At 44.6% G+C, this 288358-nt stretch overlaps 2 protein-coding genes across 5 annotated transcripts; one reads left to right on the forward strand and one right to left on the reverse strand.

Moving 5' to 3' along the window:
- Positions 1 to 713: 713 nt before the first annotated feature.
- Positions 714 to 41107, forward strand: Fez2 (fasciculation and elongation protein zeta 2). 3 transcript variants are annotated; one of them, XM_028873385.2, is made up of 9 exons: positions 748 to 1030; positions 5289 to 5397; positions 13003 to 13119; positions 14995 to 15136; positions 16927 to 17195; positions 32623 to 32703; positions 34841 to 34916; positions 37718 to 37783; positions 40233 to 41107. In XM_028873385.2, exons 1-9 carry the CDS (start codon positions 780 to 782, stop codon positions 40247 to 40249), a joined length of 1128 nt encoding a protein of 375 aa, XP_028729218.1. In that variant the 5' UTR covers positions 748 to 779; the 3' UTR covers positions 40250 to 41107. The 3 variants fall into 3 exon arrangements, 2 of the variants coding, with proteins under 2 accessions (XP_028729224.1, XP_028729218.1); XM_028873391.1 differs by lacking the exon at positions 32623 to 32703 and having other exon boundaries at positions 714 to 1030; XR_003734931.2 differs by lacking the exons at positions 32623 to 32703; positions 34841 to 34916.
- A 1322-nt stretch (positions 41108 to 42429) lies between these two features.
- Crim1 (cysteine rich transmembrane BMP regulator 1) lies at positions 42430 to 226519 on the reverse strand. Of its 2 annotated transcripts, none has more exons than XM_028873364.2 (17): positions 225582 to 226519; positions 185673 to 185846; positions 141328 to 141570; positions 140123 to 140243; positions 118027 to 118148; positions 108146 to 108328; positions 105754 to 105951; positions 85043 to 85171; positions 76264 to 76420; positions 74139 to 74260; positions 72726 to 72935; positions 68790 to 69005; positions 63970 to 64191; positions 51369 to 51563; positions 49432 to 49554; positions 46641 to 46828; positions 42430 to 44944 (listed from the first exon to the last, which is right to left on the reverse strand). In XM_028873364.2, exons 1-17 carry the CDS (start codon positions 225910 to 225912, stop codon positions 44768 to 44770), a joined length of 3111 nt encoding a protein of 1036 aa, XP_028729197.1. In that variant the 5' UTR covers positions 225913 to 226519; the 3' UTR covers positions 42430 to 44767. The 2 variants fall into 2 exon arrangements, with proteins under 2 accessions (XP_028729197.1, XP_028729205.1); XM_028873372.2 differs by having other exon boundaries at positions 51369 to 51560; positions 225582 to 225966.
- Positions 226520 to 288358: the final 61839 nt, after the last annotated feature.

Consider the following 288358-nt stretch of genomic DNA (forward strand, 5'->3'; position numbering starts at 1 on the left):
TACTTTCCCCAATTTTTGTTGTAGTTAGATGCACATAAGAAAACTAGAAACCCAGACATCTTCAGGGTACAGTGTATTCACACTGCATACAACCATCCCTACTCTCCACCTCCGTAAATCTTTTCAGCTTGCGAAACAGAGAAACGAAAACTTCCCATACTTCAGCCACACTTTTACAAGATTTAATTTTCACTTTAGCCTTAACACTCCGGCTATGGTAAGTAATAAGGGAGTGCCCGTGGGCAGCGAGCAGGTGGGTACTTATTCTTCAGGCCTCTTCTAAGTACTTCGAGACTATCTACTCACATAATTAGTCAGCTAGCATGTGCTTTGCACGTGGCAGGGATATATTTGTGGAATGAATTTCCGTACCACTTCAACATTTCCCAGTTAACTCTTGTCATTCTGGATGGAATGCTAAGAGAGTTCCCCGGGGGCAGAAAAAAAAAAATCTGACGCTGTAAAGTTTACAAAAGTCTTCCTTTTAGCCACTTTGAGACAGGGACGCTCTGAGGGAAGTTATTTCTAAATGATCGAGAACATAGGAAGTGACTCAACTCCGTTGAGATCTTCCTTCTTTCCCTGGGACGCGGTGATCAGCTCTTGAAAGACTCAGGAAGTGAAAAATCTGAAGGGCAGCTCGGGACTCCTCACCCAAGAAGTAACTGGCGGACAAGGGGGCGTGGCCCCCGAGTGGGAGGCGCCAAGGGGCGTGGCCCCGACAGCGACAGGGCGTGGCCGCCCGGCCCGGGGCGGGGCGCGCGCCGGCAGCGGGCGCGATGGCGGCGGACGGGGACTGGCAGGATTTCTATGAGTTCCAGGAGCCGGCCCGGAGCGCCCAGGACCAGGAGAACTGTAACGCGAGCCCGGAGGCCGGAGCTGGGGCCCACGCGAGCGGCGACAGCTTCCCGGCCTTGGCCTGCAGCCTGGAGGAGAAGCTGAGCCTGTGCTTCCGCCCCTCGATGGACGCCGAGCCCCCGCGGGCCACCGTGCGGCCCATCACCGAGCGCAGCCTCCTGCAGGGGGACGAGTGAGTGCGGGCCCGGGAGCTGGGCGGGCGCGGGCCTCTTACCTCGCCCTGCCCCCGTCGCTGCCGGGAGTCCGGGCAGGCCCCGCCCCGCGCCCTCCTTCCTCCTCGGCCGCTCCCAGCCCCGCCCCGAGAGCTGCCCGGCCTGGCCAGCTTGGAGTTTAAATGCCCCGCTGCTGCCCCTGCCTTCCCCGGAACCCTCCTGCAGACCCCTGGGTGCTGCCTTGTAGGAGACCCTGCCTCCTGCGGCACGTGGGGGTCATTCATTCATTCACCTCCCTTCTGTTAAAGCCCCCCGGCCCAGGGCTTGGCCCTGGGCATTCCCATAGTGTGCATTGCTCCTCTGAAGTAGGCTATAAGGCGGGGTGGGGCATAGGTGTGTTAAAAACACAGGTTTTGTGAGTGCCTGGATAGATATTTCTACCGGATATGGGAGATTTCAAAGGGGATGTCCGAATGAAGAATTTCGTAGAGAAAGCCACCCGCACATTGAATCCTGATGGAGTTAGGTGCGAAGGTGCGAGGGAGGGAGGGAGGTACCATCGAAGTCCCAGAAGTCTGTTGGGACCACGACAGCAAACTGCCATAGAGGCAAAAAGTGAAGGGCGTTAGTTACTAATGACAAGGATCCAATCGTGTATGGGGAAGCCCAGTGCACGGCAGGCAATGGCTACGGAATCTTCTATGGGATTAGTGCCAGTGAGGACATTCACAGGGGTCGATGAGAGCACTTTACCTTGAACCCCAGTGATTGTTTGGTGAAATGAAAGTTGTAATTATGAACCATGGTTTTGCCCCCAAAAGATAGTTAAGAAAAAATGCTGAGAGCCAGTGAGCTAGAGTGGTTTGTTTTTTAGGGAGAGAGGAGGTCCTAGGGAGGCCATAAGTGAACCGAGTACTCTCAGAAGGTGATGAGTGGGACCTGTTTGCAAAGCATTGGAGGGGTGGGGGGACGAGAGGTTAGTGGAGAGGGGAATTAAAAAAAAATTTTTTTATTACATTTGATTAATTTTGTGTGAGTACTTGTGTGAGTGTGGGTGGCTGTAAGAAGCCTGTCAAGTCAAATGACCACTTGTGGACAGTGGTTCTTTTTTCCCCCCCACCATGTGGGTCCCTAGTGTCATTGGTCTCAGTGGCAGGCACCTCCACCGGCCAAGTCATGTGAGGAGTTCTTGATGATGATAATTATAAAAAAGTTTTTTTTTTTTTTTCTTCTTTTCTCGAGACAGGGTTTCTCTATGTAGCTTTGTACCTTTCCTGGATCTCACTCTGTAGCCCAGGCTGGCCTTGAACTCACAGAGATCTGCTTGCCTCTGCCTCCCCAGTGCTGGGCTTAAACGCGGGGACCACCACCGCCCAGCATGAAAAAGTTTTAATTCCTCAAGGAATTAGGAGATTGGTCAAGGAAGAGCAAGGAGAGAGAGGGCCTATGTAAACATGGGTGAAGAGCTGTGTTCCAAGCCATTCTTTTGCCCCAGGGCAGAGGAGGGATAAGCTTATGATGGGATTTTAAGTGCCGAGATAGGCGTGCAGAACCATAACAAAAGGTGACTTTTGTGGAATTTCCCAAAGAGAAGATAGCTTCATATATGTGTAGATTTGTACACTTTAATTATGGAGACGAACTGCCTCATCTGGATTTTAAAATTATGAGTAACTGACTTAAAAACAGACGAGCGAGCGAGGCTCGCACTAAGATTCTTAGAAGACCTATTTTTGCTTCAGTTGGACATTCTGGAAAGTTTATTTTAGCTTGTGCTTCAAACTTAGGTGGCTGTAAAATCTAAGCTATGTTGTTTCCCTTTCCTGTTTTGTTTCTTGTAGCCCAGGCTGGCCTTGAACTTGCTATGCAGCCGAGGCTGACCTTGACCTGATCTTCCTGCTGCCCTCAAGTGCTGGAATTACATGGCATAAGCCACTAAACCTTTTGGCCTTTTGTTATTATTCCCCTCCCCTCAATTTGGAGATCGAGTCTTGCAGCTCAGGCTAGCCTCAGACTCATTTTTGTAGAGGAGGTTGGCATTGAACTCCTGATCTTTCTGCCTCTACCACTTGAGTGCTGAGGTTACAGATGTGAGCTAACACACCCAGTTCTCTGTGCTGGGGGGCTTGATTCCAGGGCTCCTACAAGCTAGGCAAGCATTTTAGTATTTGTGCTTTATCTTTCAAGCTCCCGCCCCCAGCCCTTTTAAGAGGTAGGGCTTACTTCTTTGCCCACTTGACTCAGATTTTTTACTTAATTTCCTTGAACTTTGCTTCAGTTTCTGTCAGTATGGATTGCAGTCAGCTGCTGAGGGCTTCAGGACAGTGTCCCCTGGAGCCACGGTCTGTAGGACTTTGGCTAGGAGGGAGACTCTTCCACCAGCTGTTTATGACGGGTCATAATATTTACGATAAAGACAAGGCAGCTCAGAGGTCTTGACCAGAGAATTCTGGAAGTCTTTGAGGGAAGTTGGTCTGTCCTTCCAGCTGCAATTGTTCTGACCTTGGGAGAGAGCACACGTCTTGTTTATTGTTCTTCTTTCTTGGAAGCTAGAACCCGCAGCTACTCCTTCCAAGAGAGATACTCCACGGTCTTTGTCTTAGAGCTTCTTTAAAAAGAAGGATGTCACCAGCGGACAAAACAACTCCTCCAAACCTGGGACTCCTCACCTTCTAGAATAGTCTGTGTCCCTGGCCGGGGTTAGGTATATAGTCGGTTATTAGCGTTTGAACCGTTGTGGCCCAGAATGGTCAAACTCAGTAAGGAGCTGCTGTTACCTCCAGGTCTCGTTCATCGACACTAGAGACCATCAGGTTCCATCTGGGAGGCAATCTGAGCGAGCCTTACTTGTGGGAGATGTGTAGGGTGATAGGTCCCGCTTTCTAGAGCTTTTGGGGTTCGTGTTTTTTCTTGAGGTTGGTTTGGGTTTGGAAGCTCACACACCCCTTGGGGCGTTGTACTTCTGGCAGCTTCTATTCTTAAGCAGAGAATCCTGGTGTATTAAGTCAAATTTGTTGGTTTTCCAGTTTTAAACTTGATTTTTTTTTTTCCCTTGCTAGGTTGTTTGTATCCTGATCACTGACACACTTGGGGGAAAAAGACTTATCTAAATATCTCACGACTTATTATTTACAAGTAGATAGTTGTTACAAATTTTAACTTTAAAAAATGTGACATGTTAGTGTAGTCTCCCACTAAGTAGCTCAGATGTGTAGTGTTTAACCTCACTTACCCTAACTAAATTTCATCTTATTGATACCTCTGAACTTATGCTTTTTTCCCCCTATAAAACATGTCTTACTATGTTGATTATTATTTTGGTACCAAGCCCGGAATTTTTATCATGAAGTCTATTGTTTTTGTTCATCGTGGTTTGTGATATTTTCAATACAATTTGTTTGAATTAATGCTTAGAATGTTGGAGCTGGAAAAGGTGCCTGCTTCATGTCTAAATTTTATTTTTTAGCTGGGCAGCTGATACCCAGGCAGGTTAAGGAACTTGGCCAAAGACTGGCTCATTATTTGAGGGAAAATGATATGATTCTGTTTCCTGAGCCCCAGTCCAATGGCCCTTCATTTTATCCCATCATCCCCGACCTCAGATACTGTTTGATGAGAAGGTGGGTAATTGTCTTGACTGTATGACCTGCCTGCATTCATGTGGTCCCTTGATCTTTCCCCTTTCATCAGCCTCAGTCCTTATCCTGTTACTTTACAAATAGATATTAAATCCTCTTCTCACACGGAGACCGAATCTTTTCTCCAGAAAATATAGAATGTCTCTGGAAAGCACAGTGTGTTTACTTTGTTTCTGGAGACAGTACTGAGATTTTCCGTGTTTCCTGGCTCTTCACATGGAAAATGAGGATAATAAAGGTTTCTGCTTCTAATGTTGTTTTTGAGGAGTAAATGAATCTGTATATTTTTGTGTGTATGTGTGTCTATATCTCCATCTATCTATCTACACTGCTTGTTGGGTTTTTTTTTTACATTTAGTTACTTATTGTGTGTGTGTGGCTATGTGCTCTGTGATTCTCCTGTGTATGTGCCTTATAAACTTTGAACAGTGTCCTGCACATAGTCAGCCCAATTATGATTTTTTTCATGACTCTAGTTCTGATGATGTTTTTCTAAGAAACGATGCACCTTCTGTTTTCTTTTTTATTTTAATTTTTAAATTATTTTCTTTTTCTGGGCCCTTTTACAACAGTACTGGATTTTTCAACAAAAGCTGTGTAGAGTGTTGCACCCACTGACTGACGTTTTCTTCTGTTTAAGGATTTGGAATGCCCTGACAGACAATTATGGGAATGTCATGCCTGTAGACTGGAAGTCATCCCATACGAGGACTTTGCATTTGCTCACACTGAACCTCTCAGAGAAAGGGGTAAGTGAGGAACTGGACCAGAGTGGCTGCGTGCCCGGTGCTGGTAGTGGGGCACTGGGGGCAGCGTCTCTGAGGACACGTTTGGGGACCCGCCTCTTTCTGTCAAGCGACCGGCCGGTCCCCGCCTGCCATCTTGTCTCCGCTGCTGTCTCTTCACTGGGTCAGTCTTGCCGTTCCTCCTGTGTTCATTTTTACACCAGTGCTCTCTGTTTCCTTTTGCTTATACAACTGTGATATAGTGAGAACACCCAGAATCCTACCCTTTTATTTGATTTATTGGGGGGTATTGGGATATATGCAGGGAGTAAGTGTTACGTGATACAGTGATGCTAGGCATGACGTACATTCCTGTGAATGTTGGGGAACCATTAAGAGACATTTCTGTTCTTGACTTTTTCTGTGCATATGTGTGTATGTATACTCTGTGTGTGTGTGTGTGTGTGTGAGAGAGAGAGAGTGTGAGCGCATGTGCGTGTGCATGCATGTATACATTTGTGGGCATTTATGTGGTGGTTGGCATCGGGTATTCACTTAGTCATTTTCCGCCTTATTTTTTGAGATAGGGTCTCTTATTGAATCTGGAGCTCACTCATTCAGCCAGGCTGTCCGCCCAGCGAGCCCAGGTATCCTCACGTCTCTCTCTTTCCAGCACTGGGATTATAGGTTGCATTCTGCCATGGCTTTTATGTGGGTGCTGTGTAGGGCTGACGTTAGGCCCTCATGCTTGTCTCCCCACTTGAGCACCCGATGTCTTCCCGTTGCTGATTTTTGACTTTGTAATGTGTGTCCACCCTGATAGTGCCATTTGACAACCCCTTGGGTAACAGGTGTGAACACAGTGATGGCATGGCCAGGGGGCAGACGAGGCAGGAGAATGACTTGAAGTAGACACTCACAGAGTTAAATTTGTGTAACGCCGAGGAGGAGCGTAGCCCAATGATTTGAATTTCCGATTCCCTCTGCTTGAAGTTCTTCAGCAGAGAACAGTGTAAGCTCATGTCAGATCCCCTGGCACGCTCTATTTCATTAAGTGTGATTGTGCCGTCACTGGCAATGTAATGCTGTGGGGCCGTCAGGATGTTAAATAGTGTTGTTCATGTTTCATGAAATGATTTTCTTACTTACGTGACTTGGAAAAGCCTGGTGCTTTCAGTTTCTGGTGGAATGTGGAATTCTGACTCTGTTTGCCAGAATCCCTGTAACTAACCAGTAACTACTTCTTGCCACCACTAACCCCTTTAAGCTTTGCAGGTTGACCTGACACACATTCACTAAACAGGCCCAGAGCTGGATACCTTTTGTTCCACCTTCTATTTATTTAGGGCCTGGCTGTCGCGTGGGGCTTTGTCCAAGTTCCCTCCCTCTCCGAAGCTTCCTATTACTGTTTTAGCCCTCGCTGAGCTCATGGAATTATACAATTTTAGAGTTGGAAGGATCTTTAAAGGACACTTAATCCAGCCTCTCAGATGGGGAGAATCCCCACCTACAGCATCACTGACAGATGGTGACTTCACCATGGCCTAAATCCTTGCGCGGAAGAAAACACACTCCCATGTAGAAATCGGAGAGCCCTGTGGAGATGTGAACTTCTCCAGGATTGGTTTTCTGTCCCACTGAGGTTCGCCCTGTTGTCGCATGGGCGCTAGTTCCCACAGTGCGGCGTCCACGTGTCTTTGTAATCACCACGGTGCTGTCTCACTAGTCATGTCTCTGAGTCTGTCATTAATTAGATTGTGACTTTCTAGTGACCGTCTCGATGCCTGGCACTTAGTGAGGACTGTGTAGCCTGTTTGTGGAGTAAGTAAATGAGCGAATAATCTTCTCACTGAGACTGTGTCCGGCATGTCAGAAATCGTGATGGAATTATTATTATTTTTTCTTGAAAGGATCTATGAGTGTATTTTCTTTCTTTCTTTCTTTTTTTTTGAGTATATTTTCTTATTGACATTCTAGAAAAAAGTAGCATCCAGCATTCATTTCGTAGTTTGAAAAAAGCAGCGCAGTAGCGCCACGAATCAAGCACTCCGATCCAACTTCACTGAATAAAATATAAATCTTGTCTTGTCATTACTCTGTAACTCCACTCCTTCTGTTATCCTCTGGATGGTGTTTGTAATGCCAGAGTCATGCTGTGGCCATGCTGGCGACTAGCAAAGACTTGCCATTTCATGCTAGGATTGAACGTAAAAAGCTTTACCTGGAAAGACTCAGGAGATTAAAATGGACAAGTGATAATCAATCAATCAATCATCAATCAATCAATCAATCAATCATGTATCGTGCTGTGGCTATTCTTTTGTTGAATAGAATTGAAAAGAACTCCATTCCCCAGAAATATCATAGTATGTACCGAGTCCCTGAAGAACAAATGTGCAAGTGTTATATCAAAGCAATCATGTTACTCTTTTAGGTCATACATAATTAAGAAAAATTTTAACCTAGGAAGTGGTATTATCTATCATCACCATTTTGGTGCTGTATTCTTTCCGTGACTGAGGAAAAATTTACTTTTGGAAGCACTCTTTAGATTAGCCTCGTTAAAACATGGGATCTATAAGGGCAACCCCCCTCCCCCACCCCAAGAATAAAAGAGTAATCTGCTTTTTGTATTGACAACATTCAGGAAAACAGCAGTTAGATGTTGTTTTCTTCCATTGACGGTGGTGACACACAGTTTTGCATTGGCTGGGTCCCCTCTAGAAGCCTGGCATAGTCCACATTCTTGCATGGGCACGTTCTTTCTATCTACTGTGTGTGCAGTTTAAGGCAGGGAAATGGTAGGCTGGGCTGTGTCTAACCCGGGCGTGGAGGAGTACAGGGAAAGCTTGGCTCCAGGGAGGCACGTTGTGCTTGATGGGAGGATGAGGAACGAACCCATGGTGTAGCTGAAGTTTTGTCCAGTCCTGCCAGTTGGCTTTGAACTTGCTACCTAGCTGAGGATGAACTTGAACTGCTAGTCCTTCTGTCTTTGTCTCCAAGTGCTGGCATCATAGGTGGGCACCACCATGCCTGGTGCGAGAGGGACTATTTTCTAGTGCAGTTTGATATCTTGAAGTGTAGAAAGAGGACAAATAGGGTAATGTTTTATTCCTTAATGGTGATTTTAAAATTAAAACTTTATTTATGAGCCAGGGAAGAAAAAGAAAACAAAATTCTGATGTTCAAGCTACAAGGAAGGATGATGGCGCAGGGGAGTTGGAAGTGTGAGAATCCTGATGACAATTTATAGACCACGGGTGTCACATGCTCCAGTGATCACATTACGACCTTACCAATCCCCCCACCCCCACTTTGTTTCTGTGGCCTTGGAATCAGATGTCCACCCATGAAGAGCCTAGTCTAGTCTTGGAACCTTCCTTACTGGAGTGAGTTCTTAAAAGAAGTAACGGTCATCATTTAGTAGCGAACTCTGTGGAACTGAGATATGGAGGCTGCTCTGCCCTCCATCCTCCATGTCTAGTGCCACTTCTGACACCTTCAGCTGCTGCTTCTGGCAGATAACCTTTCTGACTCAATTTTAGTTTCCACGGTGGCACTGTGCACACTGACCTTCCCAGAGGATAGAATTGCGGTCTAGTATACTGTCCTCCACTGCCCACCTCCAACCCCCACACAGACTTTCCCTCTCCTGCTCTCCCATGTAATCCCGGCAGAATCCCTGGTTACGTTCATCTTGACCTTTTGTGTGTGGCATGATTACTTAGAGTCACACGTCAATCAGCCTCACAGGGTCATTTCAGTAATGTGCTAGCGGGACCCCAAGTTCTTCAGCTGTGGATCTGACCCCGAGTGGAGCTGTATAAGTGAATGTGGGAACTGGGAGAAATCTGGCTACAGTAAACAGTTTCTAACACACCCCATATCAATTCAAAATCAAATGGGTAATGCATCCAGGGTGTTTCTGCCGTGGTTCACTCCTTGCATCATGTGACATAATTGCATCATGTGACTTTGCCGCAGCCTTGGTTCTGAACCACAGCAGGTGCACTTTGCCCTGCACATGCCACCACACCCTTATTAATGTCACCTGTAACATCTTGGCTCAGATTCGAAGACTATTTCTGGTAAACATGCATGGCAGTGTTTTCACTGTGCATACAGAGTTTTCTGTTCTTATAGAAGCATAATTGTTTGATCACAGGAACCAAGGACGTGGTATTTTCTTGTTCTCGTTCTGAGCCACGCAGGTATCACATCAGTTTATCTTCGGATTGTAATGTTAGGATGTTGGACTTTAATTACTATTGTTTGAGTTTCTGACTTGAGTTCTATCAAGAATTGTTCAGTGAATTTTGGCGTAGGATCAGGACAGGGTTTTCAATAGTCTCTAAAACGGCCCTAAATATGCTTCTGCTCTTTTGTACTATATATTTGGCATTCTTAGTATTGAGGATAATTAAAATCCAAAACTTGATCGAGTCTGAAAAGCATTGAAGATTATTTTGTGTCTTGGGGTATCAAATTTTCAGCTAAGATTTAATTGGTATGTAAAAATAAACTTATACATGTACCTCACTAGTATGTAGATTTGCTTTCATTTGCAATACATGGAAAAATTCATGTTTCCCAAAAGAAGTGTTGCAAAATACATTTCTACATTTCCTTATGTCTTATTATCAGTAGATGTTTGATTTGTATACTTAGTTTATATAGACACCAGGGCCATGCAAAAATTTCTTGGGTTAAAAGGTGGTGGTGAATGCTGGGCGGCGGTGGCTCACACCTTTAATCCCAGCACTCGGGAGGCAGAGTCAGGTGGATCTCTGTGAGTTCGAGGCCAGCCTGGTCTACAGAGTGAGTTCCAGGACAGGTACCAAAACTACACAGAGAAACCCTGTCTCGAAAAACCAAAAAAAAAAAAAAAAAAAAAGGGGGGGGCGGGTGGTGAGTGGTGAGTAGACAGTTGAAAAGACCCAGAGTAGACCATTGGTGTCTTCTATTGATTTCTGTAGCCTGTGCTGTGGCAGTCGGTGAATCTCTCTCTTCCCAGACGTCTGTTAGGGATTTTGACTTCCTCGGTCTTGGCAAGAGTGACCTTTGCTCCTGCATTGTCTCTGCCTCTGAGTTTGTCTCCTTGTTTCCTCCCCAGTCTCCTGTGGGTGTCTTTCTGAGAATGCACGCAGGAAAGGTGAATTCTTTGAGTACCGCACATCTAGAAATGCCTTTATTTTTAGCTTCCGCCTAGTTGTTAAATTGGCTGGACGTTAGATTCCAGGTTCCAGGATGGATTTTTTTTTTTTTTAAACAGGAAAATTGCATTGATTGTTTTCTGGCATCTGTTGTTGCTGCTGTAAATCCAAGTGATATATTAATTCCTGACTCCTCTGTCTTTTACACATGGTGTTCTGAATTTCACGGGGGTGTGGGTCAGAGTCTGCACTGCCAGACCTTTCCTGGCCCAAGATGCTGTGAGAAACAGAAAGAAGAGGGGCATTGTCCCCGAGGGACCCCAGGGACTTGATTCCGTGCTGACAGTAGACCTGGTGAGCTGCAGCCTTTCCTACCCGGCCATGGGAAAGCAGCGTGCCTGTGGCTCCTGCCTATGCCCTTTTCCTTCCCCGGCTTTATTCTGGCTGCCATTCCTCTGCGAGCCCCTGTGTAAGGAACTGGGAAGGCTCTAGGGACCTGCATCCGCTCCATTGTATCCCGGACTTTAAATATATCCTATGTACTAGTAAATAACATTGTTTTTCCAGATAAACCTCCCTTCCCCCAGTAGTGGGGTTTGAACCTAGGGCTTTAAGCAGGTTGTATCAATACTCCACAGCTGAGCTAGATCCTGAACCTTCTTGTACTTTTCATTTTGAGAGGTTTATTACTCTCATTTACCAAGTTATCTAGACTGGCTGTGAACTGACTCAAGATCCTCCTGCCTCAGCCTCTCCCTGCCATTACAGGCCTGTGTTCTCACGTTTGCCTAAATCGTGTTAACTTAGTTATGCTAAATATATTATATTTACAAATGGTCGAGTGTTCCAGATCCAAAATGCCCGGGACTAGGAGTATTTCAGATTTTGGGTTTTTAAAAAGTTGGAATATTTGTAGGTACACACTGAGATATTGAGGTGGGATCAGGTGTAAACATAATTACATTTGTTGTTTCATAAGTACTACATGTACATAGTCTGATGGCAACTTTATATAATACTTTCGGTGTACCTGTGTTTTGAGCATTTTGAACATTCATATGAGGAATTTCCTCTGATGACATTGTGTTGCTTCTTAAAAAGCTTCTGATTTTGGGACATTTGAATTCTAAAGGTTTTTATTTATTTACTTAAAAATTTCAGATTACAGTTTCTTGGCCTTTTATATAATACAATATAATAATTGATTAATATATCGTCTTAATGATGTACTATGTAGTGTAATGGCATGGTTGTTTTCTTCCATAGTGCTTGTCGCCCCTTTGTTATCACTGTGTGTTAATTGTTCTTGGAGAATAGAGTTCTAACGTTAGTTCTGTTCACCAACAGAATAGTCCTGTGACAGTAGGTGAATGATTTGTAGTCAGCTAGCTAGATAATCATTCCTTGACTTGTTGAGTGTCCCCAGGTAGCTTTTACAGTTGCTATTGATACAGAACTCTGAGTATTCCTAAAGGGGCTGTTGTATTGGGTTGGGTAGGCATAAGAGAAACTGACGAAGCATGATACAGTACCCCAGATGTGGCTACAGCTACTTGATATAGTACGGCATGGCAACAGCTACTGGTACTTTAGCAGTCCCAAGATGAAAAGGAAAATAGAGAAATTTCTAGAATCTGGAGAGATTAGCTGAGAAGAACTCTGCCTGACCAGAGCTGGGTCTTTGATACAGAGCCAGAGCTGACAAATGGCATTCTGGCAGAGAGAACGACGGCAGGATGAGTGCCCAGCCCTCTCCTTCTCACCTTGCAGTCTCCTGGTGTCTGCCAGTGATGTGGAAGCCCAGCTGGAGGCCAGAAGTCAAGGGCATCCTTAGGTCTGGTCCATATGGTCAGCCTCCTGGATCCAGAGCTCAGCAGAAAATGGAGGCTCTTTAGCATAGTTAGGCTTAGAGGTGTTTTAGGAACCTAGAGATATTCTTTCTTCTTTTGAAAAGAGAGGTGTTTGTTTTGAAGGGCTGAAGGTACCATGGATAGGTCCTGCCTGCCAGGGTGTTGATTCCTTTTATTCTGAGTATTTGAATATTTGGAAGTAGCTTGTAGATAGCTCTGTAGAATTGAAATGCATGCCAGGTTGTTAGCTGTGTACTTGTTGCTACCTTTTATTCCTTCCAATTTGCTAATAAAGACTGTATTATTATTATTATTATTTTGTCTTCTATACAAGTGTCAGTTTTTATATGGCTCTTGTAGCTGCTGCTTCTGGAAAAATAGCTGTATGTTTGTGTCAGACCATAGGGGTGCATGCCACACCTTGTCATTTTAAAGTTTGTCATATACTGTACTTACTGCTGCTGGGGGCGTATGTAATGCACTGTGTGGCCTGGTCTAGGGTCACTACTGACTCCTTTCCAAGGAATAGCTCTGCTGCACGTGCTTTCCAGTGCTTCTTTGGCACAGAAATGTTGACATTTGCATCAGAAGGACTTGTTTTTAAATGACTGTACTTTTGTTTTTAGATGAGTGACAGCTTGCTCTTTGACACCTCAGATGAGGAGGAGCTGAGGGAGCAGTTGGATATGCATTCGATCATCGTCTCCTGTGTCAACGAGGAGCCCCTCTTCACTGCAGACCAGGTATGGAGGTGAAGCAGAGCCTGGAGCTGAGAGCCACGTCTTAACCACAGCTGCAAATGATGCTTGTCAGAATGCCTGTGTTTGCCCTAACGCAGCCTTGAAGTTAAGTCTCCAGTGGAGAGGCGAAAACACAGCATATGCTGTCCAAGGAATTGGGGAGATTTCCATGCTAGATAGACATTGTCTGTGATTGATTACAAGTTACTAATGGAGGGTTATTGCTTACCCACTCCCCACCAAAAAAAAAAAAAAAAAAAAAAAAAAAATTGGGAAGTTCTTACTTTTTTACAAGGTTACCCTGACGTGAATGAACTGGACACTATTTGAGTTGATATTTTTATCTGTTTTGAGGCAAGGTCTCATCATATAGTACTGGCTGGCCTGGAACTCCCTACGCGGACCAAGGTGGCCTCAAACTACAGAGATCCACCTACCTCTGCCTCCTGAGTGCTAGAATTAAAGGCTTGAGCTACCATGCCTGGCTCTGCTGGGCATATTTTTCTAAAACCCCGGGTAAGAATCTTTAACAAATAATACAAGTATCTGTCACACACCGTAGAGAGAAGCAAACATAATACCTGTGTAGCGCTGTAGTAACGTCGTCAGCCCTGTATTCATTGGCAGCCACTCAAGTGAGCCTTGTCATTTTCTGAATACTCCCCCCACCTCCTCACTGTTCTCACAGTGTGACAGCAGAACTTCTTGAAATAAAATGTTCCGTGGCTACGTGGGCTGTGAATTCTGTCACGTTTTATTTTTAGGCAGGGCAGAGAAGGTCAGTAAGGAGATACGTGACGGCAAGGTCAGAGCAGTAAATGGACACGATAAGAATGTCCTGCTGATGGTCCCCGCTTTCCTTTGTGGTTGGATTGTTCTAGGCTTGGAAAACTGTGGTGCTAAGGAGAGAGGTAATGCTGTTTACAGAGGGCATGTAAATCCCGAAAGAGATGTGACCCCAGCAGGCCCCGTCTCCTCTAGAAACGAATTCTATCGCCTCCTGGAAAGTCTCATTGTACTGTTGACAGTCCTTGAGGGGAAGACTTTCTTCTCCTTAGCACAGTCCTTCTTGGGTTGGCTCTGCACCCATTGAAGAGCTCCCTAGGAAGTTTGCTGATTCATAGATCCGGTCCAGTGTACTCACGGTACTTTGTATCTTCATTGAGGTGTATTTTTTTCTTAATGGTTAAATGCCCTCTCACCCGGTTTTAAATATTTAGTCCTTCTGCCTTCCTTCCTTCAAAGTTTCTGCTTCCCTTTTCGCTCTTAGAATCCGGGACCAGACAAGGTACAGTTGAGTCACACTGTTTGACAGTGGGTCATGGTTGAATTGAAGGCTCGTGTATTCATTCCTCTTTGCAGCCTCTTCCCCATCTGATTCTGGTTTTGGTGATTTAAAAATGCCCCTTTGTCTTTCACTGAATTAATAAATGAAATTCTTTTGCTGCTAGAGAGTTAACATCCTGCTTTATCCATGGAAATTTTTATCAATATCACATTTTGTTTTATGTCAAAGTTTTTGTTAATCTAGATTACATTACAACATCTCGTTGAGTGTGTGCATGTGGTGCACACACATTTTCCATCTTTTAACTATAATTTTATTACCCAGTCTGCATAAATCATGGCACCCATTTTCAGAAATGTCAAGATGTACAGGGGTCTGCTGAAATGCGATGGACATACCAGATCATATTCTGTTTAATTTTGTGTTCATGTATGGTAAGTTCCTTTTGATAAGCTGTGTTCACTTTCACGTGTGCCTCCTGCACATGAGAAGGACTTATGAACTTACTTGGGAATTCTGGTGAGTGCCATGGCACAGTCGCCGCGTCTCTCCCATGCATTTGATTAACAGCAGCATTTGTGTTTTGGAAGGTTATTGAAGAAATTGAAGAGATGATGCAGGAATCACCAGACCCGGAAGATGACGAGACCCCCACACAGTCAGACCGGCTCTCCATGCTCTCCCAAGAGATCCAGACTCTTAAGAGGTCTAGTATGAGCAGCTATGAAGAGAGTAAGAGACCCTCCTTACCTCAGTCTCTGGGCTTTCTGTCCATGTCCAACACGTCATGTCAGCCTCTCCAGAAAGCACTCATCTTCTTGGGTCCTCTGGCTCTGTATATACTTTGTCGTTGTTCAGGACTGTGTTGTATTTCCTTCAGACTCTGGACTAGTCTTCTGGGGCTTTGGGAAGAATTTACTGCAGACGGGGTAGCTTCAGCAGCCTGAATTTATTTCCTGGCTGTTCTGACGGCCTCAGGTCCAAGGTTAAGGGTTGGTTGTTTCTCCTTCCTGGCCTGTGGGTGGCCATCCCTTCCCTGGCCTTCCATCTATCATATCTGTGTCTGCATTGCATCTTCTTATAAGACATAGGTCTCATTGGATTGAGCACCAGCCTTGGGCCCCATTTTAACTTTATCTCTGTAAATACTCCAAATGCTGCTGTATTCTGCAGTACTTAGGGTTAAGACTTCAGCATGCATTTTTGGGAGAAACAGTTTAGCTCATAAAAAGCAAGATCGTATGTATTTATTGAAAATAATTCCTATGTGGACAAATAGTTGTCTTTGAAGGAGCTTTGAAGAGTTTTGGGAAGTGGAATTTTGTTACAGTTGGATCTGTGTTTGTATATGAGAACACTGAAATACTGTAAATACTGTGTGGGTGGTTGTCACAAAGAGGTTCTGAATAACTCTACCCAGCATGGGACTGCTCTGTGCATCGGTGTTTATCACCATGCCTGGTTCCATGCTGGCTAACACCCCTGTTGTGATGTGGGTTTGTATTTGTGGCCGGACCGGAGGTCTGAGGCTGGGCTGCCTCAATCCCATTGTATTATGTGGCTTCTTTTTAACCTGTGGAAGGTCCTCTGACACACTACATTTTCCCTCCAATGTGACGTAGCCACAGCTCTGTAGATAAGCCTTAGTTAGCATCGCTGGAGTCCTGATTCCAAAGCCCAGTGTTGATATGTGGTGAGGTACAGGAAGTATGTATTAGTTAGCTAACACTCCCATAACAAACAGTCCCTCAGACCGGGTGGCTTGGACTGTGGGCTTTACCTTCTCTCAGCTCTGTAGGCCAGGTATTAAAATCCAGCTCCTTGACTTGCAGATGTCTTCCCTGGGTTTTCTTGTGGCCTGGTTTGCTGTCTGCTGTACTCTCTCCATTCTGAAGGACAGCAGTTATGTTGGATTAAAGTCCATCTAATAAACTCGTTGTCATTAGACGACCTTTCTGAGTGCTTCCCTCCAGCTCATCCAGTCTCATGGTGAGGGACAGGCATTAGGACTTCAGCAGTGTCCTGGCTCTCCCATGCCAGCTGGGGTGACTTCCATGACTGTCCCGCCTTTCATCTCCCTGATCTTGAGCCAGATTCACGAGAGGGGCCATATAAGATTAAACAAGCATTTAGTTTAATCCTTTCCGATGGACTCCTCTCCTAGAACCCTGCCCCGTAGCCTGCCACGGCGTGTCAACAGGCAGTTTCTGTACCCCACTCTCCACCCCCTTCTGTGTCTGTTCTTTTCCTCACACCAGCCTCATGTCAGTCTTGGCTATCGTACTAGTCGTGGGATGCTTTAGACACATAAGAAATAGTTAGATTTTTTTCATTTCCGCTGAGTGGCATGGCTACTTACCTCTGCTCAGCTCTACCCACCAGAACTTTTTAGCTTCCAAGACGATCCCAAACCGTCAGCGTAATTGCTTAGACTTGGATTTCGTTCTTTGGTTTAAAACACTCCAGTGTGCCGCCTCCAAACAGGTGTCTTAGGATTCACTGCTCTTTGTTTCTGGCCTCAGAAGTGAAAAGGCTCTCGGTATCCGAACTCAACGAGCTGCTGGAGGAAATTGAGACAGCCATCAAGGAGTACTCCGAGGAGCTGGTGCAGCAGTTGGCTCTGAGAGATGAGCTGGAGTTTGAGAAGGAGGTGGAGAACAGCTTTATTTCTGCCCTGATTGAGGTGCAGAACAAGCAGAAAGAGCACAGAGAGACAGTCAAGAAGAAGAAGAAGCTTAAAAACGGCGCCTCTCAGAATGGGAGGAACGAGAGAAGTCACATGCCAGGCACAGTAAGTGATGTTTGCAGGAGGCACCCACTGCTGCCCCCAGGTCACCCCAGCACAGTCGGTCAGCAGTGGGTCTGTCTGGCAGGTCTCCCCTGTGTGTGTGAGTGGTGAGCCTCCGGCCAGAGCGCCACAGGGACTCTTGGCTAGAGCATACAGCTTCTTCGGGAACGTGTTTCCTAGTGATGCTTATTGCCCTGTCTGGATACCTCAGCACCCGAATGTGTGATGGGGACGTCAGTGGAAGGTAGAGCAGGCAAAGGACGTATGTCTTCAAGTAGAGGCCTGGCCAGCGGCCACTCCTTACTACATCAGAACGATAGTAGTGGACTGTTGTGTTTGGCCAGCAGGCTCATGAGTGGTTTTATTTTGTTTGTGCTTAGCTATGGGGTTGGATTAGAAGACACGAAGAGGGTCCTATTGGGGAATCTGAACTGTGCTGTGTGAACAGGTTCCTCCTGACTCATCAGAGGGTGCTGGTTGCAGCTGTGTGACATCAGCTGCTTGGCTGTGTATTTAGCAGACCAGAATATTATGACAGGTGAGAACATAGTGGTGTATTTGAAACCTCTAGGCTTCATAAAAGGTATTTTGTTCTCAGCATGATCCTTTTTCCAGAGTGATTTCATTGGTTAAAATTCATCATAAACATGGTCAGACAGTTCTCTACCATTTTTCCATGACCAGTTGGGGTCTTGTATATTCCCACCCTGACTTCATCTGTGAACAAATGTTGGTTGTATTTTTAGAGTATAAAGGTTGGTTAAAGTGATCCATTTTTCTCAATTGTGATATAACACGATATATGTGTCACAAATTGATCCTTATGGCTTAAAGTAATATCCATTCTCTCTCTATTAAGTCTTGAATGAAGTCTCATTGGCAGATGCTGATGGAATCCTAGGACGAGAATCCAGGTGCTGGGTAGCTGGGTCACCAGTGAGTGGTAATACATAATCTTACCACGTACTCCATTAGCCATACTGTGAATAACTTGTGAATGAATGCACATGTTCGTAGTGTGATGTCCATTTGTAAAAATGTAGAAAGAATAAAACTTCTTAAACTTACTTTGAAGGATTCAGGTGTAGTTGGTTTTTGAGAAAGTATTGATGAGAAGGATGCTATTTAGTCATTTCTAGTGAGTATCTGAAGAAAAAACATTTGTTTGACTATTCTGTCTGGAAATTTTACTTTTAAAATATCAAAGATAATATTTTCATCTTGCAGGTAGTATTTTAATGGAAATACACCTTTTAAATTGCCCTATTATGGCAGTGGGATTAAGTGAAATGCTTAGTTGCTAAACCCGGGCATGGGTGGGAATTTCTGCATAACTGCTGTTAGGGATTACATGCAAATCCTCTATTTATTGCTGGTAACACTTGGCTGAGAAAAACAAATTTATCCCTAGAGGGGTTTAGAGGTTTCTTTTTGTAATTCCCGTATAAATAGGGTTAGTGTGGACCCATTGTGTAATTTTGTATGGCGTTTATACCGAGAAGTGGATTTGGCCAGACAGCATGGGGTTAGAGTTAAACCTTTATTGGTCTTGAAATAGAGTCATATAAGACTGCATTTGTTTTTTCATAATATTGGAACTCATGAAGTTGCTTCCTGGTCCTGAGCTACTGTTTGTGTCAAAGACTTCAGTTAGGGCGGTAATGGCATGGCTCAACTCCTGGCACTGGGTTCCTGTGTCTTATTTTAGTCTCAGATGCCGGAGAACCGCTCCATCTGGAGCAGAAACAGCCGGAACGTGGTGATTTTGAAGATAGTTACAGTGGCGCAAAAGACATGGCCATTGGGTAAACAGATTCCTAGAGGAATTCATTCTCTTTCTTTCTTTCTTTCTTTCTTTCTTTCTTTCTTTCTTTCTTTCTTTCTTTCTTTCTTTCTTTCTTTCTTTCTTTCTTTCTTTCTTTCTTTCTCTCTCTCTCTCTCTCTCTCTCTCTCTCTCTCTCTCTCTTTCTTTCTTTCCTCCTTTCTCTCTCCCTTCCTCCCTCCCCCCTCCCTCCTCCCTCCCCCTCTCTCTTTCTTTCTTTCTCTGTCCCTCCCCCCCCCAGACAAGGTTTCTTGGTGTAGTCCTGGCTGTCCTGGAACTCACTCTGTAGCCCAGGCTGGCCTCCAACTCACAGAGGTCCACCTGCCTCTGCCTCCCGAGTGCTGGGATTAGAGGTGTGCACCATCACCCGGCCTCAGATACTTTCTATATCATGCAGCTGTGGCATGTAACTCAGTGAGCTGACTATCATCACCAATGCTAATTAAACAAAGGTGACCTCCACGTACAAGCCATGGGTTACCTGTTTTTCCAGTGACATCACTGTTTTCTCCCCAACAAGTGCTGGGATTTGAACTTTTCCTTAGACATGGAATGACTTCCTTTTGTTTCAGCAATGCTTTGGGACACACACACCCACTTACAGTAGGTGTAATACTTCTATAGTTGCCAACTTGTTGTCTTAGGTCCAGACGATGAACTCTGATGAAATATCTGCGTGAGAAGAGAGCAGGGTTAAAGTCCTTAGGCATGTCTTGTTTCAAACAATTTGCTCAAGAAAAAAATTGGGGGGAGTGTTAGGGCTGCTATCCAGAGCATTAGAAAATGTCATCACAGCATGAGATTTCATTAAATAGTAAAGGAAATAGTGTATATCGTATAAAGGTGAAATGTTACCTTGCTTTGAGTCTTAATATTTAAAATAGAAATATTATATAAGGGGGCAAGGGACAACAGTGTGCATTCATTTGGCAAGTTTGTGGAGTATCTTCCTTGTCCCAGGCAACTCCTCAAGATACAGTGGGGGCTGAACCAGGCCAGGCTTGTGATTGAGCACCGTCTCTAAGGGAGAAGAATAGCAGGGGAAAAAAAAAAAAGCATGGCCGTTATGTCAGTGGAGGTAAATGCCGAGATTCCGTGCTGGATGAGGCGGTTGGAGCTGCTGCTGAGCCATTGTGGATGTGGTGGTTGTTGCTCGGCTGTGCCCAGTGTTTGGCAGAGGCTTCTCGGTCCCTTTCCCACTCCAGTTGGTAAGGAAGTTTGGAAGAGTCAGTCTTTTGGGCGATTGTGATTCGAGACAGCAGGTGCTTCATGCTTCCTTGTCTTGTTCTGGGTACCTGGAGCCGTACAGGGGTGGGTTGTAGAGACTGGCGTGGTGGAGCTTCTTCTACTTCTCAGTACGGTGATCTAGCTGATGACTTAGGTTCCTGATGATTTTGCTCCATTTTTCTGCAGTGGACCTCCTTTCACTCCCCCCATCCTCCCATCCCCCCCCATCCCCCATCCCCCTCACCTTCCTTTTTTTTTTTGTTTTTTTTTCTTTTTAACCTTCAAAATCATGGCCAAGCACTGTCTTCCTTTCTTCGACCCTTCCTCAATGACTCCTCTTCAACACAGACTTGACTAGACTCTCCCTCTCTTGGGGTTAGTGTGCTGCCTTTTTTCAGCACAGAAACGCCAGCCTTGTGTTTGCATGCCCATCTCTGTGATGTTTTCTTGAGGATAGGAAATTTAACTTTGCTGTCTTGGTATTTGGGGGTCCAGTATAAGGTATCTAGTACATTTCTGATGAATAAAGCAGAGGTCAAGGAGAGACTTGCAGATCTGCCTTAGTGCCTGGAAACTCTGTGTCAGGTGACAGATCCACAGAGGCGAAGTACCATGTTAATCAAGGGTCCTGGGCTAAGAACTGTCTGGAATTCTGGTCCTTCCACTCTGGATATAGAGACTTTTGAGTTTCAGAGGGATTAAATGAAGTACTATGTCTAGGATTAGCATGTACACTGAGTAAATGTTAGTTATCGTATATGACCATCTGCTTGTTAGGCATTCCCCAGGAGATAATGTTATAGGAATCTGACATTTATATTATCAAACCATGGTTAGCACAACTAGTTTACTGACATTGAAACTAAGAGAATTTCTAAGTCCAACAATATGAAGTTTTTTTTAATTAAAAAAATTATTTATATTTTTATGGATATGAGTGCTCTGCATGTATCCCTGCAAGCCAGAGGAGGGCACCAGATCCTATTACAGATGGTTATGAGCCACTGTGTGGTTGCTGAGGATTGAACTCAGGACCTCTGAAGAGCAGCCAGTGCTCTGAGCCATCTCTCCAGCCCACAATATGAGGTTTTAGGTGGCTAGGTCTTCACACTGTCAGCCGTGTAAGAGAGACAGTTTGCCAGTCCCTCCCAGGAGCAGTGGGTATGATTAACCTTTGAAAATGTACTGACCGGGTCGGTGAGTAGTGGTTTGACCTATCGGATCCCTGCCTGGGTTTCCTATGATATCATAACTGCGATGGTTTTTGTATCTGTTCACGAAGTGCAGATTCTCTGGCCACCGCAGTACCGGGCTGGGTTGTCATCTTTGGCTTCAGTCTCCTTGTCACAATGCAGGCTCCTGAAGGGCTCGTTTGCAGTTTATGAGTACCTCACCTCATCTTTAGTGTGTACAGATTGATTCCCAGGAGATTTGGATTTTGGATTTGAATTAGTATTATTCCCCCAGGAATTTTTTTGGGAGGTACGGTGGACCAGACTCCTGTTTATATCAGACATTTTCACAGATCATTAACTTTTAGAGGCCATTCCCTTGGGTACAAAAACAAGTTGAAATACACCAGGCTATGTTTTAATTCAGTTCTTCCTATACATCCAGAATTATCTTGAGTTTGAAAGACACTGTTGTCTACCTGCTTAGTATCCTACCTCTGTACACCTGGATGAAAAAGGACGTACTTTGTGAAAATCATGACTGTTTCATTTACAGGATGTGGGGGAGGTACCTTATTCTGAATCTTTGGCTGCAAAGATAGGAATCTTTTTAGATCTGTTTTCTAATTGGCCTAATCACATTGAACTTTCTAGAGTGTTTAGAGTCTTATTCTCAGCACAGTCAAAAATGTATTAAATTGGAAAGCCCTACCCCAAAGATGTTTGGGATGTCAACAAGTGGTGATTTGTAAGTTCTAGAGAAAACAGGAAACTCTGTTTTCAAAAGAATGTTATCCTAAGTACCTGCTTATAAGGTTTGAGGAGATGATTGCCTAAAGAGGATTGCTGGAAGAAGCACTTCCTTGGATAGGTTTTCTTCCACGGGTGCATTGTTTTGTATTTGTGACATACCTCTTATTATGACTAATGGCCAATTTAGTTTGTCTCTTCTTGCCTTGTGAAAGTACTCCCAGTGATAGTTTTCCATTTAATATTGATCAAAGCTGACATCAAGATAAGAGAAATGTGTTTTCATTTAGACAGTCACTATTAGATCACCTACAAGTATTATCTTAATTAATCCTAGTTCTCAGCCTAAAAGGGATGTTCTGACATATCTACTTGAAATTTTGGCTTTTGTTTAGAAAAATAAAAGTACCAGGGTTCCTTTTCTCCCTTTCTTTAATTTGGAATTTTAATTTTGAACATTTGCTAAGATAGCAAAGCAAACTGCTACTGCCCAAGGGCCAAATCCCTCCTCTGTTTATTTTATAAATAAAGTTTTATTGGAACATAGCCATATCCATCCCATCTACGTGGTGCCTGTGGCTGCTTTCATACTATGGAGACAGAGTTAAAGCATTTCACTGGAGGCTGTGCGGCCAGCAAAGCCTAAAATACTTACTATTTGACCTTTTCCAGAGAGAGCTTGCCAGCTCCTGATTTAAATAGAGTATACTTAATATTACGGAAGGGACTGGAGAGAGAGGCTCAGTAGTTAAGAGCACTTGTGCTTTTAGAGGACCTGGGATGATTTTCCAGCACCCTTATCAGTTGGTTCACAACCATCTCTAACTCTAGTTTTAAGAGATCTAATGACCTCTTTGGCTTCCAAGAGCATTGCATGCATATAGTGCACATACATGTGGGCAAGATACTCATACACATAACATAAAAATGAATCTTTTTTTAATTTGAGGGAAAAATATAAACTCAGTTTGGATTTGAATAGACAGAAAGACCGTGGTATGTAATTATATAAAATATTGCCATGTTCTAGCCTAAGAGTTTGTTGTTTGGCAGCTCTTCAGTAGTCTGAGTTTAGCCAAAAAGGTGGCCATGCATTGACCAAACCATCTTCAAGCCTTACAAGCTCCTGGCCCAACAATAGACTTTGGTTCTCTGTGTGTCTGAGCCAGTAGCTAAACAAAGGGGCCTGGCAGGTAGACCAGTTGTCTCTACTTTGGGAATGCCTTAAAGTGATAAAAATGTTGGGTGCCACCTGGTCACAGTGTTTTTCCCCATAGTGATAGAAGGTGATTTAACAGAAAATAAGTGGAGAAGGTGCTGATTGGTCCTTTTTTTTTTTAAACAGTTCTCCACGAAAGGATAAATTTGCTTTGCATCCTCAAATGCAAATATTAATACATTTCAACAGTAATTTGTTGATTATAATTGACAGTGTTCCTTTGTTTCTTTTCCTTTTCCCTTTTCTCTTTCCTTCCCTCCTCCTATTATCCCTCATTCCTCCCTCCACCTCCCCCTTCCTTCTTTCCTCTCTTTCTTGCTTCCTTGGGATTGAACCTAGGGCCTCACACATGCCAGGCAAGAGCTATATAGCTAAGATATAGTCCTAGCTCTATACTTTACTTTATTGCAAAGAATAGTTCCCAAAAATTAATATTAGCAACATAGAAGAGTATTGTGGCATAGGGAAAAACTTGGATATATAATATTTATTATTTCTGATAAAGCAAAACTATGAACTATTTTATATGTTAACTTTTATTTTCTGAAAGATAGTATCGTCTAGTGAAGTAATATTTCCATTGTAGTAAAAAGCCAGGAGTCCGTGCTTTACTTCTTGTAGCTTTTTAAAAAATGTAGTATTTTTATTTTTTGAGAATTTTATACATGCATACAATATATTTTGACCATATTCCCCCAGCACTCTGCTTGGTAGCTTAGATCTGTCTTCTACCTCCTTACTCTTTCCTACCTTGGTATCCCCCCTTTTTTATAATCCAGTTTGTGGTCCCCATCTACTCATGGGTATGAGGACATCCACTGACGCATGGTTCACCTATCAGGGGCCTTAAATACCCTTAAAGAAAACTGATCTCTCCTAGAACCCATCAGCTCTCAGTAGCTTTCAGTTGGGTATGGGGGCCATCGTACCCATCCAAGCTAATGTAGTATATATTAACTGAATATAACTTTTTACTATTGCTTTTCATTCGTTTTTCATACCTTTCTAATGTTTTCTGCCCAATTCTAAGATCTTTGTTTTGCTAAAAACCAAAACTACTATTCAGTAAATTAGTACTTGACAGTGGTCAAACTATCCAATCTGATGTGCCTTGTGGGGAATAGTAATTATATTTTTATTTTACCTTTTTTTGAACTCCCTGAGCATAAGAATATTAAGGGAGGAAGGGCCGATGAGAAGTGAAAAATAGATAAAAGCCTTTCCTTAATTGTTTTCCTTACCCGTGTTTCTGACACAGCTTTGCTACTGGAAGTTTGCAAGCCACTGTGGCTAGAGACCTTTTCAGGTCAGTTCAGGTAAGTCATGGAGTAGACGTGCAGGCGGAACCAGCTGAGTCTCCTGGCTGTCTTCCAGCTTTGTTTCTCCCTGTGTCGGATGTTGTTTTGTGGTGGTTGTGAAATTCGTTGAACTGGTGAAGTGCCCTGAATAGAAAGAGTTGATGCCGAGGATTATAGAAAATAACAAGCACAGTCCAACACCATGTCTGCTTCTCGTTGCTCTCGAGTTTGCTGAAAGTTTTCAAATTCTCTTGATTGTTCAGAAAGACCTTCAGAGTTCTGGCTGATTCCTAGGTCTTGCTGTAGACCCGTTCTTCCCGTGGTTTCTAGTCCTTTCTGCTGTGGCTTGCAGTCAGGAGTCCAGTGTTTCTCAATTGCCACCTTTTTTATAGCTGGACAACTTGATGCAGTTTCTGCGTTCTGGGCAAATGTAGAAGGATGTCATGATTTCTTTTGGGAGCGATGACTCTAATTTTAGCCACCCTTTAAGTGAAGAGTCCAGACTTCTTTGAATATTGATCTTTTCTAAGCACATTGCTCAGTTCTTTTTTTTTTTTTTTCCTTTTATTTTATTTTACAATACCATTTAGTTCTACATATCATCCACGGGTTCCCCTGTTCTCCCCCCTCCCACCCCCTCCCCTTACCCCCAGCTCACCCCCCATTCCCACCTCCTCCAGGGCAAAGCCTCCCCCAAGAACTGCGATCAACCTGGTAGACTCAGTCCAGGCAGGTCCAGATCCCTCCTCCCATACTGCATTGCTCAGTTCTTTCCGTGTATTATTTCATTTTAATGTGCGCAATCACCCTAGAATGCTTATTAACAATATTCTTATTGCCATATCTTGGATAAGCAAATGTTAGATCTACAGAGTCCTTAGCTCACAGAAATAGCATGCATGGAGAGAGGAAGTACAGCATTATCTAGAGGGGCAGGAGAATTCTCTAGAGGGGATGCAGAGCTCTCTAGAGGTAAGAGCCAGCATTGGCTTGCATTTCCTTCCTTTGAACTACCCAGGCAGGTTGTATATGGGCTCAGAGCTCTTGGCTTCTTTCTCTGTCTTTTAGGTTTTATGGATTTTTTTTTTTTTAAAGTTCCAAATATTATACTGTGTTGCTCTTGGTTTCGTCTGAAGGAAGTTTCCAGAGGATGGATGATTTTGAGACTCTCCATTCATACCCTCGCCAGAAAAGGAAATGGTGAGAGGCGACTGAATGTTCTGAGTTACTGAAGGCTCTGTGTTCTCTGTCAAATGGCCCCTTCCTTCCCCTGACTTTGCTCCATGGCTTTGGTATTTTCTCTGTAGCAAGGGCAATAATAAGACAAATAGTGCCATGCTTAATCACCTTCCTGCCTGTATACGGGTTCGTGTGGAACACTCCATTCCAAGCAGGGCATTTGGGGAACCGTTAACTCCTTCCTAAAGATGCAGTGGGGGATCCCCGAGAACCTGAAGCTGCCCCAGTGTTTTGCTTCTGCACTGGGCCATTTGGATTTTCTGCTTCGTAAATGGTAGATTAAATGGAGGGAGGACGGAAGATTGGCTCCTGACAATCCTAATGTTTTCATTCATCTTAAGGATTAATTTTAATTAAAGGGTAACAAGTCTCCAGCATTGCTCCTACCATTCAGTATTCATTGGCCCGAGACTTAGTGGCCAGTGCCTGGACGTGCCTGTGGTCCCTCCCCTTGAGAAATGGTGAACAGAGAAGTGCCCCTTTCGCCCTCTCCTTACTTTCTTCCTTTTACTTAGAAAATTTAAGTAGAAAGAATTCTGACCTCTGGTCCAGTTTAGCACCTAATAATACTGCATCTATTCTCCAGGTCATAAGTCTAGCATTTCTCAATGGCATGATAGTTTTAAAAAGTCAGTTTAATTTGTCTCTGAGGTTTTATCTTCTGAAATACATTTTGCTTTCCAAAAATGGGGTGTTTTTGTTTTTTTAGTTGATGGAGCCGTTGTGAGGCAGAGCCTATCGTTTCTTGGTGGAGTTCTTTTCCAGGTTCTTCTAGTTCCTGCCTGCCCTGCTCATCTATTCTCTCTCCCTTCTGCTTCACTGATCCTCTGCTGCTTCCTTTTATTAGCCCGGGCTTTAGTTCTTAGTTGCTGGCCCTTTCACAAATCATGGCGTGGAGATTATTTTGCCTGCCCTTGTTAATCTCCCGTTGATTTCCTAAGCTCGATCCCTTGGTGGAAACTTCCGCAATGCCACACTTCACTCCTTTGACCCATGGTTTTGTGTCTTGTCATGCCATCAGTCTCTGTTTACACTTAGATGGCTTTTTCTTTCTGGGTTATTTTTCTTTCTCTTACCTAAGAAGTTCAGAGGCCTTATAATATGGTGAAAAAATTCCAGGCTCGGAGGCTTTTGGCTTCTGGTGTTAGGAGTGTCACACCTGGAGTGTGGCAGGTAATTTTACAAACCCTTCCTGTGACACAGGCCCTGTGATGGAGGGATGCAGGATACCATTTTCTCTCTTGATAACGTACTCACGTCCTCCTAAGGAAGCAAAGACTTGGAAGTAGACCATTAACCATCATCTGCTGGTACCCTGGAACACTTACAGCGTCCTGTGGCACTTGTGTCTGATGGTTGGTTTGTGTGTGCACAGTTGTGTGTGTGTGGTCACTTTGGTTGTCTGATGGTCGGTTTGTGCATGTGTGTTTGTGCGTGTGTGTAGTTTGACTTGATTTGCCTCCTTAAAAATAATGTATCTTTTTGGTTGAGGTAATTCATATATTCATAGAATATTAAAATCAGAAGTCCTTCAGATTATATCTCTTGACCATCTCCTGCCTGGTGAAGATACAGGCCTCAGTAGGTGAGTCCTGGTAGAGCTAGCAGAGCAGGGACCTAGAACTCTGATTTTGAGTCTGGCCTTTCTCTGCCTAGGTCGACATTACATTTCTTTTTCTGATTCCAGATACTTTTGACTGGCATGTGACTCCTGGGTTCTTGTAAAACTTTGCACATATTTTCTAGCATGAGTAGGAATTGCTATAGAGCACCTTTGAAATATACATATTGGTTTAACTGAGCAGCCTTTATAATCAAATATCTTTCTGCAGTTAAAAATCCCAAAGATGGCCAGGCAGTGGTGGTGCACGCCTTTAATCCCAGCACTTGGGAGGCAGATCTCTGTGAGTTCAAGGCCAGCCTGGGCTACAGAGTGAGTTCCAGCAAAGCCACCAAAACTACACAGAAAAACTCTGTCTCAACCCCCCGCCCCCCCAAAAAAAAATCACAAAGACAACATAACCCAGATTCTCTGTGTATTATCCATCTTTACGTGGCTTATTTTATGCTACTTTTATTTTCTCTTTAAAGACTTTATTTTTTAAAACTATTTCTTCATATAACTGCATGTATTCCTTTTTGTCTCTCTTCCAAGCCTACATACACTTTTACACACATTGTAAACTATTCCATCTGAATCTGTCATATTGTGATTTAAACTGCAGATTACTAAAACTGAAACAGCAGCACTTGCTGCTGGCTCTGCCCATCTCAGCTTCCCAACATGGCGGTTTTATGTTTACCGCCAGCTCTGGGTCTGGGAGCATGTGTACCATCAACTCTCAGAAGCAGTGGGTCTATGCTTTTATCAAAGCAGCGTGTAGCCCAGAAACCTCTTTTTTTTTTTTTTTTTTTTTTTTTTTGTCTGTACTAGGAAAGCTAAATTCACCATGCAGTGTAATGTGCGGCTTGTAGACGCCTCATTCCCGCCATGCTGTAGGTCAAGCCCACACGCCAGGAAGCCACCATAGAGTAGCTCAAGCCTGCAGGCTGCCACTAACTTGAGAGAGACAACTAGCTCCGTTTTAGAATCTTCTTTTTAAGGTTTTAGGTGAAAACTCTTGCCCCACATTGGGCACCATTAGTCGTTGAAGTTTTTCTGTGTCCACCCAGCTCCTGCAGCTGCTCAGACCCAAGTAAACACACAGAGACTTATATTACTTATAAACTATATGGCCATGGCAGGCTTCTTGCTATCTAGTTCTTATATCTTAAATCAACCCATTTCTATTAATCTATAAGTTGTCACATGGCTTGTGGCTTACGGGTACTTTACATCTTGCTTCTGGCATCATCTCCTGACTCAGCCTTCCTTTTCCCAGAATTCTCTTCTTTGCTTATCCTGCCTATACTATACTTCCTGCCTGGCTACTGGCCAATCAGCATTTTATTTATCAATCAATTAATCATAGCAACACATTCACAGCATACAGAAAGAGAGCCCCAGGATAGAGCCTTGTGGCTCAGTACATTGATCAGGTCCTCTTACGCTGAGGACAAAGCTGTGCTTTTAGGGACATAAAGGTGACTGTGTTTCCATAAAATTTATGAAAAATTGACTTAATCTTTCTCTGCTCCCACTCCTGTCTACCTTTCTTCAGATATTGTGCCCTGTATCTCCCATTACAAATATCGTTAATGGCTGGGCACAGTAGCTTGTGGCAAGTGCCTGTTGTCCCAATCCCTCAGAGGCTGAAGGAGGAGAATGCTTGAGTCTAGGAGTTGGAGGCTAGTCTGGACAGTGTAGCAAGACCTGTCCTTAGACACAGGCACACAGACACAGACACAGACAGACAGACACAGTCACAGACACACACACACACACACACACACACACACACACACACACACACACACAGTGTAACAGTTGAAAAACCCAAATGGGATTGGAACCCAGGGGAACACTGGGCAGGGACAGTCGGATACTCAAGAATGTGGTGTCATGAATCCAGAGAAAAGAACTGGCGGACAGGGATTCCTGGAAATCTCACCGGGATCTGAAGTGTCTTTGGACTTGAATGTTAAAGAAGATAACTCTGGGGAAAGTAGGTTGAGGGTTTGGTCACTGAGAAAGCCCGTAGAAAAAAGGGTGGGAATGAGTGAAGGGGAGAACTGTGACTCAGTTTCCCAGGGAGGCCGCCATTCATAGTAGCTAGAACACTCAGTTCTCAGCCAGATCTGTTAATTGTGTTCTTTCTCTCTCTTGGGTTCTGTGTTGTGTATTCTCTGTCTCTGTCTCTTTCTGTCACACACACACACACACACACACACACACACACACACACACACACACACACACCCCTGTGTCCCTAGAGTCTCTCAAATGTCTATTTAGATGATTTTTTTTCCAGTGGTACAAAGTGTAGTAGGGTTCTGCCATGTGTCGCCTTGCTCCTCTGGCTTGGCCGTTGGCTGTGGAGTGCTCTGGGGCTGGGTGCCCTTGGCTGTGTCTGCCAGCGCCGGCATGGCCGAGGTTTTGTTGGGAAACTTGGACTTCATCATCTTTGGCTGGCCTCAGTGGGCGGGCTTGTGTTTTCCAGCTTGTGTGGGTTCCCCATGGTTGCATTTTGACTTCTTCCTACCAGGCTAGAGTTCTGATGGTGTGACCATCATCCCTCACTTTCTTGTAACTGAAATAGTCCAGTGGTGCTCACGTCTGTATTTAAACAGGAAATCTGAAACTACACAGGCGTCTTATGAATGTGTATGGACCTTCTTTTTGTTTGGCTTTGTTTGTTTTTTTCCTTCAGTGATCCTAATTAGGTTTTGACTGGGAAAATAAAGCTAATGAATTTGAACTGTACCTGAGTTTTCTCGCAGGTGCGTTCTGACTCCTTTGTCCAGCTTGAGGTTTTCTGAGTTCTTACCTAGCTTTAGCGTTTCCATAGAAAATGGAGCCATGTACTGCAGACTGAAACAAGCATTCTTTTAAGTGCTTTTCCAAAGGAATGAATTTTGTAGAATGCTTAAATAAGGAGCTGACTTGTTTACTTGAAAATCAGTTCCTAGCGTGTTTATTGCTGACGTGGGAGCCTGTGACGTCATCTCTCTGGATAATCTGTTTTAAAAACGGGAACAAATTGCAATGTTGTATGTGAAGAATCTTCAAAACTAGTTGTTTGTAGGTTTTTATTGTAAAAACTATCTCTTCCATCAAAAGTAATCATTAGCTAGGTGTGGTGGCACATGCCTTTAATCCCAACACTCAGGAGGCACAGGCAGATGGATCTCTGGGAGTTCGAGGCTAGCCTGGTCTACAACTCGAGTTCAAGGACAGCCAAAGCTATTACATAGAGGAATCCTGTCTCAAAAATTCACCCCCCCCCAAAAAAATAAAAAGACCAAAAAAAAAAAAAAAAAAGTTATATTCTCAGCAGAGTAAGGAGCCATGTGTCATGTGGAAGTGTCTTGACCAGATAATTGATTCTCACCAACAGGAACAGGTGGGGCAGGAGAGTGGTGGAGAAGGCGAGGTGTGCTGAACAACTCCCACAGGACAAGTGTGGGTGCCCTTGGGGTTCAGCAGTGCCCTGGGCTGGTGGGGCTGGGCCAGAAGCAGTCTCTGCCTCCTTGAGGGGTAACCCTGTTTGTACTTCTCAGGCTTTTTGATAATCAGGGGTTCCTCCCACTCCTAATATTTATTGAGGGCCTCAGAGGGCTTTACTTCATACATATTAAATTGATCAATATTTACCGTATTAAAAATTAAAACTAATAAAAGATTAATTCATTCAAAGTGCCAGAGTTAAATGATTAATTCTTATATAAACGGTAAGTTTTCCTAGAATGTAACTTGAAAGCTTTTGGTTAGGAAAATGTCATTGGCGTGTGTTCCTGTCAGTCTTGTTGCTGTGCAGCGGCATTGAAGGACAGGCGTCTCAGCTCTGCTTCTGCAGGCTGTCCGTCCTTCGGAATGTTACACTGTAGGTTGTGACAGACTGAGGGAACTGGAGTGCTCTATACGGCCAGAGTTTGTGATAGACTTGAAAAAATGGCATGAAGCCTAACGATGCACGATGAATATACAACAGCAATTAAGGAAAAGATCACGTCTTGATGATATGAAGGTGTTTGAGCTCATGTACCTCTAGGAGAATTTCAGCTGCCTCCTAACTTGTGCCTGGGTCACACTTAGAGATCACTTGCTCTAGTGTATACATTTTATGAGAGCAGAGACAACTGCTGTGGTTTCCTTGGGACCTGGAAAAATATCTTGAAGTTTGTTCCTTCAGTGTTTACTGGCTCAACTTTCCCCCTGAAATTCCAGGGAAAGGCACCATCCGGTGAGTCAGAGGACAGCTTCCTTCTCAGGAGCCTTTCCCTTAGTTAGTCATGCTGCAAGAATCTCTCTCCTGCCTTTGACTCAGCTGTTAGACAGGTACCAGTGGCCCTTTTACCATGCATGTGACTGTGCAGGCTGGCTACAAACCAAGATAGGTCACGGACAGGAAAAAGAAAGTCTCATCTGAGTGCAGTGAATTCTAGGACCTCTTCGTGGAGGTTTCTGGGAGAAATCAGCTGAAATTGTTTTCTACAGAGTGGATAGTCTTCACAAAAGTTTTGGGGTGCTCAGCTGGTAAAATGGGATCCATTCTGCTCCCCAGGAAGCACATGCCATCTTCCAGTTCACATTTTCTTTCGGCATCAAGGCAGTGGCAGGTGCCTGGAGAGTGAGTGGGAACAGTTGACTCCCTGGGTGGTAGCATGAAATGTTAGCTTTGTCTTCCCCAGACTGAGGGTGGAAAGATGTGAACTTGAGCCCAGAATAGGCCCGTTACTCAGGATCAAGTTGTCAGTCTTGGGATGAAATGTAGGTAAACAGTGTCCAAAAGTATCTTAAAAATTGTGTGCTAAATAAAATGTGTGTACAGCTGACATTTAATGAGAAACGGGAACAGATCTGTTAGTTACACCAGGGAAGATATCTGGGGGTATGGTGGGTTTTGCATTGGACTCACAGGCATGGAAGCACAAACAGTTTCTAAACAGCATGATGTCGTCTGCTTTATGAGAATGAGTAATTGTGGCATTTTCTAACTGCTTGTCTGTTGGGCACGGAAAATCATCACGGAACATTCTACTAAAAGTCTCTGAACTTCTCTCTCTGTCCTTTTCTTCCTGGGCCATACGCTGCTGCCTTTAGCGCTTCAGCATGGAAGGGATCTCAAATGTCATTCAGAATGGCCTCCGCCACACCTTTGGAAACTCAGGTGGAGAGAAACAGGTGCTCCATTATCCTTTTTTGCCTCTCCTTCTGCTTGTTTCTTTTCTCTGTCTGTGTGGGCCCTGAAAGTTGGCACTTTTACTAATTTATTAAGACCACCGCTTAAAGGAGAGAAGCACAGGTTCATTATCTCTGCAGTCCCAATAATGAACAGAATCCCCCTGGGGGAAAGAGCATTTAGATTGGACAACAGACTAATTGCATTCTTAAGCCGGTTTCAGGGCCCCAGTTTCTCATGCCCACCTCTAACAAATAGATATTAATATACTGACATAATGGATTGCATGCGCGGAAAGGGCTGGTTGTGGAGACAGCTGAACTGGTGAACATGATACTCTACTTATAAAAATCTGGGAAAGAAGGTCTCATTTTAAGGAGAATGTGGCCAGAGGTCGGTATCTTTGAGATTATAGAGTCTTAGGTAAAAAATATGCAGAGAGTATATTTTACCTCTCGTATCTGAAATTACACATGTATGGTGAGCCAGCTCAGTTGTCGGCCAAGTGAGGAACAATATCATGTATACAGAAATATATGCCATGAGCCCGTACAGTCCGATGTGAAGTGACTTGGTTTGTATTTACAGTTCGGCATAATTCAGAGGAGGGTCACAAACATGGGAAGTGTATATGTTGGTGACTTGTGTTTGAAATTATCTTTCACTCTTTGAAAACTCCATTTGAAGAAAGACACTCTCATAGGCTAGGTCTTGGATGATGAAGAAGGTGTACCAATGGGACGTGTAGGAGTTGAATCCAAAGAACCAAATGCCTGGTGATTCTACAGAGGGCTTTTGTGTATCACTTGGGGCGAGGACTCGTATTAAAGAGGGCAGGCTCGCACTGCCATTCCCAGCTGATAGAGAGAGAGGCCCCATGGGGACGGTTGAATCCCAGTTTTTATTCTCTGCTGCCACTTACCTCCGTCAACCCGCAGGAAGGAAAAATAGCTTCCAAACCGACCTGACTCATGAGGAGGTGGGCCCACGGCCACGGCATAGATTTCTGATGACACTTCATGTTTGATGCGTGACCGAAATCTTCGGTGGGCACATGCCCGTCTTTTATGGGCATTTTTATAAAGAAACATCCTTGGCTGTACAGTTGAGCCTTACCTGGAGAAGTCTAGTCCAGAAAGGCTGTGAGGCACTTCGGGTTAAAAAAGTGGAACAGCGCATTTTTCCGACTGTCTGGACCTCAGGCCCAGTTATTTTATTTATAGACTCACACAGTCCATGGGGATTAGGAACAGAGTTGGAATTGAGAACGAACATGGAGGACAAGCTTGAAGAAGCTCAAGGACTGGCCAGGGCACCAACTTTCTATGTGAGCCTTTGCAAACTGCCCTGAACTCCAGGATAGAAGATTCTAGACAGTTATTTCTAGAACATGCTTTCATGAGATTTTCTTTTCTCTTTTGGATGCAAGTGTGATAATCATGAGCCTTTAGAGGGAGTGAACTGGCTGGGCAATTTGTGACAAATTTGGAGATTATTTTTATTATTCATTTACCTTTTAGGCCATTCTTTCTTACTTTTCTCATCTCTAATATCCCAAATCACTTATGCATACTTATACAATCATTTAAATATTAATTCTATGTTTCAGTAATTGTTTGGGGAAGTGAGTCTTTGTTATTCATGTCTAGAAGAAGCTGGTTTGTGTTCTGAAATGTCATCATGTTATTCATTTGACCGTGGCTTTCAGTCAGAATAAGAATGGTCTGGAAGGGAATGATCAATTGTATAGTGTTGTTGAAACTATGCTGTTAGCTTACTAACTGTTGTGAAACTGTGTTGAAAACTTTCAGGGAGAATGCTAGGGAAGACTCTACCTTCCAAACGAGCACATTGAGCCAACTGTCCTCAGACCTCAGCCTGAGGAGTGGTCAAGGGCTGAACCACGGGGAGGTGGTTGTTGCTGTTGCTGTGAGGTTCACACACAGCGGGGAGAACTGGGGAGAAAAATGCGCCCCAGTGGAAAGAGTCAGACTTGGGGCTTGCTGCCTGTGCCCTGCGCTCGTCTCCAAACCAGCTCTTGTTCGGGTTCTAGGGTAGGCCGTCTAGGAATGCACTGTTCTGAAGGTGAATGTATTCAGGCCTAAACGATGCTTTCTCTCCCCCCCTTTACCTTGGCAGTACTTGACGACAGTCATCCCTTATGAGAAAAAGAATGGCCCACCGTCTGTCGAGGATCTTCAGATATTAACAAAAAGTGAGCGGAGACAAATCTACTTGTTTGCTTACTCCTTTGACTCTTGCTGATTCCTAAACTCTTGGTTTTCATTTCTAGATTTGATTTTTGTTTATTTTGTCAGTGGAGGCTGGTAAATGATGGATGGCATCTTTTATTCTTATGACAGTGAAATGAATAACTATAATGTCAAGTATAGTACTGACTCTGGTGTTCATTGTTTGAATTTTTTCTTCTTAATTTTTGAATTATCTGTGAGCTAATTTTTTTTAATAGAAAACATGTAACTTGGATCTCCATCATCTTATATGAGAACATGTCTGTCAACAAATAAAATGCTTTGTGGGTCTTATGTGACGTTAGTGGCTGAATAGGAAAGACTTAGAGGTTTTAGGGTAAACACCCCACCTTCTTGTGAATGGAAAACCAGAGGTATTAGTTATAGGGAGATTTTAAGAACACGCATTCACTCAGCAAACATTGCTAGGACCTGCTGTGTGCCAGGCCCTTTTCTGAGCACTGTAGATATATTAATGAATAAAGCAGAGAAAGGTACTCCACGTGTGTGTGGCAGTATGTTTTAAAATGGTTTGTGAGATTAGTAAGTAGATGTATTAAGCATGTCTTAGAGTAGTTATAAAAGGCCACAGAAATCTGGTCACTTTTATTTTTAGGGATATTCTTGGAAGTCACTTTCTCTTTCTTGGTAGCATTGGAAAATTAGGATAAAAATATTTTCTCAGCTTACCCTGTAGCAAATAAATTACATATGATTTGGGGTAAGTCACAATCAGCTTGGCTTGGGCTCCGTGGTTAAGAGCACTGGCCTGTCTTCCAGAGGACCTGGGTTCAGTTTGCAGCTCACAACTGTCTGTGATTCCAGTTCCAGGGAATCTGACGGCCCTTCTGGCCTCCACAGCTGCCAGACACATAAATGATACACAAATGGACATGTAAGCAAACCACCCCCCACCCCACCCCCCCCCACAAACAAACAAACAGCTGTTCAAATCTCACTAAAAAACAAAAAGAAGAAAGAAAGTGAAGGGATTGAGCACTGGCCATGGTGGCTCACATATGAATTCCAGCACTGAGAAGGCTGAGGCAGGAGGATTGCCATGAAATTATGAGATTTAACCATCCTGGGCTACAGAGTAAGACCCTGTCTCAAGACAAACAAAGTATAAAGGATTAGATTTGTTACTTAGATTACTTCTAATTGTAACTTTTGTGATAATTGCTTACAGAAGGACATGCAAGTGGACCGCGTGGGTGGATACTGATGGCGACACATGGGTGGGAAGCCGGAGGGGGACCAGCGGCTCCCTCTTGGCCACTCGGCTGCCTGCTAACCTCAGCTGTTTACTCTTTTCCATGGTGAACAGTACATAAAAAGTCTTATATTTAGATGGAGATAAATCAAGTGATGCCCGTCAGTCTAAGATAAAGAAGCCAGAGCTCAGCTGGGTGGCCAGTTCTCTCATCTTTAGCAAGAGCTTGCAAATTTGTGAGTGTCCAAGATCACAGAAGACGGTTAATTACGGGGGCTGAGTCTCTTAATTCTTGGGCAACTCAACCCCAATGACACTGGCCCTCGGAATGTGATTTTCATAGAGAAGTTAAAAAAGTTTGAAACCTAATTGAAAGCGGCAGTGCTGAGCCTAACAGTTGTCTAGGAGGGAACATAAATACTGCTCAGAAAAACAAGAATTATTGAACCCCCGAGCACCTCAGCTCGGGGGCAAGACCAAAGTCATTGCATTCCCCTAGAGTGTTGCATCCCTAGAACGTTCTTAGATGATTCTTAGATGCTGCTTTCCTATATGGACACAATTTTGGGAATCTCTGGGCATCTTTGGGCAGCGGAGTGATGTCCACTCTAAGACAGCTGTGATGATGCTGTTGACAGTAGATGAGGGCAAGTGTTGGTCAAAGTCTGGTGAAGACATTTGGGGACCATAGGGCCTCTGCTGCTATCACAGAACAAAAGCCATTTATGGGTGTGTGGCCTTCCTCATGAGTCTGTGGGAAGGGAGTCACTGGCGTGGTAATAGTAGTCATGAGAGTTACAGTAGTTGTGTTTAACGGAAGTCACTGTGTCGTCCGTATGTAATGATGAGCTGGGTCCTCATCATACAGTCTCTGAGACAGACCTAGTTATTACCCTTAGGTTACAGATGAGGAACTTGGTACACAGGGTGATAAAGTCCTTACTCAGAGTTAGAGAAGTGGCGGAGCCAGGGTTAAAAACCCCACACGGCTGATTGGATGGTTACACCGTGCAGTCTTCTCATACATCCAGGGGAAAAATTAACTGTGAAGGTCCAGTTGTGAATCTTTATGAGATGTCTCCTCATCTTCTTCCCTAGCAGAGAAGGTGTTCAGAGCCTACCAGATGCAGAGTTGCCTCTTAGGTCTTTCTTCATTTGCTCTTTAAATGTTTTCTCTAAATCTGACTCGTGTTGTATTTGGAGAGCACAGCTAACCTCCCCTTTCTCCAGGAGGTCCTCCAGTTCTGAGGACCTCTGAGGGTTCACGGCTCATCAAAGCGCACGATATACCGTTCTTCACTTCCCAGCTTCCACTAGAACAGAGCAGATGCTCCGCACACAGCCCAGTGCCCCTTTCCTGCCCCCAGGCTTGGGAACGTTAAACCAGGGAAACGAATCTCACTTCTTCACCGTATTCCCTTATCTAGAAAAGAATCTATGTGTAATTTGTTACACTGTATCATTCATTAGGACTAAGGCTACAACTTTGAGATTAAACATCACCTGACCTGAACCTTGAGTTATCGCCACTGTCTTTTTCTTATTTTGTAGTTCTGCAGGCCATGAAGGAGGATAGCGAGAAAGTTCCAGGCTTGTTAACTGACTATATTCTGAAAGGTGAGTTTTATGATGACGGTGTGGGAGCGGTGGCTGAGGAGCTGTGATTAATCAGGAAATGTATCCTCTTGTTGACAGAAGAAAATGTTTGCACGGCTTTGTTAATGTACAGTGACGGTAGATAGGCAGCTGATGGATGACTGTAACATCAGGGCTAGAACGCAGCTTCTGTTTGAGATCCTGGGCTGGAAAGTATTCCCACAGCTGAGTAGTGAACACTTACTGGAGGAGAGAATTAAAAAGACATTGGGCTCTGGGTGTGGTGGTGCTCACCTTTAATCCCAGGACTCAGGAGGCAGAGGGAAGGTGGAGCTCTGAGTTTGAGGTCAGCCTGGGCTACGTAGAGAGTTCCAGGCATCCACGGCGTACATAGTGAGACCCTGCTTCAAAAAATAAATACATTTTAAAAATAATTAAAAAATATGTCCACTCGTTCTGAGTATCAGGTATGGACATAATGGTCCTGGAAGCTTGGGAAGGGTGGTGTCTGTTACCTCGAGGGCAACAGGAAAGGAAGGACAGATCTGTCAGGGCAGGTGGTGGAGGGAAATTGTGGACACTGCCAAGGGGAGCACAGAACAGACCAAAGTCTCAGGTAGAGAAGGGGAGGAGAAAGACGACATTTCTCAACAGTGAGACGTGGGCTGTAAATATTAGAGCACACAATCTGGATCATACAGGCTGGGGGTATTGAGGAGGGAAAAGAAGTCCTAAGATAACAGGCCTCATTTGCTGAGAGAAGGGCAAAAATGTTAATAGTCCGTCCTCAGCCAAGGGGACTGGAGTGCTGACTCAGTTATAGGAAACGTGGCTGCTGGGCCCTGGCTCATTGTTAAAGGCAGCGTTTGTTCCCGGGCCGGATTTGAAAGCGGCACAGAATTTACATCTTGTAGTCTGGGTTTGGAGAGCAAGCTCTTCTCATTACTGCTGTCTTTGGCCTCTCTCCTCCACCAGTTAGCAGGAGATAAAAGTGTTGTGACCTCTGAGACATCTACTGTCTCTGATGGACTTTTTATTCAGCTGTAGTTTCATAGAAGGGGCTCACAGTGAAGGATGCAGAATATCATTTGTAGGGACTTGACGCGTAACAACAGCAGCCAGCCGTTTGCCAGCGGTGAACACGGGTGGAAAGGGTTGAGTCAGCATCTTGTTTAAAAGTGTTTTGTTTTTTCTTTCTGATGGATGGCCTTTTCTCCCTACGAAATTAATGACCTTTTTTTTCTTTTGTACCTGATGCCTCCGTTTGCTTTTGTGTTGTGCTAGCGTTGGTTTTAAAGCTGGGTGGCCCTGAGGTTGGTCCTGGATGTGACAGGAAGGAGACGAACATAAAGAACACGTCTCAGTCTTATTACAGTGGGTCTCGAGAGCTCTGCCAGGACAGCCAGCCAGGGGCTTCTGAAGGATGGTGCAGCCCGGGGAACAGGGCTGTGGGAGGAGAGGAGTTTTCACTTTGAAAACCTAGGACCACTACTGTAAATCTCGTCCTTCCACTCGGGGAGGCAGGTGCCCCCACTCCTGGGCCTGCCCTCCCACTCGGGGCACTGGCTGTCTTTGAGCCCTGTCTGGTCCACGCTGTACCCGCTTCCCGTGAGCTGATTTCTGCACACGTCGCGCTTCTGTCTCCGTGTTATGCTCGGCAGACTGGGTTGGAAAGCAGCCAGAGCTCGGACTCCAGCAGTGACGCTGTAGTCTAGAACGTGACAGAGGGAACAGAGTGTAGAAGTGTCAGGGGTCGGGGGAGGGGCCAGCGTGGGCTTGTGGGTACTAAAATGCTCTTTTCCACCCAGCCTGCCTGTCAACCATCGCTCTTCCTGGGGACCAGGCATGGGACCCTGAGTGGGAGGGGCTGTTGTTGCTCAGAGTGGAAAATGGTGCTCCTTCTCTTGGCTTAGCTGGCCTTCCTTCTGTCCTAACAGAGACGCCTACAGCCTGGCTGTGTAAATATAGCTCCTTAGATTTAATGCAAAGGTGAGAAAGCAAAGGTCAGGTGACCCCATCTGGCCTAAGATGGAATGGGTCTGCTGGGAGAATGCAGCTTCTCACACTGATACCCACTACAGCCACTGTGGACTTCGTTACGGTACCCAAGACCTGGGCCACAGTACAGCTGCCACTGTTCAGCCCTTCTGACATCTCCAGAGGCCTGTGCTGTTACAGGACTTGGGACTGGAGTGACGGACTTGCATCTCATATGGTACCCCAAGAGACTTGGCCTTTGGGTGTCTCATTTCTGGAAAATTCTAATAATGTGTCTTAGAGAACTTCTCATCATTGGTGGTAGCCTTTTGAAGTCTTTTTAAAATGCTATTATAGGCCATTGCATTAGTATTTAGTCTTCATTACACAGTGGCGCTTTTCACATACATATAGAGTGTCTGTAACATTTCATGTGTTTAGTTCAGGTGTATGCAGAAGACACATTTCAACCTGTTTCTTTTCTTTGTTGTAGTTCTGTGTCCTACGTAGAGCAGCATCACCTGGAGCGCTTCCCCTTCTATGGACTCCAGGCTTGATCTCCTATGGTGTCACTGGAAGGTGGCTATCACGAGTCCCTGCTTTTGGAGACCCAGCACACTTGAACTTGGATTTGCAATTCAGTGTTAATAGATCACGACTTCACTAATCCATCATATTCTAGCGCCGAGAGAGCTATGGCACTCTTGAATTCTGGAGATAGGTTTTGGAAAACTTAACCATTGTGAACTGGTTTCGGACTTAGCAGATCGAGGAGAGAGAGAGGGATAGGGACTGTGCATGCCGTTACGGTCTCCGTTGACAGTGTGGCTGTTGGTTTTTGACTTCCTCCATCTGAACTGCACTGAAGAACTAGATTTCAAGCACTGGGAGAGCCAACCGGAGCTGTTCTCCAGGGATGGTGAGAATCAGTGTTGAGAGCATCTTGAGAACATTACCTGCCAGTATTGCCCAGAGACTGAGTCGAGTGTGGGCTGTTGTGAAGCGGAACACCACACCTGCACTACCTTGACCTAATCGTGGATGCCGGTCACTGTTGGGAACTCATTTTGTAACTTTGGCCTATTTCACCATTGTTGACTTGTGAGCCATTAGGATGCCATTTGGAGTCATTATGAACGTGGGTGTTCTGTGTCTGTGAAGAAGTGTGTTTTGAAAGAGGTCCATGCCCTCTAAGGTGCTTAAGGAGCCACTATGGTACTGCCTGTTCTCATGGTTGTGTTCAGTTTTATTTACACCCATGTGCTTTTCTAGAAAAAGCTGCTCACGGCTACAGCACTAATCATGAACACTTTTGCCAGTTTCAATCAAGTCAATGACATTTAATAAAATAATACATACTTAAGGGTCTCCAGTCTTTCGTGTTTTGCCCTCACAGTGCTGATGCTTGGACTGCATGTAGAATTTACCACTAAGGCATGTGCACTGATTAGCTTAGATGGTGAAGTGGGACAGGGACCTTTCGATATCATACCACACCGCTGTGCAGTGACAGCCATCCTCCTATTGTGCTGGGTAGTGAGAACCTAAAGCGTCATGGCAGTCCCCTCCCGAGAGGCAATGAGTGGACTGAGACCACTTTAGCGTCTTGTGGATACAGGGCATCTGCGCCCCACTCGGGTCAGTGGAATACTGTTGAGTGCTGTAGTTGTAGCTGTTTGACGTGTGCTGGCACTCGGCACTTAGGAGACAGTGGACCTCAGTGTCTTGCTTGATAGTGAAGGTGTGGGACTGTTTACCACATCCCATTGAATTGCTGAAGACACGGTATTAGTAATTTAAGAAGCTGATTAGAACAGACATTTGTAAGGTGCCTTAGACTAAAGAAACGGAGTTGTAAAGATGAGTTTAGCAGCCCTTGACCTGCTTATGACTTATTCTGGGTTGTGCTTAAAATTCCACCTGCTTTCTTACACCAAGGCAGTTTTCTTTCAATGGATTCCCCAGTTTTGTTTTACAAACACTTTGTTCTTCAGTAGTAAACTGCATAGGATGTCCCACCAAACAAAAACCAAGCCTGTGGTGACTTAGTTTTGATGGGTGAAGCACCCAAATCTTAAATCCAAAAATGTTTTAAAAACCTTTGTGAGCACGAACATGATACCCCAAGTGTCATGGGCAAAATTTCACAGCTGGCCTCATGGGGCAGGTTAATCAAAGTGTTACTTAGATCACCCAGGTACTGTGTCTAAAAGGTACGTATGTGAAACAGAAATACTTTTCATAGTTAGGTCCCATCCCCAAAGTATCTCACTGTATGCAGAGGTATTGTAAAATCCTAAGGAGGTCTGGCGTTTGCAGTACTTTGGAACAGGGCTATTCGGTTTGTTCTAATGATGAGTACCTTTTCCCCTTTGTGACTGATAGCAGACAGGCCCACCGGCTGGCTTCTTGTCTTGGCAAGAGCAGCATCCTGTGCAGTGTGTCTAAGGACAACTCTCTGCAGGAGTTCCTGGGGAAGGGCCACCTGCTGCGGGACACCCATGCTTCTTCCTGCTGCTGGGGCATGCTGACCAGGCCACCCTGGGAGACCCTTGGCCCTTCACCCCAGGTCTGAAGTCCTTGTGAAGTGTGTGGTTTTGATGGAGGGAGTATTTGCTGCCGAGAAGCAGCCTGAAAAATCGTCCCTTCTCAGCTTCGCTTGATGAAGACAAAAACCAACACCCCGGAAGTCTGGTGCACTCCAAGTGCTATATGCCTGGTTTATTCTTCAGGAAATTATATTTGTTTTTCTTTTACAAGAGCACAACAGGAACCAAAGTAAAAGAGTAATAGATACAGCACTCAGGATAAATCATATCTTTAAAATAAAAAAAAAAATTTACACCTTGTCCTATATCCTGTTAGTATTTTCATATGGCCATGATTGAAAAAACAAAAAGCAAGCATTTACAATTTTTTTGATAAAGTTTTTTTTTTCTTATGCCAGGAATGGATAAATTGTCAACAAAATTTTATACTAATCAGGCTGATGTAAATCTATTTCAGTAACATCATATCATTAACAAATTTATTTTGGAAATAGATAAAAATATTGCCCCTTGATAATAAATCTTTTTTTCCTTTGATGCAAACAGCTAGAACACCTTTTTTCTTTTTGATATTCTAAGACAAAAAAAATGGTTAATCTTCAGATTAATAAATTAGGTCATTATAATAATAAATTAATTTTTTTTTAAGTTCAGCAACCTCTGTCCAAGTATTTACAACAATACTTGAAAGTTCCTTTACAAAACAGAACACATTTTCTTTTCACATTAAGCATACTGGGTATCCGTGTCTTTCACAACAAGCATTTTGAAAAGGCAAATCAATGCATAAGTGGGTCATTAGTATAAAAGTGCTAAGAGCTGTTTGAAAAGTTAACACTATAGAATACAGTCAGTTATATCTGAGGCAAACTATAACAAACTTCCAGCTTATTGTGGACAATATTCCAGTAGTTGTTTCAAACAGTTGTTTGAAAAAAAAAATACATATATATATATCCAGGAGCTGATTAGTGATGCAGATACAAAACTGCCATCGGTGTCTCTGGCCAGTGAGCAAATTGAAAACAGTGAAAGCAAATCCAAACGAGGAAGAAGATTTTAATAAAGGAATATCCTTTCCATAGCAGGTGGGATGCTGGTTGCTCAAAGTGCACACACACCCACGCACGCACGCACGCACGCACGCGCACATACCCCCACACACGCATGCACACACACACCCACACTCACATCTCTTCTTTCCAATTAAACTGCAGATAAATGAGATTGTGTTATTCAAAAAACCCTAAGTGATCAGAAGCATTGCTATGGAATGCCTGTTTATCTGCCTTTGTTCTGGTTAAAAATCTCATAAAAATACATTCAACAGGAAAACATAAATTGTATGTGTATAAATATATATGTATATATATTATATACACATGCACACAAATACTCTTGTTTTTGAAGCATAAGATAGTTACATAAATATTCCTATAATTGCTAAAGTTTAAAGAGGCATCATTATCATTTTTTTTTGAGCTTCAACAAAGGTGCTTGAATAATATACAATTAAAATGAAGTAGTTTCTATTTTGTAGAATCAGTATATAATAAAGAAAAAAAAATCCCAAACAGTCTTTAAAAAAAAAAAATTCTTCTTTAAGCTAGAGCCTCAACAAAACTATGAACAACCAAACGACAGAACAGAAGAAAACAACGAACAAGGAAGTATAGCCCCTGGAGATGCCTGGTGTCCTCACCCTCGCCCTCCTTCCTGCCACATGGGAAGTAAAGTTCCAGTGCTCAAGTTAAGAGGTGACCTCGTCCTTACCCATCTGCTGTCTCTACTAGGAACTGGCTGATTGGCACGGAAGAAAACAGAAGCAGCATAAAAGAGTTTAACTGTCTATATCCTTAATAACCCGCTTTCGAGAAAGGTGGCTATCCATTTCCCTGGCTTCCTCACTGCCTACTGCAGTTGTGACTCTAAGAAGAGAAACTTGGGCTATAGACCGGGGGATGGCTATCGAGAGTTCGGATGCGCTTGTCTGGTGGTACGGCAGCTGGGTTGCAAGGCCTTTTGTGTTTCTGCTCATTCAGGCCCGAGCACAGTCTTCAGAGCAATGGGGGGAAACAAAAATTCCTCTGGGCCATGAATTGCTTTTTTATTTTCCTGGCTTTCTCCCCAAGCCAAGCTGACCGATTTTTTTTTTTTTTCTTCCCAACACTACCCTCCCAACCCATTTCCCCGACCAAATGTCTCTACAGCTATCTTACAAGCAAATATACTTTAGCAAGTTTTAAAACTTTGGTTCTATGAAAACAAGTGGTCAGTTATCTTGAGGCCAAGTGGGAATGCTTGTTCTGCACAGTGCTGGAGACAGCCCATCTCAGTTACGACGGTCCTTAGTGCCGAACACCAAGTCACAAGCTGATACAATCCACTAAGCAAGTGCACACATTCTAGTTTACTTTAAAGAGCAGATTTTTGTTGTTTTCTGTCTTTCAAAAAACCTCAGCCATGCTGCTGCCCGCGTTCACACCGTTTGGTAGAAATTGTCTGCCTGTAGATGGTTCTGTTTTTGCATGCTGTAGAAGCCGCTGAATCGCGCATCGGGCTCAGCAATTCTTAGCATGGTCTGGGAACCGTCCGCTTGGACTCGAGTGCCTTTCTTGCAGTCCACAGATACCAGCTGATTATTCAAGGAAGATGGCTGTGAGAGAGGAGAAAAAGAAAGAACACAAAGACTTAGTTTACTTTTTTTTTTTTTGAGATGGGTTTCTTTCTCTGTGTTACTTTGGAGCCTGTCCTGGAACTCGATTTGTAGACCAGGCTGGCCTCGAACTCAGAGAGATCCGCCTGTCTCTGTCTCCCGAGTGCTGGGATCAAAGGTGTGCGCCACCACCGCCTACTCTTAGCTTATTGCTATATGCCAGATGGACAGAAACTCAGGACCTCGCTCAGGGGAGACCACAGTTACACCGCATGATGATGGCCAGAGTGTTCATGGGGCACCATGTCTTACTAAAACTGTACCTACACTTCCATTGGTGAAGTGACCTAGTAACTGTTTTCAAATCCTTGGCTGCTGGCTTGCATTTAAGAGGGATGGAGATGGGTAGAAAGTTACCAGGCAGGCAGATTTCAAGGCAAAATAGTGATTTCTAGCGACTGAAGATGCATGAAGATGGCCTCACAGGCTGGGGCCGCTCCTGTCTGTTCCCTGTCATTCTACCTTTTTTTTTTTTTAAAAATTAAAATTTTTTTTATTCGTTTTATATACCAATCACAGATTCCACCTCTTCCCTCCTCCCACCCCTCCAGCCTCTTCCTCCCAACCCACCCCCCCCAATCCCTCCTACAAGAAGGTGAGGCCTCCCATGGGGGGGTCAGCAGAGTCTGCCTGGTACATTCAGTAGAGGCAGGTCCAAGCCCCTCCCCTTCTTAACAGTTTTTCCCTAGCCTTGGATTGGATAGTATTGACTGCCTCGCCTTGTTCAGTTCCATGTTATGACCCAGCCATGTGTCATGTGTCTAGCATAAAGGGCGTGCCAATGCATTATTCTCTCTCTCTCTCTCTCTCTCTCTCTCTCTCTCTCTCTCTCTCTCTCTCTCACTCACTCACACACACACACACACACACACACACACACACACACACACACACCTCCGGACAGTTATTTTATATGCCAGGGGAACCCTAACAGACGAGGGAGGGGAAGTTGGATGAAATACTCAGGTTGTCTAATGCAGAAGGAAGGGTTAGAGTTTTAAGTCGCTGCTTATTTCCTTAATACACGTTTTTCTTCCTTCTAAACCAAGCATGATTAGGAGGGCCTTAGATTAGAACCAAAGCGTAGTTTTTGCCCCTTGGTGAGAAGTCTGCCTCTGGACATGGTGTCCTCTCAGTGTCTTTGTCCCGTCTTGCCTGCCCCTCTTTGCACGCCTGTGGTAAGTCTGCCTGACTTCTTTGCACCCTCAGCAGCTAGCGTCTTGCCCTCTTCCTGTAATCTCCCTTCTTTCTTGATTTCTTTTCTCTCCCCATTCAAAGACCAAAAAATAAAAATAAAATAAGATAAAATAAAAGACCGAGAAATACCATATGCTCAAGTTTTGGCTTCAAATATGAATGAGGATTTAGGACTCAACTCCAGCAGGTTATCAGCTCATTTAAACACGTTAAAAAGTACATCCGAGGAGTTGGGTCCATGGATCGGTAATTTACCCAGTGTTCAATCCAGCTCTGGGCAAGGATTATATGCTTGCTGGCTACAGCTTGATAAATACTTGACATTGAGATTAGCAAAATAAAAATGGCATCGCCTAATAGAAAATGTATTAAGAAAGTTGAGGGAAACAGGAGTGTAGACACTCTTGGCTTCGTGACTCAAGAGACACTCAGATGGTACCTTAGTTGGTGTCCGGTACCAGCACAGCAGCGGTACCCACTGTTTCTTCTGGTTGATGAGCAGGAATGCTATTATGATGGAGAGACATATTATTATGGGAACCACAACCGAGACAACGGAGTCCAGGGATGAGTCTTCGCTTGGATGCAGCCTGTTATCTCTGTAGTCTACCTGGAGGTGACCCATATCTAGGAGAGAAGAGACAAACACTTGGTACTTACACCAGAATTTTAGAGGATTATTTTAATTACACTTTGACTACAGATCAGCAGCACTGGTTTTTATTACTTCCCAGTACTTTGGGCTACAGACATGATTAAAATCTAACGTTGAGCCAAAGAGCTCTTAGAGGGTAAATAGGATTAAGCCAAAACTTGCAAAAAAATTGTTTTTTAAAAATTAAAAAAAAAAATAATAAGAGGGTAAGAATGTTACTGACTGGACAAGAAGATATTCCCTGTAGCTAATTGGGAAAATATAAAACACAGTAGATTTTTAACAGCGATTAAAATTAGACTAAAAGTTAAAAACATTTGTTGCTAATATTAAAATATTTTGCTTACAATGAATAAGATTTCAGATGGGCTAAGGTTTTAGTAGGGAAACAGCGTTGTTTTCTACTTAGTGATGAAGGAAGAGACCAGAACCAAGTATATCCTACAGGCAGATGCTAGCTTTCATTAGATCAAACACGAGACCGTTGATTTGATTTGCTAATTTGCTGTGTTCTAAGCAAAGAGGCTTAGTTTTAATAAATTTGTTGAAAAAAAACCAAAAACCACCTTATTTCTTGCCCCGATGAATCATACTGGAAGTACAGGGAGAACAATAGTTCTTAAGAAAGAGTATCCTTCTGTTCTTCGAAAATATCGTTCTGTGGGCTGGTGAGATGGCTCAGTTGGTAGCGCGATGACAAGTCTAAAGACCTGAGTTCGATGCCCGGAATCCACACAAATGTTTAAGAGAGAACTGACCTCAAAAGTTCTCCTCTGACCTCCACATGCAAACGCCAGACACAAACACAAGAAGTACATAAAAAAAAAAAAATACTCTAAAAACAAAGGTATGGGAGGTGTAACTCGGTAGTAAGTGCTTGTCTATCATGCTCCGGGTCCTTGGTTTGACCTCCAGCACCACAAAAAACCAAAACAAAACCACAAGCCAGTTGTAGAGATAGGGAAAGGGCACTAGTTTCTGAACTTTTAATGTTATTTTATTCCAAGTCAACCATTCTAGTCAGGTTGTCTGTGTGTATCAAGGGCCAGTGAGTGAAAGATACACAGGACATAAAGTCCAGAGGAATTGCTCTTAGGCGGTTCTGCAAACTCGGCATTTACAAAGCACAGCTCTGTGGTGTGAAGGCTATGGCTACCGAGCTGCTGGGTGTACTTGGGAGAGGGGGGAAGGAACAGGAGAGGATTCTGCTTACGCCATCCACGACAGTGGGTAATACTCTATAGGGAGACAAAAAAGGGAAGAAGAGCAGGAAGGAAAATGCCTTCGAGAAAAGTATCATTTAATTGATGGATTAGGTTTTAAATACAAAAATGAATAAATGCAGGACTGTCTTCCTACATTCCAATGATACCAGGAGTGAATTCAGGCCTATGTATCCTATGTGAAGATTAAAAAAAAAAATAAGAAAAATCCTGGTGAAGAACTGAGGGTCTTTACAAACTTTAGCCTTCCCATTCTGTTAGGATGCTAAAAATCACACCAGGAAAGTTAACTTTGACATCCCACGAACTCCGAGAAAACCCCAGAAATAAAAAATCATCAATACCACTCACATCTTTCGGATCAAAACGAAATGAATTACTAAGGAGAAGCTTGCATTTTCCTGCTCTGGGACTTTTAACAGATGCTATGTAATGCACAGGTCCCCAGCAGACGATACCTGACTCATCAGCAGACTATACTTGCTCTCATGCCTGGAGGCCCTCGCCTCCAACAAGAGCACATATGCTGACTGAGTGCCTGAACATACAATGCTAAATGTACACCCAGTCAGAGCAAGCTCACAAGGAGCCAGAACCCTGGGTACAGGGGTTTGGCTCTCTGGTCATAAGCCTTGCTCCAAAGATAATGTTTATAATGTCTAAAGTAACACATCATTAATCTCTCGAGCAACGCACGTCGCTTCTTCCAAAAGAAATAGAAAAGTTGCACAATGATCTTGAAAGCATGCTTGGAGTCAACAGGAGGCAGTATCAAACCAGGGCTTAGCATAAATTTAAGCTTGTCTTCTTCTAAAGAGGAGAGGCGACGGAGATTCAGCTGTGGTTTGCCTCTTAGCTAATGAGAAACAAACTCACCTGTTTATTACACACAACTGAAAAGTAGAAGGAAGGGATGAAATAAGTCTGTAGAAATGAACTCTACGACCAACTTTAAACCTCCATGGGGTGAACACCTGGAAGAGGGATGCTGCATGCTAAGTGCAGGCCCCCAAGGGGCGGTGAGGAACATTATTCCTCTGCTGCGTTCATTCACGCACATTTCATGCCAGGCTCTTCTGATTAGGAACATATTCTTTTCCCTCATCGCTAAACATCGGAGCATGCTGGACCAGGAAGGAGGCATTTACCCAACGATCTGTAGACAAGTCTGACTAGTGTTGAGGTGTTTAATACACTTCGTCAAGGTCTTCTTCCAAAAGATAGTCAGTGAATTTTCATGAGACATTTGAAAAGAAAGTGGTTTTTTGTTGTTGTTGTTGTTTTTAAATTAGAAATAAACATAGCAGAGCACAAAGAAAACAGGACAGATCTCAAGTAACTTTAGTGTTTACCTCTGGGGAGATGGATGATGTCATTTTCACTTGGGGTGGGCCACATGGGAGCCTCCAGGTCAATCTCGCCACGATGATTTTTCTTCTCGATGGGTACATTGGTCGGCTCTGGCACATACATTTCTAAAAGAAGGAAGCATTTTACGTGAGATAATGGGCAAGCTACCTATGGTTGGTGTTAATACCCTTAATCCAAATAGAGCCTTCAAGTCAACGCCATATGTCCCAGGAGGTGGCCAACTCGTTTCCCCCATTTACACAGGCGATGCCAGCCAGTAGCTAGGTTTGTGGTGGTGGAAGCGTTTCTCAGACTCTACTCCACCAGCCTTTTCTCGTGTCAGATGTTGGCTTTATAGCTGTGTGTGTCACAGGGACACGGGCCCCTGTCTCTCCATGATTTGGTTCTTTGTGTATACCACCCCATTTCTTCAAAGGTCAAATCACCACCCTCCGTTGGACAATCAAGGCCCTAAACAATCTTAGTCGCCATTTATCTTTCCCATCTGCTTCTAGAATTCATCACCCTAAGGGCACTGGCCACTCAACCTTTAAAGTCTTGCTCAAATCCTTTCCCTGTGGCGCACCCCAGGGCCACAATGCTCTATTGTGAAACCTTGCTTAGAAGCTTTGCCCTCAAGGCCTGTGCCAAGAGTTGTACAGCCGTTGCCTCTAATGCCTCCTCTGTTCCCCGAAACACTGAAATTGCTCGTGTCGCTTACAATGGACTTTTGCTTTTGCCCCAACTCTACTGGGTCAGCTGAGGAGGATCTGGGAAAGCAAACAGGAATGCTAGGGAAGGTCCTGAAGCCAGGCGCAGCAAGTTTCGGGTAGGAAGGTCCAAACGGCAGCATCAAGCGTCGCCGTTCGCCAAGCATGATGAGAGCCGAGAACTTGTGCATTTACTGCTGTTATTATTATTTTTTTTAAAGGTTGATGGACATTTTCAGAAACTCTCAGATAGGCTTATCTGTGTGAGATCCGACAAAAGACCAACGAAGTTCCATTAAGCACTGGCTAGCGTGCGCCATTTTTAAAGTTTTAATCTAGCTAGCGGCACTTCCAACCTGAACAGAAAGATCCATTGACAGAACACTGGAAGGAAACAGGAGCATGAGGGTGAGGATGGCAAGGTTCCTATGTCACCCAGGGCCTCACCTGGATGAGAGAGGGAGCCCATGTGTGGTCCCGACTGCCTGGGGAGTCTCTGGTGTGCATGGGATCGGACTGGGAACACTGCCCAGAGGCTGTCCCAGAGGCTGTCCCGGTGAAGGCTAAGACTCTGCACTTCTGGGATTAGGGCAGGGGATAAAGCAGCCGTTTTTTGGCAGGAGGCACAGGGATAGAAAACTAGAAGACCAGGGGGAGGGATCCGGGCAGCTGTGGGGGACTCAGGTTGGAAACTGAGAGGTCGAATAAAGCAGTTGATGTGAGGGGAAGGACGAGAGGATACACACTGGGGGTGTGCTCAGTAGTTATGTTACACGTGGGAGGAGGAGGAGGGTTCAGCGGAGGGGCTGGGAAAAGACTGATAAACATGGTGGTGGGGTACGGGCTAGAACTGCGGAACTGAACACCAGGTGACCCAGATCTACCTTCTTGAACTGCAAACCTTTCCATTTTTGTTCTGATAAGACGTTCATGTAGCACTTCCTTCCATGTTCGATCTTAGGCCCCTCTCCCTACTCTGGCCCAACACAGCACTAACACTGTGTTGACTCTGACAGAGTAGGTTGCCTTGGATGGGTTGGCTATCCCCCTGTGGCTGCACCCCACTTTAAAGCATCGAGCATGCACATTAGAAGAGGTACAGCCTGCACCAGCGTGGTCACAGCTTTGCAAAGTACCCCTGAGGTCTTTTGCGTAGAAGCGTTTCAACAGGGCTGAGCCGCCGTCTGGGGCCGTATTTGGCTCGAAACAGAGGACGATGGCTTAAATACCTGGACACATCGGGCAGCAACTCCCGTCCACCTTGATGGGCTCGGCGCAGGGCAGAGGGGGGCAGCTGACGGTGGAGCAGAGCGTCTGGCCTTGCAGGCAGTAGCAGTGTGTGCAACTATCAATGTCCCACCGTTCCTCGTCGGCATAGGTCTTCCCGCTGAAGTGACACACCACCTTCTTTGGAATGGTGTCTTCTAGTGAGAAAGAAGAGAACACGGTGGGCTGGGCTGAGTGACCGGTGGGCTGGGCTGAGTGACCGCGCCAGCATCTTCTAGCGGGGGGGGGGGGGGGGACTAAAGGGAAGAGCTTGGCACACGGGCAGGATGGATGCTTGCCGATGTCCAGAATCTGGTGAGCCATGTGTTTCTCCAGTCCCAACACGGCTGCCTGCCATGCTCACGGACCTTTCTTGTGGCCAGCAACTGACCAAGGACCACAAAGGCTAACGGAGGATACCAACCGTAAGACCCTCCCAGGCACGCTGCTCCCTGGGCAGGTGTCTTTAGGCTGTGACCCACAGTGTGGTGCCGCGAGGGACGAGGGGTCCGTCTGGGCACAAGTACAGAGCGGGACTTTACCGATCGCCATTGCCATCGTTAGTGTACACCATGCCGGGAGAGAACGGCGGCACGGTATGACCCACCGCGGCGGCCTAGAGAATTGTTCCCTTCACCTTTCCGGGGAACTGCATGATTTCTCACCCACCAAGGACATTTCCACCTCCAACACAAATTTACTTCACGTAACCCGTTTTCTCGACACCAGCAAACTATGGTCCTCGAGAACCAAATATGTTTAAAAATTACTTTGTTTTCGAAATTTACATCATCTCCTGCTATCCCCATTCCCTCCTTGTGACATCCTTCCCCCTGCAAGCTCCCTTCTCTTCTTAACTTATTCATGGGATCCCACTTAACTGCCTGTTTGTTTTTCCTCTGGAGCTTAGGACAAGGCTGGCCCCCGGGGAAGCCAGATCAACAGTTCAGCAGCAAGGCAGAGATGCGCTCATCCATGGAGAAGCCCTGTCACCAGGCCAATGACTGGCTGGATGACGCCTTCAAATGTGGGACCATTTTGGGCTTGGATTCTAAAGATTGCACCATGCGCCACTGGGCGCCGGGAATGGCAAAGGTCCTTGGGAAAGCTGGGGTGCTCAGGGTTCGGTGTTCCTCCTGGGAGGCCCCGAGAGGCTCTCGGGGGCTAAAATGTTCACAGGCCAGACACCAAGGACAGAACCCAGAACATCTAAGCAGTGGAATAAAACCTGTACCACGCACTAAAAGACATAACACCTCTGTCTCTCAACATTTCTCTACTGTTTCATTAATACTGCCTAAAGCTCAACAAGAGACATTTTTTTGTAGTAGCTGAGAAATCCATTTTACTAAAATGGTATTTGGCTATCAGTCCATGTTCCACGCTAAGTGTTTTGGCGAATCATCTATTAACAACGCATCTGCAGGCTCTCAAACCAAATTGTGATACGAGTGTTTGCTAACACGGGATCCTTCAAGGCGGCGACTTCAATGAAGATATCTAAAACGTGCACGGGGGGAAATGGGCGGGGCAAAGCTACATGGGGTGCTCCATTCAGGAAGTACTCTGACGCGTCGTCACTGCATGGAAGGATAGTGTTGGCCATGGAATCTAGAGTCTGTTATGCGGTGACCTTGGAAGGAAGGAAGCGACCCTTTACAAAACAACACTACTGCCTACGTGTGACGCAGACTGTAAAATAGTTGCGCCGAGGGAGCAGCATTATGGAGCAGGACCGCAGCCACCGTAGTACTGAGTGAAGAAAAGTGGGAAAGAGAAGGCTCAACGCCCCCTTGCCCCAGCCTGGCCGTCACCTCCCTGCATCTTATGTTGGTGGCGCCTCTGCTAGTGCTGTGATGGGAGGAAGGGAAAGAGGTCCCACGACAGAAGGGCTTTTGTGCAAAGGGGTTCAACTGAAGGCCAAACGCTGAGCTCTGGGCTCTTCGGGACTCAGCACAGAAACTCACCACGTCTTAAGATATTTAATAAATCAGTGCTACTAATGCTTACAAGCCAATATTGGCTTCCAAATGAGGGTGAGATGTTAAAGACGGTAATTACGTGGTCAGCATCGTGAGGGCGTCCACACATTTAACGAACGCTCATCACAGTGCTAATGTCGGCAGGACCTTGACCCAGAAGCCTGCCCAGGGTGGTGGAGGCAGCCTTGGGGCACCCCCCTCCCCTCATCAAAGCCCAATGCAGTTACCACCACTGGTACGAAATAAATACAGGTAGACAGTGTGGAGGGCAGAATAAAAAATCTCTGCTAGGAGAGTGAGACTTCTTCCAGGGCTGCAACGCTCGGGCTTTCCCTCAAGCGATGAAGAGGACGTGAGAGAGAGAAGGCACCCCAGAAAAGGGTAGTGCATCCAAAGGCGTGGTCTATTAGCATAGGGAGAAGTACCAGGGTATCTGGTGTGTGTGTGTGTGTGTGTGTGTGTGTGTGTGTATGTGTGTGTGCGCGCGCGCATGCGTGCATGGTTGTCATTGGAGATGAGTTCTGAAGTGGACAACAAAAAGTTTCGAATCAGCTGAGACCTTTAGATCCTTCCTATAGAGTAGGGAGTGTCCTTCTTAGTTTACTTCAGAAGGAAACTGAAATGCATCTACATGGACGTCCTAATAGGGTAAGACAGACCAGGGATGTGTCCAAGAGGATGTGATACCGGCCTGGGTCTGGCAGAGATAGTGAAGATGGAAAGGAAAGGTGAGGCCTGAGGGGTTTCTGTGAAATTACTGCCGGGGTACAGATGAGGAGGCAGAGTATGAGGAATCATCCCCCTGCCTTAAGTAGTAAATAGTTAGCGGACTTGCAAGAGGTCAGGTCAGGCCTTTCCAAAGAGCCCTGCTATTCCTGTGGATCTTCCAGACTCATAGCATGAACCTGCAAACTCTTGGCTTCTCTGGGTGACCATGTCCATGAAACTGTCGCTAAGCTAGAGAGGGCTTAAATGTCACTAAGGGTAAAAAGTGGGACTTGAGCAAGTCACTGACAGCACCAGTAAGAAAGATGGTCTAGAGTGATGGGCAAAACCCATGTGAAACGCCCTTCACCTGTCCTTAAAATGCTTACAGTCGACTCTTTGATCCAGTAACTCTACTGCTTATAATCTAGGCTATGGAGAAAGAAAAGACCTAAACCAGTGGTTCTTAACCTGTGGGGGTCACCTATCAGATATCCTGCATATCAGATATTTCCATTTCAAGCCTAACTAGAAAAAATACAGTTATGAAGTAGCAAGGAAAAGAATTTTATGGTTGGGACTCACCACAACATGAGGAACTGTATTAAAGGGTTGCAGCATTAGGAAGGCTGAGAGCCACTGGCCTAAAGGAAGTTGCTCATGAAGACATTCATTACAATGTTAATTAAAGCAGAAAAAAAAAAATCGGGGGTGGGGGATTGTGTCTAACATAAGAAATGTTAAAAAGACTCATGATAAAATCATGCTAATACTACATGGGACTGCTGTGAAATTGCATTACGTGTTGTAAATGCAACCGGATTAGCATAATTAGAATTATAGCTGTCTAGAAAGACGGAAAGTTAATGGTGATTGCTACACTTAGGGGGAAGGTATTTTTCTCCCCTTTTCTTCTGAATAGGGAAATTCATTACTATTGGCTAACATGTCAAACATATACGGAATAGAAATCTCAACACTCTGCCCCCCTCTTATACAGTATCCACATCAGCCACACATACATAAGAGAATATAGACGGGAGATGCTCAGGCCGAAATGTGGTGTTTTCTGAATGGTAGTAACCCACTGAGAACAATGTCAACAGACTAAGAAAAGCATGGGCAGTGCCAGGGTGTTGAATGACAGACACATGACACAGTGCCTAGGACAATACTCATTCAGTGGCTGGATGGCACCACAATCGAGTCTAGAAGACTAGTTGTGAAATGATACAAGAGAAAGAAGGAACAAGTACCTGAATACCTTGAAAGCTATGGGCTCAGTCAAGGACTTTGGGCCACACAGTAGGTGAAAAGTCTCACGTAGGGCTTTACCAGGGCAGCTGCCATCTGGCCCAGAAAATCGTAAGATAGATTTTGGTTAATGAGTTTTCACAGAAACGCTTTTGCTTTTTACTACGTGTCTCTCGAAAGGTTAGTGACGTCGGCAGAGGCCTGACGGTTATAGAGCACATGATGGTAGCTGGATGGACCCCGGGTTTCAGAAACCTTCGGAATGGGAAGATGGGGCAAAGTCCATGTGCTTTGAAGGTCTTTATAACGAATTAATAAAGACATTGTCACTTGCTTGTAGGAACTGCTTAGCCTAGTTGAGACTACATAGAAAAGCCACTTTCAGTACCTTGCCTGAGGAGGAATGCAGAGCTACAGACTCAGTTTCTGTGTGGCGACTGGGTGCATATGCCGTCTGAGTCTTAACCACTGTATTGACCCCGATCCCTCTGCTTTCACTGGCAATGACGTCATGCGCTTCCATTACTCGATACCTCGTATTATTTATAACTTCCACTTACTTGGATGACTCCTAATGTGCCAGGCACCCAGATAAATATTTCACGTGCATCAATTCCATTTGATCTCCACAGCTCAGCGGACAGGGTCATTGTTTCAATTCCACAAAAAACAAACAAACAAACAAACAAAAAAAAACAACAAAAAAACCCGAGGCACTCGGAATTAAAGTCACTTGTCTAAGGTGTGAGCGCAGGAAGGGTGGAGCAGGAACTAGAGGGGATTTGGCTCTCCAGCCCCTGCACGCCTTCTGTCTACCAACCATGGTGGCATGACTTGGGGATTTTGGGGGGATCATTTTCTGGCCAGAGCCACATCAACGAAAGCCATTATTATTCAATGACTCTGGGAAATGGAGATCTCTTTCAACTGAGTAGCACAGCCTGGCTGGGGAGTGGAGACGGCAGGGTGGTGAGGACTCCCGGGCTGTTCTGGAAGTTTTCCTCCAACATCTCTCCCTCCCTCTCAGTTATCGTCTCCCTCTCCTCTCTCAGAGGAAAACGATGAGAGAAGGAAGACATTAGGCACGACACTGATACATAGTAACATTGACTTTTAAAACAAATATATTGGGAATTAAACATCCCAACACACTGGATCCTCTTTGAAGCAACCCTTGCCGCTAATATCGTATTCTGAGGACACCGCCACAGCTTCAGACAGCTTTGGGCTTTTCCATGGGCAATGGTACCTACTAGGGCCAATTTTGGACATATTCAGGTTAGACAGTCACTCTCGCGTGGTTAGACCTTGCTTTGGTAAGTTGTGGCATTTTGCTTCCTCATCCTGGCCCCCTGTCTCGCCCATCATTTCCAATCTGGAATGGCTTCATCCAGGTAAGGATTTGTTGTGTTGCCACTGACCACGACGTGAGCCAGGGGCACACTCTCTCTTCTCTCTGTCTGCCAATTCAAGCAACAGTATCTTGTACCACGTAGGTACCATATTTAAAAAAAAAAAACATGCAACACCTTTTGGGAGCAGAGCTGTAGAACTCAGTGTGGTTTCCCCTCCATCTGTCCCGGATTCTGGTTATATAAACGGGGAGAACCGGCAATTCATTCTCTCTAGGCTGAATTCAACTGTTAAAACTTGACGGTTTCACGTCTTTTCAAACTAGAACAAATGCTTTAACAAGCTGTGAAGGCTGGATGGACATGGTTTTTTACTACCCGGGCTGTTTTGGTTACAAGATGAAGTTCATTAAGGGCCGCCGTGGCCAGCAGCGCTTTCTCCCTCTAGCTAGATTCAACCTACAGTTTCATGGACTCACGTGAACCCACAGGGCCCGGTCGACTCTGACCTACTGCTGGATATAGGAGTCTCTGCAAAGGAAGTTTCTCCTGACTGCTTCCCATTTCCTGCACGGAAGGCTACAGAACCCTAAATCTACTGTAACCTACATGACAGTACAGCTTTCAGTTTCTGCCTTGGAGATAACCTTCTCGAACGGGACACTTCGGGTTCTAATTCTGTTCTGGTGGTCATGGTGTGGGAGTCACTTCCTGGGAGGAAGTTAGGCAGCTGTAGAAATTGCATCAGTTCTTGCAAATCTCTTGCCACAATACGGAGTCCGGAAAGGTAATTTACTCTGGGATCCTGGTGGCCAAGAAGCTAAGTTGGGCTTTTGCCTGTTGATATCAGTTCAGCAGAGTCCCACTCTGGGGCATCTGTTCCTTCCCTAGGTATTGAGATGCAGGCACACGGACAGTATTGCTCTTAACTCTTGCCTTCAGTAGTGAACAGGGCATAGTCCCTCTGGGACACGCTTCCAGAGCCACAGGGGCTTACATACAGTGGACATGCCAAAGGACTGGATCACAGCATTCCACTTTAGTGTGGTTACTAAGTTTGAAATTGGAGGTGTGTGTATGTAGTTTAGTATATGTCTGGATATGCACACGTGTGGTGCTGTGTGCGTGTGCGTGTGCGTAAGTAAAGAGGTCAGAGGCCAATGTCAAGTTTCTTCATCTATCATTCCCCAATTTATATTTGATTATTTCTCTTACTGACTCCAGAACTCCATGATTGGCGTTCTGTTTCCATTGCATCCTATCTCTTTCTTTTCACTTAAATGTCTTGAATGATAATTCTGACAGGGAGGGTGACAGTCTGGGGTCACCATGACTGCTAGCTGAGGAAGGAGGGGAGGGGATGCAGGACACTAGGAGGGCATGTCCTCCACGATCAAGAGTTGCCTCCTTGGGGTCACAGTGAATACCACACAAATCCCTCATGGGCTTCTCACATGACGTTAGCTTCTCACACCGAATTTATGGGTCCCCTCTTCTCACTCTTACAATGTCTAAAGGACAGTGAGATTTGTAGGTATAACACAAGTGTTATAGAGAGCATGTTATTTCTACTTGGGCGACAGAAGGGACCAAAGAAATCATGGGCCTCCAAAGATGAGGAAAGACAGGAGGAAGACCACCACTAAGCATCGTTATTGGGTTCCTCATCCTTCAGAAGGTCACCACAGAGAGATGCTATGCTGGCATCTCTCTTGAGGAAGCCATAAGTTCCACTCCACATGGAGACCAACACCATTATATGAACACTACTTAGATTGGTTGCAGTCTGTACTGAAGAAGCAGGGTACGCTCACATGGTGTTTACATCTCCACACCCAAAATGGCTTCGCTTCATGGACATAGTGACTTTGAGAAGCACGGGCTTCCTCTACAGGAAGTAACTAAGGTAGACAGTGTCGTATCACCGAGATACAGAGCCAGCATGTTTCAGAGTTACGATCCTAACTCCGGCTCTAAAGCAAATTCTTTAAAGCGTGCACAAGTTTTTAATTCTAAAGGATTACATCGGAATATTAGATTCTAGTGTCCTAACATTATGACTTGAAGCCGTGCAACATTCACTCCACGGATTCTGTAGTTTAACGATGCGGATGCCAACAGCTATTATATTTGACTCTGACTGATATACATGCATACCAAGGTCTAAGAAGATCATGTTTTGATCAGTCAGCCTGAGACGCGCAGAGCCTAAGCACAAGGGATGCTGTGCAGCAGACAGGTGTGGTACAGAACACAGACCCTCTCGATCAGGGGGCCATTCTTCTACCCATTCATCACACTGCACAGTTATAGCACCACAGTACACCCAAGCCAGGGCAGCCTGGCTCCTTGTGACAGTGCCAATTCAAATGCTAGTTCCGACTAACACACAGCAAGTACGAAGTATGACTGTGTGCTAAGTAGACAGAGGTAGAATGGAAAAATGACCTGGAGGAAGGAAACTATTCCTTTTTTTTTTTTTTTTTTTTTTTTTTGGTTTTTCGAGACAGGGTTTCTCTGTGTAGCTTTGTGCCTGTCCTGGAACTCGCTCTGTAGACCAGGCTGGCCTCGAACTCACAGAGATCTGCCTGCCTCTGCCTCCTGAGTGCTGGGATTAAAGGTGTGCGCCACCACCATCGGGAGAAACTATTCTTTAATAAATCATCTATCAGAAAATTCATTTCCACACATCTTTAAAGATCCCTATTAAAGACATTCTGAAGTGACTCTAAGGCATATAGAGTATCTTAGCTGTGTCCATATGCAAGTTCTAAGCCACATGTTTATGTATTTAATAAACAAACAGCTCTTACCAAAAAATAACTCATGTTTCACAACAACTTCTTAAATTGAAAGATTCACTGACTCAGGGACTTCTAGCCCTAATTCTCAGTGTGTGACCTAAAATATCAAGTTAAGTAATACATAACTACAAATAAACACATCCTTACCAACCCATAATTAGGTAATAGTCTAAGCAAGACTTCTGGCTCGGCTAGCAGAGCGGCTCTGTTCTCCTAGAACAGTCTGGTGGTGGCACACCTCAGTTTCCCGCTTTCCAAAGCTGACTGGGAACTAATGTGGGACCCCAACTGTCAGAACTAAGGATAGTCTTTATAACCAAAGGAGTGCTCTTCCCACGGAACAGGCGACCTGGAAAAACTGAACCACAGGCCTACAAAGGATCTGTGGGAACACTCCTGTCCTCCTTGCCAAGGCCTTGGGCAGGGTTAGCTTCTTCCCGAACGCCGTGAGTGCAGAACAGTGTGGTGCTGGACAGTGGTTTACTCCTTGGCTCTCCCTCAGGGGAAGTCATGGGGCCAAGATCTCACTCAGCCCTGAAGGACTTTATTCCTCTGGACAGGAATGAGAGGGGGCAGAGAGCCTGTGGCCAGCAGCAAAGTGAGGGCACCTTAGAGCAGCCTGGGCTCTCAGGGTGAAGAGCATCATGACGGAGGGATCTCCTAGTTCCAAGGACCCCACCGATCCTGCCTGCCGGGACACAGCAGAATCACCAGCATGCTGTTTCCTACTTGATTTCACACCCATGCTATCGTCTGAGCTATCTTTATAGTCAGAAAGCCTCTGAAAATACAACCAAGGCTTGTGTGTATTTATGTAGGAAGGCAGAATACAAAAAAAAAAATTAGAAAATCAATTAAGATGCTCCATTAAAATGATTGGGTAATTACTACTTAGTTTCGTTCGAGTAGAAGGATGAATTCCCTAATGATAGGTATTATCAGCAATTAGACAAAGCTGCTCACTTTTCAAAATTAATCACCAATCCTATTAATTATGTCTGTATTACACATCCTACTAAATTAGCACACGTAATAGGAGGCCTTCACACATCAAAGGAGAACCATTATCACCACACATTAGCGTGCAGATAATTTAGCTGAAAGGAACACAAACACTTGTAATTAGAAGCCTACTTTTAGTAGGATCACCCACTTTTCATTATTCTTACGCAGAGAAAAAAAAAAATGAAAATTCAAAAGGAAACGTGAGCAAACGTCCTGGTTCTGATACAAGAAAAAGTCGGTTTCACAGCAGCCATGAGGTTGTTGGAGCAATGGCTAACAGTCAAGAGACCTAAGGCTACAGCAAGCCCAGAGTCCCTGGTGATCTGGGAGGTCCTGAGTGAGATCTATACGATTCTGAGGACCAACAATCTGGGGTGAAACTGAGGACGCCCCAAACGGGGCCCAACGCAAACACTGGTTCGCACTGCTCTCTGGGAAAGTGACTGGGTGCTGTACAACATAGAAACAATAGCCTGTCTCATTGTGTTCTCTTTTCTAGATGACTACAGATCTGCAACTCAGGCACAGTTGTGAAGTACTTTCGAGAAGGCTGGCTTTGCCCAGGCTTGGTGCCTCTGTAGAGGGACCGGGTCAGGCTGATGGGAAGCTGGGACAAATCAGGTGGTCTGAGAAAACACCCCAATAAAAAATAGGCAAGTCAGACGGCTGGAAACCCCCGAGTTACTTCATGAACTCAACTTGCAATGCCTGAAGAGCAGAGCCACAGGAGAACAGGAGTAATTGAGCAGGAGTATTTACAAAACAAGCATGGCACAGACAAAGGAGGTGTAATCAGGATTTCAAGTATAAGACCCGACCCCAGGTGGGGAACAGTAAGATTCAGGAATACAGCAGAAGTTGCAGCTGCCAGTTAGTAAATCTCTCATGTTCCCTTCAGATGAGTCCCAGGCTTAGAGAATACAAGGGAACACACCCACATCAGTGGGTGGGGGACGGCTGTTGTAGAGGGTGCTGGAACACAATATGCACTTCTAGGAACTGTAATTTAACGAAAGTGCTTAAAATCTAACTTTAAAACCCCAATCGCCAATTTGGGTTGAATAGGTAGGTCTTCCTTGCCTACATTAAAGAAGAATGCATAGTCTAAATGATTCAGGAAGTGAGAGTTTGAAGGAAAAAAAAAAAAAAGCAGAAGACAGGAAATACTAACGTCGGAAGGTTTCTTTCCACAATTTGGGGAATTGTTTCTGTGAGAAAGAGAAGTGATTTACTGTTATCACATGAAAACTAATTTACAACTAAAGTAACTGGCTTTAGGGATGAAGCAACAAAACACAATGGGAATTCTCAGTTGAACAAAACCCTCTGAGAATTTCAACACAAGAGAAATTTGTTATGAGATCCACCTCCACCCCCCACCCCCAGCTAACATGAAATTCTTAGGCTCTGGGCTCTGATTTCCCAAGGATTAGCCATATAATCCCGGGTGGTTCATGCATTCTTCCTTTTGTCACTGGAGTTCTGATATGTAAACGGGACACTACCATCTGTACTCCCTTGTGAAGAGTGGAGAGTATCCCAGTCACATCTCGGCTTTAGATGATCACCAAAGGCAGTGTGCCATTTCTTGTACCAATTTTAGTCAGCTCTTTGAAGAGTTAAGGAGCTAATCTGGATGTACGTCTTGATCTATTTTTAGTTCCATTTAGGAACAATGCTTCCGGGTGTCTCTTCCCATGGGGAAATCACCATCCCTCCCAGTTTCTGTTGCCATTCGTGATCTGTAGTTACTATGACATCACAATTATTGATAGTCCTCACTCAAGAGCATTCTAGTTGAAAGGATTAATTACACAGAGAGAACCCCGCTTTCAAGACTTTATACTATACATACACACACACACACACACACACACATATATACTCAGTATATGCATATATATACACGAATGTACTGAGTGTATATATACATATATATATATACATACACACATACACTCTGAGTATCTATATCTATATAGACAGATAAAGATATATATATACACACACACACTCAATATATATCACTGAGCATATCTAGCTTTGTAAAATTCCCAAGACCAGCATTCTGTGTCCTGAAACTCTTTCTTCTTCCCCAGGTATTCCTCCACATACTTGCAACAGCTCGTGTCTAGAAAAGCACACGAACCTCACTGGCACTAAGTGTGTAATACCTCTAATTAATTAATAACGGGCACGTGTTTTCATTTGCTACTCTGATTATGGGTTCACTGTGGGGCTGAGAGGTGTCTTGTCTCTCCTCTGACTTTAGGTGGCAAAAGCAATAAAGACAGTGAGAGCCTTGGGAGCCAGGGCTGTCCTTGATTAGAGGTGCCAGCTGTTTCGGCTTTTCTTTCTGGTCCCCAGAGCAGCATCTGGCTGATAGCTACAGGACCAGCTTGGAATGGACAGCAGGGGCTAATATCCCTATGTCCTCTGCTTACAGGTATGTTGGTATTCTATTTGTACTGAAATGTGATTTTAATTGTATATTAATAATAAGTTGCCCGGGGGTCAGAGCTATTAGAGCCATAGCAAGAGCGTGGCGGTGGTGGTGCACGCCTTTAATCCCAGCACTTGGTAGAAGAGCTAGGTAGATCTCTGTGTGTTCAGGGATACAGCCAGCATTGGAGACACACGCCTTTAAGACCTGGAGGGCTGTACTTACAGGCAGTGACGAGGAAGTCACGTGTTTGGGTTTACAACCAATGAGAAGGCAGAACAGAAAGACTATGTAAAGACATATACACAGGAAGTAGGTCTCTTTCGGAGAGGTAGGAGCACCACAGGAGGAAGGGTAAGGTTTTATATTAGCTCTGAGCCCTGACCTCTTGGCTTTCTCTTTTACATTGGTTCTGTGTTTCTTATTTAATAAGACAGTTGGTTACATCTACATACAGGATGTGGCACCATGGGCCACACACAAGGAGGAAAGAGAACGATCAGTTACTCAGTGCTTAGGCCACCAACATGGACAGCCACGTGGCTTAAACAGGATCGTTTCACTGCCCCATAGGATAGGAAAAGACCAACAAATAGAGATCTAATGAATATTTCATAGTGAGTTGGTCTCCAGGGAGAGGCAAGTTTTATATAATGACCATTCTCTAATATGGAGAATGGTATTGGGGGGAATGTGTGACTATCAGAAATAATCAGGTAGAGAGAGCAATGACATTAAAAACCCAGAACCGGCAAAGGGTCCCGACGGAATGCAATGGCACACTATAACGCCATTATGCTCTGAGACAGCATCTATTTATTCTTCATGCATTCCATCTTGGGAGCACATCTTCCTCATCTTTCCTCTGATTAATGTTCCCACATTGGGTCTGTATGGTATACCAACCAGAAAAAATTTTTTTAAAAACACTAACTGATCTATGCAATGGATAGTCATTGTCAATTTAGTGGTCACTTGGAGAGACGAAAGTTGTTTTTTTTTTCTTCCCTTGATCTTACCTAGACAGTAGGGGCAACACTGGCCTTTCCTCAAAACAGGTCTTTCACAGGACACGGAAGGGCAAGACTCAGAGTAACAGCTAATCTCGCTATCCACGCACACGCAGCTGGTGCAAACGTCAGGCTTCCAGGATTCAGCGGCCAGGAATATATCCCCGTCATCATTTTTGCAGTAACTAGGCACGCTCTCATTATGGGATGTGGAAGGCTGGAGAGGCTCATCTGGAAAAACGAACACACAGGTCAGCAAAGACAAGGTTGCAGGCTACCCACGACGTACACAGCACAGTTAAGGGTCAGACTTACAAAGACACTCCCCATCTCTAAGGCTCTGGGTGCCTCATTAAAAAAAAAAAAAAAGGCCAGTCGTAAAATCAGGGAGCCTGATTTTAGCAAGGTCTTGTATTTTAAAACAGTAACAATAGCAAGACTTGACGGTGAGATCCTGTCAGGTGCTCGCCCAGGGTCTGCTCAGGCCTTCTTCCTTACCTTAAGCAAACTCTTCATTTTCTTTGGAGGCTCAGGGAACTTGGAGCACACTGGATCAATCAGGAAACCTTGTTCCTGCTTTCCCAGGCTCCCTTGCAACCCGGGGGGTGAGGCACCTGATCTAGCTGCAGCTTGGGGCTAATAAAGGGATTTCTAGGGTCGCTTCCACATTTCTTCCGAGGGTGGAGGCCCTGCCTCGACCCTCCTTCCACATTCTCCCTAACCTTGAAGAGGGTGCTGACCCAAATCCCAAACTTATCTCGGTCACCGAGACACAGAACCAATAACGATCCATACCTGCCTCAAATTTTGTGTCAAGTCAAATAAACTGCTACTTGTTTAAAATTTCTAACTAGGCTCTCCCCCACTTGCAAGCCAACGCAGTCCTAACCATCCAATACTCAAAAGATGTTTTTCACTGCATCATATTATCTAGACACCTATCTGCAAGGTTCCTAAGTTTAGACATTGCCATTAGTGACGGAGGGGCTGGCAACCCAGAGCAAACACTAGGACTCCACCCAGGGAAACCATGTGCGAGCCTTCTGTGGTAGTGCCATGGAAGGTCTCCACATCCGATGGAGAAGAGGGTCGCCAGGAAACACAGCTATCTCTTTAGGGGTGGGTAGCCACAGAAATGAATGAAAATTAAACCCAAGAAATCTGAGATATGAAAAAGGGAAATGCAAGTGAGTGGGGTTCGTCCTTTAGAAATGTCACAATCTCTAAGGAGCATAAAAACAGCCATGGCAGTGGGCCACGCCAAACCCTAAGCCAGCCACCTTCTCTCAACGGTATCTTGGGTGCTTCTGAATCAGCATCCTAAATTCTGCTGTTCTCAGCCGTGAGACAGAAGGGTGAGGTAGGCATGGAGTTACCGCATGCTGCAGAAGCTCTCAACGGGGCATCTTCCTCTCACCGGCTTCACGCATACACCACACCCCCCCTCCAGTGAGCACATTCGATCCTCTTTGAAGACCGAGGGGGCTGCATCACCTGGGCCCTCTCTGAGGGCCAGAGGGAAGCTAGAGCAACGCCAACTGTCCAAAAGCTCCCCGAAACTACAGCTACCTCTCCCCCCATCACCCCTGAAAACAAAGTCACAAGGACCAGACACTGCTTCCATTGGTTCTAGCTCACCATGGGACTTTGCGTCATGGACGGTTCCTTACGTCCCATCCATATTCCGTAAAATAAAGATGGAAGATCGGGATTGTGCTCTCAGTGACCTTCCCGGGGTCATCTATGCCTAGAGGTAATCTCTCCTTTAAGAGGGAGGCCGCTGCTAACTTCCGTTTTGGCTGGAAAGGAACCCGGACTCAGCATGATCTGCCGCTCTAGGCTCTGAAGTGCCCAGGAGCCTGTAGGCTGCCTTCTCTTAGCTCTTGCAAGCAAGGTCCAACTCTGTGACTAAAATCTGAGGTGAAGAAGACGAGCAGCAATGACGAGACCGGAGACGAATGCCTTCACCTCGAGAGGCTTCTCACTCGATGCCCAGAAAATTCCAAAGGATAGCGAGATGTGCCGGCTGTTGACGGGAGTGAGCGTTGGAGCAGGAGCAGGGTGCAGGGCAGGCCACATCCTTCCACTCCACAGGAGGCTCCTAACCAAACCCTGTTCACCAGCGCCACTCGGAAGGATCCTTCCTTACTTTGCCTATTCCCGGGCCCCGGAGGCTGTCTGATGCCATTTCCAAACATTTAACGTCTTGGTTTCATTTTTAATTTCACCAATGTTTTTCCTGGGTGGTCCTCATCCTTTTATTTTTGTGTCTCCCCGTCTCTCCTACCCTCTGCTTTTTATTTAGAAAAAGAAAATGAAACAAAAAAAATATAGAAAGGTAGAAAAAAAAAAGAAAGAATGCAATTTATCCTCTTCTATTCATTTGTTTTTATTGAGACAGGCTGGCTGGGAATTACAGAGCCTAGGCTGGCCTCAAAGCTGTGGCAATAATCCTTCCTCTTAAATGCTGGGATTAGAGTTGTGAGTCATCATGCCTCCCTCTCTCCTGTCTGTGCCTCAAGGAAGCACCATACTGGTATCCTGCTCACCTCTGTGGAGGTCTATGCCCTGAGGCAGGCCACAGGTAAGGCCGAATGGGAAGAAGTCCCAGAGAAGCAACCACCAAATAGACACAGGTCTTGTGGACAAGTCGGCATCATTCTTAGACCATTTTAGCATGTGGTAACCTAAGGCTGGTCTTTTTCTAGATGTCTAATGTAACACTTACCGATGTTACTCTTCAAACTGACTATGGTGTAAAAGACACTGACGTCGTAAGTTTTAACATAATGGGATAGAGACAGGTATGGTGGCTCGCACTTACAATTCCAGCATTTCAGACACTGAGGCAGTATGATACTCACTTAAAAAAAAAATTCTTATTGCTGCAGTCTGGTTACACATAGAAAGCCCCAAAAGGTCCATTAAAGAGTCAGTAGTTCATTTAAAGATTGTTTAGTCTAGCTAGGGTCTCATTCAGATATCCAAAAGTAACCTTTGGAAAAAATAGTATATGTACATGTATATGTATATGTATATATGTCTCCAAAGTTAAAGATGAGAGCTAACACTGAGTTATCTACATATGGAAAAAAATATTAGTCACCTTGGCCTAAGTTTATAAACGAGAAGAAAAAGCCAGGTACAAGATGGAGTGCGACTCGGCCCCACAGAGGGAAAGGCAGGAAGCCATGGAACCCGACAGGAACCCCAGGGGCCTTAGCAATGCAGACTCTTATTGTGACCCAGGCCTGGGCCTTGTCCGTCTCCTCTTCCTGGGCTTAGCCTCTGAGTGCACTCAGGTGTCCTGTCAATGAATCTGGGCGTGCTGTCACAGACAAGTGTCTTCCCCTTAACCTCTCCTAGTCACTCAGTCCCTAGCTCCAAGGGCACAGACAGGACTTCTTTCTCTCCTCACATTTTCTTGAGCTACCTGCACTCAATTCCACTCCCCCCAACCCCCGGGGTCCTCTCTGTACACCATTAATTATTTTCTGAATGTAGAACACCACACTGGGGTGTTTTGCTTTTTTTTTTTTTGGACGTATGCTCCCCAGGATAGAGGGTTATTTTGTTTTCATTAATCTCCAGATCCCCAGGGCTGAATTCAGGCATTCCAGAAATGCCTGCAAAACAAGTTGCTAAATGGATATAAGCTGACTGTCCCTAAATATTTCCCATCAGGAGGATGCGAGCAGTCACAGATCTTCCTTCACCAACGACACCAGCAGGGCTTGCTTCCACAGAAAGTGGGGGTCACGACAAAAACACAGTTGGGCCAGGCCACACATACCCTAACACACGTGGACTACTCATGCTAGACAGGGTTCTGTACCAGGTAGGCCTGTCAGATTAACATGGCTGCTGTTTACACCAACACATCTGTCTCAAGACGATAGATACTCTGGCTGGAATGTAGTTACTGAGTATGCTGGACAGAAAGACAGAACAAGACCCTGGACAGCGAACTAGATAATCAGTATTAAAAAAAAAAAAAAAAGGAAGTCATCAAACAGGAAGGTTTATGTTCCCTTGAGCAAAAACTCACTGACTGTATCCACAGAAGGAAAGCAGCTAGCGTTTTTTGTTGAAAAACTGGGAAGATTAAACACCACCAAATAAAACCAGCTGCTTTGGTAAATTTTATGTATTGAATTAAATCTGTTTTCTAAAAAGCCATTTATCCTAGTGTTAACAGAATTACTATTTTAGTTATAAAACCAGCCGTGTAGCTCACATTTAATATCTTGACAAGTTTATATTATACCATATTTCTCCCATGACTTTTAAATTTACCTGCTACGACCTGAGAAATCACAGGAAGAACACAGGAGCGGCCCTCATGCGGCAGCAATACCCTCTCAACATTCTTGCGTCTTCACTTACTCATCACAGTTTTGGAAGGGCAGGGACATATTTTCCAAGTAATTTTTTTTTTTTAACGACCTCTGGAATCCCGAGGAGTTTTATTTATATTACTGGCCCATAACTAGCTTTCACATTTGTTAGGAACAAAGGTGTCTTGCGAGGTGACTTTTTCCACCAGCCAAGTCACCTGAGATAACTTGGCAGAAAGGGACGGCCTGGACGCCACGTACCTCTCCAGCCTGAAGTGTGAGGCGAAAGGAACAGGGGAAGAGCTAGTCTTTCAGAGAAAACTCAGGTGCCAGGCATATCGACAGAGGGACTAGGGAAGCAGGCAGCCACAGGTTCCTGCACAGGCTCCTGGGTTTGGCACAGAGCTCGCCCTCACGTCTAGGTCTACAGAACCATCACGTCAAGCTGCAGCCTTCCCATCATGCCCGGGGCCGGGCCAGCACGCTGGTTACCTGTACATTGAGGGCAGCAGGAGTCCTGGGTGCGTGAGGGGCTCTGGCAGAGCAGCGGTGGGCACACCTCGGTCTCGCAGAGCACCCGGCCGCTGTGGCAGGTGCACTGCGTACACGAGTCGATGTTCCACGTCTCCCCTTCCACGAAGTACTCTCCCCCGGGGGCGTGGCAAATGGTAGGAGTGCTCAGCTCTGGCTTCTGCACCACAAAGTCATCTGAGGGGGGGGGGGGGGATGGCACAGAATCAAAACACGAGAAATTATTCACCTGCAGCTTCTTCAATTGCCAAAGAAACGGGGGGTGGGGGTGGGTGGGTGTTTGCTTTGAGGGAGAGAAAAGCTGAAGTGCCCGAAGAGTGAGAGAACTCAGCCCTATTCTTATCCCACGAACAGGAAGGGGAAGAACAAATCCCATGCCTAGAAACAGAAGACAAAGAGCTAATCTCAGGAAGTGAGGTTCGGGGTGGCTGAGCCTGTCGATAGTCCTGAGAGAATTCAATAAGAATTCAATTACAGGGAAGTTCACTGGCTGGAGCATCCCGAGCACGCAGGAGTTGTCGAGAATAGAGATGGCTCATTTACCGAATGCTTGTTATGGCCCAATTATTTCCAGGCGGGGCACTTCTCACTTCTTTCTTCCTTTTCTTCCTGTCAATGACCTTGTGAGGGAGGCACTACTATTCTATTTTACATATTTTGGGAGCTACCAGTTCAGAGCATTAAAGCACAGTCGAGGGGCTGGAAACCATGAAGTCAACGGTTATTTGGATAACGGATGTGCTTCTAGATTAAACAAAGCTCCCACATGATGGATGTCCTGTCTGCTTTATTATCTTGGGATTCTGAACGCTTTTATGCTTGGAAAGATGGCCCACTGTTAAGGAGCCACACCTCACCTCAGCTTGCTGCCAATACCCTGAGCAGGAATGTATCTACAGGATCAACAGTCTGAAACCCTTCTTCACCTGAGACTAAACATTGGGTGGACAACGCCATCATCATGCCCGGAGGCTGATAACGGTGATTTCTTTCGCCAGAGTGGCGGTGGCTTTGGTCCCTTTGTGAGATGATGATGATGGTGGTGGTGGTGGAGACATTTTAACGTTGGGATATTGACAGAGGTACTGGGAGTTGCCCCGCATGTGGTGCTGGGAAGTAAGAAGGCACTAACCATATTCCCGGAGTCCAAGGACAACAAGGACTTCAAGGAGGTGTTGACAGGGGTGCATCCCTGCTGAGAACGGGACTAGAGACATCACCGCTGGATCAGGGGAGAGCTCAGCGGATGCTGAGGGTTGGGGGAACCACCCTGTCTGTGTAGAAATGGTCGGAGCCCAGTGCACCGGGGGCTGTTACTTACAAAGCAGTGGCGTGGTGTGTGTGTGTGTGTGTGTGTGTGTGTGTGTGTGTGAGAATCAACAATACTGATGGGATGCAGAGGTGTGGGCTGACGTTCAGGATAGGTCTGTCTCATGGGAACCAGGAAAGACTGGGATTCAGACTAAGCAGACACATTCCAGAACACAGACAGCTGGACGAGAATCCCAGAATACGAGCAGCATAGAAGGAATTAATGAAAATGAAAGTGGGCCGGGCTGTGGTGGCACACGCCTTTAGTCCCAGCACTTGGGAGGCACAGCCAGGCGGATCTCTGTGAGTTCGAGGCCAGCCTGGTCTGCAGAGTGAGATCCAGGACAGGCGCAAAGCTACACAGAGAAACCCTACCTTGGGGGGGGAGGGGAAGGAAAAGAAAATGAAAGTGTAGGTGGGACAAGATGCTCAAAGAGTATTTGCAGTGGCTTATTGAGAGAAAAACAAATACAGGAGAAGATTGGCGGCATTCACAGAGGGCTTCTGGAGGACAGACTACTGACACTCCGACAGGCTGGTAGGTAAGTAGGGCGTGTCATCAGGAGACCTGTCTGCAGCGGTCTGACCTCCCTCATCTCCTTGCCATCCTATGTTCCTGCCTTAAAGCCAAACACAGCGGCTGGAGAGATGGCGAGGAGAAGGTGAAGGGTGGGAAGGGGGCGGGGGAAGAACGGAAGAGATGGTGCTGTTTGGTGACCACACTGCTCCTCAGCTCAGTTAGGGAGCTCTGCCTGCAGCCCAGGAAAACACCGACTAGCTCTGCATGGGAGAAGGAAGAAACGGTTCTCTAAGGCAGGAAGGAGGCCGTTGAGTACGGAAGGCCTTCAGGGTTTCTAGTCAGAAGAGCCCACCGACAACAAACCACTAAAGATTCTGACAAACGTGTAACTCGACGCATGCATGCATGCATGCGAAGGGATGTTTTTTTTGTACGTGCACATTCAGAAAGTGTGTGTGTGTGTGTGTGTGTGTGTGTGTGTGTGTGTGTGTGTAGGCCAGAGGTCTATGTCTAGCATCTTTCTCAATAGCTCTCCACCTGCTTATTTATTTATTATTTACTATTTTGTATTTATGTTTAATGGTCTTCCACTGAACCTGGAGCTCACCACTTGGGTAAATTAGCTGGCCTGTAAGTCTCAGGGATCCTTCGGTCTCTGCCTTCCCCCACCCCCTGCTCCCCAGTATTGGAACTACAGTCTGAACCACCATCCCTGGCTTTTTTTTTTTTAATGTAGGTGCTGAAGATCAAACATGGGCGTTCTTGCTTGCATAGCAAGCCCTTCACCCACTGGGCCGTCTCCCAGCCCTGACAGTATGTCAGTGACCATGCGCTTTAGAACCTGCTCCCTCCCTCAACTAGAAAGAAGAGCTGCTTCCGGTTCCACTCCCTGCATCCGTTTGGATCTGTGCCTCTTTGTTCCCGCCTGTCTAGCTCAGACTTCTTCGCTGAGCAGTAGCTGACAGAGAGCGGGTTCCCAGTCGACACACACACCTCTCTAATAAGGCGTGTCTGGAGGGGAACAAATGCTTTTTCCTCTTCTCCAAGAGCTGCCGCAGGCACCATGCTATCTCACTGAAAACTCACTGCCTCTGATCTGGCGGTGGACAGGGTGGTTGCTTGTATTTCACTTGCAAAATATGTGAAGGAACCAGCTGAGAAAGAACACATCTGACTGCACCATGGGAAAACAAGATGTTTAGTCTGCATTTATGTGTCATGTGCAAAGGTACAGGTAACTGCTGAGGCAGGCAGAATCTTAGAGCTGAGAGGGTCTTTATGTGCCAGGAGGTGAGACAGGGCTGCCTTGGCCAGTGTGAGTTATCTTCACTGTTCTGTTTTTCTAGTAACTCACCTTGATTATTATTATTATTATTATTATTACTATTATTATTACTATTATTAGGACTAGACTGCTTGGAAATTGTCACCATTCCAAATGTTTCCATTTGGCAACAGCCACAGATTTCAATAATTCTCCCCTACCTCCAGTATTACTTGGAAAGTTATAAGCTTTTTCTTTTGGTTTTTTCGAGACAGGGTTTCTCTGTGTAGTTTTGGTGCCTGCCCTGGATCTTGCTCTGTGGACCAGGCTGGCCTTGAACTCACAGAGATCCGCCTGGCGTTAATCTTTAATGTAGTGCTGGGATTAAAGATATGTGCCACCGCCGCCTGGCCAAGTAAAACTCTCACCAATCCCATCCAATTAACTAAAGCTGAGGTCTTCGGTCCTAACAGGCTAGCAGTGAACTGGAAGTTTGGATTTACATATAAGTCCACAAACCTCTAGGGGAAAAAAAAAAGGCTGGTCCAAAGAGCAATATAATCGAGTAAACCATTCAAAAATATGGAGAACCATTTCCACAGCTTTAGGATTTTCCCTGGTCTCGGGCTAATTATTCACAGTTTTTGACTCACTCCGGGGCTATTAAGAACAGAAGTCACAGACAGCGGAGACGGTGTCCCGAGGACTGACTGACCCCCACACTTTCCCCCAGAGTCGAAGGTGGGTGCAGGGCCCCACAAGGCCGAAGGTGGTGCTGCAGAAGAGGGCAGCCAGCTTTTACCTGCGCAAGACGGGCAGCACTGTCCGGGACGGATGGTGGGCTTGCCACAGGCGGGCACGGGGCAGGTGATCAGGGCACACATTTCCCTTCCATTGTGACAGTAGCACTCCCGACACCCATCATGCCAGCTTTCCTCATTTTTATGATGATGGCCATCCATGGACAGACACGTGCCTGACAGGACAGGTGGCCCGGCTGAAGGAGGGACCTCTGGACAGACAGAAGGCAGCCTGGTAAGAAAGCAGCTATGGCACAGGGGAAACAGCTTGTAGTGCCCTTACGTGGAACAGAACCCAGCCACCAAAAATGATGCCTAGGGAGGGCAGTCGGCGGTACCGGAAAGGCCCGGGAAAAGAATTCAAATCAACAGGCCCCCAATTTGGAAAAACAAGAAAAGAAAGAGCCTGAAAATATGCTTCTGACTGGGGGAGTGTTGCTGCCTTTCAAGCCTTTTACGTATTTTATACAATAATCAAGCATTACTTTTGTAATGGATGTCACTATAGATATATAGTGAGTGAGGAAGAGAGGGAGGGAGGGAGAGAAAGAGGGAGGTAGAGGGAGGGAGGGAGGGAGGGAGAGGGGAGGGAGAGAGGGAGAGAGAGAGAAGAGAGAGAGAGAGAGAGAGAGAGAGAGAGAGAGAGAGAGAGAGAGAGAGAGACTGACTCTCATCTTTCTAGAAGTTTCATCCAATGAGGAATTCTGGGCCCCTTGCAAGGACTAGATTTTTTGATTAGTAAGACGACTGAAGTGATTGGCTACATTAACTCCTCCGCATTTTTGCTTACTTTTAACTCCTCCCCCAAATACCATAAAAGTGTTCAACTTTGAAAAAAAGCATGCTACCGGCATCTTTTATGTTTGATTGGCATAGCAGAGTCAGGGCTGGGACTGAGCTGAAGAAGGGCTCTGGGTGCACATTCAGTGGCTTTGGCAATGTCCACTGGAGGAGGAAGACCCCAGCAGTGGGGTCACCTGGATGGAATTTTGCCTGTATAATGTTCTGGCCTTCTTACTAGGGAACACCTAAATAAATAGGAGTTTAGATACACCCACTCCCAAGGACGACAAATTGAAGCTCTTTACTCTTAATCAATCCCACTCCAGAAGAAAGCGGTTCCCTCTGTAGAGACTGACATACACTACAGCTTCAGGCTAACGTTTATAAGACAAGCAAAAGTGAAGCCCTAAGACGTGGCTGACTTGATCACTGTGCTTACCACACGTGCCCAATTTAAATTCTGTCCTGAGCCCTTTTAATTCTATTACGACGCAAGACAGAGGGTGTCCTGCGGGAGGGTCCCACAGTCACACCGGTTTCAGAACAGGCATCAGTCACTTAAACCATTCCATTTACAGGACGTCCTTCTGTTCTCGGTCACCAGGCTGCAAGGGGGCAGGGCTCCCACTTACCTCTGCACTTGCAGATAAGACAGCCGTGACTGTCCTGCTGGAAGCCCAAGGGGCAGACTTTACTGCATAGCAGCTCTGGACATTTCTTACAGCGACAGATGTCACAGCCATGCTTATTCTTCCTGGGTAATTAAAATTTTTGCCAGAGGTCAGAAAAATAAAAAAGTCTCCAATGATGCCCAAGCACTCAGACCAAGGGTCAACGATACACCATTTACGCAGAATGATGGGACATTGGCACTCCGAACTCCTAGGTGAGGTGTAATTAGTTCTCATAAAGGTTTAGAACTGCCCAAGCATTTAAGTGCTTCTGGGATGTGCCACCCCCTCCAGAGACACAGGTGAGGGTTTAATTAAAGATAGTAACACAATATAAAGGATGGACGTGCAACTCCGGTATACAGAATGGCTGAGGGAGGTATCATTGGTCATTGTTGAGAGATTAACATTAGGGGCATTCTGTTAGGGCTGTGGACTTTCCCAAATGGATGTATCCTTTGAGAAATTCCGTATGCCAGTAAAAAGGTTAACTACCAACATTTACAGAAGACCCAGAGGGCTGTAAGGACTCCATGACCTGGGAAGGCTTCATACACATGCTCACAAAAGCCTCAGGCTGCCAAGGTGAATCAGGGGGCAAAAAGGAACTTGCCACCAAGTCTGATGAACTGAGCTTGATTCCCAGAGCCTATGGGATAAAAGAAGAAAACGAACCCCTACAAGCTGTCGGCTGTTCAGCAGATGCACACCACAGCACAAACACACACACACACACACACACACACACACACACACACACACACACACAAGTAAATGTGTATATATTGAAAGTGAATAAAGACCTGAGGTCTTAGAGGCTATTAATTATTAATTAATTGCTTTATTAGGGCTGGAGGGTACTTTATAGCTGTATCAGCAGTTAAGTTATAAAGTGATTATACCTTTGAATTTATTTATATGTACGTGTGTGTGCATGCACATGTGTGTGTGCGTGTGTGTCACAACTGCTCACAGCAGCCAGAAATGGCATTAGACACCTGGAGCTGGGTTTACAGGTGGTTGTATGCTGCTAAGGCTTACCAGGCGAGCAGTATGTGCTCCTGACCATTGAGCCATCTTTCCAGGCCAAATAATTGTATCTTTATTGGTATCACACATGTGTCTTACAATTAAGAATAGTGATGATTAATACTTGAACATTTTTTTTTCTGAGACAGGGTCTCTTGTAATCCAGGCTGGCTTTGAACTAGATGTAGACTCCACCTCCTGAGTGCTGACATGATAGACTTTTGCCACCAAGAACTTTTTTAGAATAATGTTTCTAACTTAAGTATCCAATTGAAAGGAGGATTATGCTCAAATTCAACCTAGTAATTTTTAAAGGTAAAACAGAAGAAAATGGACAAATAAGAATAAATCTGAGACTCTTGTGATGTGAGACGTGGGTATATGTATATATCTACATGCACGCATACACACACACCACACACACACACACACACCAGCCAAAAGACTAAAACAGAAGAGAGAAAAGAAAGAATTACAAAACCAGAATCTGAATGGTTATCTTCTTACACTTCATTTTTTTTGAGGTAGGGCTCACTATATTGGTTGGCCTGGCACTCACTTTGTAGACCAGGCTGTCATTGAACTTGCTGAGATCTGCCTCTTGAGTGCTGGGATTAAAGGTGTACACTATCACAACTGGCTGAAAGCAGTTGTTTTTGTTTTTTTTTTTTTGAAGTGCTGATTTTTGCCTCAGAATAATCCAGATTTGGGTTTGACTCAATAAAGAATATTTAATAACCTACCCATTGTGTACCTGTATCATCTTCATATAAAAAGTCAGAACCCAATACCTACATTTGGAAACAAGGACTTCTCGTTTCTGATATAAATATATAATATTATAATAATATAATATATATTATATATAAATATAACGGCAGGGTTCCTCTCGAATCAAACCACCAATGGCTCATTCACACACACACACACACACACACACACACACACACACACACACACACACACAAAACAGCCCCCGACACAGGTATGACCACTTCGGCAAGTTACGCTTAATTTCTGAATTGCAAACAACAACAAAATACTGACAGATACGTACAGGAATCCAAGTGGACAAAACTTGTCGCATACGGTGGGCTTGCACTTCTTGGGCCGTGGGCGGCATTGACAGACCTCACAGTTGTGGGCGTCGGTGAGGAGACCAAAGGGACAGTCCAAGGTGCAGCCCCGTTTAAGGCCTAAGCATAGCTCCTCCCCTGTGGAGACACACGGACGGCATGTTTCTTCCAAAGACAACAGACCAGAGAGCATCGCGGGAGGCTTTGAGGCCTGCCCTGAATTCTCCCATCCCGCACGGAGTTAAACTTCAGCTCCGCCGGAGCACCAGCCACAGTTAACAGGTATAGACGGGGCTATTTCACGGTTCTCACCACATCCCTCTGTGTTTTGGGGGTGTGTGGGGGGTGTGATCCGTGAAACAAGAGCTCAATCCTGCAATGGAATTCTGAAGCCTAACTGAATCTGCTAGGCCTGGGACAGAGAGTGGACCGGTCACCATTAATCAGTAATGACTGGGTGCAGTTTTTCAAGATTTTCCTTCATTAGTGACCTCAAACCATGAATGACAGTTTATGCTCACATACGGTCCAGTCCAGAGTCATTTCAGACATTTCGTACTGCTCGACATCAGCGGTAACGCGTACGTCTGAACGCTCACCGTACACTTAATTGTGGGTAGCAGGTGCCTTCACAGAACACTACAGACTGTGTGTAGCATTTGGGACTTCTTCCTTTCTTTGAAGAAAGCCTGTTCGCTCCATGATAGGAAGCAAGCAACCAGTGTTCTATTTAGCTATGTTCGCCCACGGTGCTGACAAATATCCAGGTACTGAAATGCACTTAGCTGCCTAAAAAAATGTACGTGTCAGAAGGAATATTCATATTAATGTGTTACCAGTGACAATTTGGAATATTCAAGGCGTCCCTTGTTAGCAGAATCCTGAGTGTTGTTTGTGTTCTGTGAGCCGCTCACGGCACTATTTTTGAAATGAAAGTGAAACAAGAGAAGCAGCGTGCCACCAGAAACTACTGAAGACATAGCTATTTGAGAAGGTGGCCCAGTTGAACAGAAAACCAAAGAGAATAACAGTGTCAAGGCAGAGTAAACGTGCCTCAGGACCAAGAGCAGTTTGGGGCCCATCTAAATTAAAGGCAGGACTTGCAAGAGCATGGGCCATTTGGAAGGAAGCTGACATGGTAAAGAATGGCAATATTTGAACATTTTGTAGACTTGCAAGATGAAGGACATGGAGTATTGTTGTGAGGTTGACAGATGAACTGTTATTTTATTTGGGCATCCCTGATGGGTACATACTGTGTTAATGCACGAGTCACTAACAAAGCTACAACATGTGTATCCTGTTCTTAGAGCCTAAACTGAAACATTAACTATAACTGGTAGGTGGGATGGGTCTGTGTGTTACATAAACACTTGTATGAGAGACTCTTTCGTGAATCTTAACATTCCTCCCATATTGAATTTGCCCGCTTTTATAAAGGAGAATGTGATCTATGGTATGATTTTTCTACTATGTCACTGTCCGAAACTTTTCATGACTCGTATTTAATGTAACCTCATGGGTCTGTAGCACACTGTGAGGCAACTGAATGCTCATCTGTGTCCTTAAAAGAGAGAATCTAAGCAGCTCATTTAAAATTTGTAATCAGAGGACTTGGAGGCAGGTCATTACTTCTCATCTCCCATTACGCCAGGGACAGTAAAAGGACAAGATCCTCAGACCCACGTTTTTTCCCCAACGTAGAAAATAAGCTGATCTGGTTTTTCTATTATAACGGTTTTAAAGTCAAGGCATTCAGTGGATTATGTCAGGGAATAGATGGATTCAAAACACCCCTAGATTTTGCCAGAGTCAGCATGCTTGGAGAATAATTTCCTCAAAGCTCTGGAGTGGAAGGACGCTTGTTTTTGTGTTTCTAGTCTGCAAAAAAAGAACCCTTCCCATGGCCCTTGATCTAGCATGCTCTCCACTCACCCTTAACAGCTATGGAAACATTGCCAAGTTTAATGAACTTTTAAAATGATATGTCTTTAATTTATCTCTGTGCTGTGGATTGAAAGAAACCCCAAAGGCCCCATGCATCTGAAGCTCAGTGGTAGGTTTGTCAGGCCACTTTCAGGTGGTGGGACCTTCCAACTATGAGGCCTCGGGGAGAGATTACAGCACTAAAGACATGTTTTTTTTTCAGGGGATATGTTAACCCTTTCCTTCCCACGCTTTTCCATCATAACGGACTGGACTGGTCACAAGCCAAAAGAACAGGGCCAACCATCAATCGACCCAAACCTTGGAATCCGTGAGCTAAAACAAATCTTTCTTCTATAGAAGTCAATCTTGTTGGGCGTTTTTGTCACAGCAATGGAAAGATGACCAACATGTTAACCCATGTTGGCTTTCAGATAGAAAAGGATCCCAGAGAAAGCTGCTGTGCTTAACAACGATACAGGGCATTCACGAGAAAGTGGACTGGTGATGTCTGCATCCTCTAGTCTAGACTAGCTCAATTCTCCTCCACGACACAAGAAAAAAAGAGTTCTAGGGCAGTTCCTCTTGTATGCCCACAGTCCAAAGCCTATCGTATTTAGCATGATGCGGGGCAATAGCTAACTGCTGAATGAATGCATTTACTCATGTGCTCTTCCACTTCTCCAGGTATTGCTTCATTGGTAGAGGAGTAACAACTTGATCGAGCTTCCTCTGATAATACGGGAGAGTTTTAAAAACACCATCATCCCCCAAACGTCTCAAAAAACAAAAGAAAAGAAAAGAAAAGAAAAACATACTGAAGTTCTGAAATAAGGAACACAAAAGACTGGATGGTAGTACTATATATCTATGCTTACCAATGACAGACTGTCCTTAAAGGAAATGTACTATCAAAGCACACAGACAGATTAGGAGGTGGGGCTTATAAGTTTGTTTACAAAGTTTTAGCATACGGACTATTGGAATTATGGAACACAGGTGGCCTCATGATGTTACTTTTTTTTTTTTTTAAGGCATTATGAAATTTCTGTGATCTAAAAAGCTTTCTAGTTGTTCGAAGCAATTACCATTCAAGAGAAAGTGATAAAGAATGGCAAAGCCCAGGGGCGGCACACTGTGGCTGGTGAATGCGAAGTACACAGTAAAGGTCTTTCAATCTGGAAATGAGGTATCTGCTCCAGCGTCGAGAGATATCCCACCGTGAGGAGCATCATCCAAACTTCACTGCTAGTGAATGCAACACAGCCTGCATGTGTGCCAACACAGAGCGGATGCAGCACCCGGAGCTGTGTGATGCAACATTTCAAACTTGTGAACAGTGGAAATGTCTACCAACCCGGTATCCAGGAAGAATGATCGCAAGGCTCCCGAGACTTGTGGATCAAGGAATCTGAAAACTGCGAATGTTGGGCCCAGGTCTGCCCAGCTGGTATGGTGTCAGTCGGGGGAGCACAAGGAGGCAAAAGGGGGAGGGAGCCTTTTACTCAGACACTGACTTCATGATGGACACACATTGGCTCCTTCTTTTTTGCTACTATCAGTTTTATAGGTCTGAATCAGCCTCTAGATCAAAGTGTTATCAGTTCCTAAAAATCAAAGGATGTTAAAACTGGGAAAGAGGTGACCAATAATCCAGTCAGACTCATGTGGTTGAAAGCCATGGACAGGAAGACATTAAAAGATTGATGCCATTCAGCTAATATGCAATTTGGGCAGTCAAGCTGAATTATATTCATCTTCCCGACAGCAACTAATATTTTGGTTCAAAAGTTAATGTTATTAATGCTTGTGTCAACAAAGATCACTAGCTACTTAAAGGGTTTTAGTTTTAATCTTGTCACCATCAAACTTTCTTTGATATTTCTTATCCTACTCCTCTTTCTTGCAAACATGTCTTGGAGAAACTGAGTCAGGGTGATTTAAATTCTTGGTGAGTCCTACCCTTCTTAGCAGTTCTGCAAGTATGTTATTGTTACAGGTTAAAACATCAAAACAACACTATGTTCAAACAAACAAAGAAACAAACACAAACATCCTTTGTCTTGTGTTTCCCAGGCACTTTATATCTGTGGCCCCGGGAGTTGAACCAATGTCTGCTGCATGATGGGTAAGTGCTTTATCCATTAAGAAACATCCCGGCCCTTGATCTTTTTTTTTAAGACAGTGTTTTGTCACATAACTTAAGTCTGTCCTCAAACAAATGACTCAACCATCAACTTTTGAGTGCTAGGATTATAGGTATGCACCACCATGCCTGGCACATGCCACATGCTTGTGAAGGACATGTGTCTTTATGGCTTTTATTTTAAGCCTAAACCAACTGCCTGTGTCAAGACTAAAGACAATTTTTATCATCTCTTAAAGTCTCTTTAATAAAAATCTTTTACAAAAATGATGTCTTTTTTTTTTTTTTATAAAGTCTTAGCTATCGTAGTAGGCACTCAACAAATGCTAGATGAACAAAAGAGTGAGTGAGTGAGTGATCAACAGATGAGGGACAGAGGGGAGATACTGGTGTGGACCTCATCTGAAGCGCCCAGGGCTCACTATCAAGTTGTCTTTCTCCACTGGTCTGCACCAGGTTTGTTTTGAGGGAAGGCCTTTTAGTGAACCTGGAGCTCAATGATTGGCCAGCCAGGCTGGTCACGAGCCCTCAGGATCCTCTTGTCTCTGCCTCCCATGGTTGGGATCACAGACATGCACTGTGAGGCCCAGCTTTCCGTGTGGGTGCTGCGGATCCAGCCTCATGTCCTCAAGCTTGTGTATCAGGGAACGGACGCTGCCCACTGAGCCATCCTCTTCAGGCCCTATTTTAAGAAATCCTGATGCCAGTAGGAGCTAGGTATAATGTCCAAGAGAAACTTAGAAGTTATAAATGGTAAGGACTGTTGTAGATAAAAGGTTTTATAGGATGTAGAAAAAAAAAAACCAAAATGTAATGTAAAGGAGAATTTCAGTTCGGATAAACACACACTGAGTGGTTAAAACGGGGAAAAGAAGATATTGCCCCCTGTGACTATAAGGAACTATGTCAGTAAAACGAAGAAGAAGATGAAGGAGGAGGAAAAGGATGGAGGAGGGAGGAGGAGGAGGAAGGAGGAGGAGGAGGAGGAGGAAGAGGAGGCACAATCGCAAAATCGAAAGACTGGTTGTGGATGGGTGTGTCCTGAAAGGACCGGAAGATCTACAGGCAGGTAGGCGAGGACCAAGAGGAGGGGGGTGTTGGGTGCTCTCCATGTGGGCTGAACCGGATGGCATAAACAGCTGGTGTGTGGAGGAAACAACTACCACTTGCCAGCTAATAAAAGTCGCTTGGCATTCATTCCCTTAGTCCTCAAGATACCCCATGACTTAGGTACTGGTGTCTACCCTCTACTGATGAGGACCCAGAGGAAAGGACACCGAAGTAGAGCCCCTCATCCCAATCCCTCGGATGTAGTCTTCTCTGACTCGGAATCACTAGGATGGCTAACGGGAGTGGGGAGGTGGAAGTAAAGGTCACGTGCGTGTGACCAGACAAACTGGTAACTTCACTTTTACACTCTAGGTTTAGGGGAGCGGTGAGCGGATTGCCAAGACCAACCCCAGGCAGCCCAGTGTGATGAGACGGATGTCTGATTGGAGCGGCTAGACCTCCAAGTGGAACCAGACAGCCCTAAATCCAGAGGCGTCCCTGATCCGAAGGCTCTTTGCCTCTTCCTTTAGCCAATCACTGCAGAGCAAAGTTGGAGTACTAAGCATGCCCTGACAGACAGAAGTCAGTGACCTCCTTACTTCCCTGTGACCCGATGCTTGAGTCTGTCGGAAGGAGTGATGCGCTTTAGAAGGAGTTACTCTTATAAACTACAGCACTGGGCACAACATGGTGGTATTTCCTTTACGTTTCGGCGATTTTTCCTTATGTCGCGTGATGCATTCACCACAGTGCTCTGAACACTTAACACCACACCTGGAATACAGCAGGTGGTGATAGAAAATAGGAAGGAGAGAAGACTGGATAATTTCTAAAAGTAAGTAAAATTTGCAAATACCGAATGTAGCATTTTTATGTAAAAAAAAAAAAATCATAGGTACAAAGTACAACATTCTCCTGCATATATTTCTTCCTAAAGGTGAGTGAGATGGAAGTTTATGGCAAGTCATGTCCACGGTTACGCCTTTGAAAATTTCAAAATACAGACAGGAACTTAACGTCAAGGCAGAGCAGGGGTGGGGTGGTGTAGCTTCCTCTGCCTCCAGCTTGAAAGCCTGGCCACACCGTCCACTTGCCTCGTTGACAAATGAGTCACACCCCTTCTTCAGGTTTACTGAAGTGATAGGAGCCTGGCATGGGTGGAGCTGGGTGGCCAACACTTTATAATAACAAAGCCAGGTGAAAAGGGTGAGTGAGGCGGCAGGCAAGTGTTAATTCTGTATTTTTAGGCTTCATAGACGTTCAGGGGGAAAAAAAAACTTAGGTATGACCCCATACTGAAAAAGAACCGTAGCTCGAGAGGCACTGGGAGGCCTGCAGTGTAAACACTTCCTGCCACAACTACCAATTATCCTGGTGTTAAGAAGACAAGGTTGGCGATTTCTGTAAACACACGAGGCTGCCAAGGCAATTCCCCAGCAGACTTGGCTTTCCCAAGGAAAGCCTAAGAGGCAGACGTGCGCAGATCCAGGGCCGGTCCACACAGCACACAGAGAGCAGGCGCAGGAAGGCAGGACCACCCCGGGTGGGTGGGAGGCTTACCTGAAGCCCTAAGATTGCAACAACTATGAGCATGTCGGGTTTAGACACCCTTGAAGCAGTAACAGTCCACAGTGCAGATGCCATGGTGCTAGTATGGAGCTGGAGTTCATGGCATTATTCAACTCCTAGACTGTATTTTATCAAATTCATCAAAAATACTGGCAGAGACGATGGATTGTTACAGTTGAGAGGCACCTTCAACCAAGACAGCTCATACCCCAGGAAGTATACATTCTCACCACCAGTCAGTCCAAGTCTCTAAGCCCAGGATAATTATACCCTGAAGCCCATGGAGAACTTGCTTATTATAGAATCATTGTCTGTGTTTGGGAGAGATCAGAGATGATAGGGAAAGATTTCAGAAAACAGGCCAAATGTCACTCAAAAAAAGGCAGAGGATTCCAAACTCCCCCAAAGTTAAGTCTAGGAAGAATAATGGCTCCCTACCAGCTTTGGTTTGTTTTGAAAATAGAGTTCTCAGTAAAGGAGCCTTGTGGGTGTAATGAGCCTTGACTTCAGACAGGACTGCAGGAGTGTGGTGTCAAGACCTTGTGGGGCCGGCGCTGACATGCGCTATTTGAAGGGTGGAGGCGATGGTCAATGCCATGACATGATAGCTCTTTGGTACTCTTGGGTTCTGTCCTTGTTTCTATACAATTTAATTTCTTTTAATTCAGTGATTTCAGAGGGCATGTAAGTGGTACTTATTTACCATAAGCTGGGAGGCATAAGACATAAGATCACACTATCAAGATAAAAACAAAACAATTTCATCTACTTGGAAAATGGCTTGAAACACTTAGCATAAATTTCTGGTTATATGTGGCCCTACGTTAACAGAATTCAAAAACTGCAACATCTTAACATGGAACAGAGAAGTGCCTAACAGCAGCTAGCCTGAAAGTCCTCAGGGGTACTACGGGCTGCTTATAAACTCAATACCAGTCCACAGCATGCAAGCCAAAGAGCTCATGCAAACATATGCAAGAATCAGCGTTGAATTCAGACCAAATTCTGAGGTCTTGTTTTGTCTGTTTCTGAGCCACATTCTGGGTAAGACAACGATACCCCATGTATCAGAAGGCAGAAAAGACCAAGCTCTAGAAAGCATGCCACATTGATGATGGAGAAGGGGATGTTGGTCGGATGCTTATTCTGGTTGAGGAATTAGGAGAATTCAAAATAGTTTTAAAACGTGTAGGGTGTATTTTCCCCTGTGGGAGAAATGTTATATATTCTGTCTAGTTTCAGAGGTCACGGCTCAGAGACATGATTGGAATCTACATGGAGGCAAAACTGAGGTCAATAAAATGAAGATCTCTACGTGTGCACATATGCATGCGTGCGTGCATCTGTCTGTTTGTCTCTGTATGTACGTGTATGTGTGGGTCAGAGGTTAATGTTAGGTGTCTTACAGTATCACTTTTTACCTTATTTTTGAGATAGGGTCTCTCAGGGAACCTACAACTCTCCATTTTGTCTAGCTCCAGGAATTGTCCTGTCTGTCTGTCACAACCCCAATTCCCCAGGGCTGGGGTGACAGGTGCATGCCACCATACCCAACTTTTACATGGTGCTGGGGAATCCAAATTCAGGCCCTCATGTTTCTGCATCAAGTATCTCTCATTGAGCCATCTCCCCAGGTCCTGAGTGAAGCATTTTTTTTTTTTAGACAATTATGGTTGCCACATATGGAAAGGGAAAAACACAATGTTCTTGTCACTGGCTAACCGTGGCAAGGGAGTTCTAGGTTGCCCACTTGTGGCGATGAGGCTGCGCTCCCAAGCCACTCAGGGCTACAAACGCCTCTCCAACTGCAGCTGCAAGGAGACGGCAAACCTTTCCCGAAGACGAACACAGAGAAACCAAGATGGGAACCATAAAGGCAAGAGTCCTCTCTAAATGACTGCAAAAACTGTTTATGCTAAGCTTATCACCATCCCCCCCCTTTTTTTTTTCAGGCTGTCAAGGCAATGTCTGAACAGGAGTGAAAAGATATTCAATCATATAATATGCTTTGACAAGATCCTATTAGGCCTCAGGGGAAGAAAAAAAAAAAAACCCATCTGTCTACTTACTGTTTTTGCATTGACAGGTTGGACAGCCATTGTGATCCAGTTTGAAGCCATAAATGCAGTCTTTCTCTCTCAGGGTGCAGTTTGATAACCCCCCACACGCGGGTGGATCAATCGTGATGTAGGTTGGTTCTAGTAACGTAAAAAGAAGAAGAAAGAATCGATGAAACATGTTATTACCCCGGAGAGAGTCTTCAATCTCTGAAATCCCACACTACGGTAATTACAAAAGGCCCATCAATAGTTTCCATCTCATCCTAAACTTTTACAATATTGTACTGTCATTAACTCACGAAACAAGTATCTTTATTAAGATTTTTTTTTGATAATGCAAATATTTCACTTTTTTTTTTCTCGTCGGTGTGAAAAGCAAGGCTCCACAGACGTGAGGCAAGTGCTGGACCACAGTGCTACCTTTTTTGGGGTGACTTTCCTGTCACTCCACTGTCCTGTACTTCAGCAGTCTGTGCCCTTTTTGCTACCCTCAAACATTTTCTGGTAGGACATCACTATAGACATCGGTTAAGCGAGGTTAGACTAACTCGACTTAAATAAACCCATTCTTCTATTTCTCCCTGATTTTTTTTTCTGAGTTCATGTATTATAAGGGTATGTTATATATATTGTGTATGTTTGCAGTCTATAGCATATGTGTGTATGGAGGCATGTCTACAGGTAGAAGCCAGAGGTCAATGTTGCATATGGTCTTCCATCACTATCCATCAAAGTTTAAAGTTTTGTTTTGTGCATGCGTGTGTGCGTGTGCGTGTTTTGTAAGCATACACATTTGTGCACGTGTGTGGATGCCAGAAATGAATGTTGGTTATCTTCCTCAATCATTCGCCACTTCATTTTTTTGTTTGTTTGTTTTTTTTCGAGACAGGGTTTCTCTGCGCAGCTGTGGAGCCTGTCCTGGAACTCGCGCTGTAGCCCAGGCTGGCCTCGAACTCACAGAGATCTGCCTGCCTCTGCCTCCTGAATGCTGGGATGAAAGGTGTGCGCCACCACCGCCCAGCCTGTCACTTCATGTTTTGAGGCAGGGTCTCTCACCGAACTGGGAGCTCACTGACGCCACTAAACTGGATGGTCAGTGACCTCCAGAGATCTGCCTACCCAGATCTTTCTCTTTGGTTATTGACTACCCACCCTCCCCCCTGCCCCCATCTCTCTAATGGGTGCTGGCAATTACACTCAGGTCCTTATGTCTGTATAGCAAGCCATCTCCCTAGCCCGAGTTTATTTTCTATAATGATCAAGACATAACTGTCCATGTCAATGATTCCCCATTCTGAAGTACCTCTCCTCCTATATGTCAGCATTTTAAAAAAATTAATAGATCAGATACGCATTTTAGAATAACACTTGATTTTCTTTTGTGATACTTTATCACTTAGGACTGATGATGTGATGGATAACAGTGGCTAGTGAGAGTGGCAAAGTGAGACGTAACTATTGAGGAGCAAGGACCAGCTTCCATTCTGAGAAGGAAGTATACTTACTGCTCTGGACAGTAAGTGCACACTCTGGCGTGCACGAAGCATTTGCTTGTTCGTTTGTTTTGTTTTGTTTCTATAATGTGTATGTGCTACTCGTTAGTACCTTGAAGCATCACTGCCCTCAGCTGCGGTGGTCCTTACCGTCATGTGACACAGGAGAAAATAGAGGACTTTGATTTGTCCGTGATCGCTGCAGGATCACGAGGTAGACCCAAGATTCACATCTGCGCTTCAGAAGCCCACTCTTACCAACAGTGCAGTACAGAGCTCATTTAATGGTGCCCGCTCTGTGGTTCACTGGGAAGAGACGGTTTATGGAACGCTAGGCAGGAGGAAGAGCACTGCCACAGGAAAGAGACCTCGACGTATTTACACAGCACCCTTCCAACTAAAAGATGCCCCGACGTCTTCAAAGCGAGCCATTTCTTACATTATCTTTGTGAAATGGCCGAGTACAGAGTGTCTCTACCTACATTTTTACAGATGGAAAGTATGAGATGCAGAGCCTAAGTGGCTTATCTAGGTTTACATAGCAACCCAGAAGCAGGCTGGGAAGAGAAGGGAGCAGAGTTTCCTAGCCTGCCATCCAGCACTCCATCCATTCGTCCACACTGTCTTCTCCAGTTTCAGCTCCCGTTACTAAGGAAGACAGACCAAAATATGTGTTGCCGCTGCTACAATCAAGAGTTCCGACATTTTTATCTGCCTCCTAAAACGGGACAGTGATTCAACTCTTTGGATGTAGGAGACAACATTGACTTGTTCACAAGATGTTCCACCAGCATTCTCCTGGTGAAAGCGGACAGGATGAGGACATCATGCTTTATCTCCACTTCCATTATAACATGTGGTTTATTAAAGGATATCCTCCTGATATTGTTACACACGCTTCCCACTGGTATAAAATTTCCCCTTTTCCTTCAATGACTAAAGTAGTCTTTCTGGTAGGCAACTGTAAACACCAAAAAAAAAAAAAAAAAAAAAAAGGAAAATTTAAGCAAGCTTTAAGACATAATGACTTAGATACAGTGACCCTTCTGTCCCACAGTCTCTTAAAATTTGAGACACATCTCTAGTTTCCAAATCTATTCACTCTTTAAAATCACCACTCTTGTTAGCCACCCCAAATAATGGTTCTGTTCCAGCCCTCAACCACAAGACTGCCGATGTCGTAGCAAAAGTTATTCTAACTGTAAGTGTGAAGCATAAAGAGCACACATGTATCAGCTCTAAGTAAACCACATTAAAGATTACCCCAGTGAGGAAGGAGTGCTATATTCTAGCGAGTTAACAGACCACGGACTCGGGGCAGACTCTGAACCCCATCCACAGACACGGTTTCAGCACACAGCTAGCCGGTAAAGAAACATAGTGTGCATATTTACACTAGATCCTTGTATTCTTTACTGATATTTGAGATGTGAACTTCAAGAGAAACTTTTCCTTTCAGGGAATAGATTATGGAAAAATATATTTGGAAAGATTAAAGTGACATTGAAGAGTGTGTAATCATCGCAGGAAGGGATAGGGTTTTACTTTTACTGAGTTCTAAGGGTGTGGTAAGGGAACATGTTCTCCAAGTTCACAAAGGCAGTCTTCCACTCCAGAGGATACTTTTCCTCAGTCGTGATGTACATATTAGTTTCTGGTGTATATGATATGATTAATGGATAGGATTAGGAGTCTGACCTGAGGGGAGGAAGTGAAAGAAAAATACAGACCGGGATGTTTGAGGATCAGAACACGATTGTCTTGAGGAGCCCCACGTTTTATTCAAATGCCTTACGCAGCTGGGTGTTTCCCAGATGTGCCGCTGACCACCTTTCCCCAGAGAGAATAATCCCTATTCCCAGGCAATATGTTCTATGTGTTCCCCTACAGCATTCAGCATAACCACCTTTGGTTCAGCTGGACAAAGAAAACTTAAATGTACAGAAAGGCTGCTGACTACGGACTGATTCTAAAATGTCCATTTAAAATACTTTAGGCAGAGACTGTTGGAGGACCTTGAAGACCTCCAACGACATGGTGAAATGCAAGAGGTAAACCATTATTTTATGCTTCTAAAATTCACGTTTTTCCATTCTTCTTTTTTTCCGGTATTAGATGGAAAATATTGACAAGTATGTACACTGCAAAGTCATCAATTAATATGGAAAAAAAACAGAGACACTCAATAAATCACTTATTTTAAAAAAAACTGTCAATTTACTCTGGAGTTATTCAAGTTCTGCTCAACAGATCAAGCTGAACCCAACAATATTTACTGCAATATCGTAACCTCCAATAGCTAACTTTTATGAGTCACCTTAATATCTGACATCTCATTTTATTACCTTTAACAACTAAGTATATCATTTTCTATTCAAATTGAAGCCGGAGCAAAGTTGAAAAGCTTTTTGGGTGGTAATGCATGTCTGTGTCCTTGCCGCCACCACTCTGCGTCCCTGGAATAACTGTTGAATTTTAATGGACACATAGGCAGGCAACTAGCTGTCTCTTAATATTTTATCTGAAGTCACAGAATATTGCCTTTCAGTACTCCCTGAACATTAGCGTGCTCAGTTCCTTGCATGTGAGCCTATACAGTAATTCCATTTCTATGAAATCATTACAACAAAAACATCCAAGCATGTACAGGCTATAGAAGAAAAAGCTGCTGTCGTCAACCAGAGGCCGCTTTCCACCCAACCTATTAATATACAATCTCAGAACTGGTCCTGTTACCATGTCAGGGCAATTTCTTTCTTTTGTCTTTTGAGTAAGAAAGTATGGTTAAGGGAGCTGAAGTCCAATCCCTTATTTTGAATAATGAGCTCTGACGCAAGACATTTCTGCTGTCATGCTGAGCTGAGATATTTTAAAGTGATTCTGAATTTATACTTCTGAAAGAGTGATGACCAAAAAGCGGGGAAGGTTTTCCCTTTCTTTTTCCTTTTCTTTCTTTCTTTTTGGAGATAGGGTTTCCCTGTGTAGCCCGTGCTGTCCTGGAACTCACTCTGTAGACCAGGCTGAGATCCGCCTATCTCTCCCTCAGGGGTGAGTGCTAGGATTAAAGGTGTGCACCATCACCACCTGGCATTTCTTTCTTTCTTTTTTTTTTAAACAGATTTTAATCCTAGTAAGTTCTTAGTATAAAAGAAGTGATTTTGAAGAGTCTGGAAACTATAATTGTGTACAGAGAGCATATTATTGAAGTATGCGAAACATGCATTTTGCTTGTCCCAACCTCACAATATCCTGGAATTTGTGTATTAGAAATGGTTATTATTCCATCCATTTCACTAGTGGTTATCATAGGCCTTTGGATACGGAAATTATCTAATGAATCTTAGTCTGGTACAAGGAAACTCTCATTTACACTTTACATTTTGTGTTCCTGTATGATAGGAGGGTGTGATGTTGAAATTATGTACCAGATAGTCCATGCCTTCCAGAAGGATAATGGCAGTCCTCTGCCCTTGGCAAGTTTGATGGACAGAACTGGGTCGAACAGAGGTCCAAGTAACACTTCTGGAGCTCTCCCTGTATATGATGTCTGCTGAAATCGGCTGGGTAGAGATCTATCCCTAGACCTCTTGCAAAGGAGATAAATAGTCAAGAGTCTGCTCTGTGAGGGTCAGGAAGAAGCTTGCGCAAGGCAGGTTTCGGCAAGGCGTAATCCAAAGTGAATTGCTGCTTACAGGATCATCCTGAAAGTCCATCTCAATCTCATATCGAATCGGCTGAGTAATTAAAGAAATACCTTAATGTCCTCCAAAGGAAGAGAGCTGGGAAGAGCAGGGAGTCACTGCCTTTGTCTACAACTATTTCTAAAGGGAACCCTGGACCAGCTTCTTTGTGCTGAAGAATTCTAGAAATGGTTTCTGAACCTGGAAGCATCGAAGAGCACAAACGGGTGTTTGGTGTGTCTACATCCAGTTTCGATTTTCCTACGCTGCACCTGGGTGGGAAAGACTGCTCTCCTCCACCTGGTGCTTTCCTCAACGACTTTTCAAAGATTTCCCGAGCACCCTAAACTGTCTGGAAGACACAGTTGTAGAAGAGGTGTTGGGATTGTGTCAGGGGTGCAGACAGTCAGCCACCAATTTTTGTTTCAGGCCTGAGAGGCCAGAAGTCTGCAAGGAAGCTTTTTATATTATTCAGCAGTACGAAGAAATGTATACGGTCCATTTTGCTTTTTTTGTATTTGCTTAAAACTTAGGGATGTTTCATTGCTTAAGAAAGGTCAACCAACTATTAATAAAAACATCTTCAGGAAAACATTAATATTTTTGAGGAATTAGCACCAGATGTTGGGTTTCTGAGACACACCACCAGTACTTTGAGCATTTCCTAGGAACTTTATGCAGTTGATAAGTTAAGTCATTGTGATTATGATGAATTTGATCAAAATATAAAGTTTAAGCACAGTTCAAACTCCAAGGCCACAGCAATACATAATAAAGATAAATGATTTGATCATTTAGGTTATATAATGTGTTAAGTTACTGTAACCTCAGCCAGGCACAGTGGCACACACCTTTAATCCCAGCACTCAGGAGTCAGAGGCAGGCGGATCTCTGTGAGTTCGAGGCCAGCCTGGTCTACAGAGTGAGTTCCAGGACAGCCAGAGCTACACAGAGAAACCCTGTCTGGAAACAACTCCCCATGCCCCACCCCAACATCTCCCTACTTGCTCCACATTATTTTCTCTCACAGAGAATTCTCTAAATCAGAAGCAAGGCAAGGGGAAGGACCAAGGAAGAGCTCAAATTCATCCTTAAAAGATGCTTATTTAAACCTTCACAGTGGTCATGCATGCCATAGTTTCATGACTTTGGAAGAAGAGTAAGACAGAAAAGTTTGCATTCTGACCCTCATCCACGCTGAGATGTGTGTGAATGATGGTAACCCACGTCTGAAACAACCGATAAAATTACTGGTGCTCATGTCCCATGTATGTCGGCATAAACGAGAACGCCCACGGGTGGTTTTTGTCTTCTCCGGTTTACTCTCCTGAGCCTCTAGTTTCGAGTGGACCCACACAAGGTATCGTCTCACTACCTTGACGGCTGGGAGCTGGTTGGGTCTTACAAATCATCCGAATTATCTCCATTGAGATACGACCGAAGCACTCTCTTTCTGATTAGCAAGCCTGGGAAGGCCCGGGAGCGGCTCAGGCACGGAGTGAATGGAGATGTTGGAAATACAGCTGCAGGGGGGCATACACAGCCCGCCCCTCAGGCTGACTTAGCACTGCCTCTGCCAGGGGTAATTAACCCACTCTAGATGTGGAGGGTCTACTGAAGAGCTGCCTTTTGGAGCTAAGCTCTGGGAGAGCAGCAAGGCTCAGGGCCCCAGCTGCTGGCCACAGCTGTCCAGCAATGCCCTTGACTCCTGTGCCTCCCTACTCGTTCGTAACCACCCGAACGCTAAGAAAAGATTTTCTGGGGAAAAAAAAAAACAACAACCAAACTCACTATAGGCAGATTCCTAGGAAAAGTGCTTTTTAAGGGCAGAGGCAGCCCTACATTCTCTTAGTACTGTGATAAATTTTCAAGTAGGAGCAATGAGATAAATGAACTTCATTTCCGTCTCTCATTTCTCGCCGTACTTCTCCTTTTGGGCTTAAATGATGTACCGCATGTTTTACATAGCTTTTCCCAGTAAATTCCCAAGCCTGCTTATTTGATTATGAGAGACAAAAAAATGAGCAATTATGCTCTCTTTTCAGACTTAATTCAGGCTCTCTCTTCCTTAAGCTGTGTTTTTCTTTTGGCTGGGGCTGGCTAAGCCACGTGAATAGCCAATGAGTGGGAAAATTCCAAAGCATCTCTCACTTTATATGGCAGTTCAATGGCTAAATCTATCAGGGCCTCCTCCAGCTCGCTCCCCCCTCCCCCATCCCCCCATGGGTTAATGGTAGCCCATCTGGGGCCATAAAAGTGGAGATAAAGTTGGCCAAGACATAACTGGGGGAGATAGCTTATCTGTCTTACTGTATCTTCACATGTCACTCTGTTACCATAGTTGCTTTACAGATGTGACCCCTCTCTAGTCACGATGCCACTGAAATAAATCACCAAGTTGTCAACATAACTGCAGGCTGGGAAGGGACGCAGAGTGAAGTTAAAAATTTCCCAAATGAAGATAGCGAGGAAAGTCTATTCATGTAGAGAACAACTCGAAAGGAAAAAAAAAAAAAAGCCAGAGCAGAGAAATTCCCTAATCTGGAAGTGGGAGTTTCCATGGAATATTTATGTGTACTTAAGAAGGTCTCATTAAGTCATGGAAAAAAAATTGACATTTGGAGTTTTCAAATTCTTCCAGCCACGGCACATCAAGTTATCTCTTTCCCCTTTGTATATTATTTCTCATAACAACACCTACATCCTTGTAGTTCCTATGGCACTTATCTGCGAGCACTTTCTCTGTTTTATTTTAAAATGAATAGTGTGAAAATGTTCCCAAGATCTGTATTATTTTGTGGTCAGATAGAGAAACAACTATCTATTTATTTTAGACCCATATTAACTTTGCGTGTTTTTTCAAAAGAATCTTGGCCACTGGACATATTTTTCTTCCTTTACCAATCTCATATTTAATAGGGAAAGACAGTAGTATGATTATAAGATTATTATTAGGTGACCACAAAAGAGAATTAAAAAGAAATTCCTATTCAGAGTAGGGAAACCGTTTCCATTAACTTAGTTGAAATGACTCAAAAAAAGTATCCCTGAGTTCCAAGAATAATCTAGACCTTGTACATTAGTCTTGACAGTCTTTCCATTGTTCAGTTTCAAAGAGAATGTACCCTGGCACCTTTGGACTGACAATATGCTACACTGCACAGAACATGTTACATACAGACCAGTGGGTCCGTCAGTCAGAATTCTGATAATCTCAACCCATCCTTTGGGAAATTGCTGAGGGCCAGGGAGGAAGTGGAGAATCCCACGTTAGGAACGATGCCTCACTCACTGTTTGTAACCTCAGTACTCAGCAGGCTGTCTGGATTACATTGTTAATTACGGATCCAACAGGAATGAGAGCCAAGATCTATACACTAAGTCAGGACTTACTCCCTGGCAAAGATGGGTGAACATCTGATATTATTCCTGGTCAATCTAGTTTCTGTCTGTCTGCCTTTTACAAGCACTGGACAGTAAGTCTCTCGGGATGTTCATCTCTTAGACATGACCCCGGCACTTAGTAAGTGGGAGTCACTAAAGTAGGGAGGTAGATCTGAGGGCTGCTGTGAATCCAGTAGACTTGGAATACCGAAAACTCACGGAAACTGGAACTTCTCACATCACGAGATACTCAGGAAGGGCACTTGGGTTCCTAAAAAGTTCATCTCTCCCTTCGGCTGCAAAATGCACCCAAGTGCACAGAGCATTGCTGAAGGGCCCATGCCCCGCATTCCTAACACTAAGTTGGAACCCAACTGCTTGGAGATTTCACTCCTGTGGCTACGCCTCTTCTTGATGTTGCCCACCAGGACAATGGTGTGAGAATATTCCTGATGGGAACTCGTATTGCACTGGAGGAACGGTGGGCGCCTTTGCCGACTGCTCGGCACATTTATGATCCGATTAAGAATAGACAGCCGGGGGCTGGGTATTTAGCTCAGTGGTAGAGCGCTTGCAAGCGCAAAGCCCTGGGTTCGATCCTCAGCCCAAAAAATAAATAAATAAAATAAAATAAAATAAAAGAATAGACAGCCGGGAGTCAGAGGGAGAAAAAGAAGAGTCCAGACCAGATGTCAAGCATTCCAAAGTTTGGATGAGGATGTGGAAGAGCGCTGGGGGAAAGCAGGCAGGCTTCCAGGCCGAGAGCTATTCACAGGCAGAAGAATAGGAGAGGAGGAGGAAGCAACCCCCAAACAAGCAGAAGCAACAAACCAGTCCGTTTTCCCGGTGGTTTAGTCAGCAAGGTCAGAATTCTAGGCAGAGGCTCAGGAAAAGAACCGGAGCTCAAGAGCCACGCCAGAGGTCAGAACAACAACAGTTGCTGGGCCTCAGCGGTGGGACTGCCGCCAGGGACAGGACCGGCTTTTGGTCCTTAGCGCGACTGTCAGGTGCCTTCACATTCCCGTCTCACTCCCTCTCACCCTCCCTTCGACAGCGTGGGTCTACCGAGACACGGTGCCGAAGCCACGGATGGGGAGGCGGGAACCCACAGCTTGGGTCCTTGGGGCAGCCACCACCACTAGCTCTCGTTACGTGACATGAACACCCTCGGGCTTCTGGAAGATGGGGGCAGTCACGGTGCGTGCCTCCCGGTCTTCCTGCGAGGAGGTTACGAAGTGAGACACAGCACACGGCGGTCAAGCTCTGTGTCACACCAACCGCACTTGTTGCTGTAATGTTATCAAGATTGTCACGGTGGCCATGTTGCCTGACCTGGCCACGGACACGTTAATTAACGCGACAGGCCTCAGAAGTGCATCGGGTACGTGGAATGACAGCCGGTTTCACCCTGGTCTCAGCCCTGCCCATTGTAACTGCAGCATCACTTTCTATCTCTACCGATGACAAGAAAAGCATCCGGGATGGGACTGGCTCTGTGGTGTCTTTTCATATGGTCTGGTAAGCTTTGGACCATGTTAGTGACCGGCCACTGGCGCCTTTCACCTTTGCTGAGTGGCAGACTGAGGTCATTGTTCCCCAGTCTGACGACCTCTATGGTGTCTCCAAGAGAACAGAAATCTCTTAGTCGGCAGCTCATCCGGTGAGAGCTGGAACAATGGGATATGCCTGGCTGGCCCTGTTCTTCCTCTCATGATGGGGGCCTTCACAGATCTGTAGGGACAAGGCCAAACTCATCACAGTAGCATTTATGCTATTTTGGTATCTTTGTGACTAGTTCTGTAATTCTCAAGTGAAAAGAAGATGTGGGAAACTCAGCTTTAAAAAACTGTCTTTTAATCTGGGTTTCTGTAGGCCAGTGATCTCAAACTCAAGCCAGCGTGAGAGGACGCTCAACTGGTACCTTTATGAATAAGCATCCGAGCATTCTGCCCCAAGAATAATGGTTTGCCCAAAGAATTCCTGGTTTCATGGCTGTGGAGCGCCCACCCTGATTAAAGCAATCTGGCATAAAGCTCCGTGGAATCTTTTAAAAACCTGGGTCTCAAAAATGATGATGACAGCTTCATGGTCTTGAGGAGATTTGAGCTTGCGGATCCTACTGAACAGTCAAAGCTCAAGGCCATCTGAAACTGACAGCTTATTATCTCTGAACATACTTTAGCCTCACTAACAAATCGAGTCTCTGAACTAGTTAAAAAGTGAGTTGCTATGCAAAGCAACAGGTATCCAACAAGGATGAAAGATCTCCAGCTTTTCCACTACATGCCAGGCTGCCAAGCTCAGGATCAGACACCCAGAGGCCACAGAGACACAAACACATGAACAGAGCTCATGGGATTCGACAATGAGTCAGCATAGATTCCAATTATATCAGGGGTGAATCCAGGTGTAGGGGTCTGGCTCAGTGGTTAAGAGCATGTGTTGTTCTTGCAGAGGACCTGGGTTCAATTCCCAGCACGCACATTTTGGCTCACATCCATCTACAGCTCCAGTTCTAGGGGATCCAAAAGGCATGCACAGAATGCACATGCATACATGTAAGCAAAACATTCATACATAAAACATAAAGGAAGTAAATCTTTAGAAAGAATCCAGGTACATCGTAAATAGAGAAGAATAAACTGCAATCATGGATGAGGTCAGCTCTCAGAACATACTTTGTGAGGTCTGGTGCTAGGTGAGGAGGTGGCTTATGAACAACTCTAAAATGTGCTCCAACAGACGATGTGGAAAACAGACCCCCAAGTACTACAAGAGTATCAAGAGTGCACAAACACTAAGGATTTTCTTAGATTATTTAATATTGGTACACAAATCTTATTACTTGTTTTTTGTTTGTTTGGTTTGTTTTTTTTGTTGTTGTTGTTTTGTTTTTCAAGACAGGGTTTCTCTGTGTAGCTGTGGCGCCTTTCCTGGAACTCACTCTGTAGACCATGCTGGCCTCGAACTCAGAGATCCACCTGCCTCTGCCTCCAGAGTGCTGGGATCAAAGGCACAGCCACACAAATCTTATTTCTGACCGGTAGTTAGCATAACTTCTGTAGCCCCAAAGGGTTCAGATGCCCAGTGACGGCCCTGTTTCAAATCAACCTGATGAATCCAGGCAATCTCTCAGATGCAAGAGTAAAATCAAAGAGCAAATCACTATTTGGCCAAACTGTGAATAATCAACTCAAACTCAGACAAACAGACAAGAGCAGCAACAACAAAACCTCACTAAACTTGAATCGACCTGAGAGGCCAACCCCTAGTCTTGGAGCGCATGCTGGGAACATCTGAAAGGTGGACATGTACATTGATGCTGTTCCCACCGAACTTGGCATCCATGGAAGCACATCCATAGGCAGAAACATACCTTCTTTAGGGGACACTCCTTTCCCTTTGGCCTGTGGTACAACAGTGCCTCAGGGGACATTTGATAGACTGGCTGGCATTTTATTTAGTACTCAGATAACGCAGAGACCACATTCTACCAAAGCCTTTGAGACCGTCTCCTGGGGACTGTGTCCCATTTCTCATCAGAGCTCTCATGACGATGTGAAATAATTTTTTGCTTACAAGGTACACTGAAGGATGTTCCTGGAAATAGCTTAAAACAGGATAGTCATAAGTGGAAACAGAGGCTTACATTATTAAAATTAAGTTGTATTGATCACTGTCTATTTCAAAGTTTCTTTCTATAGTCAAAATTATCCTGGTCTTAATCTATTCGAAATCATGTTAAAGGAAAGACCTGCATCCATGTTTAGTCCATGCCTCTAAGTCTCACAGTAGGTGACTTGGTATGCTTTTAAATAAATCAGTCAAGAGTTGTATGTACAACTAAGTATTACTGATAAAAAAAATACTCATTTCCAATGGCTAGGTGCTTGTGCCAAAATGCTGCTCATGTTCAAAGTTCTACTGGAAACTTGTCTTTAGTTACTTTCTGAGTAAACCACTGTGTCACAGAAGATAGAGTGCCTTTATTTTGCTGTCACTTTTTACTTTTTTCGGAACAGTTTTTACCAAGCTAGACCCCCTGATTTTCCCTCCCAGACTCTGACACCAATGACTTCGATCCTTTCAGAAAGTCTAGTGACGCTTCAGAGTTAGGAGTCTACAAGGCGCAGGGTATGTATGCCACAGGATGTGCAAGCACGCCAAGTCAGTCTCAGGAAAGAAGTTATCAAAAAAAGGACCGGGGTGACTGTATTCCTGGAACAGGCGGACTCATTGCTTGCAGAATTACTTTAAAAGCAGGAACACTTGACTATGGAAGCGCTGCTGTGCTTACAACCCATTTCATTAGCTAACCAGACCTTGCAGCATTGACGGCCGTAAGTAACCACGACCCCAGGAAAGAGCGCCACTGTGTGCTTTCCACAGAGACGTGCCATGGACAGTCCTTGCCTGAGAGCTGAGGCTTCCGGTAGTGGCAGGTTGGAGGTGAGGATTTTACAAGTAAGAAGGTCAGACGGTACCATCATCAGCAAAGCACCACGCCTTTGAGGTTGGAAACTATGGCTACTAGTTAAAACGTCAAGTCCTCTTTTGGCGACCAAAGCTCAAAGGGGGGCCAGTTCTGTCACTGGCGCGCTGCACTGTAAGGGCAACGCTATCTTTCTGTCAAGAGTCTTCAAGCCTTCTCTGAAGGGCATGCCTCCTAATAACCTTCATTAACTTCTGTTTGGTTGCCTAAGAGTTGGTCTCTTATCCAAAAAAAGTTTAACACAGTCTCAAAAGAGATTGTGTTTATTTAAGCTTGTTGGAAAAACATTCCTATCATTTCAAGAATGACTAAATATTTTTCATTCACATAGTTTGCATTCCAGACTATGTTTTCCTGCCTCTGTTGATTACATGAAAATTAGCAGGCCAGGTCTGATCTATTAGATGCAATTATTATCTTCCTGAGAAAAACCACGAGGCTCTTTAGCAATAATACCCTTTAAGGTAGGGAAGGTGGACAGCAGGGGCAGAGCCCAACCCCGCAAGGTGCTTCTGCCAGGAAACATCCAACTGCCACAACGGCTGGAGCTGGGAACTCCGAGGCGGAGCCTGAGCATCAGCTCTGAACGATTTTGAAAGATGCAGGCACTGGGCAATTGAAGAGTTTAAGGACCACCGCCATTTGTATTTGCAAAGGGCTGATCAGCCCAGGTATGTCCACTCAAATCAAACGCCAAGTGAAAGGCACAAACACACAGAAATGGAGCAGCTGCCCTGGCTGTGAGCGAGAAACAGACCAGCATTTCTCTCCAGCTCAATGACTTCTGCACATGTGGGTTCCCCACCTGTTTGGCTACTGCTGTAAGTGGGAGATCTAACAACTATCAAGAGCCACTCATGGAATGTGCAAAAATACGTCTATGTATAGCTGTGAAAAATCATAAAATCTTGACATCTTGATTCAGATGGGCGGTGTCTTTTATATCCATTTCATCTATATTTGCATACTATTTTAAATATCTCAAGATATCTTCTGAAAGGATCAGAGAAAAACCAAAAGTACCAAAAAAAAAAAAAAAAAAAAAAAAAAATCCATGACTGAAATGTTCTGGCGCTTAGGTTCAAGACCTAGGTTAACACACAGTCAGGTGGCATCCAACATATGACCTTATTTGGACAAGCAGAAAATAGACTGTGTTATATTTTAATTTCCATTTATGGAATGTATTTCCAGGACATTCAGAGTTAAAAGATGAAACAGCATGCCTAACAGTCCTGAGGCTATTACGAGTATTTTATTATTCTTGGCTTACTAATAATAGCAGCATGTATGGCACCAAGGCACTGCCACCCATAACGGAGTTCTAATCCCTATAATGTAGCAGAATGTTAATAACATGCGACCTTGTGGCATCTCTGACTTCACTGCCCTTCTGGGGGGCGGTCAGCCAAACTATCCTTGACTCCCCACTACCGAGGCAGTAGCTTAATCTTTTGAGATACTGTGCAGTAAAGGAACATTATGGGCAAGGCGGGGCTGGAAATATTTTTTTTTTCTTGTTTCAAGGAATTCCCACCCAGATATGTGCCTGGTACAGAATTTTCTGGCAGTCCAGTAGAAATCTCACTCGAAGGGCAGCTTGACTCAACTGTATTGTCAACATTCGTGAGAACGAATTATACTACTGTTAAGAAACAGTGAAGACCGACGTTAAGGAAGACAGAGTATCTGACAGACCTCCAGTGAGTTAGAGGAGCACGGTGTTGAGATTTCTGATGTTCAGGTGAGGTGCCTGGCTAACCCCAGACAGGTAGAGACACGCCTAATGTCTGAACCTCACAGTGTCCTAGGCAGAACCAGGAGCCCTTAAGTAAGTAAGACACCCAAGGAAGCCAGGTGGTGGGGGGAAACCGTTGATTTTCTGGCTCAATCACATTCCATCTTAAATCTAGGGAATGTGTGTGTGTGTGTGTGCGTGTGCGTGTGCTGTGTGTGTGTGTGTGTGTGTGTGTGTGTGTGTAGGGACCCCACACAGTGGATTTCTTATTCCTCCGCTATAAGAGTTTATTTAAGTCCAGGTGAACGGAATTAGAAGGGCTGCCTGATGTCCAGCAGAGTGCGTGTTAACAACTAACAATAACGCTGCTTTAACTTAGTGTGGGGAGAAGTTATAAAAAATACCGAAGCAGAGTAACAAGACGGACCCTCATGCACTCAACTTCGAAAACCTACGAAGAACTTTGACTTCCTGGCCTAAGACAAAAACTGGATTTTTGCTTCGGTTTCAGAGAAACATTAAAAAAATAGAGAGGAAAAGTGAGTTTCACCCAGCGCCAAGCACCAACTGGCAAATGGAACATCACTCTGAATGCCACCCTTTACAGTGTGACCTGAGTGTTTAGTTCTTGGAAAGTGATGGACTCTGGAGTTGGCTCCACCATCTTCAAGGTCATCGGAGTTATCGGCTCTTCCCCAGAGGAAGCTCTGTGTGAGCCAGGGGAAGGAGTACTCGGTCACAGTGGTCACCTGGGCGGGTCAACCACCACCCAGAATGAGACAGCAGATAGAGGCTGGCCGGAATGCTTCAAGTCACCCTGTACTTCTTATCTCTTATACCGGGTGTCACCGCAAAGTGGGCCCCACGCCTGACACCTGACAAGTCACTTATCTTTTTCTTCTTCAGGAAGCACATCACACATCTTAGCAGCAGGTTTCCTTCTCTGCCTTATTTTACCTTCAGCTAGAAAAGTTTTTAAAAAGAAATTCTGTCCTTAGGTTCTGCATGGCATTAGCAATCAGCCTAGGCAGTTTATGCACGTGATAGTATTGAGGAGAAAATTACCAAGTTACTAAAAACACCTAATTGTGGCAAAAAAAAAAAAAAAAAAAAAAAAAATCACTCTTGCCTGTGTAAAGAAGTGAGTGACAATACAGTGGGACATCTACACACTCGTGCAGGGTACTCTGAATGTAGTATGTATTAAACAGGACAGTTGGCATTGACCTGAGCCTGGGGAGACCTTAATAAAGCTTTGAAATTCCAGCCTTGAGGAGCTGAACCAGGAAAGAGCCTACTTCAGATTACACACCAGTCATGGAAGGCCTCAGGGGCTACCTCTGTGATGGAGCCAAGAGCAGTGTGCTTGGTCTAACTCCCAGCATGCAAAGGGAGGCTGGCGGGTCCATACCGCCTGGAGCTGCAGGCCCATGGATGTCAAATGCAGGTGACACTCTGCACCCTGACCTCAAAATGTGTTTCAAACACAAGCACTCCAAAGCTGTTCTTCCTTCAACTGGTCAGGGGTCCAGATGGCGGTTCAGGCTTTGGCTAAGGTGATCCTTTCTTATTAGGCCATTTCTCAGACAAGAAGACTCAGACTCAAAGGAAGTACTGGGTTTGCTCCTCCATTCTCACTCTCCTTCCTTCCTGCCTCTGCTCATAGTTTTTTTTTCCACCAGAAAAGTTTTTAAGCGTCTACTTACATGTAGTCACCATTTAATAATTGAGAAGAACATGGGGAATTCCCTGTCCGCCAGGGATGTGGCCTCTTTCTGGGGTGCACTATATGGTCCGAGGAAGTGCAAGTATAAAGTCCAGAGCCTGGGCTTTGAGGACACAGTGCTGCTACGTGCCTGCTGTGCAGCCTAAAGAAGGTACAGAACCTCTGAGCTGTGAGCTCAGTGACGATCTAGCACCTGCGCTAAGGATCTTGCAGGATGAGGTGGGATGACGTTCTCACTGTGCTCAGGCCTGGCACACAGTAAGTCAGCAAGCAATGTTTATTATTAGGAACTGCAAGTAAGAGGGCACTTAGCCCGCTGTCCTTTCCACTTTCAATTTTAGATTTAAAAAAAAATAAGGACGGGTCTTTCATGTATATACCCATATTGCAAACCTCCTATTTGTTCCATGCATTTCTATCCTAGCTCTTTTTGAGTGAAATTAAAAACTAACGAGACTAGCTGGGCATGGTGGCATGCATCTTTAGTCCCAGCACGCTGGAGGCAGAGGCAGGCGGATTTCTGAGTTCGAGGCCAGCCTGGCCTGTAGAGCGAGTTCTAGGACAGCCAGGGTACACAGAGGAAAGGTTGTCTCAAAAAAACCAAGCAACCAAACCAAACCAAAGGAGACTGATGAACAGGAGGAGACGCGGAGAAAAGCCAGCAAAGCCAGACAGGAGGACGCAATCGGTTCCAACACTACAGACTGAAATGGCCTGGGCTTATCTGTACGCCCGAATGGGGTGTTGACAATAACTCCGTAAGACTTCATTACGAGAGTACTTAAGTGACAACTTCAAAAGCACTTAAGTACTTCTGAATCAAGTTAGCTGTCAAGTGACAGCCTGGTCCTCAAGGGTTCCCAGATTCGTGTTCCGGTCCTCTGGGAGCAGGCAGTCACACGATGCTGTCACTCGGAAGGTAAGGATCTTTAATAACAATGGCGGCCCCCAGGTTCTCTCTCTCTCTCTGGAGGTCCTAACACACTACATTTGGTGGTTTGTGAATTATTCTGGAAACATTCAAAGCTGCAATGCCCGTGTGGGGTTCGCTCTTCTAATTTCACGTTCTGAGTACCCCGAGACAAAGCTAAAAAGAGAGGGTCAACACTCATGACGCAAGTGTGTGTGTGTGTGGTGTGTGTGTGTGTGTGTGTGCGCGCGCGCGCGCGCGCAGGAGTTTACTATGGGTCTGAATCGCATACACGCCAGTAGTTCTGTTTGTAAATGATTTTAGCTGATGGCGCATTTCTGACTCAGTAACATCTTGGGATTTTTTTTTTCTTATTTCATATCATTCTTTTGCTATTCTGAAATCACTCGACATTAATAATTCTACGGAATGGCTAATGAGAAAAATGTATTCAAATGGTTGCATAGATTTTCTTGGACTCTACACAATAAGACCTTTTCAGCTTGTATGATTTTTAAAGAAATATTTAGTAATGCTTATGATTTATCAGTAACTTCTCAGTATCAGTCTCTGAATTTTGACTCTGTATGAAGAATAATCATTCTGCCTTTATCACATCTTATGTTGATAACCGCGGAGAACCAATACCATCCTTTGCTATTCGGCTCGGGTGAGAAACAAAAGAAAAACTAGCCGAATGAGTTCTCCGAGGACTAAAGAATGCAATCTTCTGAAAGATCCGAGGAAGACAGACAGAGACAAAGAAGGGACCAGCAGGAGCTGAGAGGTGAACTGATAAAAACACTGTGTTGTCAAGGCCGAGAGGGCCCCCGAGACAGGAGGCTGCAAAGGCAATTGTGAAGGTGTCTCAAGAGCACCCTCTCCCCGAGTTCTGGGAACCGGGATAGAGGGTCAATGGGTGATCACATCCCAAACGCTTATAGAAATTTCCGGAGCTGCAAACGATCTCCTACCCCTGCCACGCCACTCCAGTCCCTCCCTGACAAGGGGCCAAAAGCCAGTACTGAATGAAGATTCATAAAGGAAGGGGAAACACCCGGTGCGGGGCCAGCAGGAAAAGCAAAATAAAAATAGAGTTCAGCTATGCCACACGGTCTCTCTGAGCCTTTACTTTCTCATCTCTAAAATGGGACAAGAAGGCCTTCGGCACAGCGCCCATCACAAAGGATACACAAAGTTGGGCGCAGATGTCAAGTTCATACCTCACAACACTTCAACACAGACATGCCTTCTCTTCTCCCCGGTTTAATTGAAAATTCGGCCTAAGTGTGCTCTGGGAGGTGTCTCCTCTTCCCTTTGGCTTCTCTAGGCTGCAGGCGGTTCTCCATCAAGGTCTGGGTATTAATGGCTCACTCACACCGCATCTCTTTTCCTAAGCTGTCAAGAATCAGGTCACAACTCTGTGCAGATGCCACAGAACCCAAACACGAAGCGACTATGAGCTAAGACAGAATCAAGGGCACACATACTCTGCCCCCCCCACACACACACCCCAGTTCCGTAACAAACTCTAAAAGCTTCATTTTGAACTTCGGCAGCAATACTTGAGGTTAAAAGGTTGTGTTTTTAAACAGAGCTATGTGATTATTATTATTATTATTATTATTATTATTATTATTATTATTATGCTTATTTTATCATCTACACGCTGGGACTTAAATAGTCCAGGTTGACAACAGACTGTCTATAACTCTTAGGGTCGGGTCCTGCCACCCTACCCCCATCAGCAAGGCCCTCTTGCCAAGTCCACTGGGGAACACAGCTTTTCCCATGCTCCTCTGCAGCTCCACAATGCTACCTGCCTTCAGGGGATGGAGAGGAGTGTGCGAGGGGGGGTGAGTTCCACGAGGGGGTGGAGAGGAGTGTGCAAGGGGGTGGTGAGTTCCACGAGGGGATGGAGAGGAGTGTGAGAGGGGGTGGTGAGTTCCACCAAATCTGTCATCTGGAAGCTATAACGTCTTGGCGGGTGGTGGCTGTACTCTGTGCAGAGAACAGTGAGGGGACTGACGATGTCCACAGCACAAGGGTCCCCCAGCTTCCATTTCTTTTATGTGGTTTTCAAGGTCTTAAGTCAGTCTGATCCCTCTGAGGCTAGCTCATGCCATTCGCCAAACTGAAGCCTTAATGCCCGACAAGTCAGATGCTAGGCAAGGATGTCTTGAGACTCTGTGTCACAGGCCGAGGGGAAAACCAACCACTGTTATTCTGCTAAATGAACGTGGCCATCAAACCACTTCAGATGCCATAATGCTGTACCCATAGACCCCTGCATCAGGCAACCCTCGTCAGAGAAGCTGCTTCTTCTAGCAGATGGCAATTAACACACACAACTGGTCCATAAAAAAAAAAAAAAAAAATCCTTCAAAAAAAAAAAAAAAAGACCTTAATTAGATTATTTTCTGGAAGAAAGCCTGCCCATTTCTTATTACAAATTCTACAGGGATCCATCTTCAACATAGATTTTGGCCTATATTCATTCATTTTACTATGCAAAATGCTTCTTAAGCATGGATCGCCTATTGGCTTTGTCAGAATAATAAAAAAAAAAATCCAATCACCTCACGTTTATGAAGACCAACATGGGTGAGTCAAGAATGTATGCAAAGTATCTTCTCAGGGTACAGGAAGTGAACTTAGTAGCAGCTGGCTCAGAGAAATGAACCTAGCACTGCCTTAGCTGCTCTCTACAGGGCAGGAAAAAGGCGCAGTCAATGTGGGGAACCGGGTCATAAGGCAAAGAATTAGAGGAACCGGAAGCCACGGTCGTCTCAGCCTTAGCTGTAGACGGGGAGCAGGGTCCTCAGAAGGAGGCACTAACCAGTGTGAATCGCCGTTGAGAGTTCTGGGATTTTTTTCTGGCCGTCAGCGCTCTGGGGCTACGAAGTATCACAAGTTGAACACGCTGTGCCTGAGTTAGGGCTCTAACTTCTGATTTTATTTCCTTGTCTTGACTTTTGGGTATTAAGCTGGCGTGTAGTGAACTGACTCAGAACGTATGCATCCTTGCACCGTGTCATGTGTTCAGACAAAGCACATGCGCCCTGCTTAAAGTAAAGCCCATGCTGTTCTCGTTTTAAATTTGCAACACTTTCCCCGAACGACGAATTTGGGTTGTATAATAAATTTGTCTGCAACCGGCAACAGCACGAAGCAGACATTATGCCCGAAGGAAATGAAAAAAAAAAAAAAAAAGTATGGAAAACAAGACCACACTGGCAGACGCTTCCTCGACAGGAGACGTGGTGGCCAGACGCTCATTAGATTCGCAAGGTTTACCTTCACACACGGGGCAGCACTCCCCGGGCACCTTCACGGGGTGCATGCAGCTCTGCCCACAGGCCGTGGCCACGCAGTGAGGTTCTCCGTTGATGCACTGGCAGAAGGTACAGTCGTCTTCCCGCCACCGGTCCCCGTGGGCGCGGATCTGGCCATTGGCGTAGCAGCCAGCCGGGTTGTTGTAAGGATAGATGGGATCTACGGCGAAACATGAGTTCAGAATGAGACTGAGCCTCCCAAACCTGGCTTCGGCCCGCCCCTGGAGGCGGTTTCCTCCAGGTTCAACCAGTGGACACTGGGGGCTGACGGGAAGGGGTCCTTGGGGCTCCGTCCACAGGCAGCAGTCATAACGGACTTTTATCATCTCATCCTGACACTGATGTTAGGAGGGATGTGACCTAAAAACAGGTATGCTGGTACCATCACTCCTAAGACTGGCAAGATACGGGGACAGAGACAACCTTTGGTAGTTAGAAAATGCAGGTCCGTTTTAGACTCTGAGAAAGTCTTTTGATCTGCTGAATTAAATATTTTTTTTATACCTCGATTTCACTACCTGCAAAGGAGAAAGAGCATTGTTCCTTGAACTCAAAATGATAACTGCTACCTCTGGGACGAAGTGAACTGACTGTGGTGGTCTCCACAGGCCAAAGAGGACACTGGGAAGGGGCACAGTAGGTCCTCAATGCAGCCTTCTGTGTGGCAAGGTTTGTTTGGACATTCCCTGAGTCACTGATGGCACCCTGGAGGAGGACTGTATTTATACCATTTTCCTTCCCGTCATTTGGGCAGCTAAGTAACAGTGAAGGTTGAAAGACAGAATTAGACAAGACTACCATAAAAAGAAATATTCTGAAATGACTGGCAAGAATATAAAAATAATGGATGCAAAAATAGCCTCCAGTATCTCTGTAAGGAGAACCATCGGTAAATCACTCCATTTTCTTTACTAAAAATACATTAAAACTGACGTCAATGAGTAAGATGAGAGAGCCCAGGTTAAGTGCAGAGGTTAGTGCGGATTCTAATGAGGCAGAGGGCATGTATACAAAAGTTAGATGGAAGTGGTCTACCGACCTTTAGGACTTTCTCAAGTCCTTATAAAAAGCATTACAGCGCATACTGCGTTCTGCTTTGAGCTTGGATCTGAATTCTGGGAGGTTGAGAGGTGATCAGATGTACGCACAGGCAGCTCACTGAGACTATTAACACAGAGGTTCCTATCTGGTTTTTACAACACCAACTGTGATGCAGTTTCTGATTCTACTGTGAATGAGGGTTGGCTAGAGAGCAATCAGTTGGGTAAGTTAAAAGTTTGCGATGATTTTCTCTTTTTATGTGTCAACCTCTGTGACACATAAAAAGTGAATTACTTTTCTCCTGTCTTGACTAAAAAAAAAAAAAAAAAAAATATCTTCCAAGCAAGGAAAGGACTCATTACTATGAACAACTGCTCAGGGTTAGGAATAGAGTTCCCCTACTTTAGATATTTCAGGTTTTCAATACTGTATGATAAGTAAAAACACAAAGGGATTTTAAGGAAACAAGTATAGACCTGAACAGGCCACCTTGTGAGCAGGGCAGAAAGACTTTGGACTAAAGGTCTGTGACCCAGTCAGGACAAGAGGTTCATGTGACCATTGCTTAGGACACTCTGTGTCACATGATGCCATAGACTCTTTCAGGCCCTGGACCATGGCTTCCTCGCAAACCCAGGTGATCTATGGCTTTCCTGAACTTCAGTTTCCTGATCCTTAAGGGGGTAGGGTGTAGTGGATAAGAATCCGGGTGCCATTCTGAAATTTCATTCCTTACGACCAGCAGAAGTGGGAGGAGTCTGCGGGAGAAACATGCAAATACTCCTGCTTGAAGAAGAGGGGAATACAGAATCCACAGGCACCTAAAGGTCACACCTGACACATGCCTGCTCCTGAAGCTGCTGCTGCAGCCACACCCAAGCTACAACCTGACGAATCAGCACGCCTTTTCCAGGTAGAAATGGCAGCAGGGTCCTGGTTCTGAGCTGACTGGCTGAGATGGATGGTGACCGGCCAACCTAACTCTAGCTGAGCAATCCAAGGACCAATTCCAATGCTAAGGTGTAGACAACCTTGGTCCTTAGGACTTACTAAGTCACCACTACAAGCTGCAGGGCAGCAACAGGAAGCAACCCGGAAATCACAGGTCAGCTTGTAGAGCGTGTGACCACCGACTGTGCCCCAAATGGAGCTCTCCTTGGGGAAGTATTTCCACATATTCTACTAGGCACTATCAACATTCTAAAAAGACAGGCAATGGCGCCATTACAAGGGGACTCAACATTCCTCTGAATTACATCCGTTTTGAAATAGAAGCTCTGACCATTCGCTCCCCCTGGGGAGCTATGCCCTACCTTCGCACACAGGGCAGCACTCCCCTTCAGGCACATAGTATCGTTCGCAGTTCAACTCCCCACACTGAGCAGTGAAGCAGATGGAGACGCCCCCTTGGCATCGACAGAATCGACAGTTGTCCATTCGAAACATGTCTCCGTCGTAATACTCCACGCTGTTGAATACGCAGGCTGGCTTAGTTTCTGCAGAGAGTCAAGACAAACAAGGCATGGGGAGAGGGCGTATCTCCTGGGGCCCCACCCACAGACAAGGAGATACATATAACTAAGGGATGCTAAGAGGGGGAGACATAAGCCTACCCGGGTTATACAACGCCAAGTGGTCAGCTCTGAACTCAAATACATACAAGTGACCCTAGATGGATTGAGTAGGTCTCGTATTTATTTATTTAGGCACACACACACATGCTCTCCTCTCTCTCTCTCTCTCTCTCTCTCTCTCTCTCTCTCTCTCTCTCTCTCAGAGGTCATGATTTCACGAGGAGCAAGGTGGAAGGGGGGAGATACATAAGAGGGGTTTGAAGGAAGAATAGGAAGGGAGGAAATGATGTAATCATATTTTAATAAAAGAAACTCAACTACACAAGGCACATCTGAGGTCAGTTTTGAGAGGCGTCTTTGTACGTTTTGAAATAGCCTCTAGAATGTTCTGTCACAGCAGGAAGTTCTAATTTGATGGAAATGTTCTAAACTGAATTTAACCCTCGCGGAGGGACGAGCGCCCAGTTAAAAACAAAACACACAGTTATCCCATTCACACAGAGGAACTGAAATGCTCCCTGGCATGATCTATCCTGACTTCCTCCAAGCCATCACAGGTAACCCTCTAAGACCATGACACTTGTACGAGAGACTGTATTTTACTAATTCTCTGTCTTTGAACAAGGATTCTGTTTTCATACTGGCTTTTGCTTTGCTTCCGAAGATTTAGGTAGGGCCTGTTCGCTCAGCTCTTTGTTTCCCTTCTTGGCTTAATAATCGATAACGAATTATTAGTGCTAGGCCAGTAACATCCATTACCTCATTTAATCTCAATACAAAGATATGAGGCAGGTATGATCACGAGGTTAGAAGTGACGGAATTCTAGATCATTTGTCTCAAATCTGCATCTTTAGCAAATGGCAGAACTGAAAACCATAGTCCTTGAACTGAAAGCTCATATTCTACATTCCATCCCATGGTTACTTCGTTACTTCTGCTAAGGATTTAACATTTTCATATTCAAAACTTTCAGTATGAGATTTTTTTTTTTTTCTGAAAACTAATACCAATCAGACAAAACACCATCAGAAAATAAAACCACAGATCAGTATCTCCTGTGAATTGAGACAAACATTCTCAAAGACGATACTACCAGGCCACATCTTACGGCTATAAAAGGGGTCAAATACTAACTGGCATTACATAGTGCAAAGCTGGTTCAATTATTCAAAAATAAGTTCCTTTTAAAAAGACATGTCAACCGAATAAAGGACAAGAACTACTTCCTTGTATTTTGCATATTTTGCAGAATAAACATCTGAAGGAATCCAAAACTCTTCCATTATAAAAACACTTAGCAATAAGGACGAGGAAGAAACTTCGGTAACTTGATAAATAGCGTTACTTTGCTTTGGATACGAAGTGTATTCTCAGTCCCACCATCACCCAAGGACTGTGTGTTGAAGATTCGGCTGTGGAGATAAACATGGCTTGTAAGGGCACAGACTTTATCAACTGGTCAATCCATGAAGTTCACAGCTGACTGGACTATTAGTGGAGCCTTGCTGGAGGAACTTGGGCATGCCTTTAAAGGGTGTATCTTGTCCCTGGAGCCTTCCTCTCTCTCTCCCTTCTCTGGCTGTTATACGCTTTCTGTAATGAGGCTACTGTCTCTCCACAACCCTAAGAACAACAGGCCAGGCCACAGAGAACCTGGAGCCACGAGCCAAAACAAACCTTTTCTTTTTAAGTTGCATTTCTTAAGTATTTTTTTTTTTAATCACACTGGGAAAAACGCTAACACAGGGTCTTCAAGGACTCACAGATAACATCATACTTAGCAATGTTTGGAGACTTAACTTTCCTCCCCTAAGACCAAGAAAAAGACAATGATGTCTGTTCTTACAACATCAGTTTAACATTATAATACCAAGACAATTAGGGAAAGGAAATAAGTAAAAAGTATCCAGAGTGGAAAGGAAGAAATAAGCCTATCTCTAGAAGCGCATGCCATGATCTTAAATAATAATAAAAAAAAAAACCTAAAAAATACACTGGAAATCTATCAGACATTATAAACAACTTCAGCAAGGTTGCAGGGTACAAATTGCAATATAAGACAACTGAATTTCTATACACTACCAATAAACATTCAGAAAATAAAGTTTAAAAAAATCCTATTTTCCAATAGAATCAGAAAGAATAAAATACTTACAAAAAATTTAAGTACAAAACTTATGCTCTGGTCAACTATTTAAAGAAATTAAAAAGTTCTAGATAAAATAGACACAGACTGAAAAACAATATTGTTAATATGAAAATATTCCCTAAATTAATCGAGTACTCAGTGCAACCCCCAAATCCTAGTGCATTCTTTTGTCTAAACTGACACTCTGGTCATAAAACTCACATGGAAACGTCAGGGATTAAGAATCGACAAAATAATCTTTAGAAGAAGAACGAAGTCAGACACGTCACACTTCCTGATTTCCAAACACGACCCAAAGCTAGAGTGACCAAGACAGTGTGTGCAGTGGGAAGGACAAGACAGGACACTTTCCGAACTGAGAATTCAGAAAGGAACTATCAGCATGACCATTTCTGACAGGAGTGCCAGGACAATTTGATTGGAGGAAGGAAGATAAAATGGTGCAGAGACAACCACATATCCACATGCTAAAGAATGGAGACCAATCTGCTGCTACGCCACTAACAGTACGTTCAATGAGTCACTAGGGGAAGGAGTCTTCTTTCCAGACTTCAACATCCCGTCAACTGTGAAGGGACACTGGGGCTCTGGCAGGCCTTGCCCTTCTCCCCTATTCCCTCTGCCTTGCTAAAAACCTTTAGATTACATTCCTACCAAGGTCTAGTCCCTTATTTGGCCCCTTCCTCCTCCTGAGGCCGACTACCACAGTTAAGCAATTAGAAGCTCCCTTTGGTTTACCCAGTTAACATGCCCTGTTAAAATTAAGCATCTCAGCCTAACACAGGGTTCCCTCCTTTACCTTTATAAACCTCCATTTGCCTATGGGCCATGTCTGTCTCCTCTCTATCCAGAGGCTGTCTTTTGTCTCTCTGGGACAGATCCCTGCCTCCCTTTCCTTGTTCCCTTCCCCCTCTCCCTGCCCCCTGTCCCTTTACCACAGCATCCTAGCCCATTCTAACACACATTTCCTCTTCTTCTCTTCAAGTTATACCTGCAAAGTCACTGGCTGCTGTTTTTCTGCCATAGTCAGAAAGCAGCCACTTTAACTTTTCTTCCCTGCTTAATAAAGGATCTCTCGGTGGGGCGGTGGTGGCGGCGGTGCATGCCTTTAATCTCAGCACTCGGGAGGCAGAGCAGTGGATCTCTGTGAGTTCGAGGCCAGCCTGGGCTACAGAGTGAGTTCCAGGAAAGGTGCAAAGCTACACAGAGAAAACCCTGTCTTGAAAAACCTAAATAAAATAAATAAATAAATAAACAAACAAACAAACAAACAAACAAACAGACTCTCTGTGGAAACAGGTGTTTGGGTGTGGTTTGTGCTGAATTCAGGGTTGGGAGGGAGCCCCTGATGTGCGGGGTGGGGGGGTGGGGGGAGTGGAGTGTGTGTGTGGGTCCCTTTCAACATCCATTCAGATTGGGAAAAAAAAACTAAGCCAACCAGTATTAATTATTTAGCTTCGTTAATTAACCAAATTCACCACAGAGGTGAAGCCACAAATCTCAGGGCAGGGTCTGAAAGAGGAAGGAATGAAACTCTGGTCATGCACTGAGCTGCCGTGGGATTTGTTTTCACGGTGGGGTGTGTAGAAGCTTCCAGGGAAGAGGCTTGATTGACAGGAGAATGGGGACAGTTAGTCAACCAGCTAAAGCACCGACGGTGTGTGTGTGTGTGTGTGTGTGTGTGTGTGTGTGTGTGTGTGTGTTGGGGCAGGAGTCAAGTTTAAGAGAGATGGAGAGTCTCCAAAATTACAGTCCAGAAAACAACCTTTAGGTAAGCCTTTCTGGGTTAAAACAAAAGAAAACCAATCGGCAAAATGAAGTCTTGACGTTTGATGTTGCAATTAATCAGTAAGAGCTTTCCAAACACATGTGTTATGAAAAAGCTACTGGTGGTCTGGGAGAAGCAATGCCCAATTACTTCCTCCCCTGTTGATGACAGATGTGAACCTTAGGGTGATGAAGAGCTAGCCACGCCTCTCTACTGGAGCAGAAACAGTACCGGTGGACTTTGCACTCCTCAGTATGGAAGTGTCTCTCAGTGACTGCTCCATGTGCTTTGTGTTGGGCAATTTCTTTCTTTCTTTCTATCCACCCCCGCCCCCCTCACCCCGGAGCTGAGGACCGAACCCAGGGCCTTGAAGCATTCTACCACTGAGCTAAATTCCCAACCCCTGTGTTGGGCAATTTCTATTTCTCTATTCCGTGAGCTTCTCTTCCACTTCACGTCCCATAGCTCTTGAAGGAGAGAGCCGTACTATAGGCTGCTGGAGGACTCGAGTTCTGATCGGCTGAAAGTGACCGGTATCCCAGGGAAAGGCTGAAACACGGAACTTCATAGGAAATGTGAAGATGGAGGACCACCCCCAACCCTGCTGCATTTTTTCTTCACTCTTAGTGGAGGGCAGCTTCTATGTTGCCACTGGTCTCTTTCAACTGTGGGGTGACCTGTGTAGGAAGCCGAAGGAGGGACAGGCGTGTGATGGGGGGGAGTGCAGGGGGTGCAGCTGGACAATCTCTCCGAGTGTCCCTCTGATTGATAGAATTAGACTGATATCATTAACCAGGCATAAAGGCTTCCAAGTACCGGAAGGGGAAACAGACCTTTCCTACTGGATACTTCCGTTCTATGCCAGGAGATGCCAAGGAAACAGGAGTTTAGAACGAGGGAAAAGGGACAATACTTAAAACACCGCAAAAGCCCCTCATGAGCACTAGCTTACTAAGGCTGTGGGGAACAACAGGAGTGTTCAATAAACAACACCCCAAACAGAGTCTTTCCTTCAAACGGCTGGATTCTGTCCATTTCTGTATGGCAAGACACTCTGAGCTTGGGCCCTTGCTGCACATAACTGCCATCCAGACAGGGGGTTCTTCACAGATGTCCTTAGTCACTGCTTTCTTATTAACATGCTCCAGATTGGGTTTATAGACCAACATCTTACATGATGAGAAAGCTGATTTTGAGTGTGTCTTTCCCGTGCATGACTTTACTTCAGACATCCCTGTCTTTTTTTTTTTTTTTTTTTTTTTTTTTCGACACAGAGTTTCTCTGTGTAGCTTTGCGCCTTTCCTGGATGTCGATCATTAGACCAGGCTGGCCTCGAACTCACAGAGATCGGCCTGCCTCTGCCTCCCGAGTGCTGGGATTAAAGGCGTGTGTCACCACCACCCGGCCAGACGTCCCAGTCTTAATTAAGATCCTTAAATGTTACCGTATGTTCAAACTCTGTCCTTTAATGCTGCTGGGAGATCAGTACCACAGGGACAGGCAGACGTCTGGAATGGTTCAAGAACAGGCTAAAAACACAAGCCACACTGCATCCTGCCGTCTTCCTATGAATTTAGTCCATGCCCATCTTAAACTGTTCCAGGTTAATCCTGTGCACATAAGCGACCTGCCTTTCTTCCCCCTGCCTTCCACCACTCTTGGCATGCCTGAGAAAAGTGAAGCTCTCTTCCTGTTATTCAGGTGACAGACTCTTACACTGTTGAACATGGAGTGACCTCAAGTTATACCTAGTCTTGCTCAGTATGCGCAGTATTAAAGATTATACAGTTGAAACGATTTCTGGAAGTTTCAATCGATATGTTTCCAATACCAACATACCACTGATTTACTTGGGGGAGCATATTCTGTAACTAAGTCACCCTGGAGGAGTCTGTTGCGGATGATGTCATTCACACCAAATATTCTATTTATCTAGGTGCCTCGCGTACACACCGGGAAGCTGTGTGTCTGAGCATGATGGCTGGTTACTTCCGCATTCTACTACAGCTTGTGTCTCAAGAGCCAGAGCCTATGGACTGAGAGGTGGGACGTGCGTACCATGCCAGGGGAGATAAGGGCACAACGCAGCAGCCAGGCATGTTGAGCTGTGAGGTCGGCAGGGCAACTCCAGCTCACCGCCGATAAAACATCTGCCTGTGAGCTGGGGCAGATACAGCTGTTTCTTGAAGGAGGTGGCCGACGGGTCACCACTCAATCCTATCACTTGTTCCCGTGGTTTCTGGCGTCACCACTCAAGAAACCTTCCTCTCAGCTTGCACCAGAGAAGCCCACGGCAAACCTGTGCTGCAGACGGCCACTCCTTGCTCCCCCGTCCACCAACACAAGACCAGACCAGGTTTATGGAGGGAGCCCTCCAGTCTGTTCATCCAGTCTAGGGAGCTCAAGAGCTCTGGAGTTCATTGTGGGACCATTTTCAAAATTTGCATCTTTATTTTAATGTATGTTTTTAAAAAGTCATGGGAGCCCCACGGGTGTGCTCAGGAGCCGAGTCTTAACTCTGAAATCTCTGCTTCGACATGAGAGGCTGGTCACGTGAACCGTCCATCTACTCTTTCCTCAACTGAGGTCTACCTGTGGATCTAACTGGGGACTTCTCAGACCACAAGATGGTAGTAATCCAGACACCAAGGTCCAGCTGTGCACATCCGCCCTTTCACCGAGTTTCAGTGGTAATTCTTGCCTTCTGTTCAGGAGCCTGGCATCAGGGTACTGGTTTCTATACTTGTGCTGTTGAAGCGACCGAACACATAACATACTGCTCGGTGTTGCCGTCTTAATTTCCATGTGAGAAAGAAGTCGCCATTAGGGACTGTGTGTTGCTCCATCCAGCGGGCCTTTTTGCCTCTACAAATAAGAACTGCGACTCTGACCCTACATCCTTCTACATTTTGATGACGGGGAAGCTGGGGGGCAAGGCGTGATGTTTAACTCTGGCAACTACATGGACTACAAAGACACCCCCATCAGCCTGCATACTTGTGGGGCTCTGTTTAATTTTCACTTTCAATTGAGACTGACAACCTTATGACTAGTCTTCTCTCTTCTAATTAATATTTAACCACTATGTTATTAAACCAGTTCTCAGGGTATAGCTGCCCCAAATCCTTATGGATAAGCGAGTTCTTCTCCGTTTCTTCTGTTCCCTCCTCCCCCTGGTTCTCCTTCCCTCTGTCCTTTCCTTGTACCCCCCAACACACACACACACACACACACACACACACACACACACACACTCACACGCACACACGCACGCACGCGCACACACACACACATACACACACACTCACACGGGCACTCACACGCACAGGCACTTGTGCACACACACCAGAGAGACATATAGACAGAGATAAAAAGAGAAAGATTGAGGGAGAGACTATGATATAAATCATAAAAATTCACATATAAATACACATGGATGGATGTATACACGTACCTGTCAAAATAAACAAAATACACACAAAGACAGATTTAGCCTTAAATTTATCCCATGGTAATGAATTATAGTTCTCACAGAATACTGCCTTGTCTTCTACAACTGAATGTTTGGCCAATACAGTACAAGACAATACACAGCAGGACAAGAAACAAGTAAGGATAACACAACAAATCCGTGGTGAGAAGAAGCAACTCCAGGGAACACCGTAACTCGCTTTGGCTGTCAGATGGTCAATTCTATTCTTAAGGTCAGGGTTCTCTAAGAAGTGTCTACAAGTAAGGGCAAGCTACGAAGACTGATATCAAGGTTGCTGAGAAGGCACGGTCAATGTTCTGATGGATAGCAAAGCCTAGCACTTGTCTTTCAAGGAGCAAAGAGAGAAGATGGGCGATCTTCCTTATCCAGAGAAATGATGCAAATGTTCTGCATGTGTTCTTGGCAGAAGCATGACGTCCGATGAAGGTGTGGGACCGTGGAACATGGGGTACTCCTGTGAAGTGACCCCTCTGAGAGCTGGTGTGTTATCAGTCACTTTTCAAGGGCACAAAGAGGGTTACCTATCAGATCACTCACTTGCTAAATCAAGAAAATCTGGGGAACCCCCCCCCCCCGCGGCACGTGATAAGCCAACATCCGCAGACACGTGATGAGACAGATGGACGGACTACCCTTCCTAGCAGTTCCCCTTACGGAATGAAGGACAGACAGCCGTGCAAGAGAACGCATCTGAGGGATTGCAAAGCCCAGGGGATAAAGGAGTGATGATGTCTGCCTCAAGTGGTGCGAGAGTTATGGCCTAAGTTAAGTCTTCACAGAAAACGGTGAAAGTTAAGCATTCACAGAGTATCACCTGCAGTAAATCACACTGCGGCTCGCTCAGAAGGGAGAGGTCTGCTTGTCCACTGGCTCGGATTTAACAGACAAAAAACCCACTGGCTGGGTGGTAATAGGAGTGATGGGAAGCACTTCAAAGAGATTCAAGCCCATGGAACTTTCCCCACACCTTCCCTTGTAGGCTTCTATTTATAAAATCTGTGTATCGGGATGCTTACTCTAGCCTTCCTGTCTCCATCCTCCTCCACCAGCAACACCCAGAGTGGCGTTCCGTGAGTGTGGGCAGAATGGGAGCACACGGAATAATCAGGACTATTTATACTTGACGCGTAATCACTATTACTCATTTCAGTCTAGCGTCGTGGAACCGTGGCTCCTGGTGACCACGAGCCGTCCCCACCAATTCCCATCTGACATCGTTCGGCCTGAGGTTTTTCTTAACCACCCAGCTACACAACCACTGTGTCTTCAGTGCGAACGAAAGCAACAAGACACATGATCACGTGACTGGAAAATACAAGGTCCCGATTCGAGTAGGATTCCGCATTAGGAGGACCTCTTTGTGTGTGTGTCTTTGTGTGGTGTGTGTGGGGGGGGTGGGGGGGGGGGGGGCGGGATGTGTTCATGGGAACCTGAGAGCGGGGAAGAAGTCCTCCCAAAGACTGGATTCTCGCAGGCAGTAGTCACTGCCAGGTTCCGTGTGTGCAATGTATGTTGTGATAGCTACTTAACGGTCCCTACTTTTCGCCCATGCACAGACAGTGGTCGTGGTCTATGCAATGACGTTGTTTTGTTTTCCCCGAAACATTCCAACAGAGGAGCATGGTTCGGGTTTTTCTACTCTCCCAACGTCTAGATCTAATAAACATCAGGTTGCCGAAATACCAAGCTGTCCTGTGCAGGGTGAAGGTAAGAGGCAGGTTCTGTTAAAGGGATCCTGTGACATTCGAGCTAGAGCCAGGAGGGTCAAGTCTAAAGCTGGCTGATACTGCTCCCAAACACTGACCTAAGAAGTTCTCTAACTAGGGAAACACCGGCCTAGAAGAATGAGGTCTTTTCTCCCATGTGGTTTCAGTGAGATTATCTCCAGACATGGGGACAGGACACTGGATGACAGAAACTATGTAACAGGCTCTCTGACCCTCGCCCCCCCTTTTATTTCCCCTGCAATTCCCAGACTGAACTTTGGACACATCAGATCTCACGATCTGCTGCTGAATCTGTGAGGTTCTCTATGACAGTGTGATACGTCCCTCTCTCTTAGCTGCACGGTGACTAAGCAAGTCCCCTCTCTGAGTGACCTTCACCGTGTCTCTATGCATGCTCCCTGCTCTAACGGGCAGAAAGAGCTAGGCTGGCCCTCCCGCCACCTCCTGCTCCACTCTCTGAGAACAAGAGAAACCCCACGTACCATTAACACATTCAAAGACATCACAGCACTTTCCAGGTGTCCCATCTCCACGAGAGACTATGCGGGGAGTAGATCCCACCTCACAAACGGGGAAACCACATAAGTCAGAGAGACACTCGCATCTGAAACCAAAGAAAAGGGAAGGAAAACCCCATGAATAAATAACAACACAGAAGTCGGGAGACCCCCAAACAAAGTGGCAAGGACCTGGGCTACCTAAAGGAGTGAGGGGAGGGTGCCATCAGTAGTCACTTCCCAAACAACTATAGCTCGTGTCCTAGATAGACAGTCCCATTTTAACTTGGCCCACCTTGGGAGACACATTTGACCTCATGTCTTAGTTAACCGGGTTGGTATTCACTGTAACACTCTCAGATGATGTAGGCCCAACATACTCATTATGTCGGTCAGGGATGCTCACAATGAGTGAGTGTTCCCTCCAGTAAGTAGCCTCAGGCTACAGCCTTGTTTCCAGGGATGGGTAGGCATTCTCGAGGTTTCTCTTTCTTCCCCCTCCCAACAATTAAGTTATTGGCTTTCCAGTCATTCCTTGTCAGTACGATCCTCTCTAGGAGCACAGTCATCTTGAGCAATATTTAATATGTTTGCGTGCTGTAGACACAACAGACCAAAGACTGAAGTCTCCATACGCAGTGGGGCATGAGGTGTAGGCAAATGGACTTCGTGACAGCTGTCTCGGAAGTGGAAGGTTTTCATTTCTTGAGTCCTAGGCTACCACAGGTGCATGTATCTCTGCATGCAGGGATGAGCCACTGCATGAGTTACAAGCTCTGGTCACTCTTGACTTTAATTCTGCTGTGAAATCTGCCTACACGCGGGAGCCAAGAAACAGAGGTGAAGCTAAGAATACAAAGAGGAGAGAAGAAACTGGTTTCTCAGATGCAATGAAATAAGAAGCGGGAGAGGAGATGCTCAGGCAGCTGGGTACCAGCATCCGAATGTAGTAGTGGGAGGTAGCTGCTGGCCTCTGGTCCTTAGGGCTTCACCGGGAGCAGAGGGGGCCAAAGAGTAGAAAGAGTGATAGAGCGAGATGCTGGGTTGGGAGGAGTAAATAAAGAGTAAATCTCTTAAGAGAGAGATGCTGGAAGGAAACGTGTAGGCTCTCATGTATAGCGGGGACGTTGTTCTGACCAGGGGAGGCGGCACTCACATCAAGAATTATTAAGAGACTCATTAATTCTGCTTTGTTCCCTTTCTTGCTTAAGTGACTGGCTTGTTGTTCTCCTATTATCTGAATCTTGTATAAATTAAAATACGCTTATAGTCCTCCAGTATCTCAATAATCAGGCTCAGAATGTCAATGATGTTTATAATTAGCCATAGAACTAAACTAAAAAAAAAAATGGAAACGAAGTTGAAGTCTGCACCAAAGACCATTAAAAGCCACTGGAAAGATGTGAATGAAACATGGCTCCTGCCACGCCTCCTTTGGTTTTTCCACACGTGATGACGGTTAGATGCCTGGGAGAGCAGGAACGAAAACCACATTAAGGTTTGACTGCAATCATATTTCTGTCTACAATTGAAGATAAATGCCTGTTTGTTTTGTGTGCGGAGTTTTGTATTCCTGCAGGACAACTACCTTCTAGGGCTGAGTACTGTGAGCTGGCCTTTTAGCATCCACTAAGAAAATAATCTTATCATCTTTCGTGCTCAAGTGCCTAACTACTACAGTTTTAAGCACGGAGTCATATTGCTCCGATCGCACAGTTTGGTATATTGCTTACATTACTGCACTCGGCACTCTGGTTTGTACTGCAAACTGGTACAACTTAAATTCTTCATATGGAGGGCCCACACCTGGATCCTAGTGTCTAGAGGCAGTCACAACTGACAGCATCCTACGAGAATAGCTAACTGCTTCTATCACATCTTCTGGCATCTACAATCACATTCTGTCTGTTCATGTGTTGCAGAGAATCATTCATAAACACCAAACAGCACATGTATGGCCAAGAAGTATTTTCTCTGGATGCTGTTCTTCCACACTTTAGTACTCTTTCTGTCCAAACACGTGTGTGGCGCACTTCTGTGCCAGACTCGTGGGACCGTGGGAAATCACGTCACATTGAAAGTCATTACTAACTTTGCCCTGGATCTGCCACAGTCCCCAATGTTCCAATACCCCATTATTATCCTTAGAGACCCATATCGGCACCATGAAGATGAACTAAAACTACTCAAAAGTACTTAGTAACTCACTTAGAAAAGGAGGGTCCCCCCGGCCAAATTTACTACTGAGCCTAAATGGTTGATTGGCAAAGAACCATGATTGTGCAAACTGGTGTGTCCTTGGATCCTGTTCTCTTACCTAATCCCACCCTCTAGCACATGCCTCCTACCCAGTGCCATCCTTTGGATTCCGACAGATTCCTCTGAACCTAAAATCAGCACTTTAACGGATGAACTGAGGAAGGAACCAGAAAAGGGTAAACATTTGGGCTAAGGCCTGATACATTTTATCATCTGTTAGGCTTAGATCATGCAAAACCACCTTTAATTTTTTTTTTGAATGGGGGGGGTTAGAAATGGCCCACTAGCAATTTCATACAGTTTAACACAACTCACACGAACCATCTGTTGACAAGTCTTCTCCGTTCATTCTGTCAGGCAGTAACTCAGGCAGACCCCCTGGCTTGCCCGCACCACACAGATGGGTATATTCTTACTCTCCGGGCTTTCCACTCGAGGAAACAAGACTTTCTTTGGAGTCACTTGGAGGAAACGCTGGGCTACAGGACGGTGGAAGCGCGCAGACTGCAATCTGTCCTCACCACCTCCCTCCTTTCCCCTTTCCACTCTTTCTCCCTTCCTCTTCCCTTGCCTCCTACCCCATTCCCGGGTAAGAGCAAGCAAGCAAGGCCAAAGAGAAAACAGATGGATTAGGAGACTAACAGGAGACAGATGCTTAAAGAGGTTGATGTCATCACTCACCCCTCCCCGGTTTCCTGCGCGGCTCTCCCTCACTCCACCCAGCCTACAACTTTGTTCCTGTACTCACTTCCACAGCCAACAATCTTCTCCTCGTTCCATTTATCAGTGTCTCAGCACACCACTCATCGCCCTGAGGTCCACATACCTTTTCTTTCCAACTCTCTCTCCCAGCATTTCGCTGACGCTACGCTCGCTCACTCTCTGCTCCGGGCAAACACTTGCGTTACTGTGGGGGCTTCTGTACCCCTCTTACTTCCAGAGTGTTCTTGGCCTAGCCCATGGGTCCACCAGCTGTTTTTCAGGCACTGGTTCCTTTGAACACCTGAACACACTTGTCTGGGGCCCTCCTCTCCCTTTGTTTGGGTCACACACCCCCTTTATGCACCCGTTATGTAGAGCTGGTATACAAAACGAGACAGAGTTGGAAATAAGGAAAGGACGGATGATATTGGCTAGTCGGGCAAACCAAATGCAGCAGCAAGGGAAAACCAGACAGAGATCCTCGATGGTCAACGCAACAAGTCCCCTCCGGACGTGAGGATACTTGGAACAGCGAGTCTCTGCCCTAGGAGATGAAAGTCACGCACACAGCATCCACCCTTCTAAAATATAGGCTCCTGCACATGGGTTTTCTATTTGCAAGGTTGTGCAGTTACTACCGGCACCTTTTTCTTTACCCCAAGCAGAAACCCTGCATCCTACAGCAGCCTTTCCCCCGGCTTTTCCTGCCTCCGGCCCTGGCAACTACAAATAGAAGATCGACCTCTGTGTGCTCACCTATTCTGTACAGTTCATATAAATGGAATCATAAACCAAGAGAGTTAAGGATATTGGTTTTTTTGTTTTTTTAATTTCAAAGAAGTGGTAATCTGTATCTGCAATGTGCCAGGGTAGGAAGGGAGCCTCTAATGTCATCCTCAATATTAAGATAATAATCAATCAAAAAGGCCACGTTAATAAATTTCTGCATAATGTAATCACAGCTGCAGCGGGGGGGGGGGGGGGGGGCGGGGGACGGGACTTGGTTAAGAGGGCCCTGGCTCTCCTTTTCCTAGAGTAGGTAATGGATTCAGTTTAGTGGGCATCTTGAGGGCCTGAATGTAACAGGTAAACAGCATTGAGAAATCACACAAACCCCTAGAGGGCACTCACTTCCTTGGGAGGCTTACATTGCTGGGTAGCTGGCTAACAGGCAGTTGAGTATACATTTCCTCTTTACCTGTAAGTGTCCTTTGCGTCTGGGACTATATACACAGTCCCAGGCAGTGCAGAAGCTTCCAGACACAGCTTACTGGGTGTTCGCAAGTGTGGCCTCTCCTATCTTGTAGCTTCCACACCCCACTGGATGCTCTGCTTACTCACTCTCGCACCAATGGCAATCCGCCATTTACTGAATGCACCAGCCGGCCCCACACCATAGTTCAGATGCTCACCCATCATCCCTGCCTCCTCTCACTTAGCCCCTGGTGAAGACCCCGGAGCCCTCAGGACCACATACCCAAAGAGGATTTCTCCAGGATTAATTTTCCCTCTCTGACTTTTAACAATACATAGACAGGGTACCAGACTCTTGTAGAATACCTGCTCCGTCTACTAAATCAAAATCATATTGATTCTCCTGTGAGTTCCTCTAGCGAGGGAGGGGATGGCTTAGAAAAGAGAAAAAAAGATGAGCAAAAATTCAACCCACAAGAAATCTGGAACTAACACTTTCGTCATCCATGGCTATTAAGTTGGAGCTTGGAGCATGTATTGCTCTTTAAAAAAGAAACTGTTTACACTTATTTATATTTTGTGTGTGCGTTGAGTGCATGCGTGTCTGCATGCCTGTGTGTGTTGTACATCATGTCTGAAAGTTGGAGGACAACTTTTGGGGGTCAGCTCCCCAGTTTCCCCCGATCCTTCATGTGTGTTCTGGGGACTGAATATAGGTCACCAGGCTCAGTGACAAGCACCTTTCTCCTGTGCCATCCTGCTGGCCCTGCAATTCTTATACACCACAAATGACGATCTCAGAGGCAAATTGTTTTCCACAGCAGTTATGTGGAAGTCACACAATGGAATTCGCTTACAATGCAGGCTCTGGGGTACTGCACTTGAGGACCAGTGAGAGGAGGAACTTCAGAATATGCTGGACACACGCTCTCCAGGAACCACCTTCCAGGACACTTGTGCGTATGTGTGCAGGGGCCGGGTCGCCATGGTTTAAATTTTACTTCCCACTTGAGAGGACCAAGCATGCCTTAATATTTTTATTTTATTTAATTATTAATTATTATTATTATTATTATTTGTTTTTTTTTGAGACAGGGTTTCTCTGTGTAGCTTTGCGCCTTTCTTGGAACTCACTCTGTAGACCAGGCTGGCCTCGAACTCACAGAGATCCGCCTGCCTCTGCCTCCCGAGTGCTGGGATTAAAGGCATGCACCACCACCGCCCGGCTCGCCTTAACATTTTAATAGGGATGGATAATTGTCAGTGTATGCTCTCTACCGTTTACAAAGCCTCCTCCTGCTCTGGATCGCCAGTTCTCAGGAGTGAGGGTGGAAAATACCAACTTATTTACTTAACTGTCACCCACCAGAAGAGTGTGAAACTCTTAGCAATCCACTCCCAAGTCTCGGGAGGTTGGTTTGCTCACCCGTAAAGTAAGCCGCATGCTCAGAAAGCATTCTTCTAACTTTGCAATCCCATGACTCTACTGCCACCATTACTGTCCCCCTCGATGCTGCCACCTGATCCAGGCTCTTTTCTACTGCATCTCACTGGCTGGTACCCAGGTCCCAAAGCCTGTCACCTCTGCATCTGCCTGCTTCTCTTCCTTCTTGCTCTCTTTGAATCCCAACCTTCGGACCTGGTTCACTATGTCCCCTGACATCTCTGTCCCCATAATTTTTGCTTTCCCTGGGGGGTGGGTGGGGTAACAGTTATATATTTCATGAGAAGAAACAGCATTCTAAATTTGGGGTTCTGGCACCACAGAGCAGGTCTGGGACCTGTCTTGACACTAGCTAAAGAATCAATGTTCGTTTGTCTTAGCTTACCAGAGTGAAGAGAGAAACTTTAAAGGACACTACACAAGGTGGGGGTGGCCACTGAACCTGGGGGGAAGGGGTCCTCTGACACCCCACAGCCCTCTCTGCAAAGCACAGGAGTGCCTCGGGAATGTGCTCCATGGTAGGCACCAGCACACCGATGGCAGACATTATTCTAACACCCCTCCTCGGGAGCATCTCTCCAGAGGAAGACACTGGAAGCTGCACACCTCGGGCATCCCATCTTGCCCAACACAGACACTTATCTCTCTGCTCATGTCCTTCGGTCTAAATTGGGAAGTATTCTAGAAAAGAGCTCATCCAACAGTGGCTTTATCCCACATCCGAAAAGGTTGCCTGAGCCTTCGAACGGGGAGACAGTTCTGTCTGCAACCAAAGGCAGAGAGATTTCCCTTGGTCAGGGAACAAGGAGAAACGAAGCATTGAAGTACTTGTACGACAAAGGCTGAAGAGGATATTAATGAAATAACTTGTCGGGCATGGAAAAGACGCCACATAAAACACAATCCCATTCCATAAAAAGCAGCTTCATCATTAATGAAACTTGATGCCCTATCGTTCTCCTGCTTCATTTTTCTTACCTCTTTCCAGGAATACGTGCGTTTAAAAACAAGACTGTAATAAAAACATCCCAAAGAAGGAGGTTTGGCATGGAGCGGTCCCAGGGACCCCTCTGGAAAACAGTGCAGCTCCCTATGGGAGTGCCTCTGGCTGGAATGTCCCTCCTGACTCTCCCTAGGAGATTTACCACTCCCTGGAGAACTACTGACCCTGCCTCGCCCTTCCTCCGGCTAATCCCCATGAATCTTCATCCCCAGCCACAGCCAGCCACGGAGGACCAGTCCCTGCTGTCCATCAGTGGTCCTTCCCCAGTACAGGGAGCTCTGCTGTTAACAGCAGCGTAACAGGTTACCTCACATCACTTATGACGACTTTGACCTCAGAGACAGGGGGAAAGAAAGCGACTCAGTTCTCTGTGGCCGTTAAGCTGGAGGAGGAAGAACTCATGGACGTGCTCTCACGCATGGGAGACAGAAACCCAAGTAATCAGGACAGCTCCTCTCTTCCTGCCTTTCTCAAGAAGACAATTATGACTTCCTCCTCAAAGACACCCAAACGCCTAGAAAGCAGAAGAAGGTGGGAAGCCGAAGGAAGAGTGAGTGGTGCACGCTGCAGGAAAATACAAGCTTTAAGCAGACGCCGTCTTCCTAGAACTGCGCCCCACCGTAAGTCAGTATGGGGAGGATAAAGCAACAGCGCTTTCTACACATTACTCTCCTGATGTGACTTGCTAATGAAATGATGCTGGGGCAAGCTTGAAGAGTCTCCAGTCTTGGCAGGAGCCCAGCCACCGCTGAAAATATTCCTCAGCCCTTGGTGAAAAATGTTAGGGCTAGGGGCCCACAGGTATTCCCAAGCATCCTGTCCAGCTCAGGTGTCTGACACTGAGGGTCCTCTGCCTCCTCTTCCTTAAGTCTGAGAGGGGTCACTGGTGTATCCTTTCATGGGCTGCCAGAATAGGAGGGAGAGATGCACAGAGGACCATTCAAGATAAGGAAGAAGCTGGGCGGCGGCAGCGCACACCTTTAATCCCAGCCCTCGGGAGGCAGAGGCAGGCGGATCCCTTGTGAGTTCCAGGCCAGCCTGGTCTACAGAGTGAGTTTCAGGACAGGCTCCAAAGCTACACAGAGAAACCCTGTCTCCGAAATCCAAAAAGAAAAGATAAGGAAGAAAGAAGAGAAACTGGCATATTGTAGCCTTTAAAAGGAGGATGGACATGAAGATAAGATTTTCTAAAAACATTATTTACTTTATGTGTGTATAGGTGCCTGAGTGTATGTCTGCACCCCCTAACGGTGCCCCCCACCATGTGCAGGTAGGAGCTCACAAATGTCAACAGAGGCCCTGGATCCCCTGCAACTTACAGACAGCTGCGAGCTGCCATGTGGGAGCTGGGAACTGAACCTGGGTCCTCTGCAAGGACCCTAAGTGCTCTTAACTGCTGAGTCATCTCTCTGGCCCTGAGAGTAAGTTTTACTACAGCAATGTAAAATATTCTCATTTCAAATCCTGGAATCACCAACTGCATTAGAAATGGAGGCTCTGGAGCATGGAATCGGCTTGTCTACAAATACGGAATCAGCTTGTGTCTATTTGCAGAGAACATACATGCAAGCAGGCGTGAAGCTAGTCGGCTGCCGGGAGTGCCAGGAAGCTTCTGTTCCGGGAGGCCCTGGATATGAGAGCCATGTGACCACGGGAGCTTGGACAGGTTAGAGAATCCAAGTCTCAACTGAACCACATGGAGAATCGAGGTGGAAAAATCCTCCATACGTCCCACGACTGCCGCGTGGATGAAATGAACCGCTACGTGAGAAACATCTAGCACTGTGTGGCTGAACCGTGAAAACGCTCGACACCGGTTCTCACATTTATATTACTCTGGAGGCTTCGGGGGTGGGGGTGGGGGTGGGGAATGCAGATGAAGCATTTTCAATGCTCTGACCTCGCACAGTCCCTGAAGATCCAAGGTCCTTGCTTCCGTCCTACTTACATAACTCACCCCATCAGCAAAGCCACTGAAGTCACGCACCCCACTTGCAGATAACAACAGGCCACCTTCCGAGTTCTCCACACCCTATCTGTGAAGTTGTCCACGCCAAGATTTTGCCAGGTTCTCCCAAGTCTGAGCCTCCGTCTGATGGGCTCTCTTTAACCCATAAGCCCCCTCCCTGCCTGTGGCGTTTCAGTGGAACCCACCGGAGGCTAATCTTTCCAATATCTTTACATTTCCCGACCCTTTTCTCTCCTCCTGCATCTGTTCTTTCGATGAAAACTCTCAGTTCTATTAGCCAGGGAGAGCAAGCCTGGAAGTCAGCAGGAGCCCAGTAGAAGAAGTCCTAAGAACAGAGCAGACACGTAGACAACTCAGGATGTGTCCTCTCTAAGAGGTACCACTCTCGTCCTGAGCAGAAACGAACACTTGTTCAGAAGATGCCTGTCTTTTATGCAAAACATGCCAGTTCAAAGATACTGGCCATTACTATAAATAGGGCCAAGAAAGTAATCTCAAGAAATGGAACATGCTGTGGGATGGTCTGTATGTCAAATAAAACACTGATTGGCCAGTCCCCAGTGGCCAGGCAGGAAGTAGGTGGGACAAGGAGAGAGGAGAATTCTGGGAAGCGGAAGGCTAAGGAGGGAGACACTGCAGCCACTGCCAGGAGAAGCAGCATGTAAAGACGCCGGTAAGCCACCAGCCACGTGGCAAGGTATAGATTTATAAAAATGGGTTAATTTAAGATAAAAGAACAGTTAGCAAGAAGCCTGCCATGGCCATACAGTTTATAAGTGATATAAGCGTCTGAGTGATTATTTTATACGTGGATTGTGGGACTGCGGGGCTTGGGGAACCTGGAGAGAAGCCCTCCAGCAACAGAACATGTCTCAGGAGTGAAGTGAATCCCAAGGATGCCCGCTGCAAACTGGGACTCCACCTGGTGACTGCCTTTGTGCCAAGGCTGCCGGGATGAGCACACTCCTGGCAGAAGCCATTCTGTCTGTGACCCCTTGTGGGAAACGGACCCCCACTTATCCCCAAGGACCTACGTCTTTGGTGACGTGCTAGGGGCACAGTGGCAAGTGGCTGAGGATGGGGACAGGTGGGAGAGAGGTTGTGTGAAGTCACAAATTGTGTCGAGTTCACCAAGTGTGAGAGTGGGCACAGAAGGAAGACATTCTAGGTACAAGAGAACCTATGAAGTTTACAAGAACAAGAAACGATCTACATAGCATATGTCAAGACGAGGACAGGGCAATGTTTTCAAGAGTTTGGCAGCTGATATGGTGGAAAGGCAGGCGAAGGCTGGTTAATAAGGGATCTGCCTACTATTCTAAGAAGTACCATTCCTTGTAAGAGGAAAGCAGAAAGAAATCTTAAGCAAGTGATGTAGTCTGGCAATGGGGTGGTTATCTGGAAGGGGGTCCATTCCATTTCTCTTAAGTCATAAAGATACATGAGATTAGTGCAAATATTTTCAGCTGCAAGACACATTTAAAAACTGAAAAGTCAATGACTCTAATAGCCTAGAATGCCCTTTTGACTTTCTCCATCAGATGAACCCTGACTCATTCCTAAAGACTCAGCTCCAAAGTCAAATATGACAGTTTTCCAAGTAAGAATTAGTATCTCTTTGCCCCATAAGCTTTTCCATATTTTGCACATTTCAACTTCTAAAACATGTAACACTTAAAACTACAATGATTTATTCACATTTGCCACCCTGTAAGCTAAAGGCTCCTTGACATCATGGACATTTTATTCCTTCCAGGGACATGACGAACATTCCAGATATTTGTTTTCTGAACAAGTCAAAACTACAGGGTTTTGGATGCTGGGGCTTGCTGTAGATTATCTATAGAATGTACTTACACTTCGACGGGGGGTGGGGTAGGTGTGTGTGTGTGTGTGTATGTGTGTCAGAGGCGCACACCTGTAATCCCAGCACTTGGGAGGCAGAGCCAGGCGGATCTCTGTGAGTTCGAGGCCAGCCTGGTCTAGAGAGGGAGATCCAGGACAGGCACCAAAACTACACAGAGAAACCCTGTCTCAAAAAACAGACAACAATAACAACAAAAAGAATGTACTTACACTTTTATTTATCTGTGTTAGACAGTCATGGGCAAGAAACATAGACAAGGTGGGTCTTGGTTTTCAAAGGGTGCACAGGTTAGCCTAATCTATCCTGCTCTATTTATGCTTTCAGTCGCCCTCTTTCGAATAGAAAGTTCTAGAAATAAACAAACTTGAGTCATAAATAACATTGTGCATGTATATATATGTGAGGGTTTGAGGTAGGGTCATACTCTACAAACCCAAACTAGCCTCAAATTCATGGTAATTCTTTCGTCTCACTCTCCAAGTTCTGGGATTATAGGCCTAAGCCACCATGACCAGCATGAATAATTTTTATTACAGTATGTTACTATAATTGCTGTATTTTATTTATGAGTATCTTCGTGTGCCTTTATTATGGTTCTGTATGCATATGGGGAAAAATGGATTGCATGTATAGTTTAGTCTCATGTGAAATTCTAGGCATCCATGAAGGCTCCGGAACAGGTTTGCCAAGGACAAGAAGGGACAAATGTAACCAATGACTTAAGCTAATCATAAGACTCTTCCCAAATCCATACAAGGCTGGGAAAGGATAACTTGGAAGGCTTTTTGTCTGAGTGGCCCATTCACAGCAGACTAATTCAGAAAGGCCAAGGGAAACCAGCCATCGGCACCTCCAGGGTTCCAGTTTAGCTGCTCAGTGTCTACGAGGCAAACACGACCTTGAACCGCTACAAACCATAAAGCACAGTGACGTACAGCTGTCACCTCTATCCACCATGAAGTGTGCCAAGTGGGTAAATGTCCTATGTTCTATGAAACTCTAGGTTTCTTTCAGTTTTTCCCAAAGAGATAGCGTCTTACATTTCCTTATTAGCTCTCTAAGTAAGTTCACAAAGCTTTTTTTTTCCCCCTTCAGGGTTGTTCAGAGCAGTTCTTTTATTTTCTGGATGATGGATGGATAGAGAAAGTTGTCAAGTTCACCAAAGGCTCCACAAAGATTCAGTTGCTTTCCCTCAGTTCTGATGCCTGGACCATTTGGAACACACACAAGCCAATGAGTGATACAGGCCTTGCTTGTCTTCAGGGTTCACACGAATGCAAAATAAAGACTGGGTACTGGGTCAAGTTCATGGAGGAGAGCACAGGGCACACAGCCCTGGTACAGGAAGTGTGAAGGCTCGCGTATCTGAAGTACATGACTGACACACCACGCCAGCACTCTACTGGGGAGATAGCTCATTTCCAATGGGTAAGGGCTTTAACTTCTAGGAAAGCATATTTGCTTCAATCTGGGATAGGTCCAATAACAACATGGAATTCTTACAATTATTTTGTTTAAAAAAAAAAACATCAGATTTTAATATAGACTCTGGCTTGTTAGTCATGAGCCGATTTGCTCTTTTGGACCAAAAATTACTATGACAGAGGGCAACGGAATCAATGTTCTTTTCTAAGTTGAGAAAGAAGTTCAAATATGCTTGCAAGCAATTTTTTTTTTTTGCATGTGTTTAAAAACTAGGAGAATGCTACCACCACAGCAATGTCAAGAGTCAGGAATGCTTTAAAGGCACATGCTAAGGCACATTTTACATACTGTATAATTTATCCTCAAAAAGCAGCTGGAGGAATTATTTAAAGGGGACAACACTCCATATCTTGAAGGCAAAAGAAGTGAATTTTAAAAAAGATGTCTACCAACAGACTGATCTTTAAAAAAAAAAAAAAGACGATAGATCCATCTTTGTTGAGATGGGAGCACAGAGCAGATGGACATGATAATTCATTACAAGGCACTTAATTTGATAAAGGGTTCTTGGAACGGCAGGTTCAGGAACAATTTCTACGGCTTTAGCTTGAGTTGGCGTGAGAAAGGCAACTTAAATTACCCAGTGCAACATTAACAGCCATAAGGTCTCCAACAAATACGACCCGATGATCTGGGGTACCCAAGACGATCTCACAAAGGGGAAAGAAGAGATCTCGGAGTTGTAAACATCAAAAGGGAGGGGGTCCCAACTCCCCCATAGAAAGGCCAGCTTTAATGTATCTATCTGGGCGGAGGGGGTGTGGTGTGCTGATGGTCCCCGATCCTCCACTCCCACTCTGACACTCGGCTGAACACTTCAAAGACTGACCAGGTGGGTCTGTGGAGATAAGAGTTGTTGAAGGAAATTCGGAAAAGCTCTACTACCTACCCCAGGATCCATACTATAGCAAGCGGAATGGCGAGTGACTCCAACACTCTCAGTCGCCACTGAGCTGAGGAGTTAAGCGAATTGACTCGTTTTCAGTGGGAAGTGAAGCATATTATTTAGAATTGGAGACCGGTGCAAATAAGAGGACTTAACAGTAAGTATTCTCCATCCTTTTCATGTGCGTGGTCTTTTTGAGTTCTCTGGTTTCTTTGGTCTACATGTAAAGGTGGCACATGCCTGGACAGGATTTTTTTTTTTCCTTTCTGAAATTCAGTTTTCATTACTTGGTGGAAAACAAATCTACAATCGGGTGTTTCCCTTGAAGGCGGGTTACTGATGGTGTGCGCCTCTATCAGATGACCCTCTGGAGGTCGGTCCAGAGCCTTCTGAACCCGTCCCTGGTGATACTCACAAGCTGCTGACACCTTTCCTTTTACTAAGCACCACACCCTGCAGCGAGCCCAGAGTGCTGTTCTGTCTTCCCTCCGGGAGGCTTTGCTGGACTGTTTTTAACAGATTTCATGTTTTCGCATTGGTACACCTTGTTTCCACACACTGCAGCTATGTGGTCAGATTAATTTTTATTAACTTACATGCTTCTGAAGGGAAGGAGCGCCCTGCCAAGGATTCCATTCTGCTGGCCTCATCGGGGATGGGTTCACTTCAGGCTGGGAATTCTGGAACTCCAGAACGCTCCTTTCCCAAATGTCTGTGTCGACTCCCAAAAGCACAGTGTGCTAGCAATCTGCTAGAGTTCTATTGTCATCCCACAACAGAGCACTAGAAAAATGGATGTTTCTCACGCGTGCAAAGAAAGTGGGATTTCGAGGGAGGACACCTTAGATTTCTGAACTGAAGCACCTGAGGGGCAAATACATAGATCTAGTCTCAAAGAGAGGAGGCATTTCCTGACCTTTGTTCCGGCCATGGCTGTGTATGTAGGTTATCATCTTTGCTTCCATCTAATTTCCCTCACTGAAGTTTGGAGCTGTTCCAACAGGACAAGACAGGGAAACTGTCTGAGCTATCAGAGGCAGTGTTTTAGAGGAGAAAAGTCAAACTGAGGCTCAAACAAGGGGAAAAAAATAACCTTTCATCTAAAACATTTTAAGTGATAGAATGGTCTAATGACAAAATTAGTAGTCAAGAACATAAAACTTTCCCCAAATAGAATTATGTGTGTGTGTATGCACGCATACATACAACTAAATGTGAAATACAGAAGTATTAACAATATAGAGCTAGCTGAATGATGAGAGGCAGAGAATAGAGAGGAGCAGTTGGAAACTCGGGAAAAATGAGTCTTTACAGAAAAGAAACTGTGTGCACATAGGTCTGGGGGCAGCAAGCATCCATGTACAGCCACACATGGGCTGGTGTGGTCCACAGAGGAGAGTGTGTAAGGCACTGGGGACCTCTCACCCCTATACACACACACAGTGGAGTCCTCCCCACAGCACACATACCAAGGCAGCTGACAGAGACATCCACATTCCATCGTCTAATAGCAATTTAATAGAGTAAATCCTTATTTGTCGATTCAGCCTTAAAGGCCTGGTATCATCTACTCCTTTTCTTTAGGAACTATCTCCTCATAGATATAAAAAGAAAAAGTAGCTAGCCGGCACCCATCAGCCATCTACCAAACACACCACCACCTATTTCACCTGCTTACCACACATACAGCTTTCATAGTCCAACCAGTTCTGACTACCAAGGTTTGGATAACTAGTCTAGCAGTCTGTGTGGTTCCTTTTGCCTTTTCTGAGAAAACGAAATCATTAAAAAGCAGCCATCTTTCTTCTATGACTTCACTGGACAATCTCCCTTTCCTGACACCACGTGACCCTACTTACCGCTTTCATTATCTTCCTGAGTCCTGGAATGCCTAGGTTTTTCTTTTCCTCCTATCTCCCCCCTAAAAGTTCCTAACACTCACTTCTTGGGTTTCACCTGACTGAGAAGAAGATTTGGGAAAGTTAAAGAACTCAGAGGTGGAAGTTACTTTTAAGATCACGCAACCCTTTCCTGCCTTCCATTTTGGCTCAGATAGCAAGAAAAAGTGAAAAGCTTGCTCATTTCACACAGAGGTAGACCCAGTTCGTGTGCCATGGCTAGTCTACTTCGGCTACCACGTGGGCTGTGCACGGGGGGCACACATCTGCTCACAGACAGCAATCACAAAGGGATGGTCAGGTCTCCTGAGTGGCTGGACTCTGGAAAGTATGGGGGTTGACAGTAACTTGGTCCACAGGGGACCACACACCTGGTAGTTCATGGTCACCCAGGCAGAGGTTGCTGCTGCCCTAGGCAGGGAACTTTAAGTTCCACACACTTGGCCTGTGAAAAACAGATCAGGGTACAACTCTCCATTTGGGTTGAGCTGCAAGATTCAGCCTCATCCACTGAACTTTACTTCAACTTTCATGTGCTGAATATATTCTATGATATTTTTTTGGGGGGGTGAAAACAGGAGTCATGTATTAACATTTTCACCAAGATATTCTAAAATTTTTAATTACCTTAGAGCTGGAAAAAAAATTAGAACTTATAAATCTTGAGTTAAAAATAAAAACAAGATTTTTGGGATATAACGTCTCAGAAAGTAGGAGGTCTCAACGCTCTGGATCTTGGTTCTGGAAGGGAGTCAGGCTCTTTGGTCAAGAGAGAGGCAGGAGCCAAAAGGGAGCTTGGGAACCTGGCTTTCGCAGCATACACAACCCAGGACAAAGTCTATTTTAAGCTTCTGGATATCATAAGCAATGACTTAATTTATTTTGAACTCAAAATAACTGGCTTGGATTTTTTTCTCAATAACTTTTAACAAAAACGTATTTATAGGCAGAAATTGATAACATAAACATTTCAGGAAGAAGAGCTCAAGACAACGCTCCCTGAATTTAGAATGAGTGACTACCAATCATTCATCTTTCAATAAACATACAAAATTATCAAAAGGCATGGGATGTTTGAAATAATAATTCGGTTGACTTCCAGGAAGGTGCGGTGGTATCACTGCCCAAATTTTAACAGTTTATCGTCTGCCCTCTAAGTTTATATCTTTAAAACTGGTGAAAAACTGATAGAGGTAAAGTGAAAACTCTATAAAAATGAGGTGTACACCCTGAAGACAGCAATGTGCCTTTAGAGCAGGGAAAACAAGAAACAAACAAACAAACAAACAACAACAACAGTGACCCGGAAGCTATCGTGACAGACAGTCCAGCTGGGCTAAGGGCTAGGCTTGGTGGCAGACCATGGACTCACAGCTCTGCATCTCAGACAAGATGAATCGTGATGGATTTTCTATGCCACATTCTTTAAAAATTGCTTTTTGTTTTAACCAGGGACCTAGTTTCAAGAATAAGATTTCCTGGCAGCCCCTTCCCCAACCACCTCAATGACATTTTTCTGTTGTCTGAGCGAGAAAAAAACCCGGCATTTCTTAAGGAGAGGAGGTCCCAGTTGTAGTCACCAAAATGAACCTTAAAGTTGATCTGGTGCTTAGAAGCCCCTAACATGTGTCTGCGCCGAGACGAATTTATCAAGTGGGAAGGGAAAAGTGCCGAGCACCTGGTGCGCCTAACTAAAAGCTGCCTGAATTTCAGAAGACCCAGATTGCCAGAGCCAGAGTGCACGGGTTTTCAAAAGAGGGTCACTCATCTGCAGGGTTTCAACTATTTTCTTCAACCAGAAAGTCAGGTCTAGAGGTCACCTATTTTTGTTAAATGCATATCGTAGTGGATTAAAAATGGCCAGAAACTCTTGGACGCTTCTTCCATCAAAAGGAAGAATCTACTCTGCTACTCTTTGGATAAGGGCTTATTCCGTGACTTGCTTCCACAAACACAGTGTGGCCGGAGGAGGGCCATCCACATCTGGGTCTCTAGAGATGCTTGCTCGAACACTTCCTCCTTCTGACATACATGAAGCAGTTCAGGACGGAAGACCATACACAAAACTGTCCTTCAAGTCATGCCGGCAGAGCTCCGAGACGAAAAAGTCATCCAGCCCTCTATGACCACCGAGAACTGCGTAGCCGGCACAAAGAACAGTGAAAGAAACAGAGAAGGTCTTTTGCTTTGTACTGCTCTTGGGGATGGCAATGCATAACTGAAACACATACACGTCACTAATTTGTACTTGGCTGATAGAAATATATCAGTGAGACATAAGCTCATACTGCCGATTTATCATTCTGTTTTAAAAACACCAAGAACACCTCACAGACACTACAGAAGAAAGAGCAGAGGGATTCTGAAGACCCCCGAGCCGCAGACAGACCTACCCTACCCCTCTTGCCAAGGAACAGTTGCAGTTTTACAGAAGTCATTCATTCTCTAGACTGCCATTTCCCAGACTGCAAATTCCTCTTGGCGTGAAAGCGATAATGAAATGAGAAAAGGCTTTGCAGTTAGCAAGGTATGTGATAGAGTTGAGCTACGCCTGTTACTGCTGTCCCCATGCCGCTCAAGGACAGCTTTCCCAGCCCCCACAAAGACAGCACTTGCACTGATGTACACAACCCATTTGTTGTTTTCTTGTAAATCCCCTCTGCATGGAAGCTTCTGTACATGCACACATACCATGCACACACTCATGGACACTATAAACAACACAAAGGGGATGCAATCATATAGGGCATGCCACGTCTCCTTCTGTTACTGTGCAATGGTGTTCAGGTCCCGGCTAAGCGTCTGTCTGAGATGCTAATTCTTATCTTTTTTTCTGTCTTCTCTTAGAAAGTGTCATGAGCTAGTTGCCTTAGCTGACATCAGAGTGGTACCCACAGAAAAGGACCCAGAGAACTCAGTGAGCCTGCAACCCTGCTGATAATGGGTCAACAGTTAATGTTTTTCACAAGTAAGAGTGACAGACACCTATCGCCTTCAGAATGCACTTCAGGAGAACAGAAGCGGAAGAGCCTGAAATGGACTTTGGGCCATAAAGTCAAAGCAGAGATGCTTCAAGGATCTACATTTACAGAGGCTAGGGATGGAGGGGACAGTCAGTGTGCGTCAGTGGCAGAAGCAGAAAGTGCTATCCAGGTGTGATAAGCACATCTGGAGAGTGGAGTCTGTCCCTTGGAAGACCTCACTAGTGTTTGATGAGCGGACAACTATGAGTGGAATAAAAGCACACAAACTTAGGAGGAAAACTCACAAGCGGAGCGGGAACTCACACAGAAATAGGCAGCTGGGGGCCTGGCTGGGTCCACCAGTTTTGCTAGGAAAAGATGGAGGGTCCCACAACCCCCTTTATGAATATATGAAAGCATAGTCAATCCATGGAAAAAAAAGTGGTTACTCTCAGTGAAAAGTAAATTTTTACTGCTGGACTTTCAGCTGCTCTACCCTTTTCTGCCCTGAAGGGCTCTCCTGCCTGAATTCTCTAACAGTTAGTTTTACTCTACGTTCTTAGCAATGATCTTTACAAGCAGGTGAGCAAGTCAAATACTCATGATAGGGTTTTATACATTCTACCCTGGTTTCCACTGTGCCCGAAATGTGGTTCTCTCATGAGAACAAAGGTTTCTCTTAAAATGTCATTACTATAAATTAGGCACTTTTCTTTTGATTTCTATTTTTATATGCTTGCTTGGGCTTTCTTTCTTTCATCACAGTACGACCTACAAACTTCTTTAATAAGAGAGACCCCAGTTCATATGCTGAACTAACCTGAACGGGCTTAAGCCACCGCCTGAGCATATGTACTCTGCATTTACCAATATTAATGCACACACAGAGGAAATACGACATAATTGCGGAACTCTGGAAACATCCTTCAGCTAGCGAGATAAGACTTTATGTATGCAACAATTAAACAAGGTGCAAGGAAATGTATGATTAATTGACAGCCTGGAAAAAGGATCTACTTGGAGTTCCCAGGGGGCGGGACAGGTATTAGTGGAAAGATGAAGACCTTGTGGAATTTAATTGGAATCCTGCAGGATGAGTGATATCAGAAAAGGTGGAAGGGAGAGATAGAGGTGACTCACGCTGTGTTCGGGGAGGGCAGTGTGAGGAGGGAGCCGTGTTTCTGTAGTACTGAGGTGTAGCAGAGCATAAAGGGAGGATCTGGGAGCATGTGCAAGCGTTTTAAAGTGGGACGCACAATAGTAGCATTGTGAATAACAGCACGAGGCTAAAGAAACCGCAAGTGTTCTTTCTATTCTTCCTCAATGTATGAATTAGCTTGGCTAAGGATGGGCTTGTTCGCTCATTCATTCATTCATTCATTCATTCATTCATTCATTCATAAACACAGGCTGTCCATATTACTCCTATGCACTAGAGATCACAAATACCCACAATTCTTTGAGAATCACAAAGAACAGTGGAGACAAAAATAAAAAAAAATCTGAATGATTTCAATGTATTATAAACAGTGTTATGATAAACAGATAAATAAACATTTACAAGAGAGCAGAAGGGCACACCAGAGACCTCTCTAAGGGCTGAAGGTTGCCAACACTTTAAAGAGAGGAAAATGTAATCCTGAAAGCGGGCTCATGCTGTCCAGGCAAAAGAAGGGACATACTATATGGAGCGAAGCGGCTGGAAATGCCGGGTTCCTGAGCACGAGAACACTTGGGGAGGGCACTGATTGGGCAGGAACAAAGGGTGAGTGTGTAGCAGGCAAGGGGACAGGCATGGGTCACTGCCTATCGAACACACAGGAAGGCAAGAGCTATGAGAACGTAGCCCTCTCTGCAAATGATTTACAGCGGGTCTTCTGAATGACTTCCTTCTCTGGGCTTCTTCAGTTGCATCATTAGAGGCACATTTACCTTGGACCGTTCTTCAGGAGAACGCCCAAGTCCAAATTACATTAATACAATAATAACCACCCTTCAGGTTTCTGTTTACTAGACTTGCAGAAGCTTGGGGATGAAAACAGAAGGCATCCAGTGCAACCTCTGTTCCAATGTAACATTTCTTCTAAGCACGGCTGGCAGGCAGCCATCCAGATGGGAAGAAATCTAACCAGCGCCAGGAACTCGGAGTCTGCCTCAAAAGGCAGCATGACTCACTGCCGAGCGTTATTAGTTGCGAGGTTTTCTTCTTAAACTGAGATGTAGTGTCTTCCTACAGCTTCTATACATTTTACCTAACAAGAGGGACTGGAAGAAAAAAAAAAAAGTCCCCTGTCCCTCCAACACACAGGAAGTACTCAATCACAGCTGTAAGTGAGCTCAAAGTGGTCCCGTTCCTTCACGCATGGACAGGCTCACCTCTGATTCAATAGGTTCTCTGATAAAACATACCATCTTCCTCTTCAGGAAGGCCTTGCAGGGGCATCGGTGACTACCAGTATTGCTCCATGGTTTTCGCCGGTGATTGGCTATACCTATGTGCACATCCCTTGGCACACAGCTTCACATACATGAGACATGCTAAGGTGGCAGGGAGCTTGTTCTACCTCTTTTAAACACCCCACCTTCGCAAACATCTTTGCTGTCCGCTTCACGACACAGCATAAAGGCCGTGTCCGGGGGAATCCTAGATTTAGAACACTAAAGACCTAATGCATCTTATGAGTGGCAAGAAGAAAAAAAGAAAAAAAAAAAAGCAATTATGAGAACAAACTCTAGGTATCTGCCCCGATTCCCAAAAAAGGGAACTTACTGTAGTGGTTCACCTAATCAACCTGATGGGACTGACAAGGGTCTCGATCAGTGGCTCCCAACCTTCCTAACGCTGCGATCCTTTATTACAGTTCCTCATGTTGTGGTGATCCCCAAACCATACATTATTTCATCGCTACTTCATAACTGTAATTTTGCTGCTGTTATGAATCCTAATGTAAATGTCTGACATACAAGACAGCTGGTATGTGACCCCCAAAAGGGGTTTCCACCCACAGGTTGAGAATCTCTGGTCTAGGTGATAGGTAAAACACAACTGTAAGTGTGTCTGGGAGGCCACTTCCGGAGAGGATTAACTAAGTGAGGGGAGCCTTGCCTCGAATGTGGATGGTACTACGGCACAGGCTAGAGGCCAAAGGAGCAGATGGGAGGAGAGTAAAGGACTTCCCTGGGGCAAACAATCTCTCTTCTCTGCTTCCTGGCTGCCACGGGGTGAGCGGCCCTACCACACCCCCCCTCCCACGACAGACTGAAACCCCTGAGCTCATGAGCCCGCATCCACCTCCAGGATTCGCTCCGAGCGCAGAACGCCAACGAACACATGCTTACTTTCACTACGAGCTACTTGCTTACATTCCTAATTCACAAATCCATTTCTGTAGCCACACCTACTCAATGCTAAATGTCAAGTGCCTGGCGTGGGGAGGGTGGGTGGTGGGTGGGTGAGGGTGGGGGTGGGGGTATGGACTGAAGCAGAGGTTATAGATGGAGATAAATAAGGAAGGGTTTCAGCTCTTGATACTCTATGTAGAACAAGAGCGATGAGAAATGAAATGTCGTTATTGCAAAGATGACGTAAAGGGCTACAAAAGATGGAGGGGGCAGGTGGATGGGTGGGTGGGGCAGAGATGACAAAGAGGAGGGAGGGATGGGTATCATGGGTACGGGGAAAGAGATCGCAAACCCAGTCTCCCTGAAAGCAAGGTACCGCTGGCTGGCATCGTCGTGACACTCCGCAGAGCCAAGGGCTCTCGGGTTCTAGAGAGACCTACTCCCTGGTGTTCAGAGCACGCCCTGTTGCTGAGACAGGAGAGCAGCTCATCTCCCGCGGCTGAAGGGAAACGGGTCTGAGACTGCAGAATTACTGTTTAAGAACTGCAGGCACCCCTTTGCCTCGGCAGGAACCGGGCCCCGGGAGATGCATGACTCCAGATGTCCAGAGTCCCCCCTCTGATGAGCTCTCTCAGAAGCGGGCACTGTTTCACAACACTGGGCCCTTGCCTCAAAACACCCACCAGATCCGCCGCAGAGGGTCAAATGGCGGGCCTCACCGACCCAGATCCCTCATTCTGCTTCCTCACCTGTACGCCACCACCGAGGGGAAAGCTTGCCTACCCTACCTACTGCCTCGCCCTCCAAGGGCTTTCAGGAAGAGTCTTAATCCTGAAGATTAATGGCTTAACCTGGTGACACCTGGCTTTGAAGTGAGGAGAGACACATGTGCATCGCGACTCACAGGAACAGTCCAGTGGTTTCTCCAGAGAAACGGGCGAGGATTGGGTTTCCCAAGGGAAAACCAGCTGCAGGCTTGAGAAACTGGGCCCGGGGGTGGGGGCTGGGGGGTGGAGGGTGCTAGCAGATAAGACAGAAAGGAGGAGACTTGAACTGGTGACGAACCAACCTTGCCGGCAGGGTACAGCAGCCATCCGCTGTGAGCCGCACTTGAGTTTCGTAGCTGTCCAGGGGGCACACGGCCTGCTGGACAGGGGGGCACTCCACGGTGCTGCAGTCCACGCTGAAAACTGAAAGGGGGCAAACAAGAGAGGCACCGTTTATTGTGACATCGACTTGCATTTCGGGATTCCCCCAAAACGAAATACCGACCCCTTGACAAATGTCCAAAGATTCCTCGCTTCCCCGAAACCCAGAAGGCCCTTCTAGTGTCTTCCTCTCAGTCAACAGCTAAACGACTGTGGTAAGTCTCCAACAGAGGGCAAGAGTCAGGAGGAGAACAGAGTGGGAGGCCAGGTCGTTTATACGGACGGTGATGGACAGGAAGAAGTTGTTTCTGACAGAGCAGTTCAAGAGATGGAGAAGGGATTGCTCTGCCTGAAGCAGTTACCTGACGGTAAATCTAAAACTAAAGGGAAAAAATAAAATGAAATGAAAAAGCCCGATCGATCATTAGAAACTTGCAAAGAAGAAGAAATCACCGCAACCTAGATGGAGTCACAGACGACATTAGAAAGGCTGGTACACGGGCAAGGCTGTTAGATAAACTAGAAAGCGAGAAACAGCAGAGACGCGACAAGAATTCCAACGCTGGCATTGAAGGTGAGTCAAATGACGTAGGGCATGCTTCGCAGCCAAGGCAGGCGGGGAGGGGCTGCCAAGGAAGAAAACTGGGACCGTTTCCTTATAAAACACCGGCCGTTCTGATGTATGTGGTATGTATCCAGAAGTAATTCTGTTTTCTATGGGAGCTGCTTCCCAACGTAAAACTTCCCAGTGACAGGCGCATTGGCCAACAATGCCTCGGCCAGTCTCCGATTGGTCTCTCAGGGAACACAGAAGGTAACTACAGCACCACGCTCTCCCCCCAAATGCTTCATCAAACATATATGTGAAGAATGATGGGAAGAGGGCTGCTCAGCACAGTGATGACGCTCATGCATCAGGGAAAAAAATGATCCCTCTGGTTCTCTGGTTCAGAGAGCCCTGAAGTGAGACACCAGCCCCAGGCAGCAAGCCCTGTGTGCGTGTGTGCCCACGTCAGAATGCTCACTTTGGTGGGAGTGGAGGAGCCCCAGCTAGCTGAGGAGGGACCTGCTGCCCTCGGATGCACAGGGGCGATGCTGCCCAGCCAGCTCGCTCGCTCGCTCATACCTGGTTTGCACTCATAGAGGTCACAGCACTCTCCCGGCTTCCCTGAGGCTTTGGACACCAGAATGTTCAGGTATCCCGGCTGGCAGACTTTGCGCAGACAGCCCGCGGGGTCACACACGCAGCGGCTGGGTAAGGGACAACACTCCCCGGGGGGAGCATAGCCCTCGATCAGTACGGAATCTTCGGGGCAGCGTGGAGAGAACTGGACTTCACAGCGGGCCTTGGAGCAATCTGGCTTCTCTTCTAAATGGGAGAGAAAGAATTTAGCTCATGCCCAGGGCAGTGGGGGTGGTTGGGGGTGGGGGGTGGGGGGGCACTTCTGAGGGAAGAACAGGTCATCCCAGGTCTAGTTACTGTACAAAGAGCGGGGCAGCGAAAGAAGTCTGGTGGAAATCTTCAGACTTCAGTGTAGTCAACCACGGCAGTCTCTCCAAAGAGCGGCCCATGACACCAAAATACAGGCCTGAAGTTCCATCTCTTGCTCAACCCCTTCTACAAAGCTCAAGGGGATGCAAAAGGAAGACCCCACAGGTGGAGACTAACTGTGAACCCCAGGGTCTTGAGGTTTCTTTTTTTGATAGTGATGCATGTTAAAAACCAAACCAGAGACACCAATAAAACCTGGCTACTCCAGGGACTGGAGACATTATAGGCAATAGTGGCCATGAAGAACTCTATGGTCAAATGAGCATCGGACCAGGGGAGCTGATTAAGATATCCATTCTATGCTGGGGGCTGCTGAACAAGACAACGAGCCAAGCTCCCCTACATGGCATGTCTCAGGGGAGACTCACTGGACGCACCTCATTTTCCTTTCAGCGTTATCTGCTGACCCAGGGAGGCACCTCGATTTCAGAGGGGGGGGGAGTAACAGTGGGCATTACCCAACAAGTGTAGGATTGAGCAGCCGAGCCCCAGCTCTTCAAGTCTCGGTCCTCAGGCCATTTTTCTTGGTTTGAGTTTTAAAGAGGACTAGGCCCTGAGGAAAAGACTAGAATAATCTACAACTACACTCCTGCACACTGTGACCTTTGAAGAGGGTCGGGGTGCCAGGGAGATGTTAGTGAAGAAATGCCGAGTGGTATTGGAGCGTACACTTCCATAACCTCTAGTTGACTTTGCTGAACTAAAACTTATAGAGACTCACAGAGCAGGGTTAGTGAGTCAAGAGTTTCCTTGATACTTGTGTGTGTGTGTGTGTGTGTGTGTGTGTGTGTGTGTGTGTGTATCAAACAAACAACAACAAACAAAAATCTGAGGCAGGTGGTGGCGCACGCCTTTAATCCCAGCACTTGGGAGGCAGAGCCAGGCAGATCTCTGTGAGTTCGAGGCCAAGCCTGGTCTACAGAGCGACATCCAGGAAAGGCGTAAAGCTACACAGAGAAACCCTGTCTTGAAAAAACAGAAACAAACAAAAAAATCTGAGGCAGAAAATGCAAGGAACCTGCCTAATCAGCAAAAAAGCAAGAATCCAGGCACCCCACCTTACACTTCATTCAGCTCTGGATAGTACGGGTGTAACTGTCGTTCCCAAACTAAGTCTGTTTCTCTCTCTCTCTCTCTCTCTCTCTCTCTCTCTCTCTCTCTCTCTCTCTCTCTCTCTCTCTCTCTCTCTCTCTCTCATCTCCTGTAGCAGAGGTGGACCTGGGATTCCTGATCCTTCCGACTCCACTTCCCAAGTGCAGCGATTACAGGCCAGGTGTCATTGTGCCCTAAGTTAAGTGACATTTAATTTATGGTCATTTTCCAACGTGGCCGCCTCATCTTTCCCTTTATTGGCCATCTTACTCCTTATCTAACTAAAAACACCCAAGAGGAGATCACCCACATTTAGGGTCCTAGAAAACTCACTCAGAAATATTTACTGAGCGCCAATTGATTTAGCAGTTTGGGACATACCAGGAGAAGGAGAAGTGGGGAGGGGGAGGGGAGAAGATTAAGATTGATTCTTGCTCTCCTAGGGTTTACAAGGCAGTAAAGGGTGACAGAAAAGTGATCGATGCTGTGAATAGTAACAGAGTGATAAGTGCCCTGGGGAGGCAGACCAGAGTAAGGGGAACTAAGGATGCTTACAAGGTGCAGAACAGACGTGGAATGAGAGGTGAGCTACAGAGATACCCAGAAGAGCCTTCCAAGAAAGGGAACCGAGTCTCGACTGCGGAAAGGGTCCCCTCTTGCAATAGTAAGGCTTTGGGATTGTGACTAACAGGAGACACCATGGGGGGGGGCAAGAGGTGGAGAATGTATCTGGAGAGAAGAAAGAAAGAAGAAGCCAAATCCACCCAGTGTTTACTCCAGTAAACAGTGTGTTGGACATGGAGATGACTTCGTCGTTCAAGGTCCTGTGACTTGCTTTCCGTCACTTAACTTATGCTTGTGCCCTCCTTTTCCTGTTGGACAGAACACTACTTCACCACCCCTCTGCTTGCAATCAGGGGCAACAGTCAAGTGCAAGCCTCGCCCCCACTCTTCCAGCTGCTTCCATCAAACCAACAGCAGTAAGTTTAAAGCAGAGTGGACAGTGCAAACAGCCTCTGGCCTAAGAGCAAACTTCAATCACACTGACACACACACACACACACACACACACACACACACACACACACACACACACCTTCTGACTTCCTAAGAATTCTCTGAGCTATTATTTGCTCCATTTTACAGGGAATGCAATCAAGGTTCGGGCAGGTCAAGCTAGCTGTCCAAGATTATACGGCTGGCGCATGGGCTGGGATGAGTTGACCCTGGTCCCTCTGGTTCATGAACTTCTGGTATGATGCGACTCCAGTCCTCGGATTCCCTGGTGTTGAAGGTGCTCAACTTTGCCCTTGCCCTTCTTCCCTCCTGAGTTGATTCATCTGGGCTCAACTTCTTTCCTGACTAGGATTGTGGTTTCTGTTAAAGCCTCCTGGCTGAACTCTCTCTCTCTTTTCCTGGGAACCACAGAGCCTACAATCACATGCCTGGGCCACACAGGCCTTACCTCGACTCTCAAAACACCTAGTCATCTACTTTCATATCATAATCCCTAGGGACTACCTGGCAAAGAGAAGATGAGCCAATGATCAGGAGTCTGTGTTGAGAACCCACCCCCCATTCCCCCACCAGTATAAGCATCCTCAGAGAGCTGAGAGAGAGAAGGTTAATCTTGGTGATAGGGATCAACTTGGTCTTTGTCAAGTTCACCAAGCAGACTGCTTATCTGGCAAATGCTAATTTATTATAAAGAAAAGCCCGAATTCTACCTACAAATAGCACTTAATTATTACATTTGCTTATTTGTTATCACTGATTTGTTGCTTTGAGGCAGGGTCTTCTGTAGCTCAGGCTGCCCCAAACTAGCTATGTTGCTGAGGATGACCTTGAACTTCTGATCCTCCTGTTTTCCCTCGCAAGTACTGGGATTATGGTATGAACCACCAGGCTTGGTTTTATAAGATTCTGGGGGATCCAGCTTAGGACTTCCCTGAAGCTATATAAGTACCCCTCTAATTGAGCCCCAGCCCTAGCCTGGCATTCTATTATGTTCATATTCTCTGAAGATTTGGCATACATAGTTAAGATTTTTCAAACATAGTCTTCAATGCTTTCCATTCAAACCCAACTTACTAGCTCTTGCTAGTTAGTTACTCAACTCGTGATATGCTTGTTAACATTCTCCACACAGTCACTTCTTAAAGTCTGTACTGCATGAGCTTTGGCAACAGACGGGGGACAGGGCAGGTGGCCTAGACAGTGTTAACCATAAGTGACCGTAAGTGAACCAGGAGTTTAAACTTGGAAGTGTCCAAGAATGTTGAGAATGAAGGTTTAATCTTACCAAACACTACTTCAAAATTTTCTCAAGAGAATCATACTAGCTTTCTCTTGTCTAATACAATCGCTTGGTAGATGTTAAAGCATCCTTCAGGTTCTTAGAAAGCTCCCTGTTTTAAACAGTTCTGTTCGCTGGCCTGTTCAGTCTGGGATACAGTTACATGGAGTCTTCCACTGCTGCAAAAGTATTTTCTTTCCTTTTCTTTTCTTTTGAGACAGGGTTTCTCTGGGTAGCACTGGCTGGCCTGGGGATATCACTATATAGACCAGGCTGGCCTCGAACTCAGAGATCTACCTGCCTTTACCTTTCAAATCCTGGGATGAAAGGTGTGTGCCAACATTGCCCAACTCCTGCAAAACTATTTCTACAAGCACAAAGTTAACTAGTCTTTGATGTTTACGTATAACTTTCCTATAAAACTACCTTAAAGGAAAAGGGGGTGGGGGGAAATGCCTTGGTCATTATTCCAGCATCGACTCATCTTTACTAAGTATTTTAGCAGAAGATGTAGAATGCATTTAGAACCCCAAATTCCCACCGAAATCTAGTGACAAGTTTTGCTCTCCATGCTTTGTACACTCCCCAGTTCCTTTATGTTTTGGGATCTTTTCGTCTTTCAGACTCTTGATAGTTTTCCTGAAGAATCTTAACACAAACCCTAAATGCATTTCTATTTCTCTCTTGTTTTGTTTTTTGTTTTTTTTTTACAAACACACATAAACATGACTTTAACATTTTTAGCCAAATACTTCTCTGGTCATGTTTTAAGTTTTCTATGCATTCCTCTTCATGGGATCTGTTCTGAAATAACCTACCATTCAACACTGATTTCTTCTTTTGAAGTTTCTCAGAAGAGTGCTATAAAACTGCTGTAGAGCAACATTGGGGCAGGGAACCTTCCTTTGGTTCTCATTCACTGATTCGATACTAGTAATACGTGTTGTATACGTTCTTGTTTTTGTTAATTTCTTGAGATTTTATGGTTTTGGTTTTGCACATATGTGTGAACATATATAGTCTTATGGCCATTTTAAAAAAAATGAGTATCTGAAAGTAAACACAAGTATTTGAGAGTAACACACACTCTCTACTTATTGACCACAAACACCCATCTTTGAAATCAACCTTAATTCAGAAACTTCAGATCACGGGTAGCTCGTGCTTTTGATCTGCTTTCTGCAGACTCCTCCATCAGCCGGTGACTTCTCACACGGTCACACTGTTTGCCATCACCCTTCAAACCTGCGCCGTTCACAGGATGACAGCAGGTGTACATGTCAAGCCTTACACTGAGTTGGTGAACCGTGAAACAACCATGCTTTCCAGGACCTGAGATCTGTAAAACCGACAGATACCTTCTTGTCTTATACCTGTTAACGGTTGCTTGATTTCCCATCGTTCAACAGGGTGCCCCACACCTTTGTGCACTCAGCCTCCAGCACACACTTAACGCGATGTGTTACCATGGCACCAGCAACTGTTGTGGCCCCTTCTTTCTCAGCCTACTTCAAATACGTTAAGTTCTCTTGGAAATCTTTATTTATTCTTCTACATCTCTCTCACTTGTTTTTTTTTCCCACAGGGAAAATAAATAAGGAAACTATTGCCACATCATAAATTTCCCATGAATGGGAAAGGCGTTACTTTTGAAGTTTAAAATGTTATCTATTTGAAAAGAAGTCCTTTTATACGCTTTCCCAATGGCATCTAATAAATCTATATATAATACTTAAGCTAATTAGCAAGCTTTTGTGTCTGGTTGCCCTGGTAACGGTACACTGGCATCTTATAAAAATAAAAATTGCCCCAGATATAGAAAGACTAAAGTGACAATATGACTCACAACTGAAGTAATTAAGGAAAAATAAATTGGTTTCACCATATTAGTAATCTTCCTTTGAAGACTGATATGGTTACCTAGTATAAATATATGTCATATATATGTCGTAATAATTATGCCAAGTGTCAATCAAACCTAGTCACCTGAACCTCCACGACCAGATAGATAGTGGTTACGTCTAGGCCGTCTCCAGGACCATATACCAACAGAGAAAGTAAAACCGCAACTCAAAAGGCAGGAAATGCATTTCAGAGTTTTCTGCGTAAACCTAGATTTCAAGTAAAAGATAAAGGAACAGCTCCTAGATGGAAAGAGAGGGAAAATGAGATTTTTATAAGAGAGAGGTAAAGTCGCACAGCCAGATTCTTGTCATCCCTGTTTGTTTTATTAAGCTCCACACATCTGATATGGAAGCTTTCCTTCTGCTTTTCAAAATCTCTTGTCACGGTCAGTTCAGACAACCGCAGAATGCTGCGCACTAGTTATATAGAAAACAGGAAAAGCGGACTAGTGAAATTTAAATTTGACTCTTTAAGAGTCAACTACATAGTCAATGTTGCTGGGTCCCCCAACACCAACCCCGATTCCTTCTGCCTGTTGGTATGAAACCCACAACACAGGTACATACCACTCCGAGACATCTCTGGGAGCTCCAGTGACTTCTAGGATAATTCAAAGGACCCCCAGATTAGCATGAGATTTGATAACACAGACTTCAATCAGGACACAGAGTACGAAACCAAGAAGCAAAGGACCTTACTATACTTGTTTGAGCCCGATGTCACTGCGGTGTACCTTACACTCTGAAGGCTGTCTGTGACACTGACCTTGGGTGTCATAGGGGCCCTGAGCCACTTGATAGAACCTGGAGATAAATCCTGTGATAGCAGACTGGTCTATGAAGTCCTCTGTGTCTGTCTTTCACTCATTCAGTTGACAAACATTAACTGAATGACTTGAGGAGGGAAGGAGCAAAGTCCTCGCTTCCTTGGATTTATAGCTCCAGAGGAGAGAGGCATTCAAACAAATGGCTTCTCAGCACAGGGCCAGGTGGCGATAAAGGCTTTGAAGTATAATCAATGATATCAAGGCACCGCATTAGCCAGCAGAGTTCCTCTCTGTAGCCAAGAAAGAGAAAGCAGGGCATGGTGGCACTATAATCCCAACACTCAGGAGACAGACAGAGTCAGGATGGTAAGTTCGAGGTCAGCCTGGTCTATGCAGTGAGTTCTAGGCCAGCTACTAGGGAATGCACGGTGAAAACTGAGAGAGGCGTATGAATGCATTTAGGAGGCAAGAATGTTCCAGCACTAAGGAACAGCAAGAAACAAACAAACAAACTTTAAGGCAAGACAGAGCTGACTCTTGAGTAGGAATATCCACTTTGGAGTTACGAAGAAGAAATCTAAACTGAAGTATAATTATCATGCAGCAAATATCAATAAAAACTCACAAGGCAAACATTTTGATGGGTAATATGTCTTATTAAGGATCCAGTTGCCATAGTCATGATAGAGAAATGAAAGAAAAAAAAAAAACTCTTCTAATTGAGGGCCTCCTGCAAGGGAGGCCTGCCAGTACACATTCCAACCCTGCTATGTGCTCTCCAGTGAGAAAGAGATTACATTTTCATCTCTACCCAACAGATGACAAGACAGACCCGGGGGGCGGGGGGGGGGGCGACACTTGGCTGAGGACATATGATGAGCGGCTGAGCTGCCAAAGTCCACAGTTTTTTTTCTCTCTAGTCCATAAAGCCCAAAGCAAAAAGTTCCGTATTTGGCTTGTCTAGGACTTGTATGTCTAGTCCGTGGCGATGTTTCTGCTCCAATACTCAGTCCAGCGTGACTTTGCAACGGGAAGGAATGCATGGTCTTCGGTGAGTGCTCATCAGCGTCCTGTCCCCATCAGCTACCCTGTTTCAGGTGCTCTTATAGCCACAGAGACAGCCTTGGCCATCAGGCTATCTACCCCTGCACGCAGCGCTCTTCTGTCCTGGAAACTTCTATAACAAATGCAACACACATGTCATCCCTCTGTTTTCAAGTTGGGAGGCTGCCTCCTTTAAAAGTTACACTGGTGAATTCTTTTCATTCACATTCCATGATTTTATCATAACCTTTTTTGGCAGGCTTTGCGGTGAAGACTTGCTCCACACAGTCATAACCCCGAGGGGGGAAAATTAGGCTTTTGTTGACATAGTCCCAGAAATACTTCATATTTCAGCTCCTTCAGAAACACCCGCTGTACTTTCCCGTTCCTTCTTTTACTCTGAAGTTGGGTTTTAACGGCCCTAGAACTTTCATGGGGCCTTCCCTCGCTGGTTTATTAAAGAGGCCATAGGAGAGTGTTTTCAATGGCCTAATAAAATTCCCCGGCCTCACTGTGCAACATCGCTCAGCCTGAACACAAGGAAGAAAACAGTAAAGGATTTACACAACCACAGTGTGTAATATTTTAATTTGGTGCTTCTAAAGTCTGGCTGGGCATTAAAATCACTCACGAAGCTTTTAAAAACACCACTGTCTAGAAACCACCTCAGACCAATTAGATCCGAATGCCCAGAAGGAGACGGGGCCTGTGTATTTATTTCGGCAGCTCCTAGGTGATCTTATTGTGTTATTCTGGTTAAGAAACACCCCCCAACTCCTTCAGCAAACTGAAAATCCTTACAAGGACATTCACTATGGATACAGAGTTTGACCAAGGGCGCCTTCAAACACTCAAGGCAAACCATGGGAAGTCAAGGGCCAACTGACCCTTCTAATCTGGCCAGCTCAGGGCTCCAGTCTTCAAGACATGTCTAGGGCCTTGGACCACAGAGTTTTCCTAACCCAGGGTATTGCTGACCTGCTAGAGCTTACAGATTTGCTACTCCAAGTGGGGCCCCTGAGTCAGCAGCGGCGGCGGCGGTGGCATTATTATGAAGTGGAGCCGGCTGGAAATGAGTTAACCGAGAGTGTGGCAGGGCACTGAGGCCCCAGCTGCACCTCAGCATCAGGACACAGTCAAGTTCGTGATGGGCTGATGATGCAGGGTAGTGTTCTTCAGTGACCTCCCCCCACCCGGCCAGGGCCAACATCACCAGCATCTCCTAGGCATTTGCCAGAAATGAACATCCTAAGGTCCATGTCTGATGTGAAGAATCAGAAACTCTGGGAATGAGACCAAAGAATCCGCATCTGAAAAACTCTACAACGGTTCACTAGAATATTCCCTCTCACCCCTTGCCTCCTATCAGAATGGCCTGGGAAATAAAATCCAAAAGCTCAGAGTGCAAGCATCCTACTCCAGCAATTCAGAATTTTCAAAAGACTCCCAAGGCAATGAAAATGTGCGGTCGTGGATGTTGTGAGACCACCTGTGCCCAGCCTTGTTCCACGACCTCGGGAAGTTCAAAGCTGTCTCAGTTCTTAGAAAATATGACCCAACCAGCCTTCTCTAGGATCTTCTTTGAAGAGATCAGAGTTACCTGAGAGGAGGTAAAACCTGAGATCACCTTTTGATCATGGGCGGAAGGCTTGGGGGTCACAGGGAAGAGGCAGACCCCGATTGGGAATTGTATGCATTCTACTTCACTTTAAACAGTCTGCATGCGGCAGGGGAATGCCAAGTCCGGAGAAATTTTATTGCATCATCTGTTAATTCATACCAAGAAAATGTATTCAATTTACTGCCAGACGGATTTGCCATTCAAACAATTATAGTTACATATTCATACACTATAATGAATTCCAAAACGTTACAATCTGTTTTTTTTTAAAAAAAAACTCTGGCAATACGATAAGCACTAAAGATACGTTAGAATAAAGGTACAAAGAACCAAACGTTGGTCTTAAAATGATTAATTTTACCTTATAAAGCCACCTCCCGTAAATACCACATCCTCGCTTGTCATGTGCTAGTCCCACCCCACCCCCACAAAGGAATCCTAACGATTAGGTAATAGGACAAAATGACTACCAGAGGGGAAGCCTAAATGAACTCAATTCACAGTCAGTTCAGCAGCGTCTTAAAAAACCCTCTTCCTCAACAGCTTGAAAATGTCAAGGAGGTGTAAACATTAGAGACAAGGAGCTCTCCAGGACGGGTTCTACCAGGAGGCAACATCCATTACAGAACACAAACAAAATCCTCAATGTTGCTGCAGCATCCTGTGACTCCGGGTGCCTTCCCCGCTCGGAGTCCCCCAAGGACTGGATGTTGTAACTCAGCTCTTTCTCACAATGACGACACCGCTTTGACAAGAATACAATAAAAGGCCAGACCTTAACCGCGAGGGACGGAAGGGTCTGGTGTTCCTCAGCTGTAAAACGTAGGGCCGGCACTTTGTGGTGGGTGTGTCCTCGGTGAACACACTGCGGCCAGCTCCTAGGAGCGTTTTACTCAGTCAGGTTCCAAAGCCCTTGGCCTCAGCTCATTCAAGAAGACCAATACAGGCTTCCTCCATGAAAGGGGCAGCCAGCCACATTCTTTCTAAGTGACAGTTTTTGTCAACACTCTGAAGTTTTAGTAGTCCAAGAGAAAATGTGGAAACACACACACACACACACACACACACACACACCACACACACACGAACATCAAATTGAAATTATTATCAGTAATATTATCATCAACAAGTTCCTGGGTCTCAGAGGCGATGTATGGACTTTTAAAAGAAGTCCTGGGGAGTTAGTTGACCGCTATTTTATGGTGGTATGAGACCTTCAGAGTTGGGTCAAAGGACATCATTTAAGTGAGGAATTCAGGAGGGCTCAGGCAACAGGAATGAGGGACAGGTAGGGAGGGGATGGCAGAGAACGTGCTGTTGCTATTCTGTCCCCACTGAGGACAGCAGCAGAAAAGGAGGAGCAGCAGGCTGTTTAACTGTTCAACTGGTAGTTCTCACGAAGGCTCACACATGCTGGACGCAGACATGTGGCTTACATTATAAATAGATGTTTGGAAAAATATTGTGCCCGTGTTTTTTTTTTTTTTTTTTTTTTGCTGCCTCCTTCTCTCTTTCTCCTTTTTAACCTCCAGCTCATGGATGATAATCTGTTTCTTTGAACCATTTGGTGGACACTGAACAGAGATTATTTTCAGCCACTTTCAGCCCATTTTTATATAGGAGTCAGTATCGCCGCAAAGGCTTCAGAAACAAGAACCGGGTTCAAATCTTGGCTTTTTAGAATTTGCCATCTTCACCAAATGGGTCTGGGGTGGAGTTTCCTTAGGGTTGTGATCAGCAAGATAGAGGAGGCTGCAGGAAGCCACGTGCGTGGCGCATCTCAGAAGCCAGCAGCTGACAGCTTGATGATGCCACCACTGTACCATTGCGTACTAGAACAGTCCAGGCACATGCACGAATGCACGTACGCACCCATGCACCCTTACACACACACACACACACACACACACACACACACACACACACACACACACACACACTCACACTCACCTCTGCTGCTCTATATAAATTGCACACTTCATAGAGCCTCGGAACACTCATGTGTTAAGCTGAGAAATCTCATTCTATAAGACGGCTTGAAGAGTATAAGAATATATATTGTTTCCTATTATGCAAAGCATAGTAGTTTCATCTAGATAAGCGCTAGAGCAGTGGTTCTCAACCTGTGGGTCATGACCCCTCTGAGGCATTGAATGACCACCCTTTCACGGGGTTGCCAAAGACCCTCAGAACACACGGATATTTACGATTCGTAACAGTAGCACAATTACAGTTATGAAGTAGCAATGAAATTAATCTTATGGTTGGGAATCACCACAACATGAGGAACTGTATTAAAGGGTCGCAGCGTTAGGAAGGTTGAGAACCACTGCTTTATAGAGTCCTGGTGCCTTCTCCTTAGTTGTTTTAAATCCAGTGCCTAATAGGCTATCTCAGAAGACAGACGTGGTCATTGTAATACTATTGTTAATGTTAAGGTTTGATTATGAAACATAAACCGATTATCCCTAGATAGCATAGAATGCTCCAGTCATCTTAGCAAGCCAAATGCTTCTGTTTTATCCTTAATTTCAGGGAACAGTATATAACTCCATCTATGGAGAAAGAAGAACCACCGAAGATTCTCCACCGGCTATGTCTCCACTCCAGGTATGTTGACGGGCCCCTGCTTACAGAGACGTTAAATTGGTGAGTGGGCACACGATGACATCAGGTGTCTCTAATAACAAAGAAAGGCTGACAACGTTGATACACGGGCATGGGGACGTTCTGGGCCTCTTGTCGCAGCCTCACTTCCGCTCCATGGCTTTCTCTGAAGGCTTTCCCACCCTTCTGGACTGTTTCTTCAGCTCCTGCACACACTTGCTAACAGACTAGCACTTGGGGCCAGCCCCTGAGCGGGGCCCGGCCCCACATTTCTATGGCGTCTTTGTGTCCACTGTGTACCCACTGCATAAACGCTGGTCCACAGCGACCGCCAAGAGGCACCGGAGACCACAAATATGTGGGCTGCAGCTGAGCAAAGGGATGTGTTGACTTTCCACCCTGAACTACAACTTGACCTGCGGCAAAAACAAAAATACAGCGATGTGTATTTTTTTTTCCCCAGAAATGATAATTATAGTACTCCAAACTTCAACTACCAAAATGGAAAAGGCACTTCAAAAAAATAATTTATTAAATGGGCACTTATATTCATGGTAGCCCTTACATGGAAGTTATACTTTTTTTTTTCTTTTTGTAACTATTAAAGGGTTGGGCTCTTGACTCAAAGCAGTTTTTTTGGGGTTAGGGTGGGGGCTGAGTCTGGCAATAGCCCTCTAATTCATCACAGTTAGTATGCTTTTTTTTTTTTTTAAATATCTTTTCCCATTTAAAACATACCAATAACTTAAGAATCACAGCTTATATGTCTGTCTGATTCAACGTGTCTGAGGAGTGTGAAGTCTGAAACACTCCTGGTACCAAAGAGAGAAGGTGCAGTGTCCAGAATCCTTCAGGAACAGTCCAGGTATCCTGGCCTATTTTATCTCTTCCTCAGTTCCTCACTTGGTCCTTCCATTCTGGCCAAGCTCCTGAACTTAGGACTCTCATCAGAGTACACGGGATGTAACCCTCACTGTACTGATTTCTAGCTGGTTCTCACACTGAGGTATGCCAGAAGGCTTTCTGAAACACAGATCTCAGCCCAGAGTCACTGACGGGGTTGGGCTGCAATGGGGCTGGAGGAGGACCATGGCTAACAAATTTGCGGGCTCCCTTGCGGCTATCCCGGTACTCGTGCTTGAGCACATCTGCCAGAAGACATTGGTCTCTTAGAAACTATTTTCCTCCTTCCTAGGAAAAGTACTCGCGCTTCATCTTGCCCGCCTGCCTGTCTCTACAACAGCTGTAGAGTAGAAACAGCTCTAGGTATTAAAGGCCATGCTTGATGGACTGAACGGAGGTCCCATCTCATCTCATACTCTTCTAAATTAACAGCATCCCATATCTTCCCAACGTTATCACTTCTAGAGACAAACAATACAGAGGACAAACTGGCTTTCGAGCTTACGGCTGCTGCTACAGTGAACGTTACAAGGGCTTCTGTCCTGCGAATCTCCAATGTGCCAAAGGGCATCCACAAACAAATCCGGCTGGAATGAATTTCTAAGATAATTTGTAGCAAACTAAGATGGACAAATTCACACTTCCATAGGTGGGAATCTGTATTAAGTTGCTGGGGCCTGGACACTTGAAAATTAATTTCACAAACGTTATGGGAAACTAATTCCACAAAGTGCTATGAACCTGAGTTCCTTTTATCCTTTTGCTTCTCATCCAATAATAAGGTGCAGCCCTGGTCCATACAGCATTCCCAACTGTAGCAAAGCGGGAAGGGACAGACAGTAATTTTGGGTTGCAAGATTTAAAAAGTTGTTACGTAATTACTTCTGCTAACTTTATGAAGCAGGACTTAGGTGCATGTCCTCACCCACTTGCAAGAGTGTGGGAAATGACGCCTTTAATCCAGGTGGCCAAACTTCTAATTACAAATTTCCATTTCTATAAGGAAATGAGAATGGACACATGGATCCCAGCAGGATCAACCAGATCTCCTGGCAACAAGTCCCCACAACAATTTATCATTTGGACAATGGATGTATCTTTTCCTTATTTTGTTTTGTTTGAGACAAGGTCTCACTATGTAGCCCTGGCTGTCCGGAACTCATATGATCCACCTGCCTCTCCCTCCCTAGCACTGGGGGCAAAGGGGTGTGCCACTACACCAGGCTTATCTTTCGCTTTTTAAGAGCAAAAGTAAACAAATCATTTTGAAGAATTGCTTGAGAAATACTCAAACTGAACATAAGCTCTCCATCTACTTGTTAAAAGTACCTGGAAGATTTAACCTCTCACGAACTTTAAAATCCTTGAGAACCAACTACCATGTAATGTGCCACAGTTAAGTTGGGTATTTTAGCAAAAATGAGATGAATGAGATGAGCTTGTCATCAGTAGGCCTAGATTTCTTATGAAATGCCCTACAAATCAGAATTTAGCAAATCAATTTAACCCTATGATTACAGTATGAAGGGGGGGGCGACTGCAGATGTGAAGATTTAATTACACAACAGTGGTTGAATTAATGTTTGTTCGTGAATAAAGATGTAGGGCTGGTTCTGTCCACAGGACTTTATTGCTAAAAGTAAACTAGTCTTCATCAGAAATCCTTAGATATTTATGAAGAAAACAGTGGCTTAGGAAGCCACTGACCTCTCAAAAGGTCATTCAGCTAAAGGCCTGAAGCCAAGTCCCCCAGGGAATTCTCTACTGATTGTAGAGACCAAGACACGTCATTCATCATCACCCTAAACTCCTTGGCCCTCCATCTGAAGCTAGCATCTCCCTCAACAGTTATTCAAATCTCTCATATAATACTTAAGAACACTCAGGATCTAGTGTAAATATGACTGTAAAGCTCCTTTATCATCCAGCCAGATAAACACACTAATGGAGCCACAACAACAACTACAACAAAAAAAAACCGGCACTTTATGAAAGTGGTATGGCTGAGGAAGGTCAAAAGAGCAACCTCTGGACGTGGCCAGTTGTTGTACAGTTCCACTAGCCAGCTGGTGACGGGCTGCCCACCCGGACAGATGGAGAGCCTCATCCCATAAGGCTTGTGAACACAAATGTTTGGAATGCAAGGGAAGGCTTGCTGAGATGGTAGTCCAGGATGATCCTTCTTGAGACTTCAGTCTAGGGGAGACAGCGCCCATGAAGAATGCTCTCTAAAGCTGCCTAATTCCCAGGGCAGTTAGAGCTCTAGGACACTCCCTAACCCCTTCGGAACAGGAAGCCTGGGCAGAGCCAAGCAGGAACTACAACTGGATGAGTGATATGACCTGCCAGAGTTCTTCAGAATTCAAGATAGCAGAAGGACTCTTAGAAAAGCAGGGTACCTGCTCCTGGGGTCTTGGCTTGGCGTGGTTCCCACCTCTGAAAGCATTTCTATGTGCAGAGCCCCATCCGGCTGTTCCTCCATCCTTGTAGTTCAGCAACACCACCCTCGTCTTGTTCTGCTCCTGGATTTTGTGATCAGACTGAAGTCATCCCCTTGAGAGGGGCTGAAAAGCTATCTTGACCCTAAGCAAGGCCTGTCTTATGCTCTGTGCAGACCTCCGGCCTAGTAAATGAGGGAGATGGAACCCGCCCTTCCTCTTCTTCTATATCTCCCCCGACCCTGTCTGTTCTTCCTCTTTTCTAATACTACCATCTCCTTTATTTACAGACACTCTCATTCCTAGGGCTATCACAGTTTAAATTTTAAGTCGGATGTCAAGTCTGTCTATTCTTTGTCCCCGCTGTAACTGCAAACAGAAAAATCTGGCTTCACCGGGGAAAGTAATATAGAGAGAAGCTTTGGAGAAAAAGGAAGTGGACGAGGAGAGAGGGAAGGAAAGAAGAAAGAGGAGATGGGAGGAGGGAGAGGAGGGGTAGGGGGTATTGGGAGGGATGCAGGCAAGGGATAATCCCGGAGGGTTTCTTTGGGGATGGGATGCTGGGAGCCCAGTGGCATAGTGATGTGTGAATTTCTACTCTAGGTGTTTTTCATAACAGACTTAGGAGCTACCTCCCCCCCCCCCCCACTCACTACCCAGAGTCAAGAGCTCAGGGATTCACACACACACACACCGTCTTTTTTTTTTTTTTTTTTTTTTTTTTTTTGACTCCTGGTTCTCCTTGGAGATGTCAGTTTTTAGTCTTCCCCAATGCAGGACGCAGGACACTTCCTCCTTAGAAGCTAACAGAAGTCCATCAGCCAGCCAGACACTCTACTTGGAATATGTGCACAGTGTTTGATCACATGACTCCTGGCCTACAGTGGGGGTGGGATTTTATCTGACCTTTCCCAAGCCTTAGAAGAGATTTGAGATCTGTCAGCAGCCCTCAAGATTAACGGTTGTATTAAAAAAATAGTTCATCTGATTGTTGGGCCTCTTTTGCATAAGCAATGGCAATATAAGAGACTCAGGATTTCCAAGAAGAAGTCACGGGTTACTCTAGAAAGGGCCTCATTGGTGCACCACACCACAGACTACAACCGCCCTGGAGAGTGCAATGCGATTCTGGCCAGCATGCTCTGGAGGCGTTTCCAGAAACTGCTCCTCTTGGTTTGTCATACACGCATTTCAGAGACTCAAACTACTGCCAAACACAAGCATAACAGTATTTTAATTAGTCCCACATTTCAGTTTTCAGATTAACCCCCCCCCTAAAAAAAAACGTCCAAACCGGATCGCTTTCTAGGACCCCAGTATTCCTCTTCTCCCACAATGTCGGCTCTCAGCACTGTCTATTTCATCAAGAAAAACCTTTGACCAGTTCTTGACTTCCTACGTGTGTGATAATGAGCTAAAAACAACCGGGCTGTTGGCCTGTCGCTGGGTAAATGCTCTGCTCTCGCCCAGCTGCTTCAGAGCACATCTGATTCAAATTACAAATCACTACACGCCATGGATCTCCTGGGTCAGTGTGTCATGAATAACTGAATTTGTCAGTGCTCAATCAATGAACAGCGAGGGTCCGCTGCGCTCTTTTAGGTGCCATAAATTCTGAGTAAACCACAGTTGTGCATCTTCTGCCATGACCTACCGGTCTAACTATACTACCCACTACCCAATTAAGAATGCGCCAGAAGGCTCCACCTCATCAGGGGAGAATGTTGGCTCTCAGGCTGTATATCACCACCAAGCCGCCTTTAAAAAAATTATTATCACGTTTATTTATGTGGGTGTGTGGGTGCATGCCAGGGCATGCTCGTCAAGGTCAGAGGACAGCTTGAGGGAGCAGCTGGTTATCTCCTTCCAGCATGCCTTTCCAGGGATTGACCTCAGGTTGTTAGGTCGGCCATCTCAACTTCTTCACCAGCAAGGCCATCTCACAGCCATGAGCCTCCTTTTGAGTCAGAGACCAGACTATCAATTAGCAATGCCAGGAGCACTTAACCTTTAATTATGCCACCGTAAAGAAAAAAAATTATCAAGAAAATGACATTTCACATTGAAAAATAATTCAAGACTAATTTCTAGGGATGACTTATATGAATAAGAATAATCCAAGATTAACCTGCCAGAAAGGACACGTCAAGCTGGTCAAGATGTTCACGTAAGTTAAAGGTAATGGCGTAAACCAAACATTTGCCTTTCTCGGTGTTTCTACTTCAACGGTTTATGAAAACTGCCCAGAGCCACTCCCTGACACTTTTTTAGTTTCTCTGACAGCGGTGGTCTTACGTCACGGCTTCATCCATCCCCTAGCTGACAATTTTTGAGGCTAGAGGCCACAGCTACAGGCTTAGGAATGCTTATCACCTACCTTCCTCACCCACACTCACCCTGCTGGCCCGACTATCAATCTACCTAGCATTTAAATGAGCACTGAAGACAGTCTAGCTAGGTATTGTGAAGGGTCTGGGGATACAAAATGGAACAAGGTCCCTAGGCTCAAAAGCCTACTGGTCATCATCAAGTAAAAGCCGTTTCCCTGGAAGAGAAATACCTCTTCACTTCTGACTACATCAAAGTCTAATTTCTCCCTCTATCTAGCCCCTTTCTCATGGATCCTGCAATATACCTATTTTTAAAATGCACACGTTGCATCATTATTTATAGTTCCATCATGGAAAGCCATGACCAACGTGATGCATTTCCATGAAACTGGGACCTGAGTCTTGTAAGATCTGTGTTTCTCAGATACCTAGCACCTAGAAGAGCATGGCAGGACGCTCATCAGCTGCTACAGCCCTTACAGTTTTCTCTCCCACCTCCTTCCCTAACTCCCATTATTCTCTCTTCCTGCCTGGCTCTTTCTTTCCATAGATAATTAAGTGTCCGATGGTGCTGAGCACTGATGTCCACAAGAACGTTTCCTAGCCTCAGTTTTCAAGAAAGGTCTCATTCTCTGTATCTGTCTATCTCTCTGTCGTCACTGTCACTCACTTGTGAGTGCTCTCTCTCATATGTGTGTATGTTGGGGGAACACATGTGTGCCATTTCAAGTACACAGAGGGTCAGAGGACAACTTGGGCGTTGGAACTTGCCTTCCACCTTGTGTGAGAAAGGGTCTCTGTTCACTGGTGTGCACACCGGGATACCTGGCTTGGAAGCATCTGGGGATTCTCCTGTCTCCATCACACATCTCACTGTGAGCGCTCTGGGATTAGAGATGCAAGCCACCATGCCCAGCTTTATGTGGGTTCCGGGGATCTGAACTTAAGTCCACTTAAACCACTGGACCCTCTCCCTGGCCCTTGAGAAGTTGCTTATAGTAACCCCTGGCATGCAAATAACTATTGCTAGTCGTACTTGTTACTAACTGTTGACTTCCAAATACTTACAAAAAGTTAGGGATCTCTTTGGATCCCGGAGCCACATCAACAACGTACACTCTAAAGAATCCCAGGACCCAGGAGAAAAAAGATTCACATAATTTACTACAATAATCAGGCATCATCAGCTTCAAGCATTCAAAACACATACGGAGTTCACAATGCATTCTATCCTAGCTACATAACAGTCTTGATAAGTCTGGGCTAGTAAACAGCTGGGTGCACATTAGTACTACAGCTGGGTGCTCGTTAGCAGTACTCTCTTCCTCTAGAAACATTTGCACACAATGAGCTGAACAAGACTACAGCATTGCTCTGAAACCATATTGACTTTGCTAACAAAGGAATGTTATAAAATTGACACTAGGCTTAACCAGCAAAGGAGAGGGTGTGTCTCAACTGTAATTGACTTTATGGATTTTTTTTCAGGGGTTTCCTGGTCCAACATGGTTATTTTAAACAATGAAAAGCATGCTCTACCAGAAGTCTGATGGAACCACGTGGCGTAAGAAGAGTGGGAGGGATGCCGAGTATGGCTTCGAGGGTGCCATTCTTTACCTCAAATACAACGAAATGCTCAAAAAATTAGTTCTGCAAACGAACTGCCTAAACGCATCTGTCACTTCAAAAGCACTGCACAGTGCACTGGAGTGAATTTTAAAGTCTCTCCAAGCCCGACTTAAAGAAGCGGCTCTCACAAAGTATGAGAAGACTCCAGAACGGGAGCACTTCTTCCCCGCACAGTCTATACCTTGTTTCCACCACAACTATTCCTACGTGCTTAGAGGCTCCTCGGAAAGAAGGTAAGGCAGGCTCTGGAGGGATAGTATTTCCGTCCCCAGATTTCAGCTTGACTTATTTAAGGAGACCAGGGAAGCTCGGCCACAGAGGACAATGGGCTGTAGACGTCAGCTCCAGAAGCCTCGGCAGTCACCGGCCCTGCAACCAACGACCACATCCAAAGCCTTCCACAAGGCCCGAGAGCATCGCAGAAACACAGCGGGGCATCGTCAAACATGGGTCCCCTAGTTCAGGAAGCTGACTTCTACTACAGCGTTCTACAAACGTTCGTCTCAGGAATCACATCACCCACAAAACGAAGTCTCGGCATCATAAACGCCCCCTACGATAATGCCAGGCTCCCATGACGCTCCATCTGGCAATGGCGAACTGACTCCCTAAACGATGACAACGTACATCTGAAGAGATAATCAGTGAAGCCACTACACACTCAACACTGGCAGTGACTGACAGCAAAACTCTTAACACCGTAGCTACCAGAACCCAACGGCCTTGGCTACCAAGGATTTTGATCAGCACTGAAAACTTCAAATACGCAGGGGAAAAAGTCTACCTTCTGTCTTAGGGTTTCTAGTGCTGTGAAGAGACACCATGACCACAGCCATCTCTCATAAAGGAAAGCATTTCATTGGGGCTGGCTGACAGTTTCGGAGGTTCAGTCCATTATCTGCATGGTGCGAAGCATGGTGGCGTGCGGGTAGACATGGTGCTTGCGGAGGCTAAGAGTTCTACATCTGGATCCACAGGCAACATGAAATGAACTGTGTACCACACTGGGTGTAGACTGTGCACAAGAGATCTCAAAGCCCACCTCCACAGTGACATACTTCCTCCAACAAGGCCACACCCACTCCTACAAAGCCACACCTCCTAACAGTGCCCCTCCCCTTTAGGGGGCCATTTTCTTTCCAACCACCATCCCTTGTCAGCATCTATTAATAGGACCTTCTAAATGGAAGAGGCGGGCATATGCCAACACCCTGGCGATCGACTAACATCCACATTAAAGGTTGAGAGTGATTGAAGCACTCTAAAGTTATTTTTGGATCAAAGAATATTAATTAGACATGATGTGTAACATATACTACCAAACTAAAGGGACAAAGTCCCTAAGAAGCACCAAAGAATTTTACAGTCAAATCACATCATCCCTCAGTCGCCTTGGGGAGGTCTGTGGTTATTCCCATTCTGTGGCTTCTCAACACTTTCCTCTGATGCCCCCTTTGACATTAAAATTAAAAAAAAAATAAATCACTCTTGATGCCTAACAGTTTGAACTTATGTTTCAGGAAAAAAAAAATAATATCCCCCAAAGTGCTTACCTATGTTATTAAACAGGTATGACTCCATATGCCTTTGGGCTGTTTCCCAAAATAAAAACCCAACTTCTAACAGCATTCAGAAGAAAAGTCCTCAACCACCATAGACCACTATAGACAGCTAAAAACAGAAAAAGGATCGAGGGAGGGGTGGCGGGACAACCGAGTACAGGAGCCAAGTGTGATCGCGGTGCATTACATAAAGTTCCCAAGTCATCAATAAACCTAAGACCGGCTCCTACAGCGGTGCCACTGAGTCAGCGGGGCCTTTGAAAGGTGGGGCTTTATGGAATGTTCTTAGGTGGGTGTGGGATTGTGGGACTCTGGCCCTGTCACTCATCGCCTTCTGGCCATGAGGTGAGCCCCCATGTTTCACCACGCAGTCAGGCATGGTGTGCTCACACTGAAACAGGGTCAACCAGTCACAAACCAGGAACCAAAAAGCGTCTAGTCTAACCTTTCCCTTTATGAACTGATGATCTCAGTTAGCTTGTTATAGTGCTGAAAAGCTAATACACTGCCCGAGAACCTCAACATGGTGCATATTTTCTATTCATTATGCATTATTTTTTTTTGCCAGCCATTAATTCCCTTCTCCCTGCAAATCTAGAGTGTCATCCTTACAATTCCACTGAAATCATAGTGCCTTCTGGTGGACCGACAAGAGGAAAGAAAAAAAAAGGCCTAGCTATGAAAGTTAAAAATGTAATACATGTTTGGTCATCTTAAGATCATGCAAACAACTAATAAAAAAAATGGCTTTTGAAAAATAAATTCGCCGGGCGGTGATGGCACATGCCTTTAATCCCAGCACTCGGGAGGCAGAGCCACGAGGATATCTGTGAGTTTGAGTCCAGCCTGGGCTACCAAGTGAGTTCCACGAAAGGTGCAAAACTACACAGGGAAACCCCCATCTTGAAAACCGCCCCCCAAAATAAATAAATAAATAGATAAATAAATAAATAAATAAATAAATAAATAAATAAATAAGTAAATTCATCGAGAACATGTTTGCATCATGAGGGTTAATTTCAATACTTCTCAGTTAAGGTGAGTAAGATTTAAACAGTATTAATTATTAAGCTTTTCACCAATGCCTAAATGATTCTTCACAGCAACACCTCAATGCATAAATTTTCCAAAAGAAATTTAATTAGGAAAAACAAACCATGATTGCACGCAAGTTAGATATTTAAAACAATTCATGGAAAATAGGTGATTATGATTTTTGGATTTGACTTAATAGATACTATGTGGTTCCAAGGATCAGAAGGTTGTATGAAATCACAGCTTTTACAATGATATGCCAATGCAAATTCCTCTTAGCAAATCACTTCGTAGTCTCGGCTTCTGACAGGAGGCCTCACAGGCTTCCGGATCCTGAGTGGCTTCCATGGGGGCAGGTACCACTGGCAGGAAGGACACAAGATGGTCAGCAATTCCACCATTGACATCTGCAACTTCTGAGCTCTCCACAGGGGGCTGCCTTAGACAGGGTCTCTGTTGCTGTGATGAACACCAGGACCAAAAGGCAACTTGGGGATGGGAATAATTTATTTCAGCTTGCAAGTGGTAGTCCATCATCCAGGGAAGTCAGTATGCTATAGATGTTAGTTATAGGTTAGGAAGTCCGGGCAGGAACCTGGAGGCAGGAACTGATGCAGAGGCCATGGAGCCATGCTGCTTACTGGATAGATTGTTCCTCAGGGTTTGCTCAGCCTGCCATCCTCCTATAGCACACAGGACTATCAGCCCCAGGGGTGGCACTGTCCATAGTGAACTGTGCCCTCCCCCATCAACCACCAATCAGGAAAATTCTCCACAGGCTTGCCCACAGACCCGTCTAACGGAAGCATTTTTAAAACTGAGGTTCCTTCTTCCAAAATGACTCAAGCTCGTGTCGGGTAAATACAAAACTAGCCAGCACAGGGTGAAGACTTCCCTGGCTCCCAACCAACAGCTGGGCATTGGATGGACAGGTACTTGGAAATATCTAGCAAATCACAGCTCTCCAAGGACATTTCAGACCCAGGACTGCAAGAGGAAAGAGTCTTGGCTGTACTTTCCGTCCCTGACTGGACTCTGCTGACTGCCATCACTATATTGTGATGGTCTGAACTGTTGAAGCAATAAAGGGACAGAACTGGTCATTAGCAGGAGATCCAGAGCAAAGTCACTGGGGCCAGGGGTGGGGGGCTCTACCTCTTTCTGGCTTTGAACATTTCCTTGGGAGGTTCTCTCACCCCCGAACTTACTCCACAGGGTTCTTGTATTAAATAAGATAACCCACATAAAATGCCTGCTGACTTCTGGTACATGGTGAGTGTGCTATAGATGTTAGTTATTATTTTAACATTTACAACCTCAGGAATGAGATTTGTTTTTACTTAGTCCCTTTCAAAATGTGTGTACAGTGCTAGGCATCTAACCCAGAGTCTCGCGAATGCTAATCAAGCCATCTACCGTAGAGCTACACCTCCAGGGGACGATTTATTTTTAAATAAGTGAACACCAGTAATATGGTTTGCTGGCAGACAAGGACATTTTAACCATGGAAAGCTCTGGAAGAGAAGATAAGGGATGTAGGAAGACATCAGAAAGAGGAAAGATAGAGATAGATAGATGATAGATAGATAGATAGATAGATAGATAGATAGATAGACAGATAGATAGGTAGACAGACAGACAATATAAATATATGTGAATCAGTAGCACAAACAGATAGAAAATAGTAAGATGAGGAAGTCAGAAGAGAAGTGATGAAATATTTAGAAGGAGCAGAGAACTGAGTGGGATTTGCATTATACATGGTCTGAATCAGAAAGATAAAACAACGCCACTAATTTGGTATTAAAATTAAATTATCAACTACTTTTTGATGTTTGTACCTTTTTTACGAATGTGTATGCCAAGCCTCATGTATGTGTGTGTGTGTGTGTGCGCGCGCGCGCGTATGCGCGTGCGCGCGCTTGTGGAGGCCAGAGGTCAACCTTGAGTGTTGTTTCTTGGGCAACGATCTAGCTTGTTTTTTGAGACAAGGTCTCTCACTGGTCTAGAGAGCAATGATTAGGTGCGGCTGGCTGGCCAGTGAACCCCAAGGATCCAGCTGGCTCTGTCAGTCACTGCTGGGATGATAAGCATGTGGCAACACGCTTTGACATGGATTCTGGAGGCTGAACTGAGGTGCCCATGCTTTCGCAGCAAGCACTTTTCCAACTCAGCTAGCTCCCTGGTCCCTCCCTCGTTTCTTATCTCACCACTGAATTCAACTACTGTACGTCACCACAGCCCAGTATTAAAGGCATGCTGCCCTAGCAGCCACATCAGAATAGCTCAAAAATCCCTTTACTTATTAATGCGTTTCTCATTTTAAAATAGTTGGCTCCAGGAAAAACAAAAACCCCTAAGACATTATGCTCAGCATAAATTTCAGAACAAGGGAAGCAATATTAAAAGAGCTAGTCCTTGTGGCACTTACTAAATTGGTAACACTCGTAAATTCAACGTGGTAAATGCGGTATGTGTGTGTACCAAGAACTTGCCAGATTATCAAGAATGTGCAAATGTTAAAATCAGCCTGGGCTTAGTGGTAACAAGTGGCCTCCACTAAACTATCTATTCTGGGATGTCAATGAGAACTACAGCTTATACTTGTTCTAGTTTGGGTTTCTGTCACCGGGATAAACACCATGACCAAAATCAAGTCGGGGAGGAAAAGGTTTACGTCATCTAACAGCTTACAGGTCCGTTATGAGGGGAAGCCAGGGCAGGGGCTGAAGTGTGGCTACAGAGGCGCTCTGCTCTCTGGCTGACGCTCAGGCTCAGATTCAGCTACTTTTTTTAGTACCTCCCAAGACCACCTGGCCGAGGGTGGCATTGCCCAGAGTGGGCTGGGCCCTCCCATATCAACCATTAATCAAGAAATGGCCCGCAGAGCTAGCTGCCCACCGGCCAGTCAGTTGGAGGCATGTTTCCCAGTTAAAGATCCCCCTTCCCAGACGACTCTAGCTTGTGTCAAGCTGACAAAAGCTAACCAGCTAACAACGCTGAACGCGATCTCACCCCGACCTAAATCCCAACTGTCAGGAGCAGTTGCAAACCAAAGTTATTAATGAAACCGATTCAAGTATGCATACATTTCAATGCCTCACAGGGCCCGCCAGTCCTGTCCTAACAAAATCTCCCTGCTGTTCTAAGAGTCAATAACTGGAATTCGGCTTAAAACTTCAAGAGTCCCCTTTCTGGCTTTTGACTCATGAAGCTTTGTAGATCACTTAGCTTCTTGATTCAGAAAATTTCTTTAAATATGCGTGGGTTCGGTTAGTATAGCACTTGCATTTACCACAGCTATAGCGTGGCTAGGTCAGGCCAGTAATTAACAAGGATGAAGAGGAGGAGGGTGGGGAACAGCCCTAGAGGAAGACAGCAGAAAATGGAGGGGTGGGGCCTTGATTTGAAGGGGGGGCCTACAACCAAGGTTATCTCCTCATTTTAACTGCTAAGGAAGGGATGGCTCTTTGGCTCCTCGAAGCAGAGGGACAAGCCTACCATCAACCCAGGGGGGAATCTCAGGACCTCAGGAAAACAAAACGTGCATGCCTCTGGTCTCTGACTCCCATAGTGTCAAAAGGCACCGAGACCCGCGGCTGCCACTTCCCCCAGCTTTACCTCATGTCTGGCTTAGCAAGTGTACCCCACCTTCACACTACACAACAGTAAGAGGGGGCAGGCAGGACGAGACAGAACCAGAACACAAATACCAACGGCAGAGGAAGCAGGCGTGAGGGAGTGTGGGGTCACCACTCCTCTCCTGCACTCGGTCCTCCATCTGCAGGCCTGCTCACACCTAACCTTTACAATCAGGAGTACACTCTTCCTAGAGATCTCTCTTTGCCTCCGGGGACCGACTCCCCCCTATCCCCCCCAAACCGGATCCCTTCACTCCAGCCTTCTTCAAAGCACTTCATGTTCACGCCTCTCATGGATGCTCTCAAATTCTGGAGGCCCGCTCCCCGCCTCCCAGGACTTTTCCTCCACAAACCTCCACCGTGGCCTTGGTCTGGAAGGTGCTCTGTCCTACGCCTTCTTTAAAATCCTATGCTACTTAGGGCCAGATAAAATGCCACCTTCTCAGGGAGGAAAGACCATCCTCCACTTCCTGAATCTGACTAAGACTCCTTGGTCAGCACTCCTGTGGCCTTTTTGAAGGAACAAAATGTTCATTTCGTTCCATTAACCTATTCTGGCTCTAATACTGTCTTCTCAAGAACCCTAGACACATATCTCACATTGGGGTTGTGTCTTTTACTGTTGACTCTTGCTACATTAAAATTCTTCGGTTAAGGGGTTCACCTATTACTGATTTCTTGCAGATCTGTGTATTGTTTTCAGCATCTCACAGATGTAGTAATCAGGCCTTCAGCATGGAGACTCCTACTAGACTCGCAGACACTAAGAGACCTCTGGAATAAACAGATCGAGAAGAAGGTTACCAGAAATTAGGTACACATCATCTGTTATAATATTTTTATCTTCAGGCCATCTATGCTGCCACAAACTCCATTAGCACTGTTATACTGGGAAATATTTTAAGTTGGCCAAAAAAAAAAAATTGAGGTGGGTTATTACTCCTGGAAAGAGGCCAATAGGCTGTTTCGGGGTGGGGGGTGCGCAAGGGCTGTAGCAGAGATGGATGGAGGCAAACAAAATGATGAGCAGTATGATGGGAGCTCGGGAAGTAGAAAGGATGTCAGGAGAGGCTTAGAGCAAGCTGATCTCTAAAGACACAGGCGCTGAAGTGATCTGGATAAAAGCCAAGAAGCAGCCAGGCATGGTGGCGAACACCTTTAATCCCAGCACTCGGGAGGCAGAGGCAGGAGGATCTCTGTGAGTTCCAGGCCAGCCTGGTCTACAGAGTGAGTTCCAGGACGGGGCAAGGGAGAAGGGGAGGGAGGACAGACACAGACACAGATAGAGAAGCACGTCTCTGTCCCCCCCCCCCACCTGCAAAAAAAAAAAATCAGAATGCAAGAAGAAAAGAATCCCAGGGCAGAGCCCACACAGGCTCCTGAGCACCCCAAGAAACCCCTGTTGCGGGGCACCAGTGGGAGGCCACTGGGAGGCTGCTGCGTCTTTGTTACCAGGTGATACATCTAAACCATTCTGGATGCTCTTTCCACCTCCCCGATCCTGTCCACCAGCTCCAACTCGCAGTGGCGTTGAATCAGAAGCACGGCCCTGGCAGGGGCTGCAGGCGCGCAGCTGGTCATGTCTGCAGCCAGGACAGCCTGGGCTTGAGAAGGAGGCTTCTGACTACAGAACAGATTCTCCCATTAATCAGGAATGCTCCTGGGAGGGAGAATCTGAGCCAGTCAGCTACTGGTCTGGATATGGCTAATAATTTCTCTCCTAAGTTTCTGGAGGGATTCATGCCAGGGTTTCTTCTAACTACAAACAGCGAATATTAGTTTCCTTTTGTATCTAAAAAGAAAAAGGAAAAAAAAAAGCTGGTAGCAGTAATATGAAAAAGAAATGTTACCAGAGCTAAAATGGCGAGCCTAAATAAAATGACACTCAACTAAACCCAAAAACAAAGGGGAAAAGAACAAAAAACAAACCCAATCCCAGACCTGCTATGTCTTTTCCTCTCAGGAGACAAATGTAGGGTTATTAATGGGAGTTAGTGTCCCATTTCCTACCAACTGGGACTCTGCCTATTGGCTGAAGGGTGATCAGTGTTGCTGGTCAGGACTTTGGGATTTTTCTCAAACTCGAATGCGTTTTAAACTTCGAAATGCTTTCTGATAATCCGTCTGCATCACCTTCTTATTCTTCTTGATTGAGACCACGCTGCATTCCCTACACTGTACGTTATTTTTTTTTCCTTCCACCCTCCTTGATGGCGATAAAATCAAGTCCAATTCATTCCTTCATTTTATCACGAGTTAGCCCTCTCATAACTTCGTTTCGGTCCATTATTTCCCCCATACATTATCTACTAATTATCCTATGTGCCAGGCACTGTCTCTGCTTCCAGGGTGACAGGTAAGAGAATAAAATATAATGGGGGTATGACTGGGACTTTGAAAGCACAACCAAGTTCCAGCACATTCAAGTGTGCACCCTCAGTTTGAGAATGGGGGACCAGGCTGGAGAGGTCTCGGCATGCTGTGGAATATGCATGAGCTACCACACACATCAACTTGTATTTGCCTCCGCTGGCTCTGGCTCTCCAGGGATTCTAGCGTGCGAACAATCATGCCTGAGACAGTAGATGCTCCTTGTTAAAAGCTTAAAGAGTCTGTGAATAATTTTAGAGGGAAGCCGAGCAAATTGGGATATGAATTTTGCTGACGTCCCTGGGGGAAGAATGGCAATCATTCTCCAAAGATCAGGAGAGGAACCTGGGCCCAAGGAAGTAGTAGGGGTCGGACCTGCCAGCAGAAGAATAAAGGAATCTGGAGTTTTCTTTCAGTGCCCCGATACTCCAGTACCTTTGATGGCTTACCTTCCAAACATCACCAGTCTCAGAAACACCGCTACCTCGATACACTGCAGCATATTCCAAAGGGCTGAGGACTCCACCCAGCCTTTGCCCCGTCTCCTCATCTAGGATGGGTACCCAGGACTCAAGCCAGAAAGTTTAGAGGTCACTTTCACACCCAGCTCCTAACCCTGACCTCCAGTATTTCAACGGAGTATTTCCAGAGGACAGGGATTCCACATCCTTCTCTCTCCCTCCTCCATGACACCCTGGTCGGGTTGACAGAATTCTCCTTCAGTGTCAAAAGGAATTCCCCTAATAGCCCTGTAGCCTCCAGGTAAAAATCCATTTTTTTTTTTCCCCAGAGCGGGCAGAGTGGGTCTTATACACAGCACTCCCTAACATCTCCGCTCAAGCTTAATGCACTGTCCAAGACTCCAAGTGCATTGACGGAAAAATTGCTACTTACTACTTTATGTGTAAGTGAGTCCTTCCTTACCTCTCCCGCCACCTTCCCAGCCCTCAACATACCAGCCGCACCAACCCTTCCAGCTCCCAGGGCAGGGAACTTACCCCACAACAGGGTCACTTAACAGGGGCTCCTCCTGCCTAGGATTTTTCTCCCCAGGCCCTTTATTTACTTATTTTTTTAAAAAAAATGTTATTGTTGTTGTCATTATCAAGCTTTATTTTGGCTTTGTTTCGTGTTTTTGAGACAGGGTCTCACTGTGTAGCCTTGGCTGGCCTGGAACTTGCTGTGTAGCCCAGGCTGGCCTCGAACGCCAAGAGATCCACTTGCCTCTGCCTCCTGATCACTGGGATTAAAGACGTGGACCACTACACCCAGCCTAAGTTGTGGTTTTGTGCCTGTTTTTTTTTTTTTTTTTTTTTTTTTTTTTTAAAGACTTACTTTTGATTATCTGTATATGTGTGTGTCTGTGTGTGGGCATGGGTAGTTAAGCACAGGTGCCCGAGACCCCTGGAGCTGGAGTTACAGGAAAGTTGTGAGCTACTCAATACGGGTGGCTGGAACTACTGTCGGGTTCTCGCCAAGAGCATAAGTGTTCTTCATGGCAGAGCTGTCTCTCTAGGTTCGCAGCACACCTCGCACCTTTCTCCTCCCGGTCCGACTTCAATACCACCTCTGCAGAGACAGCCTTCTCTAACTAGCCTATCTCAGTCTCAGCACCCTGCAAGCCAACTTCAACTGGAGGACTCTACCTAGGCTCCGAGCAAACCACAAGACAGGGAGGACCATTCCCTTGTCTGTCTTGTTCATTTTGAACTGTGTGGAGCACAGCAGGTGTCCAACTACTGTTGAGTGATGGACGGACGGACGGATGAACACACTGGGGACTATGACTTCACACGAAAACTTTTGTGCATCGGTTTAGCTTTGGAAAACCACTTGGAAGGCTACTTTCAAGAACTGCCTGAAGTTTTGCTCATAAGCATTCAGACATGCATAACTTCCCCTAAGTCCTCCACGTCGGAACAACACAAACTCATAAAACAGTACTGGACATCAAAAGTATGAAGATATTCTGCCAAATCAAGGTCCCACAAACCCCATCTGCCTCAGAGGTGTTGTGTTATGTCAAAGTGTGAAGGAAATTTCACATACAGACACACAAATGCATTAGAGGGAAAGCTGGGAAATCATGACAAATATGAACATACTTCCAATTTTCTGTTCTGATATGAAAATTTTACTAACAGAAAGAAAATTAGATCTCACCGTTTCATTCTCGGAAGTTTAAGTGGCCTTTTACTACAGATACATGACAGACTGGGTGAAGTACTAAGCAAGCTGAAAGGAAAGACTCCGGTCAGAATATGCACGCTTTTTAAGGACTTCAATTAAGCTAAGTTGTTTTCTCAACTACAGGGATGAAAAAAAAAAAACCTTGAAGAAATAATCTTCAAACAGCTGGAAATCCACGGGAGGATCCAAAAACCACATGAGATGGAGTAAGTTCAGCACAGTTGATAAAAAGATTCAACAGGTCCAACATACAACAGCATTCGCTCTATACACGCCTTGGAGACCCGGAAGTGTATTTATACACACACGCTAGGTATCCCATTTTATATGAAATTTGTATTTGTGTGGGTTTCTGTTTGCTTGCTTTAGGGTTCTAGGCTTCCTTGAAACAACAAAGCCATTCTATCAGACTCTGCCACTCATGGCTTTGGCCCCGTGACTGTCTTTTCCTACTTGTTTGAAAAAAAAAAAACCTGTGTTGACTGTACTGTGAAAAAAAAAAGAAAAGAAAAGCCCTACTGTTGTAACTGTGCCAAGAAAGTATAAAGAAACAAACCCAGATGCTAGAATTTAAGGCATTTCCTCTGCTCTGTGACCATGTCCTTTAGCTGAAGGTCAAAGGCACATGAAGGGGCTTCAAGGTTCTGCAGCCTTAAGTAGATATTTTTGTCATCCTCTGATTTTATTAGGCATGCTGGCGATACACATTCAACAGGGTAGAATTTATTCAGCAGCATTTAAGGGAAACCCTGGTTATTACTTTCGAGCACGGCTTATTTTAAATTCCTAGTGCTTCTTACTGATAGCCCATGTCCCTTCAAAGTAGCAGTGAGTGAGTGAAGGAAGTCATTTGTGTGCCCATTTCACATTGACTACCTTCTCAGGCCTTGGTGTGCCCATGGGTTGTGATTTATAACACTTTGGGGGACATTCTCTTAGTTTGGATGCTTCAGATCATAGTAAATAACACTGTATTGATTTTATTTCTCTTCATAGGAACCGCTTCACCTGAGATGAATAAGGAAGTGAAATGTGTTTCCTGGTAATAAAAAAAATGGTATCTCTGCCATAGGAAATACAAGGAAATCAACCATTACTCTAAATAGACAGTCATCGAGTGGGTCACCCCATTTGCTGATATGACTTGCACTTGAGTTTTCAGAAACATATTTAAAACAGAAGGAACTTTTGAGGGGGATGGCAAAGGAATCTTGCCGGGATGGTTACAACAGAACTCGGTGGCACAAATGCATGAAACATTGAAGTCAGTGCAGGATTCTGTGAAAAATCCCTCTGAACTGAGCAGTGATGTAACTCTGAGATGTGGTGAAGACTTCAGTGCCATACAATACAGCAAAGTTCTCCCACCAAAAGAATGGCCACACATGGAGGCTTCTCCAAGACAACCTTTCTCCTAGAGAAATGCTTCTCAACCCTCCTAAGGCTGTGACCCTTTCATACAGTTCCTCACGTTGTGCTGACCCCCAACCATAAAACTGTTTTCATTGCTATTTCCTAACTGTCATTTTGTTACTGTTATGACTTATCCTGTAAATACCTGTGTTTTCATAGGAGCCCCCATGAAAGGGTTATTCAACCCCCAAAGGGGTCATGACTCACAGGTTGAGAACCACTGACTTAAGAGAGAGCTGGAACGACCTTGACTCTGAGACTTGGGAGACCCAACACCCTACACTGGCTTTACCTTTACCCCCACTTCTCCTCTCCATATATGGAAAAATGAAGCCAACCGTTTGGAAGCTAATAGTCATTCTTCTCCTGTTTACCAGAATTCTGGAATGTTCTAAATAATTCTGCTGGGAGTCATCACGGTTACCAATGGGTATGCCATCTGATCATGACCCGTGACACTTCTTGTCTATGCAGAGGAGACAAACTTTCTGACTTGTCCCTCTAGAAATGTCAACAGAGGGAAGACAGTATTCAACTTTATCTGTTGTGTTTCCTTCGCTACTCAGCAGGGCCAGCTTTGCTGGCATGCGGGAAGCAGATAGACAACATAGTTTCATAGCCAATCTGGGTGTGGTTGTCCTAGTGATAAGGGAAATGAAAGTGGAAGGGGTTTGAATAATATTTATTCGAAGAGTTATAGCTTGTTCCTTCTCCCTCAGATGTTTACCAAGTGTATGAATATCATACCAGCTCTTGAAAAGAATGGCTGGAATGTGTGTATGGCAGAGGTTAGCAGGGAATCCATGATCATCAAAGAGGAGCTGAACTTGTAGGAAACTTGTAACCAGGCACTACAGCACCATTAACCAGCTTTGGATATTTAACAGCACATGTGTGGATGCAGACACACACACACACACACACACACACACACACACACACACACACCACACACACACACACACACACACACACACACACACACACACACACACGGTAGAGCTAATGAGATGATCACATTGATTTCCAAGTATGACCCATCAGCCACAGATATACATTTGTCCTTACATACATGTTTAATCCCTACTGCAGTCGAAGGACTCCCAGGAGCATTTAGCAGACATGGACCCAGGCAGAGAGACACAAAGGAATTTGCAGATAACATTTTGGAGTTCCACGTCACACCAAGGTATATAACAAGACTGCAGCATAATTTCATTTGCAGCATTCCTGATGGCCAGAGACAAGCTGGCTCTCAACAGGAAGGCATTTAGAAGATTCCAGTTTGATTAGCAAGCAGAGCGCCAGCACTGGGAGTGTGTACATCTTACTTTCTCTTCCCTACAGCAGAGATAAACATCGCCGTAAATGTCATGTTCGAAGTATCCAGGCAGTTTAAAAACCTGACTGGTTACCTGGACCTGAGTCAGACACAACCGAGGACAGGAGATTCTCTATTTCACACTCCAGGGAAGGGCGCAAGGTCCCCTGAGGTCAAAGCGCCCAGGACGACCACCATGAGACAGGTCACCAGGTTTCAAGTACACTTGGAGGAACCATTTGAACATCTGCACAACCTGCAAACTGCACCAACCCAGTCAGTAGTACCTTCTCACATCTACTGCTGCGAAGACACACACTGTTGGTGTTTTTAAAAAGCTCTTCAAGGCAGACTGTACTTGCTTTTCTTCAGACAAAGCTTGTGAAGAGTAAATAACAATCTTCAATGTAATATAAATACATAAATAGGACTGGGACCTCTTCCAGACACCCGGACCTGCCTTTCCAGCAGGCTCAACCAGTGTTCTTGACAACTTTTTTTTTTTAATTTTCTGCCCTTTGAACAGCACAACTCCACATTTTTAAGAGAGAAATAAAACCCATTTTGTTTTCTAAACTCGATGAAAGGAAGAAAAACATACCAAACACACAAACAACATAACATTGATGATGCTACTGGTTCATAGGACCAGCAAACAGCTTTCCTCTATTTCATAAAACCTGCTTTTTTTTTTTTTTTTTTTATCTTCAGGCAAATATATGGGTACATTAAGAGAAAGCGGTATCTTGAAACATTATTAAATTCCTGTATTGTTCTCTTGTTATTGGAACAGGAAAAGAAGGGCCTCTGATAAGCAGAAAACACCGTACTTGCTTTTCGGGAAATAAAAAAAAAAAAAAAGCAACCAAAATAAAAAAGACTTCCAGGGACAGAGCAAAGAATGAAAAGTTTCCCTACCCCTCGGAAAACTAGGAAGTTGTCGGCCAGAAACAAAGAACACATCCTTGATTCAGGGGAACATTCCAGCTCCTGAAAAACCACCCAAACATTCATCTTGTGTTAATGCCTTCCCTTCCCCGGCTTTACAGTCACCACTTATGGCTGTCACTTCCTCCTGATGCCAAAAAACACTGAGCAACAGAGGTCACAAATCAAAAGCAGGAAGGCGCCCTATAAAGGAGAATGTCCAGGGCTTCAGAGGCATCGGCAACCCACGGGAGCCCTCCGGACTTGGTCTTAGAGCCTCTACACCATTCAGAGAAGAGCCTTGCACCCCTCCAAAGAAATCATCCGAATACCCCAGGCTACCATATGCTTAGCGGAGTACAACAGGTACTAGGGATGGAATCAAACTTTATCAGAACATTTCTAAACTTTTTTCAGAACCAAAGGTTGAATGTCAATGAACTCTGAAATGACTTTCTTGAAAAAGTTCCACCTTTCACAAAGAGGACAGAGGCATCAGTCAGTACCAGAGGTAAACATAGCACATCGATGAGTCACAGAAGGGCTTTTAAACCAATTGAAATTCAGTTCAGCGGGTGTTTTTTTGTTGTTTTGGGTGCATGAGTGTCTGTCTCCCTGAACTACCGTGATCAGCACCACTGTAATCTGTCTCTGCTACTGCCTGGGTGAACATCTATCTCCCTGGAGTGTAAGAAAATGTATAAAGAGGGAAACATGAGGCTGGGGTTCTGAAGCTGACAAAAACCTGAAAGAACAGAACGGGACGATCATACACGAGAAGGACAAGCGTAGCAGCCCTCACTTTTTTTTTTTTTATCCACATAAGGTTGATCCACGTGACTTTTGGCTGCACGTGGAAGAAGCTAGCTTCGCACAGATGTCCGCTTGGGTGAAGTTGTATGCATTCAACCCGGCGCCCTTTCATTGAGAAAGATTTTTTCTTTTCCATTTTCATTCTTTAGGAAAAACGAAACTCTTCTATACTCAAAGGAGCCTTTCCCACTCAGATGACCTCTTAACCAAGATACTAATATATAATACTGACATTATATTAATATAAAATAGTTATATAAAATTCAAGATATATATAGTACTGGCAAACCTGGAAAAGCATAAAACAAGTCTACCAAAGAACCCTTACCTACCCTGACAGACCATAAGGATATTTGCAATCATCAGTTTTTTGACTGAAGACAGATTCTTGCTAAAGTCACTGTGCTCCCAAACTCAGGCTTGAACTTGCTTTCAAGGACTGTGCTCACCCCCCCACCCCCCAACCCCTGCCCCCGCTCCTGTCTCTCAAGTAAAAAGAGCAAATATAAGTTGTCAGGCTTGAGTGAAGTGTCCACAGTCCCTGATAATGGCTTGCAAATACTAATCACAGTGGTTAATGGGGTTTGAAGGGCGCAGGAAACCTGTGGTGATTCACACCCTTTGGTTGATGGAGATGACCCAGCTCCAGCTCCGGGCAGCCCCAGGCACTGCGGGCTGACTCCTACTTTCCTGAGGACCTCAGCGAGTGCTGGTCACTCAGCTATCTGTGTGGCCGCTCAGAGGGCTGCGATTCCATATCCTTTGCTCCTCTCAGGAAAACCCTTTTGTGTGTGGACCAGGGTTCAGCTGGACACAGCTGGGCCAGGCAGCCACTCGGCAGCTCCGTGTGTGACAGAGCACAGGCTTGAGCCCTGGGAATGCCTGAGAGGTCACCTCCAGCCAAGTCAGAAACCACACACACAGGAGGGACTACCTGAGAGAGAAAGCTGCAACCTGCTGAAGTCAGGCGTTAGTTAGCTCAACTTCTGGAAATGCCAAGTTTAAACCTGGTTCTCAAAGAACATCATTCCCCTAGCTAATGAGGCCAGGATGCTTTTTTATCCTTTTAGCAACGATAATTGATGCATTTTTTAAAAATGTGCATGGTGTACACTGTTAAATAAAACATATCCATGTGTAGCAAAAGCTGTGCTCCACTATGTCTGGTGTGGCATGAACCTGAAGTTGGAGATGAAAAAAAAAAAAAAAGCGATAGGCACGTGTTTGGTTGAACTGAGCACATCTTAGGACAGAAGAGGTGGCTTGGAAGCGAAGAGTTGTGTCTGTTCTTAAAAAACAGAAAAAGAATCCAGGAATGGTACAGGACCTCAGAGCACTTACCTATAGCACGCACTGGGAGAGCGCTGTTCTAACGTAAACATGGAAACTCATTTTACACTAACTCCTTCCTGTACTCCCAGTGCGGCGGAACAAAATTTTCCTCGTTCCCTTACCCACCCATGCTTCTCGGAGCAACAGAGACGAAATATTTAGTCAGGACTTTCTCCTATCTCGATGGAGGGGCACAAGAATCCACAACCCCCAAAGGCAGGTCGCTGGCTAACACCCCACAGCTAAGGTGCAGGGGCACAATTCAAGCAGCTGCTCCCTCCCCCTGGTCTGAGGCCAAGTTCCCCAGTTTCCTGTTTTTATTTCCCAGATACTTGACACTGGTTTCCGCCTTTTGGTAGCCCTTTCTATTTTGCTTGTATCACTTATCAGAACATCAAAACAGCAAAGAATTCAAGCATGTTTTTAACAATAATTCTTCCCAAAAAATCTGTACCTGTAATAGACAGCTTTCGATTTACACATCAACCTAAGTTAAGAAGTCTAAAAGTTTCAAACATTTATTTTGACTCTGTTTTCTTTCCCTTTTACACTGTTGGAATAAAAGAGGAAATAGAGGTTAAAGTCAGTTAAAGATACACACACACACACACACACACACACACACACATGCACGCACGCGCACACACATACACACACAAACACACACCCCTCTTCATATATAAGCATTTATTTTCCCCAAATGAAAAAGCAGAGTGATTCTAACTAGACAGAAGTTCACTGAGTTCTACAAACGTGCAGTCTTATTAATGGTGCTTTGTGATGTTTTATTTGCAAGTTCTTTATCATAAAGTTTGTATAGTCTTTAAAGAACAGCATACTGTATTAGCCACTCATGGTTGTCTTTACAAAAAAGGAAGCAGTGATACAGATTTAAAATTGCATAATGGCCTTATTGTCTTAATAAGCAGAGTAAGTATTTGTAAATGGCATTTGAGTAGCCAAAGGGAGAGCCATCCGGGACCCTGATGGTAATGAGGTCCTTGCTGCCATCTGGAAGGTGAGGATAATGTGCTTTTCACTTGGCCACAGGAAGAGCTAGCAGTTCCAAAGCTGATAAGCAATATTAATTGGGTTCCTTTAAAATTTAAATTTAAGACAATTTCTATGAGTTAAAGCAACATGTTCATAAGCATAGCCCAGCATGGCTTTCAGGTCTAATTATCTGAAGAAAAATAGAATCTAGTTTTAATAGTTTTAATGAAGAACCTGACTTAGCAATTAGAATCTAAATACCAAAGTCCTAAAGCTGAGAAGGTAAGGTCCCTGAATTACAGCTGGCATTAGTGTCTGGATAAACATGTGTGTTGAGTTTATCCTTTTAGGGGGGAACATATATATATATATATCTTCATATATATATATGCTCATATATATGTATATACATATAGCATCATCAATGAATGTATTTGCAGCAGTCTGAAAAGGCCGAGTGTCTCCTAGATGCCATAAACCTCATCAGACATACAGGATACAGCCCATGTCTATCCTCTTGTGAATAGAATAATAGTCATGAATTGTTAGAAGAGCCTTGTAAGTTTAACTGTGCTAAGTCAAGTTCTTGAATAACCAGCAGTCACGTAAAACTATTTCTATGCCCTGTGAGTTAATAACCATAATGCTATTGTTTCTAATAGTCAATAATACATTAGACAATATTTGGGGGCACTGATGTGTAATACCATGTAGGATATGTCCGTGTTATCTACACCAAAATCCAAGGACGTGAGGTTTTTAGATGTATCTCTACTGCTCTGTGAGGATCAGACAGGTAAGTTACACAAAAGGTCACCTCTAGTACACACAGCTCAGTTTCTCCAGAATCTAACTTCAAGGTTTATTTTGTCCTTTAGTTTGTGGTCCTGTACATACTAACATGAATAGTAGTAGAGGTGATAATAATTTTCTACATTTACTTATTGTATGTGCGTGCGTGCGTGCGTGTGTGTGTGTGTGTGTGTGTGTGTGTGTGTGTGTGTAGACAACTTGTAGGTCAGTTCTCTCCTTCCATCACATCGGTTCTGAGGACGAAACGCAGATCAAGCATCCTTACCCACTGAACCATCTTGAAGCCCATTAACAATACTAACAACAGGTAAAATGCCCTTCTCACTGCATTTTAATTTCTTTTAGCACTTACTTGGAAGAAATCTTTAATTGCACGGTGAGACCACTGTGCACTGGTATTTCAAGTATAGCAATTCGAAGCCTACGCTTTACTTGGAAAAACAAGGCAGAAGTCGCTCAGAGTTGGTCCAGTGATTAAAGACACAATGTTCTCTTGGGGCAGCATCACGAATCTGTCTCTCTGGGGAGGGAAGTAGATCTGTATAAACAGGCTCCCCTTTTCAATATGGGGAAAGCCAGCAGGAGCCCTTTCTGCTGGGGCGTGTGGGGCATGCACAGCCCCCCTGCTTGTAGGTGAGCCCTGGTCAGTCAAGAGCTCTGAGGAAACCAGAGACACCAGGCCCTCCCTACGGATGTAGCCCCCGGAGGAAACATGCAGGGGAGAAGAGCAGGACTTCTTCCACCTTCCCGGTGCTTGTGTGCCTTCTTATTGCAGCTGGAAGCGTCTCCATCAGGTGGTCCCAAGGGCAAGAGAAAGGAGGGAATTCTATGCACTGCCTCACCTGAGGGATAAAAATTAACGCTACGCACCGCACTGGGCTACCTCATTTCTCTGAGGGTGTTTCCTGTGAGTACCCCCAACTTCTACCTCATAGGCACATTCAAAAAAATGTTTTTGAGAAAGTTCTATCAAAGTACACAGTGCAATGTTGCTTTAAAAATACTAGTTAAGTTTTGTTTAGCGACAAACGTTACAAATGGCACCCAGAGAGAGCCACAGAGGACAGCTTGTACTGCGGTCAAGAGACTGGGAGAAAGATAACCATCGGAATAAAATCAACCTTGGCACCTGACCCTGCAGGGGAAGAGGGTGAAAGAACACGTCAAAGAAAGCCTAAAAATGCGTTAGAAAGCGACAACCTCATTTCCTCAGCCAGAACTGAAATAATACATTTAGTTGAAAGTCAATGCTCTGACGTCCTTAAAAATCCAAAAAAAAAAAAAAAAAAAAAAAAAAAACCAGAACAAAACAAAAACCAACAAGCAAACAAAACCAGAAGGGAAGGTGTCCGACTCTGTGTCAAAATCAGGTTGGCTCCAGAGAAAACAGAACCACACAACCTAAAAACCGAACTTCCATTCGCTTTCGGCGGCAGCAGGAAAATAAATACAGAGAGGAAACTCTGTATAAACGGAGTCTGTCTTAGGGCACTTACAGCACATCTTTTGTTAAAAAGTGAAACTCAGACTTCCCCCCTGCTTGAGCTGGTGTATGCTCCTGCACCCATAAAGCCATCCAGAAGAAGTCCTTCGCTGATGGTGCAGCAGAGTGGATCTGGGGAGTCCGGGGGTGCAGCCGGCGGCATGGGCACACTCGGCACCCACACAGCACCTCCTGCATGACCAGGCCCAGGGAGGAAGACTCGAGAGCTAGGCAGTGGATCTAAGGAAAGGGAACAGGCCCCTGAAGGCACAGCTGTGAGTGCCAGCAGAGGGGAGGGCTCTTCTGGATCCCGATCGATCGATCGATCGATCGATCGATCGTCTAGGACCATAATCCGGTAATCACCTCTTTCCAGTCATTTCCTTATCTCAGGATTTCTGCTTTGAACCAGCGCCCCATCTGTGGGATGGGCTGCCCAGCTCTCATGCCAACAGTCCTACCAACTTTAAGGAAAGCAAAACAAAGCCACCGAGCCGACTAATCACTTAACAGTCAGCTCAAGTGATGTATCCCATGCTGCCATTCTGGTGCCAACAACTCAGTTAAGAGCAGCCATGACTAGGACTCATTCCCTCTGGCACTGTTTTTCACTGGACAGGTCCTTTTATATCACTTCCGGTGGGCTAACCACTCTTTCTCCTCTATTATGCCCAACCCTGTTACATTAATCTTCTAAAAAAAATGGTCCACGTGCTCATATCATTGATGTACTCCAAAGTCATGGAGGATACCACATTCTCGTCACCCTTACGTCCACTTCAGATCTCCAAGCCACCCCCTGAGTTTTAGATCCATCACACACATCTTCCCTGGATTCTCCATGGATACATCAAACACAGCAAAACAAACCAATCTTCCATGGAGCGGCTCTCATTGTATGCCACACTTCGCCAACGACCCCTGTGTATAAGCCCCCTAAAATCTATCTTGACCACCATCCACTCATCATTTACTCTTACAGGTACCCCCCAAATCTGAGAGTTTTCCCCTTCTGTATCCATTCACATCTGCCAACAAAGCCCACCCATTCAACCAATTCCAAGGACTGTCAATACCATCTTTTCTGTCCAAGCTTGCTCTTACACCCCCTACTTCTGTAGACCTACTCAACGCATTTCTCAGAGTTAAACTCAATTCCAAGTTCCTCCACTAAACCTCCTTCCACAGCAGTTTCTTTGTCCACTCAGTACAAGACAGGGATACCAAACATCGCATGTCCATACACAACTGCCCGCCTTTCTTCAATCAGCAAAAGGGTACACATGACTTTTTTTTACATGACTCCCAAGTACTTGCAGCTAAAAATCAAGGAGTCATTTCTAAAACCCCATGTCTCTGTCTCCTTTTCCAAAATGTTTACTGTGCAACGCCAAATATGCTGTATAACCTATACTATTCTAAAAGCCCATTTAATATGTGATAAGAAGCCTACTCCAGAATCCATTTTATAGATCGCTCTTTAGCCAAGCAGTGTGAACTGGGATGTTTCCCTACCATCTCCTAACGGGGTCATTCCTCTTTTTTGAGAGGTCTTCTTCCAGGGGTGCTTCCTTCCCCTACGTAGAAAACAGACCTTGTTCACTTGGAGTGTGTGCATTCAGAGTATATCACAGTGCAGCCTTATTGCGTTCTATCTGCAAGCCTTCTCAGGACCTCCTCCTGATCACTCTTTATTGTTAGTTGTCATATTGTCCCTGGGGTCCTTTGCAGCTCAGATGTGATCCAGGGATCCTATTCCCGGAGTAATTCTTTGGTCGCCTCCTCTTTGTCTCCTATAAGCTACCTACATAAAATCTTGCTCTTATTGGCCAATTTTCCTAGTGTAAGCCACACGAATTCTCCGTTCAAAAATGGCATTCTTTAGTTCAGGTGGTTCTCAGTTCTAAAATCTACCATTATGCAAACAGACTCTACCCTCTATTGTTGTGGAATGTTATTTTAACTAGGCAAAGATGTGCTACATTTGTTTATGCTGTGGAATATTACTTGAACTATGTAAAGATGTGCTACATTTTGTTTGTGCCGCATTTGTTTAATTATGAAAAAAATGTGTTGTATTTGCTTCACCTTGCCTGCCTAAGGTACCTGATTGGTCTAATAAAGAGCAGAACGGCCAATAGCTAGGCAGAGAAAGGACAGGCGGGGCTGGTGGGCAGAGAGAATAAATAGGAGAAATCTAGGCTAAAAAAAAGGGGGGGGGGACAAGAGAAGAAGGAGAGAACAAGGGACATACCCAAGGCAAGAAGCCAGGCAGCCAACAGCCAGTCAGACATGAGACAGTGAATGGAACTTATACAGAAAGAAAAGATAGAAAGCCCCAAGGCAAAAGGTAGATAGAAAGAAACAAGTTACTTTAAGTTAAAAGAGCTAGCCAGAAGTGAGTCTAAGCTAGGCTGAACCTTTCTAATAAGAAGTCTCTCGCCGGGCGGTGGTGGCGCACGCCTTTAATCCCAGCACTCGGGAGGCAGAGGCAGGCGGATCTCTGTGAGTTCGAGGCCAGCCTAGGCTACCAAGTGAGTTCCAGGAAAAGGCGCAAAGCTACACAGATAAACCCTGTCTCGAAAAACAAAAAAAAAAAAAAAAAAAAAAAAAAAGAAGTCTCTGTGTCTTGTTTTGGGAGCTGGTTGGTGGTCCAGAAGGAAAAGCCTGGTACACTCTATCACATCTTAAGCTATTAATTCTAGGTCATTGTTACTTGACCGTAAGATATCTATAGTATTCCAACTATCAAGCTTCTATCACTCTTAATGACTTCATTAGACATAAGTCCAAGATCATCTTTCAGGTTTACATGTTGAACAATAAGGAGGGATCCCCCGCCAATTACTCCTCAGAAAAGGGAAATCCCCTAATCTGGAGTTCTTGAAATGATCTCAAATATTATAGAATGTCTTATTTTGAATAACAGCATTTAGCCTTCAATAACCTCAGTCAATTCTACCTTTGGATTAGATGAAGGCCTTCTGACAAAATTAGCTAATTTTTTTTTAAGTGAAGGAATTTAACTAGATACAGTACCTACTATGGGGATGATCTCAATGTAAGGGAAGACAGACGTCACAAATAGCCATCATAGAATCACTTTTTCAAGTCATTACACAGGTCATGAACACATGCCTAATTCATTACATATGACTGTCCTAGTTGTACGTGAACAGCAGGTCTGGTGACCAAACTTTTTTTTTTTTTTTTTTGGTTTTTCGAGACAAGGTTTCTCTGTGTAGCTTTGCGCCTTTCCTGGAACTCACTTGGTAACCCAGGCTGGCCTTGAACTCACAGAGATCTGCTTGCTTCTGCCTCCCCAGCACTGGGGTTAAAGGCATGTACCACCACCACTACCCAGCAAACTTTCTTACTGAAACTGATAACATCTCAAACAACCTAGAGGGCCGTGAAGAGGCCACGCCCAGGAACAGGGCGTTAGTTAAGTGACTGCCACGTGGCCGAGTGACAGCCATTGCAGAGCACTGGGAATACTGGAAAAAAGCAGTTTCATAACTGTAAGAATGGCAAGAAGTGACAGAGCTAACCTGCCACATTATTTCATATAACCTGATTTTAAAAAAATATGGATAAATCAGCCGATTATCAGTCATGTAACCAAATCATCTATAACCCTAGGTGTTTACAGGATGGTTAACCTTGTAAACATATCTATACGTTAAAATTCCAATGAACAAGGTACCAACATAAGGACTGGGGTGAATGTTATTGACTACTCTCTGTAGTGATAAAACTTTAAGTCAGACTGGGGAAGGAGAGAAGGCAGCCCACAGGATCAACTAAGCAGGGCTCATAGGGGCTCACAGAGACTGAGGCAACAAGCGTGGACCTTGTGAGGTCTGACCCAGGTCCTCTGCATCTATGTTATGGTTGTGTAGCTCGTTGTTCTTGTGGGGACAAGGTGAGTGGAAGTGGGGGGTGTCTCTGACTCCTTTGCCTGCTCTTGGGACCCTTTTCTTCCTACTGGGTTACCTCATCCAGCCTTAATAGGAGGATATTTGCCTAGTCTTACGTAACTTGTTATGCCGTGTTCGGTTGATATCCCTTGGAGACCTGCTCTTTTTTGAAGGGAAACAGAAGAGCAAGGGATATGGGGGAGAGGAGAGATAGGGGAGTACAGAGAGGGGTGGAGAGAGGGTAAGCTGTGGTCAGGATGTGATGTATGAGAGAATAAATAAGTAAATAAAAAAAAAAAAGTCGTAGTAAAGCCCTTGCCTAGCACGCATGAGGCCCTGCCTGGGTTCAATTACCTGGACCACAAAATACTACCATTAATAATAATTCATATTTCATTTCTAATATTTTCCTCTGTAGTCGCTCAATGATTAAGTAGTTCTGGTAAATATAAAGAGCCGTATTATTTTATAGGTTATTATAAATGCCTTATTATTTACAGCAGTTTAATAAATCCAATACATTGTAAATGTAATACATTCCAGAAGCGTCAGTCCTGCTCTACGTCCCCAGGGGCTTGAATTTTGGATGCTGAAATCCTTGTTATTCCAAACTGCGTGTTTTGTCATTCTGACAAATGGCAACATTCTAAAGGAAAAAGGTGAATTTAAGACCGTCTCCTCTTAACACTTTTTTTTCTCATTTCCCCCACAAAGAAGAACCTTGGGCCGAGGGAAAACTCAGTGACGGTCAGGTAGAGCTGACATCCAGGCCTCTCTCCTCTTTAATTTTTTGTTGTGAACTCTAGTACTAAGCTCTGGGTACTTCTCTCGGGATTTCCATGTTTACAAATACATTTTCAAGTCACCCATTGCTTTTTTTTACTAGGCTGTGTTACGAACAGACAAAAATGTCTGGGCCATATTAGCGTAATTTTCTTGTTTCTTTAATGTGATTTCTGACTTCTCTGCAGAGGTGAAATGTCTCACAATCCATTCATACCTGCCCGATCGTGGCTCCTGGCAAAGTTAACCTTCGCTTTCAATGTAAAGGCACACTTCTCTCCTCTGAGGCACTCTTCCTTTCTGCCAGATGAGCCATCTTTCTAATTAGCAGAGCCCCACGCTAGGGTCAATCAAGCAGAATGGACCTGGTGACAACAGATGCCGATCCCAAGCACACCACTCATGAAATCATCCATTATGCAGAGGTGACCTAGGCCAGCTGGCACAAGGTGGTACCTCGCTCACAAGATGACAGCATACCATCCCACACTTCTGGGAAACACACACACACACACACACAACACACACACACACACACACACACACACACACACCTCAAATCAAATCAGTCCCTAAGACACTTTATGAATCTCAGGACTCTATAAGGTGCTTGCCTGTGTTGGTTCACACGCTATCACTGTTAAGAGTTACACAATGCTGAGGCTTATAGTTAAGGAAAAACCCACGCTTACCTTCAATCCTCTTTAAAGCGGAAAGGCACATATCCTTCCTTGGAAACTCAAAGGGATTGTTGCAGGTTCGGATGGTGTCACATTCACACTTCCCGTTGATGATATTGCAGCCCGAGACGAGATTTTCATTGCATGGTTCAAAACCGAGCAGCTGGTCATCATCCCAGTCCTCATCTGGAAAACAATGACCCAGAGAATGGTTTGCTCACATGCTTCCTTCAAGGGCCTTGGGATCAAACACACACTGGGATGTCAACACGAGCTTCTGACTGTGAAGCCTTCACTTATGAAAGGCAATTTAGGCTGAAATTGTACGCACAAATACAACATAACCTCCTCTTGGTCACTGGGAAGCCTGGAATATAGCCACACATGTGGAAATTAAATAGTCACATACCCAAACATTTGTGACCAACATCCACGACGCCCATGTGCCACACACCAAGTATGATCCCGAAAAATACTGAATTGGGGGAGCAAGGCTTTGGAGATAGTTCAGTAGAGTGCATTGCCGCACACATGGGAGGGCCTAGAAAGCCAAGGGTGTGGCTGTTATAATCCCAGTGCTGAGGAGGAGGTGACAGGAAGATCCTGAGGAGTTGTTGGCCAGTCAGCCTAGCTGAATGAGTGAGTTCCACAGACCCTTTCCCAGAACAAAAAAAAGGTGGATGGTGTCCGAGGAATGACATCCAAGGTTGTTCTCTGTTCCATGTGCATAGGCGTCCAACACACACACACACACACACACACACACACACACACACACACACACACATTTAAATTTTGAAACAAAGCTTCTTCAACTTTCATATTCATTAGGAGTATATATGAGTTACACTTGCCAATCTCAGAAGAAAACTTAGGTTAACTTTTCTCTTACTGTAGACCACAATACACTGAGGCAGCTAATAAACATCAAACATCAGATACCACTGAGAGAAAGGAATGAAGTCTGTGGAGACCCACAGAGGCTTCCATTTGAGACTTTACTCAAGGTCAGAGAATCTGGGCTTGCTTTACCCAGCAAGGCTGCATAAGGAGATGATTTGGTCACTGGCATGTTTACCACGTGTTTGGAAGGGGCTATACTTGGCTGTACGGTGTGCTTTGATCTAGCAAGGGGAGGTCCTTTGCCTCTCCCCTTGGCATATTATAAAAAGCCCTGTTGGATAAACAAAGGGGCTGTTGGGTATTGACCCAGGCCCTCCCGAAGCTATCTTGTGTCTCTATCTTTCTTCTCATCTTCTAGGTCTATCTTTCTACCTAATATTTTCTCATTCCTCTCTCCTCCACCCAAGAACCCTTCATAAGGTGGGAGCAGGTTGGAGCTGGACTCCCACAGGCTCCCACATAGATTTCATGGAGACCACCTGTGACATATTTTGGGACCCACTGCTGGCACCCAACACTACCTACAACAAAGCTGATGATGACCACCACACAAAGAGCTACAACCCAATGAGAGACAGAAGTCATGACATTCAGAAGCTGAGACCAGTTCAGGTGCTTGCCCTGGGATGGAAAAGATGGTAATATATAAAGTAGGTTCCAGAGCTAGCCTTGGGGCTGGAGAAATGGCCCAATGGTTATCAGCAAGTACTGCTTTTGCAGAGGACCTGGGTTCTATTCCCAGCACCCACACTGGGTAGCTAACAATCTCCTGCAATTCCATTTCTGGGAGCTCTAATACCATCTTCTGGCCTCCATCAGGATCTGTCCTCATGTGTACATACCCATACAAGTACGCATAATTAAAATTAGTAAGAATTAAAATCTTTAAAACCAGCTTTTTTTTTTTTTTCCCTGGGAGTCAGTTTAGAAAAATGCAACAAACGTGAGAAACACCGATTAGGTTCTGTTCTTAACAATGTTCCCTCTAGTTCAAATACCTCGGCACAGAAAACCCTAGTACTTCTCTACAGACAACCGGGGACATGATTCTCCCCACTTCACGTTATCTTTAGAAGACCCTATCCTACCTGAGCTGGGGGCTGACTGCTGGATGGCAAACATGTTTCTGATAACTGGTATCTAGAAAGAATTTTTCAAAGTGCTTGGATTTGAGAGAGCACTTAACACCTGCTGTTCATACTAAAGGATACACGCCATCTTAAGACAGTTCTTCCCAGCTGAGGTGTGTGGTTCTATGGCCTGGCAACTGTGTGACCCTGACATGGATCCATCACATTTCGAGGGGCGGGGGAGGTATGTTTTCATGGAAGACAGTACAAACAAATAGTTATGGTTTTCACAGAGCTAACACTTAATGTATGGGCCATCACTCAACGCACATACTAGACAAGATTACTCCCCCCCTTACTGAAATAATTTTTTTTTTTTTTTTTTGGCCAAGGAATCTTGAGAGAAGAAATCACAACCTGAAGAGCTAGGGACGGTTCTTTGAGACGGCAGAGGAGAGAAATCTGTGTTGATTTTCGATGAGGTTCATGTATGCAATCAATGCCTCAGTTTTGATTATCTTTTGGTTTCAAAGTTTAGGGAGATTCCCAAGTGATCTGTTTTATGATCTATTCTCTTACGTGGCCTGCCTTAGGTGCTCAGAAACGGCACGTAAATAATGCCTCACACATACAAAGGCACACTTCATGCTAACCAAAATCACTGCAAATACGCCGAAAACCAGAAAATACACCAAGCAACTCAAGACAGAAAAAAATGTCATCTGTCCTCAGTTATGGCACGGGATGGCACCTCAAGGCTTTCTCATCTGTATGTAGCACAGTCTAGGCATAGGTTCGGCGGAACTTGGAAAGGACTTTCTGTGACTGCATAGTCAAAACTACAATGCAGAGACAGTTTAATCCAAGAATGTCAAAGCTTCTAAGTAATTCATAAGCTAGTTGAACCAATCACTGCAAGACCATCCATACATCTCACTTCTTTCCCTTTTCTTTTTTAAATGGAAGGAAATCTCAATTGCTGATTTGATAAATATGCACAGCATTTCCAAATTAAGTTGCTTCTTCCACAATCATTCTTGCCACGGAAAAAAAGAAATCCCATGCTTCCATTATTGTGGGAGCCCGTTCTCGGGTTCCTCGTGGCTTTACCCAGCAGGTCCGAATAGAGGATGATCAGGACCACGGGCCTGAGTGCAGGTGTCTGAGATGGTCTGCACTTGGCTGTGCTGAGGGAGGAGGTCATTTGCTCCACCCCTTGGCATCTCTATAAATACCCTGGGGCAGAGACAATTCCTGTTGGAATAGGTTCCAGGCCCTCTCGAGGCTATCCTTTATTTTCTATCTGTTTATCTCTGCAATATTCTCTGCAATAAATCCTTCTATCTAATATTTCCTGTTGCTCGCACTCAAGAAAACTCTGGGGAGCTGTGGGGTTGGTGGGTAAACACCTCACACATTATACCACCCCCACCCCCACCTCCGGCGGGGGGCAGGGATCTTCCCACCCAGTCCTCTACTGTTTTCTTACCTCTATTCCCTTGTCCTTCTGCCTCATTTCCCACACCCGTTGTCTTCCTTGAAAAGCCAAGGCTATTCAGTGGCTCTCTCTTGCCAGACACCAAAGTCTTCGCTATTGAACGTTAACATTCTTCATGATGTAGTTTGTGCCTACTTCGAGACCCCTCTTTCAGTGATCGCCCTCACAGCTCTATCCTCTATGTGCACTGACATTCTCACAGCAACCCTACAACTGTTCCCAGTGCTTTGTGTTCCTACCTAGAACACAGGTTTGCTTTCTGCTTCAGGGTAACTCTTATTCACTCTCTGAGACTCAGATCACTGTGACCTCTTTTGAGATGTTTTCTCCAAATGCCCGGGAGAAGGAACCGTTCCGTCTTCCATCTATCTGCAAGCATATGCACAGGGTCTCTCACTTAGATCGAGCTTCTATCTAAGTTAAACATCTCCAATGGGCCAGAGACCTAACTGGTAGGAATTGGGGAATACAACTGTTAATTTCCTTAACATCAACACAGTGTGGTGTGTGTGTGTGTGTGAATACACAACAAAAAATAGTTTATTATAAAACAGACACACAATGTCACAAGAAAGTGTGTTTCAAGATGATATATAAATGAAACACTTTTAAGCAGATCTTATTTTAAAAGCTTGTCATGAAAGCACTGAGTGGGGCACATATTTTAAACTAATGCTTGCACACTGGCAGTTTCTGACTAGGAATCACCTGCTGTTAGTCTCCTTCTCAGTCCAGCTCTCGGACAGCGACCACTTAACACCTGGTGGGCATTATCATCCTCCCAAGAAACCCATTTTCAGAGCCAAGCGGTTTGGACTCCCAGATGCAGCTCCCTGTCCTCACTCAGGAAGACCGATCGCCCTGAATTCAGAATCAGTACTAAAAGGCAACAGCCCTTCACGATCCCCCTGGCTCTGTATTGCTTTGTTTCCCAGCCAAAGGGTCCACGGTTAAAGCTGCTGTCCCCTGGGGATGTCACCAGCACCCATTCCATCAGCCTGGAAGGGAGGCTCTCTGAAGCCAACAATATGGTCGATGTGTTTCTCGACTTTGCAGAAAAGAAACCTTTCTGTTCTCTGGCCCCACCTAATCAATACTTTGTTTTTCTTTTTAGCAAGCAGTTCCCTTAGCAACGGTTGTTTTAGAGGATCGAGAACAGCATGCTTCGAAGACAAATGCTTTTACAGTTTTCTATTACAGAACATTATACTTTGAAATAACTTAACCGAAAATCAACAGGGATTGAAAGCAAAATTTAATGGAATTTGATTAGACTACAAAGCTAATCAAGTCTGAGACGATCTGAACCCAGTGCAGACTGAATCTTTCTTATCCTAATCCTCAAAACCAAAAATGTTTCAAATTTCAGGTTTTTTTTGTTTTGTTTTTTAGTAAAATATCTGAATAGACTGTGTGCTGTTAACCATGCTCAGAAAACCTTGAATTTCCGAGCATTTTAGACAGCAGGATCAGGGTGGTCTATCTACAGTACTACTCCACAGTGCTTGGTGAATCCTCTTTGCAGATGTCTACCCAACAAAGCATCTGATTTTTTGACATAGTTCCTGGCTACTCTTTGGGCTGGTCAGAACAGAAGTCGTCAGGATCAGGGTACTGCCCCGTATTTATAACAAGTACATTTTTTTTCCCTAGCATTCTACATGTGACTAGGTGTAGCCTCCTAGACAGAAGAGTCAACAGATACTATTGCACATATATTTTAAAGTTGGTATCTAACAAGGTAACGAATCAAGACGCTAGTTCCTTTCCCGGAATACACAAGAAACCTAAAGTTGGGTACAAATTCAAAGTGCTACATTTCCAAGTCTGTCCGGGTACGTGAGTACATCCAACTGCCAACAGGACACCTCGACCCAGGTTTCACCTGGAAACGCCATATTTTTTTTTTCTTCCAGATATAGCCACAGTGCAGCATGCCGCAGAAAGACTCCACAGGCACATCTCATACCATCCCACAGAACTAGTGAGATGAAGAGTTGAAAATTAGTACAACTAATAATCTTACGTTCAGTGAAGAGCCTCTTTGGGGTATTTTTTTTTTAAATGTTATTTAACTTTTGCATCATTCACTGTGCAGGGTGGTAAAAAGGAAGGCTCACTGGAAGTCCGGTGCTCTCTCTCTCTTCAGACTAAGATGCCTTTTACCTGGCTTTGTTTTTTTTTCCCCCACTGTCGTCAAATGGACATTGAGGGGGTAAAAACAAATACAAATTTAGCATTAGTATAGAGACAGTTTTGTTCTTGCGTGCCATTTGAAACGGTCTTGGGGGCTTTAGAAGTCTGCAAGCCACACTTTAAGAACTGCTGTTCTGATGCATGGCCTTGCCCTGCTGGTTTCGAAGCCAGGACAGCAGGCGATCCCAGACTAAGAAACAACAGTGAACAAGGCACACCTCTCCAGGTCATCACTGAACCAGAAAAAAATGCTTCCTGGGGAGTTTGTAAGCAAAATGCACCCCCTGCCCTGCACTGAAGCTCACAGATTCGAGTTCTTGGTTCCTAGATGGTTGGCACTGTTCAGGAAGGTTACAGAGAGGCGTGGCCTTGATGAAGGAAGGGTGTCACTGGGGGCCAGGCTCTGAGAGTTTAAAAGCCTGCCCTACTTCCCTAGTTCTTTTTCTCAGTGTGTCATGTTTACAGCTGAATATGTGATCTCTCAGCTGCCTGCTCTGGCTGCCGGCGGACATGCCTCATACACCTTAGGGACTCTCCCTGTGAAACCATAAGGCCAAAGAAACTCTGCTGTGAGATGCTTTGGTCCTGGAATTATATCACAGAAAGAAAAGCAGGACTAATAAGCTTCTCTAAAGCAATTACAGTAACATGGGATTTGTAAGTAACAAATGTCCAAACAAAAAGCCATACTTGTTCGTGAGATCTTTTTCTAGGATATTAATGTTATTAAAAAAAAAAAAAAAAAAAAAAAAAGCAGAAGCAGGTTATTTGGGACCTCTCTCTCTTTAAACAATCAGAGTAAAAGCATCACCAACGATGAAGATGCTAGCAGGTCAGCTAGTTTATATCCCTTCATTTAGTACAAAAAAAGGGGGATTCCCCTACTGGCTAAAATTTCTGCTACATTAAAAGCCACCTAGAAAGGTTGCCAGCAAAAATAAAAAAGCGGAAGAAACTTTGGCGTGTATTTTTTTTTTTTTTAAAGAAAGAAATACAGAAGTAGAGGAAGAAATGACTCTTGGATCTTGTTTAATTCTGACAAAACTGGACTCCATCTTTAACGACCACCTACCTTCAGGGAGCAAAATAATTTTTGACTTGGGTAAACTGCCAGGTATCCAGGGCCAAGCCATGGGCAGCTTACACCTGTGTTGATATGTTCATTCAGGTTCATATAGTTTACATTTATCCTCTAAGCACATGGCTCTATAGGTTTTAAGGGACATCCCCTTGCCCTGATTTTCTCAACAGCTCTTGTAGTCTTAGTTCAGCAGGCAACTTTGCAGAATATAAGTGGCTTCCTTTTTTAATACAGAACACGTGTTGGTATTGTAAAAAACACTGCCCCCTATTTGTTTCCTCCTGGACTGCCTTTCTGCTCCATAGTATCTCCGGATGGTGTCTCTTACGGCCTTCCTCCACGTTTGATACGCAAGATTTGAAATACAAAGCCTTCCAGGCTGAGATTAGAAAGGAAGAGCCAAGCAGAGGGATGTGGCAGGGCCTCATACAAGAAGTTTGGGAGGACCCCCTGCCCCGAACTCCAGGTCTAAGAGGAACTATGGGGTGCTCTAAGAATTTTTTGTGAACCTCTTAGCCTGACTAATCCGGGATTCAACTTCTCTGCTCATCAAAGTATTCTTCCTTATGGAAATAGGACATTTCAGATCTGACAACACTTACTGGATACAGGGCTGTGCTCATCTGAAATCTGCCTTCCTGAAGGCTGAGGGTACAAACGTACACTCAGAGCCTCACCTTTCCTGTGTTATCCCTGCTCAGGTTAATGGAGTTTCCTCCTAACTAAGAGATAGCTGCACCCCATTATGGAGCAGTCCACTTACCAGAAGTATGCTAGAGCAGATTATTTAAAAGGAAGAAACAAACTCACGGTACACACTCAGAAGCTCACTGTAATGGAATTCTGTTGGCAGACGAGAGGCTTCTGGGAATATAGATCAAATTAATTCTTCAGCTGTTCACATATCCCTGTGGCTACGGTAAGCTGCAAACAGCTAATACTGGTATCTCTTTCCACGCCAGCCTAGAAACTCCAGTGTAAGGTCCAAGCGCTGCTCTGTGCAGCCCCAGCTCTCCGCTGGCTGTTATCAGGCATGCCGTTCTGCTCCAGGAGGAGTCTAATGCAGTGAGCTTTCAGTCTCTCTGCTCTGGGCTTAAAGCCTATGTTCCAGAAGTGGCTGCTTCCCTCTGCCTCTCTTTCTTGGGCTGTAATCAGTGCAGAGCAGGAAGGTCATGTTTGTGGTTATCCGCACAAAGGACTTCTGCTATAAAATTTTGCTTTGCAGACATCTGCACAAAATGAAGCTACGTTAGGTGTCTGTCACTACACACTAGAGTGGACAAAACCAGAGTCCCTAAAACAATGGCAATACTAAAATACTCCCATGAATATTTGCTCAAGACAGAAAGGGACACAAAGCTCTAAATATGTAATGAACGAGAACACTGGCTCCTATTGTGTCTCAGCGACGAATTCATTGAAAATGAGCAATACAGTTAACTAGATCGTTTTATTATATATTGATTAATAAATACAAGGTTCTACCTCTGCATTTCTCATCAGATGCTTTGGCAATGCCACTAACAGGAGGGCCAGAAATGAAGAACAAACATAAATGGACTCCTCCTTTCTTTATGCCCATCACACATTCTTCAAGCACATACTGGTCATCTATTATGTGTGCCACACTGAGCCAGGTACTAATAATGCCTTGTGATGTCCGGAAGAGGGTTTATAGTATCCATCATTCAGACCTAAGTCATGTAGCAAGTATCTGGAGATAGTATGGGAAATACATGGGAAGATTAATTTCCTTTCTGACTGCAGAATGCTGGTGAAGAATAGTGAGGAGGCTTAGGAGAAGGTAAGTCTTGATTATAGGAGCAAGGATTTAACAAACAAACAAACAAACGTAAAACCAGGAGAGAGGACAGAAAACCTGGTGCCCATCAACACACCGCAGAGTACTTCCGCCTCTGACTAAACTAAGACTTGCCCTAAAGAGTATATGGACAGAGACTAAGACAGATAGGGTGACGTAGCAGAGGACCCCGGCCCAGGTGACCACAACCTTGGCTCTGACACTGGTTCCTGCGAAGATCCTTGGACATTTAGCTCTCTAGGCTTCGAAATTTTAATGACTAAAAAGACGGTGGAATGGATAATTTAGGAAGTCCCTTTAGACTTTCCTCTTAAGTTTAAGATTCTGGCAACAATGTTGAAATTGTGCATTACTATAGATTTGCTGATGGTAGTGCCACAGAATTATAAAGCTATAGAAGTCATAATTTTTTTTTTTTTTTTTTTTTTTTTTTTTTTTTTTTTTTTTTTTTAGACAGTGCTTGAATACAAGATGTTTTGCTGATGTGGATAAAGTCGCCACCAGCTTAGAAGTCATAATTTTAAGAAGTAGTTTCCTACTAAGAGACCGGTTGACTTTTGAAAACTACTAAGTTTCAAAGCATGTATTAAGTAAGGTGAACTATGGATGCAGCCAACACAGTGATTCAATGCCCAGTAAAACATGTTAGCTCCATGTTTATCTAGCCCCAAAGACTATCAATTATCAAATGTTCTGCTGCCTAAAATTAATACATCTTGGTTAAGGGAAAACCATCCTGGGGAAGGATCTAACATTTTGTTTCACCTCTTCATCAAAATTCCCTAAAAGCCCTCAGCTGTCCCTCATGTGCCCCCATGTTTGATCTTCCTAAAGAGGAAGATCCATGTAAATCACACCCATTGAGAGAGGCATTAGGAGAACAGCCCCAAGCTTCTTAAGGACATGTTAGTTGCAAACAATGGCCTATAAAAAGTCCAACATCTGGTTGTTCACATCCTTGGCATGGAGCACAAAGCCTGTTTTGACTGATCCCAACACACATCTTCAGACTCTTGTCTACCACATGCCCCCTTCCTCCAGCAACACGGACTGGTGCCTGTTGCTCACTTACTTACCCACGCCCCTTCTCAACTCCATGACCTCCATGACTTTACACAGCTCTGCTTACTCTTCATAGAAAGCTCCTCTGAACTCTCAAAGCCCATCCTCAGGGATGTATTGCCCGCACCAAGGCTGCACACCCTAAACCTTCCCAAAGAGCATCACCAAATGGAACTTGCCGGGGACAGGCTCATTCACGGTGGCTTTGGTGACAGGTCTGTTTCATTACTGAGCTATCTTAGGACCCAGCAAATAGCAACTCTGCAAAACCAATGTTGCAGAAGGGACAGGAACAGAAGACAGAAGGCCTTGAATGTGAGCTAAGCCATGTGAGTATTTAAAAGTCAGATTACTTCTAGAAAACAAGTTCGGTGCACGAGGAAGAAAGACACCAATGACTGTGAAGCATCTTTGCAGTCCAGGCTTTTAATTTGGAAAAAAACGAACATAAACTCATCTTCTTTTCATCTCAACATGGTATGAAATCAAGGTTTCTGTGTATCAATATTTATGACATTTTGAATGAGTGGATGAATATAATACACCTCAACCACTTCAGAGAAATAACAACAAATAATAAACTCTTAGTTTCCTTTCTGCCATTTCTGCATATCACGACATTAGATAATGTGACACCAGTTAATGCTTTTCGCTAGAAAGGCACTTGGGCACATGAATAATGCACAGAACTATTTTATAAATATTAATGTATGCTGTTAGCCTCACATCTGTTAGTCAAATAACCAAGAGCAAACCAGAAGACAAGGCATGAGAATTGCACTTTTCCAAAAGTGTGAACTACTACAGTGGAAAAAAAAAAAAAACAAAACGCGACTGGATCCTTACGCAAAAACAAAAAAATGACACGATACTCCGAAAGGAAGCCCTGTGAAGAATTTCAGTTTTTCAGTCAGCAGAGATTAGGGAAGTACATTTCACTCCCTGCTTATAGCCAACACTTGCTAGATGGCAGCGAATGGACAGCGAATGGCCGAGCAGGATTAACTTCGCTTAGCTGAGGCGAGAATTGAGCCACCTAGGTCTGAATCCCATTCAGACTGTATCATAGGCAAGGAGAAGACTTGGGAACCCGGGGTAGTGAACTGAGCACAAGCTGAGCAAAGTCTCAAGTTCACCAGATGCTGAAGACCCGAGCTCTTGACAAAGCAGGGCAGGAATGCCTGACTTTCACCGTGGTGACACCTATCTCCAGGGAACATGACCTTAAGGCCCACTGCCCAGGGTCCCTCGACCACTGGGAACAAGCAGACACACCTTGTAGCCAAGACAAACAATCCGTGGGCAAACGTTTGCAACCATCAGAAGGATGGAAAAATCTAAAGCATATAAACATGATCTCAACTCTTCTGCCCTCTAAGGAACAAGGGTTTCTTTGTGAGGGCGAACAATGCTTTCCCATACAGCAAGACTCCTGAAGGGCATATAATGACTTTTTAAAGGTGTAATGATCTATAAGTAGCATTAAGGAATGCTTTCAGGATAATAACTTTGTGAATTCGGTCAGCATTGGTTGTGTAAGAAATGTTTTCACATATCAACTTAAGCCTACTGTGAACTTCACCTTAGTAATGTCTGCATACTTCAAGATCCATCATGTGGAAGATGATCATCTAAAGAGTGATGTTTCTAGTTGATTCTTACCTTCAGTACCAACACTCTTTTTCAAGGAAGTGTCTTCCCTAAAACTCTTATTTGAACATCTAAACCTTTGGGATTGGAGGGGATAGCTCAGTTTTGCCCAAGTCCTTGAGTTCAACTCTCAACATTATAGTGTGTGTGTGTGTGTGTGTGTGTGTGTGTGTGTGTGTGTGTGTGTGTAAACAAAAAGGTCAATATCCCAAACCTGTGGGCTTGGGGGGTGTGGATAGTAAAATATGTCTACATTTGATCTCACATATGTCTACCTATTACCACAGGAATCTCTTGTTATTTTGGTCCCAGCAACACATCAGTTTGCCAGTTACAGTCAATGAACACAGTGATTTATTTATTTATTTATTTATTTATTTATTTATTTATTTATTTATTTATTTATTTATTTATTTATTTTTGTAAGCAGCATACCGTTTCCTAGGGTTCACTCATTTCACCATTAGGGAAAGTTTGATGTGTACATCTACACTTTTTTTTTTTTTTTAATTTCTGGCTACTATTTAGAAGAACAGTAATGCTGTAGATTAAAAACAAGAACTAGATTAACAGCCATAGCTTGTTAGGAAACCCGAACAATCGGAGAGCGTCTGACACACCGACTTTAAAGACAGTCCGTCTGTCCTTCAAATTTGCCCTGGGTTCTCCAGCAGGAAGCAAGTGCAGACTACAGGACAATGTAAAAGATTCTTGCCTTCTGACATGTCAAGGAACAAATATTCACATCTTGGGGGGAAAGGGAGGTTTATGCAGCATTGACGTAACCCCTAAAACGCAAGTGAAACCGATCATATGAGTCAAATACAATGATAGAAAAAAAAGCTTTAAAAAAATCTTAAGCCATGTTTGAAAGACATATTTGCACATTTCTCAAAACCCTGGGAGCTTCTTCCGGGTAAGAGCTTCATCTCTAAACATAACGGACACCCAGCTCAATGTCAAGGCTGAGTGTGGGGGGGTCTCAGTGACTGCACACACAGGACCTAAGTCTACACCGGTTCTCCCTGCCTCTGGAGTCACACTGATAAAGGAAGCCTGAGCCCGGCTCCAGGTGACCTTTCAACAACCTGCACTTTGCAGCCTGCTCCTGCTGCCCTTAGGGGAAGACTGGAGCCTCAGGGCCACCGGCACTTGAGTTCCAAGGGCCTGAGACAGCCACCTTTCGGTGTGTGCAAGGTTCACAGCTTTCCTCCTCCTCCTCCTCCTCGGCATCAACTTGGCCGCAAGACTCTCCCTAATTATTTTCTTTAAACGTAAAAGCCAGCTAACACTTCCCCAGTCCCTGTCCAATCCAGGCTTTATTTACTTTGCCTTTTCTTTCAGTGGGTAGGGATTTTTGCCTGGCTTCACCTCTGTATCTCCTGGGACTGTAGTAGAATCCGGCACACGTAGGTCCTCCAGAAATATTTCCTGGATGAGTCAATTCCCTGGGTCCAGGTACATTTCCATTTCCATGGGCTTCTGGAGATACCATGTCCTCTTCTTGGGAAGGCTTTCACCTCCTCTTCATCTAGATAACTAGATAACTGCTACTTACCCAATCTAGCTTAACCAGCTTCAAAGTTTCTGTAACTTTCTCCACACATCCCCATCTAGCATATCCATCCACAACCCTTCCCTTACCCTAAAGCATTCCAGCTGCTGCTTTGCAGCTGGGCTCCTAAGTGTCTTGCAGCCAAAGATGCCTTCTTCACTTCTGGCCCTGTTCTATGTGGAACTGATGGACAGCCCACAGTGAGGCTACAAAACCCATTTGCTGAGTGAAGTAAGAGAATGGGATGTCTCGGCAGGTGACCAACCAGGATGGGGCATTCCCTACAACAGTTACTATCCTCAAAAAAACAGCAGCAACTTTTAAAATTCTCCTGCAGGTCTCCAAGACTCGGGGCTGCTCTCTTCACTACGTGCAGATTCATATTTAATATCACGAGATGCAAAATAAATAAACTTTACAGTAATTAGGCCTTCTGGGGGCAAGATGGTAATTTTCAGGTATTTGAAGCTATAGTAATGTCAAAGAACGAAGCTCATGCATTTTTGTACTTCTAATTAGAACACATACATGCATAAGCATGCACTCGCAAAGAATAACTGGTCTGCTTCAGATGAAATGTAAACAAAAAAAAAGTGTGCATCACCCAATTCTGCTCCCACATGCTCCCGCAGCACGTATTCCCATATGCAGTCAGGTAGGCGGGTGTTTCAAGACCGTACTTCTGCGATGGTGTTCTATTTAAAGCCAGTCTTTGGAGTGAAAAAAAAAAAAAAAAAAAAACCCACGAGGAAATAATTATTCAAACTGCAAGATTCACAACTTGTGGAACTAACTCCCTGACTCCCTTCCCAAAGGCTGAAAAATCATTTAGTAGTTTTGTTAAGTACAGGCTTCAAGAATGGATAGATTTTTAGATACAAAAAAAAAAAAAAAGAACTAAATAGACGAACTTTCCAAAGGGCATCATAATCAAATCCACATCCCGGTTAACCGGCTGTAAGGATCACTAGTTTCCGCCAGGAACATGCAGCTGTGTGCTATTTACAGGCACCTGAAATATTCTTTAAGACTTCTGTCGGTTCGGCATTTCCAAACTTACGGCAATGGTTACGCTCTCTGGCAGACTAGGGATGCACGCCTCAGATCATGACATTCTGGCCTTCTGGTACCTGCCTCCCTTTTTTGCAGCAGCCAAGTTGAGGAGGGCCTTCTCTATACACCTTGCTTACATAGCCAATGAATGAACCGAATAGCCAGGACATTTCTGGTTAGCAATGTCGTGGATCAGCGCTTTACACAATGTCACGTGAGAAGAAGGGACAGGAGATAGCAGCCTTGCTTCACCCAGATGCAGAACAACCATTCAGGACAACCTTGGGCTAAGGAAGAGTTAATCTCCCAGGCACAGGGATTCCAGCTGCAGAGGAAACCCAATTCCTTCAAGTCCAGGGGCAATAGGATGTCTCTACTCCAAAACAGGTGTTCCGCAAACAGACTGCCATAATTTCTACTCCTTGCACAGAGGCATGGGGTTTTAATTTTAAGCATCTTTAACGAAAATGCTGGCTCACCTTCCCGGCACATCTTACCGCAGTTTGGAAACAGTATAATTAGTTCACGACTAGAGAAAGGTTTACATGAATTCTCCACCAAAGAGTTCAATTGGGAGGAAATGTCTGTCCTGCACAGGGGTAAAAAGCTGGGGGTGGGGGGCATCATCACCCCGAGGTTTGTCCTGAAAACCTTTTCTAAGAGAGGTGACTGACCCCAGCGGCGGGTAAGTAACAATTAACCTCAATGTTCCTCTATGCCCATTACTAACTCAACACACTGTTTGTCAAATGGGGTCTTCTCTGATCTAAAAAGTGGGATGCAGTTTCTTTGGGGGTGTGGGTGTCTTTCCTACCTTCTAATACGTTTGGTTGTTTGTTTTTGTTTTTGTTTTTGTTTTTGTTTTTTCTGCTACTTTGCGCTTTCTGGAGCTCATTGTAGAGTCTGAATCACAGGGTTCTGTCCAGTGCACTAGGTCACCGGGACATGGTATTGTGTTCATCGAGATCCAATTGCCTATGTTTCAACCTGAGCACCCAGCAACTGTTCACCTTGTAATGAGATCTGGCATTCTTGTATACATTTAATTCTAGTGCCATCCCTTCTTTCCACCTCAAAACTCCGCTTTCCTCACTTGCCCTCACCACCTTCTGTGGCCGCTAGGCTGCCTGAAGCCAGCTTTGCTGAAGCTTCTCAACATCCACCTAGTCTGAAGAAAAACACACCTGTTCCTGCCTGTCAACCCTCCTCCGCAACCCTCGGGGTGGAAGCCTTCTGGGCTACTTTGGGGGATGGGGGAGTTCACACCACCACCCTGTGTTTCCTTTCCCTCCATCCCACCCCAAGGCCACGGGGCAAGCCTTCCCCCCTCCCAATTCCTTCCTGTTTCCCAGGCCAGGTCCATCCAGGACACCCAACTGCCAGGGGTCAGAGTGCCACATTCCAGTGGCTTCACACCACCACAGGGAGGGCTCCGGATTCCTTCGTGGGGGGTGGGGGCAGGGCAAGGGAGGCTGGAGTTAAAAGTTCACCGGGGGCCAATTCGGCCCACTGGGCTCGATGTTCAGGACACAACACCATGGGGGCAAGATGGGCCTCTGGGGCGCCAAGAACCCCTTCCACGGTGGAGAAGGACAAGATCTCCAACCTCTGTGGATGAGGTAGGAAGACGAGGCCATCACTACAGATGTGGCAGAACTTTTTCAAAAATACTAAGAGCACTCTTTCAGGGTCTCAGATGTAATCGTAGAATTGGGGGACGGGGCGGGGGGGGGGGGCACGCTGGCTGGGGGAGGCTATTCTGAGGAATCATTTCCGTAATTCTGGAATAGTTTTCTGGCCCCAGTTTCTTTCAGAGTCTGATGTACCTTTGACGGATAAAATGCCACTCCCGCGTGACATCCAGACTTCTTCACCCCCCGAGCGACAACATAGCTACCCTCCTCTCCCTGTACTGAACTTCTCGGCTCCAGGTTTTCTTGGTGTCTCTCTACTACAGCCTGAACTCCCACCCACACAGACCCTGGCCTCGTCAGGACTTCCCAGGTCAGCCTACTGGATGCTTGAAGCCTTATGAAATTTGGTCCCGGGATAGGCAGCCTATCATGGATGCCCTAGGGCAGAAGGCCGTCAACATGATGGGAACTGACAACCTCACCCACCTACACCCCAGGCCGGGACTGGAGCAATACCGCATGGTACCCAGGACTGACCCTCCCACACTGTTAGTTCCACACCATTGGAATCCAAGAGGGGGGAAGCTGTGGAGAGATGAGGAGTTCCGGGCCAGATTATAGGGTTAAATGAGGGCGTAGGAGAATGTGGCTGGCCTGATGGAAACGGATCTGAGAGGGAAGGATGAGAGAAGAGACGCTGGAGAATAAGGAAATGAAGTAAGTAAAGAGCCTCCCCCCCCCCCCCCCCGCCCCCCAGACAGGGTTTCTCTGTGTAGCTTTGCGCCTGTCCTGGAACTCACTCTGTAGCCCAGGCTGGCCTCGAACTCACGAGATCCGCCTGCTTCTGCCTCCCGAGTGCTGGGATTAAAGGCGTGCGCCGCCACCACCGCCAGGCAAAGAGAGCCTTTTTAGGGCATACTTCACATGTTAGTCAAAAAAGTCAGCCAAGGTCTGTCTCAAGACAGTGGTAGAAGCCCCTGAATGGACCAAATCTATCCGCTACACTGTTAAGAAAATGTTGTCTCCCCCAACCCTTGCTTTAAATGAATGCCCCTGAGTGAAGCTGAAGAGCAAAGACTAATAAGCAAGTGTGTAAGAGTTAATAAGACCCTACGGAAAGAAACGCCGAGAAGCCATGTGACTCCAAGCAATTGTTCTTGTTTAAAAACAGAAGAGAAAGAATTCCTGACCAATTAACCACTTATCGCCCACCCGCTTCTTATCAAGTGAGGGTGGCAATCAGGCTCTCTTATTTGTTAAGACTCCAAACACCAGTAAGAAGATGCTCTGTCTGTGGCGGATCATCAGGGCTTGGCTAGTATCTGGGCTCCCTCCCTCCCTCTCCTGCACACACACACTACCTTCCAGAAGAAAATGGCTCAGTGTTCTGTTCACAAAAAAAAAAACTGCACATTACGGCCACGAGCCGGTCTCCCAGCATTGTTGGCAGCCTGCGTTCCTGTCAGCGATGAAATAAAAGCGCCCGCGTTGCGCACATAAGCAGTGTGGGACTACAGCAGAAGCAATTAGACGGTCCATAAAGTGTGCCTATGACAGCTCTTCCTTTTATGAAGATCCAACTTTAAATGGACCGCTTCAATGTGGGTGAGACAGATGTGGAGAAGAGAAAGCGACGACCGCATGCCCTGCCATTCTTCCTACAAAAGGAAGGATCCTCCAAACCAGGGCAAAATAATCTTGCCACACAGGAATCACCCTGCAGTCATTTGCATTACAATATTTTTTTTTTAGACGATGGGTACCAGAGAAAGATTTAATGGCAAAAAAAAAGAGTCCTGGAATGCACTGAGAACCAGAATAGGAAGAGAGGTTATTAAAATGACAATGAACGGTAGAAATGCTGTTTTCAAAAACAGAGCAAGCCGCTTTGTTTGCGTGAGTACATAGCCCCCGTTTGTTTAAAGCTCTAACAAACTCCACCAGGGAAAAGGATTACTTCTACAATCCTGTAACATAAATAATCTATTTCAATCTAAATACTTTTTGAATGTGAAGAAACACTTGAGGGGGGGGGGAACAGACACAGGACTTCCAGGCACACTACACCTTTTCTAGCTAGGATGGCCTTTAAAAACTGTGACTGACTGCCAGATCCTGGAACCAAAACTCTTGTCCTCCAGCTCAGTCTTTACCACATGAAATGCTGCCAGCAAACACTTCTATACTTGTTTTCTTTCCTTTAGGGGAAACAAAAACACCACCAAAGACTCACCTCGTTTTGTCAGAGCTGCGATGATTCTCCTCGGGAGTAGTAGGGTGTGGACAAATCACAGAGGACCAGTGGCATCCCACCCTGCCCCACCCCGGACATCTCATCTGGACCATGTGGAGACCCTTTGTTCCTCTGGTGTGTGTAGGGACTCTGAGAGGTACCCTCGGATTCAGTATCCCAGGTGGCACCTACCTATGAACAAAGTCATCAATAGATGTCCCTTCCAAGCACCTGTGCCATGGAATTGAAGAAAGATACCTATCAACTATTCATTCATTAAAAAAAAAATTCACTAAGCAATTGCTACTTACACGCCCCCATACTAGGTACCGAGGGGCCACAAAAGGACACAGTAACCAGCTTAATTACAAAGCATCTGTCGACCCTATTGGGATGCCCACCTGAAAGGCAGTCAGGAGTTGAGGAGGGTACAGAGTCAGCCCATAAAGAAAGAGCAGAGTCGTCTTCTTATATCCACCGCCTGTTTTAGGAGTTTGGAATGTCCCAATAACAGTGTTTACTGGAAATAAGTCACCTGATTAAGCTCTTTCATCCTCCCCAAATTTCCCGAGGAGCCAGTAAATATTAACGAAGCTTCTGAGTGACTGGGTACGCGGGTACGTTAGATCAGATCAGATCACAGGCACCCAGGGATGGAGACGGAATGTGGAACTCCCAACCAGCCAGTCCATATCCTCACACCGACCCCGCCGAGCTGCAAAACCCACCGCACTTTTTATTTAGAGTTAGTAAGAGAAAAGAAAACCACTTTCCGACCTTCCGAACGTAACACTGAGCAGGGCATTTAACAAGCACCTGATGGGTAAAAACCACTGTTCTCCGCTAAGGGACAAAGACACAATGACAACCCGTATTTACTGCGAGTGCTCTATGCACAACACCCTACGCTAATCCTTTTGCACGAGTGAATTGATCACATCTCATACCCACCCACAGGAGAAGACACCACCACCATCACGCCCCTTTCCAGATGGAAGAAGGCACAAACAGAGGGGTGAGCGGGCTGGCCAGGAGAAATGCAATCCTGCAAGCACACCAGTTGCTGGGATGGGCTGGGAAACTGACGCCAGAGCTTGAACTCCCACCCAGAGGCAATCTTGCCTCTATTAATAAAACGTGGTTTCTCTCTAAGGAATCTGTCATCTAGATTTTTCCCGGGAAGTCATTTTTCTCCAGCTAGCCTTTCTTGGAACTTTTACCCCGGACACTCCATGGAAAACGGGGACCACGCCCATGGCACATGTGGGTATCGTGTCCCATGAGGACCCTGTCCTCTTTGTCTGGGGGAGCTAGCAAGCAGTAAGGCAGTATTGGGGGCTTAGATCAGTGCCACAGGGTAGGCAGGAGGGCCTACCTAATGAGGAGAGCTGCGGTCACTGGCTAGGCATATCCCCAAGTTCACGTGTGTAGTGCTGGGAGGTGGGAAATCAACTACAGACAGCTTTTCCACGTGGGCTTTTCCTGAACCCCATGGGAAAGGTCACCGGAAAGAATTCAGACCCTGTGCGAGGTTAAGTCAGTGAGGTTAGGCAACTGCTGCCCTAGCCATGTGCTGGACACAACGCAGGGCAGGTACTGTGCCACAAACTCTCACATGCTGCCCTGTCCATCGAAGACAGTGTGCTTGCAGTATACACAGAAGCTGTCCCCGCCCCCAAGACTTGATGCTCATTTATTGTTTTAAATTAACCCTCACAACAGGGTAAGAAGTCAGGTATTGAAATAGGAATGCAGAAAGAAAGGGACAACGGTGGCTGAGGCTAGCATACTGGTGGAGACTCGAAGAGAGCCACCAAAGGAGAGCCAGACTCTTCTAAGGTCGCCTTTTGGAAGAACTGACCCTTAATGAGGTAAAGTGTGAAGCAGCTGTAAACATCCATCCATAAACAATTCCGTCCAGCATCTCCTTCTGGCCAGGACCTCCAACTATATTTATGCCTTCTCTAACAGTTGCACATCCCAACAGCCAGAAATAAACCCAGGGCTCTCCAACTCCAACTCCTCCTCCCCGCTCAGCTCAGTTGGCCAAACTCCAGGGCCCTGTGAGCAAGGAAACGTGGTCCAGCAACATCATATTATCATTCACCTCCTGTTTAAACACTCCCCTCTCCCGTATGCAGCTAATGGTGCCCCAGAAGCTGCAGCATCATCTGCCATACAAAGATGATACCCATCGAGTTAGTTACAAATGGATTTAAACGTTTATAAGCTGGCGTGATAGCGCACTTGTAGTCTGGGTAGATAATAATAAAGAACAGCTGATTAAAGATTAACTCCAGTACTCAAGCCGATCTATTGCGTTTCATCTTAAAATGGCTTTATAAACAGAATTCAATAACTCAGACCCCACCCTGAGCTACACCTTAGGAAAGTCCCAGGCCCTCTCTTTTATTTCAAACCTTTTCTGATTTGTGAGCAGCCTTCCCACACCTGTTTCTTCCTCTGGGAGACACAACTTCAGCACATACACTTCGATGGTGGTGTTAAAGGTGGAGAATGGCAATCATTTGTTTATGATTGTAGAAAATATTTATTAAGCTAAGTGCTTTAATTTCGGAGTTTTACATGCTAACTTAATGCTATCATAAATTAATATCTCATAAATACCAAAGGTTAAATTGTTAATTGATGTTATTTCACCTCTAAATTATTTTTTTTTAGTACCAAGTTATGTTCCTTTAAGTCAGTATTTTGGTCAAAAAAATATCTCTTAAGTATTAGTTATGCACACACAACTAAGTTGCATACTATGGTAAGTATGAAAGAAGTCTAGATAGGTACTCTCTCCAAATAACAGGTAGCCTGGCACTGTTTGTGTTTTGTGGACTATCTTGATTGGCATATATCACACATAGTTTACATTTATAATTCAGACACATACACTGTGGGGGCAGACAAAGTTTTTTATATTCCTCAAATCTAAATATATATATATATGCATGTATACATATAAAAATTATATAAATATATAAAATATATATAAAACATCTATGTGAAAACTGATCATATGATTTCATAGACTATTTGTGCAACTGGTTGAGTCAAGAGTTTTTAAATATTGAAAAATAACAAAACAAAACAACGTGAAACAGTGAAACACAGGCCATAAACTGACTAGGTAACTAGCATCAGAGTCGTAGAAACAAGCAGCAAGTTGATAATAATAGAAAAAAAAAATATGTTTCCCTGACAGGATTTCAACAAACAACTCTGACCATGGATCTAGTTTGTGCCTTGCTGGATAACGCAAGTCTAGGCTGCCATGTTTTATTTTATAAAATGGCAGAAGTAGGGGAATTGTTTGAAATACATAAAACCCACAGTAACCACAATATATGGTATATGCAGAGTACAAAGGTTGCAAATTCACTGTGAAGTAAAGGTCTAGTCCCTCTTTAGGACCGAGTTAGTTACATTCATTATTCACACTAAATAAGCATATGTAATTCTATTACATGCTACTCCACTCTCCCCCCCCCCAACCCCCAAAAAGCAATGAACTGAAGAACATGTCTCTCTCAGTAGGCTGACGACTTGCACAGAGCCTACAATCATCAGTTAGTTCTACAGAGCTCCAGTGCCTTTGGAGTCACAGCAGTCCTGATGATACCCTGAGCAGAGATGCAAAACGCGGATTGGAAGTCCTCAGTGGCTTAGCGGGTGGGGGGTGGGGGGTAGGGGGCGGGGTGGTGAGGGAGTTGGGGGGATGAGGGAGGTAGGAGGGCTTGGGGCTTATGGTACAATTGCAACCAACTTCTGGAAGAGCTTATGGAACCAAGAAAACCTTTTAAAGTTCATCTGGAATGAGGTTTTTTGTTTTTTTGGGTTTTTTCCCTTCTTACTTTCTAGACAGCCCAGAAAGCAACGTGGGGCAAAGAGATGAAGTAGGAAGCCTATAGCCCGTTCAACCCAATCACTTGGCTTAAATTAAGTAAGGAGATTATGTGACAGGGCAGGAAAGTGTGTCCATTAACCTGAAAGAGGCGGGGTACACAATGCACGCTTCAAAACAAAACAATTCCGTATATAGAAGAACGGACAGGAGCAGATAACAGAAGCATGAAGCTGGTTCTGTGTTTTAAGGAGAGTACTGGGGATACCTTTTCCTTCGCTCTTCCCCGGTTCTCTAGTAAAAGCATGCTTCCTTTACAATAGTCTGCTTTAAAATGATGGCAGCAGCTGACATTTGGCCCCAGAACACATAGGTAGTGACGGGAATAAGATGTTCAAACTGGAACTACAAAGAAAGACCTTGGATACACTTTCCGAGGGACCATGAACGAACCTCAGGTTTCCTTATCCATGAAGGGTGCTGCATATGTAACTCAGCACCAAGGATCTTTTGAGCCCTCGAGGTTTTAAGGAATTTCTTTATCAATCCTTTTGGACAGGCTGCCTTTGTGGACGCCCTGGTCATAGCATTAGCAACTATAAACCTCTTGAGAACCCCAGGAATTTCAGAAGAGAGAAGACCCGGCAGACTCATGCACAGAAACAATGTACACGCATTCATCGCTACATACCAACGATGGCACGTTGCACACAGGGATGCTTGTATATGAATATGCACACATCACAAAAATCTGTAGCATATACACAGTTGTCCACTGCAGCGACACATTGTCCCCTGTGAGGAACGACAGAATGTCTTTCTCCACAGGTGCAGACTCATGGGCAACATTCCCACTCCCATTCTGCCTGTCCACCCATTACTCTGCACCATCCTAGGTCACTTCCTGTCTCTCTCTTCCTGCGCCACCCCAGCAGCCCTCTCGTTTCCTTCTCTACCTCCAACATCACCTTTCTCCTCAAGTGCCTTATCTCTGGGTTCAAACGCAGGCATGATAAGCTAGTCAAGAGCCAGTTCAAACATCTCTCTCCTTCCAATAGCTTTGAGGGGCTCTTTTCAAGACTCGGGGGAGCGCAGCTATCCATGTGACTGAAATGGTACTTTCTGGTTGTAATTCACACTCGCTTCTCCCGTTCTCTCCTCCCAGTCACAAGGACTGTTTGCTTTGGCTTGCAGTCTGATGGGCACGCCCTCCTTCAAGTATGCTTCCCAGGCCTCAGCTTCCATTCATTTATTTTACTGAAGTCCAAGGGTAAGTGTGCATTGCATTGCAATGCATTGCATTGGATTGCAGTAGCAGCAGCAGCAAGCAAGCATGATCAAGGTTCTTCACCTGCTCCCTGAATTAACTACGGAACCACAGGTTTAAGAACACACACCTCAGGGGGGGCTGTTTGCCATCAAGTCAAAAGTGCCGCCTGCTGATAGAGGCAAAGAGGGACAAACCTGTCCCTGAAGTCTGGAGGCTAAATTTTATTTAAACCTCCAACACTTTCTAAAGAGCCATCCGGTTCAGGGGATCGCGCCAAAGTACTTTACTTAGACGTCTCCACTTCTCATTGCCAAGGATGGACTATGGACAACCTGAGTTAACTTTTGCCATCTGTTTCAACGCCCCCTCTTTCCAGTTCCAAAAAACCTTTAATGACAGCAAGAGGTCATTCAATATTAGGGCCTGAAAATGGGCGGCTAGGCAAATCCACCAAATGGAATATGAACACCCTCAACAGTTACAACTGGGTATGGGATGAGCATCTAAAATGTGAGAATGGCGGAATGCTGGAGCGGGACGTCAAAATCAACGTGCCCTAAAGAAAATGGGGTTCCCAGGGCATGTTTGCTTCAACGATTAAACTACATGGGAGGGGGTGGTCGGGACACAAGGCCCTGCCTGGGTTTGGTCCCAGCCCTGGCTGGACCACACACTTGTCAGGGTAAGGCTCTATGTGTCTGTGACTTGGCCCCCTGCACTCTATCTTGTTCCAATCTCTCTTCCTTGGCAGCAGAGAGGCTTAGTCTCATTCGCCGCCAGTATCCTTAAGTATCTGATGTCGGCCTGTCTTCATTTGTAAATCACTTTAAGACCTTTGGAAAAACAAACAAACAAAAAGTTCACGGCTAGGGTTGAAGGGGAAACAACTCCCTGCCACTAAATACAACAAGTTCGGGCTCCCGCCGCCACTAATCATCAAAGATTCCTCAGTCCCTAAAATTACAGGGTTTGGAGGAAATCCAAAAGGGATTGTGCTTCCCCAAATTCCTTATATTGCATTCCTGTGGACTTGCTGCTGAAGCCACCGGGAGGCGCTTTCAGTATCCAGTCACACACTTGTAACTCTCCTGTTCTCCGTTTAGGATTTTCTTCCCCAGAGGAGCCTAAATTCCTCAGGACATGGGGACATCACCTGAGAGGGTGAGCTGAGCAAGCAGCCAATTCACTGCCCTTGACACAGACCCAACATCCAAGGCATCTTGGTGGAACTCAGTTCCCTCCCAACGAGCGGACATTCTCCAATAAGGCACCATTTTGGATTTGCTGAGACTCCAGAGGTCTGTTTTTACTGACAGGTGTGCCTGTGTGGCCATCTGACGTGTGTTCTCGAAGCTGTTCATCATCATTTCTCGGAAGTTCATCAGCAGCTGGTCACCGTCCTTGCTTAGTGCCCCTGATTCCCTGGCCACCAGGAAAAGGCTAACAGCAAGCACTTCTAAGTGTCCTTACGAGGACAATTCTTACAAGTAGGCGAGGGGGCTGCACATGAAAGGGGACACTCTGAGGACAAGATGGAGAGAGAAGTCCTGATGAATAAATGAAAAAAAAAATGCTTTAAAGTACTTGTTAAAATAAATAATGACTGAATTCAACTCATTGTGGAAACGCTACCAAAAAACATTAAGACTGGCTGAGGTGGACACAGTTAAAACTCACCTGTGCATCCTTTGGGAATGGCAGAATTTCTCACGGGGGGGGGGGGGGGAGGTAGGGTGTGTGTGGTGGGGTGTGGGTGTGTGTGTGGTGGGGTTAAGTCTAGAAACAGGTACGCATCTCTCATTTCAGTTTCCACAATACAAACCAAACGGCTGAGACGGAAAAGGTTTTTGTCTAATATCTTGGATGACCTTGAGTCTAGATTTAGTCAACAAATGCTCATTGAGTCCTTCCTGTGTGCCAAGCGCCAGAATAACACACAATCCTGGCACCGGAGTGGATCACACAACCCGGCAGGGAGGAAGGCAGAAATGTGAACTCTAACACAGTCTGAAAGGCCTAAAAGAAGTGAAGGAAAGTGCTATTTATGGGCACCCAGGAGCAGGGGATGGTATTACTTTTTCCTGGGCAGGGCAGGAAGGCTTCACAAAGAAAGTGGCGGAGAGCGGAGAGCCTGAAGGATGAGAGTCCATCTGAAAGGCTGTGCAGCAGGCTCAGAGAAGCTGAAAACCGACACCACACCCAGTTTCCAGTTCCTGGCCTTGCTGCTAGATCTGGTAGCGCGGGATAATGACAAATGCATTGAGCACATTTCCGAGTTTTGCATTTTTCCAAGGGTCTCGGCCCAAGATTGAAATCAGGTTGGAAAACCTAAAACTTCAGGAACAAGACCGTCAGGACTTTTAATTTAGCACTCTTAATTTTTCCCCCTTACCTGTGGGCTTTCAGTAATATTATGTAAATTACCATGGCCCTATGGGAAGTTAAATGCTTATTACACTAAGATTAGAAACAACTGTAACGATTATGCATATAAAATATACCCCCCTCTAGAGTAAATCTAGAGTAAAAAAGCTGACACTTCCTTCTCTTTCTTTTTACTTCCTGATACCTTCTACTTTTCCATTCTCTCAAGAAACATTATCACCCAAGTATTTCTTACCCCCAGGGCAAAAGCTTACATATTCACAGACAATTTAAAAAATATAACACACGGGCTATTTTCATTGCCAAATGCAGCTGCAATTATGTATTTCTCTTGGATGTGTTCTATGTTATTAAAACTTGTAAATACTTTATCTCCTTCAAGTTTTCCAGGCCTCTGTTGGCAGGGTCTTTTCTTTTTCCTCTGTCTTTCTAAGTGTCTAATGTAATTTTCTGAATAGCGCCTTGATAAACTTGGTTGCCAAAGGGTTCACCTTTTCCCAGTTTAGTCTTTGAAAATAACATGATCTCTTTCCAACCAAACACACCTTTGGCTCCTTGCATTTTGTTTATTTCCCTACAGATGTCTTCCACTTCTCACCCTAAATTTCTGTTTTTTTTTTTTTTTCTTTTGGCTCTCTCATCTAAAATTCCTTGATAAGGTCGAAAAACTATGTGTAATGATAGCCTGTTAAAAAGCATCCTTTACTGCTCCAGAGATAATAAGTGTCTCAGTCACCAAGAAATAAATGTCAGATTATTCCTAAGCTCCACTTGCCTACTCATCGACATTCCAATTAAACAGGCAGTTTAAAAGCCTCCAAGTAGAACCTATGTTCGAATACAATAAATAAAACAGGGCTGGGGAGATGGTTCAATCCGTAGAGAGCTTGCCAAATAAGCGTAAGGACCTGAGTTCACGTCACCCACACTGTGTAGAGGCTGGACACATGTCATCTAAAACCCCAGCGCAGTGGGATGGAGACAGAAGAATCTTTGAAGCTCACTGGCCAGCTAGTCTGATCACACAGGGGAGCTTCCGGCTTTCAGGGAGACTCAGTTTCAAAAACTCAGATGGAGAGCAATTGAGATATCCAATGTCAACCACTAACCCAACTCCCCCACCCACCCATGCATACATACACACACACCTACACACATCCACCCATGCATACACACATCTGCACACACATGCATACACACACCTGTATACACACACCCATGCATACATACACACACATCTGCATGCGCATGCATGCACACACACACATGCAGACACATACATGCACACACACACACACACACACACACACACACACTCAGTAAAGCAATGTACAACCCTGAGGAGGCTTCCCCTTTGCTTTGCTGGTCTCCAGAGAGGCAACCACTCTTAGCATGCCAACCAAGAGTTGTTTGCGGCACAGCAGCAGTACCATGGAGCATTTGTCGTGGTGCAACCTAAAGGCACGTCCATAGGCACACGCCCAACTTCTAAGCCCAAAGTTAAAAGCAAAAATGAAAGAAGTGATAACAGCTGTGTCCCTCAAGGATGCTTCTGGAACTGCACCACTCAGAGCCCCGACCTGATGATGCCGCGGAAACATTTTTCCGTCCCGAGCATTTCTTTTTTAGGCCAGAAGGTAGGTTAACGACAGCCTCGTAAAGATTTTTTTTGTCTTGTTTTACAAACTTCTATCACTTTTTTTGACTCATGCCATGACATGCCACGGCACCAAAGGAATGTGAAGTTCTGGGCCCCCGTGAAGATTTTCACAGAATCCTTTAGCAGTTAAGTGCAGACATGGTTGACTGGAAGAAGTCCTCACAGAGGACGGGTTGTTTGGCATTGACTTCTGGGAACAGCCAGGTCACCAATAGCCGGAGAGCAGAAAGCAAGCAGCCATGCTGGGGAGAACATGGAGGCAAGCGGGATGACAGTGAGAAGTTTTCCAAAGGCTGCCAAGGCTCTTACCCTTCAACTTGCTTAAGGTTTTGGCAAAGGACTGCTAGAAAAGGAGGGTCAACCACCAGGGTGGGCAATGTGGAGAATGAGCCCCATGGGTAGCCACTGGACCTTCCAGCCACCATACACTTACTGCAACACACACACACACACACACACACACACACACACACACCACTCTTCCACTCTTCCTGGCTGCTTCCAAGACAGAGAGTTCTGGGTGCCAGAACTTCAGACGCTCAAAGGTCTTCGGCTAGATGTCCCAAATCAAGCAGGAAGAAACCCAAATAAAGACCTATTTATATACCACGGAAGAATACAGGAAAACCAATCTTAGGCAAAAGCTCGAGTTGGCATTTAACACCACCCACATCTCAATGGCTAGTTTCATGGCCACTAGCTACTTATCTAGCAAACTAGACAAGAAGAGCTAAGGTGAGCTCTGGAACAGGATTTAACTTTTGATACCATCGTCTGAAAATGAAAGAGCAAGTGAAGGAGCAATATAAAATATCCACCCAGTTGATAGTAAACTGGTAACAGTTTTATAGATTAGAGGAAAGGATTATTGGGGGGCAGGGTGTAAAAAGCAAACTATTACAGAAAACAAAAAAAAAAAAAATAAGTTCTTATAGGTAGGGATCGGTGGCTTGGGAAATTAAACCCAGAATCAGGAAAACCACGTCATAATTATTTTTCGTGGTGCATGCTATCTTTTGGGAGTATGCGACATTCAGCAGATTTATCAGTGAATAAATACTGACTGGAATTAACCAATCAGTGTCATTCTGGAAGGCTGACCTTGTAAATGTGGACCAGCCCTCAGACAAAGCAAGGTGATGGCTGTATCTGCTGGAGGCAATGCCGAGGGGTTCCTATTCTTTAGAATCACAGAGTCACCAAGCTGCAGGGCCATGGGCGCCTACCACCAAGCCTTGGGTGGAATATGCAAAGGAAGGTGGAAACCCCAAGAGGCAACTTCCCAAGCTTCAGCATTGGCTTGTACTTTGAAAACAAGTTAAGTGACGCTCTGTTGGGTCGCTGAGAGACGGAAAGGCTCAGTCAGTAGCCAATACAGCCAGGGGGGCTTGGTCCTTACAGTTAACATCTCATCCTCTGAACTTGAAATACCAACCTCCTCCCCGACCACCCCCCCCGCCCCCCCTCCCCCACCCCCCTTTGGTGCACTAGTAGTTATGTGTCTTTAAATTCAGTCTGCTCCGTGAGGAAACTCCCTGGCAAGTGAAAACAGCCGCAAAGGTAAAAGAATGCAGAGAATCTGGCTGCTGCCGGCGGTCATTAGGAAGAGTAGCAATTACTCAGCTCTCCCCAATGTCAGAGGCAGAGAGGAGCATGCGAAGTGGGCGAGTTTTGACCCGCCTTGGCCCGAGCTTCTCCTTCTGCAGTATGTCATCTACCTACCTCGGGCCCAGGATACCTGTAATAATTAACAGAGCAAATGAGGAATGGAGAAAGAATGAAAGCCAGTGTAGACAGACTTGGGTGGCTGAAGCTCAGAACACAGTTAACAGTGACAGGCTCCGAGCGCTTAATAGATGTCACTAATGTCCCAATAATGATGTGTTTTGCTGTCACCGATGTGTCCCAATCAAGATAACCGAAGCAGACTTCTTGGGAGTTTTCCTGGACCCGGCAGATCATCAGGTGGATGGCCTCTCCACTCTTCCTTCACTCCAAACACAAGCTAATACCTGATCCTTGGCCAGCTCTTCTGGGTCCTAAAAGCTCCAATCTTAGGACCTAAGAGCAGCCTTAGGATCCCATCTGATTTCGTTCCCCCTTGCATTCAGGTAGGTAACTGCCTAATTTCCTTTGGACAAATGAAGACAAAGTGAAACGCTGGATAGTTACAGGGTCTTAAGTCACAGAGCTGCTTAGATGATGAGGACGGGACCCAGAAGCCACAACTATTTTTCCTTTTCCCCTTCCGCACACTGCTCTCGGACATAAGACTCTGGTGATATTTACCTCTGTGAAAAGCCTCAAATCCTCTCCACAACAAGCCGGGACATCAACAAGTACATTCCCACTTTGATTAAAATGTGGAGTTAGTTGGCCTTTCAATTGTAAGTCATAGGTCGTGGTAATAATTTTTCTAACATCTGCCTGAAAATATATGAACTTGGGTTCTCAAACAGCATTCAGCATTCCCATTCTGTTTAAAGTCACTTACAGATCCTTCTACTTTGATTGGCAGTGACAGGAAGGTCTCAAAGCCACCCCTTCACCTCACTCGGTTCATAACTTAAAATGAATAATAAATACATAAACAAATCAATAAGCTTCAAAGCACCAACAGGAGTAGGTAAAAAGAGACTTCGCTTTACATACGCAGAATAATAAACTCCCATTTTGGGGGATGGAGCCCTTGGCCCTGATTCTTGACATGCAGTGGGGTGGGGTGGGTGGGGTGGGGTGGTCTAAATAGTTCTTGCTACTGTGTGGTTCAGGTGCAACATCCTCCAGGCAGATTTGCCTCTTTCTAGCAGGTCTTCGGGAATCTCCAAAAATGGTGTCACAACCCTTCAGCATCCAGATAGATGCCTTTGGTTTGATCACAGCTGTGAATCCTCTTCCTGAGGCCTTTGGACATGAAGTTGAGTAAGTGCCCTCCAGTAAGTGGGGCTCTGCCAGCTCAGGTTTCGTCCTGCCCTGCCAGAAATTTCTTTCTGTCTTGAATCTGAGATGTGTTTATGATTTTTTGTTTTGAAATGCTCAACAAGACAGACACAAGTCTCCATTTACAGCTTACGGCCTAAAAGAAAAAAACAAAAACAAAAACAAAACCCCTTTGGGATAGCTGGTTGCTAGAGACTTAATTTAAACTTTTAGAGTAGGTGTGTCAAATCCTCAGGAATTAGAAATAATAATTTTTTTTAAAAAATGACACTCTTAAAACATAGCCAGCCCTTAATTTCATTTTTAACAGTTTTATATGTCATGGGTGTTTTGTCTGCACACATGCATGCCTGGTGCCCACTGAAGCCAGAAAAGGGTGTCAGAGCCCCTGAAACTGGAATTACAAGAGAGCTGTGAGCCACCATGTGGGTTCTGAGAATCAAACCTGGGTCCTCTGCAAGAGCAATCAGTACTCTTAACCACTGAGTCATCTCTCCAGCCCCTTAATTTTCCTTCTTACATACTCTTAAGACAAGTGTTCTCGGAATGTTTCTAATTAGAATGTTATACTTGGGTTTGACTAGCATTGACATAAAAGAAAACCCTGAAATTATGTTTTGTAGGGCTTTTTCCCCCTCATTTTGATTACAGGTTATATGTTTGAATACCAACACTCCTGATAAAAGAGAGGGGTCATCTCAATGATAGGTGCTAATGGAGTGTCTGGGGGAAAAAAAAATTCCAGTTTCTGCTATGTTATAAGGTCTGGCTGTCCAAACGAACCAATTCTAAATGACTGATCAGAGAATTTAGTCTCCATAGGTTCTTTCTCCTTTGCTCCACAGAGGCCAATAGGAAGTATCCATCTGGGGAACGCTGGTCTAATATTGATTGACTTCCTAAATGGCACTCATTTCTAGGCAAGAAGGAAGGACACACTGTTAACAACTACCACACTGTGGGACCACACCTACCCAGGGAGCCAGAGAGGGTCAGATGTTTTAATTGTGAAATGTCTGTCCCTTCCTCTGTCACACAGACTCTCCACAGACCCTAGCAGGCCAATCTGGTGGTAGCCCTGAGGTACTCACTCACCTGAAAGGACACCACATGCTAGATGGAGACCAGTAACAACATATACCCTGGCCCTGGGTCTCGTGACGACACGTACCTTGTTAGCTTTTAAAAGATACCAATTAGAAACAGTTCTTTGAAAGTAAGAATTCAAAGCACAGAGCCAAGCAAATGTTCACATTCCACCCAACTCCACAGGCCTGGGAATTAGGGTTACCCTAGGCCAAACCAAGGAACACCTTGTTCTCTGGACTATAGAGTCATTTTTCTCTAGGATAAACATCTGAGACCAGAAATTACCATCCTGAGCCTCCTGTGGAAAGAGAGTATGTGTGGAGGAGGTGTGAATATATCCACGAAGGTGACTTCCCAATTTACACACAGGGAAAGCTAACAATGATGAAAATAAAAAAGAATGCAGACCAGAATTAATATTAGTTATGTTTTAAAAAATCTACCAAGGACAGTATTTAGCATTTAAGTGTAAGGATATAATCTCAGAATACTCATATCTATCCAATCACCTACAATATATTTTCATATTTGTTATCGCTAATCTTCACTACAGTTACTTGATGAAATCTCGTGACACTCCAGGTTTATTTACATGAGAAAACCAAAGCCAGGGGAAACTAACCAAGGTTGGTCTCCCAGTTAAAAACTGAGTCAAGACATGAACACTGGTGGCATCTAGGCTCAAGACACATTTTGTTGTTGTTGTTGAACAAGAAAAATGGGATAAAAGAGGTAAGAGAAGATACTCTTAGGGACTCTCTATCTCATCTGATCCTGATGTGCTCAGTACACCTCTATCTCAGGTTTCACTGCCTAGGACTATCCCAATTAATGACCCCAGGCTTCCCTATCCATCATTAAATCATGACCTCTAGAAAAACAGGGCCCTATCTTATTTACTATGATTGAAATACAATTGTCATAGCATGTGACAGTTTTCAGATATACCCCTATACATCAACTTCATGCTACAAAAGCTGAACATGTGCTGGGAATGATCCTGGGACTAATAACCCTCCCGGCACCACCGGAGAGTGACAACCACCCGGTTCCACCCCAGGCCTACTGAATCAGAATCCGCTCTGTTTGTTTAGGTGTGGGGGTCAGCGCCTGGCACATGCTAGACATGTGCTCTACCACTGAACTCTAATCCTCAGTCGCCAAACCTGCATTTTTAATAAGCTCCCAGGTGACTGTGGGCCGTTAAAACTTTCAGAAGCCCAGTTTTTTACAAAAGAGGGTCCCGGGATTTTATAACGCAGAAACCAGACCCGCAGCAGATGCCCATTAAATAATTTGTGGGCAGATGTTTCTCTGGTTAGCTGGAGCTCCCTAACTTCATAGGGAAACGAGCTGACCTAGAAAGCAGGTAAGGGGTTGAACTAGAAAGGAATGGACTGCTTAAACTTCTGGCTTTGAGGTTTGTATCCCAGCAGCAGGTGGGCCCTACAGTCCTGAAGGTGGTGGGTGGGTGGGTAGGGGTGGGGGAGGCATTGAGCTGGGCCAATACAAGTTGCCTCCTTAGCGCAAGACAGCCGCCATGCTATGCTGAACCCCAGTGTGACATCCACCCCTCCCCACGCCCCCCCAAAAAACACCTGAGGAGCTATCAGCAAAATCTTTCCGAATAGAACATAGAAGAAAATGTACATTACTGATCTGAAAGAGTTTAGGACTCCTCCCCCTCACCTCCCCAGATGAAACAGTAACCCACAGGGAGGAAAAAAAAAAAAAGCTGAATGTACAATTCCAACCAACGACGCAACACAAAGAATTTTAGACTCCCCCATTTACCCAAAGTATACAAACTTCGCAGGGACTATTTAGAGACGGTATAACAGACAGGTCTCGAGTGTAACTGGCCGTATTGGTGAGGCCAGGGAACGGCTGGAGGCGACAGAACTTGGCCTCACGAATAACTGGCTCTTTCCCAGGAGTCCCCACCTTTTAACTCCCAACAAGGACTGAGGAACGAGAAGGTGAAGTTGATCGAGGAAATAAGCCCAGGCCATGTCGTCAGGCTAAGCCTTGCTCGATATCAACTGCTATCTTCACTGGTGTTTCGAGGGGGACACGGGGGAGTTCTTACCACAACCCTGTGATTAACCCCAACAGTCAGAGAGGGAAACACATGCTCAGAAGAGGATTCCACACCAGATATCAAGTCCCTGACCTTCACATTCATCCACTAAAGCACGGGCGTTTCTCGTCTTCAGAGTAAAATGGAGGTTGGAGAGGGGAGATAAGGTCTTGAAAGGTGTTCACTTTGAAACTAACAAAGAAAAATAGAATCTTTTTAAAAATCTTTTTTTCCCCATCATCCACGTGGGCGGGCCCCAAACAGACACTTCAGAGTTCTGTGTTTACCCCGAGGGCATCCTTAAACAGGTGTAGTCTAGCATGCCTCTGTCCATCAATGGAGAAGGGTCTATCTAGATCTGACCAGGCCAAAGGCAAGAGGCTGGGAGAAGGTGGGGAGGCCAGAGCTGTTCATCCAGAGACTCCATTGCCCACACACTGGTACTGGTTTAGAGCAAGCCAGAACAAAGGAAACACACACACACACACACACACACACACACACACACACACACACACACACACGGCAATCTACCATTGTGAACCAGCTCCTTCTTCTCAGATGTTGGGAACACTCCAACACCTTACTGTAAGGGCTCTTCAGAGACTAGGAAAGACTACCCTCTTCCCTGTCAACAGGAGCGCGTCAAGCCTCAGAACCTGATCCTTACACTAACAAATGTTAACCACGTGCCCAGCAAGGGAGACGACAGAAATCAAGCATCAGCTACACTTGGTTTGAACTTACATGGCCCCAACCACCCTTTTTTGGGGTGTGTGTGTGTGTGTTGGGTGGGGTGGGGTCTGTCTTGTTGATCTTGACTAAAGGCGGGTACAGTACTGGTTCTCAACCTTCCTAACGCCGCAACCATTTAACAGAGTTCCTCACGGTGTGCTGACCCCCAACCATAAAATTATTTTCGTTGCTATTTCACAACGGTAATTTTGCTACTGTTGTGAATCACTATGTAAATATCTGATAGGAGACCTCCGAGGGGGTCGTGACCCACGGGTTGAGAACTGGTGTGCAGAATGGAGACGGCCTCTGAATGATGCCCAGACTCCCTGCATTCCTTCAAGCCCTGTAGACAGGGGAAAAGAGAAATCGATGAATGACTGATTGATTTTTTTTTTTTTTAGGCCAAAATGAGCCTGATCTTTGAAAACAATGCTTTGGAGAATTAGACCTCTACGATGACAGGAATGCATGCCTACTTGCTACTCTACCGTGGTGTCTTCGTCAAATAACTCAATGGCCTAGACTGAGGTGTCTCCAAAAGCCTTATCCGAAAGGTACCACCTGGATCACGGGTAACAACTGTAAGGACGTGCCTGACTTTGCCAAACGCGTCCACCTTCCACTCATTCCCCCGCCTCCCGCCTCGTTTACAGATGAAGGACTCCTTGTCGTCTCTCCTGCTGGCCCCATTTCCTGAGTTCAACACACCCACATTTTTCAGGAATTTCACAATTAATCTCTGGAATGTGTTTTGGATCATTCTTCAAAGGATGATATAGTTGTGCTAAGATGAATTCAATGTTTGTTTTGGTTTTTTTTTCCCCCCTCCTTTTCTCATTCCTTATCCTTCAGTCCACCCACTTTCTGGGGCCACCATCTTCTCTGAATCTGCCAACGTCACAATGCCTGCACCCTGCCTTCCCAGACTCCTCACCGCGGCCACTGGACAGTAACTGTAACCACGGAGAACAGAAACCTGTACCACATCTCCCAATAGCTCCCTCCTATACATGGATGCCACATCCAGAGTTTGGGGACCGTTCACTTTTCTTCACCAATTAAGCTGTCTTGGGCAGGCGGGATGGCGCAGCTGGTAAAGGCGCTTGCCGCCAAGCATGATGACCTGAGTTCAATCACCAGCACCCGTAGAGTAACAGGAGAGAACCAACGCCCAAATGTCCTCTGACTTCCGCACACACCATGGCACACTGTACACACACTCACTCTCTCACACGCACATTCTCACAGTCACACACTTACATATACTCTCTCTCTCACACGCACACTCTCATAGTCACACACTTACACACATATACTCTCTCTCTCACACGCACACTCTCATAGTCACACACACACACATATACTCTCTCTCTTTCTCTCTCTCTCTCTCTCTCTCTCTCTCTCTCTCTCACACACACACACACACACACACACACACACACAAATGTTTTATAAATGAACGTGACTTCTGCTCACAACGGTCCTTCCCAACACACTGCTTGCAAAGTTCCCTGGTCCGCCGTTAACCGCATGTTTCCAGCAGCAAACCTCTTCCCACCTGCTGTTTTTGCCTTTCTGTTCTACAGTATACAACTCATCTCATTTGTCCTTGGCCGAGTGTTTTATGTGACAACAGGACTCCTTACCAACAGGGAACATTCTAGGCGCCTGCCTGACAGCCGAAAGGAAAGGAAGGCCATTTTTGCCCTGTCATGTGTGCATGTGCCATGAATAGTTAGTTGGTCCTGTGTGTTTCGTCAATATTTACTCTGAGGAGGAACTAATTACTTCCTTGTTTACTTGAATTGGTTTCTCTTCCCATACCCTGCTAACATATTTTGGACGCCCTCTGCTTTGCCTTCCTCTCTGGCATCAAAGCACAGACCCTACCTGAAGACTTCTGCGGTGGAGAACGAACCCCATGCACTGCTCAGAAGTGAGTCTGGAACGCTGGATTTGAAAAGTTCCTCTAACTCCAGTAATAGAAGTATTAACTCTGCCCCGGCTCGCCTTTACTTCATGGGTAAAAAATCCATAGACTCTTAATTTCACGTCCTCCCCGAGAGTACAAGGGCAGTAGCCGTGTGCCTCACGCCAGCCAAAGCCAAATGTTTTGATGTGTCTGCCTGGTCCTGGGCAACTGCTCTCTGGGGCCTGTCCCCTCACATCCTCCCCTCTCTCCAGCAAAGCAGGCATCATCGTTACTGACTGTCCCAGGAGACAAGTGAAGGACTGGAACTTCACCAGCCCGGTTCAGAACACAACACCGTGCTCTCTGCTTTAAGTTCCCACCACACGATCTCAAGTTCTCCCTGCGGCCGGCCCTGTGGACCACGGTGGAGAGAAAGCTAAAGTCACTGGGAAAACTGAGTTGCGACAGCAGAGGGTTTAATGGGCAGTCGTTTTGAAAGGTGTGAAGAATTCAGTTCCATACAGACTGGGGCCGTGGAGGGCAAGCTGCAGGGAGCGTTGATGCCCGTCTGCAGTCATGGACACCTGCCTCAAGGCAGCGTCGTCTTCAGGGCAAAGCTCTATGGTGTCCACTCTGTTCCTAAGTACTCTGTCCACACAAGGTCAGGCTCACAGCAGCTTCCTCTTTACCACCCCAAGACAAAGGGCTGGTCTGCTGCTCACCTTGCCCCACCCTAAGGGAGGCATAAAGTCTGAGGCCTCAATTCCCTCTGTTCCAAACACAGTTCTCACTGTCCAATCAAAACATCCGTCCTACACAATCCCACTTCGTGAGCTCTTAAAGTTCAGACCCCTTGAAGAGATCTCCCATTCAGAGGTTTAGCGGCCAAACTTGTTTCTTTGGATTGTAGGTGATTTCCCTGGAGAGACGCCTGTCCAAGAGAACAGTCCAGCTAGGGTTCTCTAAAAGGCTAACAGGAAGACTCACGAGATGAATGGAAATGGGAGGGGGAATTGCTCCCTCCTAAGGGCCAGAAGGCACTTGTTAAGACTGAGAGAAAACTTTGGGTACCCGGCTCTACTCTCAGCCTTTCCAATGTGCACAGTCACTAATTCAGGATTTATTGAATATCAGTCTCAATGCAGAGAAGAAACCCCGGGGTACGAGACGCTTGATTTACAGGTCTTGATTCCTAGTCTTTCAGAAAGCCATCTTTTTCTTCGGGGTTCTTCTTATGGTTAGGGTTGTTCATGTATTTTTATGGGGTCAGTGTGCCATAGAAACCCGAAACAATGAGCCGGGTGTGCAAAGGGGACCCTTTCGGCGGCTGCCGACCCAAATCATTTTGTGAACTGTACTTAAAAAGCATCACTCTCCTCCGACCGAAGTCAGTACGGGAAGGACAAACATTTCTGCAAGTTGACAAACAGTAATGTAAATTCGGACTTAAGCCATGTCTTCGAAAGCATGAAGTGGGGTAGTCATATTTTTATAGCGTGAAATGTGTTTTCTCAGGGTAGCCAACTAAAGAAGCTTTCGAAAGATTTTTCATTAACAGATACAACCAGTAGGGGTCATTTTAGTGCAAAAAATGCAGCACGAGAGACTTGGAACATGAATTAAAATATATCCATTCCTATTCATGTGCGTTATGATAATATCCACGAATTTCTGAATAAAAATGGAAACTGAGGGAAGCGCCGGCCATTGAGAAATTTTATGCAAAGTTACAGAAAAAAAAGAAAGAAAGAAAAAAATGGGACGGGGTGGGGGCGCCTTCTAGATAATTAAGTGACTTGTAAAGATTCCTCTAATCCTGAAAGGAAAAAAAAAAAAAGAAAGAAAGAAACAGGTTCTTCAGTTAACTTATATATTCCATACATTTTATATTAATGTGAAACTGTCTGAAAGTTTAGACACAAGGTTGAAAAGGCCTCTCGAAATCTAACCCTTGCATCAGGCCAGAAAACACTGTCTCTTTTACCTTGGTTTCACGGGTTTGAGATTCTAGTTGTCTGTTGCTTTTAGTGAAGGAAGGAGGAAGAGAAGGGGGCAAAGAAGGAGGGAGGGAGGGAGGAAGGGAGGGAGGTGTGAAGCGGGATGTGCCCTTAGCAATCGGCTGAAAACAGGCCAGCTAAACGAGGTGTGTTTCCAGAGCACACTAACTGAAATACAATCATGTCGAGAAACACTTCCAAGCATGTTCGAGGCCCACACTCACACTGCACCTGGTGTTACCAGGAGACAGGCAGCGCGTGAGGGATGGATGCATCATTCCAGAGGAATGACAGGCTCCCCGATGGACAAACTGCCAAAAACCATTCCATACAGTGACATGGGGTGTTGCTGCCAACACTTGATTACTGTAAATGCCCCCCCTCCACCGCCCGCCCCAAGCATTTCCTTCACCAGAAACACATGAAAAAACAAACAAGGGTCACACTCTCCAGAGCCTTCCAAAGTCCTTCTTCTCCCTGCCCCGCATTTAACTACACGCTCCAGGTTCTTTACGTGTCTGATGGGGGCAGGAGGCGGGAGGGGGGGCTGGGTCAAGTTTCGCGCTCCTCCACGAGGCAGGGTTCGGAGAAACACCTTTTAGTCCCAAGTCATTCAGAACGCCTCAAGTAAAAACACATGAACTCCTACCAGCCTGCCTGATGATGACCATTTCCCCTGAGCCGAGAAACGAGCCCACGACGTTGTAAAAGGACACCAGGAGGGGCCCCGTTTCTGTGTGTCAGTAAAATGAGGGCACGATCCACAAGGAACACGGCCCTTCTTCACTCGTGACTGCCCACTAGCTCCCAAATCAGGAAGGCCTCCCCGATTTTCCACTAACTGTCCAAAACCTTAAAACCAGGGGTAAAAATAAATGCGTGTGTGTATTTAAAGAGTCACCACAGCACCAAAGCCTTCGAACACACCCACTTTTGTCCTTAAGGCCGTCACCTCCTTTTTCAGTACCCCAGCACAACAAGCAAGCACACACACACACACACACACACACACACACACACACACACACACACACCTAAGGATGCTTCAGGGTAAAACCCATGTCCCAGGGGCTGGCTGACAGCCGTGAAAGCAGGAGGCTGTCCTTCCTAGCCACTACCCTAGGAAGACTGCTGAGCCCTGCTCACTCGCAGGATACCGGGAACAACGTCACCGGGCCCCCAACGTCTAAGTAGGCAGGGATCCCACTTGGACCAGACAAGCCAGCCCATTAGCAAAATAAAAAGAACTCAGGACGTCTCTCCAGACCTCAAACAGATCAGGCACCTGGAGGCAGACGTAGAGCCACATGCAGATGGAGGCCCCAGGGCTTCCTAACCAGGGAGGCTCCACTACCAACGCCCCCACCCCTCGGTACATATCCACACGGCGTTACACAATGCGCCGCGGTGAAGCCAACAAGAGCAGACTCTGCTGTCAAACAAACAACAAACAAGCCATCAGCACCAGCTCAGGAAACACGCGGATGTTGGATCATGAAAGGAAACCTCTCTCTCGTCGTGAGCCCTAACTTTCCAACCCAGGTGCAGCCCCCACCCACCCCCTTTAGCCATCCAGAAGAGTACGCCTTTTGACTGTTTCCTATAGGCCAATAAATGAGTAACCACCCTGTGTAACTTCGCCTGGGCGTCTGACATATTCCGGAGCTGAAATTGATTTATTACACGAAGGAAGAGGAGGAAGGAGGTGAAGGAAGAGCGCACAGGGAAAGAAAAAAAAAAGTAAGAGTCACCCAGGGAGTGCAAGCTGGAGCACAGGTCTTACTCCGCTCTCAGAAGCCGGCTGCGCGGACTGCGTACAACCAACCCTGGGTGCCACACTGCGCTATGCGGGCAGGGCGGCAGGGGCGGACTCCCCAAGGGGGCTGGCGTGTGCCAGCCTCCGCAGTGTCGTCGTCCCCCCAACGCGGTACCCCTGCTTGGGGCAGGGAAGGGCCACCCAGTGTAAGCCCAGATCACTGCACGTGTGCGTGTCTATGCGGGGTTGAGAGGGAGCTCCCCCACCCCACCCCACCCCCCGCGCGCAATCCAACCTCGCCCGCCGCTGGGCAGGCATCTCAGGGCACCCTCCCGGGGACAGCGACGGTCCCTCCTCCCCGGGAACCCTCTGTCCTCGGGGAAAAGTCTCAGGCAAACTTTGTTCCGCGCGCGGGCCAGGTGGGAAGTCGGGGGCTGGGGTGGGGTGGGGTGGGGTGGGGGGCGCGCGGCAGGGGCGGCCGTACCTTCGCAGACGCCCACTTCGTACTCGGTGATGGAGTCGCCATTGAGCGGGGGGCGGATGACACAGCGCAGCCCCCGGTCGCAGGCTCCGTGGAGCCCGTAGGCTCCGCCGCAGCTCTCGTTCCTCTGGCGGGCACACATGTAGCAGCAGCCGCAGACGCCCTGCACGATGCTCCCGGGGCAGCTCCGAGGCTCCTCGCACTTGGACTCGTCACAGGGCAGGCAGACCAGCGCCCGGGTGCCTGAGCGCGCCAGCAGCAGCAGCAGCCCCAGCAGCGAGACCGAGAGGTGCCCGCAGCCGGCCAGCCCCCTGCCCCCCGCCACCAAGTACATCCTCCTGCGCCGCCGCCTCCTCCTCCTCGCAGCCGGGCCGGGAGCGGGGCGGGCGCCCTCCCCTGCGCGGGGCACACGCGCCGCCGCCGCCGCCACCCGCAGCCCGCGGTCCTCGTGCCCCCCTCGGGGCCCCCGGGGTGCTCCTCCCCTCGCGGGGCGAGGCCCCCGCCGCCCCTGCGGGCCGCGCCGACCCGGAGCCCACGAGCGTTGGCGCCAGCGGCAGCGGTGGCGGGTGGCTTCCCCTCCTCCTCCTTCTCCTCCCGGGCGGGAGGGGGAAAAGAGGGGGGAAAAAAAGTTTTCCTCGCGGCAGCTCCGGTTCAACCCAAACTTCTGGCGGCGGCGGCGGCGGTGGCGGTGGCTGCCTGCGCTCCGCTCGGGAGCAGGGCTGCTGCTGGCTCCGTCCGGCTGGTCCTCCGCTCTGCTCCTGCTCGCCCGGTCAAGGCGGCGGCGGCGGCAGCGCAGCCTCCCGGCCGGTCCCCGCCTCCCGAGCCGCCGAGTGGGCGCGGTAGCACAGCAGAAGGTCCGTGGCGTCCGCTCCGTGTGCCCGGCTCGCCTCTCTCCCGCGCCGCTCCTCCGGGCGCTTGTTTATGGCTGGAGCCTCCGCCGCTCCGGCTGCGCCCTCCCCCATCCTACCTCATCCCCCCCCCCCTCCCTCCCTCCCGCCCTCCCCGCGCCGCGCGCTGCTCATTGGCTGCACCCCCACCCTCGGGCCGGCCGGCCCCCTCCCCTCCCCCTCGCCTCCCTCCGGGGCTGCCCGGGCCCTTCCTCCCTCCACGCCTCCTCCTCCTCCTCCTCCTCCTCCCCCCCCTCTCCTTCCTCCGCAGCCCCGGCGTACCCAGAGCCGGCCCTGCGGGCCGATCATCCGGGCTCGGGCCCGGGCCCCCGCGAGCGCGCTACGGCCGGGAAATCTGAGACAGTCGTAGCGACGCTAGTCCCCGCCGGTACCGGGCCACGAGGGGGCTAGCCTGGGAGCACCGTGGGGGCGGGACGGCTGCACCTCGGGGGTGGTAGAGTTTTGAGTTCGAGAGAGTGGTGGGGATCCTAGCCGGAGCGATTGCTGCCGCCTAGGCTGGGTGGGCGCTGGGGCTGGGTCGAACGAACCCCAAGGAAAGGGAAGCGAACGCGTGGAATTTCCGCAAACTGGACGAGAATCCATCTTCCACTCGAGCTGGGAATAGACTTTGTAAAAGATATTATGTAATGGAGTCTTGGGAAGCCCGAGACGTCTCCAGCCAAACAGAGGCCGGTGGGTTTGAGTGCTTTAAAATGGTCTGGGTAAATGATTCTGAGCCGGGACAGTGGTGGGGAGGGCTGGAGCTTGAGTTGAATTTTAATGATCCACGTTCTGTATGTCTGTGCAGAGGTGCTGTATCATGGGAGGGGTGAGTGAGTGACTGGGAAGTAACAGAGCTCAATGCTTCTCTCCGGAGTAAGGCTCAATACTGGCTTACAAGTCTTAACATGACGCTAGACTGGGCGAGCTCACGCATCCTTACATGCCCACCTGACGCTGCCGTTTTGTTTCTCGGGCTCCTGAGCAAAAGAGGTGGGCTTTCCTTCCCCTCCTCCCATGATGCCCCCTTTAAAAAGATTTATCGTGAATGTATTAATAAAGACGATGTGTGGTGAAATAGTCTTTGTGGTGAGCCAAGAAACAACGGGAGAGGGGCACGGTGCACGTGTGAGGGGTTTCTCTTCAACAGATTTCACAGGAGATTCCCAGAGATGGCTCTGATCACTGATCAGGATAGAACCATGGGCTCCTTAGTGCCTCCCTCCCACCCCCACGAGGATAAATAAAATACATTGGCAACAACAACAACAAAAAGTCATGTGAACCGTTCTGAAAAACAGGGCTGGTGCTGGGGCAGGTGTGGAGTGAGTGTGGCTGCATGGCACGATTTTGCTGCAGATAGGTGGCAGCCAGCGAGACCAGGAACATCAGGACTAACGAACCCAAAGTTAATGGCACCAGTGTAAGGAGAAAGGACACAAAGATGCCTTTGGAATCTTGTTTGTGGAACAGATTTTGTACTTCTGGAAAATGTTTTGGTTTAACCACGGTAGTCCTCAACAAAAAAGCCAAAGTCACCAGTGGAATATTCCCCCTGACCAGTGACATCAGAGAGCTATAAACATGTGTACTGAAGAGAGGAAGTGTTTCATCAGTTACACTGATAGTTGGAGAAGGAGGGCATAGGGAAACATCAATACTGGAAAGGGGGAGGAAGCACCCCCTTTTCTTGGGGGGTTTAAACTGCTGTTGGGGTGACTATTTCCCAAGCGTATTTGTGGCACATTTTACATGGTCAGACTATATCATCTCCGGAGGCCCTCACATCCTGCAGCCCTGTAAAAAAGTAAGGGGTGAAGTCATTTACAACTTGCTAGGTTTCCCTTTGGCAAAAGCAAATATTAGAGCACACAATAAATGTTTGTGTCTTGGTGCCCCACGAGGCACCAGCACTTCACAGTGGGATCTGCCAACAATCTCTCGTCACTGGGCCTTGGTAGGACATCCCTTCCACCCCTGCAGAGGTTATCTGCGCTTCTGTTCAAGTGCAAGAATAAAGACATTATTAAAAACACAGCAGATAACATTGTTAGGCTCGGGAAAAGCCAAGGTCAGGAAATAGAGAAGAGACAGAAGTGAAAAGACAGTGTCATTTGAAAGGGGTGTGCTAACCTCTGTCTGAAGTTTCACTCTTGGTTTGAGTATTTGTTTTTCTTGCCTTTTCGGGCAGTATATTAAGGATTGGGAACCACTTCAGATCTGAGCATAGGCAAGCATCAATATGGTGGCCACTACCCCATCCTTCGTGAGACTTCATAGGTAGACATAGAAGACAGAAACATGGTGAGAAAGATCGACAGGTTTGGAAAGGACCAACTTCAAATAATCCAGTTACATGGCGTTCTTTGCCATAAAACTAAGTCATAGGGGTGAGCAGGATTCTCGAATGCAGTAACTAGTGCCATGTGAGAAACCTCCGAGGCTTTACCTGATTATCTGAGACCAGTACTTGAGCTCAGTTAAAACATTTCTTTCCTTCGATCCTGCAAGATATTATAAGGTGTCCAGAAACTGAGGCAATGCCAGTATAGAAGAGATCCTGTCATCTTCAGGGACCAGACTAAGGGTAAAGAAAGAGGGTAGTTCAGCTTAACATGATTAGCAATTGGGTACTAAGTTGGAAAATAGGCTGGGAAAGGTTACCTGGGGCCCTGAAAGACATTTAAAAATATTAAGAAGCAGGGCCTACATGGAATATGGTTTAATGCCTCTTTCTCTGAGAACCCTTAAACATATTCCCTTATCTCTTCTATGGCATTCCAAAGTGCCTCTTTGGAATGTAGTAGTGATCATATTATAACACAATTATTAAGCACCTCTAAACTCAGATTGCCAGCCTATTGGAGGGACCCATACTTAAAACAGGCATGAGTTGAAAAGAGAATAATACACAAAAAGGCACTTGGATATTTTCTCTGACCGGTCTCCCTTAGTAAACATCTCTAAACTAAGCCCATGGAAGGCCCGGTTCAGGACGGAAGGTGTCTTAAACCTGGAAGAGGTGGGGGATGACAGCCCCTAAGCAAAAGAAGTTAAGAGTCTTTCTGATGGAGAGCTGGAGGGAAGAGACAGTCTGCCCTCTGTTGGCCACTGGGCAGGTTGGATGCACTGTGAAAATCAAAGTGCCCAGTTGGGGACCCAGCAGACAGTGGGACAGTGTGCGCCCTCCATAGAGATCCTACGGGACCTCCCAGGCTGATGCAGTGTGTAACCAAGCTTTCCTACTGGAGTTCACATTTTCCAGGATGGGCCTGCTGTTTATGTGTCCCCGAAGCGAGAAGAAAAACGTAGACATTGTCCTTTGAGTAAGACACATACATTATTAAAATAGAGTTATACAGCCCGGCACAGTGGCAGGTGGCATGCGCCTTTCATCCCAGTACTCGGGAGGCAGAGGCAGAGTCAGAGTCAGATGAATCTCTGTGAGTTCGAGGCCAGCCTGGTCTACAAAGCGAGTTCCAGGACAGTTAGGGCTGTTATACAGAGAAACCCTGTCGTGAAAAACAAGCAAACAAACAAGCAAACAAGAATTGAGTTATACAAGAGAAAAAAAAAATCTTTTTGTTTTGTGTAAAAAACACATTGCATATTATCTCACAGGAAACCATGATGACAACGACAATAGGTCAGGCTCCCTTTATCCTGTTCCTCCTGGCTCTGTGATCCCTAACTGGGTTTACCATATAAGGATACTGACGAAAGTCTAGGATCAGATAGTTGAGATCAACTTCTAGATTGAGGACTCAGCCACCCGCTTTTCCGCTCTTGATCTGATGCCTGGGCTCTGCTGTCACCGTCCCATAGGTCACCTTTCAGGGATTTCTGGTTTCATCTACTTGGTCAGTGCACAGCAGCTGCTTCAGAGACACTCACTGGGTAGCAAGACCTGAGCGCGGAACAAGGATTCTCTTTAGGCTTCCATCAGATCTTGCACTTTCTTTTTACAAGTTTCAACAGGTGCTTTTGCATTCCAAAGCAGTTCTCTCCTCTGTAAAACAGAGACAAGAACACTAACTTTACAGGGTGTTGTATCGGGGAAATCCACATTCTCCTATACTGTTTTTATTGTGAGAATCTAACTGAGCACATTTCCAAGTTGAAAGCTTGAAAGGGTGACTCATCCAGCATGGCTCCAGGGATCAACAGAATGCGTAGAGAGGGAAGGAAGAAAAAGGCAGACACAGAAAAGCTGGGCTCAGGAAGACTAGGTTCTCTAGTGGAGAAGCTACAACCCCTTGGAAGCTCAGGCTGTAAACACCACGGGGTGGAGAACAGCTACACTGGATACTTTCTGCACACATGATCAACATCTGCCCATGGACCAGAGGGATGCTTCGCCACCCCTCTGGGCCTCATCTAGGGAAGACTTTGCCACTTCTGTGGGTCTGAGGCATTGGTCTTTGAAATGTCTGTGCTCATGTCAACAATACAACATTCACTCAGAACTTGACTCTCTCTCAACAAGACAGAATCCCAACTGTCTGATTTTTTTAATCATATATTGCTGTGTAACATCTGCCTGACTTTTATTTACTTTAAAAAAAATCTTTCTGAGGGGCCGGGTGGTGGTGGCGCACGCCTTAAATCCCAGCACTCGGGAGGCAGAGCCAGGCGGATCTCTGTGAGTCCGAAGCCAGCCTGGTCTACAAAGCGAGTTCCAGGAAAGGCGCAAAGCTACACAGAGAAACCCTGTCTAGAAAAACCAATTAAAAAAAAAAAAAAAAAAAACTTTCTGAGGGCTTCTGTTAGATCGGCTGTGGCAGTCTGCTTTCATCTTGTGATTTTTAGATTTTGTAATAGTTTATCAATCTCCTTCTCATCTTGAACTTAATTTAAGGGGCAGTGATTGATGATGATGATAATAAATAATCGCTAACACTTTTTATCTTATGCTCATGGGTATTTTGCCTGCATGTATGTCTGTGAATCTCTTGCATGCTTGAAGCCTCTGAAAGAGCAGCTGGTGTTCTTAACCACAGAGCCATCCCTCCACTCCACTGCTATCATTTATAAAAGCCAGGATGCTCAGCATTTCATAGAGGTCATTTTCATTAGTCTACAGAACCTTCAATCAGTCCAAAACTGGATCTTACATTCCATTTCAGGGATGGCTTAAGTTGTCTCCATTTTACAAGGTATGAACTCACAGAGATCTGGATGAATCTCTGCCTCCTGGGTGCTAGGATTAAAGGCATGTGCTACCACTGCCTGACTTCTGTGTTTAATATAGTGGCTGCCTTTGTCCTCTGATCCCCAGATAAGCTTTATTGGGGTACACAAATGAAATATCACCACAAGTGCATGTCTTTAAGCCCAGCACTTGGGAGAAAGAGGTTGGTGGATCTCTGTGAGTTTGAGGACAGTCTTGGCTACAGAGTCAGAACCTGTCTCAAAAAACAAAAAAGAAAAGAATAACTCTCAGCTCACCAATTCCACTTGTTCAGGGATTTCTAGGACTGTGGGCGATACCACCCATATTAGGCAAGAACAGAATGGAAGAAAAGAACAAAGACCAGGGAAGAAAGAAAGAGAGGAGAAAGAGAGGGGAGGGAGGGAAGGAGGGAGAGAAGAGAAGAGGAGGAAGAGGAGGGGAAGGAAGAAAGGAAGGAAGGAAAAGAAACACTTGCCTCACCATTGAAATATAATAATTGACTGTATTTGTTACATAACTGTGAAGACTTATTTTTTCCTATAAAATGTGAATTATAAAGTAAGATCTATACATCCTAGTTCATAATTGCTTTATTGCTCACACTGGTCTTTAGAATCAATAACTGCATCTTTTTGCTACTGATGAAAATGCCGTTGAAGTGGTGTATGAATATACCTTTAAGGTTTTTTTTTGTTGTTTGACACACATTTTCATGGTCACAAATAAAATTATGGTCACCATCAAATCATCAAATACTTGTCTGATTATTTTCTTTGGTAAACTCATGAAATGGAATTAACTGTGGGTCAAAATTTATCCCATTTTGACATGCATTGGCAAATGGCTCTCCAGAAACATTTTATCCACACGTATTCTTCCAAACTGTGAAGATTTGCACCTTCCCAGTGTGAGGCCCACACATTAAAAAAATCTTTATTCATTGCTGTAAAGAACCTTAGATGATAAAAATTTCAGCTTTTTAAACTTCAAACATTGTTTTCACATTCATTATTCCATTAAATTTTAATTTTTTCAATGTTACGAGATTTCATCTACGTATCACCAAATAGTTCAGTGTTGTTTTTTTTTTTTAATCAATTACCAACTCTTGTAACATGACAAATTGTATGTTGCATGGTTTTTAAGGGAAAGTAGTATGTAGTCAACTACAATTTTCTCCTAAAGAATGCTTTTTAAAACTAGACTAATTAAAGTAAATACATTATCAAGATCTCTCCCCTAAAAAAGGATAAGACTAGTTGAGATATTATAGGCTAGCCATTCTAATCTTCTTGATAGCTACAAAAAGTAGAGGAGCCAGGCCAGGTGGAACACACCTATAATCCCAGCACTTGGAAGCTTGCAGCGGGAAGATCAGGAGCTTAATTGGGCTATAGCTCAAGAACTGGAGTTGGGGAAGAACGACAGAGAGAGACAGAGGGAAGAAAGGACAGTGTATACAAAATGGAGAATAGAGGTCTCAGGGTCATTCTATTGTGAGGAAGAGAGATTTCTACTTCCTGTCCTGCCACACAGCCCCTCCGTATTCCATACTCATCTCCTTTTCTAATGCAAAGTTTCAATACCCTGATAGACTTCATAGATTTAAATGGCGGCCATTCTTCCTCAAGTCTGTATGACATCTCTTTTAAAGAATACAGTCAAAAACTTTAACAATGATTTCATTTATCCAACAGTCTTACAGTGTTTGTTTGGGAGTCGCCATATGTAGTCCTTTGGGGAAACAATCCCCATTGCTTGTCATATGTGACTTGCCATGATTTTCTTCACTCAGGTGGCTCTAATTTTTTATAATTGATGTGGAGTTCATTCCTAAAGGAAGATTTGCCACTGTTGGAAGTATTGGAAAGAATCAAAAACTTGTTCTAGAGAAAACAACAAAAGATTCAACAACAAAGGTAGGCAATGGTAGTACTTGTGAAATAAATACACAGCTTTTCCAAGTGATTGCTGATGAGGAAATATTACTCATCTAAATGCAAAGTTGATATGATAATGTTCACTAGAATATTGATATTTTGGTCTTTATCGTCTCAATATCATGTGACTACTTTGTTGTTGAAGATGAAAACTCCTTGCCTATTTTCTGGTGGGGAATGGTAATATTCAACAAAATCTCTGTTCCTTGTCCTCATTCTTGGACATACAGCTAACCAATGCTCATCTACTTCTCACATGTAGATGGAGCCATGAAATGTGAAATGAAGTGACTCAGGCTCTAACATACCTGACATCAAAGGACAAAACCCTCTCCATCATCTTACATGTTGTTTTGTTTGCTTTCTGTTGGGTGGTCTTAAGGCTTTCTATAGAGAATTCTGAAGCACTAGTAGATTTTAAATCCATCAGAAGAATGAATTCTCCATCCTTGCATGACTGCGTGAATAGAGTTTCCAGACCCCCATACATATGCCTCACTCAATCTCAGTGGATTCTAAATTGAATGAGAAACAAACCTCTACTATGAAAAATCACTGAAGCCTTAAGCTTGTTTGTTTCATTAGTTGTCTTTCAAAATATAATATTTCAGTTTTTATTTAGCAATCATTGTTTACTCATGCTTTGCCTTTTGATAGGCGTTGTTAGAAAAAAATGCTGTTTTTATAAATACTTATAACTAACTTACACTTGTTTGTTGAGTATGTAATGGGAATCCAATGCTTAAATTACTAATATTTACATTTGAAGTATTTTCACTACTCCGGTGTTCCAAAGAGGTCCATAAACAGTTTGTTGGTACTGATGCATAGAGATTAAATTAAGTAACATCAAAACTTTGCACTTAAGTGAGAGCATGGCCATCTCTCTGATGCTACGCAGTAGGTTTCAATTCCTGAGCTTCCCATGACTTCACTGTGAGAGACCAAGAGCCTGTGTGCTCCATGGAGAATGGACTCTTCAGACTTTCATCTTTTTCCTTTATCCAGGTCCCCCAGAGTCTACCAAGCCCACTCTGAAATAGCTGTATGTGCTTTCCCCCGGTTGACACTAGTATTCTCATTTCATCGAGATCTAGAGATTGATTGTAAACTCTAGTACTTCCTTCTACTTACCACTGCTGAACTTAAAGCGTATTTTAATGTCCCAACGTTGGGCCCTGAGTTCATCGTACCCACATTCGCTGTCATTGCTCTCTGATAGCTTAATGTGCTTCAGTTATCGTACAGTCTGTCTTTGGTATACTACACAAGCCTCCTGTTCAAATCCATATTAGATTTGATAAACAAAATGAAAATCATTATCCAAAATCTCATGCCAAGTGTTCTATGACTATATGGCGAATTACTGTCCTGAAACTGGCAAGCGGGGGGGAAAAAGCAAGACTGAGCTTGTAAGCATGAAACCGTGAAGGAAGAAAATACAGGAAATAGATTCCAAAATATTTCTATCACTAGCTAGTTATTGCCAATGATCATGTCATGTTTCCCATTTAGATTTTGCCAAGTAGAACTAACCAGTGATGCCAATGCAGGTGTTTTAAAAAGAGGACTATTAATTTTTCCCCTGACCAATAATTGATTAAATTAGGGCAGTCCTTGATTATGAGGATGATGATGATGATGATGAGGAGGAGGAGGTGGCGCTGTGCCACAAGATGCTTTAATGGAAAGAACATGATCTTAGACATTGGATTGACCTGAGATCAAATTCTAACTCTGATCACCATTTTCTATGTGAATTTGGATAAGTTATCTAACCTGGTTTTAATTTTTCTTATTAGTAACTAAAGAAATTAGTATCTATAGGACAAGAATATATGATAGACGCTCAACAAAGAAAATTTATTTTTTACTTTATGTTTATATGTACATAGTCCATGTGTGTTCATGTGCCCATGGAGGCCATCAGAGGGTAGTGAATCCCTTGAGCTGGAGTAATAGGAAGTTGTGTGCTGGGAAGTGAACCCAAGTTCTCTCAAAGAGCAGTAAGCAGTCTTAACCACTGAGCCATCTCTCCAGTCCCTATGATAATATTTTTATGATGAAAGTTTTTATTGAAAGCACAATATCATCTACCGTTCAATCAATGTTTGCTCCTTTAAAATCTTGAGAAATGGGATTTGGTCTATCGTTTTAGTATGGAGGAGCACTTCTGGCCACGTGACCGTGGACCCTTTGTTTCCCTCCGTAATGTCACCTTCCTTACTCCTCTCACCAGCAGGTGACAAGGGACAAATAGACAAGAGAATCTTTGAAAGTAGAAGTGGCATCGTCTTTCCTCATCACTACGCTGACTGCAAAAATAAATGCAATACAGGCCACCAGGGGAGAAAAGGAATGGGTGATCTTACCCAGCTGAGTAAGACCCCAAGACCTATAATACCGACAGGCCAGGAAGAATGTGCACACTGACATAATAATGACACAGTTGTTATGAGGGCCACCAAAGGCTCTCTGGTTAGATTCGAGGCCTACACCACAAAAGGTAATCCATGCCTGGCACAGTAAATCTGATTAAAAACCCATGGCGAAGGAGGTCCTAGACCCTTGAGGTGGAGGAACTTACTATTGTCATTTAGCTAAATTGATACAGCACCAACCTATCTCCTACATATTTATGTTACACAGGGTTTCTCTGTGTAGCTTTGCACCTTTTCTTGGAACTCACTTGGTAGCCCAGGCTGGCCTCGAACTCACAGAGATCCGCCTGCCTCTGCCTCCAAGTGCTGGGATTCAAGGCGTGCACCACCACCGCCTGGCGATACTCTCTATCTTAATCAGAGAAGTTTCTCAGGGCAATGCATGATGGTGAATGCAAAGATAAGTAACTCCCAAGTGCTCGGCCCAAAGCAGGGCGTTCATCCCACCCCCTGTCAGGCTCCAGGAACATGGAAGGAAAAAAGGAGGTTGTGGAATGATAGGGAGAAGATCTGTAAGATGCTATCTTTGGGGTATGACATAACCAGTGCTGTCATGGACCCTAGCAGTATGACTGGTTGCAATGGGCCTGCTCTTACAAGATAGATTGTCAATAGATGATCTATGATGGGGCTCACGTGGCTCTCCTTGCTGAACTATTGATTGGCTACTGATGGATTCTGGGAGCGGGGCACGTGTTGTCTTGTGTTGTGTTCCTACTGAGAGTCTCATCCTGCTCCAATGGACAGGCCACACAGACGGCTCTAGTTAAAGTCAGTGCTTCACAAAAACGAATCAAGAAGACACGAATTTGGGGAAAAGACCTATAGAGAGGAGGTGGTAATAAAATTGCTGGGAGATAAGAGAAAGTGGGAATAACAGTAATTAGAAGGCACTGTATGTGCATAATGTTGGCATAGAGCAAGTTGAATAAAAGGTTTTTAAAAAATAAAATGTTATTTTCCTGTGCTTGAAGAGCCCACTGCCTAGGACAGGCAATGGATAAATCAACATTTTCAACATAGTATAATAATAGAAGTTTATCACAATGAATCCGCTTTGAAAAGTGAAGAAAATTTAAGTCACATGTTCTCTGTCATCTGAAGCTCCTAGCACCAAATCTTCCGATGTGACTCCATAACCTGGAGTCACTTCAGAAACAGGAAAGTAAGAACAACCATTGTGGGGGCAGTGGGAGCCTTGCAGAGGGGGAATAACAGAGTACAAGCAATCTGAAGTGGGGGTGGGTGGAAAAAATGGTGGGGCTCTATTTAGGGGGTGAGGAGATAAATACAGAAGAAGGAGGGAGGAGGGTAAAATTACAGTAAGAATTTCCAAAAGACTCATAGGGAATAATGCTATTAACTATCGACCTAAAAATACCTACGATACATGTAAGTTGGTATATAAATATCCATCTACAGTTTAAATGAAAATTTCCCATGTGGTCTAACAATGCTTCCTCTAAGAACCCTACTGTCTAACAATACCCAAATCAGGCGTAAGACCTCTTTAGTGGTTTTGTAATGAAAACATTACAGGCTGTTGCTATTGCCTTGTTTGCTGACCAGAAGTGGAATGCAAGTCCTTGTTGTCGAAGACATCACACGCTTTGGATACAGAACTCAGAAGGCTTGAGCTGGATCTGACCTGAAAGCCTCCTCCCTGAGGACTAGCTTTCATGGGTACCAGAAATCACCATGAAGGATTCCAAAGGAGAGGAGCAAGAGTTCTACCCAGCTCTGACAGCTCTGAACTACAATGACCAGCAAGGCACTTTAAGCCCAAGGGTTCAATAGTGACATGCATATCTTGGGTAGTAACCAGCAGCTCTCTAATTGGGCTGAAGGTCTGCTCAACAAGAGGGAAATCATTGCTGGTACTAGAAACCTAGCCAACTACTCAGGGCTGGTGAACTCATTGGTCTGGGAGGAGAACCTACAACCACTTCTTTACTAAAGCAGAACAATTCATAACCACATTCTGAATATTTGTCCTAATACCCAAAGATGAGTGTCATTCTTATCCCCCATCAAGGAAACTTCTCTTTGCAACAGAGACCATTAAAGGAAACCACAGTGATCAAAATTCAGAGTTCTGGAGCCCAGCTCCAACTGATCTATTTGTAATATAGCTCCCACACCTAAGACTTGGGAGTCATGGAAGAAGATGGGACGGGAGGATTATAAGAACCAGAGGAACAGGGAGTTAGCTGTGAGACTTGATCTCCTAGAAATGTCAGAAGCTACACCCAGGAACGCTCACTAACATGGCTGCCTAAACATGACTGAGCAAAAGAGGACACGCATAGACATACTAACATGAATGTAGGGCAGTGGAAGCTCAAGAGGCCTCACCCTAGGCAGAGAACTACAGGGCTACAGGCAACTAAGAAATGGTGAGGGAGGGAGAAACAGTCTTCCCCAGGGAGAAGCACGCCCATTGGTTATCCAATATTAAATATTCAAACTTAAAAGACACACACACGCACATGCACATATCACACACACACACACACACACACACATATATTACGCACACATACACCATATATATGCACACACAGATATGTAATAAAGAGAAAGAGGCCATGAGTTTGAAAGAGAGCAAGGCAGAGTACACGGGACGTTCAGTGAGAGTTAGGGGATGGGGAAATATATAATTATAATCTCAAAAAAGGTGTTTAATGAAATAAACAGGGCAAGGTGCTGAGGACAATGCTTGGGATACAGTGAGTACCCAGTAACTGCCGATGAAGGAATAAAGGATGAGAAGATGTACTTTTGCAGTGTAAGAAAAAGCAGCTATGAGACTACTACCAGGACCTCGGCAGCATGTGTTGGGACTCAAGGCCGGTGAAGCTGGATTGAATGGCAAAATCCCAACATCTCTCCCAACAGGCCCAGACTTCATTCTGTCAGACTCGTTGGAGCTTTTAGAGAAAACAGCCTCATCAGACTCTTATTTTCTACAGACACCAGATTTCATGGATCCTGAAACATCCTTTGAAGTTATTTTAATAACTGGTGGTAAGGTGCACAGTGGAGGCTTTACAGACAGTAGTTTATTTTCCTTCTCGGTGGTATAAGAGACAACGGTGTTGCTTATGAACAATGAATGGCATCTTACTTAATGGAAAATTGGGCATCATGGCAGAGGAGTAACCAAGGGACCATGAGATGAAGCGAAGAAACCTGGGAGTCTGCTGGGAGACTTACCAAACAGCAGCGAGCTGGGTGGGGTGCAGAATGAGATGTGCGGGAGCAGAGCTTGCGATTCCAGGAGAGACTAGGAACTCTTTAGCCGACTGGGGTATGCCTGTCTTTCTGCTTTTTCCTTCATTGTGTACTTTACTTTGCTGCACAGTTGGAACCCTGGGGGAAGAGAAACCTGCAGGCTTTTCACTAGAATCACAGTTCCACAGACGGATACTTTAAGTATAATTTTTTGTAAGGGAAGTACAAACATTTTGCACTCCATAAAAAGGACTGCTCTACCTAAGGCGTCTGTTCTTTGCGCTGAGATTTCTCGTAGAAATGAGGAGGAAAATACAGCTACAGCATCGGGCAGTCCTTAGGATGTCACCTAATCCAAAACCTTCGAGTTACACACGGGGAAATTGGTGTCTTGGGGTTCTGACCACTTTACAATGAGCTGAATCTTTGCCGCTTTCTATACGGTGCATAGCACCAGAAGCCATCTTTGGGTGCCCCGGTAACAAACAGCTGATTGCCTGTTTTGACCATTCCCTTAGCTCTGTCTCCAGTTCTGGTCCTTGAAAGACAACGCAAAAGGCTATTTTACTTCGCACTGCCACATTTTAGTAAATTTGTTCAAAGGTTCCCCTCTCAGTCCTTTCTCCTAGATACCTGGTTACCTGGATCGCCACCTCTGCTGATTAGATGATGGTAACTGTAGGTGGGATCTGTTACCTGGGACTTTGGTGTCCATATCTGATGGATGTGCCTTATTCATCAAATACTGCCATATTACCCAAAGGCACCTTACTCTGGTGGCAAGCAGCAGTTTTTATGATACATAGCTTCCTCTCATTTCCTCTCCATTTTCAGACTCTATGTGGCAGCCTACATGGACCCAAGTTGACTATTTGTTGTCTTCTTCAAGTTTAAACTCTTGAGCCCTTATCAAAATTTCTTTCCTGTCTCTAAGAAACTATGTACATCAATCAGTGTTCAGAGATGTTTCTTTTTATTGGGCAAGCAACTTTTCTATTTATCAGGGAGCCCTCAAGTCGGCCCTGTTGATCAGGCATCTGTTCCTATGATCAGTTCCCATGTTGGATGTTCCTTAAACATCTTTAAAATGAATGTATTTGTCTTCTTTTTTTTAAGGTTCTACATTTTATTACTGAGCAAGTCAATTAGGTCATGAGGAACAGAAAATAAAAAATCAGACCTCCAATTCAAACATGATCAAGTCTCCAGAGGTTAAAAACATTGAGTTTCACTTGGTAAGATCGATGGCCATGATTCAGCACCAACCGTCAGCCTCGTCATTGTGGTGTATCCTAATAGACCCAGCTTCCTTCTCCTCCATGTCTTCCTTTGGAGTTGTACTTGACTTTGTTTCTAGTTTTTATCCGAATCCATTGGGGAATAGGACCAATTTTGCTTTTGTTTCTTGGCCAAGAAGTGCTTGATTCTGAGAGTCTTGTGAAAAAAAAAAACATGTCAAGAAGAGTCAGGCACACAGTACACCATGGTGAAAGGAAGGAGAAGAACATATTTATTTATTTTAATGTATTACATTTATTTATTTTGTGAGTGTGTGTGTTTATTGGGGTGGCTATGTGGGGGGGGGGTTAGAGGACAACTTGCAAGAATATCTTCTCTCCTTCCACTGCGTGGGTCCTGGGGAACAAACCAGGCTGAGCAGCAGGTACCTGTACCAGCTGAGCCATCTCACCAGCCCTCATCATCCTAACACAGTCTGATCCTCTTATTCTCCTCACAGGCCTTGGCTGAGCAAGTAGAGCTGCGTGGATGCAAATACCTTGGATATCTTCTCTCTTTTAATCCTTGTAGAAATCTCACCGTAAGTTATGATCTGACACATTTTACAGAATGGGAATGGAGGCTTGGGGATATTCTGTAAACATTCTAAAAGACATAGGCTGTGCACCTGAGTCAGGATGTTCCTGTACAGTCTGACCTCCTCGCATGCTCTTGCTTTTGAGATGCTCTGCTAGTAGCAAAGGTGCTTGCATGCCCTTGCTTGGCGATGAGGGAAGTGGCCATTTACCTGTTCAGAATCACAACTTTGCTGAAACCATACTGACTTAGGACTCTCAGGTCTTTCCTACCTTCTCAGTTAACTCATCCTCGTCTTGTTCCTTAGCTGTTTAATTCTGCTTAGGCAAGGCAGAAACTGCACACACACACACACACACACACACACACACACACACACACACACACACACAATCACTGGCCACATCTGTGCAAAGATTTGAGTGTTTCAATGCTCCTGTGATATTTGAAAGTCACCAGAGGACCAAAGGGAGAGTTCTCTTGGGTTTGTTTGTCATTCTGAACTTAAACATTTTTTTTTCTTCATGTTTTAAAGTTAGAGATGGAAATATTGGTGTGTAGAGTGTTAGTGGCAGTGAGGAAGAGAAACAAAATGAACAAAGTAAAACGGCATATCTCTGACAACGCCGTAGTGAAAACAGTGGCATTGTGTGCTAACTGCATACATTAGTGTGGTTCTTAAAATAAAATCTGAGGAGTCAAAGCATATGACTATGGCAGTGTTTATCTGCAAGTAAGTCCATAAAACACACTAAAAGTGCCTTAAAACAAGCATAGGGGTCTATATTTGAGCTTCTCGTGAATCCAAATATTATTGCAATTAATATTAATATTTTTTTTGTAATTGCATTGTTCCCAAGTCTACTCTAAATACTCTGTGTGATCCTCTTATCTCCCAGAAGCTCTGTGTACTGGTGACTCTAATTATCTTTATTTTTCCATGGGGGAAACAAGCACAGAGTAGTTAACCTGTCTTCAGGCAGATTATAGATTACAAATGGGAGCATCAGGATTTGAAGACAGACTATCTCATTCAAGAGTGTAGCTCTTGATCCAACCTAAAAACTCCTAATGTTTTACTTAAACAAAAATGCAAGGATCGAAAAAATGTTTTCAACACATTGTTAACACTGCCGCTTGGGAAAACATACCAGTGTCCTAAGAATAATGGCATTTCTCCGTATGTGTTTGAAACTGACCATCTCAGTCAACGTTGTGTGGCTGTGAAGAGACACCATGACCACAGCAACTCTTATAAAGGGAAACATTTAATTAGGGCTGGCTTACAGTTTCAGAGGTTTAGTCCATTACCATCTTGGCGGGTAGCATGGTGGCACACAGACACACATGGTCCTGGAGAAGGACCTGAGGGTTCTACATCCAGATCTACAGGCAGCAGGAAGAGAGAGACACTGGGCCTGGCTTGAGCGTTTGAAATCCCAAAGCCCACTCCAGTGACACACTTCCTCCAACAAGGACATATCTCCAAATCCCTGTTAGGTAGTGCCACTCCCCTGTGACCAAGGATTCAAGTATATGAGCCTATGGGGGCCATTCTTATTTAAACCACTGCACTGACCTTTGTGCTAACTATCAATATAATAGAAAGAAAGTTGGTATATTACATTAATAGCTTGGTTTTGATTAGAAAGCACAATTAACTTATGAGAAAGTATGCCACCAAATATGATAAAAATACGTAGACAAAAATACAAAGACAAACTTCTCATCTTTGAAGTTCATACAAGCTTTCAAAGACTGGGAAATAGAATTCATGATAGTTAGCACTAGCAAGAGATACTTTCATGTATTATTGGCAGTTGTACTACCCAATACATTTCTTTCCTGGAAATTGTTTGGGGGTACACAGTAAACATTATCTGGACATGGCCCCTGAACCAGATGTCAGAATTTGAAAGCATTTATTCTAGTAAAAAAATAATAATTCTTGTTCTAAGGCGATTTCTAATTCTAAGAACAGTTTTTCTAGGAAAGGAGGAAGGACAAACGCAGATGCCCAGCAACCATGATGCATTGTTCAGAGTTGAAAATGTACTAAATGCTCAGTAGAAGGTTGTTGATTATATAAGCCTCTGGAATAAAAAACAATGATGGCTACTGAAATATGATGTTTAATATTTACTGCATTTAGAAAGACATCTACCACATGGTGTTGATTTTTTAAAAACTAGGCAATACTGTGATGATCATAATAGCTCATCTCATTTTATCTGTATCTGCATTTATCCCCACATCTGTATCTCTACACAAAACACAAACATAAGTAAAATTCTAGAAAAGGAACTAACCAATATATATGAAGAGTTAATATCTTTGTGTATTAAGATTTCATGTGATTTTTTTATTCTTATTTTTATATTGTTGGATCTTTAAAATAAGTCTTCCCTTCGTCATTAGAACAAAACACATCACTCTGTTTGCATTTTTGAGGGCAAAATTGCTATCGCCTAACTGAGCATTCACAGCCTGGACAGACACAGGCTATTATAATTTGAGACTGCTTTTTAAGAAGTGAGATACATCCGCAAGTGAAGTGAGTCTTCCATGCCTGGAGGCATCTTTCCCTTACATGCAACACCAATCAGCCTCCAAGGCGAATTCATAAAAACATTTCCTAGCATGGCAATGAGAGTCTCCAAATGGTGGAGCCACTTATGTGTGCAAAATATTTTATCTGATAGTATAATTCTGGGCTATTTATGAACAAAATCATCTCCACCACAATTATTGTTGTACCTTTTGTGTATTTTGTTTATTCACAACAGATTTCCTCACACATTTGAGAGATCAGTCCTAAAGAAACTCTTTTACTTGGTGGTAAATGACCAAGCAATAGTTTCTTCAGCTTGGACATGCATTGGTAAGTGAATGCATATTTTTGACTTGCTTGACCAAGCTCAGAAACCTGCAAGACTGCTAACATGGCATTATGTGGACGGAGCTCGGAATAATACAATGTGCTCTGTTGCAAAAAGCTGAAGATGCGCTTGTGGAATTTATTTTATTCCGATTTATGAGGACTGCTGCACACAAATAGATTATTGTAGTGTCTGTGATTAATGGGACACCACACAGCTGTGTGGACTTCATAAATCATTTGATGCAACGTCTGAGTGAATTTTACTTGCAAAATCAGTTTCAATCAGCCTGGCTTGAGAACCAGGTAAAGCAGAGCACAGTGTCAGGCTGTGGAAGGTGGCGAGGCGGGGCAGCACTGGGTCCAGCTTCATGTCTCTAGCTATCTAGTGCTGTGGAAGAGTGAATACAGACAGTACATTAATTAAATCTGCAGATAGAGTTGGAAATGGCACAGAGAGTGAGGATGTCAGGGAAATGAGACAAATTGACCTGAAGTGATGACTGGACTGGGGGTTGGAATAAAGGGCAAAAATACAATACATGTGTATGCAAATATATATGCATATATATATATATATATACACACACACATATATTTATATTCACATGAATGTATAGGTGATTGATGATGTCGATTAATTTTGTAACTCTGTCAGGATCCCAAATAACATACAAATCCAATTTGGCAATAATGAATATTTAAAAATGGCTGCAGGGTTTTATTCTGAGATCAATATTTGGCATTTGTTTTGTTTGGAAAAATAGTGCCCTTATTGCTTTTGTGAACATGGGTAATACATATTCATCACAGAAGCATCAGAAACCATAGATCAGATCAGCAACACATATTTTCTATACTCTCACTGTTCAATGGGATAATTAACCATACTTATGTAAAGAGAACTGAGAAAATGAATATTAAATACTGCATATTCAATTTGTCTCCCAGCTCTATTCATATAAAGGATACTTTTCTTCAAAGATCCTTAAGAAACTTGCTTGGTGTCCACCTGTCTCTGGCTTAGTGCATTCATTCTCCTCAAGATTAGTAGTTATAAGCTCTGAGAAAATGACAGAGAACTAATATTTGTAAAGGATAACTCTAGAGAGAATAGAAGAAATGAAAATCATCTTTGAGTATTCTGCCCGATCCTCAAAAATTCCTATCTACCCATTTCTCCGAGACCTGAGAGGCCAGCAGCTTACCAAGGGAGCAGGCATAGAATGCTCTCTTTCTCTCGACCCTGGGGAGAAGCTGGCCTCTGGCCCTGAGAATCACTGGCAATTCAGCAGAAAGGTCAGGATGAACCAAAGAACACTGCTGTGTCCACACATGGTTTGAAAGGATGAGGGACTTCTCTATGTGAAAGATCATTCACCAGGATCAAGGAAAGTGATGATAACCTGAATCAAATGTCCTTGATTAGGAGGGAGCAAGGGAGACAGAGAGGAGGAAGAAAGACGAGGGGAGGAAACAAGGCAGGCGGGGAGGGTGGGAGAGGAAGGAAAGGAAGGAGAGAAGGAGAGGAAAATGTATTCTCCTTTTTCTCATAGACTTACTTTAAAATGAGGAAGAGGAGCCAGCCCGGGGGTTCAGCGTTTTCCACCTGCAAGCTTGGCAACCGAGTCTGGAAAGAACTCATTCCGCGAAGTTGTTCTCTGATCTTCATGTGCACCTGTATGCATATACATCACACACACACACACACACACACACACACACACACACACACTCGCGCGCGCACGCACGCACGCACGCACGCAAGCGCGTGCACACCCACACACACACACACACACATGCACACAATGTGGGAAAACTGTGCTCCACCACTACTTACTCTATATTTCTCTGTCTCTCTTCTCTCTCCCCTCCCCCTCCCCCCTCTTTGCCTTTCTTTCCTCCTATTCTGCCCCTTTCAGACACTGACTATTTACTTGGTAGTCAGGCAAGGTCTCTACTTTCATAGCACTCACACACTGAAATGATTCGAGCACAAATCAGCAAGCATAAATATCTTACTGGAAATAAATGGCGTATGTAGAATTAAAGCGAGTGATGCAATGAGAGTCCCAAACAGATTATTGTGGCCCCTTTAGAAGGTACGGGAATGGTAAGTTAAAAAGAGTTGGTTGGAATAGGTCGTTTTTGTTTATTTTTTTTTGAGACAGGTCCCAGAATGTAGCTCAGGATAGCTCTGAGCTTGTTATGTAGTCCAACTGGCCTGAACCTCTGATTCTTCTGCTCCAGCCTACTGAGATGTAGGACGACAGGCATGTGCCATCATGCTCAGCTTGAAGAGATAATCTTTGGACTGAAGTGTGAACAAGCCTAAGGGGGTCTTTCAAGGATGAAGTATAATGTTATTCCTGGTAGGGAAATAGCCAGCGCCCATCTGAGTGTGAGCCTAGAGTCCCGAGACTAGGGGCAGAGTGGTGAATGGCTGGGGAAGAATGTGGGAGAGTCAGACACAGTGTGGAAGAGGTAAAGTCAGTGGGCTGGAAGTTTCAATGAGATTTTGCTGCAAAAGAAATTCCAGAGTAGATGAGCTGTAAGAACAGAAAGATGTGAGCGAGAAGAGAGTGCCTGAAACCAACGCTTCACAGGATGTGTACTTATTGGTTGTGACAAGGTCAAGGGTGTGAACAGGACAGTGATGGGGTGGGGTGGGGTGGAAAAAAAAATCACATCATTTGACATGAAGGGATTTTGTCAAAATGGTATGGGTTGACCAAAGTTCATTAAGAAAAGAATTGAGAAAATCCAGCAAAAGAGTCAGTTGAAAAATTCTGAAATAGAGTTATACGGGACAATGGCAGTTATTATCCTGACAGATTGTAAACAAGTTTTTTTTTTTTTTTTAAACTGTACATATTGCCTTTAGGACACCTGCAGCTTAGCCTCAAATACAAATTGGGCTGGAAATGTAGCTAAGCGGTCAGTGCTTACCCAGCATGAATAAGGTCCTGAATTGCATCCCCAGTACTGGGGTGGGAGATAGGTTGGAAAATAATGTTTTGGATTTAATTTAAATTCCCGAAATAGAAAGGATTTGAATTGGCACTAAAGCAGGTTTTTTCTCCCCCAGGAAGTAGTAATTTGAGAGAAAGTACAACTTGGCGGTCATTCTCAGACCCCAGCACTCTTTTTAATGGCAAATAATTTGTAAGATCTCCTTTTTTTTTAAAGATATGTTATAATAAGTTTTAGTTAACTCAGATACATATCTGTTTTAAAATTTATTGTAATTCTCTAAAGCACAAGGAGAAATACAGAGAAAATGTCTATTTTTGAGATGGGGTTCTTGTAACCTGGGCTGATCTTGAACTCACTACATAATGAAGGCTGCTGACCTTCATCTCATGATCCTCTCAAGTGCTGGGGTTATAGGGATGTGCCACCCTAGAAAATACTATAGATTTTAAAATATGTAAGAACTAAGAGATGATTATCATAGAAGTCATAGGGAAGAAGACAGACTTGTGCAGAGGTCCTCTTGTGAATTTAACAGGGAAACATGCTGATTGATATAGGAGTGTTATACTGGCGATTTAGGAATAGAAATATCATTGTTTTGAATGAGAAATATGTATATATATATACATATATATACACACATATATATTCAATAGCTATAGATTTAGATAATAGTATGTGTCAGTGTGGGGGTTGGAAGGAAAAATGGCCCCCTAAGAGAGTGACACTGTTAGGAGGTGTGGCCTTGTTGGAGGAAGTGTGCCACTAGAGACAGGCTCCTTTGCTCAAACTTCTCTCAGTGTGAGGTTGAGATCACTTCCTGTTGCCTGCAAGATGTAGGGCTCTCAGCTGCTTCTCTAGCACCATGTCTTGCCTGCATGCCACCATGTCCCACCATGGTGATAATGGACTCAACCTCTGAACTATAAGCTACCCCAATTAAATGTTTTCCTTTGTAAGAGTTGCCGTAGTCACGGTGTCTCTTCACAGCAATAGAAACCCTAAGACAGTCAGTGTGTGTGTGTGTGTGTGTGTGTGTGTGTGTGTGTGTGTGTGTATAATTTGTAATTTTTTTTTTGAGTGGATAAAGAGTCACTTTCTAAGAACCCTTGGTGACATTCTGAACTTGGAAAAGGTCAACCCATTTCCTTCACAGTTACATTTTTGAAAAATATTAGTAAATATTAAAACAGTAACAGTACTTTGTATTTACATGTAAAACACAATTAGGTTCTCGGGTGAGGTAATTATAAAATAGCACTTTTTTGGGTACGTGGAAAATCTAATAAGACATTAAGTAATAGTGCAGGATCAAGCCAATTCTTTATGGGATTGCTTCATTTGTTTAGGGAAGTATGATTATTCCTGCCTGCTGGGGAGTGCCTCTTTCCTATGGTCATTGTAGCCCCCAAAACTGCTTCATAAAATTAAAAAAGCTAAACTATGGGCTACTTGATGGTTTGTTTAACTGAATTAATTAAGCCACTGATACAGGGAAGGCCATCCAAGGGAAGAGATAGCTAGCCGGGTAGATCTCTTACTTTCCATCAAGGTCCTCAAAAATGGCTGTGAGCTGCGTAGTCCAGTTACACAGACCGTGTTGAACCCTCCACCTGTCCTATAGAAACCATAAGGTTACTGGCTGGCTGAGGCAAAATTACATTTGAAAATACCATATCCAAGCCGGGTGTGGTGGGTCAACTCTATAATCCCAGTCTCTGCATAATCCAGTCTCTGCCCTGGAGGACTGAGAGTTCAAAGCCAAACTGGGCTAAGTAGCAAGAACTTATAAAAGAAAAAAAAAAAATAAAGAAAGGAGTATAAAGGGCAGGGAAAAGAAAAGCTGTATTTAAAAAAGAAAATACATCCATTTACATACCATGGATGTTTTCTTTAAGCAACTTCAATTTAGTAGCATTTTAAATTATTTAGCGTGTATTTTTTCACAGATGCTAATGAGATTTATCACATACATTAAAAATTAAGCTTTATAACGTTTTCTAAAATTAAAAGTCCCACATTCCTCAAAATTTACAACCGCATCCCATCGCTTGTCATTTCCTAAAAAAAAACAAAAACAAAAACAAAAACCCTCAGTTCTATTACAATCAGAATAAAACAAGGCTTTGAGGTCCTCCAAAGAAACATGGGGTTTCCTGAACAATGAAAAGACTAGAGATTTTAGTTACTCTCCAGAAAACTGGAAACCTATAGATTTCAGGCCGCAGAGAGTATTAATTTTGTTCCTTAGAGAAATAAATGGCAGCTGTGTGGAAGCTGGACACCCAAGGGGAAAATCTAGGGTACAGAGAAGCGTTTGGAGGACTGGGTTAATGTGTCCTGTGCCTTTGTGACATTTGTGGGTAGATTCTACCCTCTGCGGTCCAGTCCGGGATGCAGAACAGTCGTTGGGAGATGCAGGTTGGAAAAGGTGCATGAAGCTGTTTATCACAAGCAGTCGGGATGGAGACTGAGCCCAGAGCATTGAGAGAGGCAGGGATGAGGCTGCAGACAGGAAGTCTGGTTTAGAGCTATGGAGAGCGATTGTGATCAGGAACTAACACGGGAGAGACAACATTGTAGCGACAAGATGACAGGAAACAAAGGGTCTCTGGATGTGGGGAAGGGGTGACCATGCTCTGGTTAAGCAGCCAGAGTGTTCAGAATGGAACCAGCTAAGAAACATGCCAGGCTTCCCAACCTTTACTTGAATCAGACAAAGGGAGTTTAAGAACGCAATCAGCCAGGACTCTGATCCCCCTAGGTTTAGAAGAGGATCTGACAGCTGGCATTTCCACATGTACCCAAGGGATGCATATTGCTAGTCCATGAACTAACTTTAGATAAATAACGTTCAGAAAGCACTAGAATAACCTGAATTGGCTACGGGATTTACAAGCTTTGGACCCTTCATGTGCGGACATGCAGGTTAACGGGCTAGAGAGAGGTCTGAGAGAGCAGAGTAGACAAATAATCAGTTTCTGACTGACTCAAGATGGTTTGAAGGGTAGCCTACGAAAATAGCTGCCCATGAAGACCAAAGGAGAGGATTAGTTTTTTTTTTGTTTGTTTTTTGTTTGTTTGTTTGGTTCCTCTTCTCAATAGGTAGCTGTTTGAAGACGTAAGAGCTGTTGGAGACGATGGTAAAGAAAGCTGTGGGCTCAAGCAAACGTTGCCAGAAACTTCACAGTGGCTCTGCAGCCCGGAAGCCGGAAGCCGCGGTTTCTGTCCCTCCCCTCAGGCAGCCAATGGGGAACAGTCCAGGCTCTCTGGGATGACTGAATTTGGCCTCACCACTTTTCTGGGTTCCCTTAAAGCAGTCCAGAAGGATTTTGTTGCACTATTCAAAAGAAAAAAAAATAGTATATAGGTGCAGATAACCAGATTCTTGAATTGATTAAGTTATCATGCATTTGTTAATGTGACAGACTGAAGAGGGTTCCAGAGTCTAGGCCACATTTTCTGGAGAGCTGCCAGTAACCATTCAGCGAGAATGCACATACAGCAAGATGTTAATGTTCAGCAATGTTTCCTCTTCCTTCTTTCTTGACTTAAACTGTGAAGGTAATAGTCACACTGAGGTCGTAACCAATACAACCTGGGTAACAGATGGCAACTTGCTTAAATTGGAAGATGGATTTAAAATTGGAATTGATTAGAATGCTGATGCCTTTGCTAGATGAAAAGGAGTTGATTCATTTTCTGAGATCCTTCAAATATGGAAATTATTAATCAGTGAGTCTGCCAGTTTATCACTAGGTATTAACACTTAGAAACACCAAATTCCCTCTAACGTTATTTCTTATGCCACATAAATTCCTTTAGTTGCAAAAGCAAACAAACACTCCATTTCCACACCAATGAATAAACATGGGAAGTAATCAAGGCAACAGAGCAACTTGAGCAGCATTAGGTATATTCTAGGTACTTGATATGTATTTATGGGATGGATGAATAAAAATGAATGAATGGAAGAATTAGTGAGACAACGAGTGTCGAAGTGGAAGGTGGAAGTGACCGTTGGCTTGGCACTCGATCAGAACCATAAAAACAGATAAGTTGCTGGCTGCTGTTTGGATAGAGCTGTAAACTTAGAAAGCAGGAGGAGATCATGGAGAGGTGAGATGGAGAGAGGAGGAAAGGGAAGGATCAAGGCTGGATTCTTAGGAGCGACCTAGGAGACCTGAGAGCGGAGTACCACCACCACCACCACCACAGAGAACTGAAAGACAGAGCCGATGAGAAACACTCCAGCAAGCCAGCTTGTCAGACAAGAAGGGAAGGAAACCAGACTCCGCACAGACGAGCTCTTGGTTCTAATCATTTGGCAAGCAAATCTGTGAATCTCAAAGAAGTTGAGTGGGTGAAGAGAGATCTGTGATTTTGGAGTCTACTCAAGCTATCTTGAAGGCTTCTAGGGAAGCGTGAGTGTTGGAAATCTTGAAGTGTTGGGGGAACCAGTGTATTCAACAAGGGTTAACTGATCTCCCAGGTACAAATATTTCATCTGATCAAAGGTCAATAATTTGTAATTCATGGTCTCAATCATCATATAACCTACATGAGGAGAAATATACTTTAGGGAAATAATTATGTAATAAGAACTTATTGACACATCAATTCTGTGAAGCAGTGGTTATTATTATGGTATTTCTATACATGCATGTAACATACCTTGATTATGTTACCCCTTCCATCCTTTATGTGCCCCCTCCATTTTTATGAGATTCCCTCTTTACATCCATTACTTCCTCAACCAGATTCTATATAGGAAAGAAAACATGTGACACTTGTCTTTATGAGACTGGCTAATTTCACATAACATAATGCTCTTTGGTTTCATCCATTTTCCTGCAGATGATATAATTTCCCTCTCTGGGTGAATAAAATTACATTATGTACAAATACAACATTTCCATTTCCATTCACCAAGGCTGACTCCATAACTTTACTATCGTGAAGAGGGAGTGCAGCAATACACATGGATTTGCAGATACTTCTGTAGTAATCCATAGAAATGATACAGCTATATTATATGGTAGCTCTTTTTAAAATTTTTTCTGAGACAGCTCCATACTGATTTAACAGGGCAAACTTTATTTATTTGTTTATTTCTTGAGACAGCAGCTCTTCTAGCCCAGGATGGTCTTGAACACTTTGTGTAGCCTAGGATGGTCCCGAACTCTTAATCCTCTTGTTTCTGCCTCAAAAGTGCTGGGATTACACATGTGTGCCACCACATCTGCTTAATTAAGACAACATTTGATAAATACCCAATAATGTCAGTGCAATTTAAAATATTCACCCACTCATTTTTTTTTTTTAGATTGTGTGACATTTCTTGGTTTTAGTATATTTATAAAGTTGTGTGGCCTTCAACAGTATACAACATTTTTATCCCTCAGAAACAATCCACATAACAATTAGCAGTCACTTCTTCCATATGCTCTCTGACAACTACTAATCTGTTTTCTACCTCTATGGATTTCTAGATTCTCCATTGATTGCCGATAATAAATGTAGAGTTTGTTTCTGGTCTTTCAGATCTGTTCCAAGGATGGTTGTGCCTACTATAATGCCAGCCAGTATCATAGTCTTCATCTCCACATCCTTATAATGTTTTAAACTCAGGAAACTTGAGTCCATCAGGAATTTTTGACTCCCTTTGCTCCTCAAACTAAGTCCTTCTTGCCCTGAATCATTTAGATATTCTGTCTCTTGCATTTCCATTTAAGTTTCAGGGTCGGCTCACCAATTTTTATAATAAAGTCAGCAGGGGCTTAATCTTTTGCCCATGGGTTGGATGTAACGTGGATAGCTACAAATTCGGCTCAACACAAAACCATAAACTCATCTGAAACATAATGAGAGCTTTGCGTTTCATTTTTGGTACCTGGATCAAACATTACCTTTATAGATGACAATGTGAATCATAATATCAACAGACTGAACGTGCCTGGTTGTAGCTCAATTCAGAGAGTATTTCCATCTTAACAATATTAAATATATCAATCTATGAAAATTGATGTCTTTCCATTTATTTAGTATTTGTTTCTTATGACAATATTAAATAATTTTCAGAATACACACTTTATTGTATTATTTTATTAGACTTATTTCTATGTATTTTATTCATACTATTATTTCTATGTATTTTATTCTTGCTATTATTGTTAATAGAGTTGTTTGATTTTATTTATAAATTCCATTTTTGTAACACAGTCACATCCTGTAGATGAGACTGATCTGGAACTTAGTATGTAGCTGACTCTGGCTTCTGACTCGGGGCAATCTTCCTGCCTCAATCTCCTGAGTTCTGGGTTTACTGGGATGGGCCATCACAGCTAGATGTTTCCTAAATTTCTTTCTGACATTCTTCAATGCTGGGTGTTTAAAAATGCATTTGACTTTTGCAGATTGCTCTTCTATTATTCATCCTTGTTGAACTCCCTAATTCAAATAGAATTTTGTGGATTTGTTAGGGTTTTCCATGGATAAAATCACAATACCTGCAAGTAGAAATGATTTTACTTCTTTTTCAATATTTATGCCTCTAATTTCCATTTTGTGCCTAATTGCCATGCTAGACCCCTCAGAAGAATGTTGAACAGGAGTGTGGAGGGTAGGTGTGTTTGCCTTATTTATGTATGCAGAGGAGACATATTCATTCTGTTTTCTGTATTACCATGAAATTCCAATCTACTCATCTGTCAAGAGTTCTGGTTTTTTGTTTTGTTTCCTTTTCACTTAATATAGTATATTGCGTGGTTGTTTGTTACATATTGAATCAACCTCATATTCTTGGGATAAGCCTCACTTGATCACAGTGTTCTTTTTAGTGCTGTTGGACTTCTTTTACTAGAGTTTTACTGGAGAAATTTTTATTCATGCAAATGGGGATATTGGTCTGTAGTTTTTCTTTCTAGTTTTGACTGCATCTATTTTAGAATCAGGTTGTACTGGACTCATAGAGTAAACTGGGAATATTCTCTCTTCCTGAATTTTGAAAATGTTGTGAAGGTTTAACGTTCATCTTTCCTTGATAGTTTGGTGGAATTCATAGATAAGGCCATCTTCTCCTCAGAAGATTTTAAAGATTAAACTATCGATTTAATCTCTTTTCTTGCTGTGTCTATTCAGATATTGTCTTTCTCAATGCACGTTTGGTAACTTGTGTCTGTCTAGGAGTTTGTTCATTTTATCACAATTATCGTTTCTTTGATCTACTAGTGTTTTGGAATTTGTTGTTTGATTTCCACATGTTTGTGTCTTTCTTAAAGTTCCTGCTGTTGCCTCATTTCATTTCATTGCAGTTGGAAACTACTTTGCATTATTTTAAATATTTTAATGTTTATTTTATGATATCACAGATGGTCTGTCATAGCAAATATGCCCATGCACTTGAGAAGACAGTATGTTTTGTTGTTGTTGGCTGGAGTGTGCTATAGGTGTCATTTGGGTTTAATTGACTTATAATGTTGTGTTGTCCAAGGTTTCTGTCTTCTTGATCTTTCTTTCTTTCTTTCTTTCTTTCTTTCTTTCTTTCTTTCTTTCTTTCTTTCTCTCTCTCTCTCTTTCTTTCTTTTTTTTCTCTCTCTCCTCTCTCTCTCTCTCTCCCTCCCTCCCTCCCTTCCTTCCTTCTTTTCTTCTTTCCTTCCTTCTTCCCTCTTTTTTTGTTTTTGTTTGTTTTTTGAGACGGGGTTTCTCTGTGTAACAGCTCTGGCTGTCCTGGAACTCACCCTGTAGAGCAGGCTGGCCTCAAACTCACAGAGATACACTTGCCTCTGCCTCCTGAGTACTGGGATTAAAGGTGTGTGTCACCACCACTTGGCTTCTTGATCGTTTTCTGTTGCATTCTTCCCCTTGTTGGGAATGAGGTATTGAAGTTCCCAAATATTTTGTTTCAATTGTCTATATTCAATTCACTTATTACATGTTTTGTTTAATGCATCTTGGAATCCCATGATTTGGGATTTTATTTTACTTTTTATTGAGTGTGTGTGTCTTTGTGGTATATGCATATTCGTGCACGTGAGTGGATGGGTGCAATCATCCCTGTGCATGTGTAGAGAACAGAGGTTGATGTGGGTATCTTCCTCTATTGCCTTCTACATTACTTATTTGAGATACATTTTTTTTTTCACTGCCATTTTGACTAGACTGACCTGCAAGCCCCTGGAGCTACAGACGTGCACAATCACATCAGCTTTTATGTAGGCGATGTTGATCTGAACTCAGACCTTCATGGTCGGAGCTGCTCTTGAACTTGGGATCATCTGCTGCCGCAGCCTCCCAAGTGCTACAATCTCAGGCACGGTCTACCGTACACAGGCTGCTTTGTGAATTTTCAAGGGGGGTAGAACATCAGGAAACGTGAATCCCTCCAGACATGCACTTACACAGCTCATGTGCATTCCCATACCCACCCACAGGCTCCTTTAAACAGCCTGTTCTGCCTTCTGTGTCTTCTCAAGAAGCATCCAGGAGACAGTTAGGCAACAGTTCAACAAGCTGACAGCTAAGCACTAAGACATTCTCTGTTTGAACTAGACAGGTTGGAGCAGAGAAGCATGGAAGTGGGTGGGGTGGAAGACAGAATTACAATCTCTTTTCTGTTCCATGGAAACTTGTATTGCAGCAACCATGGGTAAGGGAGGAAAGAATTACCTCAATGGTCCAGAGAAGCAAAAGGCTGTTTGCTGTTTGAACTTGTATATCTTCTAAGTTATTTGGGGACCTTAAATATAATATTACTGGAGAGGCTTATGCATGTCAACGGAAGTAAGAACACTCATCTTCTAGGATCTGACATACTTCAGACATATCAAGATTTTCTACCTTGCAAAGAAAGACAGATATTTTACACACACACACACACACACACACACACACACACACACACACACACACACCACATACACACACTCATAGCTATTCATGGATTCACATATTTATGAATGTCTAATAATAGATATATTTATCTTTCATGATTTGTCTCAGTAGAGTATAAATATATTCTAAACATTTCTCGTAAAAACAATTCCAAGAATATCTAAACAATCCTTATACCGATTTATATTTTTAATTAACACTTCTTGAGAAGTTGGGCTTGTTGAATCTAGTGTTTCTTTTTCTTTTTTTTTTTTAAATTTACCTTCCTAATTCAAGATGTGGCTGTCTGTCTACTGGAGCTTTTGTAAGTATTGTTGTTGCTCAGTTCAGCTTTTGATAGATGTGGAGTAATTCTGAGTTTAGAATACGAGCTCCTGCTATGAAAAGCACAGGGCTAACTTTCAAAATGATGTCCTGTCCTGGGCATCAGCTCCCCTGTGAAATTGTGTAGAGAGTCATGGCAGTGGTCTATTAGGGCTACTGCCTGCGAGATGACACATGAACTCATCTTTTTTTTTTTTTTTTTTTTTTTTTACATTGGGTCATGCATGTATCCAGTTCATTAAAAGTCAAAAGAGTTGTATAATCTGGAGAGAAACTAGAATTTGCACCAACCAGACAACTAAAAATAATAATAAAAAACCCCAACTCTCATCATGAAAGTAGAAGGACCAGTTAGAAGGTTGCAGGCAATCGGAAGTGGGGTTGGGGGAAGGGAGGACAGTGAGAAAGGAATATGACCCAAATATTTCATATACATGCATGAAATGAGATGTATTGTGTATAATTAATGTGTTCTAATAAAACACAAAGGATATAAGGAATTGTGGTCATGTTTCCATTTTTTAAAGCCATTTCATATCATTCAATCAGACAGGTCTTTATAATGCTATCCTGAATATTTGTTTTCAACATATAGCTAGATGCAGGTGTGGCCCTCATTTTAAAAGTGGGCAGTTTTACTGAGTCAGTTTGAGGTGAGTCACGGTTGACTTGCCACAAGGTCAGACATGCCCTAGAGGACAAAACTGTGTGATGTAATTTTTAACACATTTTGTTTTAAGGTGACAATAAAAATCATAAAACCGCAGAGAGCAGAACAAAAGAGTGGCTAAATTTGGTTTTCTCACTGATCCAAATAGGTTTGATGACCATCAAGAAAGGTCACCATATAACCAGGCATGATGGTACATGACTTTAACCCCAGTACTTGGGAGGCAAAGGCAGGCAGATATTTGTGATTCCAAGGCCATCCTGGTCTCCATAAAAGATTTCCAGGTCATCCTAGGCTACTGAGAGACACCAGCTCCCCCCCTCCCCGACCCAAATCCAATGTGGTTGTGCTTGAACAACTGATAAGCGAATGAGCTCAGATAGGTCTGGTCGAAGTCCAATGTGAGAGAGAGAGAGAGAGAGAGAGAGAGAGAGAGAGAGAGGAGAGGGAGGGAGGGAGGGAGGGAGGGAGGGAGGGAGAGAGAGAGAGAGAGAGAGAGAGAGAGAGAGAGAGAGAGAGAGAGAGAGAGAGAGGAGTCAAGTCAGTAGAGATGACGAAGACAAACACATTTGTAAGTCAGGTCTACCGTTCATTTTGTGATGGGAAATCGCCACAGCAGGCTGAGTCTGGAAACCTGACTGGGAGTCGTCAGAGATTACAGGAGACAGACACAAGTCACATAAAGCTGATATTGGGTGGGCTGTGTGCTCGGGTGGAGATGCACCAGAAGCCTGGATATTCAGCAAGTTTACTACATACAGCATGAGTGAGGAGGCAGGTTAGCTGATCAGGTCAGTACGTTTTACCCAGACTGTTTTTGGCTAAAGGTCAGCTGTTGGTCAATACAGGGGAAGACGGCATCACCGTTCCCACAATTCCCAGGCACTGGTGTCTGGACATGGCCATGCTCATGTCAACAATACACTTTGACTTTGAACTTCATCTGCTCTCCATAGGAAATACTCATATTTGGCATAAGCTTTTGAATTCAACTATCAGACTGAGGGTGCAGTTCAGTGGCAGAGCATTTGCCTAACAGAAAAAGAGCCTTGGGTTCAATCCTTATCACTGCAAAACAAACAAACAAACAAACAAACAAATAATAAGTGACTCCCAAACATAAAATATAAGGAAGTGAAGTCAGATCAAAGATAAAATAGACTTGAGACCCGTGAAGGTAAGGGCCAAGTAACATTTGACTTATAAGTTCTGGAAAACCAGTTCCATGTTTCTATTGGGCTATAAAATATTTTAAGTTATGGCATCACATTTTCCATCCAATTATTTTCCAGCTTCTATTCTCATTACATGTTTTGGTGACCAAAGTCAACCATATTTGTCATATCCTTTTTTTTTTTTGTAATTTTAAAGTGAAGTTTACCAGAAGACTTCAATTTGATACATTCTAGAGGTGCTTCTTCCCCACTTTTATTTGTCATGTTACCTGAGAAGTCCTTGTCCACCCAGGACTCAGGAAGCCAACTCCATAATCTCCCACAACCCACTTCAGAACACAGTCTACTGACAGAGGAAGTGCAGACACCTTTCCCAAGATACCACAGAGGAGTTCTAGAGGGTTCCTGGCTGGGGATAGATTATGGGATAAGGAGACATTTCCTTGGAGCATTATAGATATCTTGGCCCTCTAATTTCCCTTGAAGAACCAGGGGTAGAGATAAGCAACTGGGCAGGTCTACCCTAGGGCAGAGTTGAAGGCAGAGAGAGGATTCCTGGGAATGAACTCTGCAGTGAAGATTCCATCTAAGCAGCTATTGGCTCTTTGAAACTGTTGAGAAAGAGTCTGTGCTTTGGTTTAATGTTGTGTCTTTTAGATTCGAGATTTGGTCAAAATCATTTCTTCCACACATCAGAATTGTTGCTGTTTTCTACTCAGTGTCTTCTCTGGGCTGGGCAAATATTAAATACTATTTTTTTTTATGACTTAAAATTGAGTGGATTTGTGGCCATAAAACTGTGGCATTGGAATAAGGACCAATGAACAATTTGGTTAGTTCAAAGCTTGGGCATCTATTGAGGAAAGAAACCATCTTTACAGAAATGGACAAATACACAGGCATGCATGTCATTCTGGCTCTGAGCTGAGTTCGGGCGACCACTAGGTGTCACCATGCACAGATCTCGGTGCTTGTAGACACCAAGGTACCAAGATACCAAGATCACTCTTCCATGGCAGAGCTGCTCTCCCAGTCTAAGACAGAGAAAAGAGGTTGCACTTAATTCCACCTTCTTCATCAGAGGGAATCTTTACTTTTTTGTTTGTATGCGAAAGCAAACATTTTTGTGTCTCTGCTTTTCATGGACATCTTGCTTTCTCTTGATTTCCTAAGCAAGGAAAAGCTGTTTCTTGATGAAGAAACATCTTAGGAGCTTTGAACTTTCTAGGTTGAGACTCTTTCTCTTTGGCTGGCACCAGATCAAACCTAGCATCTTTCAAGATTCCTGAGCCCTCATTGGCTAAACAAGCTTTAAGGCATGTATGTGGCTTCATGGTATGTTTTGAAGCAATGACTTCAAGCAAGCACTCATCAAGTATCTACTTTATCAATGAATACTCCTTATTAAGGTGAAGGGTATACAGTGAGATACTACCTTGAGGTCAGGAACACCAAACAGGTAAACACGCTGTTATTTAGAAGGGCTTGTTCTATGCATTTCCTCATCTGCTCATTAACATGAAGTTGAGTCACATAAATATGTTAAGTTAAATCTATTCTGGTATATCCTTGAAAGAGACAGTGGGGATTCGAGGTATGTAGTTTTTATTAATACAGAAAAAGGAAGGAGAGCCAGGTCTTGGTTAAGTCCATTGAGTTGACTTGGTAGTGTCCGATGTGGTAGTGCTAGTCTTTAATCACACTTGTCTGGGGGCTCAGCAGGAGTTTAGCAAATGTGAGGCCATTCTGAGCTACACAGTTAACCAAAAAGACAACCAAACTGGACATGATTAGAAATGTAGAGAGGCTTAGTTTTTCAGGGTGTGCAAAGGGATGTTATTATATGCCTTGTCCGAGCTACTTTCTCCATAACTTACATCTGCAGGCCATCCATTTCTTCTTATCTGACTTAGATCATTCATGGGAAAATAATTTGGGATGTGCCCCATGCAATAGTTCACAGTGTTCAGAGTGACATATGACATGTCCATCATACAGCAGCTATTATAGTCTCTATTTTTTGATCACCATCCACATAAATGATCACTCTGGATTAGATAGAGAAAAAGAAATACTAAAGCTTCATTAACTTGCCCATGCTGTGACAACTGAGAGGAAGTGGGTTAAACCAGGTTGGCACCTTTGCTTGATTGTAAGGAGATAAGTCATTTGAATAAATTTGAATAAACCAGGGCAAGATCTCAACAACAGGATTTACAAAGGGAGTAGTGAGTGCTTCTAATCATGGTGCTTATAAAGTGTACCTTGGCTCTATCAGTACTTAATAGGAAAATTATCCAAGAAAGGGTATAATATGAACAGGCAAGATGCAAAAGAGTATTATATATTAGTAATTAATATATTAATAAATTAGTAATCATTAATATAACAATATATGAATATATTATATTATTATTACACATTAGAATTACATAGAATTTTTTGGTGTTATTGTTGCTTTGTTTTGAGACAGGGCATTGCTATGTTTATTTTATTTTATTTTATTTTTTTTTGGTTTTTCGAGACAGGGTTTCTCTGTGTAGCTTTGCGCCTTTCCTGGAACTAACTCGGTAGCCCAGGCTGGCCTCGAACTCACAGAGATCTGCCTGACTCTGCCTCCCGAGTGCTGGGATTAAAGGCATGCGCCACCACCGCCCTGCTATGTTGTTTAAGTTGGTCTTGAAACCTGTACTCAAGCAAACGTTTTACATCAGCTTCACAATTTACACAAACACACACACAACACACACACCATTCTCTCTACAAAAGACCTTTCTTCCTTTGTATTTTGCTCATTTATATAACATCATTGTTTAGAACAATGCCTGGCACGGTGGCCAGACCCCAAGTTTGGTCCTTAGTAATCTCCAAATCCTGATATTCACACCTTAACAAAATCTCCCCACCACAAGAAAGTCAGGGTCGAACCTATGGTTTGCTCCCAACCAACAGAAGTCAACGGATATGTGAGATGTCATTGTCATCATTAGATTTGATTAGGTCGTGTTAAGTATCACTCAGCATATTGGAGTTAGACATTCTTTTTGTAGGCCTGGTGGTATAGATGTCCTTGTTGATGATCCATGGAATGAGGCAGTGTGAGTGGCCTCTAGAAGCCCAGATGCTGTCTTAGTCCGGAGCAATAAACCAGGCATAGAGCCACAGCAAATTAATTGTTCAAGAAACTTGAATGAATTTTGAAGTAGATTTTTCTCCGGTGGTGCCTCTAGATGAGAATCAGCCTTCTAGCACTCTGTTGCTCCGTGAAACTGAGCCCTTGAGCAGAAGGCCCAGCCTGGACAAGTTTGGATCTGGAACCACAAAAGTGGGAGACCCTGAATGTGTGTTGTTTTTAAGTCACCAATTCTGTGTATTTTGTTATCCAGGGGGGGAAAAAAAAAGAAAGAAAGAAAGAAACACAAAAAAACTAAAGAACCTGGTATGGTGAACTAATACACATGTGTGTTTTACGGAAATAATTGTTTTATAGATTCATGAATTTTAAAGTGTTATTGTACACACATGCTACTTTTGTTTATTGCATTAGCTTACAGTTTAAAATTTTATCAAACCTCAAGCATGCGTAGCAGAGTCACACTTTTCTGTTCATAATGAAGATACCATCAATCCCATCACTGGTTGTGAAACACCCCTGTCTTGCACTCATTTCTTCTTCCCTTTGTTTCCTAAGACTACCCGTCTTAGTTTGGGGTTCTGTTGCTGTGATAAACCACTACGAACAAAACAAGTTGGAGAGGAAAGGAGTTATTTCAACTTGTGCTCAGGTCACATTCTGCCACTGAAGGAAGTCAGGCTAGTAATTAAAGGCAGGGACCCGGAGGCTGGAACTGAGGCAGAAGTCACGGAAGAACACTGCTTACTGCCTTGCTCCTGGAACTTGCTCAGCCTGATTTCTGGATCTACTCAGGACCACATGCCCAGGGGGGCTCATCAGCCCTGTGGTCTAGGCACGTTCACAGCAATTATTAATCAAGAAAATGCCCAAAGCCTTGCCTACAGGTAATCCAGATGGAGGCATTTGCTCAACTGAAGGTTCTCTTCCCTTCTTAATTTATGTCAAATTTACAAAGAGCCCAATGATGACACCACTCATGAGTGTGTGTGTGTGTATTTACACGCACATTTTTATATACATCTTTGTAAAGTGTTTAGTGGTAACTGTGGCTGTGTATGGAGTGAAAAGTGAAGGGGAGGCAGGGCCATTGTTCAGCTACTGCTTCATCAGGTGGCTTGAGCCATTTCTATAGATAGAAAAAAAAAAGCCCACTGGAGATTTAACGCATCCACGAGCAATAATTAGTACTGTTGTTCTTGTGTGTTTGGGGAGACGGGGAAAAGGTAGGCTGTGAAGACCGAATTAAGCAGTGGGGTCATGTCAGCTTGACCACTTTCTTCTTGGATTTTTTCCTTTAGACTAAATTGCCCAGGTGCTGGAAAAGAAACTTCTAACCAGAATCTCTTCATCAACAAATATTGTCTTAATTGCTAGGTGTGCCAAGTTTAAATAGCTGCACCAAATATGTCTATCTAAATCACTTAAAATGTGGGCTTTGGCATGAAATTAGGTCTATGTAGATTTTTCAAGACAAATTCTGTTGAAAACATGTACTTAAAAATAGGAATTTATCATTACCGTTTCATGGTGAACTTAAATGTATCTCTCATACTAAACAGAAGCAAGGAGTAGATATTATAGTTCCTGACAATCTGGGCTAATGGGGGTCTAGATTAGTGAAAACGGTGACCAAATAATTAATACAAAACGAAATAAAACCTATATTGTGTTTTTGAAGTGCGATGACCCAAGAGAATGTATGTCTGTAGTCACACACAGACACACACACACACACACACACACACACACACACACCATTACATTGCTTTTCCTGGGAAGAAATGAACAAACATCTCCTCATTTCAGATGGGGCACTGATGACAGACCAGAGAAACAGCTCTACTGATGCCCAACACGGTGAACTAATACGTTTAATGGGGTTACTAATTGGAGCATGGCTAGCTCAAAGGCAGCTACATCACCACAAAGGGGACCCCGGCATGAAGAGCGACTCACCATAGCTGCAACCCTAGAGTTCTCTGTACAACTCGCAGGCCCCCTGACAAGTCGGGGAGTCTGATCCAGAAAGCTCAGTGAATCTCCTCCTCCTCCTCCTCCTCCTCCTCCTCCTCCTCCTCCCCCTCCTCCTCTTCCTCCTCGGTTGCTTACTGTTTCCATAGCCTCTGAGAGGAGCCTTATAAATTTTGCTAGTCTCAGGAACTTCCTGAGATTTGTGATATGGATGGTTTATTTCCTGAAATTCATAAGGCCCCTGCTTTCTTTCTGAAGAGAATGTTTTAATTTGGGGGGAATTGCTCTCTCTCTCTCTCTCTCTCTCTCTCTCTCTCTCTCTCTCACACACACACACACACACACACACACACACACACACACCATGAGCACTTTCAGAGGTGCGGTTCCCTGTTATCCTTTTGGGTCTTGGAAACAGTGTCCAGCTTTATCTCCCCTCCCATCAACACTGCTGAGGAATGATAGAGGTATTAGGAGGGAAGGCTCTCTGTGGACCTTCAGCATCACCCAGTTTCAGCTTCCTCTTGTCATGTGGCTGTCTAAATTTTGCTTTATTATCTCGAAGGATCAAAAGTCCACTGTATCCTGAAATAGCCTGGTCTACTCTCGGGCAATAAATAGAAAGTTCTAACTTTGCACTATTTAAGCAGAAATCTGCACCCACTTGATATCTTCCTATTAATCCAATTTCTGACTTTTTGGGTCACAGGAAATAACTACAGCTTATTCCCAGTGAGCATTTGGAAGACATCTGCCATTTGAATCTCAAGGGTTCTCTTGGTGAAAGAAACGTTTCTAGTTTTCTAGTTTTCAAAATTTCCTGGGCTTGACGTTTGCTCCTCTTCTTGGTTATTCTCCTCTACCTCATTTTCTAACAAACTTCAAAGTTTAGCACGCCGAATCAAGGGTACTAACCCAGAAATGAAAGAAATCACCTGCGACGAAACAGGGCAAATCAAAAAAGAAAAAGCAAGACAGATAAACAACAACAGAAGGTTCAGGTGTGAAACAGGTCTAGGTTGTTAAATTACTTTAGCACATGTTTTTACATCCAATTTGGTGGATACAAATATGTAGATAAAATGAGACAATTTTTATGTGTGTATGTGTGTATGGATGCACTGTGTCTGCAGGTGCTCAGGCCTCCCTCCCCGGTGTGTGTGTGTGTGTGTGTGTGTGTGTGTGTGTGTGTGTGTGTGTGTATGTGTGAAGCCAGACACCGATACCCATTGCCATCTTCCAATGCTTTCAACCTTATATATTGAGGGAGAGTCTCTTACCTGAACCCAGAGCTCACCAATTTGGCTAGTCTAGATAGCCACTTCAGGCCAGGAGTCTACCTGTCAGCACCTTCCCGGTGCTAGAATCACAGTCAAGCCACCAGGCCTGATGATACTGAGGAGAGAATAAAAATGCTTACTTCATAAAACAAACAAACAAACAAACAAACAAAAACCAACCACAAATTATCTATGGGTAGTAGGGATGAAGTCATTCATAACATTAAGGCCTTTTTGAAATCTAAAGTCACTTGAAGGACCAGAAGGAAGTTGGAAGAACAGAAGAAACCCATTAATCTTTACTTTGTATCTCTTGATTAGATTCTTTTGTGTTGGGGGTGGGGTTCAAGACAGGGTTTCCCTGTGTAGTTTTGGTGCCTGTCCTGGATCTCCCTCTGTAGACCAGGCTGGCCTCAGACTCACAGAGATCTGCCTGCCTCTGCCTCCCAGGTGCTGGAATTAAAGGCATGTGTCACCGTTGCCTGGTGATGATTAGATTCTTGAAATAGCCTTCTCATTCTCATCTTTACCTATTTACCACAGTACAACTCTAGAGATCTTTCACATCTGTACTTAAATCCCCTCAGTGGCTTCCCATGTTTCTCAGCAACATTCTTGACATACTTCTGTAATTTCTCTTCAACCTGGATCTTCCTCCTAGCCTCACCCTACACTTTCTGTCTTGTCTCTGTAGCAACACTGTCTATTAGCGTGATTATTAAGTTATCGTCAGCCTAACAGGCATGTGCTTAACCACTGGCCAGTCTTGAGGGAGCATGCCATCAAGACTGGCTGTGGAGACTTTTCCCTTTCACACCCAGATACTCTGTTTGTAGGATCTCATCTTGCATCTCTGGTAGGTGTGTGTTGACATTTTCTCATGGAGCAATTGGAAGTAGACGGGTGAAAGTTTTTCTTTAAGGGTGACAGGCTCTTTGCTGTCAGCACAGTGAAAAGGACTCATGTCCCACTCAGATCCCTGTTTCTGGTCACAGATGGAGCGTCTTTAAGACAGACAAAAGTCAGGTGGCAAACTTTGGTGTTGCCTTTAAGCTGCCAGTTAGTGGCATCCTCAGGTCCAGTCCCCGACTTCCTTCATCATCTCTTTCCCCATTTTTCTACCTTCCGACTTTTCTTCTACTTCTCTGTTTTGTAAGACGCGGTGGACAGGGGAGTGGATGCTAGAAAAAAATTACTTAATTATTTTAAAATCTGAAGGGGGTGATGCACAGAGTAATAAAGCTCCATGCAGAGGTAATAGAACTGATTTGGAGATGAAAGACCCAGGTGGTAGTCCAAGAGAGAATGCCATAACCCAGGCTAGACAGATAGCAAAGACAGTATGGCTCAGTGTCTGGTGAAGTAAGGAAGGGGAGCATATCTAACAAGCACAAGGCTAATGGAAATAGGAAGGCACTTCAGTGCCCACAAAAAGAGCACACTCATCTCCCAGTAAAGAGGTGATGGCAATTTTAAGTCACTTTTGGACAGGAGCCAAAAGTTGATTCTATCAGCACAATAGTCGGTAATAATGTCCCACATTATTTAAGAACCTTTGAACACCAGCTAGTGTATACACATGACCTTGTCCTGCCAAGTTTTCATAGTAACCCAGCAGGTAGTATTTTATGGCATTTTACACACGGGGAACTTGAAGTTCAGAAGAGCGTCTGGCCCAAAGTGACACACCGGTCAGTGGTAGGGGAGAAGCTTGAGTTCAGGTCACGGGGACCTTAAGTGAGCACTCTCAGGCGTGGTCATGATCACAGTCCATCAAGTACTTGATCGTTTCCAGAATGCTTGCCACTGTTTTACACCCGGAAGGCTGAGGGTATGAAGGGCAAGCGTGGCCATCCCTTTGCATGTAGATCAAGCAGCCTAGAGGAGCGGTGAGACTTGCTCAGTGTCACTGAATCAGAACTGAGAAACAGGCCCGGCCACTCTGCATGAGATGTTCCCCACTAGTTGGAAGCAGAGCTAACCAGGTGACAGCAGAGCAGAAGAAAGAACGAAATAAAGAAGCACAAATGGAACCAGTCTTACTGATTATTGATGGTTTAGAGCCCAAAATGCCATTGGTCGGAGGAACAGGGGGCTAGCGAAAAAATATTAAAGTCTATATAACTTGATTTGATTGACCCTGATATTACTCAATTGTCTATATTTCCAAACCCTTCAACACATTATCTTATCCAAACTTGTTTTTCTGTGCAGGAACACCAGATTACCTCTGTGATCCTCACAGCTCCAGAGAACTGCCCATTTATCCCCTGGATCCTGCCTGACTCCCACATTTATAGCATGTCCCACTTTTATCCTCTACCAACGAACATTGATGAGAATTGGGTACATGACCAATTCAACTAGTTTCTATGTGTGGTCAGGACTGGTGACTGCATGAAAATTGAGCACAGGTATGAGAATATGGGAGTATGGGAGGACTGGGTCTGGAAATTGAGTATGGGAGGTAGAAGGCTGGGCTTGAAGACAGAACAAGGGAAATAGAAAACAATCAGGCCGTTGATGATGAGGCGAAGAGGGCAAGCAGAGGTGAGAATTGAGAACAGGTATTGTGGGCTATGGATGCAGTTCCAGTTTGCAGTTCCATTTCTCTCTGGAGGCCTCATGTTTTCCTGCAAGGTAACTGGTCTCTGGTTTAGCTCTTGGCATCCCAAGGGTCCTCAGTGAAACTGCCATTGCAGCTGAGGGCTGGGGGATTCATTGCTTGAAATGATTTTTGTCTCCTTCCTCATTCATGTGTTGAAATCTCCTTCTCCTTGGGATGATATTAAGAGGTCAGACTTTGGAGGGGGCAACAGAGCTCTGAAGTGTCATGAATGGGATTGTTATCTTTGTAATAGGGACGTAGGAATTAGACTGAGGACAAAGTCATAGCACTATTCATAAGAAAGTGGGTCCTGACAGACACAGAATCTATTGGAGGCACCCATCTTTGACTACTCACCCTCCAGAATTTGTCAGGTATGTTTTATAAATTGTAAGCAATCCAGCCTATGGCATTTGGTGATAGCGATTTCAATAGAGCAAGGCAGTAGAGAACTGGGAGATGAACAGAACGGACCCAGAGGAGACTTGTGGAAGGAGGCCCAAACTGAAGTCACAGTCTTGGAAGTGATGACCACTGCACAGGTAGAAAGCATTGGGCAGTTTGATGAATTAGATCATGACCTGATTCAATTATTTGATGAGATTCATTCATCCTCAATGATTGTAAATAAAACCCAAAGCAACCAGGCACATTTTGTACATATTTTCTGTATTTCTTTCTTGAGTTTCTGATAGTATTGGGTTTTATGATGGCTTCTTTCTAGCTTCTCCCCCCTCTGTTGCTATTATTGTATATCTAAATATAAAGGGTGGGGGTAATGCTATAGCTAACATTTACAAAGTGATGTAGAGCACAGAAAAGTGTTTTATAGTGACTGTAATTTATGGAGCACATGCTGTGCACAGGTGTCCTGTCAGGACTTTATATATAATAGCTCATCCCCACAGTCATACCTAGAGGAAAGCATTTTATCTCCAATTTACAAATCAGAAAACTGAGGCTTGGTGAGCTTAAATGGCCTGCTTATGAATATTCAAGTGGCAGGATTTGGACCAGGCTTTGGGGCTGTAGTTGGCATTGTTCTTGTCAAGTAATGATAGGTTCCCCCTTCCTTCATTTCCTGCCATTCATCCATACAAATGAGAGGTAATCACGTCCATAAAAATATACGTGATTAGGTCAAAGCAATGTCAAGTAAAGTATTCAAAAATAATTGAGAACTATAAAATAGAAGTATAGACTGACTTCATGAAGTCAAGTGTGAAAAATATCAGATCAATCCCATCCAATTTCTCTGGCAGAGATGAGAAATGAGGCGATCATCAATTTTAATTTAATTTAATTTAATTATTTGAGGAATTTAACAAACACACATTGAATGTTCTCGTCTGTTTCATGCCAGTTATTCTGTTGGCCATTTGGGATACAAAGTTGATAATATATGGGTGTAATTTCTACCCTTAATGGGTTTGTGAACCAGAAGGGAAACATATCTATAAACAATTCCAATATAGCCACTTAAAGGTACTGAGTGAGATATGTGATATACTGGGTGCAATAGGAACTCAAGGAAAATGTGTATGAAATATTAATTTTTGTTCTCCCCCCATCTGTGTGTGTGTGTGTGTGTGTGTGTGTGTGTGCGCACACACACACACACCCACGCAAAAGTACTAAAAATAACAAAACAGAGGCAGTACTTAGGCTGGGATATAAATGATGAGAAAGAATTTGCTGAATTTCTAGGTGCCATTTGGAGGTTGGCATGAAAATGACCATTATTTATTCTCTTTGCTTCCAAGATTCATCTGTTTGGAATTTTCTGGGCTAGAATTCCTTCAATATGTAAGTCTTTAAAACATTTCTTAGCCAGGCAGTGGTGGCACACTCCTTTAATCCCAGCACTCGGGAGGCAGAGCCAGGGGGATCTCTGTGAGTTTGAGGCTAGCCTGGTCTACAGAGAGAGATCCAGGACAGGTACCAAAGCAACACAGAGAAACCCTGTCTCAGGAAAAGAAAAAACAAAACATTTCTTTTACAAGGAGGATAGACTAGAAAAGGGCATTGGACAGCATGAGGGTTACTTAGTTCTAACTTGGTCCCATAGAGCCTCTCATATTTAGCTCTTTTTCATGCAGGGTGTGTGTGGTATGTTTACAATCAAACTTTGGTACTCTTTCCTTTTGCTGTGGGGCATAGTATCCATTGTGGCAATACATGTATACATTGTATCTATGATTATATTTATTTTTTAAACTACAGTCAGTGTTTCATGGGTATCACAGTGTGAGGTAATAAAAATACATCACAGTACTGAAGTGTTCTTTATTACTTTATTGCACATCCTCAGCCTCACTTAAAGGACAGTTTATTCATGCAGAATGTCATGGGATTATAAACTGTCTGGAACAATAGCATGAAATTGGAATTCTTAAATTCTCCAGTTTTCTAGATCAGTGGAGTGTATGACACAATACTGTTTAAAATGTGACTGCGTTTAATAAATGAATTAATAATTAGTGACCAAAGTACATGTTAAATTTGTTTGCTCATCTGTTTCCCTCATCACAGGGCAGGCTATTAAATGCATATAGATCACTAAATGACAAAGACAGGCTGCTCTCTCAACGTGAAAGTTTCTATGTGTCGAGAACACATTGTCTCAGAGTGAAATATTCTCTGTAAATTTTTTTCCCCTAGTGCTCGGGATTGAACTCAGAGCCTCGTGGGACGTGTTTTTGAAATCTTGTTTTAGTTTTAGTTTTTTTGGTGCTAGGACTTGAACCTAAGGCCGGGAACACACTAAGGAATAAATTTTCTCATCCAGTCTTTTTGTCATATTATTCGTTATTTATAAACATGAGGGCTGACAGAAACATTAGCTACAAAAGTGAAGCCACAGTGGTGCTGAATGTGAACAGCCTCAACTAATTCAGTTTACTCTGAGTTTAACACTACACCGTTGCCAGGGAGACGGAACGCCTCTGATAAGGGACCATGAAGGAGCAGAAACTTATGCTTGTATGCAGGGGATGGGGGGAGACCTGAGGATACTTTGTAGACCACTAGTTCTGTGAAGAGTTGGTCATCTCAAAAGACTTCCACATCCTCAGGGCTGTTCGCCAAGGAGGAAAGCACTATGCACCGTGTATTTTGGTTTTAGTGCCTCTGATTGCATTTCACACGGTATTTCCATTGATAAGGAGTGGCTTTTATAGTATTATTGACTTAATCTCTACCCACCTGGGTTAGCACTGTCAGTGGATAACATTGGATTTGTATTTTTTTTTTTTATCACTAGCCTGGATAATGCAATTACAAACATTATCAGGTTTTCAGACTGCACCAAGATGGAAGGACTTAATACCTCATAGCTTGCACACAAAGCGCACCGCATAATCTTTTGACTTAAGAAGTCTGAGAGCAGTTCCAAATCCTCTTTAATGATTTGGCGGCCTTCAGCTTGTTGTTAAAATGAGAACATACAGGGTGCACCTTCTATGGGACTCGTTACGTTGTAAGAATTACCTACATGATATGTCACAACTCAATACCTCTGCATTATCCAACACAGGAAGTGACAATAAAACGTTGAACAGACATCCAGACTGTTGGCTGTGTTTTCCTTTTTGGGTATGTCTATGAAAACATCTCCACCACTGTTCATTTTTTCAATACTTTGTTTCTCTCTCTCTCTTTTAAGATAAGACTTCACTAGGTAGCCCAGGCTGTCCTCAAACTTATGATTCTCCTGCCTCAGTCTCTTGAGTAGTAGGTTTTAAATATGAGCCATCACACACCCCACACTTTGTCTTCATTAGTAATTATTAATTACTTATCAGGCTTACAAGATTCATAAGCATGTGGACTGCAATGGGAGTGATGGTGGTTGTTTAGAAGATTGCCGAGTTCATTCCTGAGCCTGGACAATTCAACATCCAGGAAAGAGAGAAGTCTGAGAAAGGGAAAGTAAGTAGCAGTTCTATACATTCAGGCAGGGCGAAGCCTAAGACTGGAAGTCTAAATGCTGTCTTGGGTATTTTGTAAAGCTCCTGGGCCCTCCCTTTTCCCTTTGTGGGTCCTGTTTACACAACCATCCCTATGTCTTCCAGCTGTTTCTCCTTGCAATGTTTTCTGGGAACAAGAAGCAGCCATCCCAGGAAGTCCATGCAGCCTGGGAAAGCACAGGTTATACTGTTGTCAAGAAAACCTTTTATATCTTGCTAGCTCATTTGTTAGCCGGCGTTAGTTAATAAAGCCAAGGGACATTTTAATTATACCTAATTGCTTCCTAAACTTCCAGTCAGAAAGAAGCTCTGGTTGGAAATTCCATGAATAACAGCAAATGCATTGTGAATGTGGCATGTGTGTGGGGCTGAAAGAAAAAAGTCACAGCCCTGGCCTCATATTCAAAGAGCATATAAATTCTGAGTTTGAATATCTGTCCAGGTGAAAAACTCCAGCAAGGCAAGGCTGCATCTTTTATTTATTTTTTTTTAAAAGATTTGCTTTATTTTTATAATTATGCATACATGGATGACTTTCACAGTACTAGAAGATGCCATGTAGGTTGCTGGGGTATGAAGGAAGTCATTGGTAGTTTTACCTACCTGTGAAACCTGTGAACTACAATGTTTGGCATATTAACAGGTGTCCATGGGTAGAACAGTGGCATGAATGGGCTACCTTCCCTATATAGTAACCAACCACTTCCTTATTGGAGGCCCCATTCTGCCTGGTATTTTAAATCTGGCTAAGAACCTATAGTTGGGTAGCTCCCAGGCCATAGGGTAAACCTACTATGTTATTTTGCTAGTGGACAAGGGATAAAATTGCCGTTTAAAGTAAAAACCTATCAGAGGTTTTTGTTGCTGTTTTTTTTTGTCTTGTTTCTTCACTGAATGGTGGTTAACGAAGAAACTCAGAACTGGCCAAAGTGCAGAGAAGTTGTGTGAGGGGTGGCGTGCACTGCCACAAATGGGACATTTCTATTATTCCTTCCTCACGACTCAGAGATAACCATGTCAGAAGCCAGAAAGATTGCTGAAGAGCTAGCGGTCAGGGAGGAATGGACCCCAAACAGTGTCTTCTGGGCATGTCAAATGGCTGTGCTCATGAACTCACAGAAGCTGGAGTTGCCTGCAGAAGACCGGTACAAGAACAAACCAGTCAATATTCTATCACAGATAGGGGAGGGGCTTATGAGTCCCTTCTCAGCTGAGAAGCTGTTGACAGCAGATGGCTTCTGGAGGAGGGAGAGTAGGTTTTCTTTAAGGTGTGGCCTCTGACAGGTTGGCCGCAGTGCAGTGGTTAGCAAAAATTGGACTTAATGGGTAATTAAAAAACAAACACTAGGTCACAAAGTTGGGAAGGGTTGAGTAGGTGCAAGTGGATCAGGGTAGAGTTAGGGGGAGGAACGGGAGGTGAAAATGATCAAATTTAGTGTGTGACATTTTCAAAGAACTAGTAAAATGAATCCAAATTAATAAATTTGATTAATTAAATTAAATTTGATTAATGCATTAATTAAATTTAATTTAATTAATTTTAAATTGCTAAAGTTGTGCTTAAATTGTTATTTTTTTAAAATTATGTATAATATGTGTGCATCTGTGTGTGAGTATACACACACACACACAAGCAGTGTCCACAGGGTCCAGAGGACAGCATCAGATCCCCTGGAAGCAGAGTTACAGGCGACTGTGAGCCACCTGGTCCCCATGGAGAGCAGTACTCACTGTTAGCCCCTGGGCCATTTCTCCAGCCCCAAGACTCACATCTTACCTGCTTCTGAATCCTCTGTGGCTTCCCCAGGTCTGGCATAGAGGAGAATGTTGCTTTGAACAATGCCGTATTTGACTTCATAACCCTCAGAGAGCAGAGTACGTGTAAGTCAAATGTTCAAATAAAATCATTATTTTCATAGAAAAGGGAGAAATGAAAAGTGAACAAAGGATCTTAACAAATCATACATGGCAAGATTTCTAAATTTTAAGGGAGTTTTCCATTTCTCTCTTCTTTGATCTAACAGCTGACATTGACTTAATTCTATCTTACATATTATTTTTTACCCTGTCTTGCTTAACCTTCCTCACTAGTGCTTTCCCTTCCCTTCCCTCCCTCCCTCCCCTCCCCTCCTCTTCTTTCTCTTCCTTAGACTGTTAGTCTACACCTCACAAGTACAGAAAGACAGTGCCTGGTGACCTAATTGTAAAAACTCAGAAGTCGTGAGATGTCACTAAAAAGTAGAAAAGCAAGAAGCCAGAGGCACAAATGTACCATCTGAGAGAAAGATCTCTGTCTTCGCTTGTCAATGTTTTCTCTTTGTTCCTAGCAGTCTGGTGTGACCTGCACCATCAGAAAGCATTAGGGATACACTTACTTTATTACAGCAGAGTAATAAAGGGTCTTGGTGCCACTGTGGTAATTTAGTCGAAGGTCCATCAGATTTTTTTTTTCCCTGAGATTCTATCTTAAACCTACCTGTCAATTATTATTCATCTACTGACACACACATCTCTCTTGACCAAGAGCATGCGAGACAGGCTGACACAGACTACTCAAGCTGACTTTATTTGTAGGAGCTGTAGCTCTGTGCAGACTTCTCCTGCGGTCACGGCAGGGCGGTGTCACAAGTTGCGGCAGCTGTTCCTTCTGAAAAAACCTCCCAGGAACCCCTGATCCCTGCAAGTGGTGTGCAAAAATGTTCTGATGCTAGCCCTTCCATATCGGTGCATGCTTTCCCTGCACATTGCCCCTTGATTGCCTCTGCAGAATGTCTACCAGACTGGACAAGCTTCTGAGGGGATGGGGCCTGGAGAGGGAGGTGGTGCTGACAGCCAGGAACTAGAATATTCTGGAGGCCAGAAGGACCAGCGGCTGTGCGAACCTCCATGCTTACAATATTACTTCCCATATTCTCCCTCCCATGGTGTCTCCACTGCAGACTTGGAGCTGGCAAGTACTTCAAGAGCCAGGGGCTCCACAAATGTGACATAGATTTTTGTTAACATTGCGATTCTATGCTAAATTTACATTACTTGATGATCATGCTTATTTTTCCCCTTTATTTTAATTTTATGAGTGTCTTCCTGCTTGGATGTCTGTGAACCACGGACATACAGTACCTGCAGAGGCCAGAAAAGGGTGTTGGATCCCCTGGGACGGGAGTTGCAGACACTGGGCTCTGTTATAGGGAGGCTGGGATTGAAATCCAGCCCTCTGGAAGAGCAGCCAGTGCTCTTCCTAGCTGAGCCATCTCTCCAGCCCCCATATGTTTATTTTATTATTGTGTTTTCCTGTTCCCATTTAGTTTGAATGCTCTGCCACAGTTGGGAGTATGTCAGTGTGTTCATATTTCAGCAAATACCAACCAACCATCCACCCACTGTCAGTCACACGAGAAGGAAATGAATCACTTCCTGCCTTCTTCATTTATTTTATTGCTATTCATTCAGTCAACAAATATTTACCAGGTACCTGCTTCATGCCATCTACGGTTGCTATCACGGGAATACAGTAGAGCTCAGAAAAATAGACAGCTTTTCTTGCTGCAATATTCTAGAAGGGGGATGATAAACAATAAACAAATAAATACATGGCGTGCCATGTGGTGAGAAGTGCGACAGAGAAAAATACTACATTTCATTCAAAAATGGAATGACTGTATTTCCCATTCTGCTGGGAAGGCACTGCCCTGTCTTCAGTCTCCAGGGCAAGCCATGTCCTACGTGCCCTACCAAACAATGTGCCTGTGAGTCTCAGGTCTGTTTGCACTAAAAGAAATGCTTGCGGTTCATCTGAAATTAAAATTTAACAATGTGTTCTGTGTGCAAAGTGGCAACTGTAGCACCCGAACTGGCCCCATCTGGAATGATGAACTCTCCTATAAACTGTCATGTCACCCCCTTTCGTCTGTTAAGACACCCTGGGTCCCTGCAGCCTCAGTGTTACTCCGAGAAATTTAATCATCTGTGCTCTAACCGAAGCCCAGCAGATTCAAACCTCACCTGCCATATTTTCTTCCCTCTCTGACATGTAGCAGAGGCCTGCTACCCAGCAGGTATGTCTGCATTTATTTCAAATGATGCTAAGGACGTTGACACAGACTTTAAGATGAGAACATTCTTAAATGTGCATGTTCTATAGGGGCACAGCCATTTAGCTGAGAAAATTATCGGCCGCCTAAAGTTTATGTATTACAGAATACTGACTAGGATCCTAACTCTGCCACCTCCAATACTCTTCTCCATTGCTACACAGGTTTGTATTTCGGCTGCTTTTGTTCAGACAGTACACCAACGGGGTTGCTCACTGCCAGATACAAACCCATCTGGACATAAAAAGATACCCTGGTGTTTTGTGATGACTCCCAACCCCCGAGGGAGGATCTCTGAGGACTTTGAGACAGCCGGAATTGCAGAGATCTTTTAATGTGAGGAAGAGGAAGAGGGTACTGCTGAACGTGAGAAGAGAATGGGCCTGAGTCAGCTTTTGACGATAGGATGGCCAAACATCCTAATTGTCGTGCTTGAAACCCCATCCAAGGACTGAGGGAACCGGATGCAGAGATCTACAGCCAGGCCCCAGGTGGAGCTCCAGGAGTCCAACTGGCAAGAAAGAGGAGGGTTTGTATGAGCGAGAATTGTTGAGACCAAGGTTGGAAAAAGCACAGGGACAAATAGCCAAACGAATGGAAACACATGAACTATGAACCAATAGCTGAGGAGCCCCCAACTGGATCAGGCCCTCTGGATAAGTGAGACAGTTGATTAGCTTGATCTGCTTGGGAGGCATCCAGACAGTGGGACTGGGTCCTGTCCTCAATGCATGAGCTGGTTGTTTGGAACCTGGGGCTTATGCAGGGACACTTTGCTCAGCCTGGGAGGAGAGGACTGGACCTGCCTGGACTGAATCTACCAGGTTGAACTCAATCCCCAGGGGAGTCTTTGCCCTGGAGGAGATGGGAATGGGGGGTGCGCTGGGGGAAAGGCGGTGGGGGGCGGGGGGCGGGACGGGGGAGAACAAGGGAATCCGTGGCTGATATGTAAAATTAAATTTAATAAATAAATTAAAAAAAAAAAACAAATCAAGGTTTTCATGGTGGAGGAGCAAGGACAGCGCTTAATATGGAGGTGGAGAGTTGGCCCTCTCTTCCCCGAAGGAGCTGACCTTGCTATTGCTTGGGAGGATCATTTATTTCACCCTCTTCCTCCCCCCCAACAGGGACTTGACACATATGCTCAGCTACCAAGAACAGTAGCAAGTGCAGACACCTGCTGGTCCTGCTAATTACCAAACAGCTCCGGGGATGAGGGCATTGGTTTAACACCTGGGCAGAGGTAGCTGACTCTGTTAGAACCAGACAATGTTGGCTTTGCAGTTATTGCAGAGTCCCAGATCATTAATCAGAGAAATAGTGTCTTGTGTGCCCGGGAAGTGGGGCCGGCAGAGAGTCTTTTACCTTCCATTAGCGGGAGTTTGCTACAAAAAGAACCATAAACAGATCCCTTTAGTTTTCCTAGAGCGGAATACATTGCCATCTTGGAAATGCCTAGTGTGAACTCATTTGTATTTAGGTCAGATTGGTTGCCTGAAACATTAATGAAAGGTAGGCTCCCCATGCTGACTCCTCTGTAAATGGCTCCTACCTCTCTGGGATTGGGTCGCGCAGCCACTTGTTTTAAAGGCAGGCACTTTGTTAATGTGAGCAGGTGTCAGGGTTGTCAAAAGACTCCTTTTTATTAGGCCTTGATGACCTTTCAGCATCTCGAACTTATTTACTGTTGGAGTGGCAACATTCTCCGAGCGTCTCCACATGCCACTGTGCTGTGATGAGAACGCCATCTTGACAAGTCACTTAGGCAGTTAAGGTGTTTCACCCCCCCCCAACTCCCCACCAAATTGACAGATGGAGAAACTGAGGCACAGACTGGTTAAGAGATTGGACTGCCTCTTCCTATTCCCATGGGGTCTTCATTTATCATGGTCTCTCTTTCCTTGTTCTCCCACTTTGTTCCTGATCCAGCTGGGACCTCCCGCTCCCCTAAGCTCTCTTTTCCCCCCGATCCTTGCCCTTCACCCCACCCCCACCCCAGTTTGCTCTTGTAGATCTCCTCCATTTCTCTGTCATTGGGTGATCCCTGTGGCTTTCTTAGTGGAACCAGGACCTGTCCTTGGTGCATGGGCTGGCTTTTTGGAACCTAGGGCCTATACTGAGACACTTTGCTCAGCCTTGGTGTAGTGAGGAGAGACTGGACCTGCCTCAACTGAATCTACCAGGCTGGGCTGACTCCCCAGGGGAGACCTTGCCCTGGAGGAGGTGCGAATGGGGTGTGGATTGGGGGGGAAGGCTGGTGGTGGGAGGAGGGAGGACGGGGGAATCTGTGGCTGATACATAAAATTAAATTAATTATAAAAATATTTAAAAAAGAGAGAGATTGGACTGGCTTGCTTTATGCCGCTTGTCCAGTCTTCCTGCCCGTTTTGATTCTTTAGTGGCCAGTGTCCTGGGGCTACCTCCTGGTGCTCCTTTCAGATTGGGCTATTTTGACACTCATCACACTTTGACTTGCTGTCACACCAGAGTTCTTTCACCATTCAGTTGATCTGCCATCTTGTGTCTGTGGGTCAGGCATGTGGCCTGGGATCCCTAGAAAGAGAGCTATGAGCTTTGCCTATGCTGAATCCTCCCTTCTAGCACGTACAAGATCAGATTTGGATGTAGAGGTTAAATGAAGTCATCGCCACTCTGGTCCCACACATATATTTCTTTATTGATAGTATCTTATGCTCCGTTGTAAACGTCCATCACTTCCTATTCATCTGCACTGCAAATATTTAAAGGATTTTTGTAGCCGTATTAGAGCAATAAAAATGTGAGAGTCTGTGTCTTCCACTCATGAACCTGAATATAATTTCCAATGTCAAGATAATGCAAAAAGAAATGTAGGCCACCCATGCACCATGGCTAGAAAACAGTGCCAACCACTGGCCTCTTAACACAATGAATCTTCTTCTACCTCTGCTGTAGACACAACCCCAAAGGGGACATGGTTGTTAATTCCCATCATTTATGGCAACAGCTAGAGTTAAGATTTCCACGGGTCACACAACTTCTATCTGAACCTTTAAAAGGCGCCATGACTTCGTCTCAGGAAATATCTGGGATTAAAAAACCTTTCTGTACACCATGGCAGGACAGATTCAAAAATCAAAGTGAAACAAATTGGATTGAGCAGCGCTTTGCCAACGTGGGCTCAGACCACCTGCATCAGACTTACATGAGGTGTCCATCAACAGTGCAGTTCTATGGGGTCCAATCAAGCAAGCCTGTTGAGCCAGAAAGGTTGTCTGGGTATCCAAGCACTGAGTTTTCAGAAAGTGTTCAGGTTGCCTCTTCCCCCTTCACTAATGTTGAGGGGCTACTAGAATTGAAGAAAAGCGTACCACTTTATGTTCTTATAGACTTGAATCATAGCTCTGTTATTACCTAGTATCACGATCTTGGCAAAATGCTTAACTGCTTGTGGTTCCGGTTTCCTCATCTGTGAAGAGTGAATGTCGCAATTTCCCCCTGGGAAGGAAAACTGACTGGTAAACCCAGCTCACAGAGCTATTATTACCCACCATGCATCACTACTGTGAAATGGTCCCTCCTGACACCAACAGAACGGAGAGTCACTAAGGAACCACTTTGATACGTTGCATCAATTGACTTTCTGAGGGGTTACTTGAAGTACGGGGAAGAAACTGATGAACTGGAAGAGTGAGTCACTGGGCAAAGCCACTGTCACCTGTGGCTTGAGGAAGTGCTGTCTTCCAGAGCCTCAGACACCATCACACATTCCTGGAGTGCTTGCACATTTCCAGATTTCGATGCTCCAAACAGTGCCTGCCGCTTGACCCGTGGAGTGGAGAAGCAGAATCACTCTGTGTAATGAGCTTCCAAGTTGATTCTTAGAAAGCACAATTAGGGGGAAGCAGAGCCTAGAGAATGTAAGGATTTCATCATCTCTATACCAGATCACACTTTTCTTCTTGTCAATCCAAATGCTGGGATCATGTCTGTCTGGGGGCAACAATGGCGTAGCAGTAGCAGTAATTCGAAATAATTGTAGGTGACAATTACCAAGTCAGACAATTCTAAACATTACTTATAACTGTTATTATTATTATTTCATTTCTGGGTATGAGAACCAGGATTTCATATATGTTAGGCAAACACTACTGCGTAGCTATCCCTAGACTCTGTTTCAAACATTAAGTGCATCAACTCTTTAACCTTCACAGCAATACTTGACACTACTCATACTGTTATAATTATCTATGATTTAGAGAGAGAGAGAGAGAGAGAGAGAGAGAGAGAGAGAGAGAGAGAGAGAGAGAGAGAGAGAGAAAGCAAACTACCGTCTAGCTGTTCAGTGCAAAGCAATACTGGGCGCCTGTGGTGTCAACCAGGAAGCTCCACTGTATCTTGCCACTGAATCAGAGAGGATTGCAACAGCGAGCTAAGTTGCTACAGCATTTTCCACCTTGCATTCCTGAGGAGGTTTTTGCTTTCTTCCTTTTTTTAACCCTAGTTGGGAGGAGGGGTGTAGGTTTTGGAACAAGTCAGCCTTTTAGGAAGTTGGTATGGGGGAATGAGAGATCTAGATAGATTCCACACCCATTCTAGGAGAGTCTCCTCAGGTGGCTTCAACTGGATTGTGGCGAGACCAAAGTAGAGTCCTCTCTCTATTTTTCTGCAGCCTTTGGTCCACTGTGGACTCACACACAGGACAGACTTTACGTTTGGTCCCCATATATGGCCGTACTCTGAGAAGAGCTCCGCTTCAAGGCTCAGCATCATACTCCTGTTGGGAAACCAGACCGTTTCCTGCTTGGACGCCCACAGGGCTTATTTGTCATGCTTGGAGATCCGGCTATTGCTCCTGCTTCTCCTGGCCCTGCTTTTCTCTTTCTTCTCTTCCTTTCTTTTCCTCTGTCAGGCTCAAGACTTCGTGTTTTCTACTTAACGTGTTCTTAACAGTATCAGGAGATGGCTTTGACATTGACTCTGACGAGGATAATGATGAGATGGGTCATGAAATGATCAAGAGGAGGACAACCTCGTGAGTAGCTATAGCTACTTTAATGAGATTAGCTGTGTGTCTAAGGATTTGTCTGCCACTTTGGGTTATTTCCTAAACATGCATGCCGGCATTACTGTGAAGACAGCAGGGACTGGGACTTACCAACCTTCTCACATTCTAGAACGACTGTTTAGAAGGACCATGTGGTAGTTCTTTCCTTCCAAACACTAATACTCCTGAGTCAAAGGGTAGTATCTCAAAGGTTTTTTTTTTTTTACAGTCTTATTTCCAGGCACTCTCATAAAGCTAATTGGAAGCCCCAGGCTTTATTTTTCTTTGTGTCTGAGGAATGGGGTCTTGCTAAGTATTTGTGTTATTATTCGAAAACCCTTGTCAGAGAAACAGATGTGAGGAGAACATGCAATCAAAAGTGAGAAGAACTGATTGCAGCTGAGAATAAATATTTATTTTCACACGTTAGGGCCCTTTCTGTAGTGGCTTCCCATAATAATTGAGCAAGGATGAAAGTCAGATAATAAATGTATCTGCTGTTGGTGCGTAAAAATGTTATCGCTAACCTGCCATTAGGAGGGGGTGTGCATTTGGAAGGTTTTTCCATTAGTGTTGATGCATTTGGGCAATGCCAGTGGTAGGCTCTCGCTTGACCAAAATTGGTAATCAGTAGCAGGCATCTGCAGAAGAGAGAGCCAAGATTTTCTGGCATTTTCTGTGGTCAAGGAAAAGGGGCCAGATTTCCATTGCTTGGGTAGAGTGAGGCGCCCTTTCTCAATGCCACCAGCACCGTGGGTTGTGTATGTCACAAGAGTGACAAAACCACATAGCCACAGAGGGGCTTAGCATCACCCGGAAGGTTCAGTAAGTGTCAAAATTGAAGTTTTTTATTTTTATTTTTTTTAAATTTTAATGTTTTCTTACCAGGGCAGCTGATGTACTTTATTCTTTTTTGTTGTTGTTGTTGTTTGTTTGTTTGTTTGTTTGTTTGTTTGTTTTGAGACAAGGTTTCTCTGTGTAGTTTTGGTGCCTGTCCTGGGTTTCACTCTGTAGACCAGACTGGCCTCGAACTCACGGAGATCCGCTTGGCTCTGCCTCCTGAGTGCTGGGATTAAAGGCATGCGCCACTGCCGCCGGGCCCTTACTCTATTCTTATATTACACCTCACCTGCTCAAGACCAAGTACAGCAGCAGACGATACAGAGGGTAGATAATTAGTTCTTTGTTTACATTTCAAACTGACCAGCTAATTTTTGGTTTATTTGGCTCAACAGACGGTGCTTTATTTGCAAGCCGTTAGGTTATTAATACGTGAGATACAGTCTGGGTTTTATAAATATTTTCGAATATCTCACAACTCATTTAATGTTTTAATATGGAGAATATGGTTTAGGAGAAACGTGGTTACCTATGACTAACCCAGCCTTTCTGTCACAGTCTAATGAGCATGCAGGAGAGTAGGGGAGGGAGGCTCTGCAGTCTGCATGTAGTCAGCTCCTGACTTTACCATTGACCTTGGGAAAGCTGCCTAAAAACCCTGAGCCCCAGTGTCCTAATTATTGTCAGTGAAGGTGAGAGGCATGCCTGGTGCCCACAGTGGCCAGAAGGGGACGTTTTTATCTCCTGGGATTGTAGTTAACAAGTGATTTTGAGCTGCCATGTGGGTGCTGAGAACCAGACCTGAGTCCTCAATGAGAGGATTCTGTGATAGAATTCTTTTGTACATTGTTGATAGGAAGGGAAGTTTGAACAATTGAGGTAAACAGTTTGATGCTCACTCAAAAGATTAGACGTGGAATTACTATATGATATAGCAAGTTCACTACAGGATATATATCCAGAGAAAATAAAATTAGCATGTTGAGGAGATGTGTACATCCCTATGTTGAGTGCAGCACTATTCATGAAGGCCAAGCGATTGTATCGTCCTGACAATACAGGTTATAGATGAATGAATAATGTACATACACACACACACACACACACACACACACACACACACACACACACGATAGAACACTACTCAGGTTTAGGAGAAAATGAAATCCTGTAATTTGTGATAACACTGGTGGAACAGGAAATTATTATGTTAAATGAATTAAGCTAGGCAGAGAACAGTCAAGCATCTCATAATTTCACGTGTGGAATGTAAGTAACAATGTGGATTCCCATAGAAATTAAAAGAGTAGATGGGCAGTGGTGGCCCACAACTTTAATCCCAGCACTTAGGAGGCAGAGGCAGGAGGATCTCTGAGTTCAAGGCTAGACTGGTCTACAGAATGAGTTCCAGGAGAGCCAGGGCTACATAGAGAAATCCTGTCTTGAAAAACCAAAATCAAAACCACACACACACACACACACACACACACACACACACACACACGCACACGCACACGCACACTCACACAAACACACACACACGACAGAAAAGAAAAAAAGAACAGGTTGGGGAGATTAGTGGAATAGGATGGGGACAAAAGTTGATTGATCAAAGATCAGGTTACAATTTGACCTAATTCCAGTTAGGTCAAATCAAGAAGTGCTGGTATGATGGAAACAGATGCAGACCCACAGCCAAACATCAGGCAGAGCTTGGGGAATCCTGCAGAAGAGGGGGAGAAAGGATTGTAGGAGCCAGAGGGGTCAAGGACACTGCAAGAAACCCCATAGAATCCAACTAACCTGGGCTCATAGGGGCTCGCAGAGACTGAACTGACAACCAGGGAGCCTGCATGGGACTGACCTAGGCCCTCTGCACATATGTGACAGTTGTGTAGCTTGATTCTCTTGTGGGACTCCTAACAGCAGGAACAGGGGCTGTCCGCGACTCTTTCCCTGGCTTCTGGGACCCTACTCCTCATCCTAGGTCACTTTGTTCAGCCTTAATACATGGGGAGGTGCTTAGTCTTACTGCAATTGGATATGCCATGTGCTTTTGATCCTTATGGGAGACCTGCCCTTTCCTAAACAGAAATGGAGGAGGAGTGGATTCGGGGTGGGAAGAGACAGGGTGAGGGTTGGAGGAGGGACTGAGAGGAGAGGAGGACAGGAAAAGCTTCAGCAGGGATGTCAAACAAACAAACAAACAAATAAATTTATTATTTTTGTGAAAAGAAGCATTAGCATAATGGCAATAGATAATGATAACTGAACTGTGTACATTGGAAAGGAATTTTACCCTGAGTGTTTGTGCTTGAGAATATAGATATATTTAACTTGATTTAAGCATTGCATGAAGTATACAACAACAAAAATATTTCATGGTGCCATTAATGGTTATAAATGACAGTGTTTCATGTATTAACTAAAATAGTCCTATGAAATATTTTATTTGAACTTGATATGGTTATTTATTTTTAATTATTTGTGTGCTTGTGTGCAGCTACTTAGGATTCCAAAAGAGGGCGTTAGACCCCTTGGGGCTGGAGTTATAGGCAGTTGTGAACCACCAGACATGAGTACTGGGAACTGAACTTGAGTCCTCTGTAAAAGTAGTAGGCTGAGCCTTCTCCTCGGCCCCTAGTTGTAGATTTTTAAATAGGCTTTACTAATTTTAGTCCTCTTAATTGAGCCTCCTTGTAATAAACAACCAGTATTTTAATCTACTAAGGCTGCTGAATCAACACTTGTTAATGTAACATTTGCATTGAACAAGTCAACATTTCTTGCAGTAAATGTTGCTGGATTTGGCCTGGAGGCTTCAGTTGCATATAATTTATAATTTGGTGCATTCTTCATGAGTGGGGATGAGGAGAGAGTGATTATGTCTACAGTGAAAAGTTCTGGTTAGCAAAATATTGGCTCTATGAAACTCAGGGGTCCATCTTGATTTTTGTGGCCTCTGACTGCATCTGAGGGAAGTCTTTAGATTAGAAAGGTTGAAATGGATGGGACACCAACTACTGATATGTAGTTCATGGTGGTGAGGTGATATGGTTACTGTTTGTACAGAGAAGCATGTACTGTCTATTAGGTTTCAAAGACTTACATTCACAAAAATGTCATGATTCTCCTTTTCATACGTCATGGCTTATATCATTGTTTTTAATATGTTTGCATCATTTATTTCTTCATCTGGTTTGGCCTGTTGCTTCCCATGATCTTTCTTGAAATATCCAGGAAAAAAAAAACCTTTCCTCCATAAATCCACACTTCTTTGGGTATATCGTCCACAACCCTGAGCATATTATGACGCTGTTGATAACTTCAGGGATTTTTTTTTAAATAATCTCTTCTCTGGAATTCATAGCTTGGAGTGGGAAGCTTAGAGCTGGGGTAGAAAAGAGGGTGGGCAAGGGAAGATGGGATCGTGACGCTGTAATGTGAGTAGTAGACCCCCTCAAAGTGTAAACATTTACTCTTGCTGACTTCCAGGCTATGCCAATTTTCTTCAGCATGGCCTCCAGTTTTCCATGGTCAGAGGGGCCTGGGAACCAGTAAGCAGAAGTAGAAGGAAGAAATGACGAGTGAGGAGAATCTGAAGTGTGGCATGTGTTTTCCCTGTCTGATATGCTTTCCTACTTTGCTTTAGGAACTTGAAAATACCTTTGTGGGTATAGTCTTAAAAACCACTTTGAGCCGGGCAGTGGTGGCGCACTCAGGAGGCAGAGGCAGGCAGATCTCTGTGAGTTTGAGGCCAGCCTGGTCTCCAAATCGAGTTCCAGAAAAGGCGCAAAGCTACACAGAGAAACCCTGTCTCGAACAAAACAAAACAAAACAAAAATAAAAAATAAAAAAAAAAACCACTTTGATATTACTAATTGGAATGAGCATTCACCCCTAGCCAAGTCTGGGATCATGGTCACAGATCAAGCTTTCCCTTTGATGATTCTCACTTCCGCTAAGAATTCTAAGCAAGCTATAAGGATTCTTAAAAAAAATCATCCCTGTAAAAGTGAAAATACACATTCACTGGCTCAACTCTTCTGTGAACTGCTTTGGATACATTAATTCTTAGGTTAATCTTATGGCACGCACATCTGAGATCTCCCCACACTGACAAAGGCACATTCAGGCTCTTCTTCACGGTGACACACCTTGTCTTTTGTGTAATTGATTGCTAACATCATCTCTTTTTGTTATTCCTGAAAAGCAGTATTGTTTTAGTTTGCTTTCTGTTGCAGGGATAAAACTAATCAGAGCCAATTTGGGAAGAGGTTCAAATTCATTTTAAAATTCTCAGGTCACAATCCATCACTGAAGAGAGTCAAGCCAAAAATTCAAAGCTGAGATCATGGAGGAACGCTGCTTACTACCTTGCTTTCTCTGGCTTGCTCAGCTACTGTTTTTATAAAGCCCAGAACTTTTAACCCAGGAATAAAACTGTTCACATCAAATCATCAATAAAAAAAAACAAGCCTCACAGTCATGCACATTGGCTAATCTGATTGTGAGGGTTCCTCAGCTGAAATTCCCTCTTCTCGGTGGCTGGGGTTCCTGTTAAGTTAACAGAAACTAATTACAAGAAGTATTTAGATTTCTAGGTTTATCTTTTTGCAAACTTGCATATATCAAGTTTCATTAAACAGGCCTGATATCACCAAGCACATATAGTAAATGGTGCTTGTATTACACTGTGCCTTTTTAGTAGGTCTTCTATAAGTTACTCCATTTAAGTCTTGTCTTAAGGATTCAAGACAGATATTCTTTTCATTCAAAGTAAGAGATGCTGAGAAGCAGGACACTTAAATAATAGGATGGAAGTTAAACATCTACTGGATGACATTCTAATCAAGTTCAGCTCCAAAGTCCACATTCCTTTTCTAGGTTTTGATGAATGTGTTGCCTTTTGAGTGCTGGATGACCGCAGAGTTACAGCCCTGTCTTTCTGCACGATGTGATCCCTTCTACACTCTTACTCAGCTTCAGCACTATTCAGCCTCTACACAAATCAGTATTATGATGCCTGTTTCAAATAGATCGCATCAAAATAATTTCAACCCAATTCCAGGTACTGTAGGGGACACAAAAGTAAGTGATCTATCTAGTGATGATAACCTTAAGAGATTCTATTTTAATACCAAAGGAAGTGAGCAAAGGAGCTGGAAACAAATCTATGGTATAAAACAATAAAATCGCATCATTGGGAGATGGCTCATGGTAGGAATTTCCAAAAAGGAGCAGTTAATTCTAGATGCTCCACCCCAGGGGATCTTGATTGACGGTTGGCTTGTTGGGTGTGATGCTCCCAGCAGGTAGGGAGCACAGGAAAAGCTAATGACCATATCTTAATAGCTCACTGTCACCTTTGTTTTGTGCCAACAGCTTATTTTTGGTGAGAAATGATAATCAATGCAAAGGAGGATTTAAGCAGTGATGGAGTATACAGATACCTTTTAGCTTTGCTGACATTTTCTCTGAGCTGTGACAAGGAAGACAATGTGTGACAAAGAGTTGGGAGAAAACCTGTATTTTTTTTAAAAATTTAATCTGACATGCAACAGTTCATTCATGCTAAGTACATCAATTTATGAGGTTGAGGTGCACAATGAAGAGCTTGTATTTTCCAGTGGAAATGGGCTGCCTATAAAACAATTATCCCAGGACAGAAAGTGATATAAATCATTAGAAGAGCTGGGCGGTGGTGGCGCACACCTTTAATCCCAGCACTCGGGAGGCAGAGCCAGGTGGATCTCTGTGAGTTCAAGGCCAGCCTGGGCTACAGAGTGAGTTCCAGGAGAGGCCCAAAGCTACACAGAGAAACCCTGTCTTGAAAAACCAAAAAAAAAAAAAAAAAAATCATTAGAAGAATATAGACAAAATCATGGTACTACATGAGAGAAGAAATAAGTTAGCTTGAAAGCTAACATTCATATATAAGGTAAACCATACAAGTTACTAGGTACTTCTCTAAACATGAGATATTTCTAGATACTTATCCAGATGTTAACAGATGGTATAAAAGATGCCTACACATGGCTGGCCTTAGAGCAAGAAAGTACCATGTAGCTCATCTAAATAGTGATATAAATTGTCTTCCCACTTAGGTAAACTTTAGTGTTAGAGATATTAGTAGAAGAAAAGGGGTACTGTATTCATGGCCCTGTCAAGCCCTGGGAAGGGGAGTTTCAGGGTCATTTCACAGGTTTCTAGAAGAAGCACATACCATCTACAGCAGGGAATAGTATTTTCACTTGAAAACCAGATTCCATGTCCTGCTATAAACCTAATGGATGATGCTATGCCACAGTCTCAAACTGCTTATCCTAAGCTAGGTGCTCTCAAAACCATCAATTGTGTCCCTCATTAATTCATTATGAAGCTATAGCTGGACATTTGGTACTAACCTTGTATAGGTATAGAGGGCACAGGTAAGTTTTACGGTTAGACATCCAGAGACCTGTAACACCACAGTTCCATAGTTGCCCTAACACACATCTCTTCCTGTACACCTAGGTCTCATGGGAAATTTTTTTTTACAACTCGATCACTAGGAAACATAAGCTCAGTTCATTGATGAGTTGTCTTCAATGTTTGTGGATGTCAACATTGACGTTTGTTGCCCCTTAGCCCCATTCTAGAGAGGCCCATTCTTTTGGCTCCATTCTTCCCGGGATATTCTTTGACATTGTACTAAGAGGAGAGTACAGGAGAGGCCCAAGGCTACACAGAGAAACCCTGTATTAAGACTCTCACTCTGCCTGGAGAGAAAGACCTATCCAAAGGTAGAGTAAATGTAGACTCATGGGCAGTGCCACGATGGCTTAGCTACTTGATCATGAGCTGAGATGATTAGCATATAAGGAACAAAGACACCGGGGGAAGAGGCTTGTGGGTGAACCAAAGGTATGGGTAAGATTGTACAAGTAGTTATGTAGGCAAATTGCTAAACGGTCTTATTAATAAAAAACCTGGAGCCAGATGTTGAGGTTAAAACCGAGAGATTAGAAAAGCAGAAAGAAGCCAGCCACCTTCTCACCACTTGGAGATCCTCAGCCAAAGAGAGCTACTTCCTGTATATTCATGCTTATATGCCTTTCTATTCTGTCACCTCATGTCCTCTCTTTGCCCGGCTATATCACTTCCTCTTCCTGCCCAGCTGTATCACTTCCTCTTCCTGCCCAGCTCTATCACTTCCTGTCTGTCTGTACTAACCTGTTTATGGTTAGTGCTGGGATTAAAGGTATGTACCATCACACCTGGCTCTGTTCCCAGTGTGGCCTTGAACTCACAGAGATCCAGACGGATCTCTGCCTTCTGAGTGATAGGATTAAAGGCACGTGCTACCATTGCCTGACCTCTATGTTTACTATAGTGGCTGGCTTTTTCCTCTGATCCTCAGATAAGCTTTATTGGGGCACACAGATAAAATATCACCACACAGTTACACCATGT

This window comes from Peromyscus leucopus, chromosome 22 (genome assembly GCF_004664715.2).
Source record: "Peromyscus leucopus breed LL Stock chromosome 22, UCI_PerLeu_2.1, whole genome shotgun sequence".
In the NCBI taxonomy this organism is placed as follows: domain Eukaryota; kingdom Metazoa; phylum Chordata; class Mammalia; order Rodentia; family Cricetidae; genus Peromyscus; species Peromyscus leucopus.

Coding starts and splice junctions, on each gene's coding strand:
- Crim1 (XM_028873364.2), bottom strand. CDS start 225,912: ATGTACTTGGTGGCGGGGGGCAGGGGGCTGGCCGGCTGCGGGCACCTC. Junction 72,936..74,138: donor TCTTATCTGCAAGTGCAGAG/GTAAGTGGGAGC, acceptor CTGTCTGTCCAG/AGGTCCCTCCTTCAGCCGGG. Junction 51,564..63,969: donor GTGTTGCCCCTACTGTCTAG/GTAAGATCAAGG, acceptor CTTTCTCACTAG/AAGACACCATTCCAAAGAAG.
- Fez2 (XM_028873385.2), top strand. CDS start 780: ATGGCGGCGGACGGGGACTGGCAGGATTTCTATGAGTTCCAGGAGCCG. Junction 5,398..13,002: donor TGAACCTCTCAGAGAAAGGG/GTAAGTGAGGAA, acceptor TTTTGTTTTTAG/ATGAGTGACAGCTTGCTCTT. Junction 34,917..37,717: donor TCTTCAGATATTAACAAAAA/GTGAGCGGAGAC, acceptor CTTATTTTGTAG/TTCTGCAGGCCATGAAGGAG.